Source organism: Apus apus, chromosome 5 (assembly GCF_020740795.1).
Source record: "Apus apus isolate bApuApu2 chromosome 5, bApuApu2.pri.cur, whole genome shotgun sequence".
In the NCBI taxonomy this organism is placed as follows: domain Eukaryota; kingdom Metazoa; phylum Chordata; class Aves; order Apodiformes; family Apodidae; genus Apus; species Apus apus.
This window is the reverse complement of record NC_067286.1, coordinates 33,147,228-33,384,168: the sequence shown is the minus strand read 5'-3', so window position 1 is coordinate 33,384,168 and position 236,941 is coordinate 33,147,228. Positions and strand designations below refer to the sequence as shown.

Sequence of the window (236,941 nt, the reverse complement as noted above, 5' to 3'; positions counted from 1 at the left end):
TTACACGGTTAATAACATTCATAGTACAATATGTAGGTAATAAAGCTAGCAGAATATATGATGAGATGTAATAAAGCAAAGATTAACCATGGAACACTTAGCTGCGAAGTGCAGACAGTTTCAAAACCCTGCAAGCTCACACAGTGAGAGATGCCACACGTGTCTGAGCGAGCGAAGCTGCAGAGCTATCGTCATGTCGAGCAGCTCCCAAGTGACAAACCCTGTCCCCTGAGTCTGGGTCACATATGACCACACCAGACTACACTGCAGGGATTCTGTTCCCACTGTAACACACAGAAAGCTGACCTGAGCTTCTCTGCATGCACAGTATGCTGAGTCTGTCAAATGGATTAAGGTCCACCCACAAATTATAGAAAGGTATCTATATTTGAAAGAGGTTTCAGGATTGTGGCTTTGTAGTTAACAAGGCTGTTTCTAACTACATCTGCATATAACTCTTATCACAGTGAGATGTCAGTGTCATTTGTAAAAGTAACTTTAATGAAATAGCAGTAATAAATATGTCCTCACTACTGCCACCCACAATAATGCTGCATATCCGTGTCTGGTTTTCTCTAAAAGTTTGTCAGTAGGCTATTCAGATCTGAAAATGAATGATGAAGAAGTTATATTGTGGTCTCATAAAACAGTCTCCATAGTCTACATCAAGGTGTTTGTTTGTTGTTTTTTTTCTCCATAATATTTACTAACCAAACCCCACTTGTTAAAATGTACTTGGTGCATTGGTTGAACTGTTTGCATAAGCCTGTTTGAAGGTACCCTCCCTTCAGTGATTTACTCTTCAGTATGAGGTGGACTCAATAGCCATTAGAAGTCTTTGTATTTATTACAAAGGTAACAGGATCAGGGTGTACAGGACAAATATATGCCTAAATCACTCAGTACCACTGTTTCTACCCAGTTAGAATTACTGATGTTTTATGAAACAAGAGGTTGTGTAGGTCAGCAAGTGACTAGCAGGACTGAATTTCAAGAGACACCAATTCTGTATTCAGCTTAGCCACTGACCTTCCTAGACAAGCCATATCATCAGTCTGTGCCTCTTCTACCTAATAATATGTGCTGCCTTGTTTATTTGGATGCCAGGCTTTTCCTAATAGGTCCTGTCTCTTACTGGAATTATGTAGCATCTAACTAAAATGCCAGCTAAAACAGCAGACACATGTAATATAAATGTGTAAAAAAGAAAGGAAAGGAAGAAAAGGAGAATAACATAAATAACAGTGAATATTCTTGTTTATATACAATGGTCTTCTCTACTGGGAAAAAAAAAAAAAAAGTTGTATAAAGACATTATACTCAAGCATCTCCAAAGATTAAAAGAATGGGAAAAAATTGGGGGAATATATGAAATAAACCACAAAATACTTATCTACAGTCTTTTAAACATTCAGTAGACAGAGAGCGTTTTACAGATGGAGGTGTAAGAGGAGTCCAGGACCACACAGCAGGAGAAAGATGGAGTTAGAAACAGGGGCCAGATTTCCCATCCCAGGCACTGGGGTATCGCAACAACCCCACAACAAACAACTGATGAGTGCAGGATCACTGAGGAAAACTGAGGAAAGAATGACTGTGTGTGCTCTTCAAAATAAGTTTGCTTAAAACCCCACATCAGGTTGTTGTTCCTATGCCAAAAAGTGCACTTTGGTTACAGATATGCACAGCAGAGCCCTCCAGTGACATGTACATCACTATGCAGTCTATGAAACTGAAAAACACCATCATGAACGTTATCTGCAGATTTTATTTCTTCAAATGCTCTCACTGTTGCTATGTTAAACCAGCTTATTTCTGCCTCACCGCACATGTAAACTCCATTCCGTAACAGAAACAGAGAATGGAGTTAAAAAGGAGAAGGTGTGGCTTCTGCTCTCTGCTGTATTCCAGTAAAGTTCTCCTTTGGACTGGCAGATGAAATTTAGTTACTGCTTTGTTTTGTTCAACCTCAATTATAGCCGTAGATAGAGCAGCACAATCCTCTGCACTGCCTTCTTGAAACTATCTACATTCCATTGCAATATGATCTAGTGATCATTGTATCTATCAATACATTACATTAGTAAATTGCTTAAATTATAAGGCTATTGTGAACGTAGCTTGAGACAACTGATATGTAGTGATGAATAATACTTCTATAACATTAAAATCCTTTAGCACCCTTCAGACATTCCAGAAACTAGAGGACACTAATTGTGTAGGCCTAACTTTAAGCTTAAAAACCTTTTTATGCAAAAAATTGAGTCTTCATCAAGAAAATAAATGTTGAAATCTTAATCTCTTTCAATGACAGCAACGTTTGAAGTGCAATTTTATAGCATAATGATCTGTGTTGCATAATTTGGATGGGCTTTTGTTCTCATGTTAACTTCCCGTACACAGCTTGCTTTACCATCTCTCCTTCCCACACTGATTGAAAGGGAGAGATCAAAAGTCGGGAGAGATCAATAGTCAGGAGAGAAAACATCAAAATTTGGGTCTGGAGTTGAAATTATAAAGATCTCAGGATAGTTCCTACTTCAAACATGCTGTGGCATATCTGACTGAAGCCTTGGATTCCTCATGTAAGAGTTGGGCAGCTACATTCCACCTGAAATCCCACTGTAGGCACAAGTCCAAAGCAGCAACTTGAAAGACCCCCACTCAGTTTCCACTCATGATGAGAACTATCTTAACTTTCTGCTCTTTGATTTTTATATTCTCAAGACATTTAGAATATGAGACTGCCTGTAAGATGTGCCACAAGAACAGGCTTTTTTTCCCCTTCTACTTTACCTGCTACCAAAGTTTGTCTGAAATCAAGAAATTAGTTACTTAATCTAAAACTTCCTCCAGTTGTGATCTGAGAGGCTTCCTCAAAATAGGCCTATAGGACTGGGTAGATTATAAAATGGAGTTTCAGTTTATTGCTTTATTATCAGTGCAGCTGGAAGAGAACTTTATACCCATCCTTATACAATTTCAAAGTTACAACATTTGCCAACTAATGCAATTTTCACTTTTTTTTGTGCCCGAGAGTCAAATGCATCATTCCCCTTCAGAAAAACCATCTAACCATCAGTTGTTACCATCACAGATTCACAGAATCACAGAATCACAGAATGTTAGAGGTTGGAAGGGACCTCTGAAGATCCTCGAGTCCAACCCTCCTGCCAGAACAGGACCACCACAGAATCTAGGGCAGGTCACACAGAAACACATCTGCATGCATCTTGGAAGTCTCTAGACTTTCAAGAGATTCCACAGCCTCTCTGGGGAGCCTGTTCCAGTACTCTGTAACCCTTACAGTAAATAAGTTCTTCCTTATGTTGAGGTGGAACTTCCTGTGCTCTAGCTTGCATCTGTCACATCCTCATCCTATCACAGGGCATGACTGATTAGCACATGAATTGTTGGATTGTGATATAAAAGAAGTCAGAGTTGACAATCTAAGAGTATTTTCTGACTTTAAACTCTATGATATAATCTGCATTGCCATAAGTAAATAAATAAATAAGGCATTTTGCCTCTGAGTCACTACTGTCAGGATATGATAACAAATTGCTAAGATAACAAAGATAAACAAAGATCTTATCTTTCTGAAATACTTTTGACAAGTTGTGTGACACAAGACATGATGCTTAGCATCCCATCTAACTTTTGCCGAGGAGTCTATCCAAGTCACTGTCTTTGTAGTTCAAGTTGTCTGAGGATTTCAGATGATGAGCTGAGTCTTAAATGTACTTTATGAAGCACTTCTCAAGCATTCTATAAATCTAAAGTAGTACAAGAGGAATCTTAATTTCCTTTTCATATATAGAGCTATACCAGTTTGAAGACCAGTCTTTTATTTCCTTCCAAGGAAGTCTTATTACCCATTAATTCAGAATGTGTTGCCTCAGTAATGCATCCTCAGAATGATTACTTCACTGGATCAAAACCATATTTCTTCATAAAAGAAACCTATATTGGGTTTGCCTGGCAAGGTTTTAGTAGTGGAGGGCTACAAGAGTGGCTTCTCTGAGAAGCTGTGAGAAGCTTCCCCCATGTTCCATACAGCCAATGCCAGCTGGCTTCAAGACACACCCACCACTGGCCAAGTCCAAGCCTGTCAGTGATGGTGGCAGCACCTCAGGCACAACATATTTAAGAAGGGGGGGGGGAAAAAAACCCGAGCCATTTTAGCTGGAGAGAGGACTGACAATATGTGAGAAAAACAACACTGCAGACACCAAGGTCAGTGAAGGAGGAGGAAGAGACACTCCAGACACTGGAGCAGAGATTCCCCCGTATGGTGAAGACCATGGTGAGGCAGGCTGTCTCCCTGCAGCCTATGGAGGTGGAGCAGATATCCACCTGAAGCTCATGGAGGAGAGCAGGTGGATGCCTGCAGGAGGCTGTGACCCTGCAAAGAGCTGAGGTTGGAGCAGGCTCCTGGCAAGAACTCATGCTTAGAGCAGGTTTGCTGGCAGGACTTGTGACCCCAGGGGGGCCTTACGCTGGAGTAGTCTGTTCCTGAAGGACTGCACCCCATGGAAGGGACCCACTCTGGAGCAGTTTGTGAAGAACTGCAGCCTGTGGGAAGGACCCATGCTGGAGAAGTCTGTGGAGGATTGTCTCCTGTGGGAGGGGCTCCATGCTGGAGCAAGGGAAGGGTGTGAGGAGGAAGGAGCGGCAGAGACAATGTATGATGAACTGACCGCAACCCCCATTCCCCTGTGCTACTTGGAGAGAGGAAGAGAAATCAAGAGTGAAGTTGAGCCCAGGAAGAAGGAAGGAACTGGGCAAATGTTTTTTAAATTTTGGGTTTACTTCTTATTACCCAATTCTGATTTCATGGGTAATACATTAATTTTCCAGAGTTGAGTCTGTTTTGCTTGTGACAGTAACCAGTGAGTGATCTCTCACTGACCATATCTTGACCCGCAAGCCTTTCATTAGAGGGGAGTGATAGAGCAGCTTGGTGGGCACCTGCTTCCCTTACAGCTCAAGTCAGCGTCACACCATTATATTCCAAAACAGTAGTTACCAGAAAAACTGAATTCTTGACACAGTTTTAAAAAATTCAGATTTTGCCTTGGATATAAAATTTCCAACCCTTTGATGAATTAACTACTTTTTATTTCAAAATTAAAGTATCCTACCAGAAACATTCCATATTCCTCTAATTGCAGGCTCTACTTACAAAGAGTTGAGGAAAGCAAATGAAAATTCCTATTACCTGAGTATTATCCCTAAGTTCTTGGCTTCACATCATATTAGGGGAGCCAATTGATGAAAAAAAATCAATTTTGCCTTTACTTACCAGGAAGTTCATGAAAGGGATGTGCTCATGTTAAGTAGAATTTTAAAAGGAAGTGGAGGGTGAGAATTTAAGAGGAAGAGATGTTTTTCTTTCTTCTAAGTGCCTTGACCCTAAGTGCTTCTAAGTGCCTAGACCCTTGATTCAGACTTTTTTAGAGGCAAGTATTATAGGGGGGTTTGTTGTTTTGGGTTTGTGAGTTTTTTTGCCTGATAGCAGCATTAAATCTATGGTACTACATCCTTCTTTCCTTTTTTTTTTTTTTTTTTTTTTTTTTCTTCTCCTGTGAAAGGGAAGTAATTACCATGTTGCTCTACCCTGAAGACCTTGCATGATACTGAAGAAGCTGTTGTTGTGCCTGCCTTTAGAGGACAAGCAGACTTGCAATAGGTGCCTTGAGAACTTGCTGGGGAAGTCTGCAATCTTTGCTGATGCAGCAGCAAAGACTCACATTTCCAAATAAGCTTGTATCTCTGCAGGATATAAACAAACAAAAGCATTTATGTACACTAGTAGGAGGGGAACTGTCATTATTCTACCTATATCTTTAGACCAGATTTATAGGTATCTCTTGTAAGACCAACTAGGCACTCAGGCTCTTTTTCAAGTCTGAAATAAAAAATACTGGGTATGAAAGATAACCCCCATTCGTGTCCACCCCCCAAAAAAAATAAAGGCAACACAGAACAAAACAAAAACAACAACAACAACAAAACCCCAAACCACACAAAAAAATCCAAACCAAATGTTAGAAACTATTTTAAATTGTTCTTAAATAATTTATCACACCAGGATTTCAAACTGTTTTTTAATTTGTATATTTTGAAACTAAAAACCTGAACATAGAATTGTTGTCCTGAATAGAAACAAGACTGCTGTAAGAATCTTCTCTAAGAAATGGAGCACTTGGAAAATTAAATGGGGGTAAAAGATTATCCACCCTGAGGCTATTTATCCTGAATTACCAATATTGACTGGGACATCAACAAAACACTGACTCCTTTTCTATCTACTGAAGGCTACTATTGGTAGAACAACTAAAACTTCTACATTTCTTTCTAGTATTGTTAAACAAAAACATACTTCTCAGGACAGTGGCTTGATTGCTGGGAAATGTTTCCTGAGCTTTTGCATGTGTTTTGCTACTTGGGTCCTCCTCTAAATTCTCAGTTGTCATACATGTATGTTAAAGTGAAAATATGCATCATCAACTTCTCTATTTAGCTTTAGCCTCCTTTTACCTTTCAGATTTCTGTTGAATAAATCTTATTTAAACTGGAGAATGCAACACCTGCCTTTCTCTTTTGACTCTGTTCTTTCTGGGCACCCGTGTTCTTTTGAATGCTCAGTCATATCCTGATTCTTTGTTTTCTAGCAGAGTTCCAGATGTGAACTCAAAATCTGTTCACAGTCGATTGATTTATCCTAATTAGCATTTGAAGGTATCAGGAGTACTGTCTCCAACCCTCAAGAAAAATAGCTAGATGCTTCCTCAGTGCAATAAGCATGGAAGTTTAGTCACTACCTCAAGATCCTAATTACATATGTTAGAATCTGCCTATGAAATCTACAAAAAATCTATCTATGAAATCTACACTATGAAATCTATTTCATCTACATAAATTAGAGATGCAGGTATCTTTTCCTTCATATGGCACTTCCTCCATTCCTTCAAATATTTGGTCTTGAAGCGTAAAGGGAGGAAAGGTATCCTGTATACTGCTGTTCTCCAGGAGCTTTCCCAAAATTTCCTTACAAACACTTGATGACAGTACTAATAAATGTAAAGAAGATCAGTAACTACTTTTTATGAAATCAGGTTGCAGTATATTTCAGACAAAATGGTGCTGATTCTTACTGTGGAATATTCAAACTTGAATGAGTTGGTTTTCACAATCTGTCCCCAAGAAATCTGTATATGGAACAAACTCTGTTAACAATTTATACAATTGATACTAAGGCTTTAAGATTGTCATATCTATTTTCCTGCAATAGTCTCTTAAAAAACCTGAAGTGACAAGACAGTAAGCTGAGACCAAATATGTAAACCATGTAATTGGTGAGTTAACTAGAATAGCTTGAATCCGTGGTTGAGAGGAAACTCATGTTGAATGTCAGTTTGGAAGTCACTCTTTCTGAAGTTTTCTTACTTCAAATACACTTTAAATCCTCTTCCTTACTATTTTCTTGATCTGGAGTTAGTTTTCATCAGGCTACTCGCAGAGGTAGGGGATATAATAACTCTTAAATTTTGAAGGTATGCAGAATATCCAGATTGTTTTGTTTCAGACACAGCTCTGGATGGTTACAAGTAGGGACACTGTTGCATGAGACAGATTTCTCCCCCCTCCCCCCCCCCATCACTTTCAGTCCTGGACAAAACTGTTTAGAAAAAAAAGCAACAGAGGGAGTGGGAGATGGAAAAGGGACATAACTAATGTAAATACAGGCTGAGCAGCACAACTGGGAATTGTAGTAAATACTTGTTCATTAGGAGAGAAAGCCAGGAAGAGACAAGAATGAGTAACGATGTTCAGAATAAACTGTACTAGTAGTCAGACACTGAGAACATCAGTGTGTAAACATCTCTTGTACAGCTACTTGTCGCAGTTTCTCTTGGATGGTATGGTCTGGCTTTCTGCCCCCATAATTTTTCTTTTCCGTGATCTGCCCTTATCATCTTGCTGCCTGCAGCTGGTTCGGTTGAATAGCATTAAGGCAAAACCAGCCCTTGTATTGCCAGAATGAGGGATATTTACATTCTTTCCTATGGAGTTCTGGATTTGTTCAGGAAGGGCTACTTGGGAGCCCTGTTTTCTGTACTCCTCATGATGCTACTCTGCTTGTTGGAGTAGCTTGCTTCTGCTTCCTCTGCCTGAGTTTCTAGTTGGTTTAACCACTGACTGTTCTGAATGGTTACTGAAATGAGACTATTACTAAACATTTGATTTCTCATTTAAACATCTCCTTTCTGGAGTAGCTTCCAAAATTCACTGTGCTAATAACAGGGCTTTTTCTCCCAAAATGTAAATATATACCTATATATAGATAGGATGAAAGAGTTTCTGTGTGTGTACAAATATATTTGTGTATTACACATTGGATGTGGAAAGGAGTGTATGCCTGCCTCTCCTGATGGCAAAAGTTAGCCACTTAATTTATTCAGGATGGGATTTCACCCATAGCCACTGAAGACTGAATTATTTAAAATGCCAGAAGTGTGGCATGTCAATTCTTAGACAATTTTGTGGGGAGGAAAAAGTAGCCAAAGAGCTGTTTACTTTTTCTCAGTTTTGAAAGAGTGTAATAGATTTGAGATGGGATGCTACAACTGGTTCCAAAATTAGATGCCTAGTTCTTATTTGCAAAGTAATTTTTCTGCCTCAGTATCTACTTGTAAATAAAGCAAAACTGGGTTAAAATGGTCACCTAAAGGATATTAAAATATTTGACAAATGTTTTTGACAAATTAAGTAGTGGCTTTAAATACATTCTGCAAAATGCAGAAAGATGACCTCCATAGCTTTTTGGAGAAAAAATACAGCACCACTATCATCAAGTGTTTTTATGTGAATACTGAATGGAAAATATTTGACACGGAAAGTTGGAAAATATTTATGAGATCACAGCTCCCTCTTGTGTAATTCATTATTACTAAAAAAAACTAAGTTGTCTAGAGATTGGTTAAACTGAATTCCATTATACCTATTTATTTTATTCCTTCACTTTTACTTTTTTCATCGGTGCTATTTTACGTTTTTGAATCTTGTCTCCTCATAAAATTTAAATGCCAGGACAGATAATAATACTAGAGGAATATTACTTTTGCTCAATAACATGATTTTGATGTCCATAATCAAAATCCTGGGGTTTTACTTAAGAAAATTCATGTCTAATCTACTATTAATTGTTGCTGATAGGTCTTTTTTCCACAAAACTTTCTGGGATTTTTGGTGGTGGTGGTTTTGTTTTTTTCTGTATTTTGTTTTATTCTCTAGTGTCTATAGGTGTTTAAGCACTATAACGTGGTTGGTATTATCATTGTGTTTATGCTTTGTACTGTTCCCCTTCTGTCAGTAAAGCAAGAATCACTTACAACTAGTACACAATACATATAAAGGAAAAAGTGGAAAGCTTATTTTTGCTACAGCACTGATTTCTGACTCTACACAGAAAGATTGCATTTCATTAATTTGACAGTTACTTACACTTGAAGCCTTTGGAACAGAAATGAATAAACAAAAATATTGAGGTCTGCATGTAACAGTGCAAAACCCCAAATGACCCTTCAGGCGAAGAAGCGTGAAAACACATGATTTAGAAAATACAAACAAATCTGGTGCTAATGGTTTAACTGCCACTTAAATTGTAAACTGTGATTTTGTCCACCGAAAATGATGAATCATCTCAGATGGATCTGCAGAGACCAAAGCTAATGCGGGAGAAATTAACATCACTAGCCAAAGCACATGGGAAGATGGTGAATGTTTTTACTGTTCCAGGAGACACCATCATTACAACCAAGGTTGCCATCGTGTGCTTATTCCTCCGCGAATAATTCAGTTTATTTACAAAACAGTGGTGGTTTCACTATTTTAAATGTCTCTTCAAACAATCCACCAACCCCAAACGTGGTGACACTGGCCTGAACTTCGCCGGGGGCGGGGGGAAGGAAATGCGATGTTGCGGCGTTTGAGAGCCCTCCTGTTTGCTTCGCCTGCGCCTCTATCCCGGCCGCGGTCTCGCTTTGTCTCCCCCTGCCCAGAGGCCGGGCAGGCCCGGGCAGGCCCTGCCGCGCTCGGCCACCCCCCCAGCCCCGCAGCAGCCGCCGCGCACCCGCGGCCGGCCGGGAGGACCCTTAGGTAGCCAGCGCCATCGCCCGGAAGCGGCGCGCAGGGCTTTGGGAGCCGAGGGAGGCTGGGAGGTGGCGCAAGAAGCAGGCACCGCCGGGACAGCCCGGGGTGGCCGTTGGGCGGCCGGGTCCTGATTTCGAACGGCAAGCGGCCCAATGAGAGGCGCGGCCGGGCAGGGCGCTGGGTTTGAGCCGGGCGGTTGTGGGGGGCGGGAGCGATGGGGCCGGGCGGTGTCTGAGGGGTGCGGGAGGCGACGGTGGGTGCCGGGATGGCGGAGCAGAGGCGAAAGCTGGTGCGGCTGGCGGTGCTGGAGGAGCTCCGCGCCTCTTACGGGATTAAGGTGAAGAGCGGGAGCTGCTTGGCTCCGGCCAAGCAGCCGGGAGCGGCGGCCGCGGAGGTAAGGGAGGCGGTGGCGCCGCGGCGATCACGGACCGGGGGGGTCGTTGGCGGGGTGGGGAAGCACGGCGGCTGCCGCGAGGGAGCGAAGTGCGGAGGTCCGGGAGCTGGTCTGCTGGCCCCGGCCTGGCCGGTGACAGCCGAGTGGCATCGGTGGCCTTGTCTGTTGGTCCTGCTGGCCCTGGCGGGGCGTCACCTCCCCTCGGGGGGCAGCGTCTGAATCCCTGCAGTGGGCAAAGTTGGGGTTTCCCCCTTTTCCTCAGCGGTGGTCGTCGGGACAGCCGTGTTGTGATTTAGTAAGAGAATGGTTCAGCGGGGCTGAATTCCCCTCGCCCGTTTGGGAACTCAGTGCTGCAAGGCTGAGCCGCTGGTGAAAGGGAATGTGTTTCTCTTGTTGTGGATGTGCTCTGGTCATATCTCAAACCCGCATGTTTTGGAGGTACTGATGCATGCCCCTGATCTGTACAAGAGCGTTTAGACTTTACTGTGCTTAATGTCACCAGCTATGGAATTTAACTCTTAGTAATTGTAATATGTGTTGGAATAAATAGATACTATATTTTTTTCTAGAAGATTTATGTATTTTATTTTACTTCTTTACTTTTTGGTTTGGAGGGTTTTATTTGCAGGGTTTCTCAGTATAAGAAGCAATGATGGGTGTTTTCAGATAGGCAGATTTGGCCTTGATTTGCTTGTGCTCTGAGGAATGAAATCTGTCCTTTATCTTAAATATCTGCTTTGAATTTGTTGGAGGGAAAGTGTGCTTTCTGTCTAAGGACTCTAATTTTTTTTTTTTTTTTTTTTTTTTTTAAATACATATGCTAGTTTATACAGCATTGAAATCCACTTCAAAGCATTTATTATCTGGCAGGATCTAATTTGTAGAGCATGGAAGTAGTCTCTTTCATGTCCTAAGCAAGATGCCTGTGCAGCTCATATGGCACAGAACTGAGCATTCTCAGAATGAGCTTTCTGTAAGGCTGTTTCCTTTGCTGAAAAGATATTACAAAACGCTGTGATAACCCTAGGTCAATATATGCCAAAGAAGCTGTAAAAACAGATACTGGAGTTGGGCTGTTTGGAAAGGGAGAGAGCAAGGGTAAGGTCAGAATTAGTTTCTTCCCCCTTGTCAATATCAAGCATATGGATCTAGGTGTTTTGTTGTGTTTTTTTTTATACAAAGGGAAGTTAATAAAGAGCTGTGAATGTGTATGTACATTGCAATAAAATGTCTATATGCTACCTGTGGTGTTAAGTTCTGAATTGTTGAATTAGAGACCACTGGAATTCTCTGTTACATAATCTTGTAAATATAGAAAAACCTTATATCATGGAGTTAATTTTCTTTTTCTACTTTTAGTGGCAACCTGGAATTCAAGTGGCAAACGTGTTGCTTCTCTTTCCTTATCATGTTCTGCTTGTTTTCTGTAGGATAGGTAGGTCCAAGAAGGCCTAATGGATTAGTTATTAACTATTTTGCCAGCATGGTCAGCACTTTGAATTTCAGGCATAAAGGACTGAGATTTGGCATTCATCTCTGGTAATGACAAGTTGAGAGTGATCCCAATCCTTTTCCAGTTGGGAGATGGGCTGTCTTGCATGTACTGTAAATTTAAACAGAAAAGAGGTGAGGCAAAGAAATAAAAATATAAGTTGTTACATTGAAATGAAGGTTTTTATAACTCAAAAAACTATGCATGACCTGATAAACTTTAAAAACCGCTGTAGGTAGGCATCAGTAGTAATGACTGAAGAAACTGATGTTTTCTAATATGAAAGAGTTTCTTAAGTACAAATGCTGAGTAGAAGAGTTCAGAACAGTTTTCTACACTATTTGGTACAGTTTAATGTTTCCTGAAATGGAAATCTGGAGTGCCTCAGACAAAGAAGAAATTACTTGAAAAAATAATTTAATTTCAGGTTTTTTGTATGGATTTTTTTTTAAAGGAAAATAGAATTTTGCCAATTAAGGTATGGTGAGATTCCAGAACAGTTTGTTAAATATCCTTATAAGTAAACCCACTCCTTATAAAATAGAATGTGCAAAATGTGCTGCAGAAAAGCTTATTCTTCCACAGTAATCTAGGGTGTTACCTGTAAGTAGAATCTGTGTAAGCTGAAGTATCTCAAGATCATAGTGCTTTTCCTGACAAGACCTCTTATCTGAGATAATTTGTTGTTTTTTCTCAACTACCCTTCTGTTTGTACTTTGTGCAATATATGCTTTTCTGTAATGTTGGTAATCCTGTCAACCTTTGAATAACATTGATTGCATTTTGTATTTTAGGGTAAAATCTTTGGGATATCTTTTCATGCGTTACCACAATCATTTGTGCCAGAATACGGTTATATTCCGAGGTAAATTAACACTGTATATTTAGATTTACACTTACTTTGCTCTCTGTATAGTCCTGAAATCTTGTCAGGAGAGGGGCCGTAATGTTTATTCCAGGCCTGCTAAAGCTTTAATGGGGGATGAAATAATAGTTTCAGTTGGAGGAGGAGAAAAGCAGAAGTTAAATGAGGAATTCAGAGCCACAGGTATCATTCAGTTCTATTTCTTTGTATTTGTCACTTGAGAAAACTATATATATATATATATATATATCTGTGTGTGTGTTTTAGCTATTTATAACAAGATACTTTTTCTGGGGAAAACAAGGCTTATTTTGAATGTCAAAAGTATGTTGCTATTCTTTCCTCAGCTTTCTTGTTGAAACTTGTGAATATTTGGAAGAACATGTTCATACTGAGGGACTCTTCAGGAAGTCTGGATCTCTTGTTCGTTTGAAAGCTTTAAAGGTATGCTCTAAAGCCTCTCTTTGTATTTCACTTGATCATCTGCATGTTTTAGTTTTTGGACTCTTTTTCAGTCATATTCACATTTTAATATTGGAAGTAGACTGATAACATTACCAGCTTTAGAAGAGAAGATCTAGTCCAGCAACTGGCAAACTTCACTTTTTTTTTTAGTTTTCTTTTTTTTCTGGGAATTTTTTTGGCTTTTCAGATGGTGGGAATACACTTGTGACTGAATAAACTTGTTAGCAATTATGCACTCTGGATACCGTGAGGATATTTGTTTAGTGAGGTTCTCCCAGGAGGATGCATACATGGGAAACCTGTAAATTAAGACCTGTGGTCTGACATCGTCAGTGTCTCTTTGCAGATACTGTATTTGGGTAAAACATTACAAGGCTGAAACTAAAAATAGGGAAGATGTAATTGTCTTTTCTGATACCAGTTAGAGGATTAATGCCTGACCTTAGATATCTGACAATACGTTGAAGACTTCAAATCATGTTTCTTATGAACAATTGCAGAGTAAACTGGATCAAGGTGAAAACTGTCTCTCTGCTGCACTGCCATGTGATGTTGCAGGGCTTCTTAAACAGTTCTTCAGAGAGCTCCCAGAACCCATCCTTCCACCTCACCTGCAGGAAGGCCTTTTCAAAGCTCAGCAGCTAGGAAATGAGAAGAAAACTGCAACTGTGTTGCTGTCCTGTTTGATGGCTGAGAGAGCTATTGAAGCTTTGAGATACTTTTTCAACTTTCTGAGAATGGTGTCTCTAAGGTTGGTGTAAAGAGTGCTTGTAAACAGCTCCCAATTTCTTTAATGCCTTCTCTTTCCAGGCAGCTGCTGTAATTTTCTGTGAGTAGTTTATGAATGTAAACGTTCTTATCTGCAGTCATTCACTAACACTCAGTCATGGTCTTTTGTTTCATCAGTCCAAAGTGTTTTCTTTATGAACCCTAATTTGCTGGAGACTTGACTTTGTTCCATTCTTTCATAGCTGCATTCCTTATTTTCCTTTGGAAAGCAAAAGGAGTGACTATCTGATACCTTACATTCCCCAAAACTGACTGGGGTCTCTAACCTCTTTATTTCAGTATCATAGCCATGTGGTTACCTAGCCTGGGGTGTACAAGTCTGCACATTTATCTCTCATGTGAATGACTCTGTATTTGTTTTTTCCCAACTGCATTTGTCTTACTTGTTCTTTTGTCTCTCTGCTGTTTGTCTTGATAATTTGTGTAAAAATATCTTTTCTTGTTAAGATCAAATGAAAACAGAATGGATAGCAGTAATCTGGCAGTGATTTTTGCTCCTAACCTCTTGCACTCGAATGAAAATGAAAAGATGTCAACCAGTACAGAAAAAAAAATTCGCTTGCAAGCTGCTGTTGTGCAAACACTTATTGACCATGCAGCAGAAATTGGTAAGATCATAAATTCTTATTAAAATGTCTTGTTGCACATACAACTTTTCAACCTCTTAAATAACTTCAAAAAATATATTTCTCAACTAATTCAGGACAAGTGCCAACATTTATTTTGGAAAAGATTCCTGCAATGCTAGGTGTTGATGCCTTTCAATCTACTCCGTCACTGTGGGGCCCTGAAGACAGTGAAAATGAATCTCCCAGTGAATGTAAAAAGAGGAGACACCGAAGTGTTGGGGGTAGGTATGTTGTGTGAAAGTTTCAGCAACTAAAATTATTGTGAGACTTCAGGCATGCTGATCCTAACTGCTTCTTGCTTCCACAAACAGAATAGATGTCTGTGAAATTTGTTGCGTTTGATATGCAAAATCCATGCAAGACTTCAGTAATCATATCAATTTACTTGTTATTTACTCCGAGTTCATTCTAGTGTGTCTGTTGTCCACCAAAGAAGCTGATTTTCTTGTATCTAGATTTGTGAAGCCACATAAACATTCCGGCTTTTGGGGAGTCAGCATCAGGTCCTGTTGCAGAACAATGATAAAGTATTTTAAAGATTTTTATGTTTTTTTTAGCAATTTTGAAATTCTTCTTGGACTCTCAAAGATATCGCACACTAACAAATCAGCCATTAAAAGACAAGGATATAAATGGCATGTGTAGTTTGAATGAGTATAATTAATTTGTGTTTTGAAGTGTAACTAAATTTTATATTGTTGGCTACTATGTGCTCTGATATCATAGATATATTTGGGGTTTTTTTTGCGGTTTAGCTATTCGGTAGGGATGGGGTTTTTTCCAAGTATGGATAAGCAAATGGTATAGTCTCTGTTCTACTTAGCATTCTCCTTGAGGGGAAATACTGTGAAATACTTACGCTTGACTTGATTAAAATACACTGTAACACACTCATCTCATATGTATTGCTATAAAAATACGAGTATGTTTAGCCCATGTGCCTAGAATATTAAACCTGACAGTAATTGAAATTAAGGCTTTGTTATTGTATATGTTTAGTCAAGGTATGGGTTTTTTTGTAATATACTTTTTCACTCTGAAGAAGGGGGATCTTCCTGGAGTTGCAAAGTGAGAAATGTTTGTGAATGTTAAAATTTTAAGGAAAAGCAGTTAGAATTTTTTAATTCTACAGAATAGGTTCCAGTATTAGGCAGCTTCTAATCTTCTTCCAGGTGTAATAAAAAATGTATTACTACACTTTATCTGTTTTCAAAGACGAGTCTTTAAAAACTACGTGTATCTACCAGACATCATAAAATAATTACTGCAGCCTTGCAGCTTGCTGAACTTTGCTTTAAAAATACGAAAATATAATTGTTGGTTGCAATAGCACTTAATGAAAAGACTTCTAGTTTACACTTATAAAAGCTGAAAAAACTTCATACATATTCTCTGCTGGATTTAATTTTGCCTTCAAAGAAACAATCACCCTAAACCAGAAACACATAGTTAATAGAAAAGTTGAACATTATTTATTTGCAAGACCAAGATTTCATACTTTTATTTGGGCCTGATTTCAAAGATCCAAGAGCTTTTTCAGCTTTAAGAGAACTGCCCAGTAAAGTGAGTCTGAGACTTTCTATGAGAATGTCTTCAATTAATAACTTCTAGATTTGTCTAGAAGAAATGACAAGGCATGTATTTTAAAATGAGCAGTATAATTTTCTACAGAAAACTTTTGTTTTCTGTGCATGATTATTTTTTTTAACTATTAAGGGAACTATAACTTTTAAAATATTGTGAAGGCAACAAAATTGGTATGTTGGTAAAAAGATCTGGACTAGAGATTTCTTTATATAAAACAACCATTTAAACTGATTTTCTTTATTTCTCTCTGAAAGAATACCAGTTAGACTTGAGCTGAAAATACAGCAAGACAAACTTCATATTTAAATTTGATTGCTCGGTGTGTCTTGCATTTCAGATATTGTTAGTGGAGCATTGAATAAACTTAAATCTAACAGAACACCCTCCACTACACCTCAACAAGACAGAAGTGGTAGGTATTGGTGTTTTTGTACTAAATAAAGCCCATGCAGTATCTTCTGGATTTGTCAACTTTATTCCACATATTTCTTTTACTTAAAAACTAGAACTTATTTAGAACTAGAACATATTTATTCAGGGTACTGCATTTTCTGTTGTTCTTGAGGCAGCTGCAGTCTCAGTGGCAACGGGCTGTGCAGTTCTAGGTTTGGATAACTGAACTTGCCCTTTGTGCACTAGTGCAGCATTTTATCACCTTGTGAATGAACCTGCCAACTGAAATCCTTTTACTTTTACTCTGTCTCTTAAGCTTACAGAACAAGACTACAACTTTTTATTAATATGTGATTTTGGTTTTTCCTTTCTGGTACTCTTTGTGAAAAAGCAACCAAAAAAACCCCAAACCTGAAGCTATACTGATTGCTTTGCCTGCTTTAAATGCATGCACTTCAGATAAGCTTTTACAACAGGTATTGTTGTTTTTCTTCAAAGTGAAAAAGCAAACAAACCACAAATACTGTTTATATTCTGTTAAATGCTCAACTCTTTAATCTGTTATTGCCAATTTGGTTTTTGTAGTTTCAGTCCTTTCATCAGTGACTCCGGTGGTTCTTACTCCAAGTACCAAGCGTAAACTTCCAGCTGATTGCTCTCAGGGCTTGTCCAGCAAGAAGAGACGATCTTTTAAGCATAGTTTTGCTTTTGAGCTATTACCAAGTAGTATTTTTAACGGCAGCTCAACACCAGCATCAGGTATGTTGCCACCTTTCTTTTTTTCCTTGCTACTTGAAGTGGGTGGTTGTTTTTTACTTTAACTGAGCAGTCTTTTGTTCTTGTTGGACATTGATAATCTTCACTTAACAGGGTTCCTTTCATTACTTTCCTCTCTTAGTAAATAGTCTATGCTTATGTTCATCAGTGACTGTCATGTTACATGGATTGGGCAAAAGCAGAATTCTGTTTCATGTTTTCTGTTATATTAATCTCTCAGATCTGCAATCTGGTGTCCATTTATCTTTTTCAGTCCCTCTGTATCACCTAGGTTATACTCACGTTTCAAAGAATCATAGAATCACAGGGGTTGGAAGGCACCTCTGAAGATCATCAAGTCCAACCCCTGGGTTCCTAGCAGGAAGATGACACAGGAATGAGTCCAGACAGGTCTTGAAAGTCTCCAGAGAAGGAGACTCCGCAACCTCCCTGGGCAGCCTAGCCTGTTCCAGTGCTCCATCACCCTCACAGTAAAGCTTTTCCTCATGTTGAGGTGGAACTTCCTGTGTTGTAACTTGGTGCTGTTTCCCCTCGTCCTATTGCAGGGCACCACTGAAAAGAGGTTGGCCCATTCTTGACATAAACCCTTTAGATATTTATAGACATTAATAAGGTCCCCTCTTAGTCTTCTTAAGACTAAACAGCCCCAGATCTCTCAGCCTTTCTTCATATGACAGATGTTCCAGTCCCTTAATCATCCTTGTAGCTTGCCATTGGACTCTTTCCAGTATATCTCTATCCCTCTTGAACTGGGGAGCCCAGAACTGGACACAATACTCCAGATGTGGTCTTACGAGGGCATTTCTGCCTTAGCACACAAATCCATGAAAACTGCCTATGCTTCCAACCTTTTGAAAGTTGTAGCTGCTGTCTCTCTTCTGAATACTTAAATAGTTGGTCTTAGCTCTATGTGAACTGTAATTGTTGCTATTATAAATGTTCTTTCTTGAATCCAATCACCTCTTGTTTTCTGAAGATGCTGAATAATTTTGCAATTCTTTAGAAAAAGTTTCAGTTTTGTCTGACAATGCTTTAATACCACTTTATTCTACTACAGTGCTTCCAACAGTCAAGATCGATTGCAAATTCTCTTACTTTTGTTCGGTTCATTAATGTGCTGCCAACTGAAATAAGAGTAAAAATAAATTTCTAGATTGGTTATGTTTGTTTCACCTGAAGATAATATTTTTTTTTCTCCATTGAGTGGTATACATTTCTTGATCTTGTTTGTTGAATAATTTCATGCTCACCATGAAATTCTTTTTTCTGTTATGAGCAAACCAAAGCAATAACATTTCCTAAAGATAGTATGGATGCATCTGTTTGATAAAAAGTTCAGTAGAATAGCAGCTGTTTAATTTTTTGTCACTTTAACCTGTTCTGGCTGGGTAAATAAAAAAGCACACTGCAAATATCATTAAGACTAAACCTATTTTTTCTTAGTAAGCTCTTAAATTTGAGGAACTAATCCAGTGATAGCACTGTGGAAACTTCATTGAGGTATTTTATCAGTAGCATGCAATTAATTGCAATCCAGCCACTTCTCTAGATGCTACAAGCAACAGCTTCATTTAATATTAAATAAAAGTCAAAGTAATTTTAAGCCAGCACTCCACAAAATGAGAAAACAAATCTGTGCTATTTAAAAACCTATCCTTTATTGTATTAACTGTTAAGTCTTTATCTGAAAAAAAGCGTGGGTGTTTTAAGATAATGTAAATATGATTTTATTTCTGTAGTTCAGTTTGAAGCAAGCCCTTGTGTGTCTCTTGAGTCATCACAAATCTCGCTGTCTCCTTCAACTGTTGGTGAAAATCATCTGTCTAGTACAGGGAACAGAAGAAGTAAAAGACATGCAAACAAAAAAATATACAGGTAATTTGCCTTGACTCTCAAAAACTAAAGATAATTTGTTTTAAATTATCTTTTTTAGTGTTCAAAACATACTGCAATTTTATAGTAATCTTAAAATCACTATCTTCCCATGTAGCAAAATGGGGCTCAAAACAAAATAAGATCTGGTATAGTAGCCTCCAGTACCTATTAAAATAGGTTGGCAAGAAGGCAATAGAAGTAGTATTACTAGAGGAAATAACCATAAATAGGTATCAGAATGTTTTTATTGCCCTCTAAAAGAGCTTTTTTTAATGTATATTTTTCTTCCTATCTCCTGCCAGGGCTGAATCAGGAAAGACAGGTTGTTTTTCTCCAAAGATTAGCCGAAAAGAAATGGTTCGTAGGTCGTTACGCTTGAAATTTGGTTTGGGGAAAAGCAACAGAGAAATGGTAAGTGTTCTGCTTCTAACTCAGTCTTCTTGTTATTGTGCAAAAGTTAATCCTAAATCTGGGGCACTGCTTTCCAGTAGCAGGAAGGACTTATTAGTAATGGAGGGATCACAGCATAACCGGACCTGCTATGAAGTACAAGAAGCTGTAGGTTTATTTTCATAACAGTAACCAGTCGGCTTCTACTGGGTTTGCCTGGGAGAGGACACAGCTGGGACATCTGACCTGAATTCACCAAATAAATATTCTATGCCATATAATATTATGCTTGGCAATAAAACTGGGATGAGGGGAGATTTTGCAAAGTAGCTGCTGCTTGGGAGCTGTATGGGCATCGGTCCACTTGTGAGTGATTGCTTTTGCATCACTTTGGGATTGTTGGTTTTTTTTCTTTTTTCCCCCCACTCCGCTTTGCCTTTCTAGTTCTCTCCTTCATCCTGCTAGGGATTGGAGGGAGTGTGGTGGTGGGATGGGAACTTACCTGCCAGCTGGTGTCAACCCACAACACATGTGATCAGTAAGTCTCTCAGTTCCTGAAATTCTGATCTTGAAGAGCCTACACACAGAATCACTGTGTTCAGGGTGCGGTTAAACCTGCATTACTGCAGGTGGCTTGTTCCCTACCTAGATCTACAGAGAATCAAGGGAAGATGAAGTGTGTGGCCAAGAAAAGGCTACTATAATTGATGTGCATAGCTTTTTCCTGGAGGTTCCTCTTACAATCCAAATTGTAAGAGGAGATTCCAAATTACAAATTTATATGAAAGTAATTAACACCTTTGTTTTGTTCAAGAGTATTGTATCCGGCTGTGCAGTTGGTAATAGATCTGAAAATATTGGAAGACGTCTTGCAAGTCAACAAGGATTGGAAAGCAGAACTGAATGTGCAAAAAGAGATGTACTCTTCAGTCCATATGTCAGTGAAAAATTCCCCAAGAAAGGTAAATATCTAACAGAATATATTAGATGGGGAAAAGTTTTGCTTTTATAAAGCAAAAGTGACTTTATGGATAAAACTATACAAGCAATTGGCTTAAAAGTGCTTCTAATTAAAACAAAAGTTAGCTGAATGTTAGTGGCTCCTGGAGCAAAAAAATCGCTTTAGGACAGGCTTCTAGTGTACTTCAGTAGTTCTCTTTTCTTAGTTAAGCAAGTTACATTAAGTTATATTACTTGAATTCTTAATATTACAACCTATTTTCACATCTGTGAAACTTATGGGAACAATGGCATCTTTAAATTCAGTACTGCTTAGGGTTGTGTTTTTAGCAAGAATTTTGCTTATAATCATTAAAATCTCAATAAACATTCATAAATAAAACTCATAAACGCTGATATTTATTTTAAGGTTCAAAGAACGTGAGCAGCTCAGGAGAAAACTTGCTAACTCCAAAATGTCTTGATAAAGTAGTTTGCCGAATGTCATGGAGTAGTCCTACTATTACAGATTCCCAGGCAATCAGCAGCAATGAGGGAATTCTGCCAGGAGACCCTAAAAGAGGAGTTGGTTCTTCAGAACCTGTTTTCATATTTGGAAAGCCATCGGTTGTTCCAGGTGAATTCAAATGCACAACTGTAAGCAAACAAGACAACCGCTTAGAACTTTTGCTTTGTGAAGAGGAAAGTAATTCAGCTGCAGAAACATTACTGAAAGTTAAGCAAGCCTTCTCTGCATCTGGAAGTAATCTTCACAATTTGATAGGTGATACAAAATCTTCTTTCTCAGATGTAGTGGGTGGAACATCAAATGAAAATATGTGTCTGACTGGGCTCAGTCCAGAGAAAGAATTGGTAGCTGAAGAAGTTTCTGGAAGTCTAGCAAATACAAAATCCATAGAGCTGTTGCACCAGTTTAATCAATCTGATGCAACTGATAAACAACAATCAAAAAGAGATGAAATTACAGGTTTTGAGGAAGGAAATTTCAAAACTTCTATTGAGATGGAACTTCAGGTCCAGAAACCAGATATAAAAAATGTAGCAGAACTTCCTGTGCCTCAGGTAATAGCCAGAGAAGACAAGCTGACTGTTCAGAATGGTTCATCAAAAGATGGCTTAAACAAATTAGATTCCCTTAGAAGAAAAGAGGAAATGGAGTTAACACACACACAAACAGCAGAAAATTGTGTGGTAAAATGCTGTAATTTGGAAGAAGATACTGTTAAACTTCGTGTGGCAGGACAGCTTCCTACTTCAAAGTTGCCTAAATTGCAAAATGAAGTTGGCAACCAATGCTTGCAAGCTGAAAATTCTAGTAAAACTTCAACTAAAACGTCAACAGTTTCTGACCATGGAAAGGTTTCCGACCACATACAATGGTTCAACAAGCTTTCCTTAAATGATCAAAGTTCTGCAAGCAAAACTAAACCGCCTCTTAAGTTTCAGCGTACTCCAGTTAGACAGTCGGTAAGAAGGATTAATTCGTTACTGGAGGCTAACAGACCGTCTGTGAGCTCTCAGCTGCTTCAGGCAAGTAATGTTGGTTCACCACTTGTTAAATCTGTGAGCTATGATTCTGCACTATTCTCCTGCACAGAAAAGGCCTCAAGGAATTCCATGTCTTTGCCATTCAGGAGTGAAAGAACATACAACCAAGCTTCTATATCTCATGAACAGCTAGACTTAACATCCAAATCGTGTCACAGGCGGCTAAATCCATCGGTCAAGCCTGATGCTTCTGTTAGAACTGCTGGAATCAATGAACTGAAAGTGACTGTTCATCCATCCAAGTCTGTTCTAGAAGATCTAACTAATCATGAAACAGTGAAATCGAGTTTAAAAGTTAATGCAAATATAAATATTACAGGTGCTGCCCCAGAAAAATCTACAATCACAAGTAGTGCTCCAGGAAAAGGAGTTCATTATAGAGGTTCTCCAAAGAATCCAATATCTAAAGTGAAACTGCTACCAGCTGCAAAACCAGTAGACTTATAAGATCTCATATGATTGCTAAATGGGCTTATTGTAACTTGGTTAACCTTTGGGAAATCAAAATTTGTATGACATTTTTAGCTCTATGAATATTTGTAATTTTTGATTTATTTTTTAATAATACAAGTCCATGACTTGTACAATTAACAGCTTGTTTTATGTTGAGTTTTTCTTCATTTACTGAAACTTTTTAAAATGCTAGTCAGTTCATCCAAATGAATTTGACTTCTAGAACAAAAATAACTTGTTTTTTACAAATACTTGCATTAGATCTTATATTTAATGACCTCAGTTCCTAAAAACATGCTGCATCTCCCAAAACCATTCTGGCAGTACTTAGTCTAAGTACCAAGTTTAAAAAAAAAAATTGTTAGACATTTAAAACAAAACCAACAGACTTGAAAGAAAATGTTGCTGAGTATTGGTAGTTAAATTTCTTTACTTAATTTTAAGTGTATTGTAGCACTACTCTGATATTTAAGTTGGACCTTAGACTAGCTCTGTTTCTTCTGAGACAATGTTTTTTCTTTCTGTTGGAGTAAATTGGGACCATATTTTCCTTACTGAGTAGGTACACAAATTCTGTTTTGGCATGGGTACACACACACTGGAGTATTATTAGAACACGTGGAAAATAAATGTGCAGTTTATTCAAGTGAAAAGTCTTAAAATTTAACCTAGCAATGTGTTCTGCAATAGGTACCAAGTATTTTCAGGTGTGAACAGTAAAATGTTTTATCTTACTATGAAAAGATGGTCTTAACTTATTTTAGAGCAATAGAATAGTGTTAACTAGGTGGTGCAGAAGCAGGTTTTAAATGATGATAATGTTGCAAGAGACGAATGTAAGAAGCCATAGTGTGTTGAAAGTTGATTTGCACAAGCAAATGTTTACATCTTTTGGAATTAAAACTGTCTGTCATCATTTGTAAAACTATTTAAGAGTAAACACTTTAAACTGTTCATTAGCTTTCTGTATGTGCAGATTGCTTCTTGGCAAAATGTAAGAGCTGAAAGCACTGGATACTTCTGGTTTTAATAAAACCATTGGTTTTGTCCCTTTTCTGAGCCTGTTGTCATTTGCGAACTGGACATCAAAAATGTCTAAGTCTGAAAATACTGAAGTCAGAAATGATTCAGTTCTGACTCTCCTCTTTGTTCATCTTGGACATGTTCATGATTCTCCTAATTAGCATAAGGCATGCTGCAACAAAATTTATTTGGAGTAGGCTTTTAAACTCCTTGAGTGATCTGTTAATGAAAGGGATAGTTTTGCTTTTCTGTTCTTTTCCCCTCCTTTCCCTGCACGTCCCTCACGTTTCTAGCTGAATTGGTTCACCTTGGTCATCCGGTGGAAGGAAACCTGCTGCACCAGCCCCGCTCAACTGCCTCACTCTTGCTACGTTATTGTTAAGATCTATCAAGGGAAGCGTCCATGAGAGAATCTTAACAGGATTTTTTGGTGTTGTGGTTAATTATTGGAAGCTTCAGTTTCACGAAAGGAGCCAATGTAACAGTTCACCACCATCCAGAAAAGAAGCTGCTTCTCCCTGCTCTCAGCTACATCCTCCCACCCACTCTGCCTTCCATTGGTGATGACAAATCCCTCAGTAGGCTGAATGTAGGCACCAGAGCAGCATATTTTCTATCATTTCACTGAGGTAAATAAGGCTCAGGAAAGCAACTGTCAGCTGTCATAGCTGATGCAAAGAGGTAGGAGGTAGAAATAGGACAGAGGGAGAAAAGGGTAACGTGAGGAAAATGAGATCTGACTCCTGTAATAGTGCATTGTCACATCAGTTCGTGTTTGACAGAGCAAGACTTGAGATTTTTTCTGTTAATATGTACTAAATATTTTGAATGCTAATGTAGCTTTGACAATGTGTCATGGATGGAGCAGTCAACTATTTCTGATTGTCAGTGCAAGCTGGTCTTGAACCAATAGACTTAAATGTCAGGGAGATTTTTGTAAGGACCTGACAAGCCCTTAAACACCAGGAAGACTGTCAAAGAAAGTTTTAGGCTCCATTTTTAGAGATATTACAGAACAGTTTATGCAGACTTCCATTTACATGAAGGTGATCATGTTCTGGAGGAAGAGCTTAGAAATACTAGACGCCCAATGGAGGTCCCTACTGCTTAATCCTTTAAGTTACAGACATGTATAATATACTGTAGACCAGCAAAAAGACAGTAATTACATTTGAAAGTGTAGTTTTTCTCTAGGTATCCTAAAATAGAACATGTCACATTCTCAGCAGTAGCAGTGAAGATGTGTTACATAAAGTATCCTTTAGAAATTATTGTTTTGCCAAGTGCTATTAAATGATAGACTGACTTCATTTAGCAAGATCCTTCTGTAGTTGTCTTTTTGTTAACCACTGCTACGGGTCATGTATGTAGATTTGCTTGACCCGAAGACTTTCACCTGCCCATGCTTAGAGATCTTTGCTGTGTTGTTCCTTTGTAAGCCCACAGTTTGGTGATACAATCACTCTGTAAGTAAACGGCTGATCACATTCTGTGGAGAGAAAACACAGCGGGAAGACACAATCCTAGGAATACGTCATGTCTACAGCTGTAGCTGTTAATCCATCAACAACATTCAGTTTATTTTTAGGTTATTGTGTTTAGTTGAAAGGGGAGATCTCGAATATCCCTTCTCCCCCCAAGCTTTGTGTCGCCCTTTTAATCGGACAAATCCCTGCAGCAGGCACACCGGCGTGCAGGTACCAAAAGGAGGCCGGCGGGGCCCCGCTGCGGGGGGAAGGGGAGCAAAGGGCCGTGGCTGCGCACGGAGGATGCGCGGCCGCGGAGCTGCCGCACCCGCAGATCCGCGCTGGGAGCTGGAGGTGAGTGCGGCGCTCCCGGGACTGGCAATGGGGGCCGGTAAGCGAAGGCCCGGCCCGGCCCGGCCCCGTCCCGCCCCACCACGGGAGGCTCCGTGGGGCGCGGAGCTGCCCCGGGGGTGTGGAGGGGGAGAGGGTCCGGCTGCCCGGGGGAGCAGCGCAGAGGCGCGGGGCGGTGCAGGCAGCGAAATGGCAGCCCTGCTCCTCTGCCTGCTAACGGGGACTGCTCTGTAGAAAGCAGGCTTTTCTCCAAGTAGAGAAAAGGGGGCTGCGCTGGCGAGCAGCTCTCTCCTGCGGAGCATGGGGAAGCCGAGGTGGTGGAGCCGCGCACAGGCGTAGCGGGGAATATTTCCAGCATTGGTTTTTTCAGCCATTTTTGCCTCAAAGACGGTTTCAGGTGCCTTGCGTGGGGCGGCTGGGGCAGCGGGACATCTTTAAACGTCTGGCGTGGAGAAATCGGGCAGATGTGTGTGTGTCTTAAGGAAGACAATGGGTAATTGAGGGTTTTTTTGTTTATTCAGGGGATTGGAAGTGAGGCATTTTAATTGTTCTCTGATGTGAGGGGAAAAGGAGCTTTAAGAAACAAGAGTGATGATTAAAATTCAGGCTCTCAGTGAGATCAGTAAAGTGGTGCTTGGGTTTGGGTTTTTTCCTAGTTAAACTACACTGTGCAGCCATTTAGTGGACATATTTCAAGGTAGCAAGCCTGTTGTTTTAAGGTACAAATACATTGCACATGACTTTCAGCAGAGATTAATTTTTCAGGCAGTGCAAGAATAGAACTTAGAAAAATACTTCCTGGGTGAAGAAAGCTTTGCTTTTAGCCTCTAGCTTTATAAAATAGAATAGTAAGCATGAGGGGGAGGGGAAACTTATTAAATAAAACAGTGAATCCATTTTGTTTGCAGTGACTGGTTGATAAATGTTATGGGCAAATGCAAATTAGGAAATTGATTTCTGTGATTTGCTACTTTTTTATTTATATATGAGAAGAACCAATGAACCCTATTTCCTCCACCCCACATTTTTCAGCTGGCTAGATTTTCAGCTGGCCCTAGAAGCTGCTGTAGCAAACTGTGATGTGCAGTTAGTAAGATCAAGAGTTATTTCCAGCATGTGTACTGGACTTTTTTTCCACTATAATTTGTAACTAAATTCCTTTCTTTCTCACAGGGTACAAGTGGCTTCCAGAATGACAGCTACCTTGTTTTGTAACATGATAGTTCTGCTGGCGTTTGGATTGGCTTCAGCTTTTAGCCACAGCCCTAGGACCCCTGACAGGGTTTCTGAAGCAGATATTCAGAGGCTCCTCCATGGGGTTATGGAGCAACTGGGCATTGCCAGGCCTCGGGTAGAATATCCAGCGCACCAGGCTATGAATCTTGTTGGTCCACAAAGTATTGAAGGTAGCTAATTTCTGCTGTGACCTTTGATTAATTTATTAGTATCCTTTGGTAATAATTATTGTTTTGCATATATATTCAGAATATCCTGAGCTTAAAGTCATTGACTTCTTCACCATGTTATTGCCTTCATCTTTGTTTTGAAATCATAATCCGTGTTTTACTTTCCTTAATGTAAAGATATTGGCAGAAAAAGTAGTAGGGTTTTTTAATGTATGGGCTTTATAGAAAAAGTAGTGAAGTCTTAGAGCTGTCTAGTCTCTAGTACCTCAAAACAGCAGGCTTATTAAATGCTTCCCCAAGAGTGTGTGTAAATATATCACATACATATTTCACATTAAACAAACATGAAATCTATAGACCCCAAATCTCATGGATTTTTTTAAGCATTTGCAGAGCAGAAGAGATTAAATGTTTGCAATGTTATGTGAGATAGAGAGAGAAACCTTACACAGGGGGTGCTCACTACTTGCTGCAGAAAGCTATGTGGCCCTGTGGGACCAGCTTAGTACCAGAGCATGCAGGGCTGCAGGGGAGCCCGGGCTCTGGTTGTAGGAGTGGAAGGAACACGGAGTGCTCATCTCTCTGCATCGGGTCCAGGACAGTTTCCTGCCCCTACCCACATTCACAACTAGCACCTAAATGCTGCATTGCTGAGATTAATGCGCTGGGCTCAGTTTCATTTTTTGGCCTGTACTTATGATATCTCTATGTGAGTAAGTTTTGCTTGGAATCGGTCTTTCATAGCTATGTAAACCATCTGAAATATCTCACTCAAAAGTTAGAGCATCAGGATAATGTTGCAATGTATTGTTATTGGAATTGTAATAAACTAGCTTTTATTTTGCGATTACTGCAAAAGGCTGAAGGTATGCAACTCCTTGTCTTCGAGTTTTTATGCAAACACCAAAACAGAGCAAAAACTCTCAACCCTTTTGTCTCTCAGAATTAAACCAATTTGACACAGTGTAGCAAGTCTTCACAGTTCATAAATGTGTCCTTTATTTAGTCCCCATGCCAATCTACATACTATCCCAGCCAAAGAGTTTGATTAAAATTGAACACGCATTTCTACCAGATAATAGCAGACCTAAGCTTATATATTTTCTAAAGAAGTGTTGATAGACACATGCTTTTCTGCAAACTTAAATGATAGACTTTAGGTTTAAAGAGTAAAATTTAGTGTGTGCCCTTTTGTCCTTTTTTATGAGTGTCTGCATGTAGAGAATCTGGGGCAGACTGGTAGAAGTGAGTGATGTTATTCTCCATCTCCCTTTCTTCAACAATTTTTTGAAAAAACAAACCCCACAAAACGTAGAAGTATAGGGAATAACAAGTTTCTGATCCTTGAGTGTTTGGGGTTTTTTGCTTGGTTACTTGCAAAACTTGGGGGTTTTGGCTGGTTGTTTGGGTTTGTGGGTTGGTGGGGTTTTTTTGGGGGGTGATTTGGTGGTGTTTTTTTTTAAGTAGAGAAATTGAGTTTGAGTCTGTTACGAAAAGATAAACAAATTTGGATGTCTGACGTATTTTATCTCAACTTGTTTGCCATTACTTTTTAATTACAGTATTAGCAAAAAAAAGATTAATAATCTCTTTTTGTAAGTATTGAAGCTTTTTTGGTTCTTGTGCTGCTTTCCCAGTCATCCATACTGTCTTCTGCAAGAGCCAAGTTGGGCAAATCTTTTTTTTCTCTCTCTTTTAATAGAAATGTCCTCTGTTTCTATAGCACAATGAAACTGAAAGGTGAGAAATCCAGTTTGTCATATTTAACATTCCCCTCTTGATCAGATGAAATGACTTTTTTTTTCAAGTCTTCTGTGGATATTTAACAGCCTAATGAGAAACTTCTGCAAAAGCTAAAAATCCTTGTGAGGGGCCGAAATAGATACGTAAATAAAATCTTCCTATCAAACATTGTTTTTCATAGTCTTGCAATAAGTTTTTCAGGTAGTGATCACTTGGTCTTTCTTTGGTTTCTTGTGATGGTATGTGTCTATCTATGAGATAGACAGATACGTCTCTCAAAATGTCTGATTAGAAACTTCCACTTAAGGAAGTGTTTTCAAAAGGTTGGTTCCATTTACGAGATTAACATTATTTTATGTCATTCTACACAACATATTCTCATACTGCTTTTTAAAAAAGTAAATATAATTCAAGAATTTTTCACCAGGAGATTTATCTTTAAATATAGGCAATGAATGATAGGACAGCTAATCCAACAAACCTTGCATTTCGTTCTCTACCTGTGATTTTAACTGTTTGTGGGGAATTGACTCGTGACATTATTACATTGTGAAAATCTTATAAATTTAATATATGAGTTACTGATTAATTAACAATGCTCTGTTTTACCCTCTTTTAATATTTATTTTTGTGGAATTTGTGGAAAGAGCTGCAGAATTGGTTTGACCTTCTATTAGGTGTCTGCTGTGGAAGCAGAACTGCTAAGATGCCATGGTAAGACATTTATTCAAAGCAATCTAGTTCTGTAAGACATTCCCATACATAATGCTTGCACAGATGGTATCTGCCTGAAAAAACTGCAGCTTTTACCATTTACCCCACAGTCTGCCCACTACTTGATTATTGCCAGGAGACTGGCATTCCTGACCTCCCTGTGGCTCCAGTCAGGCGATGTTTTCTAAACAAACCAGGAGAAGAACTGGATTCAGGGAAGGACCTTGTCTTCTGGGAGGAATGAGGGCAGGAGGTATTTGAACAAGGACTCCCATGAGACGTTGCCCTGTTGTGGGCAGATGACATGAAATGCTCAATACAGTAAATGTATTGTGATCCTGTGAGCATTTTGTTGTTGTTGTTTTGTGTAGAGTTTTTGGATCTTATGTATTTTGTGAAATTCCATCACATGATTTATAAACAGATATTTCTCAGAAAAGGAAGCTCCAATCTCTGCTCAGCTGAACAGACCCGCAGGACTTTCTAGAAGAATGTTTCTGATGCTGCTGAGCTCTTACAGCTTGTTTGTGTCATAGATACTTCTTGACCAGCATGCAGAGTGGTGGACTGAGCAGCACAAGGAACAGCGTCATGGGTTGTAAAGTTTAAGCAAAAAAAACTGTGCCTGTAGCACAGGTGTTAGCTGACAGGAGTATTAAGGAGGTTTGAGGGAGGACTTGTGATTAATGATCCCAGTGGAATCCGTATGAACAACAAGTAATTTATGGTTGAGTTTTTTAGAGGACGTCAGTACTAGGTTTCAGATTCTGAAGGATTCACCTATGGACCTTCCACAACATAGTTACATTGTTATCAATGGATAATAATTGTGTGTGCATGTACTTCAGAGACTCTTCAAGATAATAGTGGGGGGAAAGGAAGAAAGAGGTTTAACAATAGTTGGAATATGTCACAGCAAAATAAGGTTTTCATGCTAAATACCATCATGGTAAGGTGGTAATTAACTAACTACTCTCCTGAGGCACTGTCTTAATTGGGGATTTTTTGCCTGAAAATAGCGGAGAGTAGAATTTGGTATGAATATCATATTATCTATGAGAAATTCTAAGCTGGCAAGGGTGTTGACTTCCAGCTGTTGTTGCAGTGGCCAGTGTGGACAATTAAAATGTGGTTTATTCCATGACATCCTCATAATCCACCCACTAATTCTTCAGGAGCTTGTCTGTTTCTCATTTTGACCAGATATTTCATCTCAGAATAAAAAGCGATATAAATCAGAGCCTAATAATTCATTCTTACAGAAAATTGTTTTACTCAACAAAGTGTTTTTGTCTGAAATTGCCCCATCAGTGTAGACCTGCATCAGTGTTGATAGCAGTGGGTGCCATCAGCTTCGGCCAAGCCAGAATTCCAGAAGTACCATTGATTTTTCAAAAGGCCAAGATTTCACCCATTATATATGTACACTTACAAGTGAGGTGCTGTCAGGAAAAATTAACTTCTGTGGCTTTGGAATTTGGAAACAGATTTAGGCTACAATAATACAGACAAGTTTATACTAGAGGCTGTATTATGATGAAATGTTTGCAATTTGGAGTAGTTATTATAATAACCTTTTTCTAGCTGAATGAGAGCTTAATAATTTCATACATAACAAAAATACTATTCCTGTTAGCTCATGAGCAGATTTCCTAATTACACCCATTTTCCGTCTCTGCTATCTGCATTTTTTCTGGTGATAATAATCATATTTTGACTTTAAAATGCTAAAAAACAGAGGGTGAATGTGTTGCAAGGAACTAAGCATAGTCATCCCCTTAGCCCTAAAGTAGGCTTAAGGCTGACTTTGTTGTCATCAGTAAAGTCACAAACTTGCTGTGTACCAAAGACAACTAAAAGGTGGACACTTTTAAAAAAAATACATTTATCAGCATATGTTCTCTTTCCTGAGTGACCAGATAGTTTTCTTGATGATGGATGGGAAAAAAGGTACAGCTTGTTTAATGGAAAGAAGTTACTGCCTTTTCTTCTTGTTTTTTCTTCTCTGTCCTTTTGTATTTGTCGAGTTACCTGTTATCTCAGGTCGAGCTGCTAAAATTGGAGTAGTCTACAAAATGCCTGATAAAGGGTTTGACCTACCAATAAATTACTGTGAAGTTCAAGCTGTGTGTGATCCAAGGAGAGCTTAGTGGTCCAGAGGCCTGTGAATGCAGTGGCTTTTCTCTGCTGGTGACAACGTGAGCTGCCTGGGGAGGATGGCTCCTCCATCCCCAGCCCACAGACCAAGAGCTCTTCTCCTCTGCTAGGGCTCCGTGGAAGGAGTTTATGGAATAAATACATCACAAAAATGGGAATCTGCTGACTGATTCGCTGTATTTGTGTACCGCAGCTGGCAGATGGTGCGTGGCCTGCCAGCATGGCAGAAGCCAAACAGATCCTGCATGATCAGAGTCAAGAGAGGATGTTCTCAACACTTGAGGTGTTACCTTAGGAGCAGCTGTTTTTCGCTGACCACTTAATAGATTTTATTTCTGCACACTCCCCAATTCCTAAAACTAATAAACCCATATTAGCTACTTTACTTTCTCTAATAGTATTTGCTGTCATTGTTAATTTGTCTTTTCAGATAACTATATTGGAGTCACTTAGCAGTATCTGTAAAAATAGAGGAAAAAACAGAAAAGCAAAATCAGAATTTTTAATGAGTAGCTGTGTTTCTGTTGTTACTATTTAAGTTTATTACTAAAATACTCTACAAGCACCACTGGGTTATATTCAAATTTTCTATAGTCAAAAAAGGGGCTGTAGCTATGTTAATAGAGGACAAAAGAATAAAATAAATATCTCAAACATTTCCAAAACATAGATGTTACGTTTTCTGCCTGGCAGGGAGTTTGTTAATTAAGAGATCACATGGGTTGGTTTGGTTTTTTTTATTTCCTTGCATGCTCGTAAGTTTGTGTCAATATGTAAGGGCTTCTCTGGGGGGAGAGGGGAAGGGAATATGTGTATAATGCAAATTTCATGACTGTTACACCATGCGTAGGAGAACAGTAAAATCTCTCTTAAAACACACGGGGGCACCAGTAGCTCAGCTCCAGCATTTTATAACACTTAACTTCATATTGGGAAATGTGAATATAATCTCCTTACCTTTTTATTGTCTCTTGTTCGATTCACTACAGCAGAAGGCCTCTCAGGCGGTTTGTTTGTGTTTGATTTGGTTGTTTCTTTTTAATTTCTTAAAAGCACTTCAAACAAGATGATGGTTAATAAAAGTACTGGCTTGACAGCTTTGAGAGTCTGAAGTCTGCAAAAGGGATGTAATGCTGTCAACCTCAGCAACAACGTTAAATGATGTCTCTTGAATCGTGATCATTTTTAGTAATAAGAAAATATGATGCCTCTTTGAGAGCCTTTTGACTCTCCCACAGAGACTGCTCGTAGCTACTGAAAAAAGGCTGGGGTTAATTTGATTATTTTAAAAGGAAGTAAATACTTGCTTACTGTTTTAGAAAAAGGTAGTTACCGTTTCCCTTACTGAGGTGGTTAATAAAGAGTCTGGAATATTACGCTAATATTTCTACTAACAACTGGTATTAAATGACTTGGCAGCACAGTCTCTATACAAATAGCATTTTGCATGAAACCTACTGTCTGTAAAGCTATGCAGATTACTCATGCATGTTAATAATGTCTACTTTATTTACATTTTCCTAATAAGAAAACTAAGACAGATGGTGCTGGATTAGCTTGCTGTCTGTCCCGTAACATACCTGTGAGACTGGCACTTGTTTTCTACAAGGACAGTAAAGTCTTACTAGAAGGTTGCCAAAACTTTTACTTATAACTGATTCAATGAAACCACTGCAGGAATGACATTGGCACTCACTGGCGTTTGGGCCAACATGTGCTGTACTTATGCCTGAATGTATTTTGAGTTTTCTGGGTGATGAGAAGTAATAAGCATTGACACGTAGCAGTATGGTACCTGCAGTCAGCAAACATGGCAGTGTGGTGGCTGCATTCTCTTTGCTCTAGTTTACCTCCCCTGTGCCAGCATCTGGGGTAGTGGTACAGGAGTCCCTGGGCTGTCAGCAAGCTGTTAGACTGGGCTAGACCTCCTGCAGCCAATTCTACTGCTTCAGGGCTACTTTGCAGTGTGAGTTTAGTGCAAAGAGACCACACAATCATTGGGAATTCGCATTATTGTATCTGTACTATAGAGAAAGTCCTGCTGCAGTTAAGACATATAGTTATATTCACATTGGGACTGCTTTTGCTGAAGCATGAAAGACTTTAATCAAAGGCTGCATTATGAGCCTGACATTTAACAAGCAAAGTCACACACCAACATCATTCTACTAGTCTCTGCTTTCAGAGTTGTTGTGTTTGTTTGTTTGTTTGAGGTTTGTTTTTGCAAATTACTGAAATAGCCTAGGAAACATTATTTCAAAATTTAATATGGACTTCCCAAATTTGTAACATAAAATTAAAATGTTAAAGCTATACTTTTAAATGCATTGATATGGCAGATATCTGGATTCGTATTAGATTCTGACTGAAAATACCTATAATTTTATTTGTATTTTATTCTCCAAATTGTACCGTCAGACATAACTGGAATTTGAGTATCAGGCAGTGATGCAAGCCTTAAGAGAAGAAAACTAGAAAGTTAATTCCTGAATTTAAAATTTAATGACAGTGCCAAATGACACCAAAATGACAGCAATGATTTACGATGGATTTTCTTTATCCAAGTAAGTGCTATGGCACAGCTCTGTGAAGCAATTGTTTTTAAAACTATTATACCTGTAACTCTACAAACAGGAAAATAATGAAGTTGTATTGCTTTATTCTTTTTTAAACACAAGTGTTTAAAAATGTGCCCCGTAATATTCTTGTTTCCTTATGAATTTATAAGACATGACAAGCAGTGAATAATAAGGAAGCAAAGTTGATGTTTGTGTTGCTATGTGGAGGTGGTGTTGCGTTACCTTGATGTGTTTGACAAACTTCCCTCTTGAAGAGCAAGGGCAAGATCCTGCAAAGGCTGTGGGTGTTACCACCATGGGCTCTGCCATTTCTGAATTTGAGGAAGTGCCCTTCCTCCATGCCTAGTGCTGCAGGAGGTGTGCAGGCACAATTCTTGTCTCCTCAGTGTGGCTGAGGAGAGGCAGGGAGAATTCACAAAACTCATCAGAAAAGTCAGCCAACAGGGAATGCAAGAAGAAAAGTGTATTAATCCCTGTTTCTCTCTAGTTCTTTGTTATTTGCATGTGTGGCTAGAGACCTATTTAGGTTTGAGACTTTGAACCTTTTTTTGAAATGACGTGCATATAGCAGTCCTTGTGGCTGCAGGAAGGAGTGCAGGTGTCATGTCCCTCTTCCGAGGAACCAAGAAGATAAAATTACTCCAGCTCTTTAAACCACACGCTAACCACTCTTACGTGGTATAAGACTACTGCTGCTATTCATAAAGTCATCTTTAAAAGATGCCAGCAAAAGAGAAAGCAGTTTGAGATGGGACTTTTTCAGGGAAGAAGAGTGGCAGGTCTGTAGGGATTTTGAATTAATTAGATTCTCATTACCTAAAGGTAACCAATACATTAGAATGGGATTTGTATCCACAACTGGGTTTTTTTGCACATGTTACTAGAGGAAAATAATCCAATAGGAGAGGTAAGAAACTTGAGGAGGAGGGGGAATATGATATCTTCTGTGTTGTGTGGTGCTTTGTAGTACTTCTGTTTTCTAGTGTTGGCAGATGGTAGACAGAAATTTAATATGAAACTGTAAAATTCTATCTAGCAATGATCCATAAGTATTTTAAAATCTGCCAGTGAAGATCAGCCAAATTAAGATGAGCTCCTGATTTTCTAAGACATTTTCCCTGCATCTTTCAAATGCAGAAGATAAAAATCCTTGCGCACATTTTTTAGGATTTATCCCTTTTTGTAATTGCTGTTAAACTCGTGTGCACTTCCCCTGCTCCCATCTGAATTTTACAGTAACTTGCAGTAACAAAAACTTTTAAAATTTATTTGGTTCTTTGAAAAGATATTTTAGAAGTCTAGACAAAGAAGAGAGTCTTGCTTTTCTTGATTATGTTGTAGTGTGCAGGAGATAAGATCTCTGGCACATTCTGGAGGTTTCCAGAGCTATTCTCTCTGTGCTTCCCAGTGTGTGCTGCTGCAGGGATGAATGAGAAGAGGAATGTTCTCAGCTGCAGAACAGGAGGGAGGAAGAAGCTGCTTTCTCCCCTTAAGATGCTTTAGTACAGGAGGTTAGCTGGCTTGAGTCCCTCTTGCAGTGCCAAAGAGCAGCACTGGGTCTGATCTTACCTGGCAGGGCTCTTCATCATCTCACTTCTCTCCTGCATCTTCATTGTGTGCCAACACTTTTACTCAAGTGTGAAAGAAACCTCATCTTGACTCGGGCCATGTTGTCAGAAGTTTTGGATAGGAAGGCCTTTGCTTCTAGAGCTGTGAGGTTATACCTACTCAGCAAAGCAGAAGCTTGGGATCCTTGTTGCCCCGTACTGGCACTGTTCATGATGAGGTCATTTGGGGAGTTAGAAACCTACATCAGTGGCAGTTGTGAGACAGGTGTGCAAAGCTTTTAAACACCTCTGTTAAAGAACCAGCTGGAACTTTGAGCCAACTGCATGAAAAAGAGAATTGAAGTGACTATAAATGGAAGAGTAATATGAAAACTTTGTGAAGTTCAGTGGAGCAGTAAATAGAAGGTTTAGTCCCATTCTGGACAATTCTGTTGTTTCCAAGCTTCACATTTCAGGAGTGAAAGGGGTATTTTTCTACGAGTTTGTTGATGTTTATGGAGCATTTGAACTTCTTATGCAGCCAGTGTCAATGCTAATGAATAAAGTGCTCTGGTCTTTCATTGGCACATTCACATTTATAGGATTGCAGAAGTGTCCCATCCCTCATGCGATAAGGTAGGTCACCTGCTTCCTTTTGTTGCCCTGTTCCATAAAGCCATGCATTGCACATGTGATTGTTAGCAAGGTAATGCCTGAGCAGGTCCAGGTGGATTCTGTTTGCTGGACGTGCTTTCCCTTTGCTCTGCTGGTGCAGGGTAGCTTGAAGGCAGTGGGGTGGAGAATGCCTGTGGCTGCTTGCTGTAGGGTGGACTTTGCAAAAAGGATGAGCCTATCCACATGGTGAAGTGCAAGAGCTTTCTGCTTAACTGAAGAGCAAGTAAATATAGTCCATTAGAGGACTGTTCAAACAAGGGAGGCATAAGAGATTGCTTTGTGCTCTGTAAGCAAATGAGCTGTTGAATTTTTTTTATTGTATGTGCAATCTGAATGATGAATAATAATTGCATATAAGCTAATGTTATTAATTTATTGTGAGAGGCATGGGCATTACTTTGGTCCTAACCATTTCACAATAAACACATTTCATATCTTAAATATTTCTACTGTTTGTAATTCAAATATGGGATAAAATTTGAATGATTCACTGACAGCAAGTTCAGTAATCGTGTGATGTGTGTGCTTAAGGCTGTAAAAAACACATAGAAGGGAATTTGTCCCTCTGTGGAGAAAAAGAAAATTAATCTTTATAGTTTTAAGAAACACATAGAAGGGAATTTGTCCCTCTGTGGAGAAAAAGAAAATTAATCTTTATAGTTTTAAGAAACTTTGTGTCATTACAGAGAACACAAGCTGACTGTGGCATCTGAGATGCTTGAGTACGTATAGCTGTAGTTGTTCAGGGTTTCCTGAGGCATGCTTTTGAGTGGTTAAGGACATTGACTGGGTCTGCATTTTTCCATTCTTGGTTCTCCCATGCTCTTCCTCTTTCCCTATTCTCTTATTTAGCAGCTTCTATGGAAGAGAGAAAATGTGGTAATTTATATGTTTTTCAATGCCTTCTTTTCCTGATCTTAATCTCAGCAACCGGGATGAAGGTAGCTGAAGATGCACAGGGAAAATGACTCAAGGGGAGTATTCCTCTGGGAAGGGCTTGGACACTTTAAGAATCTGCTTCATGATGTTTAAGAGCAAAAATATGAAAGCCAAGGCAGCTAGCACAACTCTGTAATAAAGGGATTTAATTTAGGATCTGGGATTTATTTACTCACAACTCACATTCATGATCTGTTTTATCTTGTATCTCTTTGCTAAGCTTGGCTAAGCTACTTCTTTTCTGACTTTGTAAATGCGATAACCCCATGTACACCTTGGCCCGGGAAACTGTTCTAATCAGACTGAAAGGCAAATTTGCCCATTATTTGCATTAATATTTGAAAATCATTTTACATTTTTGAAACTCCACTCTTGCTGTCTTTCTTAAAATGACTCTTCTGGGGGCCGCGCTGTCTGTGTTTGGTATAGAGGATTGCTTCAGAGAGCAGATTTGTTTCAGTTGTGCTTTTTGCTACCAATGGAGGGGTAGCAACACCTAGAAATTCAGTGGACTAACAGCATTTCCATTGATGTATTATATCAGAGGAAATACTCAAAACTGTCAGGAAACTAGTTGCTCTTTGTGTTTTTCTTTTCCTCCCTCTTTTATAATTTTTTTTCTCAAAATGCTGAGTGGTTATGTTGTTTTCCCACCCATAAAGACAGTATAGCTTCTACATAGAATTGAGCTAAAATGTGTGCACTTTAAATCTGTAGGCATTCAAAGTGTCTCTAATTGAGATAATAGCTGCAGTTGCTGAAATGACTAAAGACTTTTCCAGAACTATATGAAGGAGGAGAGTTATTGTTCTTTTTTTTTTTTTTTTCCACTGCAACAATTTGAGACCAGTGGCAGAAGATGGCTACATACATGTATATATCTCAATCCAAAAGACCTAAGCCCCTAGTTTATCCTTTAGGAGTGAAATATAACCACATACACACAGAGAAATCCTGCACATGAAAGGAGCTGATTGTTCAGGGTTTTGTTTTGGGTTTTTTGCTAGTAGGTTCATACAAGAAATAAGCAGAGATGAGAAAACCTATGATTTACCTAGACTACCCTTTCAATACAGGACTGTCCTATGTACTATTCTGGATTTTTGCTAGTCCAGGTTCAAATAATTTAACACTGCTGTCTCTCACGCTTCTCTTGGATAAGGAATGACAAAAAGCTCCTGAGTATTTAGTTGTGTTTTTCTTTCAGTCTCTGCCTCAAGGTTTGCTCTGGGTTCAATAGACACATCTTGTGTTATTTTTGGAGATGACTGTGTATGTTTGTATCACTATTTTGACTTCGTAGCTGCAGTGTATTTCTTCCATACAGAATCACAGAATATTAGGGGTTGGAAGGGACCTCCAAAGATCATTAAGTCCAATACCATTGCCAGAGCAGGACCAAAGAAAAAAAAACAAAACAAAAGAACAAACACCAGCTAGAGCAGATCACTCAGAAAGGCATCCAGACAGGTCTTGAATGTCTCCAGAGAAAGAGACTCCACAACCTCTCTGGGGAGTCTGTTCCAGTGCTCTGTAACCCTCACAGTAAAGAAGTTCTTCCTCATGTTGAGGAGGAACTTCCTGTGCTCGAGTTTGTATCCATTGCCCCTTGTCCTATCACAGGGCACAAGTGAATTTAGTGTATTTAATACTTACGTTTCTTCAAATCGGTAAAAATGCAATACCAAAACTAATGCAGCTTGTGAATTACTGTACATAATATCCCTATTTGGTATATTAATAGCACTTCGTTTTTATTATTGCAGTCTTTACTGAGTGCACTATTTGTCAGAATTTATAAGAGATGAGCTTTGCTAATGGTATTAAATCACTCAACTGTACTAAGTTATGGCACCAGAGCAGGTGCTATTGTCTCCAGCTCTTTTGGAAAGAAAGGAAACACACTTAGATGATCCTGAACATTTATACCTAAGGAACCAATCCTTTATATTAATATAAAAAGATTGTTTTGTACTCAGTCAAGGGAATTCTTGGCAGTCAGTTTAAACTTACATGTATATATAGCACACTGGAGCCTGCTAAGTACTTCTGTTTTCTTTATGGATGGAGCTTTGGTGCCAAGAGGTCTGCACCACATGCAGGCGTAGATATGCTTCTATCTGATGGATTGTCCCATAGTGAACCACATTGTATACAAGATGTTCAAACATGTATTGATTATGTGGTTCTGTAGTTTACAGTAGAATCACAACCTGATGCTTTTAAGTACATATATGCAATCAATCTTCGTGTGAACGAGCTCGGTACAAAAGAAATATTTTGTACCATACATTAAATGTTAGATGAAATGACTTTAGCTTAAATGTATGTTACACATTTTTAACCTCATCACCATAGCATTATTGTGAATCCATACAGTTTTTAGAAGCATCATCTTTGTGCTGACACTGGAGTGTAAATGTAAAATCTAGCTCATAGGATATATAACTATATTCTGGCTTTAGTACTAGGTCTCATGGTCAGCTACAAAGGCAAACCCTATGTAATGCAGATGCTAAGTCTTGATAGGACTACTTCTATGTTTGTTACATATCTGTAAACTTTTTCTTCAGCATTGCATTGCAGACTAAAGAACCTGTATAGAAGGGGAAAAAGAGCATTTTTATTAGCTGTGAGTCCATCATAGAAATAAAATTGATTTTATAGATCAATTGATTTATAGATCAAATTGATTGGTTATAGGCTAACTTGCTTCTGGAACAATAATGCCCACTTCCAGTTGATTATTTGCAAAGTATAGGCAATTTGACCCAACTGCCACTTCTGAGTATGGAAATTAACACAAAATGTATCGAGATTGCCTTATATTAGCAATTTTTGAAAGTGATTATGTTAGCTTACAATGCCTAGCTGTATAAAAGATGCAAGTTACACTGGTAGTATTGGTTTATAAATTGGAACAGGAGTACCTGAATGATTCTTTTGGAGCAGCTTCCATGTTCAGAAGATTTATTCCAATCTTTTGGGTCTGTAAAAACTCAAGAAGTAGAAAATATAACTATTTGGAGATAATTTGGTGAGCATTCACTCTTTAACTCACATATATCCATTATTCAAATTCCTGTTCCTCTCATTCATTGTTAATGAAATTTATATATTGACTGGATGTTGTTATCACTCATTACATAAGGTTTGAAAAAAATTTTTGCCCTGCTGTCATGCAAGTGGCTGAGCAGTCAATAACTACATTAGCTGTTGCTGCAGTATATGTAGTGGCTGTCTTATGGCAGAGAAGAAGAGCGTGCTTGAAATTAAATTTTTATTTGTCTGAAATTCAAAAGAATACTGTAGTTATATTTAGAAAGCTCCTCAAGTAGTTGGGTTTTTGCCTGTATATGCATTTGGCCAGTAATTCATGCAGAAAATATCTGGAGCAGATAAATATTATAGAGTCATATAGAAAGCTGTATACAACCAGTTGTATACAACCAAATGTGTGGTGATATCTTGGGTCCTCTCATGCCTGAATTTATTAATGTGTTTCTAGGCTGTGCAAATAGTTTTATTTCTTTCTACAGTGTCATTAGCTTTGTCTTCTTGCCACGATGCTGTCATGCCATATCTTCTTCAATTACTAGTTGCTACAATGAACAATATCGGTGCTATAAGTGTATTAAGTCCCATTACTGTCTCAAGCTTCTTTTTCTTTACATTTTCTTACTTAGATAGTTAAGCAAAAAAAACCCCAAGTCTAACAATAGTGTCTGCTTTTGTTTCCTAGTTTCATTTTTTATTACTTAAGTTGTTTTAGATCACAGAGTTATATTTCTAAAAGAGACTTTTGAAATCTAAACTTGGATCTGTCTCTATAACAATTGTATGTATTTTATATCTAAGTCTGGATTAGTCAAAGAAACTGAAGCACTTATACTTTGATCTTGAATGAAACAGTGTGTGTGAATTGTCTTTGGCAGGTGGTGCACATGAGGGTCTTCAGCACTTGGGTCCTTATGGCAACATACCAAACATTGTGGCTGAGCTGACAGGAGATAATGTACCAAAGGATTTCAGTGAAGATCAAGGCTATCCTGACCCTCCAAATCCCTGTCCTATTGGGAAAACAGGTAATTCTGCTGTAGCATTTGCACCTCTGTCTTTATGCTACTACTGAGTCTTTCAGTGCCAGACTCGGCAGTACAACACTTGATCAGCAATGGGTGATCTCTTTCATTCTGTATCACGGAAGCAGAACTTTTGAGCAATCAGTTGGTTTAGATGTGATTTTAAAATTTATTTATTTTTATTTTAATATGTGCACCTTCTGTATTTCATTATGACTGCTAGAGAAGGTGAAGTGGAAGAAATCAGCTTGACCTCAGAGTGGAAGATGGTGAGATTTATGATAGCATCTTGTTCCTGAGGGAGTTCATTTTTAGGTTGACCTCTGAAAAAGTTATCATTCTGTACAGATGAGATTTACCCTTATTTTAGAGACTTTCATTGTGCCAAGAAGAATGAAACTGTCTGCCCTGATCTCCAACCCAGACCATGAGTCAATATTTAAGATACATTGGCTTCAATCCACATGGCTTTATAGCTCACTGAGGGTGCATCCATGCCAAGAACTGGAGAACTGCATGGACATACCCTAGCTCATTGCACGCAGGCTCCCTCAGGCAGAGAAGCAGGGCAGCCAGGGTGTGCCGGAGCCGGATGGTACCTGCACACCTGGTACCTCCCCCAGTTTGTGGCTGAGGACCTCTAAAGCAGTACTGCGTGTGCTTGATAAAGACATACTCTGAGAGAAGTGATCTTTTTCCTGTTGTTGGAGCCAAGGAGTGATCTCCAGTACTGAAAGTAGTAGTAAAACACCCTTTGGCTACCTTAGGAGATGGAAGTAGGTATAAGCACTCTGTTTCTCTCTTTCTTTTTTTTTTTTTTTTTTTTTTCTGAGCTAAGAGATTATTCCAAATATTTTCTGTTTATTCTTTTTTATGTTATTTAGATAATGCAGAACAGTTGTCTGTATTCTTACTACAAATGTTCCAACTAGCTTAGAATTTATAAAAAAATAAATATTTGTCATGCAAAGTTTTGCAAAGTGTTTTTACATTTCATTAAAAAATATTACAAAATTTCAAGTAGTCCTCCCTTACTGTTTTCTGTTACAGCCTATTTGGTCCTGATGACTGTATCTCTTCTGAAATAATATCTAATCTTCCATTTTGTTCAATATAGATGTTGCCTGACAGGTTGCAAATAATAGATTTAGGTTTTCTCTCTCTCTCAGACTTTCTCTCTCTCTCAGAAAGTCTCTCAGACTTCCTACCTTCTGTGCTTGCCCACTAGACTTCTGTTAGTGATTAGATAAATAAAATAAAAAAACTGGCATCCAGAGAAATGCCTTTCAAAATCCCTTCAATTTTTCTTTCTCAGGTGAAATACAAGTTGTTAGCTAAGCTAATGCAGTCAGATGGGAACATGGGGAATTCTTAGGGAAGTACTGCCTACTCAGATAAACGGCTCTGTCATAGGTATGCTGTGAGTGAAGATAGTATCTACTAGGATTAGAGTAAAATGTTTTTCAGAGCCGTAAATGGAAATTCAAGTGGTGACTGTTAAAACTGTATTATGCATACAAATTATCAGAGGCTCTTCCTCAATCAGGTCTGTGGATTTGCTTAATGGAAGACAATTTTTCTAGTCACTGTCTACATATGTACATTCCACAGCAGGAATACATAAACCTGGAGCACTTGAACTTGAAGACTTTTGGATTAGGAGTCACAGAGGGCACACTTAGTCCGGCTGCCCTTTGTGTTTTCTCCCAAAAAACACAGACATTCTGTGAAAGTCTACCACATTTCTGTTGTCACCTGCTTCTCTTTCGAGATGACCCTGTTCCTGCTGAGACCAAAATAGTTCTTAAGAGCTTGTAGCTAACTTTAATGGTTTCTGAGTTACTTAGCTAGTATGCCCTGTTTCCTATTGGTAACTTTGTTTATTCCCTATTCTGAAGAGGAAAGAGAGAAAGTAGGATCTGTCTGTCTTAGAACAGCCTCCTCAGGTAATTGAATCAACTCATTTTTAAGTCAAGTCTTCACTGTTTTCCACATCTAAGGGAAAAAGCTAGTCCAGCTGCAAATCTTTTTATATGATGATCACACAGGGACAGAAGAGAAAGTCTGCAGGTGTGTCCTCTGGAGTGCCTGTGTTCTGGCAGATGTGGCTGCTTGGATGCGCAGCAGCATGCCCCGGGTGGTAGGATCTCCTTGGGTATGTCTGGGAGGAACTTGGACTGCAAGCTCCCCATGCTGACAAAGCAGAGGGAGCTCTAGGAGCAGCCTGTATCCAAAGGGCTACTCTGGACTCAAGTTGCTGAATCTTTGTTTGATCTAAATATGACTTATTAAAGTAAAAAGTCCATAAGCTGATTTTAAAAAGGGTGTTATCCTTGATGTGCCATTGTCTGCAAAATCGTCTGTGATTAGAGGAAGCTTATGGACACTTCAGTTTAATTACCAATCTGCAGAAATGTCTTCAGCATAAAACTTCTGTCACAGTGTGTTTAACTTACTACGCATAAATGTTTTTTTCAGCCATTTTGAACAAAGTAGCAAATGAGAAATGGAGTTCCATAAAGAACTACTCAGTGCAGGAAATTCTGTCTGCTTACAGCATCATTTTACCATGAGCTTCAAAAGAATTGCCTATGCAATTTCTACAGCTTCATGTGGGCATTAAAAAATGAAAAGAGGATCCCTTCTGAATCAGAATAACATGTGGTTCTATGTAGTATTAAGCTAAATCACTAACTTAAAAGAAAAACAAAAAGGAGGAGGAGAACATGGGAAAAAATGGTTTTGTTTCATTCAATTGTGTTTTGTTTATTTTTTTTAATTTAAATATATCCTGAAAAACTATTTTCAAAACAACAACAACAACAACAAAAAACCCGATTCATCCAGTTCTTTAAATGTTGGGTTTTGGGTTTTTTTAGTTGCATAATTGCAGTTAAGTAGTTTACGGATAAATGTGGCACATATTGTATGTTTCAGATCTGCTAAGCTCTAAGTGCTTTCTAACATACATTTGCAGTTGATGATGGATGTCTAGAAAACACCCCAGACACGGCAGAGTTCAGCAGGGAATACCAGCTGCACCAACACCTTTTTGATCCAGAGCATGACTATCCCAACATGGGCAAGTGGGTGAGTACATGCTGCTTGCTTGTATTTGTTGCATGTGAAACTGGATGCTGTCAGCTGCATGGATTACTATGAAACCACAAGGAGAATATTGTGCTTGTTGCTGGAAAAATTATCACCCTAAGGGAAACTTTGATGAACTTGCCCTTAAAAATATGGAAATAATAACTGCCATTGATGAAAATTCCATTAAAAGGTAGAAATCCTTGTCTTGTTGCCTGTCTCAAGGCATGACAACTATATTTGTGCTTGATAAAAGCAACAAACCACATTCCAAACTATAGTGAACATGTAACCAAAATTAGTGCAGATTTTAGCACAAGATTTCAAAACATAACAAAGGCTTAATTTGAAAGATTTCCCAGGTTCAGTGACTATTCATTGTTCAGCTACTTAGATGCTAAAAAAACCAAACCCAAACAAATGGAGGAAGCAGTGTCTAAACTCTTGTTCAAGGATTTTGAAGGACTTGATGCTGCTTCTTCCTCTAATCAAGTTGTGCATTATATTATGTTGAAAACCTATTTTACACATTCCATAGAATAAATACAGAGAGCTACGCTAAGGGCAAAAATCTTGCTCTGAGCATACAAGAACTTTAATAACTCCAGCTAGACTATTTCCGCAGGCTAGAGGCTCCAAAGGGAGCTCTGCCACTTAATCTTAGATTACATCAGTTAAATGTCCTATCCCAAATCCATCTTCAGGCGCCAGGAAAACAATAACAATGATCATAATTTATGCTTCTAGAGCAAATAATGAAATCTCATTTTACATTGTTATAACACTTTACTTAAGATTGCCCTAAACCAGTGCTCTGTAAGCATATATCGATAAATGGACATGTTTGGCAGCCTCTTCTCCTGCTGTAATTGTGAGACAATGATTCATCATTCATAATCAAACCAGTGTAAGATTTATAGTCTTAATTACTTATGTGAGTGCTAAATTTCTAGAGAGAATCATGCCAAAAATCCAAATTTTGGAAACTCTTGTTACATTCTAAGTAATTACCATCAAAGGTTTTCATTTTAAAAACACCAGATGGTGAGCTTTCATATTTATGCCAGATAATGCTGTTAGTTTTCTTATTATTCATAAGTAATTTACTTATATAAGGACTATAAAAGCACTTCTGTAAATCTTTGGCCTATAGCAATATTTCAGAATCAAGCCTACATACTGCGTTGTCATCAGCAACATATATACTTAACAAATGGTAAGTAATCATTAGTGAATACTGGCCTTTTAAAATTTCTCCATCCATCACTACTAATTCAGGGGAAAAAACTGCTCACGCATGGATTAAAACAGACTGTTAGGTACTAAACAGTAATCATATCTAGCTGCAGTGTGGCCAACTCCAGATCTTTCTAATTAGAGAAGAAACAGCTGGTAATGTGCATGAGCAAATGTTCTGCTGAGATCCAGGAGAACTGCCCCGATTGCCTTCTCATTGTATATTGCTACACATTAAAAAGATAAATACAACGGTATCTGGTTTTATGGCTGGTTTTGTTATTTTTATCCCTCTGGAAAAACAAGAGCAGAAAAGCACTCTAAAAATTAGCTGTTTGAGACCATGTAAAGTAGAGGTAAAGTAGATCAGATCTTTTAGGTCACTTACTGTCATCTGCCAGCCAACTGTGAGCTGCCCAGTGGGTAACCGTGTGTGTCCTCACCCTTCCACTGCCCCCAGCCACCAAAGTCCCCTCTGTACACCAGCAGTCAAGTCCTCCTCCTCCAGTGGAAGAGCCTAGGACCAAACATCCAGGGGGCTGTGTGTGTACAGACTGCATTGCCACGAACTCCTGCGTGCTGTCAAGGCTCTAGGCTGTCACCACCGTCTGAAGTCCTTGGAGCCAGTGTGTCTCCTGGACCCAGGCAAGCTGGCGTGTGCTCACAGCTCTCGGAGGAGCTTCTCCTCTGCCTTTTCCTGCCACAGCATGGTCGAGGCGGTGTTACAGTTCCCACTGACTTGTCCTTTCAAGGAGCCAGCCTGCATTCCTTAACGTAACCACAGTAAAAACCAAATTACATTAGCAGGTCAGGGAAAAAAAAGAAAAGACCCGCTTGTTCATGAATAATGGGAAAGAAACAGGTTGGTTGATTGGTTGGTTTTGGAGACAGAATCTCATGCTTGCAAAGCTGTGGGATCTCTGCAGTAACCTCTCAATAGTTGACACATTTTACAGAGGTAAAGCAAGCCTAGAAGCTGTCTCATACAGCAAACTGTATTATTCCACTTAGCTGCTAAATATTATATGTAAATACTGCTAATACATATGAAGATACAAATATATAGATAATGATAAATGTATCCTGGGTTAGGAGAGGGAAGAGGAGGAATTTTCCTGTTTTTGGGACAACTTTCCATATGTCAATATGCTGTTGAAAGTCTCAGGAAGAGCCTCTGTTTACAGGGCTAGATACACAGCTTATACTCTCTTCCCCAACCCCGAAAACTTTTTTTCTCCTCATATGTGGAGATCACAGAGGGGACAGTGGTAATAGTAAGATGAGGGACTTTTGGAGGTTTCTACCCTAGTGTGCAACTATAGGTTATAAGATTTCTGGAGGTTTTTTTCCCCCTCAGTTCAGACTTTTCCTTGCAGGAGTCAGGTGCTTCCATTTCAGTCTGCCTTTTCTGCATCTTGCAACTTGACTCTTTAGATGCTTTGAAGAAGCATTGTTGGCATCCAGAAAGACTTGCGTGATGATAGTTTACAATATACAATTTACAATACAAATCTAAAAACCACTTATATGTAAGCTGTTATTTATTGAAACCCAGAGTGTTAACCACTACCACGTGTAGGGGTTAAAAAGAGGAGGGCAGTTCAGCTGTGGTTTCTGACACCAGTGTTGGTATAAATACAAAATTAAAAGCAACTATGTTTTTCAGCAAATACTTCTTTTTACTGAAACAGTGGAGAACACTTCACTCTAAGGGTAGAAATAATGCTGATTTTGTGTATCAGGTGCAGTGGAGGTATCCAAGTCAGTACAAAGAAAGGTAAATGAGAAGAAGGGATACAAATATTTGATGAAGTTGAACTCTTTGTTAAAGAAGTTACCATCTCTGGCTTTCTAATTTTAACAGAAACCTGAAACTAGTCACTCAGATTTTATTTTATTCCAAGTCTAGTTTTAGAGAGTAACATTAAGTGCATCAACTGACATTAAACATCTGGATGGCAATGGTGATTATTAGGATGGGTTATTATGGTTCTGGTCCCCCTCTGCAATTTCAGATAGCATAGGTTGTTTAATTCAGAGTAGTATGCTTGGTGTAATAGAGATTGCCATGCTTGATATTCCTGATAAGGCTGTAAATTGGGAAAAAAAAAATCCCTTCTGAAAGGCTAATGCAGTTTTCCTTTTCATTTTTGCTTAATAATTGTGCACGCCCAGATTACAGAGCTGCTGATTATTAATGACTTAAAGAAGTTTCAGTGACATCTGAAAGATCTAAGGGTAAATCTCTCTGACAGTAGTTCAGCATTTTAACACTTGAGTTTTTCCCACCCAAATTCCAACCCTAGCTGTGAGGGTGCAAAGGAAGCTCTAGGAGTGATGGGAAAATAGCAATTCACATGCAGCCCATCTCCACATGAGGTATATCTTTAACTGGAGAAACTCTGCACCTTCATTCTTAGCAACTCCTAGGTGAGGGATGAGAATGGTGAGCACTTCATGGGCAAATCTTGGTGGCTGATGAGCTCAGTCTCTTACGCAGTCAAACAAGTTTTCAGGATTGCTGTTGCCGTACAAGCAAACTCTTAGCTCATGCTCCATAACGTCATTTGCTTTGCAATCCACATAATGCTTAAGAAGTAGTTACAGTCTTAAGACATTCCCAGACTAAACAAAATATGATCTTCTTGAGCAGAAACAATTCTACTGTATGGAATTTTCCTGAGCAACAGAAATGTTAGCTCCTGTAGTCATTTTTTTTTTTTTATTTTTTATTTCAGGAACACTATTTTTTCTTTCATTAAAAGTGTAAGATCAAATAGTTTACAAAGAGAGGCTTTGGTAGTGCTTCATTTCCTAAAGACAATAATTTATGCATCTGTGGGTTTCTTTAAAATGTTAAATTTAAGTTTTCCCAAAGTGAGTTTGCATAAATGACTAGCCAAGAATGTCTCCTTTGGCCAGCTTCATTTCTGTTCCCTTTTGGCACAGCTCAGACTAAATAACTGAGGTTGGGCAAGAGATAGGCCTTATGAATTTGGGGTTTAATGAACATGAGAAGTACAAAACAGACAATTTTGGCAGATTTCACTGTAACACTTGAAAATGTTTGTTTTTTCTCATATCAAAGCTGGAGAGAGGGTAGAAGTGTTTGGTGAATTTGTCTCGCACTAGAATTACACTTTCTATTTATATAATCAATGTTAGGTCAGTTGTTTATAGTAGAATTAATGGCCTTGTTTATACAGTGTTCTGCTTTTATACATGTAATTCTTCTTTCCTTCCATTTTCAGGTTAGGATTTGGTTTTGTTTTTCTTCATAATACACAATTGAAACAAAATGTGTTGAGCATGTGTGTGTTATTCCAGACTTTATTAGAATTCACTACTTGTATGAAATACAACAATATGTGGATGCACTTATGTAAACTATGGTCAGAGAGGGGGTTTTTGTGTTGTTTGGGTTTTTTTTGTTTTGGTTTGTTGGGGTTTTTTTTCTTTTCTTTCTTTTCTCATCATCATAACTTTCTCTTCTGCCAAGAGGTTTTTGGCAGTTTTTAAAAGTTTTGCCATTAAAAATGTTATAGACCAAATGGTTTTTAGAGACTTTATTGAGGGCACTACTTAAACAAAGGAAGAGTTGGCGTTGAACTCCTTTCAGCAGAACTTTGCACTGGGAAGTGTTGATATCTGGAAGGGAATAAGCAAAGACAACGAAACAGTAGGAATGATACTGACTGTCGTTTTTAAAAAAGGAATTAGAAAATCCCTTGTAAAGCAAATATTTTTTTATTCCTGTTCGTGTGTCACCTCAGACGTATAGGGAGATGTACTACAGGCAGGATTCCTGCTTCCTCTCCCTCCACTATTATCTTCATTTTTTTTTTCCTTTTTTTTTTTTAATTATATATGTATTTATACTACGCATCATATGATAGGGAACATCCAGTCTATACCATTATATTGGCATGCTCTTGAAGCCCTTATTGCCTAAACATGAACAAAAATACAGTGCAGCATAGTGGTAATTTACTGTCTTTTTAATTGTTGATAAGACTGTGACTGCTCCTGAAGAACTGCAAAACATTAGCAGTATTTATTTATGGCTTATCTTTCCCATAAAACTACATACCCCTCGAAACTTGCTAATATTTAACAGCAAAAGTAGTATTTTAAAATAAAAGTGTAATTAATTTGATGGCTGCATTTTTTCTCTTCCAGAGCAAGAATTTACTCTTTGAGAAGATTAATGGTGGTCAAAAAAGAAGAAAGCGGGTAACTATCAGAATACTCTATAGCCCCTCTATCATCTAGAGAGCTAATAAGAATTAAAATCATGCTGTTAAAATGAAAAGCTAGGCTAATGCATCTGCATTATACCTAAGATAATATGTAAAGGACAGGAATCTGTGTGATAAACTACTACAGCAGGCTTTAGGACTGTACATTGAGTACAAGTTGCATTTCTCTAAATAGCCTCTTGCTTTCAGGAGGTGCACTTCACTGCAGAGCGTTAATTTAAAAACTTTATACTATCCGATCCTCTTAAAATTATTTAAAAATCTTTAAAACAGAATTAAAAAGTTTTCTATTAAAAACATTGGTAAAATTAATTACTGCTATCCATGCATATTAATATATTTTTTTGGATAACTGACAGTAGAACTGGTTCTCCAGCTCATGTGATTTGATTAGCTTACATACTTAGATTTACCTCAGATAAAATGCTGTCTCTGTGTTCCACTTGCTTGAAAGGCAAAGATGAATGGGTTCTCATCTTTCTGCCACTGAAACAAGGAAGGCAATCCATGTTTCACAGAGAACCTCTGCAGAGTCCACCTCATTATCTTCTCTCTCTTCTTGGTAGCATCAGCCTTTCTTTTATCAAAAAATCACTTTCAGGCAGACATTAAGTCTTTAGCTTTGCTGCCGGTGTGTGTCTTCTACAAGAAAAAGTATAGCTCTCTGCCAGAAAGTAGCTTTTCAAAACATAACAGCACAGTTTATATTGTAAGTGAAGTAAATTTGGTTTAGAATAACTGAAGTGTAAGTGAATATTATTTATTTATTTATTTAACTCTCAAACCTGAAGTCTTTGCTAGAAGGGGAGAAGATGAGTTAATTTCTTACCGATTCACACATCACTGGTAATGAACACTGTTCAACCATAATGTTATGATCTATCATGAGCTTAGTATCTGCTTCCCACTTAGATTTGATTTTCAAGTTTGTTGGCTGAAAAGGAAAAAGAGCAGGCACCTGATTTTGACTCTAAAGTCAGTAGAATTTACTCTGGAAATAGTTGTGTGGAATAGTTATTAATAGCTAGAACACGTTAAAGTATGCTTAGTGCAATATATACGTGAGAAAAAAAAGAAAATAAATATGTTCTCTGTCTATATGCTGACTGATGTAGTTAAGTACAAAAGGAATAATGTCTGGAGAGACATGACAGCCACACAGCCAGGGGTAGCCTGGAATTTCGGAGGTGAAGCTTCAGTTTCTTGCTTGGCAGCAGATTTATTTTCTTAGTAGAAGCATGTCATTTAATGGTAAATCCACTATCATTGAAAGTATTTTATTGTTTTGAAAGTAATACTGTAGTGATCACTAATGCAGAATTTTCACTTTATCAGCCAAAGGGTAACCCGGAGCTGTCAGCAGCAGAGTATATTTTTCCAGAAGCCAAAAATCCCACTGGATTCCCCTCCTGCCTTCTGTGCTCTCTGTTGCTCCTTGATACCCTTCTGCACAGAGAGTTTAGGGAGGAAAGCTTCTGGCAACACATTGGTCTTTTGGGTCAGAATGTCCCGATTTTAGCTTAAAGCAAGTCTCATGTAACTGTGTATAGAGTAACTTTGTTGTCTCTATATGATGCTATAGTGACAGTCACACAGGCACTACTGGAGTCTACAAAACTACATATTCTATATGTCTGTGTATTTAATGTATTTTTAATGTATGTATATAAACACACATCCAAACATACATACACATCATCACTTTATATAGCAAAGGTATATATCTACCACTTGCTACTGTGTTGTTTTTTCAGAATTTGCAGAGCAGGACAAGGGAGCCTACAGCGACCTCTTATGCAACTAGTGATTCTCCCCTTTTAAAAAATGCCTATGCATGAGCATAGCCCACTATCTACTATCCTGAACATGATGGGAGTGCTTCTGTAATAACAGTCGTGTTGCCATGGGCTCAGACCTGTGCACAAAGGTACCTGGGAACCACATTACTCTGAATTCAGCACAGCTGTATAGAATTAAACATTTTTTAATCAAATCAGCAAAAAATTTTTGCATTTTGTGTTATCTTCTGTCATCTGAGAAGGATTCAAATTTATATATATTCTACTTTATTTCAGAAAGTAGCAAGCAAGTACAGTTCCAAAGAAAAGACCAACTAATCTTCCTAAGAATTTTCAAATAATTCCTAAAAGTTTATGCAATGGACGAATTTCACTAAATGAACATTAAACAGAACTTCTTTAAACAAATCATAAACATAAATAAATTGTTTACGTGTGTCTATTTTCAACCATTTAAAGCACTGAAATGGGGTTAGTTCAATTTTGAAAGATTTTGCCACACTCATTTCTGGTTTGTAATATTTCTATGTTTTCGCTTGCAGAAGGCAAAGCACTCAAAAAGCAACAGCAGAAAGCAAAAGGGCTTCTCTATGCTAGGATTAAGTGTTTATGATCGCATCTACAATTTCAAGACAGACAAACTTCAAATCTTTTCCAGAGATTTGACAAATACTTGGGATATTTGAAAATAAGTATTCCGTGTCTATTTTAAAAGCTTTGGGTTTTTGCATAGTTTTGAATTCCTACATTTTGGTGAAAGAAGCACAGAATTATCTCCAGAAAAGTAATTTCTATGATATAGCCAACCCAAAAAGAATCAAGAGGTACTGGAAAATTTGCATTCCTCCAAAGTTTGTCCTTAGGCAAACAATTTTTATTGGCATCAAAAACCAGCACGCTAGAATTTTTGTCTATATCTGTGGAGAAGAAAGCTTATGCTTGAATTTTGTTTACACTGATGCTGTAACAGGCCAGAAAATGGGTGTAAATAATATTTAAGTTAATTCTGAAGCTCCACTAGACTGCTTGATACTTTCAAATAAAGTAAATATAATTTTATTCTTTGGGTATAGATAAAATTCAAGCATAGGCTCTCTAAATCACTGTGATCTCTAAACAGTTTTCAGACATGATCTGTTCATCTTCAGTCTCATGTTGTGCTGCTTACATGGCACTAAGTGAAGTTAAACCCTCTCCAGGGATCTTCTTTCCAGCATTCCCTTGTTTTGGCAGTGGCAGGAGAGCCATTTCCTGTGCCAAAACCTTACTTGGCTCTGCTTCTGTGCCAGCAGTTTTTTATCTCAGCATCAAGGGAGGAAGTGAGGAGGGGTTTCCTGGAGAGGAGATGGTTGAAGAAGAGACAAAAATGGTGTCATGGTATCTCACTTGTCTCCCAGCATAAGGTCCCTCAGAGGCTATAGAGATTTGAACTAAAGCTTACCTGTACTTCTCTAACAAGTTCTGTCCTGCCTCAAGAATTAGGGAGCTGGATCTGCTGCTGCTTCTCTGCTGAGCCGAGGAAAGGAGGGGTGGAACAAAAAGACAGTATTTAATTCCAACTGCCGTACATTCTCCATAGTCCTCCTTTAATTGTATTTTTGTAGTGGATTGGATTAAATTCTTGCAGACAAAAATATTAGAAAACATTGATTGACTTTTAGATTTACTCCCTTGAGATTTACTTCTTGATCTGCAAGTATTTGACAAATAAGAAATATATACATGTATCCACATATCCTAGTTACCTTGTATATGTTTCCCTGTTTCTAATAAGTATAAATAATTTTAAACTTTTTCAGAGTGTGAACCCCTATTTGCAAGGGCAGCGACTGGATAATGTTGTAGCAAAGAAGTCGGTTCCACATTTTTCAGATGAAGACAAGGATCCTGAATAAGTACAATAAAAATGAATGATGAAAACTCATGCTATCCTTTGCTAGATCGTAATATTGCTTATATATAATCATCTATTAAAATCCTTGTGAATGGCAGCATGTTTATTATTTATATAATTGTAGATGAAAAACAGCTGTATTTATAACAGTATGTTCTCCTAGATAACAAAAATATGGTTCTGCTTTTTGTTAAGTTATGGTAAAAGGACATTTCTGTTGTTTTATTTTAGTCATGGAGCAAACTTTAAAAATGTTAGTCATTTTAATAGCTAACGTGAGGTAAATGGTCTTAATGAGCAGCTTGTAAATAGGAAGATGTAAAAAAAATGCCCAGTCTGATTCCAACATTTAATCTTAAATGTTACTGTGTTTGACACATGAAAATTATAGTTTTATGTTTTGTTCACAAATATTGTTACTTAGCAAAGATGAAGTATTTATTTTACAGAGGGAATTTTGGCTTTTGGTCTATTTTAATAAACATTTAAGCAATCTACAAGGTTTGCAAAGTGACATTTTCCAAAATATTTCAGAGGCTCATTTGTCTCAGTTATTGCTCCACAAATTAAAAAATTGAAGAATTGCTTTTTTGACTCTATCCACTGGAGTGTTTTTCTGCTAGTTTTAATTGTTCCTTGTCCACAACTTTCCTCAACGTTTGCACATCTTTCTTATCAATGGTACTGTTGTGTGGAAATTAATCTCTCCCGCTGGTCCTTTTCTTAGTACCAGCAGCATGGGTGCATTATAAAGTGCTTAAATTATGTGTCCCTGGGATATTATAAGTGAAGATGGAGACATTTGTCTGTGTTAATAAGGTTGTGTCAACATCCTCTGAATCTAAATCCAGGATATAAAGGTTATTAGAATTGATGATCTTCTGGAAAACATTGATACTCCAATAACATTGCTAGCTATCACTGCTCTTGAAGTTGCTCTGGGGAGCTTAAATTGCCTTTTTGCCCCTAGGAGACTGAAGAACTTTATATTCTAGAAAACTGAGCTCTCCCTTTTTGAAAGATGAGAATATAAAGTTACCTAGAATTTTGTTATTTTCACGGAGCCTCTGAAACATTTCAAGCAATGTGCATGGGGCATTAGAACTATGAAAAACAGCATTGGCTTACAGCTTTGAACTTCAAATCTATGGAAAAAAATTGTACTTTCTTTCTCCGTCCTACAGAAAGACACAGTAAAATAATGATGACCCCTTAGGAAAAAAAACAGATAAGAAGCTAGCAGAATCTAAAGGTCCAAGCTGCGTAAGATTATAATAAACAGCACAGCATTTGCTCTTCCTATCCCAGCACTCGGGCAATTGTAATAAATTATGTATGGAGAGAGTCATTCCCTTTGTGTCATTTGTGGGTAAACTGCAAAACTCTGTAACACTCTAGGCTGAATGATCACGTCTTTCATAATATTTCCTCTTTAAAATAATTCTGGAAGAGAAAACTAAATACTATGTAAGGCAGTGGGGTTTATACTCACACATGACATGAAATTGAGAAGTTTGTGTGAACCGCAGAGCTCCTTCCACTTCCAGTGCCTGGAACAGGATGGGAGCAACCCAGCTGTTCACAGGAGAGAGCTTGTATTCACTGTGTAGTAAGCTCACTCTGTCTGCACTCCTGCTTAGCTTTCAGACAGGTATTGAGAGTTGCAAAGCTTGTCTCCAAAACCAGAAAAAAACACATATATCGTGGCATGAATCTAAGATCAGAACCCACTAATGCCCTGTGGCCCCAGGTATGTGAAGTGGTGATTCCTCCCACCCAGCCCCACAGCCAGCTGCTGGTGCTGCCACAAGACTTCCAGCTGCTTGGAGGCTAGATCTCCATTCCTGAATAACTGATGTTTCTTCAGGTACTCAACTGTTTTACCAGTACTTTGAAGGTAATCTCAGCTCCATTCTGTCCTCATTAGCTCCAGGAAGATCCATTTTAATCACTAAAACAAAGCAACCGTGAAGGCAATTTATTTCATTTTTTAAGCGCTTAGTAAGGTCCAGCACATAATAAAAGGCAGTGTGTACAGCCAATGGGGGGCTTGAAAAGGGAGGGGCAAAGTGGTATTGTTTGCTTAGTAGTATCAGAAATCCCATGTCTGATTTCTTGCAGCCCTTTAGCTCATCACACGCCCTGCATGAGGATGTGATAATCTGGCACCCAAACTGAGCAGAACACAGATCCCTGGCTGCCTGTGACTCCAGTGGGACCTGAGAAGCTGCCCTTCTGTTTATGATAGACCTGCACAGAGCAGGTGAAGGAAAAAAATCACACAATTTATAGATGTTTTGTCTTTAAATGCAGGCCAAAACCCACCAAAAACCAACAACCCTTTACACTGCATAATACAATTGTGTCTTAGAGGAACTATCTGCTGGAAGAAATCAAACATGCAGCAGTGAGCAGTCATCTGATGAGTCCACCAGGAAGTTTGAGTGTTTCACCAGGAGGACTCAACAGCACTATTGCAAAATTGTAATAAAATACAGCAATTACACCATGATAATGAGATTAATTATTCTAATGTCAGTTTCATAGGAAAGCTGCCTTTCTGTACTGTTACTGGTAGTCCCATAGTAATTAAAAAAAAAAAAAAAAAAAAAAAAAGGAAAAAAGTTGTCCCTCCTACAGGTCCAACAACAGTCCAAAAATGTATATGTAGTTTTTTTATAAAGAATCATCACAGTGCTGATCTTTGGAATCAATGAACAAAGATACCCACTATCCCCGTCACTAAAAAGCTTCCTCCACCAAACAATATTTACAAGAATGTAAATAGCTGCTCAGATCTTACAGGTGTAGTCACTCTTTTATATTTATGATGCATGTGAATTAAGGAGCATGTATATTGCTATTGTTTAGAATTTTCACTAAATTAAAAACTTTTTAGAGTGTCTAAAATTCTGCAAGTGTGTTAATTACCTCTAACATATTTAAGACACAATGTGCTTGAAAGAAGCTATAAAAAATAAAGTGTATTGCCAAGCAACATTGATTTTGTCTGGTAAAGAAATATTTATGACTCTAAAAAAAGCATTGTGTAACTGAGAAGATTATAGTATTTGATCTGTGACCTAAAACTTTCTGGGGGTGCATGTGTGTGTGTGTATGTAGATATATGCATACACAAACACTAACATCCACTTTTAAAATGATAATATAGTCTTATAATAAACTCAGTAGTAAAGAACATAAAGATGTCAATCCACAGAAGAAAGTAATATCCAAATGCTTAGTGAATTATTTAGGAGGGGGAATAGTGATATGCTGCTTTTTATTGGCACTTTTGCATTCACCTAACAAAACCATGCTGCTAATCTGTTCAGCAACTCATAAGAAAACCAAAGAAATGTGGAACTAGTTCTGTGAATGTGATGACAGAGTCTCAAGTGTCACTTACAGGACTGTAAGTAAAGCTGATCTGAGGTTTATTTTATCAAAATACAAAGAAGTGTATCTTCATCTGTTAAACTGAAGAAGGACACAGGCAGAAAGAACTGACTGCCAAGTCAATTAAGTTTTTGGTCTCATTGTTGGCAAAGTAACATTCAAGCCCCTGTGTTTCCAAATGTCAGGAGTTGGGGATGAAAAGAAGTATTTTTCTGACAATGAAGAGGAGACTTGTGTCCACACCCTCTAACCAGTAGCTGTGTGGAAGTGTTGAAAAAGCTTTGTTTTCATGCTGTACAAAAGCTAATTTTTGAACATTTACATTTGTTGGAAAAAGTCCATAACAGCACCAATGCAAAACAAACCTGAAATCTTCTGGCCTTTTTGCTGGTAAGCTCACTAAACCAACTCTTACCTAATTTGTAATGCTGCAACACTTGTCCTGTTAATTAATTTTTAGGCAAGTACTTCTCTTTTACATACAAATCAGAAATGTCTGGATTATAAGGACGAAGAGTTCAAAGACAACTTTTCAGTCAGTCACATTCAGAGTTATGAAAGGAGAAAAGGAAGGTAGGCAAATTCAGAAGATGCTACCATGACCGCACAAAAATTTAAAATGTACCAGGAAAGGTACAGTTTTACATGACCTCTAGGGGAGATGTTCACTGTTTTGTTAGCTAAGTGCGCTATAGGTAAGATTTAAGGTATCTCTCCATCCAAGTCAGAAGCTATCAAGGCTATCAGGGAATTACATTATGTTATCTCTCATTTGAGACATATACAGCCAAGGTTTCAGGCTAGTGGAGTTGACAATAAGAATGAATTATATATCCATCACGCTTGGTAAAAAACGAATGGCAATCTGATACACCTTAAACAAAAAACAACAGCAACAAAACTGAAACAACATACCAAATCCATTGCCACGTGTATATACAGGCATACACTTTAAAATTCAGTTTTGTTTGAAGTCATACAATACTCTTAAGTAAGTATCATGTTCAGGAATTGTAGTATTATAATCAGTCTTCTTTTAGAATAAAGAGTTACCGTGTCTTTAAGGGACACTCGTTTTTGGTGCCTGGAGCCAAAGGCAGATTCCAACCATGAGCAAAGACTGCAAGTTCCCTTAAAATGTTCAGTCACCGACAAGGAGCTACTTAAATGCAAAGAAATAAAATCTAAAAGGAAATATAGAATAACAGGGTGTAATTGCCATCCTGAAGGACCCCATGAACCACAAATATGGCTGATTGGCACAGGACTAGGTCCTAACCAAGCTTTCCAAATATGAGACAGTAAAAGGGCTAAATGAATTATTTACCAGGTACATACATGGTCCACTCAAGCCTTTTGCTGTTAGGTGAAGAATGGCATTTAATTCCAGTTCATCTTCCTAATTCACCATGAGAAGGAAGTATGTAGTATCAGTCCATGTTTGCTTTAATTATGATGCTAACAGCTTTGCTGTGATTATATGGATCCTGATGGTTGGAAGAGCTGCTAGCCATGTGTTCAACACATGGGAGCATAACAAATTTTAAATTACGTGTCATGGCAGCAGCATTACCAGTTGGAACTAAAGAGCTTAAAAAAAATTATTGTTTGACTAAAAAGGTCTATTTTTGTACATGGGGCTGAGAGGTGGGGAAGGGATAAGAAATGGTAGGAACTGAGAATGGCTTCAGACTTTACAGGTTAGGCAGAGCTGAGTAATCCCTTTTTATTTTTTCCTATAGTTCCTGTTACCAAAACACACAGAATCCAGCTTCTATTGCCATGCAGGGGTGTCTTTTACATTTAATAGCTCCGTTTCTTCATCCTACTCTGCTCTCCAAGAAAAACAGTGGTGGGAGTTGGTGGCTAAATTTCATTGTAAACTGAGTGAGGCAAAGGAGAAAGTATAAGAAAAATAATGTGCTATTTGCTACTAGCCTCCAACTCTCCCTCATTCCCTAACCAGTGTCATTCATTTACAGACCATTAAGCCCTGAATTTAAATACATAAACACTGACTACTTTTACTCCAGATCTCTGTTCTGAACATAACTATCATTTGACAACATAACTTTATTTTTTGTTAAAAATTATATGGTTTTTTTAGGTCTGGGCATCTGAATATTCGTTAGATCATAGAAGGCGCATGTGGCTTTGATGCTGAATTTAGTCATAGTCTCTTTTGACTTATTCTTTATTCTGAGAAATAAAAAAAAATCCTACCAATTGTCTACATTCTAATGCCCCAAAGTCCTCTAAAAGTGGCTGAAATACAAGTAAGATAGCCCCTGTGGGGAAATGTGGTCCTGATTTCTCATCCTAACATAGAACACCTTTCTACATTGGGAAATAAAATACCACGTTGTGGCATTTTGTACTTCCAAATAGACAAAACAGACTCATGAAAGAATGAGCTGGGTCATCCAGAAAAGCACTCTTACTTCACCACTGGTTATTTTTTCCCTTTTTTTAACAATACTGCAGCCAGTGCAGTATTGCAACTCCATTGCAAAACTTCAAGTGACTTCAACAGGCAGTGCAATGGCTATAAGATTTATGGGCTTTAAAGCTGTGCTACTGCAATTGAAGTAAGAAACCCATTTTTAATGCTGCATATACCATTTATCAATTTAAAAAAATAGTAAGAAATGACTTAAGTAAGTTCTTCAACAGTCACTGTTGCAGCAGGTAAGCATTGCTATAGTAGTTTATGCTTTAAATCCCAAACAACCTTATGACTCAGCTGCCACAGGGAACTGTTGCAGGTAACATATTTGAGAACAGTTAAAAAAGCAAAAAATGTTTGCCTGGGTTCAGATTCCTTGTTGCTTCCTCCTTCCCACAGTGTCTCACACTTTGTTGCAGCCTTTCTGATCCTTACGAGCATGAAGTTACCGAGCCTCAGAAAACTTCTTCTCAGGGGCTCCCATGAGCCCAAGTTATCCAGCATGCAAGCAGTATTTGTCAGAATACGGTACATTTCTTTCAATTAAAAACTTTTTTTTTTTTTCATTTTCTGCTTTAGTAGTTGAGGCTATACTCTAATTTCTGGAGCTCGCCAACAGTGTTATTATTTCCAGCTTGTTTTTGTGTTCTCAGCAGCAACAAATGAGACATCAAAAGGATAAGAATTATGCACAAACCTGAAGATAAGACCAGCACAGGCTGCCCCTAGAATACTTGTTGCTTGTTAAAAAAAAATTTGTGTCTATCTTTTGTGTATCTGGATGTTTACAAAACTGGGAACCATTTCTAGTTAACAGTTGGGTGAATAGTTGCAAAGAGGTTGAAAGGCACCTCCATTAAAGCCTTAATTAAGTGCCCACAGTGGGATTTGTGTAATATACAAATGCTGGAGCCCAAGCACATGATCCTCAAACCTTGCCTCACTTATTCCTTAAGCAACTGAAACCACAGAGCTATGTTTTCTTGTCAGGCACCTAAACTTCTGTGCATGCCTAGAACTATTTGAAACTTGGTCAATCTGCACAGGTCTACAGCTATCTCAGTTCTAAAGCCAGTCTGAATCCATAAACTTGGCAATTCCTCCCCTATATTCCCTGGGGGAACCAGCCTGGTAAGGACCCGCCTCACACATGCCTACAGGATCAGGCATTGCACAAAATACCACAGCAGGAGCAGATGGCTTAATTAAAATATAAAAGATTAAAAAAAAAAAAAAAAAAAGGGTCTAGAAGAAGTATGGCAAAACAATCAAAGCTCTAAGAATTCCAGAGAAGGTGATCACGAATGAAAATTGTCATCTAGTGTCATCATTTATCAGCAGGGCAGGGAGAATATGAGGAAGGACAGGGTAACACCTGGGCTCTACCTAATCCTCAAGGGGTGCTTGGGTAGCCAGCCAGACACTGGATAAAAATACAAAATTAGTCTTAGAGCATGGCAAAAACAAGCCAAGAACCCTTCCCAATCCAGAATTATTTCCTGAATTGTTGAACAGCCTCAGCAGGGGAAGTGCGGAGTCCTCCCATTCAAACAGGCTTCTGCCTCATGGCTAAGAGGCTACACCTCTGGAGGTGTGTGAGTTACAGGTTTGAACCCCTCCAGCGAGAAGATGGAGATCACCATCTTTTATAATTCCTGAAGCAATATCAGCCTTCTTTTACTAATTTTGAATATATTGCTTTTTGCAGGAAAATGAGATGTATTTAGCTGCTACCCAAACAATTAGAATAATGTTACAATTAGAAGAATGTTATAATTAGCAAGACTTGTAAATGGGCAAGAATTAATCTACTAGCCTCTGCATTCTTTATTCTAGTAACTTAAAAAATACCTTTAGATAATTTTGCTTCTGTTGAAAGGGAAGCACTTAAGAAACCTCGCTTCCTTACTCACCATTAGCATTCCAGTGACAAATTTGATCTTGTGGTCATTGTCATGGATAAGGTTTGCTGACCAAGAGCTCCAGTGATGCTATGGGACTCTGCTAGAGCTGCTAACCGGTCATCTCCTTATAGCAAGGCATGTCTTGTTACAAGTATTTTCCACATTGAAGGTAAGACACAATCTTTGTCTCCACACTAGCAGCAATAATTATTTTCAAGGTGATTTCAGGTGAAATTCTCCCAATTAAAATATATAAGGCCAAATACTGAAGGGGTTTCCAAAGCTTCTCCAGAAGCTGGTGGTATTATACCCAAAACAATAGGGATCTGGACCCCAGATAAACCAAAAACTTTGATTGGAGATACCAAAATATAAAAGCACTTAGTCGTGCAAAGTACTTCTCTAAATTAGAGACAAGGAAGTCCCATTTGCTTATGTTTTTTTTTTCTCTACCAAGGAAGAAGGATTTGTTACACTTGATTGTAGTAGTCCCCTCCTCCCTAACGTGCAGAGGCTTTCTAAACAAATAATCCTGTCTCCATTGGATAAAAAGGTGCTTTCTATCTCCAGATATTCTGAGCCTTAAAGGAAAAGGTTTTTCAAAAGGAAAAATATGCAATATTTACTGTGAGTTCTTACATTCATTTTTAAACCCAGACAAGAAATAATACCTACTTCACAAGGAGTCTAGTTCCATTTAGTTAAGAACGAAAAAATTCTGCCCCAGTCTGATCTGAAGAATAATTGATTTGGTCACTTGCAATTTAACTTCTTTGCTTACGTCTTTAGTGCATTAAGACTTCCTGGGAGGGGAAAGAAAACTGTTTACATTTTTAGACTTTTCAAAAGTGCATCCAAAATCTCCAAGTGTTTGGTGCCTGATTAATTACAAACACCTAGAGGATTGCTCCTGAGCCTATTTACAGAATGTCTCCTAACATCAAGTGATTTTACACTTTTCTGGGCACTTTGAATCACATGTTATTTGAGGGGAAAATAAATCATTAAATCAAACTGCCAATGAAAGTAGCTAATGCAGAATTGCAGGGCAGTTGGTTAGTCCCAGAACATAAGATGACATCTCTTCCATGGCACTGAACAGCTCCACAGAAAGAGAAGGACCTGAAAAATGCTAATTAGAATTCAAGATACTGTAAGAAGGGGAAAGATCAATGAATAAATATCCAAGTGCCCTTAGGCAAACAGGCTATACAGAATACTTTTGACAAGGAAACAGAAGAAGCAAAACAGAGCAGTTGGAAATATGAAGACAAGAGATTTGGCTCTAGGCTCGCCTGTGTAGTTTCCCAGAAGTGATTTTATTTTTTTTTTTGTAACCATACAGATTGAAAAGAAAAGAAAAAAGGACTATTTTTGTATTTTTTTATTATTGTACTTTTAATTCTGAAGTTAATAAACTTTAGCATTCTAATATGCACATCAGCTAGGATGCCCTTTAATGGGATAACAACGTATATATAAATATTATTTTTGGGTCTATTAGAAAGGCTCATCTGACTCAAGCCTCTTGGATTGTTGTGTGTGCTTCATTTTATACACTTAGAATAGCCCCACTGAAAACAAAGTCAAGCATCTGGCAAGCCCCTGCAGGATTCAGGTTTAAATCTAAGTTTAGCAAAAAACAGAAGTATATACACCTTTCTTAACAAAGCATCTAACTTTCTGTTTGCATTTATGGATACTCTTGAAACAACAAAGGCTGATAAATTAGACCGTTATCTTTAGCAGTTCTTTTAGATAACTACAACTAGTTAAACACTTTTTCTTTTGCCTTTAGATTTTTTTTGTCTACAGCAGTGAAAACTTGGCTTATTTGCTGGAAATATATTTTTTTGTTGTTTTATTGTGGAGAATTACAGAAGTCAAAAGGCCTTCTTCCCCACTAAAAGCTTTTAGAAATTTCAAAATGGATGTATTCAAGCACATAGCTACAAATATGTGCAAGTAAAAAATATATTTTTAATCTTCCCAGACTAATTCAAACTCACAACTCCTCTTATTAACTGCTTGGGATGTTTGGTACTCAACCAGCTTTAAGGATTTAGGCCAAAGTGATTCTGGCTCCTTTGAAAACTCTGCTCCCTACTGCTGTTAAATAGGTGCAGAAATGGAGTCAAGAGAAAATCAGTGTGAGTGAAAATGTAAAATGATGAATCTGAGGAGTGGGGTGCACTTGTGTCTCTTACACCTTTTCCTGACAGAGACAACATCTAAATAAAAAATGCCAGTGAGGATGAGCTCTGTTTTTCCCATCTGCATTAGTATTCACTCTAAGAAGAGGACTAACTGATACTGAAGCAGTGCAATCATTTTAATAGGGTTCTTTCCTTCCTGTAACACAGCAGATATTTTTGTGGCACTGGATTTCAAATACAAAATGCAGAAGCTCTACACAGTCTCAGTAAGTTGTCTCAGCCAAAAAAAGGGTTTCAGTTTTTTTCATTCCTGCAAAGCTGCTTTTTTATTTGGCATTCTGTTTTTACCCAGATTTTGCCAGGAAAAACAAAAATAACAGGTAAGATTTGAATTTTGAAAAGAGGGCAATGGGAAGAAAGAAAAATCCAAACAAAAACAAAAGCCTTACAAATCTTCTTACTTAATAAAGTAGTTCTCCTGGCTCTCTGACTCCTTTTTCTTTTGCTAGAGGCAGTAAGTGGCCAAGTCAGGAAAACAACCTAGAGTTCTTAATTCCAGCTCTCTACCTTACCTGCTGGGCTGACATGGAATGCTCTCCCAAGTGTTGCAGGGAAGAGAAAGCAATCCTCTTCCAGATAACACTCTGAGTTACAGGTGGTTACACAACAACAAACTGCCTTTCATCATAGCAAGAAAGCAGTAAAAGGTGCTCCTTTCCCATAACTGTCTATGGAATATCTATACATGTCTTAAAAGTGCATGTACTCTGTCTGACATACTGGGATGCAGTCACGTGTGGGAAGGGAGGCTTTTAGTTTTGCAGCATAACCAGAAACTGTATTTCATAGCTGTCACATCCCTGGAGTGAAATATGTAAACAAATAACACATTGAGCTGCTTAGATGCCTCCTTTCAAAACTCCCCAGTTATGAGTTCAGACTATAATGGCTTCTTATGCTCATACAAACTTGGTTTGCTTAGCTGAGTCACTTCTTGTCTCACATTGCTCTGGAGCTGACCTGAAAGCAAACCATGTCAGCAAACACCTCCTACAGCTTCATGAGACAGAAGAAAAGCAAATGCACGAGGGCTGAGGAATTTTTCATGGATATTTTATGGCTTTCATTTTCTTGGCAATTTCTTCTATAGCCATCAAATACATAAGATACATCAAAAAAAAAACTGTGAAAGGAGTTACAAAAAGGTTAGCTTGACAAATGACATTTCCTCATTTGGCATGAAAGTTTTTATTTGTCCAGCAGTCAAACTTCATCCTAATAAAATAAACTTTTCTGAATCACTTTTGAAAAATAGTCACATATGGATTGTATTATATATGTAGGTGTTTTGAGGCCAGAAAACATATTTTTTGTTCTATGTCTGCAGCACACAGCAGAGTGGAATGCTGGTGGGTAACTGTGGCTCTAGATGCAGAGATCATTACAAGCCCACAATCTGGCTCTACATGTAGTATATGCTGAAGAATAAAGCTTTGCAGACATACCAGGCCACCACACTTTTTGGAACAAGATCCCAGACTTTTGAAGTATTTAGGTGCTAAAAGCTAGGGACTTTATCTTGAACTCATTCAATCTTTGGATTTCCAATATTCTGTTTCTGAACATTTACAAATGAAATGGGGATATATTCCTAGAAGAAGTAGTATTTTGAAGTGAAAACAAACAAACAAACAAAAAACCCCACAAAAATATTTAATGTAAAACAAAACAAAACAATTTAAACATTTTTCCTTGCTTACTTTTCCCTCATTCCACTGATGGAAATCTATACATTAAAATGTTGATGTTCTGTCAACCTAAATCTAAACCACTGTTTTATCAATAAGTAAAATATCATCCAAATCTTTCTACTCAGGCTGTGGGGTGGAGCCTCAGTCACATCGACATGAGTTCTAAAACTCAAATAAGATAAAAATTAAAATTATTTAATTAAACAGAATTTTGCTAGTCTCGAGTAACTTTTGCACAGCCTCAAGCTTGATTTTTTCTAGTCAATTTTGTGAGAAGTTAAACTCCACTCAGAATAGCCTCAGCCTTTTTTGGTATTATTTTATACAGCTTGATATGAAGTACAATGGTCAGACAAGGTTCAACTACGCTATTCAAATGAAGGTTTTTTCCATACAATAATCTGTAATAGAATAAACAGTGGAGTACCTGAACAAGAACCATATTAGTGGTATGTTAATAGAGTATTTTGAAACCAAAGCCCACAACATCTCCTTCCCCCATCTTACACCATTTATTACTGTCTACCTACTTAAATTTGAGATAAAAAGTGAAAAAACTTTTTCCTTGTTGGTTTATTATAAGACTTTTTTCCATCACTTTTGGATATATCTCTAGATAGCATCCCACAGTGCTATCACCTTTTCTAGGACAAAACATGGGTGTTTTTTCCCATGTAAAGGAAATGAGTTCCCACACCTGGGTAATAATATAATCATGGAGCATTTCTATGCATAGTCCATCCACCACACACTACGTAAAATTTTGCTTATGCTCCATGTAATTAATTGCACCACTCATCTTGCCCATCAAGATTGGAAGTTCAGCTGTGTACACCACCAGAAGGCTGACAATCCCTTTAACGTGAAGATATTTCTGAGAGTATGTAATGCAAAATTCTCTCCTGAAAGCAGACATCTCTGCAATGCGCTCATCTTTTGTCTTATCAAATAACAACTGTGCCCAACTTCATCACCTCACGCCTCCACTGGACAGCATCAAATCTCCCCTAGGATGGCAGGTGGTGAGCAGCACACTGTGGTGGAAGCCAGTGCTTGCTTCTAGCCTCCTCATGAGTTCAATGAGAAAAGTAATGGTTGTGTAGGTGAGCCTTCCACCTTTACACTTCATTCCCTTATTTTCATAGCATTTTCACAAGCACCACTGGAATTTTAAACGGCAAAAAGCACAGCAAACCGTTACCTCTGTATGAACAAGAAGTTGAGGAATGCTGGTAGGTAGGTGTGTAGGTGCGTACATTCGTATTTTCCACTTCAAAATACACAAAAGGCATGGTTTGGCATCACTCTTCTTGAATGTTACAAATGGAAAGCAAGTATCTCTAGCTGCTGTCATACAGAAAGCACTGAAAACATCAGAGATTTTGTCATCAATGGCTGAGTTTTATGTACTCTTTTAGTTTTTCCTCTGTAAATTGGTGCCAGGTTCACAGCCCTGTAAACCAAGCCCATTCCTCTCCTTAGCAGAACAGTTCAAAATACTAAGTAAAGTAGTTCAGATGTGCCCTGTGTCTCCCAGACATCTTGCCTTACTTTTGACCTGGAAGAACATGTCTAGGAGTGAGAGACATTTGATTTCTAGGTACATTTGGGCAAGAGTCTCAGCTGACGTAAATATGTTACATCTCCCTGAAGTTGTTATAAGCTATTCCAATTTACTCAAGAGGAAGATCCAGCCCCTTTCACTCTTTGGCTTTTCTGCAAAGGCTTTTAATAAGGTGCCAACTGTCCTGGCAGTGAGAATACATTGAGTAGCTCTCAAAGTTAGCAGTAGCAGACAGGAGCTCAGCCCAATCACATTTTTCTCTGCAAGAATTAAGTACAGCACTTCTTTTAAACTTAAAACAATTCTTACTGTTCCATTAAAACAAAGCACAACTCACACAGAGAATACCAGCAAGAAGCCAGAGAGAAAATTTAAATAAAATCCAAACAAGAAAAGCCCAACAAAACAACAGTGAGTGGGTAGTTGAACCGAGCCAGGTTCATAGTACAGGGGTCATTATGACTCCATGATGTTGAAGCTCATAATCTCAAACCTATGCCACAAAAATATGCATATTCCATTGGGCCTGTTTTATACTAAATAATTATTTAAAGAATCCCTAGAAGCATTCCAGCTCCAATTAGCAGCACTGGTGAGCAACAACAGAATTTCAAGTGTGGGTAAGATGGAAGAAAGGGGGGAGGTATTTTCTTTTAAGCAGTGTTTCTTTTAAGCAATGGGGGCTTTTAAAGCCAGAAGATAGCAGAACCTTATCTGTAGTTGGGATCTGACCAGCACAAATGAACCTTTGGAGTAAACTGAGGGAATTATTTTCTAAAGAAGCCAGCAGTAAAGGGAATACAAACTTCCAAGCTGAAAATTGTCTGAATACCTGATGATAAAAGAACAAGAAAAAAAAAAACGTTTTCCCCAACTCCCTCAACCACAAAGAAATCAAAACAGATGTACAGACTCCTTTTTACAAATTTTTTTTTATTATTATCATTTATTTATTTCTACCTTCATTCAGTCCAAGGCAGCAGATACACTCCACTGGTTTATTTTTCTGAATGAGCTTGAAAACTCTTACAGGAATAATTCTGCTTTCCAGTTATCAGAGAAATCTGAAAAATTGTATTGCTGGACCTGAGATGCTAGTGCCTACTTGAAACTCTCTGTGGATTGAACTGAGTGAAAGAAAACACATGGGAAAATATGGTGCAGAATATTCAACTGCAAATAATGAAGACAGATCTTGAGGAGGGAACACATCTTCCACACCAGGAGATGCACCCTAAAGGGTTTCTTAGCTTGCTTTAAGTCAGAGTGAGATCTTCCCCAGACCAGCCAGTGTGGCTAGATGCTTGAATGCAGTGGAGATGACTGCCGTATCATAATCTAGTTAGGTCAATGCTAGAGTGGTATATAAACTACACCCCAGAAAAACAGAGCATAGAGGTAACTTTCCTGCAGCAAAGCCTGGAAATGCATGCAGTGCCAGTGCCATCATCAGGCACCAACAAGACCTCTGAGCAACCACAGAAAACACTTCCTCCAGTAAGCATCAAATGGCTGGACCTGGGGAAGGGGCAGAGGGGATCAGCTCCCTAGCGTGGCTCTGGGGCAGGTAATCAGAGCAAAAGACAGGGAACAGAAGAGAGATTAATAGCCCCTTTTGCTACACATCGGTAAACTACCTAACAGATGAAAAAGGAGCATAAAGTCTGCCAATATACTGAGAGGTGGGAATTGTGACTTTTTTTTCTGGATTCACAAAGGAAGGACTCCAGTTAATGAAAAACATCTATTAAACTTAATAGCCTTTTTCTTTTTTTTAATAAAATAACAAAAAAATCCTAAAAATCCCCCAAGCCTCTCTTTCCATCCATCTAGATGTCATTTGCTGTGATTCTTTGCCAGTAGTCCTTTCCCCCTTCATTGTATTTGAATTTCAGTGGTCCCTGCACACCAACACATTTCTCTCTCATTCTGCCACCTACCACTGCACTACAGCTTCTTGCTCTCTTGGTTCTGCAGAATCTCTACATGTCAAGTAACTGAAGTGATTATGTTTTTACAAGTAATTGCTAAATGTGTGTGTGAATTAGAGCAATGGGACTAGTTTACTAACTTGCTGAGCACTCACCTAAGTAGCTGTCACTACAGGGAGCTATGCTTAGGCAATGAGCAAGCTGCTAAGTACTGTGTAAAGTCAGAAACATGGCATCTTGCCTAACCCTGGCATCCCTAACATAGCAGATCTTTTAATTTGAATTAATCTTCCCAGTTTGCAAAACCAGGGGCAATAAAAAACTTTATTTATAAGGTGAGATCCGGGCCTCTCCGAGGCCCACGGTGGATGTTGTCTACCAAGTCCCTAAGGTTGGTTTGGTTTGGGTCACAGGCTGTAATTTGTGCCGGAGAGTAAGGAGGCAGCAAAGCGGTGCTTGTAGCACCACCTGCGCGGCCCCGGTCTACCGCAAGGAGCTTCTCGTTGCTTTGCTTCGTGCTGGAATCGGCAGCTGACGGACGTCTCAGTTTAGTCTGCAAGCCCCAAGGTCAACCCTTATTTCAGAGGCTGCTCCTGCTAATCTTGACTCTGTCCCTCGGTAGCCTTGCAACCCTCCCTGCCAAAAAGCCCGAGGGAGACGAGCTCCGGCGCTGAGAGCCTGGAAGCGGGGGCGGCCGGGTGCCAGCGGGGAGGCGGGGGCTGCCACTGTGGAACGATGAGCTCCCCACGTCCCCCCAGGGCTCTGCCCCCTCGATGCCCCCGGCTGCAGCCTCGGAGCAAGCTTCGGGCAGCCGCAGCACCGAGAGCTGCCAGGCGGTTACGGCTGCGAAGGGCTCGGACGCCAAAATCTCAGCCCACGCCGGCTTTTTCGTCCACTCCGAGCGACCCCTGGGCTCTCGTAGTGCTGGCCCGGGTGTGGCGGCCACCTTGCTTACGGGCTCTGGAGCGGCCGCCGGGGGGACGACGGCGGGCGCGGAGCGGAGCTGACTCCCCCCGCGGCCGCTCCGACGGGCGAGTGGCTCCGGCCGCCTCAGCTCTCAGCCCGGGCGGGACGCCGCTCCTTCGCCGTCCCTGCCCTTCGCGGGATGTCTGAGGAGCCCGCAGCCCTCTGAGGGACGCGGTGACGGTAGGGGAAAAAAGCCACCCGACGTTTCCCGCCTCTCATGGGACAAAAAGCAAAAAATAGTAAAAAAACCCAAACTCCCACCGATAAAGAGCTGCGGACCGGGAGCCGCGGTTATCACCCCCCAGCACACGGTTTATTGGGTTTTTTTTGTTGTTTTCCAAAGCTGCGGAACTCCCGGCATACTTGCAGAAGGCAAACCTCAGTGATGCCACTTTGTAACAGGGAGGGCTGGAAAGGTCGCTGCGTCCCTCCCGACCAAGCAGGCCGGGAAGGGGCTCCCCACGGCGGCTCCGCTCACCCGGCCGGCCCTTGGCCAGGGAAGCGCCCCAGCAGCCCAGCCGCGGCCCCGGGCAGCGTGCGCGGAAGGGCAGCGGAGGCAGGGTGGGGAGGGGTAGGATTTAACTCTTCTTAAATGTCATACTTTAATGGGGATGGAAAATGTGAATTTTCTGTGCATTCCAGGAACAATTCCTTGGGGTGGTGACCTTTAGCACCGATTCTCTTAAGACAGGAAAGTAGACGAGTGTTTATCTGGATGACTGAAAGCTTTCCCTGGTGGAAGTTTATGGAAGTGTTAAAGGGGGCGGATAACACGGGCTTTGGAGGCGCTTGTCCAATGATCTGGAGGGGCTTGGAGAGCAGATCTCAGCTGGCAGACATTTAAATGGGAGACAGCTCGGCGCTGCTGCAATTTGTAGGCAGGATCAGAGACTCTCTCTCTATGGACTCCCGGGCAGCTCCGAGCTCCCACACCACCCTCTCTGCCGAGTGACCCGCCGGGCAGAGCCCCGCAGAGCCCCAGGCCCCGCCGAGAAGCCGCCGCCGCCGCCAAACCGGGCCCCGCCGCGGAGCAGCCGCCTCGCAGGTGAGCCAGGACGCGCTGCGCCGCGCGCCCTCACAGCGGGGGCGCAGAGGGGTCGGGCAGCTGCAGAGTTCGCCCAGTGTCTGTGGGAGGCAATATTTTAATCTCTTTATCCTACCTTCGGGGAGGGGGAAGAGGAGGAGTCGTTCGTCGGTGTCTAGCAAAACTCCTGGGCGCCTCGGTTTTGCAGAGGGTGACCCCCGTCCTTCCCGTCAGCGGGAGCGAGGCGGGCACCCACATTTCCGCTGCAGTGCTGGGGATTAGGGCGCCGTTACATCTCTGCCCTGACAAGCACAGGGATTGCAAAAGCCCCGTTAGCTCTGCCTCTCATCTCCGCCTACAGCATCACTCCCGACAAATTGGATTCGGCGCCCACCCGACACACGGCAAAATCCCGGCCCGGCCTCTGCGCGGAGCGGGGCGGGGGCAGACCCCAGGTGCCGGCCCCGTCCCCTCCCGTCCCGCCGAGCTGCTCTCCACGGGACCGCTCAGCCCCCGGCTCTGCCCCGGCCCGCCTTTGTGAACCACTGCTCCTCCGCGGAGCGTGGGCCTGAGCCTCCAAGAGCTCCCCGGGGCGGGGCCGGTGGGTGTCGGCAGGGTCGGCCGCCGCTGACTGGAGGGTCTGCACCCACGAGCGTCCCGCACCCGCGCGTCCTCACGCGCCGTAGGGCGGGCCGGACGGCGGCTCCACCGCTGCGCTCCGCGACCCTCCGCCTTCCTCTCGGTCGCCTCCCCACTCTGCCCTCCCACCTGACTCGGAGCGGAGGCGTTTTGCCGCCCCGACGGCTCCGTGCATCAGTCGACCACCGCTCCCCTTCTCCTCTCTGACAGGCTCCATTTTCGGCTCGTCTTGGCCGAAGCAGCCGGAGCCTTCCCTGCGGCCCGTATTCCCCTCGGCCTCAGGTCCGCGGCGCGACTTGGCGCTGGGCTTTCCCCTTCGTGTGGACGCCTGTCTAGTCGTCCCGTCCATTTTAATGCGATACCCTGGGGGCTCGGGAGTCACTTCCAGGGACCTCGTCCTCCGTTGGGTAAGCCTAAACGGCGGCTGCCCCCGTGGGGGCGAGACCCGATCGGTGTCGCTGGCCACCTCGAGAAGCGTCCGCATCCGCGGAGAGCCGGGCCGAGCCGCTTCCGGCCGAACCACGCCAAGCCGGCGGCTTCCCAGCCCCGACGGCCTCCGGTGATCCCTGCAGCGCACCCAGGCTGCGCTCAGCGACAGTCCCGGTTTACCTCGCGGGGTTGGGCGGTGCGGCGGGACCGTCCCGTCCGGTGCCGGGCCGCGGCGGGCTGGGAAGGTACACCGCCCTCAGCATCCCGGCGAGTTGGGGAGGTGCGCGGCCCCCGCGTCCCGCCGCGGTGCGCTGCCTGGGTCGGCTCTTCTGAGCCGTAACGTCCCTTCCCTGTCGTCATCTGCGGCCTCCATCCTTCTCTCCCGCTCTTGGCTCCTCTCGGTGAAAGGATCGCGAGTAAACCCCGTTTTGCTCATCAAGGCTGAGATCCAGCGCTGGGAGAACCTCTTTTTGCTCAGAAACACCACCGCGTCTCGCGCTGTCTCCTGACACGACGCGGGCTTAGTTACGCGTTTTGTGAGATGCGCGGAGATCTCTGGGTCCGACGCCAGTAGCGCCGCAGCTACCGCGCTTCTGAGCTGCATCCGGTGGTTCGTGAAGGGGAGAACCGCGGCTCTCCGGCCCTGCTCCTCACTGCGCCAAAAAAGCCTGGGCGTAACCAACTAGCCTATCGTGGTGACTGTTTATAAGTGATAAAGGGCGCCAATGTCCCAATCTTTTTTTTCCTCTTTAGTATTCAGCCCCAAACTGTGCTAAAGAATGTATTTTTCTTCAGCGATGTCACCCAGAAATCCATAGCTTCTGAATACTTTCTCCTTTTCAGGTCGCATGGCTGTGAGCAGGAGCAAAACTATTGCGGAGGTTTTAGGGTTCCGTGAGCAAATCTGTCTGAAGGGAGTTTCGCTCGGGGGACCGGAGCTGTCAGGCACTGTGTGGTTGTCCTCAGGGCAAGTCTAATTCGGGTTTGGTACCAGCCATGCTCGCCATGATGTTCAAATTCTCTGTAGTCCCATAGGATGTGCTACAGAGAAACGATTTCTTAAAAGGGAAATTCTCAAAGTTGCAGAGTTACTGGTTTGTTTGGTTTTTTTTATTCCTTGTATTGCTGCCTACACTCATTATGTGTCTCAAAAAAGCTGTCTACATGACTCCCAAGAAGGAATTATCTGAAATGTAAATGTATTCAAATTCTACCAGAGATTATTTTGATCCTAGAGGAAAATTACAATTCTCTGGGAACTGCCATTGCCATGCCTTTTTGTTTATTTAAAAATACAGATCTATGAACTATGAAAACATTACATAAGACTATTTCTGTAATTCATATATAATGAGCCAGTCATAAAAGTACCCTGATCCTTTGGGACATAAACCACTTCAATTTTCTCAGTAGTCAAAGTGTATTTTGCCTATTTCTTTGACTGGTATTTGGAGCCCACCAAATACAATTATTTTTGTAGGTCTTCATTAGATTATTTTTAATGTTTTCTGTGAAGCAACTGAGTCCATGCCTCATCATAATATTTTCCTAGTAAATATGTTTCACAAATTAACTTATAGGCCTGCTGAAGTCTGTGAGAATTTTGCTGTATATTTCAGCAGAACCAGGATTCCATCCAGTTCTTCTAAACAAGTTGCTTTGTGCTAAAAAAAATCAGTAATAACTTTCTGACTGAGGCTGGGAGCTCAGAGGGAAGTGCTGTTTATGGACTGGCATGTGGTGATCCTTAATTTATAGCAGAAAATGTATAAATGAAAAAATTACAGCTTAATTGTATAAAATAATAAACCTGAAAGCATTTACATGTCTCTATGGATTAATACTTGCAACCATTCATAAAATTCCTAATCTGTTTTAGATGATGAGATCCCAGGCTCTAGATAAACCACATATGAGGTGGTATGAGTATTACGGCCCAATTCTGCTCCTGTTTGAAGTCAGCAATAAAATTTCTCTTGGCTTTAGGACTTAAGAGTTTACAGATGATGAAAGGTAGAACTCAGCTTAGCTGGGAAATATGGAAATAATAGATTTTAAAGTATTTTTTTTTACTTTTAAAAAAATAAATACTAATTTCATCAGTTCTCACTGGATCTGAACAAAGTAAGTGGGAACTGACCTAGGCATTTTGGTTATAGTCATCTGTACATTCAAAGGATTCTCAAATATATTCTCAAAAGGAATTTTGGTTATGCCAATGCTTCTCTAGTAGACTGTATCAAGTACTGACAATTTTGCAGAAATTTGGAGTATAAGATTTTACATCCTGATTCCTCACAACTCCTACCAAGCTCCAGTGTTACTACTTCTGCAGAGTTATAGCTGTGATAAGGTAAAAAAACCCCAACATTTACTTTGGGAGAGATTCCTGTTTGGTAAAACTCGGGTATGGTAACAGTGATATAGCTGCTTGTACTCTTCCATGATCTATTTTTTTTTGCAGTAATAATAATAATAAGCTCTTAAGGAATGATTCACAAACACTAATTTAATAAATGGATGAAGCACTCTAGTTTCCAATGTGTACAAACAGAGGTGTCTTCTCTCAATAAGCAGACGCTTTGTCTTAGGACCAGAGGTGCATTTTGGCTGTTTTCCTTACTGAGGCATACCACCTCTTTTGCCTTTGTATTTTGCATTAAAAAAGAGAACTCCTATTTGTTTAATGGGTGTATAGTAAGTTAGTACTGAAAGAAGGTCCTGCTTGAGCTGCCATGGAGATAAAGAAGTTCACACGACCTCTTCTGTGGGTTTATGTTTAAACTATTGAGCTCTAAATGATTGGATTATGTTTAGATGCTTGTTTTGAAAGTGACCATAACTAATGTTTTTGTTGAGTTACTAATTTTCATTTGAATCACAATTTCTTTTAGGAGCATGTCATACAGCTTCTGCCTTGAAGGTTGGAAACCATCACAGTGAAAATTTACCTTTACTCCTTGAGTTTAGGTTTATAATCAAACACATGCTTGCCTTTCCTTAGGGTTCAGCACATACTTAATAGCAGGAATCTGGAATACAGAATTTATAATAGTCAACATCATTAAGATCAAATTTCCTCCAAATTCCCATCCCAAAGTACACCTCATTTTCACATCGCTAGGCCTTACTGTGTCATCAATTGCACATTTATGAAGGAAAAAAGAAAAAAAAAAAAGGTGAAACAATGTGCAGATCGTCAGGTTTAGAAATAAAAGCAGTCAAGGAGATTTGATGAAACTTCAGACATGTTGGTGAAACTTCAGCTCAGATATGGGACACTAAACAAACACCTGAAGTTTTCTGGCACTGCTTATAAACTAGCAATTTATTTTCAGTTGCATGCAATTACTTCTTTTCTTTTCTTTTCTTTTCTTTTCTTTTCTTTTCTTTTCTTTTCTTTTCTTTTCTTTTCTTTTCTTTTCTTTTCTTTTCTTTTCTTTTCTTTTCTTTTCTTTTCTTTTCTTTTCTTTTCTTTCTTTTCTTTTCTTTTTTTTTTTCTTTTTTTAAGGCTGTGGCACCATGTTGAGTAAATAAAGTGCATATTAAAATATCACCTAAATACAGCATGGGTATGCAGTTACCAGAGAAATAGGAATAGTTTTGGAAGGAATAATTCTGGTTTCTTGAGGAAACAAGCAGTGTTTTGTAACTCTTAAAAAAAAAACTAAAGAAAAAATTGAATTTATAAAGAAACATGTTTAAATAACATTCAGGTTGTAACAGAAAGGGGCAACAACCAGAAAATGTCAAGTCCAAGCTGACACTTGAAATTATGCTGCATTAGTCTTCAATTAGAATTCCCAACTTTTATTTGTGTGTTCTATGTCAGAGCCTTAAGGTTATTACAATTACATGTTCTGTACCATATTTAATTTATATATTAAAAGCAGCCCTTCCAAGTTTCCTGTTGGAGTCAGCAATGTCAGCCTTAGATCCATTGCTTTAAGCCTGAAGCTTCTGCCAAATATGGGACATACTGGTACACAAACAGAAATGAATAAAATGAGTGCATCTTTTTATGATATGTATTACAGTCTCTAGGTGCTCTTAATAATCTCTAGTCGAATGCTTAAGATACTAGATCTATAAGCAAATCCCTGAATACAATGGAACCCCCTCGTGATACTTTTCTACTCTACTCATTCTTTTTCCAGTCCATTCTGTGAGAAGTGCTCTTTGAACAGAATAATATAATATTTATTTTGTCTGTGTGTCTGGAAAGACCTAGTAACTGAGAAATTAACAGTTATCTTTTATAGCAAACGGTACTTACCCTGAGCCACTGCTGAGTCTCCTGGTGGCCCTTACAGCGTTGGCATTTGGCTGCTTTCCTGCCTAGTTGTGTGGTCTCAGGCAGAGCGGATAAAGCCGTCCAGGACGCTGCCCTTGGTTTCACATATGTTTCTAGGGTAGTAGCACAAGCAGGACTCTCAAAGACTAATTTGTCCCTTACTGATAAAACAAGTCAAAGGATACAACCACAGCACTGCAAGCAGGTAGAAGACACCAATGTCCTCAGGGTTTTTTTCACAGTTCTTTCCCATTTTAATGCATGTGTGTCTTCACAGTTTTGCTGTTTTATGGGGTTTTTGCAAGCAGTCACTCATTTCTGGGTGTTTTCTTCCAGGCTCCCCATGGGGAGGGGGAGGGTCCCCTGAGAGCCTCATTCCCCGATCTGTCTCTCTTGCTGCCAAGTCCCTTGCTTTCCAGAACAACATGGAGACCACAATACTTCTAGAAGTGGGGAAAAGTGTGAGTGCTGATGAGTTTCTCCCCAGCTGGTTGGTGTCTTGGGCTGACTGAGCAGCCGGAAGAGCTCAGAGCTTTGGGAAGTAGAAATGGTGGAATAAGGGAGGCAAGAAAGGCTGTTCGTATGCTAGTAATTGGGTTGGGAGCAGGGTTACTCTTTGAAGAACCTGATAGTCTCCACTTGCTGCACTTCTTGAAGTGTTTTTTGTGTGTGCACAAACTACATTCTTTTCTGATGCTGGTACCTCATGATGCTTAATGTCATATATGAAACTCTGCTGTCCTCATCTATCCTTTCAATATCATGCTGTATATAATGAATAAAACACAGAGATCTCAAGAATTCTTAACACTGTGATTGCGTCTGTCAAAGATTCAGAGTAATGTGTGAGAAGGTGTAATTTGAAAGAACAGATGCATCTCTTTTAACCTTTACATAAATATTATTTTATTAGTTGTCTATCTTGTTGCACATCTGTTAGCTTAAGCTTCATTATACTCGGGTGCATTGGATCAGTTCAGAGAGGCAATGTAATAGAACTTGAGATGCTGTAATTCACACAACAGGTGGATGTAGCATGCAGGTTGTATTCTGGAGGTGTATTGTGCAAGAGGCTGTACAAAGCTTCTGAGTCTGACTAAGGAACACATAGTTACACTGTATCTCCTGAGTCGGAATTTAGTCCTCTGGTCTTGCAGATAGCTATGTCATATAAATCCTTGTATAGCACGACATCTGTTCTTCCACCAGTGTAAGTCAGGAGCAACATTCCTCATGTCAGTGAGCTGTAAGAAAGGAATGAGCAATCTTAAATAGGGTAATATACATGGAGAAAAGAGGAGGGAAAAGATGCATGCTGTTGGGGCTCACTTTAGCCTCTGACTTTCAATCACCATACATTAAAGCTTTTATTGCTTGGTCATTTGGAAATAGCTTTCCAGCTGTTAAAGGCTAAGTGCTTATCTTCTGTAAGTGTGTGTGTGCACACAAACATTTCTTTTATGGAACTGAAAATTTACTGCATACCTGAATTCTGCTGATATCTGAAATCCACAACTGTGCTTTATTCCCTCAACTTCCTTCATATAGGATGGTCCGCACACTGTGTGCCATCGGTGCTGTGTTTCTTCTGATGGGATTTCTTCTACCAGCAGCAGAAGCAAGAAAGAGGAATCGTGGCTCTCAAGGTGCTATCCCTCCTCCTGACAAAGATCAGCCCAATGATTCGGAGCAAATGCAGACACAGCAGCAGTCAGGCTCTAGGCATCGAGAACGCGGAAAAGGCACCTCGATGCCTGCTGAAGAGGTGCTGGAGTCTAGTCAGGAGGCCTTGCACATCACAGAACGTAAATACCTAAAGCGAGATTGGTGTAAAACTCAACCTCTCAAACAAACTATCCACGAAGAAGGCTGCAACAGTCGCACTATTATCAACAGGTTCTGCTACGGCCAGTGCAATTCATTCTACATCCCTAGGCATGTCCGTAAAGAGGAAGGCTCCTTCCAGTCTTGTTCCTTCTGCAAGCCCAAGAAATTCACCACCATGACTGTTACACTCAATTGCCCAGAGCTTCAACCCCCAAGAAAGAAGAAAAGAATCACCCGAGTTAAGGAATGCCGGTGTATATCTATTGACTTGGACTAAACTGAGAAAACTATGGTACCGATTGCACTCTGACTGTAGGCAGTCATGGCCAGCACGAGAGTGAGTGGCATGAACTAGCATACCTTTGAGGCAGGACAAAATTGTGAATAACCTAAATAAAGAAAAAAAACCCAACCAACCAAAAAGCAAAGAAAAAAACTTATGTAAGGGAAGGGCACACATGTATGTTTGTGTGTAAGACAGAAAATATATGCATACAAGCAAATCTGTGAGTGTTCACTAAGACAAAAAATTTAACAGAGGTATGAAATACTAAAGAAAACCAATTTACCCGCAATCATCAATTAGGTTTCCTAGTTATATTCACGTTTTTGCCACTTGCTGGGAAGTGGAGCTGTGGCTTTTGCTAATGTTCACCTGCTGTGCTATTTGCTTTTACTGTATTAAGAGAAACATCAAAGTGAGAGGACAATGCATTTGAAAGCACGAACATATTCTTAAATATGAAGTAGGCAAAAAGCAGTTCAAAGTGTAGCAAAACTATCATGGAAAATAGTACCTGTATCAAGAGTTTGTAACATACTTCTTAAAAAAAATATCTGTAACCCAAAAGCCATGTCTGGAGAACAATAGGGGCACATGGGAGTGTTGAAAACTCTATATAGGTGGATGGAAAACAGAGCTACAGCAAGTTAGAAAGCAAAAGGCCAAAGCAAGTAGATGGGAGGAGTACAAAAGGGAGTAGAAAAATGAAAGATACATAAGTAGGAAGACACAGAGAAAGAGATATTGTCTTCTGTTTACGTTTTGCTTTAATTTATATACCTAATCATATATTACATAAATTAAAGAGAAACTATATACAAGGCTATAAATATACTTCTGAATTCTGATGGCTGTCTAAGTCAATCAAAATCCATTCTTGTGCCACTAGATCAATTTCATCTCTTGTATTTCTCATATCAGTTATTCTTCATATCTACATATATATATGTATATGCAGTATCTTTTAGCCATTGGTATCTATGCATACATACAGTGAGAATGCACACTCCATTGTGTGTATCTGAACTCTCTCCCTCTATTTTTCACACAAATACATAAAAAACGTACATAACCACAGCACAAAAATCTTGCTAACCATGATCAAGTACAGAATGGCAGTAATTTAGCACATGAAGAGCAAAGCAAAAATTAAAACAAGCATCATGTGACGGCAAAAGCAATAACCACACAAGAGACAAAAGACACGACATTCATGACTAGTAAACATTGCATTGTTATTGTTATTTTAGCTTTGCCACAGGCATGCAGTTTGTTGAAAAAAGATGCAGAACTTTGCCAGCAATAATCCTCTTTTTATATCTTTTACCACAGACTTGCATTTAAACTGAATTTGGACTAAGTAAAGAGAATTTCCTGAAAATTAAGGGCTAACTGCCCCTCTCCTTTGTGGGGAAAGAACATAAAAGGGGACATGCTACTTCCAACAGCTTGATGAACCTCACCTGTGAGGTTATCCTGCTGTATTTTTCCTTCATGATTAGGAGCTTAATCTTGATCAGGGTTGTGGGTTTTGACAAGAGCACAGAAGGTCCTGCAAAAGAAGTTGGTTTATCTAAGGGGACCTTGGGCCATTGGACCCCAGGGGCAGCCCTTCCATGCATGTTGCCCTTGCTTTCCTGGCGGTCTGATGGGAAGCCTGGGGGTTGTCTCACTGCATTTCATACCACATGGTGTGCAAACATCTCCATGCTGTCCTGGGTTATAGCTTTGCAGGGGCACTTTCCAATTGGGTGGTGAAGAGATAACTGGGTGCCTCACACCCTCCTGCCCGTGCCAGTGCCTTCAGGGCCCTGACAGCTGGTCCTGTCCAGTGGGGTGCCAAGGGAAAATATGTTCCTGCACCAGAGTCAGTACTGGGCTTGGAAGCAGCTGAGACCTCACTGATGTGAGTGAAATTTGGGTTAGGTCCACAACAATTGTATGATGAGGTTTGGATAGTTCAGGACTTGGTTTCCCCATTCAGCAGCAATACTCTCTAGCATCCATTATCAGTGGGTAGCTGCTGTCTCACACTGGATGCCTATCTCAGCCACAAGGTGTTTATCTTGGCAGCATTTCTGTCCATTGAATGCTGGGGAAGACAATTCAGCTCTTACTGACATTTCCAAAGGAAAAAATATACAGTGGCATGTCACAGATGCATCCAGTGTGCAGTGATCATATCCGATGCCCCAGCTGTCACACAGTGCATCACAAAGTTATTGGTGATATCCTGCATCTCTGCAATTAATATATTTTTATTGTAAAATCCACTGCTCTGAGGTCTGCATTTGTAAGATTTAGATATTGCAACTTGTTGATTGGTATTATTAAAATGCATTTCATCTGGTGTACTGTCTCTCAGCAGGTTTGAAACATTTCTTCATGGATTTTAAAATCCATTTTTAAAATCTGGAATTACAGGAGATAGATTTCCACTGTGTGGAATGTGAATAGTTAAACAGAAAGATATGGATATTTAATGTTATTTTTATTACAAATCTTCTTTCACCGATAATAGGCAGGGGTTGTTTTTCTTCAAATTACTTTTTTTTGAGTTGGTTTGCAGTGGAAAGGGCCAATCTCAGTCGTTGCTGAAAGTTTTGTATTATCTAGGGCTTCTGTTCAAGAAATGGGCACACCTCAAGAATTTTTTTTTTTTTTTCATGTGGAGTTTACAGCAAAACTCTCATTGTCTTCTACAGTGACTGCTATGTCCCTAAACCCTTAGCCATTAAGCAAAGCTTCAGACATTACTGACTCCTTTATTTAAGATTAGGTTAGTATTCTGAAAGAAAATTGATAGAAGTTTTACAAATCTTTGTGTTCCAAAACAGCCTGTACATAGATCATGACGGAACTCCCCTTGAGGCAGATCCCCCCTGCCTCAAATATGTAAATTTTATACAAAGAACTTTTATGAATTGCTAGTTATTGCCTGAGAGTAAGAAAGTTCTGCTAACTTACAATTATACAAGATATTTAATATCAACCACAATATGTATTTAAATGTCTGCTTTATTCTAAAAACAATGGACTATATAACCTAAGGCTGCAGTATTTTCATGCTCGGTCTCACAAAGCAAAACTTGGTTTAAAATGAAGTTTTAATTATTTTGTAACTGAATAGAATTGGAGTTTTTTCTTCCCAGCATTTTGTACGTCATTTTAACTACTAGTAACAAATAAATAAAATATCTTCTCCAGCCCATGTCTATTGTTTTTTTTATTTTTTTTATTTCTTCCTTAAGTTTCCAGCTCTTTCTGGATTTGTTGTCCTTTACTCTGACTTCTGTGGTTTCTTCTAATTATGAAAGGGCTTACATTATGACAATGAGAGACAGAGACAAGCAATGGCACCATCATTCAACACGGCTACTTCAATAAGGTTTTTAAATTAGATCTGTCACTTCCCCCTCACCCTTCCACAATTTATAGAAGGAAAATCGCAATCTTTACTCAAAATTTTCCCCTTGTAAACCGTATAGTGACAGTTCAAAATATAAATCGGCCTTGAATTGCTGAACAGTTCAAGTTGAAGTTGGCATGCCTGCCTTATACCTTACCTCAGTTTTACATCTTGCTAGCAGTTTACTCCCACTTTTAGAAAAAAAGAGTAAGGAACACCTTTACAATACAGCACAGTACAAGCTGTAAATAGGGACAAAGACAAAAAGTAATTACAAAAGAGAACAGGAAGGTATGTCATTTCCTTTTACCTTCTCTGTCCCTGCTGGCAGGACTTGAGCAAGGCCAGTGTTGAGGAAGGACTGCAACCATGGAGAACAGGTTTCTTCAAGCTTTCTAAACTGCAGCTGGGAGATGGGTTGTAATGGTGTAAGTTTTGCCTTTGCATCCTGCCACTGTGTCAGATGTGTGAGGGACTGGGTCAGTCATTGCAGACCCCCATACAATCCTGCTGTCAGCAAGTAGCAATAGTATTGGCGGCCCTTGTGGGGAATGTACCTCTGGCTGGGATCACCATCTCTCTGGCCCTCTCTAGGAATGGTCTCTGATTTCACATGAGACTGAACAGTTGTCTAGGTCTATTTCAGATGTACACCTTTTTGTTCAAAGGACTGGCAATGACACAGTAAAGAGATGGAATTTGAAGAGTGAACAACACACAGTGGTTTCCTGTAGCACACACAGATAACCAGAGAAAAGGTTAGATGTCCCATTTCCAGCTCTGAAAAGCTTGGTGCAGGTAAGATCCAGTTGTGGTTTTCCTTCATGCAAAACCCATGTGCAATAGTGGAGCTGAGCAGTCTAGCAGTCGTGTTTGCCTGGGGTTCTTAAAAGCTTTTTGGCTTAGTCTTACTTATCTTCTAGATTGTTTTCTTTTTGTGTGTGTATCTAAAACTTACAGAAGGGCTAATAACATTAAAATAATTATTCCTAAAAGGCAATTGTCTTTTTCTGGTGTGAGATATAGGCACAGTTAGACAGAATAATTTTCCTTGAAACATTGTTCACATATATCTTTATCCAAATATTTAAAACAGAGATAAAAACCTCCTGGACTTACCTTTCTAGTACCCTATAGTACCATGGTCTTGTTATTTATATACTAACAGGCTCAGACACACATTATAATATGCTTTGGCCTACACACCAGCTTTGAATACATCTACTGTGAAGTCCCATGTGCTTTATCCATACTTACACTGATCAAAAGGAGGTAACACACTTTAGGAGAAAATAAGAATTCACACACTTTAATCAGCTTTCAGGGACACAGGTAGAAGTAAGACTACATTTTTTCCTCTCCCCAGTGAGGTAGGCTAGATTTCTGCTTGGGATTTCTGTGTGTGCTCTGTCATCCATGTGCTGCACAGTTGATTCACACACACATTACAGGACCAAGGCATCAATAGCTTGTTGGGTTTGCCGAGCATGTGCAAGACATCTGAGCACCACATGGGCGCAGTAGGTGTGGTGTATCCTAGATGGGTCAGTGGAACAGGCAGCATCTTGGCTTCACTCCAGCTGCCTGTCTGTGGCGATGCCTGGCTGGGAAGAGGAATATTGCATCTGCAAAAATGATGCAGTAATTTAGCATTGTAATTCACCTTCTCCTGAGTCAGGGGGGGAAGCACTGGAGACCTGTACTCTTGGGAACTGATGTTTCTTTTTGCTGTCCAGCGCACAGGAGTGAACTGAGAATTGTTAGTTGCAAAAGGTTTCATAAAGCACCAAGTCACTGGCAGAAGACTGAGATGAGAATGCTGGTTTGCTCAACCCAGTCTTCCTCTTGCACACTTTTCCTTCGCTTTTAAAAAAAACATACATCTTACTCCCTCCAAATAACTCAAACCTGCCTTAGAAACCACTTCATTAATCACTGAAATGCAGCAGTCAGTATCAGCAGAAGAAGGTCCAAAATTTTTTTCTGAGTCATTCTGATTGTCTGGGTGGTTATACTTACCAAAGACTTCTGAAGGGGAGAGCTGCATTATTTAAAATTTAAGGGAGTGAAATAAAAAGTAAATTTGGATTTAGGCAAAGCACTGTAGATATCACTACTACACATTTTTAATAACCATCAGGTCTTGGTCTTAGGGTATCAAAGAAGATTAAGCATAATAAGATTCAGATACCTCACATTATTTATTTATTTATTTAATCAGCTGAGATTGAAGCCATAGTGATGCACAGGTAACATAACAAATTGCAGTAGTGCAGATATGCCACCTTGTAATGCAGCTTCATAAACACACCTGAAGCCTGTCTACACTGCCTGCCTGGGAACGTAGCTGATGACTTTAAGGTACCCTTCGACAATATGTGTGGCTTCTGGCTGCCTGCATTCCTCCCATAGCTTTTGTTGGTCCGGGAGAAGGAGTACAGAAATTTCAATTGTCACTTACTCCCTTTCCTATTATTTTCTAAAATATTGAAAGTAAAATTAATAATCTACCTCTTTTAAATTATCAAGGAGCAAGACACAAGGATCAACTTATGTACTGGCATAAAAGAAGAGTGTTTGGGTGGTTTTTTCATTAAAAAAAGAAACTTCTAAGTTGCAATAAGTCATTACTCCTCCTTGCTGTGATACAGATGTAAATCATATAGCTTGGGGTTGAATCAAGTGGAGAAGTTACACTGACTCCCAGTAAAACTTCGGCAAAAAAAATTTGAAATTGCCATATTTGCATTTGTGTTTTTTAAAAGAATGCCTTATGGAAACAGTCATATTCAAATTCAAAAGAACAAAGGTTAAAATAGGATCTCCACCTCTCTCTAGAATAGTTGAGAGCTATATCTTACCCTTCTGTTTAGTAATTTCAATATGGATTCCAGCAAGAAAGCAATTGGAAGGAATTTATGTATCAGTTACAGCTCATGTGGGACACCAACACTCAAATTCATTAATCATAATTTTATACTTATTGCATGGCATCACTACAGAGCACTCCTAAGTTTGTTTGATTTACTTAATGATTAATTTGAAGGCCTTAATATTGTTTTTCCTTTAAGTTAAACTTTACTAAATTTCTACGTTTTGTAATTAGTTTCTTGAGCTGTAAAGGCACTGTCTTTTTTGTATTTAAGAAAAGAGATGTGTCAATTTTAGCTTTGCATTAGTATATTCTTCTATTCAGAGAATTAAAAAATACATGCTATCTAGATGTGACATACATATATTTATCTCTGTAAATGAAGGTATGAAAAGTCTAGGAATGCATTAGTTATATTTAAAAGTCTGAAAAAGAGGTACATTTTATAGGTTTATACATGAAAGTATGGGCCAGTGTGCCAAGCTTCCTAACAACATACTTTATGAGTGATTAATATAGAATGAAGTCAACAATGACAATAATCACAACAGCAGGCATGAAGAATTTATTTTTAAAGGAGGGGGACAGGCTTGTGTGTACTCAGTAAAGTTTATTTCTACACAATCACACTTAATGGCAAAGATAAAGGCTAGCTAAACCTCTCTCCTTAGGATCTGAAGGACCTTGAATGTTCCTTAAGAAACAGATGTTCACAAGGAACATATATTTCCATTTTTGTTGTTAATTTGTTTCAACTGCAAATGAATGAAGAAGCCAGATTTTGAGTGTTAAGTTAGATCTAACAAATAAAATGGAGAAAGAAAACTATGTGTACGATGGAAAGAACTTACTGAATGGATCTAAATCCTATGGTAGGTAATTTGATCTAATTTTTGCAGAAAGGCAAATGCCAGATGTTTGCTCCACTTTGATCTTAATAACACTTTAGGCTGCAGACAATAAGATTGGTTTAAAATTTATTGTCTCTTTGATTTCTCCATTCTAATGCTTTTTAAATTCTTTACACAAGACAGATCTATATATAGGCAACTGGGGTGGCATCAGAAGCGTTGTATACTTAAGACATTCTTGAAAACCTCAGTGTGGAACAGTGTTTGCTGTTTTATGCATCAAAACAAAGCCAGATTTTATACAAGCAACATTGAATTTTCTTTTTATTATAATGTCTCTCTTTATTTTGCTTATGATGTTCTGACTGTCGCATCTGTGGCACAGCTCTTTATATGCTTTTATCTTTCAATAACCTTATTAGGAGCCAAGACAATATATTAAATCAACATATAGCAGCAGGAGTTGAAAGAAAAGTTAATCCATTCCCTTCCATTTGGAGTGTAATCTATGCAGATCTTTAATTTCACAGTTCAGTTGCTTTTAGGATTCTTTTTGTACAGAATGTGCTTTAAAAAGAGAGCTACCTCTGAGTGGGCACTGGTGAAAGCCCCTGAGAAACCATAACATCCAAGAGGCACACGACTTGCTTTCAGTTTGGATCTTCGCATTGAAGGAGGCCATTACTCTGTGAATGGGTGTTGAACCGAGCTTATGGCTGCTCATCAAGTGGCCTCAGGTTTCTAGCAGAATGTCTTGCAGTCACTATTACTGAGAAACAATCAAAGGCAAGTCAGACTAAAGAACAAATGATAGAGCAAGGGCAATGAATTAAAAAGAAACAAACATAATTCTCTGGCATAGTTCAGAGCCATCTGTCCCTTAGATGCATGCATGTAGTCTCTAAACAATCATTTTCACTCTGCTCAGCCCAGTAGTCTGAAAGTTCAAAAAGTCAGAGTCAGCTTTCCTCTGAAGGAAATTCTGAACTGTGCCTGCAGATGAAGCTGCCACAGCTCAGCCAACTGAGAGAACAGCAACCCTGGCAGGTTTTTGTAATCTGGCACTGTTGATGGGCTATCAGGTGCCAGCAGCCTCCCTTGGCCTCTACCACCACATTTAGTTCTTGGAGCAATGTCCCTCATGAGCCAAAACAAAACTTACTTCCTTCAGAACCAAATAGTTCAGTTCATTACCAAGAACAAAAGATTACACATGGATACTTGGTAATAAATATTGTTCTCTTCCTTGCACGTTACTGTGACAAGTCAGAAGACTTCCCATTACGTCACCCTGAAAGAAAAGCTGGGTAAAGCAAAAGTGTCTCCCAGGGAGAAATGCCTCCTCACATCTTTTCTTTCTTATCTTTGCTATGTCTCCAGAGCTAAAACATCTTTAATGTAGTCTACTATCTTTATTTATCACAATTACATTGAAATACTCTGTGTGTAATTCCAAAGCATGTTTTGTCAGTCTTCTCTTAGACATGTGGAGAAGTGGCTATTGGGAAAGACTGGACAACTAAGTCACAAAACATAGGGAGGTTTAAATGGCATTTGATTTCAATTAAGAGGAGTGCAGAAGCCCTGGTTTCCTAAAAAGGCATGGTGTTAGGGGACTCCAAAAATCTTTTGCAACATTAGCTTTTGTGCATCATAGTTGAAAGGTGTGCAACTGCTACCCATGAAATTTAATGGAAGCCACACAAGGAAAGATTTTAGCCTCAACATTTATCTTTCCCAACACATGGAACCACCTTGATGTGTTTTACTGTTGGTGAAAAAAGAAGGTAGTGTCTATTTCACAGGAGAGGATAGGAAGTAAGAGTCAGTGTGATGGATGGCAGAAAGAAACAGAGGGCAAGAGGGAAGAAATATGAGCGTCAGGTACTGATCTCAAAGATGAAGTCTAGTCTGCTGTCAGAATGTGTATAAATAGCTTATTAATAACAGGAGAGACACACTGGCATTAATGTGAAAGGGGGAGTGTGTTCAGTTTGTATTGTGTTGTCAGCAATAAGCCATCTGGGTAGTGTAGAGTTTATATTTGCTAAATATGAATAGATTATGCAAGCACAAATCAAGTACAGTTTAATTCCTGTGAAAATACTCCCTCACCTCAATGCGTTTGTCCATTAGATGACACTGCAGTAACCTCTGCCATCTCTATCAAATCTGTCACATTCACTTAATGGGGGCATAGGTGCACTTCAGTGTAGCAGAGATGCCAGAGAAGTTTTCAACTTCACAAACATGCTTATCAGCAATAATTTAATTGCAAAAACTTGAAGTTTATTCTTTAATTAGCATCATTCAATCGCTGAGACAAACCCTGCTTTCTGTCCCAGCATACTGAAAAACTAGGGTTATCAGGGAAATTTTCTTTCAATCTTCTGTATTGATTATATCACATCATTGCTGACTGCACCAACATTTAGGAATGGCATCCTACTCTCCTCCCCAGTTGCCTTCACATTTAACCTGCCTGTCCCAACAGCAGCTCTGCTTCCATCTGGGGCTGACGCATTGGGAAAAGGAAGACCAAAATTACTTGGTGAGGTGATACTAAGGAGGGGGTTTATGTTGAGGGCAACCTCTGCAAAGTAGGGTTCTTACTTCTATCTTGTCATTGCTGGCAAGGGAACGAATTAACGGAGGAGGGCAATACCAGAAGTATATCTGCAGGGCATCTTTGACACAAATTCCACAGCCTCCTGCTGAAATCTCTCATCATTGGTGCTTGCTTGATTTAGGCACCTAAGTCTCATCTCAATAAAGTGAGTTGTTTTTTGATCTATTATTTCTTTTCCAAATAAAATTGATGTTGGGCAATATGATTTGGTTCTGGGTTTTTCGTATTTCTTAGGTTTGTATTAATTCAATTTGCTGCTGAACAAGATACTGCTGGATAGCTATGGAAATAGATTCTCTGGGCTGTGGATGATGCCTTTAAGAATAAACTAGGCATAGAGTCTATTCAAATGAAAGGTTACAAAGAAATTACAGACTGTAGCCTTCCCTCAGTGCTCACTGTTGGTACAACAAAGTGAAGTATATATACAGTTTTCATTTGGGTCGAAACAGCCTGGAAGCTGGAGTGGCAGCTCTAATTTTTCCAGCTTCAGCCTTAGTTTGTTTAGCTTTGCATAAAAACCTAACCTTACAGCACAACCTTGGACAGGACTTGTTTTATGCAGAAGACACGAGCTGCCAAAGTTTATGTGCAGGGCTATGTCTGGGGAAGGACTTCCATAATGTCAGGCCTGGAGTGCTTATTACCCTCTTGAGCTGAAATCGGATGTTACTCCCTGAGGCACAGGTCAGCATGTCCGTCATGCATAGACGAGACCGTCTGCTCCTCTCAGTTGGAGAGGGATGTTATTTTCTTAAGGCGCAGGATGTTATTCCTAGAGGTCTGCCCCTTGGTAAGGTCAAGAGTAATATTTTATGGTTAATGTTTATTATTAATTTTGGCTGTGGCCTTTCCTTTCAGAATTTGTATGGTGTCAGTTCAAGTTGGTAAGGGGTAAGCTTGACAAGGTTAAGGCGTGAACCATATACTCACTTTTCCTTCCAAAGTAAATACTACAACAACAATGCACATGGGAACCAAGCAACACATTCCTAAATCAAACCAGAAGATTCACACAGGGAACTAAAACAGTAGGGTCCAAGAAGGTGGTTTTTTGCCTTTTTTTTTTTGCCTTTTTTTTTTTTAAGTCCAAAGGATATATTTTCAGAAGGATGCCTTGGGAATTAGCGCAACACAATCTCAGGAGCAAAAAGGGCACTTTGGCTTCAGATTTCTTGTGCTCACATTACTTAAAAATTAATATTGCCTTTTCCCCTTTCTTCTCAAAATACGTCTGCTAAAGCAAGGTGAACGATTCTCAGCTGTACAATACTGCTTAAAGGAAAGGACATGCTAGCATGACAGTGTGGTGCAAGTTTATATTGAATCTTGCTATTGGAAAAGATACAGTTTTTCTGCCTGGTTTAGAATAGGATCTTTACATTCATATGCAAGTTGTTCTCTTATAAGAATCTTAACTTTTTTCTCAGCTTCTGGAAACTCTGGTTTCCCTTCACGTTCTTTTATTAATGTAACAGTTTCACAATAGGCTTGCAGATGGATTTAGTTTGAAATTTTAGAAGCCACTTAAGAATAGAAGAGATGGGAAACTTCTTTTAAAATCTCAAGGCATTCTTTTTTGTTGTCAGGACATGGTGTATGGTCCCATAACTTGTTTTCCATGGCAGTATCACCAATCAGAGAGCAATGAGTAGAAAGAATATGAGTTCTTGTGATATTGTGAAAACTTCCAAAACTGTGCTATTGTATGTAAACAACAAAGGTGGCAACTTCAAAAGTGTGTGCAGGAAGCAGCCTCAGTTTCTGATGATTACTTTAAATCAGAAAAAAAAGAGAGGGCAAAATTCACCTGGTGAAACATCTTCTCTTTCCCTTAACTCTTGCTTCCTATTCATCCTCTAGGAACTACTTTCTGTAGTCAGAAAAGACATCCCACATTGTGTTTTCCTGTAAAATACGGAGATCTTTAAAAGTCTTTCAAATCTTTCAAATCACTGAACTTCAGACCATGAGGGGAGAGATGTTTTGGGAATGTATACACCTCAAACATCTGAAAGGATTTTGTGAGTATAATTAAAACCCTATTATCCCATATAATGAATACACAGCATCCTTGAACACTTGTGTCATGCCATTGGTTTCTCAAAGACAGAGTCATTATGACTGCTCTGAATCACATTTAAAACTAGCACTGCCCATCTTCATCATCTTCACTGGAAATCAAAGATACTCAAAGCAAAAAAAATAAATAATGGGCACAGCACACTTCTGTCTGGTTCATAACCAATCCACAGAGCAAAATACTGCTATAGACACTGCAGGAGAGATTGATAAAGAGCACTTTTAAACATCATTATGTTGTCTTTTTTTTGAGGTCAGTAAGAGAAGCTAAAGATAAAAAATATAGACATAAAAAATTAAAAATATTTCCCTTAACTCACACACATGTTCCTTTGGTGCCCACTTGCTATGGCCATTTGTGGGTCAAGCTTTAAATATCAATTTCATTTCAAATTTCACTATTCAGCTAATTACATAATTGTAGAATTCTCTGGTTGATTTGCACTATTTTTTTTAGTTATGAATCATGTGGTAGGTTTTTGTGCCTGACTCTGTGACTAATAGAGTCTGAAATAAAAATTTGTAAGCATTAGTACAAATACTTACAAGCATGACCAATAATCTGGCTGAGAAATGTGGAGATAATTCATAGACCCATTTCAAATGGCAGTCCTGGAATTTACAGTTTGAATAAATTTCATTATTAGCAATGAACAAATGTTGGAGCTGGATAAATGCACATGAAACTAGTAATGGTTTCTTAAACAGAGAGGGAGAAAAAAGACAGAAAAACTTACAAAGAGGAAACAATGCAAGAGAAAAAAAAAAAGAAAGAAGTCTTATAACACACTGAGATTGAAAAAAATTATTCCTCACTCACCCCTCACATTCTTTTTAAGAAGCTGCAGAGGGTTTTCATGAAGGCCCAGCATGCCTAAACAAGTTTCACTCAGAAAGAATAAGTTGTAAAAGTTAAATCACCACTCATTTCTTTTGAGCCTGTCTTCAGCTGTGATCTGTAGAGTTTCAGTTTCTCTTGTCAGGAATAGATAAAACAGTACTGCAAGACCAAACTTGAAAAATCCTAACTTTTTCTAAGTGTGTGGGATTTACCTATATAAGAAGAGTACTTCTTCCAGCAGTAGTCCATAGAGTCTATAGCCTACATGGAAACCAGACACTTTTAAAGCCCCTACACCTGCTTATCCACTGTCTTGAAGAAAAGATCTGGCATATTTATGAATGTGTCAAAGACTGTTTGTAAGATGCAAAAAAATCTAGAGGAAAGAGACACAATGAAATGCAACAATTATGCAGAAAGTAAAACTGAGACTTGCCAGCTGTTGTGAGCACTTTTTTCATCCTTCCCAAAAACTCAGCAAGGAGAGAAGGGCAGGTATCCTAATTGGCTGGCTTTGCAGCTTGTACTTTTTTTTTGCATCTGGAATCCTTCGGTTTGTTGACTCATGGCAGAGGCATTCTCAAGACCAAGGACTGTTTGATTTGACCTAGGGTATTCATCAATATTTGCATTGTTAATTTCATTATTTTGCAAAGCAGCTTGGGATGTGTCTCATGAAAGAGGTTACACATAGAAATTCTGAGTTTGCTTTGATTAAAGTTTTCTGATAAGCACCTCTCAAATGCTACTGTCATCAGCTCATTTGCTTTTAAATTGTTTCAATAGCTACAGTGTTCCACCTTTTAATATTGTTTTTGTGCTAACTATCCTTTCCTGAACTAATAGGTATATGAATGTTTCATCATATATTACTGAAGTATAGATATCAGATCTATGACTGGATTAATTTCTTTTGCCATATAAATAGCATAGCTTGTGCTAGAGAGGTGCATGTGTATATATTTTAAAATAAGATACATATGCATATATATATATATATATATATAGTATATTTATGAATAAAATAACTTAGGAATTACCTGCTTTTATATCCAACTTTAACACATGGATAAATATCTGTAATATTTACCAATATGAAGCAATTAATCTCTGAAAATATTTAATTGTATGAATCTAATCTGCCTGTTAAATAGAAGCAATTTGTATTATAGTACTTAACAAGTCTATCATAAATTCATTCTGTATTTATGAAATAATATTTTTTTAAAAGCCTAGAGCTGAAATACACTAGCCATTAAATAAATTCTACAGCATAAAAAGCTAAGTTTATGTCCGATCAGAACTTTGTATGTTCAGAAGAGCAGCATTTATTTTAGAACTTCAGGATTGGTCTCTCCAGTTTAGATTTCAGTTAAAATTTAGTGTTATTATGTAGGTTTTTTCTCTGAAATAAATTCTTGAAATAAATAACTGGTACTTCTTTCTCAGAATAACTGGCAAATGCTGCTTTTTTGCCTAGATCTTGTGAGTAGCTGAAAAAATCCTGAATTCCAAGAAGCATAAAGACAGTTAAAGAGCTTCAGGACTCCAACACTTCTTTTGGACCCAAGGGTCAAATTTAAGTTCTTAACAAACACTAAATCAGTTGTTCATGCGGATAAAGAAAAACAGTCTGTCATCTGTCATCTTGGCAAATCAGCAGGATTCCAAGCAAAAATGCTTATAACATCCGTCTCTTCAGCAGCACACCATCTTATTGTCATAAAGGATCAAGAAACTAGATAATAAATAACAGGAGAAGGACAAAGAGAACAACTGTCTCTAAGTTGGTTTGCTTTGGCTTAGCTAATTTTAATTAGGATGATCTAGCTCATTACATACTTGTGCAACTGTTCAGTGCCTATCTATATATTTCTAATATGCTCACCATTGTGGTATTTAAGTGTCTAGCATGTTTTTCCAATACCTATTTGTCCCCTGCTGTAGATTTCTTGAGTATCTCCATGGACTCCCTCTTTTAACCTGAGTATTTTGTTCTGCTTTTCAAGGTCCTTAACAGCAAATCTTTGCTCTTACTCTGTTGATATCATCACTCCCTCTGATTGATTAAGGAGAACGATATCCAAACAAATACACTAGTGCTGTTGTCAGAAACACCTAAAATCAAATCACATTCTTTCTATTTTAAATGTATTTGACATGCGATGCCAAAAAAACCCGTCAAAACTGGCTGAAATACACTAGTCTTTGGAGAATCCTGGTGAAGATGCTTCCAGTTTCTGTACGCCCCCAGTGGTCAGTTTCTGAATGAATTTACTGCCTAATTTTATCCTTACATTGTAATTGCTTTCTACTGTGATTGAAACTGGAAAAGATATCTCTAATTATTTATGGAATGGTTTCCTAGGCTATCAGCCTGGAGTAATGCAACTATGAGTAAAATATAAATAAAATTATAATGTAATTTGTAGATTTTTTTTCCCCTTCAGATAATGGAGTCCAAATGTTACTGTCTGGAGTCTTGAATGATACATACTTTTGAGAAACCATTTTAATATTGCCAAGTGGCATGAAAATTAAAGGAAATCCACATCCCCAGATGTGTATGCAAATTGGTTCAGTTGAAAACACACCCACAACATGTACTAAAATACTTCTAAGAAGTTTACATTGTAAACTACATATTTAAATTATTTGCAGATCTCCAAAATATTGGTTATCTTCTTAACCAGCACACTGATTCTGGAATATTAACTGGATCAGTAAAGCAGTGTAAATAAAAAATGTTATTTAGACAGAATTATTCAAACAGAGAAACCTACAGTATCTCAACAATGTATTTTGCACACAAAAACTCAATCGATAAAGAGAACAAAAATACTGAGGAGGAAAATACAGTATCTTATTTACAGTCAATGGTTCCTTCAGAATTTAGTTTAAAAATAAATACTCCAGTCCACTAAAATAATTTTTACAAAGTTAATCATGTGCACATCTTGTTTTTTGAGAAAATTAAAACTTTCAGATACACAGTAGAAACACACACACACATACACACACACATGCACACACGTATATAATTACAGTGTGAAGGGGGAGGGGAAGCACCTGAACCTATTTAGCTTATTCTTTTAAGACACTTATAGTTAGTCAAGAACTACCCAAAGGAGTTTGATTCCTGAAAAGCAAAAAAAATTGAACCATACTTATATTCCATTATTTTTACTGTACCTTTCATGAGATGAAAAATGCAAAATTGAATTCAATTAAAATGACAGCAAAACTATAACTACTGAGTGTATGTGCAAATGTTCAAACAAAACTATGATTTTATTAAAGCAAATCCCATTTGGACATGAGAGACTTAAACCCTGTTATGTCTGAAACTTGCTAGGTACACAGCAAATATTCATAGCATTGCAAGAGAATTTGCCATTTTGCTACATCTTCAAAGAGGAGTTAACCAGCCAAAGAGGCCTATATTTTGATGGTTTTGAGTTAACAGGCAGAAGAGAGGGAAGAGAACCAACAACAACATTCAACAGTGCAACTATTCAACTTGAAATGCTTGGAAAGGAAAACTAAAAAAATTTCAAAACAACTAAATGAAAGTTGAAAATCATATTACAATCCTACTAAAAACACTTTCCAGAGGCTAACTCTGATTCTTACCAAAATAGTATTTCTCCAATTTTGCTTCCTATAACTTCTGAATATGGTGAAGCTTTTAGCTTTTACAGAGAGTAATAGCTGAGTACAACGACTTGGGCAGCTTTTCTTAATGAAGCTGATTTACCCAAAAAAATAAAGAGTCATTATAATAAATACATGTTTTAAAAAAAACTATTAAAATGACTCTGTTTCTCCTTGGCAACATACTGCTTTTCATCAGCTGTGCATTCATAGCTTTGCTGAGAGCTCCTACAAGAAATACTACATGTAACAGCTCTCTGGTAAAAAGTCCTTATCCAATCCCATCTGACATGGAGCATGAGTTTTCTCTTCCTTTGCAACAGGTGTCATTGACATTTTGAAACCAGTGCAATATGACAAGAATGTGTTTGATTTGGCACAGCTTTTCTGAACTTGACACCTGAAAAATCAGTTAAATGTCCCTCTCAAGGCTCTCCCTTTTCTGAGCTTCGGCAGATGAAACAGTGCTGGTCAAGCTACAGAAGTTACAGGTGGACTTCTTGAGCATGCACACAGATGATTTTATTTGACTAACACTCATGCCCCCACAGAAACTTGTCCAAGACAAGCTGGCTTGATTATCTGATACAACATAATATTTTAATTAAAAGAAGCATACAAAACCAAACACTTCAATAGAAGTTATGTGAGTATGGACTTCTTCAAATGAAATCCACTAAAAAGAAACAGTGACTTTTATATTGTTTGAATGGCCTTTTTTAGCAACAATTTCACCTTAGGTACCCAAGTCGCTTTACTTGGCCCCTGGATAAGTGATGGAAAGTATGTATAAAACATAACTCCAAAACACTGAGCTACATCTCCCATATCACACATCCTTATGGTCTGGAATCAAGAAGTCAATTATGTAATTAAATGGATAAGTTCTGTCTCCTACTCAGAGAGACAGGCTCTCCTCATTTAAAATGACAGGTAACATAAATTACATGTAAATGCTTTATTGATTGTCTAACCCTTTGAAACAGAGCTGTGTTCAACTTAGGTGAATTACGAAGGTTCAACTTGTGTGCAGTAAAGCCACCTAAGTCTTGATTGTCATTTGGAAGGGAATTGGTCTCTCCTCACCCAAGAACTGAGTTTTTCTTGGATATTTAACGAGTTTGGTAACTAGGTAACTTCACTTTTATTAAAAGAAAGAGAGTGGGGAATTCTATGAAACACTGAGGAAAACCAGTCCTATGGAAGGAGTTCCCCATGCCAGTTTGCTGATTTTTAACATTTACAGGAAGTCTTTAATGAATGAGATTTATAGCTGAACTTTCTAATTTCTTCACAGTCCTTCTGAAACACAGTGGACTGTAACACAAAATTAAAAACAGAATGAAAAGGAATTAAGAAAAAAGGTATTGTTGTTATGTGGAATGAAAACAAATCAGTATTAGTCCTTCATCTTCCTGTTAGATACAAAAGAAGTCTAGAACTGTGACGTTGTTACATTTTGATTCATTACAAAATGGTATCTTTCCCCCTAAAATCTAGAAGATACCCACACCACAAAACCTCATTGTAATAAGGAGAAAAAAATAGTAAGAACATGGCTTTTATCCAGTTTAAATTGATTAGCTGCTAATGGCAATACATTCCTTTAACTACTTAACAATTAAGAAATAAGCATTAGGTGCTATACAATATATATGTTCATTTGCTGACTACTGATGCTCAAAGCAGTAGGAAATAGTGCTATATTCTTTGATCTCTACACGGTTTCTGCAGTTTCTGTATTGTGTTGTCTATGGATAGTTGCTCAGAATAAGTATCCAACTACAATGGAATGTATTTACAGCATGACAATGAGAAAGTAAAAATACTGAACTACCAGTTTGGTTCCTTTGGGAGAAATCAGAGAGAAAATTAATAATTTGAAGTTTTCAAGTGCATAATTCACAGATTGACAAAAATAATCCTGTTGAAGATTCAGAAAAAGATTATAGAAATTCAAGTTACAGCTCCTCTATCTAAAGTTATTTGAGGTGAAACTATAAGGAGTGTGTCAGAGTCGATAAAGGACATGAATCTCAGACTGTGTCAGTACTCTTTAGGACTCTGAACTTATCAAATACTTTACAGCTGAATGGGTATCAGAAAAAACCACCCCACCTGCCATCTTCAGGATTATTTTGTGCCTCAATAAGGTTCTAATTGCAGCAAAGACATCATCATCAGTGATGACAGAATTTGGCCCCATCATTTGGCATGAAGCTACGAGTACTGGTTTATGACTAGGAAAGGCTGAGAGCTTGGATGGCACAGCAGCTAAACTCTTCTTACCTCCAGGAAACTATGCAGGTTCCTGGCAAGACAACACTGGTGAACCTGAAATACAGCTGCCTGTTGGGAGTCTGTCAATGGATTTCTCTTCCAACCATTTCTGTAGTCAACATGTTAGTGGTTGCAGCACAATAAAACATTAAGAATATATGTTAAATAATTATTATTTTATCATATTATTATTAAATAATCATATGAGCAATAAATACAGGAACACAGGCACAAAATAAGGTTCATATATGAATGCAGAATTTCTGAAAACTATAGAATCTAGTTCAAGGATACATCCAACTGTACTACATTTCTGCTATTTTGGAAGAGTCTGCTAGCTTTTACTTTAATCTGGAAACATAACTGTGACCTCTTTGCTTTTTGAAAATGTATGGCCATTGACAGTATTTTCCAACCTTTTTTCCAGAAGTGCCTGGGGCAATCCTGGCTCAGGGAATTCAACTGCAGAGTAACCCCAGAGGAGCTGTACTTCTAGGAATTGATGGCTAAAGCAAAGATGCCAAGCCAGAAGCCTCATCCTACATCCTCCAAAAGCTCACAAAGCTCCAAAACCTTGTAAGGCAGATCCCCCCACAGAAAAGAAATCTAGGTCCCATACTGGGATAGTTCAGTATGACTTTCATAACAGGATTCTAAAAGATATTTTATTCAGTCCCATTACCCCACAGTTTCCACTAGGAATGTTCTTCACTGTGTGGGCCACAGGACTACTTACATAAATAAAACTTCATGCATATATAAGCACTTACATGATCATCCTTTATAAAAAGCCTTCATATTGCCTCAATACTCAATTATTGAAGATGAAATTGAGGTGAGAAAGTATAAAATCAAATTAATCAGAAATAGCTAATGAAAACAAAAATTGCTGCCTTTAATTTACTCTAAGATAACATCTGGTAGAAACAAACCACAGGAAATACAAGGCTGTTCTACATTGTGGGAAAGCTTACGCTACTTGATTATGACCTCCTAGGAAGGGCATGCATCCTGGCTCTAAATCATCAGTTTAGCATTTTTACTTCATTGCTTTTTAAAACAAATGCTCTATTATACCCAATAGTTACAGTTTACAAAGAAGCCCTTATCTAAAAGCTTGAATTCTATGAGATATCAAAATAATTTAAAGCCAGTTGAAGCTTGCAAAATTTACAGAAAATATTGAAGAGTTTAGGTGTACCACATTTTCCACAAGTGGAAAAAAACTTAACATCCATTTTAGTAACATTCTTAAGAATACTTTCTAATTGAAAAAATGGTAAAAAAAAACCCCAAGAAACAAAATGCCACCTGGGTACGTCTGAACTGATTTCAATAAGCTGTATTAGACTACCCAGACTTTTCAGAAGGATGTTCCATCCTGATTTGAAAAAATCTGAACATGGAGAAACCACAATTATTTTTGCTAACTTCTTCCAATGGTTAACTAGCCTGATTGCTAATACTTCGGTATTTATTGGAAGGCAGGAATGCAGCAAGCAGGCAGGCAGGCAGGAAGGGACAGAGTAAGATCAATAAGAATATGGAACAAGATCAAGACAAGGCCAAGAACAAGAAAAACTAGGTGGATATGATTTTCTGAAATTATAAGCTTATGCCAGCACCTAGCACACAGATTAAGGAGGTGGATTTTCAAAAACATGTCAAGGCTGTAATGAGAGGAATATTTCTAACTTGTTTGGGACGTTCTGAAATCCCACACCCACACAAGATTAAGGCATCCATTTTTAAGATATTGACCTGAAGCAATTAATCAATAGCAACAGTATAACCGAATAAGTAAACAGTATTCCACTGCCCCATATTCACCAGCTAGGAAAGATGTTCAGATCTAAGAAAGAAATTGTTAAGATTTACTGAAAAATCTGGGCAATAAAACCCTGTACATCATATGGAAAACAACATCTTTTATTCATGTTTCTTGTAAAAAAAATATTAAGACTGGTCAGATACCCTGGCTGTTTATATCTGGTTGGAGAAGGTATCATCAGCAATTCAGAAAGGTTGAAATCCTATGTAAACTTTATCCTTTCTAGAACTGCTTAAGATGTGGAATTAGTTTTCTCTCTGCTTTCTGAATATTCCATGTATTCTACTTTAACTTTCTATATGTACAGAAACTGAAGGTCACAGTCTCTGTTTTTCTGCAAAAAAATTCTAAGTTAAATACAAAACTATAGTATTTAATCTATAAATTTACAACCCTATAATAAAGCACATGATAAAAAAGCGTTACATGGGTTAGTCATGGTAAAATATCTGGGCAGTTTTCACAGATTAATATAAACATTGAGAACATAAAATCTATATTGTCAAAATATCTCAAAGATGCTAAGAGGTCTTTAATTTTTAAGTAAAGTCAGTAAGTGGTAATGTTGTACATAAGGTAAAGATCACTGCACAGAATCACAGAATCACAGAACTATCATGGTTGGAAAAGACCTTCAAGGTCACCGAGTCCAACCATTAACCTAATACTGACAAGTCCTTAACTAAACCAAATCCCTAAGTACAATGTCTACACAACTCTTAAATACTTCCAGGGACGGTGACTCCACCACTGCCCTGGACAGCCTGTTCCAATGCCTGATAACCCCTCAGGTGAAGAAATTAATCCTAACATCCAATCTAAACTTCCTCTGGTGTAACCTGAGGCCACTACCCCTTGTCCTATCACTTATAACTTCATTGACCAGACCAGTCACCACCTCTTTACAACCTCCTTTAAGGTACTTGTAGAGAGCAATGAAGTCTCCCCTCAGGTTCCTGTTCTCTAGGTTAAACAACCCCAGCTCCCTCAGCTGCTCCTCACAAGACTTGTGCTCCAAACCCTTCACTAGCTTCATTGCTCTTCTTTGGACATGCTCTAGTAGCTCAGTGTCCTCTCTGTACTGAGGGGCCCAAAACTGCACACAGATCTCAAAGTGTGGCCTTCCCAAGGTCAGGTACAGGGGTAAGATCACCTCCCTGGTCTTGCTAGTCACACTATTCCTGATGCAGGCCAGGATGTCATTGGCCCTTTTAGCCACCTGGGCACACTGCTGGCTCATGTTCAGCCAGCTGTCAATCAGCATCCCCCAGATCCCTCTCTGCTGGGCAGCTCTCCAGCCACTCCTACCCAAGCCTGTAGCGCTGCTGGGGTTGTGGCTGAAGTGCAGGACCCGACATTTGGCCTGACTGAAACTCTTAAAATTGGCCTTGGCCCATTGATCAAGCCTGTCTAGATCCTTCTGCAGAGCCTCCCTGCCCTCAGGCTGATCAACTCTTCCACTCAACTGAGTGTCATTTGCAAGTTTACTAAGGGTGCACTCTATCCCCTTGTCTAGATAATTGGTAAAGATGTTAAAAAGGCGTGATCCCAGTACTGAGCCCTGGGGAACCAGCTGCCAACTGGATTAAACTCCACTGAACACAACTCTTAGGGCCTGGCCATCCAAGCAGTTTTTAACCCAGCAAAGTGTATGCCCATCCAAGAATTAGCAGCCAATTTGTCTAGGAAAATGCTGTGGGAAATGGTGTCAAATGCCTTACTAAAGTCAACACAGACAACATCCACAGCCTTTCCCTCATCCAGTAAGTGGGACATCCTGTCATTAAAGGACATCCAGTTTGTCAAACAGGACCTACCTTTTATAAACCTATGCTGACTGGGCCTGATCACCTAGTTATCCTGCATGTGCAATGTAACAGAACTCAGGATGATCTGCTCCATCAGCTTTCCCAGCACTGAAGTCAAACTGACAGGTCTGCAATTTTCTAGATCATCCTTCCATCCCTTCTTATATATGGAGGTTACATTGGGTCAATTCCAATCTGTTGCTACCTCTCCTGTCAGCCAGTGCTGCTGATAAATGATGGAAAGTAGCTTGGTGAGCACCCCTGCCAGCTCCCTCAGCACCCTTGTGTATATCCCATCTGGCACCACAGACCTGTGCACATCTACATGGTGCAGCAGATCACTGACCATCTCCTCCTGGATTGTGGGGGGTCATTCTGCTCCTGGTCGCTGTCCCCTAGCTTGAGGGGCTGAACTCCCTCAGCTCTACTGATCATATTACTAAAGACTGAGGCAAAGAAGGCATTAAGCACTTCAGCATTTTCGTCATCCTTTGTTACCATGTTTCCTCCTGCATCGAATAGGGGAGGCTCTCCCTGGTCTTTCTTTTGCTATTAAGGTATATGTAGAAAAGTTTCTTGTTATCTTTGTTATCTTGTTAACTTTTTGATGATACTTGCTGACCCCAAGATGAATGCTTGTTGATGCCCACTCGTTATGTCTGCAGTGTCTAAACATTGTATAATCAAACAGCTTACATAGATATATATTATCTGTTAATATTTATTGTCTAATACATTTTAGTTAAGGTCAGTGAGTGACCATTGTCACTTGAATCACTGTCTGAAGACACTTCTGGGTAATGCTAGGAATGTGTGATATTGAGCTGATTAATTCCATACAAGAGTCTTAAAGTGTTTATTAAGAATCAAATTGAGTGTTTTATTTTCTTAACTTAAAACCAGTCTAACTAGTAGTAATAGAGGATGGGGAGTCATGGGAAAGCTGGAATCAGAATCTCTCTTTTGAGAGTACAATCAAAGATAAGGAAGAAATAATGTCTCCATGCTATTTAAGTTTGGAATTTTCTAAAGAAACAGCCTAAATCCTCAAAGCTGTGGCAAACTGATAATCTGAAAAAAAGAATTATAAATCTGATCAAGGAATGCTTTATATCAGTAACTTTAATTTTAATCCCTTTTTATGTACATTTTTCAACATTTCAAAATGAAAAGTCAATTTGAACTGAAAAACAAACTTCACATTTAGAAATTTTGAAACAGGATATTTCAATAATTTAAAAACTTTTTTTCCATAATATTTTTCTAATGAGAATTTTAAAGACCAATCCTTTTTCACAAACTATGAAAAAAAATCTTGTTGATAAACATTTCAAGTAAAACATTTCATTGAGAAATTCCTGATAGAGTCAAATGGCAATATACACTGTTTCCATGATAGATAGAAAACCTATCAAAACTCAACACTTGTTTGTTTAAACACTCATCAGAATTGCCTTGCTTGCTGTTGTTCTTTGGCTTTTATAAGCATTATTGCTCTTGTTGTTGATTATCACTAATAACATTGGAAACAAATGTACTTTACCTATTTAGTGGAAGACAAAAAACCTGTATCTTTGGAATTTATTTCTCTGCAATGGGAATAGTCAAACTACAAATCAGATTATTTTGCTGGTATATTCTTAACTGGTAAGAATTATGCTTACACATCTTGTATATCTGCAGCATCTAGAAACTCAAAAACATACATGAGAATCTTGACGCCTTTATTTTTATTTATGCAGGACTGGGAGAGATATTATTCAAGAAACCTGAAGTATATGAAAAGTTCAAGTTAATTAATGAATGGAGGTCTCCACAAATGCTGTTTTCCTCAATAAGTGTACAGTTCTAGGGATGAGTTCTCCTTAGGTTTCATCACAGTTTCTCTGTCTAATCTGCTGTATGGATAACCCATGTCTGCCTCATGTATGCTCCTTCCAGCCTTTAAGCAAAGGACTAATGCCTTCCCGTACCACCTTTTGTACTTTTTTGCTTCACCTAATTTATCTTTGTAACCAACTTCAGACACCATTTTCATTCTCTCTCTTACGGACAGCAAGCAGAAGCATGTTTTCTTCAGTTTTTGTTCCTTTTCTTAGGCCATTACGTACTTCTATTTAATAATCACTGTTCTGTTTTACCTTAAATTAACTTCTGCTTCAAGATCTCTCCTTCTATGAATTAAAATCCATAAAATGTAGTAAGAAGCTGCAAGCAACAGTGGATATTCTGTAGGGCTTTTTTCAGGCTTTGCTACTTTACCAGCAATGGTTATAATGTTACAGGAGGAGAAAGAGACTCTTTTATTTCTTGCTCAAGTTTTACTTATTAAATTTGTATATATCTCTCTCTATATATAGATATATAGATACATATGCTGGAAACATTCTTCATAGAAATATAGGGGGACAAAAGCAGGCTCCATAATGTATTTTACAGTGAGATATTCACTGCTTTAAAAAAAGCTTTCCATATAATTGGAAGCCAGAGATTTAGTGGCAAATGTGTAACTTCATGGAGACATGTTGTTGTATTCTAGTTCACTGTATAATGACTAATAAACCCATCACTTAATTGAGTTGATATTTTTTATATATGCTGAAATAAAAATATACATTTTTATAATTTTTCTTTTGAAGCTCAAAATTTAGGAAATGTTAGGTTAAAACCATAAAAATAGTGAATCAGTTATGCCATCAGTCATAAAACTAAAGAATTTGAAGCTAATCCTTTTCATGTGCAAAATATTGTTTCCATTTCAATGTATGGCATAAGCTGAAGCCTTTATAAAATTATTTGTAGTAAAATACAGCATACATCTATAATTACATTTAGTCAGTTTTAGAAAGATATTTCCAATAATTAGACACTGTAAAATTACTTAGGATCAGTCAATTTTAGCTCAGTTCCTGATGAAGTAACAAAAAGTATTATGTAATCGTCTTCTGTGAGTTGAATGGCATATTTGCTCTCACCTACACAAAGCCCTGTAAATAACCTACAGGTTGTTAGTCATTACTTAACTCAGCATCCAAAATCCTTAACTCTTCCATATTAATGCATTATGCACAGAGTACTTTAAATAGCCATTAACAATCAGATGCATTTTAAGCAATGTAAGGAAGAGTTACAGAAAATAATTTTTACTTCCAACATAAAGACCCCTCTGAAAGAACTGAGAAGTCTTCAGTGGATTGTCTTCAAACAGAGCAGCAAAGCAGAATTCAGTATCTAACACAAGGTGCTCCCTGGGCCATGGGTGTAGTAAAGTATCATGCAAGGTATGAAGTCACACTATCATTTTAATCTTCTCTCAGTTGGCAGTCACATTGGCTTCCTTCTGACGTAGTCTTTCTTTCTGTTAAATAAAGAAAGAATTTTATTACCATTTTCTGTCTTCTCTTAAGTTGCCATAAGCATTTGGTCTAGAAGACTGAGAAATACTAAAGAAGTACTTAAGAGTTTTCTTTAATTAAAAAAAATTGACACCTTGTCAAATCCTGTGTGCCTTTAAAAACATGAATCTCTGAAGACCAACACAGCTAAAGAAAAACAGCTCCACTTAAAATTCATGTGTATCTAAGACCTTCTCTTGTCTGGAATGGCTTCTGTTGACATAAAGGCTCTGATTTAGTATTAGCTAGATGATGTTGTTTAATGCTCTATCCCCTGGTACGTTTGTATCTCTGCCACGTGCCCTGCAACTGATACGCTTTGCTGGGAATGGAAATAATGTACTGATCCCTTCATGTACATTTCCTTTCCTTAGTCTCCTTCTTCCTACAGTCTGAGAAATGCTGATCTAACCTATGTGCCTTGCCCACACACAAAATCATTAGTCTTCTTTTTGTGTTATACCAAAAAAACTTGGAAACAGCAAGGAACAAAATGGGGAATTAATACCTTCCACCATTCATCAACAGAGCAAGCAAGATCTTGTAAGTTTTTGGGAAAAAAACAGATAATCAACCATTGGACAAATATATGCAATGAGCCTCAATGAACTACAGAGCATGGAAGAAAACGAAAGATACTTCAAAGGAGTTGGGAAAGAAATCAGAAAAGCTGCTGATATCATATTTTGCTGCTGAAAATAGCAGAGCCATGCTTATGCACAACTAAACCTAATTTTTAAACTTAACTGTTGGACTACCATAGGGCATGAGTTAAAAAATTTCTCCTTACAAAGAAAATTACTCTGTTATGTGCAAAGGAAGCACACTGTGTCACCATTTAACAACAACAGAAACCCTCTATCATTCTGAATGACAAGAACAGTGTCACAAACCCCTTCTGAATGTCATACTGACAAACACATCATACCAGGCTAGCTGTAGGATTGATTTTCTTTGTTTCAACTTTCTTCTCTGCAGTTAACTTGCTTACTGATTGCTGAGCCATTTTAATTCTGAAACAAAACACAAAGAAAAGACATCATTAGATTCAAAGAAATAAAAAAGCTCTTTCGGCTGTGGTTGGTATATACTCTTATCCGTAAGAACGATCCCCATAATTTATTTAGGCACATTCACCCAACAAACTGCTATTACTATTAAAAGGCACTTAATACATTACCCAAAGTAGATGAGAATACACTTTTAAACAGAGAAAATAAAAGGAAAGGGACAGTCTGCCTGTATTGTTCACTGAAAATGTCACCAAGCAAACAATTTCTCTTTTCCTGCAAGATGTGGGCTTTATGGAGTATCTTTCCCACCAAAAAATCTGCAATGTCAAGACAAGATACTTCTCTGAAAAAAAACAAAACTAGCTGGCTCAATTTATTGTATATATAGAATATACTATTTTAGTAGGCCGTTTGGCAGGCTACACATTGTATTCCCTCTGAAAGCCTTGAAATGAAGTAATTTGCCAGTTTTTCCTTAATGTTTCCCCATTGCTTTACACAGAATTGACTGGCCAGCCTTGCTGATGTGGTAATAGGAGGAGAGGCAAATTAGAAGGGGATCTAATGTCTAGGGGTAGTTAAACCTGTCTTGTGTGTGGCTACAGACCATTCCACTGAAAGAACTACTGAGGTAAGGGAAAAGAAGAACACAGATTTGATTCCTCAGTTTCTCGCCTTTTGCTCTTAGGGTCTTCCATAGAGAACCCTTTTTGTCTGTGGGGATTTAAGAAGAATCCAATGAGTTTTAATCTGGAGGAAAAGGAGAAACAGAATTTAGGAAAAAAGGACTTGACCCTCCTCTTACAGCAGAGAGGGCAGGAGAAGGTATGGGGTAAACAGTGATAAAAAAGAAAGAAAATTCTTGGCACTCCTAAAGCAGAATCTGCCCAGCTATCAATGCCTTTAAAATGCTGAGGCTATAAACATCTACTTTACAATTCTGTATGCAAAAGGCAGCAAGAAAGTTGTGAATTAACTGATACAAGAAAAAAGAACTCAGCAAACAAATTTTCACTAATGCACACCAAATCAGTCTTTTACTATAAACAACACATTTCTTGGCAGTCTTGAACTGAAAAACTCCACTTTCTTGTCCTATTGAATTCTTTCCACTGGCAGAAATAATTGCTACGGCCAGTCAAAAAGCACTTAAAATACCACGTCCAGTTCAAACCACTTTTGACACACTCAATTTTTGAGGAATTTTGGAAGAAAAGCAAAAAGGAAAGCAGATTATAGCTGCAGTTACTGATGTGTACTTCCAGGCTGTAACACTAACAGCAAACTAGATTCTGGACAACTTATTTAAAAAATGTAGAACACATTCATAAGTTCATTATTGTGTTTATCAATGTTCAGTGTTGGAAACTAAAACTCCTTCTCTGAGCTATGTATTTCAGAAGCTTCTCTGGCATAGTTATCGGTTTTGTCTCACTTTCTAGTGCTTAAGAACAGGAGGAAACAGTTACGCTACTTTTAAGTAAACTTATTTTCAACTCTATTTAGTGACAATCTTGATTCAGGCTGTAACAACACCCTCAGATACACAAATATGAAATAATTATTCTATACATCTGAAGACTTCAAACAACAATTGATGTTCTTAACCTGTTTCTACAGGTAAACAACTAAGCTGCAACACACCATTCCATCTTTTTACAATTTTTTGTTAATGAACGGTTTATTTCTTAAGGATGGATGACAGCAACCACTGAACAGCATGGTATTCCTCACAGCAACAAAGTTTGTGCAAAGACAATTATGTATTTCAAGTGACAGTATTCAGTTTTAGCAGAATCTCACCAAGGGATCAACTCCTAAAATCTTCCCTTTTTTTTCTACCTTATTCCCTTTGGTCCTTGAAGTGTCTTCTGAATTTTTAAAAAAATGTTTATAGTCTGTATTTTCATCTGAAGGAAGAATTCTAGGGATTATAGACTTGTAGACTTCAAAAGAAAATTATTCCTGTCACCAATTTTGGCCTAGCTCTGTGTATTTGATTCCATATTTGCACAATTTCTGAGAAACCTGGATTTTTAAAAATAGAATGCATAGCCTAGAATACAAAATAAAGTAAACCAGATCACTAAAATGATTTGAATAATTTGATATTTAGCTCAAAAAAATAACAGGCTAATTATATGTTACACATTGTCTCTTTGGGAAAAAAAAACAATCACTTTGCTAACATATGAGTGACAAGATTAGCAGACATTATCCAGAACATAGGAGCATAATTTAAAAGAAATGTAACTCTATGGGATTTTTTAAAATAGCATTTCGCTATATGTTTAAGATACTTTAAAGAAGACTTTAAAAAAGCAGTTAGCTCAGTAGCCATACTGGAATGGTGCCTTATAAATAAATAAAAAAAAAAGTTAAACATGGATGGGATACTAGAATTGGTTATTTTGTTTGGAACCACTATCCTTAAAATGAGAAAAATGAAATAGCACAAAAACTATCAAATTCAAAATAATAAAACTGGCTAACAGCAGAAGTCTAATAATAGTTTCCCCCCCACTATTTCAGTTCATTAAAAAAACGCTAGATAGGAATATGTAATTTTAATTACATAAAGCTATGTAAAAGCTATGCCATCAAAACTTTTATATCCATCAAAACTTACAGACACACACAATATTCTTTACCTGCATCTAGAGTTGTATGTATGCACATTTGACTGAGTCTGTTATTGAAACAGGTACTTAAATCAAACAAATTGCACATTAAAGAATTACTAGCTAGTCATTAAACAAATTATGTTATTCAACCTAGGTATGCCTATTGTCTGTTCCCTCTAAATTTTTTCTATTACTTTTGCTTATGCAGAATCTTACATAACAGCAGGGCTACCTAGAGAGGCAGGGAAACCATTAAGACAGTACAATAATGAGCTGGAAAGAACAGGGACTAACAAGTTCTTCAATTTAGGGAAGTTCAATTAATATGTATTCTGAAAAGAATCTCAAGAGCCTTATCCTGGAGAAACAGTAGCAGAATCCAGCCTTGAGATAGAGCTTCACAATTTAAAACTCGCAGGCATAGGCAGAACAACACGAAAGAAGCTTCCCACCAGCCACTCTACGCCCCTTTCTTCTGAGGTTTTGTGGGAACTGATGTGCCAGGAAGCAGCTCACATGAACTGGACATGTACAGAGGCATGACCATGACGGGGAGCTTGGAGATGTGCAAAAGAATAGACTCAATGAAAATTTATCTTTTTTTTCCTTCCTTGTATCAGTACAAAACAGCATGGATGGACACACTATTCTAGCCACAGTTTAGAGACTTCATGGATGAGAAACTGGGATTGAATCTAATAGATGTGAAATCAAAGAGAAAGAAACTGGAAAAGTCAACAGAAGTATATCTAAAATAGAAAAGCAAGGGACACAAGGGTATAGTAAAACACACTAGAAAAATAGCAACAAGCACACTTCTGAACACTTCTGCACTACAGAGGATGAAGAGACCAGAAAGGATGGTAGAACAGCTGAATCACAAAACAGAGAGATAAGGTGTGCAGATGCTAACTTATCAAGCAAGGACACGAGGCCAAAATATTAAGGAATGCAGGTCGGGTAAGCCTTGAAATCTGACCAGCTGCAGCATGGATGTGTTCAAAGGAAAAGTTACCCTCCTTCAACAGTGAGCCAAACAGGTAAATATTCCTTAATTAATAAAGATGTGATGCCAATTGCAATACTGAGCAGTATTGTACATTACCACACAGTATGGAAAAAATAAATTGAACAATATTATCAAAACAATGTATATTTAAATAAGAGAACCATGACTTCAGTAATGCATATGGATCTTTACTATAAGCAATGGGAATATAATTAGCTTTTTCCTGTCTTTATGTGGCAGATTTTGTCTTCCCCTGTCAACTAGATGCAAGTCAGGCCTCTTAAATGAGAAGATATTAGTGAAAAATAGAGACATTATTTTTATTCAAAATTATTCTTTTCATTTTGTTACTAGGGACACAGAAATGAGATCTAAACACAAGCCAATGTTGGTTAAAAGTTTTCTTCATAAACTCATGAAAATACTTTTCCTTCTTGCAGGAAAAGATACTATCAAGTCAGAGACTAGCCAGATATTTTCACCCTTGCTTCCCATTCAAGTTAGACAGAAGAAGGTGTGAGCTGGCATGCTCCATCCTCTAAAGGCTCCAGTTAGGAAAACTAGAATCCCTTCTAAACAAGCCGCTTGCTACTCATGTATATTCAGGCTCTGCTGGTGTGTAAACCCAGAGACCAAATTTTCTGGTTCTCTCTCAACCTCTTGACATTCTGGAATAAACCATTCTTGTCACTTCTACAGCTCCTTCCGTGCAGCTGGTGGGATAGCTGTGGGTTATGAAATATCTTTGAATTACAATTTTGTGCCACTTGAGCTTTCCATGACTTGAAGTTCCAGCTTCTCCCATAAGACTGTGTTGGCACAGGAATTATTGTGCAGACCAAATCTTCCGATATGGGTGGAGATGAACAAGCAGGGATAGCTAAAGTCAACATCAACTGTTCAACCTAGAGCCAAGCTGCATACCCAGCTCAGATCCTTAATATAGCTGAACAGTGACTCGCCTTGTGAAACTACAAAATATCCCCATAGCTCAAATTCTTTTCACGTGTTACATGCCCTACTGCTCTCAGTCATAAAATAATCTCTGTATGCAGCCTATAAACTAATCCTTAAGTAACAGCACCACTTCCTGAAAATGCTGTCAGCCCACACAATGTATCAGGCTACATTCAGTCTCAACATTTTGGAAGACAGATGCCTGTTTATTATCACCTGGCCTAGCAGATGATTTTATAGAGTCCTTGGTTGGCTTCACAATTAGGAGTCTTATAACAGAATCTAAGTCTGAACATTGTCCATTTCTATTACCATATTGTACAATACAATTGCCTGATCAAGCCTTCAGGCTTAAGTCTTCTGGAAAGAACTTGGTCATTATTGATCAAATCTTTAAATTGCATTTAGAGTAAATGTTCACTAACAGTGGACATTGTAACAGTATAAATATAGTAAAATGTATGCTGTCAGTGGAATTTGTCTCCAAACTTCAAATTGCTAACATGCTTGATACATTTCTATTTCTTTCAGGATCTATGACAATGTTTTGAATATCTGTATGAAGTGGATGAGGCATACTCACTGCAAATAAAATTAGTAGTCTAAAAATAAGAAAGTGAGAATGGAATTATATGCAATCTAACATGGTGTAATTGTCTTGTTAAAAAAAGATAAAAAATATATATATACCTTTCATTTAGTCTTCAGTTATCATAATTTATAAACAGAAGGAAGCAAAAAAACCCAAAGCAGCTGATGCACCTTGATGTACAGACATACTCAATCATAAAGCAATCAACAACTAAAATGGGTTTTGATGCAAAACAAAATGTCTCCAACATTTGGTGAGTATTGTGTTGCATTTACATTAAACTGTAAGGGATGAAGAAGTGCTCATCAAAGCAAATTTTATTGTATTGTAGTTGCATTCTGGTCTTTAAGGGAATACGGTGTCTGAAATAAAATTATAATATTATTATCAGGAATATGGTTTTGAAAATGTTCTTAATTTTATCACTACAATAATTTATTTACCATTTATCATATAATGTCAATCTAGATTTGTAATCTATCTGTAACTCCATCTTGCATTCCTAAACAGTGTGCAAATTTTGTCCAGAAAAACAGACAGTGATTCAACTATATTTTCCAGCAGCTGATTTGTTTTCATGGTTAGTTAAATGCAGGGCAGCTCAGTTAAAGTGTTTACTTTAAGAAAAAGTCTCATAGAAATCTAATTAGACTTCTGCAGTTGTATTACATTTGGGAGCCAAGAATTTTTTAGACAAAACAGGCCCTTGCAGCTGAGGCTGTCATTTAGTTCAAGGCAATCTTCAAGTTTTTTCCTGAAATACAGTGATTTTAAAGTTGTCTGTTAAACAACACTAAGTAGTTAGTTTTGGGTACAAAATTTTAATTTTGTTTTGACTTTTTTTACTTCTATTAATTTGTAGCTAATAGATTTTTAATTATGCCTTTGCACAATGCTAATTCTGCATATTCTAATTACATTTTTTATGTTTTGAGCCATATTTCTTGGGAGACAAGTTATAATCCAATATTAACATTCCTATTTAAATGCAAACTGTGAAACCACTTTTAGGTATCTGTGATTAGCTAATTCAGACACATCTTATGCTGAGTTTCTGCAGCTCCTCCTGAAATTTGAAGGGTAATCCAATTGTAAACATGCTCACATAAGGCTATCAATCCCTCAGTTTCAGAACACAAGTCTGAAAACATTCTTACACTGATAGTTCTTCCTCTTTAAAATTCCCTTCAACACAAAGGAATTGGATCATGATAAACAGATTTTTATTTTAAATTACAATCTTTAAAAATGCAAGCGAAACAGTGCATCCAATTAATTAGCCAGTTAAGGAAGACAGCTGTCCATTCCTGTCATACTAAGGTTTTTAGTTATCGATGTGCACAATGACTGAGCTCGCTTTCAAAATTTCTTGGACAACAGCTCTTCAACTATTAGTCTCATAGTCTGTAAAACAGAACCCTTAAAAGGTCATGACTTTACACAACATTTTCAGGTTGTGAAAACAGTTTTTCCATCATTCTAACCTACTGATTTCATTAGGTTTTTCTTTTCAGTAGCGCATTACAAAAAAAATCAGGATGATTAAAACGGTTATTCTGCTCTAATTCACTTATTACACAAACAAGGCTCTGCATTTCAGCAGCTCGCTGTCTTGATTAATCACCCAAATTTTGAATGTAAAGGACAATAAATTGTCCATTTGAGATTAATGAAAGTTTGCAAAAATAATTTGAAGTGAACTCTGAAAACCAGTCTGTATAATCCAGAAAGTATCAGCACTTTGAAGTATTACAATAACAGAAGCTCTGCATTCTACTGGTATTGCTTTCTATTTATGGATAGGAATAAAGGTATCCATCAAAGGAACTGATGAAATATTTGTGCTTTATTTTTATTTGTACATTTTATTTATATACTTATTAAGATTCTCATCTCACCTCAGTAGGAAAGCACAAATATAACAGTTTGCATACAAAAAATATTTCTTCAATATAGTATTAAGAAAGTTTAAGAAGTGATGTAGTGTTAAAACATTTACAAGGTATTTAAAGTCCACTTCTTTGCAGGGATCATTTTATGCCATCAGCAAGGTGCTAACTACATAAAAAAGAATGGATGTATGGTCTGGAGTGTTGTTTTTTTTTCCCCTTGGCTAGTTGATTTGCATTCTGGCTAACTACTTTTGGAACAAGAATAAGTCACGAATCAGCAGAAAATACATCCTGGAGATTATCTTTATCATGGTTATAACAATCTGCTAGTACTGTTTACAGAGTTTTTAACATGAAAAATAAAACTGCATATTGATCTAGACACAAGGAAATAAAATATTCTTTATAAATATTTGCAGTTGTCAGCTTCTAAAATCAATCCAGTCATATCAGAGATGATAGAAAAATATACCACCTTCAAGGCTTTCAAATCTGTAATATCTGTAAAACAATCTTGAAGAGGTTGATAACTGGAAATTTATAATTTCTACACCTTGTCCTTTATAAAGCTATTTCTACATGAACTTACAGCCCCACTGATTTGGAGAAAAATGGAAAACGTAAGTGTAAATAAGTTTACTACTTACTTATTTTAGTAGTAAATAAGTTTACTACTACTTTTGCTGATAATTTTTAAGATGCTTTTCTCTTAATCTGTGTCAATTTGGAATAAGTACCTCGATTTATATCTCATGCTGAAATTGATTAATCCATTCTTTTTCTAAGTGTGACCACATCCACGTTTTAGGTCTACTCAAATGAATTGAGATATGGTAAGTATGGTATGCTTGTAGTGGAATTGTTTTTTCTTCATAAAAGATTTTAAGCTTCTTTACAAAAATCAAGCAAATAATTGAAGCTTTTTTGCCTTTTTTTTACTCTTAACTAATAAAATCAGGAGACTGTGGTGAGATCTAGCGGCAAGTAGTTTGATGTCCTCAGCAGGACACCAAAAGTCAGAAGTAGTGCTGTAAATTCAGTGTGGGGCTTCGACACTATGCTAAGTGTGGCCTGAATCTCTGGGGCTTCCCTTTGATGCAAGTGCAGTATATTAACTGGAAAAGCATTCACTTTTATTTGTCTGTACTGTCTGCGACAGCAATATCGCCTCATTTAGGCTAGTTCAACATGAAAATGCACAGAGAAGCAATCTGTTACAAATTAGCACAGCTCCCCTTTCATTTTACTAGCTAGTAATTGGAAGGGGTTACAAAAGTGTAATTTATCAGATTATATGTGTTTATCTTTTTGTGGGGACAGCATGCCTTTGCTGAATTTTCCTACGCACCCTGAGGGAATAATCTGTCCTTGATGTCCATTAGATCTGAAAGAAAACAATGACGCCTGTGAAATATAGGAGTATAATTTGTTGGGTTTGAGAAGGAACAGTTTCCCAGACATCTAAAATGGTATTAATGACTTTATTAGAACCTTACCGTTCCTTGGAAATGCTTTTGCTCTCTCGTTTCCAAATGGTCTTGAAGTCACTGCAGAATTCGTACCACACCGTGAAAACGTAGTTTGGTGTGATCTCCTTCTCACCAGGCTTTGGCTTTATACCAAAGTATCCCACTGTCTCTTCAAAGCTACGAGGGAGGGGGAAAAAAAACTGTCAACACATAAGCCCACTAGGGAAACAATTTCTCTTGAGGGCTGGTTCCTGATTCAGTAGGCAAGGCTGGTAATTACTTTAACTTCCCCTTAGCCTTGGAAATCGTTGCAGAAATTCATGTTGAGTGTAAGTAACTTTCCAACACCTACTTCATTCCCAGAAGGAGAACTTAGAGATGCATGAGCCATCGTAGAGGTATGTCACACAGACAAATCAAGGGCATTCAATTTTAAAGAGAAAAACTTAACTTCTTGCATTTCAGGAACTGCTATATTATATACATGTATTTATTTTTACTCTGCAGCATTCCATGAAGATCTTACTATCCCATCTATCTTCAGTTAAAGAACTATGGAAGAGTCACGTGCCAAGTAAGGAAAAAAAGATCCAGGCTTGGTTAATAAGAACCTTCAGGCACTTAGGGAGAATTGGGAGTAGCAACAAAAAAGCCACAGACAGTGCCAATAGCCAGTTTGCAAACTTTTTACTGAAAATAAATAATCTCCTTCCACGTGTCACCTAATTTTATGAAAATTGACTGCCAAGATTTTAATGCCTTTAAATGTTATAATGTGGCTACTAAAATGCACTAGTCTTTTATTGTAGATAATACTTCCAATAGCATTTTAACCTTTATGATATTGCTTTGCATACATAACATGGAATTACTAGGTGCATGGAGACTTATCTAATCAAAACAAAAGAAAAGCATGTTCACTTTTGTAAAGGTTGAATCACTTTGCCAAGTAGATGTAACAATCATGGAAGATTCGGTGGTCCTAAAAATAATGCTAAAATTCACAATGAAAGCTAACAACATATTTCAAAATAACTCATTTTTCTTGAAACATTGATTTTGTTTAAGCAAAATAAAGTTACATCCTTCTTCACAGTTGCCAATAGGTCCTAAATGTAGAACACAGGAAGTGTAGATCTTGAAAATAAGGACTTGTAAGAAGTCTCCAACCAGTCAACAGATGTTACTTGAGCAACAAATGCAGCTTCAGAAAATATTTCTTTTTTAACTTATACTTGCATTTGCATAGTCCACACTGCATATTTTCATACAGAATTGCCAAGGTTAGGATCAGGGGTTTTTGTGTTAGGCTGAAATTCAAGCTTATAGCTAGGAATGAAGAATAAAGTAACTATAAAAAATACAGAAGTTAGTTAAATATATACTCCGGCTGCTTCACAAAGTATATAAGCTTGGATTTTAGCCACACAAGGCAATATGCTCTGGTTTTCTTGACATTTTAAAGATGGATACACCTTCTAGGATATGCTGAAGAATCTCGCATATTGCTGAGAGTGAGCTAAAGTAGTTTTTAAAATCCTCATATATAATAACCTTAACCTTTTACATTTCCTACACAGGTTTTGTATGAAACATGTAACTATATTTCAAATTACTGGGGGATCCATGGTAAAGGAATCACAATGTATGAATAAGCCCATAATATTCAGAGCTGAAGGGTCCTGTAGTGACACTATAAGGAGAAAACAATAAAGAAAAAGCTAGTATAGCTTTCAATACCTGTGGGATTTCAAACTCTAAAAATAGTAAAATATTTTTGTCATAATTGCATGGTTAAAATAGTTAATTTATAATGGAAAATGTAATTTCCATTATATTCAGTTGGGTCAAATATTTCTCAGCTGTTCATACCCCTTGACTAGGAAAGCTGAACCAGGAGCAGCAAGACCAAAAACTCTCTTCTCAGGTTTGTTTCATGTAACAGCAGCTCCAGTAACATTATGCTTTCCTTTCCCTGACAGAAACCTTCTCCATCCCAGATGTGGCTGATACAGTTGTCTCTGTGACTTCTGGGAATCTGAATTCCTGCACACTCTCTCTCTCACTCTGCCTTCATCCTGACACTTACTCCACACTCGTCTTCATGTTTAATCTTCAGACCCTCCCTCAGTAGCCCTGGTTTCCTTTCACCCAGCTTAATCTAGCTTCCTGGGCTGCTTTCTGACTTTCAAAAGTAACAGATCCTTTCAGTAGGAATTTAAAATACTGAACATTTAGTTAGCAATTGAAAAAACTTTTTTTTTTTTTTTTTTTAAAAAAAAAGAAATCCGCTAACTAATTCTTTATGCAAATAGCAAATTAATTGTACCTCCATACCCTGGAATGTCTACTCTGCTCCAGAAAGGCTACATAGCAGGTAGAATATGAAAGAGCCTGTGCCACAAAGGGTAGGTTTGTAGCTATGTAGAAAGGAAACAAGACAGCCATCGCACTTGACAGATGAAATTAAGATGTAAAGCCCCAGTGGATGTCAGTCAATAATTCAGCAGTTTAGACACCTTCTGCAAGTAAATGGAAACAGTTCACCAATGACTTGAAGTGCATTTGATAGGTGTCTACTTTTTAACTGTCTAGGAAGACTATTCTAGGTGTTCTAGTTAGGTGGAGTGACTCTGGGCTCAGAAAAGCAACATAAAAATCCAAATTACCACAAATCTGCCTTTAGTGACTATGAAGAAAAAATACTGACAAGAGGTTAAAAAATAATTTACTCCAGTTGATTTTAGCAATTCCATAGCTAACACAAACAAGGTTTAAAGCAGATTCTTCACTCTCACAAAACTATATTTTGGTAAACAACATTTATTATAAATACTACATTGTTAAATATTTTTATCTATTTATCTATGAATCAATTAATCTCACTCCTCCCCCTATTGCGCCTCCTTTGGTCTAAGTAACGCACAACTACTCGAGCAATAAAAACATTAGGATTTCACCGGTTTCCAAGTATACTGTATTCAATAGCCTAAGTGATGAAAATGTTCAGTGACGGTGAAATACATTATTACTACCTTAAGGAGTAAATCAGTTATTACAATATTCTGTAAAACTCTGACTGAATTCAATGTTGACAGTAATTAAAACCCCAAACATAATCCACTGCTTTGCTAACATCTCAGCTGAACTTTGTCCTGGAAGACCACAAAAAAAATTTCAGAAAGCATATTATTTCTTTGAAGTACAGATTCTTTTGCCTATTTAATGTAATTCCTAAGATCAATAATATCTTTGACCAACATAAACTGTCAGAAAACACTAGCAGAAACCTTACCATTTTTGTGCATTTTCCAAACTGCTCTCCTCCTTTTCACGTTCTTCTTTAGCTGCCAATGAAAAACATTTCAAAGGTATAAATTACTGCCTTACTGTTTTAGAAATTCCACAGAGTAAACAACTCTTATGTTCAAAATTGGATAGGTTTTACACTGAATATAATGAAAGTGATAAAAATTTGCTAGTTTTCTTGTACCTAAATGAATGCTTCTACTGCACCAATAAAGTGCATTGGATTAAAAAAAAAAAAATTAAAATCCATAGCACAACACATAGTGGTAGATACTAATTTAATAAAAAGCAACAGCAACTAACCAAACTTGACTTTCAGATTAAAAATACATATTATGAAGTTCTCTATAATTCTTTATTGTTACAGACCAGAACTTAGAAATTTAAACCTGGTTTTGCAGTGCAAATAATTGGAAGTTCAATTGGAGTAGAACAGGTACCAAACATAGTTAACATGAACTGTTCCATATAGCTATCAAGTTTTTGTTCAGGAAGCTGGAAAGTGAAAACATATGTATAAGTTTTAAATGTATGGTATGTACATGATATTTCTGAAAAAGCAGCCAGCAGTTTGAAATATGGTCGGTGAATCTGAGCCCCTCTGTTACAGAATGCTCACAGGAACTACTTAAAGGATTTGATTTTCAAGGGATGGGCATTCTCTAGTTTTGAAAATGTTTCCTAAGCTGGATACTCCAGCAAAAGCACTAGTTTTCTCACAAAATGCTGATCAATTCTTCCTACTACAGTGGAGCAACTTTAGCTGTTGTAGAATACCACATATGTAAAATGGTACTAACATGGAAATGTTTTTCCTATTCCACATTAGAATAATCCTGTAAGTGCAAATGTTAATATAAACAGATTTCAAACACTTCTTCATAAAAATATAAAGAACTGTATTTTTTTGCTGCTCCATCTATAGGACTGCAATGGCTGGCTGAAATGCAGTTACCAATTTGAGTTAACTGACAAGGCCTCTGAGAAACTGATCCTGAATGATTCAATTTCATTGTAAGGCTACTGATACAGAGATTTGTACTGACAGTTTAAATAATTTAAAAAACTGGATTACTTCAGAACATTTGCTGTTAACAAAACTAATTAGTTTCAACTCTTATGCTTACCTATACTGGGCAAGTGTGTTGGAGATACTTGCCTAGATTATTTCAGTTTGGCAAAAGTCAGAAACAATGTCATGTGCCCTTTGCAAGGAAGATTATTAATTCTGTATCATTAAATTCTCCACCTCAAAACTTGGTGGCAGGACAACTGCAATTGAAATAGAGTGGGCAGCTCTGATTTGTTGTGTTCGTCTTAGGCTCCTGAGAATATCAGCTAAAGTTAATCAACTATACTTAATTCATTATTTCCACAGATCTTCCATTTTATATCATTAAAATTAGAAAATATGAGTTGGAATTACAAAATTAACTACATATAGACAAACAAAGATGGTTAAAAGCTGAACTGTGTGTAAAATTGTACACTTTATGATTACATTATCACTTCTTTCTGGTTCTTAAGGAGATGAAAAAGTGTTAAGTAAGGCAAATTTCCAAACATAGCTATATTCACAGCTACAACAGAAATTGAGTATGCTCAGGTCCTTCCACATGTACAAGAACACAATAACATGCTTAAACATTTATAGTTAGGTGGTAAGACCTGACTTACTGCTTTATAATCTTGTAAGAACAGAAAAGAAATTCTAATTTGTTATAGAAAGAAGGAAAAAAAATGTGACCTCTAGGAAGGAACACACAAAGTTCACATTAATGTATGTGTGTGTTTGTTTACCAATATATGGGAAAACAGGAAGGAAGAAAAGAAATGTATTATATGACAAACTATATTCCACATTTTTATCTATAAGCAGGTCTACCAAGGAACTATTTAAAAGTATTTATTTGAAATTTAGATGTTGAGACTTGCTAAGAAAACCAACAAACAACTCTATGCAACAATGCCTAAGTAATTAGCAGTTACGGATACTACACAATTTGTAAGACAAGAAACCAGAGCAATTTTTTAATCTTCCACACAATTTCTAAGTAATCTTTTACACAAAATTTGTTATATCCTGCTCTTTTCTCCCCCTCTCCACAACCTGAAATAACTAACATTATCAATGCAGTCAAGAAAGGTTTCCATGAAACATTGTATTTTCCTCAACAGTGTCCTCAAAGCCCCATAGTCAAGATATCAATCCTCGTCTTCAGTAATGGAATTACTGAAGGCAATTAATATTAATTACATAAACAAAATAACTTATTTATTTTTATTTCTCTGGCAATGCCACATTTGCTTGCATATCATTTTCTTTTTGCTGAGGTAGGATCATGTAATTCTTTCACCCGTAGACCACATGGTTGATTTCAGTTTCCTCAGTTTCCTTAAGTTAAGAATGTAAGAACAGCTTTATCAGAGTGGCACACGGATTCATCTAGCCTAATAACCTGCCTCTGTTGGTCACTAAAACAGGTGCTCAGCTCAAGTTAAGGACCAGGACAAAGACAATCCTTACCTTGCGTACTCCCTCTGCCTCTGAAGTTCTGTAGTTCATGCAAAATACTTCCTGCACTGGATGTCATTTCTATGTAATTCTCAACGGATTCTCTCCTAAGAACCTGCTCATTCTTTACTTAAGCTTTTATAAGCTTTCCAGCTTCCACAAACTGCTGTGGCCAGTGTTCTATAGCCTAACTACATGTAACATATGCTGTTTGTTTTGAAATGAACTCGTGATATCATTCTATTTCTTGTATTGGAGAAGAGCATGTCTGCAGTGAACGCTGGAATAAAGTCTCCACTGGCATTAGCTTTTTCATTAGGATGCATTTGAAACTAATTTCCTCACTGTCCCCATTTATTAAGCACTGATCCAGTTTTCAGATAAGTTTTGGTGCTTGCAAACTAATTTCCATTAGGAGGAAACTAAACAGGAAGCTCCAAGGCAAATACACTCCAATACTTACTAAAGACAAAAGGACCAAAATAATGCTTGACTTCAGACAAGTTTTGAAAAACACAAGGTGGAAACGGTCACCTCAGAATAAAACTTACTCAAAGCTTAAACATCTAGTGTAAACACAGCAGCCTCAGCCTCCGCTGCTTCAATCTGCTGATCCAATCCTACTGCACTGAATTATTCCAGAATGTAGCTGTAGATTAGACGTATACCTATTACATAGCAGTTCTTCAAAATTATTTCCCATAAGCTGTATTTGTTATGGAGACACCCTTCTGTCTGGCTTTAGCCCTTGACCAGCTTCAAAAATGACAGAGAACTGTCAAATGTTAAGTTTGCTGTCTGTTCTCACATCTAAATGCAAGTTCTTAATATGCTCTACTGTTTGGATTTGGTTAAGTCCATATCCTTAATAAAGTATCAGATCCTGTCCTATGACAAGCAGATAATCAATATATCTTCCTTGAATATAGATATGAAAGCCAGGATCAATCAGAGACTATGCAGGGTGGAAGATAAAGCTGAAAGGTGGCCTTCTAAGGTGGGTAAAAAGGCTAGAGAGGATCATCAAAAGCAATAGAGATGTTATTCGTTTTTGTAAAAAATACTGGACATGCTCCAGAAAAAACTCCTAGACACTATGGCAGCACAAAGAACAGCAGGACCAATAGTGGGATGAATTTACCCTCCTTTGGTTTTGGTTTCAATGGATCTGTTACCAAGGAAACTTTGAGAACAAACCTAATTGTTATGAAATCCTTTACTCAAGACTTACTGGACTACTAGTAATAACAGGGAAGAAAAAATTTTCACAGGAGTGCACTTGCTAACACATGGCAGTTCCTTCTACTGCAAAGAAGTATCATGAGCAATCTAATGAAAGTGTGCTTTCCTAAGGCCTGCTACTTTTAGAGTCCTGATGGGTTGACCCCAGCTAGCAGCGATGCTCGATAAGTCACTCGCTCACTTATCCCTCTTTCCCTGCAGTGGGATAGAGGAGAAAATAGAAAACATCAGAAAAAGTTATGGGTCCTGTGTTATCAACACGTTTTTTAGCCACAAATCCAAAACATATACTGGCTGCTATAACAAATATTAACTGTATCTCAGCCAGACCCAGTACAACAGCATATAGTCATATAGAAAAATCTTCGTAGATGAATCCTAAGGTTTAGATGAATGGAATAATTTGGAACCTTTTTATGCATAAAAATCTAGTCTATAGTTATTTTTTTACTATATGGTATCCAGCCACTTGTTTTATCATGGTAAACAATCTGTAGTATTTGATGCAGTACGAGTTTTTACTGTTTAGCTGATGATAGCAAAGCCCACTGCATGTGGCTAATGATTCATACAAAGTGTTCAAAAGTATCATCAACATCCTTTCAATCTTTTTATTATTAGGGTTATCTTACAGGCTAGAAAAAGGGAGGGCCCTGTACAAAAAGCCATTAATAGAATACGTTAAAAAATGTTATAAACTAACAATTTGCATACTAAACACATGAAAATATATTTCATTACCTGACACTGCCACAATCTGCTTCTTGAAATGTGAATTTTAAAGGAATGGAAATAAAATTAATAGAATCTTTTAAATGAATTAACAAATGTCAAGTGCAAATGAAGAAGAATTCATAAAAATACACAGATAAATGCAAGAGAATGTAAAACCAGAAAATGGATCATCTCTATTTTAATTTGTTTGGGGTTTTTTCTTAATTATAAAATTGGAATATACTGTATATTGAAAACATGGCTTGACTAACAACAGTAAGTATGGAAGTGAGGGTGGGAAGTAGGCCTTTGGAATTGTTAGAGATGGAAATTCAATTTCTAATTTAGAATCATATGCTACTGGGATGAAGTTTTGCATTTCATACTGTGGAACTATTTTATTTCTTGAAAACACAAAAACAAAGGATCCCATGCCTATCAAGATATCTTTCTTCTACGGTATCAGTTAAGCAGGAAGGCCTGGAAGCAATGGAATCAATGAGCCTCGGCCTAATGCAGATTCCTCTTTTAGAGTTAGTTCCCAGATGGATTCATTAATGTTTAATTAAGGGTTGAGTTTGTGATACAGCCTTTCTTTCCCTGGAAGGCTAATAGGGTCACTCTTGTCTATTTAGCCACATATTTTTATTGAGATTTTAGAAGCTTAACGTCTTAGGATCTCTTAACTCTGTCACATTTGGTCAAAATTGGCCAATACATTAAAAATTATTGGCAGGGGAACAATCAATGGGCAGTGTGATCACATAAGCCTTGTTTCCTTTACTTCTTCTCTAAATTAGAAAATGTCACATTTTTAACATGGGATTTGGCTATGCAATTTTTTTAGATGGTTTAAATACTGGTAGAGACATCTTAAATCCTTTCAAAACAATCTTCAGAACACTTGCTGCCATGAGGTCTTAATCATGCTTCCTTGAAACAGTTCTTACAAGTTTATTTTCCTTTGCAATTGTACAAAAATTGTTTTTCATTAAGAAACTCATATCTAATGATGAAAATGTACGAATGTTTCTATCATACAAAGAGTGTGCAGACTCAGAAAGCTGCCTAACAAACAAGTTTCTCCACAAGTAATCAGGAGTATTAGTTACCAGTCTGTATTTTACACACCAGGCAAGGAACAACATTTACCATAGAGAAACTGTCAAAGATTATAAAAGATCCAGTATTTTTGATGTTACCACATGATACCAAAGTGTAGACATTTGTACACACAAAAAGGCACACAACACCAGCAGAACATACTCAAGCAACACATTCTAGAAAGTGTTTATTATCATAGGTAATAAAAATCTTAGGAAATCATGTTTTCTTTTAAAAGTGGTAATGCTGTCTATAAACATGCCAGAAAAACTGCTGAAGTTCATTTTATCAGAATATTAGAACTAAGCATAAGGAAAAAAAAAATATTTGTTTTCATAAAGTCCACTATTTCTTACAATGGCCTGCTTCTTAGTATGATGCTTCTGTTGTAATCAATGAGAGCAGATTTTAAAATTAAAGCTATTATTTCAGTTTGCTTCTACACAAAAAGGTAATCGTTTAATTAAAATTAAGACTAACATTAGTCTTACTTTCCTGTCTTCGGGAGTTACTGATTACAAAGCAAAAATTAGCATTACATTTTTTCAATTGATTGCAATTAAATTATTTGAAACTGCATCTGTTAAAATGCAATCAAGCCACTAATTTATCATTCTTCCACACCTGTGGTTCAGGAGAATAAGTATTTTTAAAAGCCTATTAGTACTTAAATGCTATAAAAATATATTCTGATTCTAATTTCTTCTTAATAAATTCTTAGAATGGTGTGGTCTAATTCCAAGCTTAATCTTTACCATGACTAAATATATGCAAAGACTTTGTGTAAATGAAAAATTAGTTCTAATACTTTTAACAGAACCATGACATTAAATCCAATCTGTTCTGTGTTTGGGAAAACTAACTCTTCAGACTATCTCTAACTATAATCTCCTGGTGAAAGAAGAAAAAAGTATTTCTAGGGATGAGCAGACTTTTATACCAAGGACAATGCTTTTAAACAGATGAATGATTATTAGATCAATAAGAAGTGGGAGTTCTTCTCAAAAATATAAAATGGGTAAATAAATTTTTTAAAAAAGTTAATTTGATGGTGAACCAAGGGTTACTTGGTGGGTAGATAATTAATAATTATACAAATATAATTAAGCTAATTTCAGAGAAGCTTGTGAAATTCGTGGCCTGAAAACTTTCAGGAGACAAAAGCCATAGCATTGCCTCCTTCTGTGGAATGATAACAATGATTTATGAAGCTGAAGTAATTTCTGCTGATTGAGCTCAGTCAAGATTGGTTTCACATGACCAGCTAAAGTACAGCAATGCGTGATGTGTAGTGGCCCCACATGTTTGAACACACTAGGACATGCTCTTCTAGGTGATCCAAAGGATGGGGGTGAGAGGGGGGGTTAAAAGCTACTGCTTTGTTTTCCATACATTTTCCCCTCATTAGGATACACGCCTCCTGCAAAGTAAGCCACTTCTGGTGGTCGGCAGCAAAGTCTCATTGTAAATGCACAGCAGGATAGTGGCAAAGCTGAGATTAATTCTCCATAGATTTATATAGACCTTTCCCACTGTTGATTGCTTGTACTGTTTCAAAGGTGTGTATGTTGCCTTTTTTTATTGCTGGTTACTGACTTTATTCCAGCATATGGTAGTTGGCGCCATGACACAAAGTGAACATTTTATACTAGAACTAAAGTGGATATTTGACAGTTTCTGTCAGAAAGTTCAGAGCAAAGAATTTGTGAGACAAGATTTATTGCATATTTTATATGGGACACATCTGTTTCTTTGCTATGTTTTTGTTTAAATAAGAGAAGCAATGAAGGTTCTTTAAGAAACAAAGACTCTCAATAAAAAGCATGAACAGAAAAACTACATTATTGAGAACGAATTTAATAATTCTGACCTTCTAAAAATGTGCTGCTTGGAAGTATGACAGTCACCTTCCCCTTTTTGTTCAGCCATAGAGACAGAATGAGGGAAAAGAATTTCAAGCCCAAACTGATTTTCAGCCACACAGCTACCCATATTTAATGGTAAATCAAATAAAAATTAATATAAAATTAAATCTAAGTATTGATATCATATATTCACATCTAAAAGTAAGATCAAATATTAAGGTATCTTTTGCCTATTATTATTATTTTTTAGCATCCATAACTGCATTTTGGTGATGTGAACTGTGTCAAACGAACACTTCTTGTTTTGAAAATTTCTTATATACTACAGATCAGGTACACAAGGTATACAGCAAACTTCTTCACATGTTGTCTATTAACATCAATGAATCTGATATATTTTGGTCTCCAAAGTTCACTGTTATAGCCTTGATCATACCTGAATCAAAACTTAATTTGGAGAACACCTACCAGAATCATGTTTAAGGAAAAAAAAAACCCAACAGAAAAGTATGCTGCATACAAGATGGAATTTTTTTTTTCAATAAAACTAACAACTTCCTGTTTATAAATATTCATATTTAGTATGAAACCCTAAGACCCAGCTTGAGAAAGATGAAATTTAAATAGGTAGGATTAGATATAGTAAAAGTACAATAGAAAGAAATTATATTGCTCAAAAATCACGTATGTCTTAATGAAAAAGCATTTTTACTTCTACTGAAAGAATGCATCAATAGAAAAAACAAGTTATGACAATTTAAAATATTATGATAAAAATAAAGGCTCGATTATTTCCCCCCCAAAATACAGTGATTTCCTCTACAAAATAACAAATATTTGTAAAATTAATTCACACTATCAATGCACTTAATTCTTTTTTTTAACTCAACGTTCTTCTACAAATAAGATTTAGGCAAGAAATCTTATCTAGCTACTAGTTTGAAAGCCCTAATATTTGAAACAAAATGCAAAAAAAACAGGCAAACTTGGACCTACAATATTTCTCCTTCTTGCCAAAAATAAAATACAGGACACTAACTTCAAAAAGTCTGCAAGGATTTTTTTAGTTTATGTTTTTACAAGAAACACCAAACTGCATTCAAGTACCAGACATGCTTTTTTTCCTGAGCTTGTCTTCTTCATGATAAACACATAGAAGCATGTATTTTTTAAAAGGGTCTCTACATTTCTAAATAAAAAACTACTATTCTTCTTATGGGGAAAGGATGATGGGAAAAGTAAAGCATGTGTGACATGCTAGGCCATTTAATTCATTCCTAGAAAGCACTCAGATACTACCATAATGAGACAAATGAGAGCGCATACAAAAGAAAAAAAAAATTACCATGTTAGTTTAATTTGAGACTAAAAAAATAACAATAATAATTATCATGGTATCTACCTGATCTATTTTGGTTTTTTACAGCTTGCTTTTTTTCTGTTGAACTCTGTGCTGGGAATAACCAGATATTCTTTCCCCCACAGTGGATATAAACATTTTTACATTCTTCATGCTTATCCTCATGTAAAAGAAGAGAATATGAGTACTACGTAACAGGACCAGGGAATGTGAGGGCAGCAGCCAAAGCCATGACTGCAGATTTCCTGTGTCTCTGGGCCTTTATTATTACCTTACTGTTTATGAGGTACCTCTTATCTCTTGGAAATGCCTTTTCCTCAGTAATAATAAGACCATGCAAAAGGCAGACCAAAGAACAGAAATACAAGACAATGATAATTTAACTGAAATCTTAAAAAACAGACGCAATTCCAACTGACCTAGTAGTAGAAGGGTTAAATACAATTTTTGTCATAGTGGAAGTTTTATTTGACTACCATTTTGATTTGAATTTATCTATTAAAACCACAGAAACTATTTCTGAGAATGATAATGAACACAAACCATGCCAATATCATTTTAATCTAAATTCATTCTGTTGAAATAATCCCGTCATAATGAGCTTAACTCCTCTTAATTTTTTCTGCAGTAGAATCATAATGTCTTGAATAGTATTAAAATATTCAGAGTAAAAGTAATATTATACTTTGGGATTTGGTATATCTGCATCTATGATGGCAATATTCTTTACATCAAATATTTAATAGGACAACTTACTTTACAGCATGTTTGAAAATATTGCTTTAAATTTGAATAGAATTTTTTAATCTTGACACAATTTATTTCATTCACATAAAAACCAAACCGATTTCAAATTACATTACAATGAAAAATGTCTGGCATTTAAAAGGCAGGAAAGGCAAAGTTCCCCTACCATTAGGAGAGAATTCTTCACTGTGAGTGTGGTGACCCTGGAACAGGTTGCACAGGGAGGTTGTGGATGCCTCATTCCTGGAAGTGTGTTCAAGGCCAGGCTGGATGGGGCTTGGAGCAACCTGTCCTAGTGGGAGGTGGCTCTGTCTATGCAGGGTTGTTGGAACAAGCTGATCTTTAAGGGTCTTTCCAACCCAAACCATTCTATGATGCTATGATTATTTGAAACAGAAATGTAGAGTCAGCTCTCCTACTTAAGCCTGTGGGTTCTCTGTCCTAGAAACTGCCCAATAACATGTAAGCAAAGAATCCCTGATGTGGAAAACTTAAATAATAAACACAAACATGTTTTATGCAACTCCATTTCAGCTCTAAATCAATACTGGGTCTGGCCCTTTGTGTAAAATTCAAGGTAAAACCCACACATTATAAACCTTTACTTAACTCTACAGATAATCAAACGAAATACATTTTATAGATCAGTTTTTCCTTTTAGCATTATAAGGTTTTTTGCATTATGGCAGCGGTGAAGGGTATTTCCAAGCTTAATCCAAAGACTATGGTGTGAAATTACAGAGTACAGGGTACAAACATCAGGTGAGAGTGACCAAAGTGATGGTAGGTATTAAGGTTTTTAGAAAGCTAGTTTGCTTGGGCCTTCCATTATTTATTAAGCGCATTCATCTCTTCTATCCAATCCTTAACTTTGTTATTTTCTTGCAGTAATATCTTCCATATAAGCAAGCACTGGCTCATAGGAAATATAATCTGAAGTAATTAATCAGTGTGAATCCTGATTTCCTGCCAAGGAAAGCTTTGACAGGGATTTAGAGTATCAGCACAAATAGGGTAAGATGAGGGTAAACAGCAGATCAAATCCAGATAAACTGCATGCTAGTGGTGTTGGCTGCAGTACATAGAACAATGACAAAAGAAGGTAAGTAGATAAATAGGAAATAATGCAGGAAATTAATAAAAATATAGTACAGAAGAAGGAGGCAGCTGGACTAAAAAAATAACCTAATACGATCCCTTGAAAAAACTGTATATAATCTACTTTTCTGTTTAACTATAAGCCTGTGAAATAGGAACTGGAAGAAACTGAACAGAAAATAGTGGCTTCAATAAGAATTGAAAGTGTGCTAAGACTCCAAACAGCTGACAGTGGTTATACTAAAGGTACCATTGATTCTAGATAAGAGATTTTATAATTATCATATACATCATAATTTTTTGTATTAAATCAAAGGTATCAACACTAACATTCATTACATCACTCAGTTGCTATCAACAGGAAATCCTTCTCTATCATGAAATGCCAGTGACTTTTCAGCAGCCATGGAAATACAGTATAACACAAGGAAATTGAAAAGAAGATAGAAGGAACTATTGTCTCAAAGATATTTCTTCCTTGTCTTCTAAGAGAGGATGACATTGCAATTTTAATTACAAGTCCTTCCAAATTACATTCATATTACTCTGACGGAGCGCAACTCTCTAGTTTTTATAGTAAGCCATTATATAGTGGAACTGATTATAGCAATTTGATGTGTATCTGTCTCAAAAATAATCCATTGAAAGTTTCCTGTAAAGTCACAGATTTAATTAACATCAATTTTCAGGATGTTGATGCCGGTAATTATTTTGTTAGTATAGGAGGAGACATTCATTTCAGAGCAAATTCTTGTTTCTGAATCAGCTCACTGTCAATATTGCATTAGTTAGAGGCATATGGATGCAATCACATTCCAGGACACCTTATTTGGTGTCTTATGGACCCAGGCTATTGTCTAACTACAGAATCTCAGAGTACCACAGCAATAAGGTTCTGTGCTTTGCAGACTCCTCATGCCAATTTATGTAAATCACTCTTTCATCTGTTTAAATACGACGATCTTTGAGTCATGAAAACAGTTATGACTGTCACAAACAGTTTGAAAGATTAAAGTAATTCTGCTGCTGGCATATAAAGCAGTGTTCCACATCTAAACACAAGCTTTGCCCGATCTGTAATGTCATTGCTGGGAAGGATAAAAAGTTTTAAGCAAACATTATCACTGCAAGGAAGGATTTTTCATGTTTGACACTGGACATAAATATCCTCCCACACTGTTTAATGTGAGAACTGCATATGTGTGGCAGAGATAATAAAACATATCGGTGAAAACAAATGAAGGGAAAAAAGAGTTATGATAAGTAGAACAGAAAATAAAGCTTTGAAGTTAAGTCTTCATATTTGTACAGTTTCATTTGCAAGTATCATTACTTGACATGCAGAACAGATAGTCACAGAATCTGCAAGAGAGTCTGATATCCTGTAGAACTGATTATCTTTACAGAGACATGTTTTATGTTGACAGAAGCAGTTTTGTAATTGCAGGTAGCAAAAAATCAGGACAACTGTAAGATCCTGGTAAGTGCTCTCCTGCTGTTGTTTTCCCACCATCATTTAAAAGGCAGTGGTTACTGAAATTCAGTGCTCTTAAAAATTATTGATTTCTAGATTAAGGTAGAGGAGTACAACATTAGTGGAAAGGCAAATATGTTAGTTTCACAAGCTGTTTTAGTATAGTTTTCGTTCTTTCTGTCAATGTTCTTCCTGGGGAGAAAAGCTGTATTTTTACTGGAGAGAAGCAATAATTTTAAATATTTTTCAGGGGTTTCTGATATTTTGGAAAATCAGTGCAGGCACACTTTACCAAACTGCTATGAATAAGGACTTAAAACAATCTCTGTATCTGTTCAAAAAACAACAATATCATGCTGTCAGACTGGATGTCTTAAATACAATTTACCAATGTAAATTTATTTCTAATCTTTGACTGTATTAAAATTTATAAGGGTATGGCCTGTTGGCAGTGAGAGAAATAAAAAACCTGAGTGTATTGTGAAAATAGTACTGATAAGACTGTGTTCGAGTGTTCTTGACTTCTGCTTCACTACTACTATAAATGCCATTAGCATCCTGCTTTATACTTGATAGAATGCTTTGATTGAAAAGCAGTACAGTTGAGTGGAAAGACTTTTTTTGATGTAATATAAGAAATTATACTGTCATCCTCCTATATTAAAAATATGGATGGGGCTATAAACTAAGAGAGAAAGGTTGCTTTCCCTGGGCTAATAAAACAGGTGCTGCTAGACAAAGAGAATAAATCACCATGTATGAGGATCTATAGCACAAAACCAACTTTTAAGATGGAATATTTATATACCCAGGAATGAGTAGGAAATAATGAGTAAGAAACTGAAAGTCTGTCAGCTAAAATGTACTACAGTAGAGTTGAAGTTAGTGATGCAAATTTCTTATATGAAAGCTATTATAAGATGGTATTTGATGTATTGTTGAGGAAGAAAATGGAAAAAGTAAAGTTGGGTGAAAATAAATTTAAGATGGTAATAAGTAACATGGTAATAAAATTACTGGACTAAGGATTTTAAGAAATAAAACAAAAAATAATAAACATATCTTCCCGGATGCTATCTTGAAATCAAGATCTAAATTATTTATGGCTTCAATGATTTGGTTAAAAGAAGTCAAATATACTTCAACAAGGTTTCACTTAGAACTCTGTGATCTAAAAAACAGTGATTCCAAATAAAGAATCAGTATTTAATCTTCTTACTGCTTAATACATTTGTAAGAAAATGCAGAATTACAGTAACTAATGAGAATTTGTATTTAAACAGAAGAAATTATTTTTCTGGAAATAAACTATGAAGGTGGAACTGACAAAGGGGCATGAAGCCCTAGAGACATGCATGAGAAACGAAGTAACAATTATTTAACATAGATCAAACAGTTCACGTGAAATTGTTTCTCACATTTGAAAATGTCAGGAGCTAGCTCTCTGCCTTTTTAGGCAACCAGGTGTGTTACAGGATAAAAAAAGTTCCCTGTGTATCCTCCCTATTCTCACGTCAGAATGTGTAGCAGTTTTGATCAGTTTCAGACCAGTATATTTGGATGTTGTTTTTTTTTCTTAATTTCTTGGTATGATCTCCCCAAGAATAAATTAAAACATAAAGTAGTTAACATACAAGTGAAGGGAGACAGCCTTAACAGAAATTATTTCGTATTTTCTTTCACCCTGGACTATCTCAACAATCTTCCATGGTGCATTTCAACTGGCAAATGAGGAAATGTGGAGCAAAGCTACTGTTCTACACCAGAATACATTTAAAAGCACAATAGACTGGATACATGCCCAGGTAACTACTTAAGCCTTGCTAAAATTATTAAGAAATTACTCAGCAGTAAAAATCAGATTTACCTACATTTTCTATGTGATTGCTGATGTTGTCTGAAAAATACACTACCTTCCTACATGATGCAGTGGCTTCGTCTATGACTATTTTTCTGTTACACAGTCCCATGACTGCTCAGTGTTGATCTACGTAGTGTAAGACATACAGCAGTTGCAGCAACACAATGAACTTAGCCAGCGTTTCCTAAATGCTAGGCTGGAAATCTAAACACAGGAGAATTTATTTTACAGTGGGAGTAATCTCAACAGACTTACTCTATTTGAAAAAGCTCTCCCTCTCCATCTTGGTTGTTACCTTGGACACTTTAGTGCACCCCATGCCATTCCCAAATAGCTTTGCTTTCCACTACTAATGATTTTCAAAAACTGTTTTGTTTTGACATCAAACTTTTTGCTTCCCGGACTCTGCTGTAAATGGAATTAATTCCTCTAATAGCAAAGTCTTCATCATCAAGATGCTTTAAGAGAAATGAAGACAGGCAGCTATGATCTTCCTACGCTAACTGCTATGAAGCATAAAGACTTTGATTTGCACATTCCAATGTATGAGAGAGAAAATCGAGCCCAGACGAAAGTTTTTACATACTTTGTGACCTGGAACCAATGAAGGGGAATTTGGGACCAGATTTTGCAAGATCCTGCATGAATCTGTGTTATGCATTTCCACATTTATTAAAAAGGACAAGCAATATGAAATAGTCAAGTGGCAAAATAAGAATATATATATTTTTTTTAAGGCTAGTTGCCTACTCCTATATGTTATTTACTTTCTGGTTTGCATTATTCTTGAGACAATGCACAAGGAGAATAAAATATGTAATGAAAAACTAACACAAATGGCTACTGGCCAGCATCCCTTCTAGTGAGCTGCATAGCTGCAGTAACCAAACTTTTTCTTTTCTCCTTTTCAAAATAGAGTATTTCTCATATTAATCTAATTATTCTGATATTTTTTTTTTTTTTAATGAGATGGGTAGCTTCATTTAAAAAAAAAAAAGTTTTCTTCTGAGCAAGTCTGAGCAGATTTCATAAATTAAGGAGCATTCCAAACAGCCATTAATTTCATTATTTCAAAGTTCTTTTTACATATCATGGTAATTTGAATGAAAACAAATTTCTGAAAAAAAACCCCACCATACAGTGATTCCACTGGAAATAGAGTGTATATGTATAGTAATTCATAGATCTCAACACTATAGTAAAAATAATATAACTTGTTGCATATAATATAGTAAAATCTACTAAAGATTACTTCTACTTTGAGAATAATCTAACCCCTTTTCAAAAAGCATGGGCATAACAAATACGGCTAATGAAGTATTAACACAGTTTACATATGTCTTTCATGTGGGAATCACAAAGTACTTGGCAAAGATTATCTTTCACTACATAAAACAGAAAGAATCATTATTTAACATTCTGTGTACCAGAGAAGTGAAGCTCTCTCTGAAAAAGAGATTAACCAACTGTTCTAGCATTACATGTCAAGTAGCTAAACTGGGAATAGAACCTAAAGGTTCTGGCACCTAACCCCCTGTTGAAGGCACTAGGCTACATTACATCCAGTTAAACAAACCAGCACTGACATCAGCAGAAGTACAGTTTATCCCCTCTAGCATTTTAGAATGTCAGTCTCCATAACACTCTCAGTGTTTTTTGTTACAACACAGCACGTATTAGATTTAATTGGTATTAATTGGAATTAGGAAATGTAAACAGTTCAGTTTAAGCAAATCAATATGTTGTGGTTTGTTGGGGTTGGGTTTTTTTGGTTTTTGGTTTTTTTCCTACAATATTTCCAACTTAGCATTGACTAGAAATAATGGGAAATGGTGCGTGTGAGAAAAACCTGAGTATCTGTGAGTTCCAGCCCTTTAAGCCAGAAGTTTCAGAAAAGCATCTGAGCTTTGGATACTTGCTGTGAGCTGGCAGAAAGATAACAGACCATTTTTCCTTACACTTGCTTAAACCAGCCACAACTGTTTTTTAAACAAACAAAAGTGAAAGCAGATGCTTAACGGATGCTCACTATTATCAGTTAACTCTTAATTTCAGCGAGGCAGTTGAGTTTCCAGGCACTTATCTGAACTGAACCTCTGAGCTTGACATATGTCCAATTCCTATTCTAGAACCATAAATTAAGACAGACTTATCTGTTATTTTTATGTATCCTCAATGTAGAAGTTTATAGGTTTTACATTCTAATGCCGCATAAAGTACCACCCATTAATTATAAAGATTCAAATCAATCAGGTGACTGAAGGAGAAATACAGTAAATAATTGTAGGATCTGACAACCTGCTAACAACTCATCTCAGAAAAATGTAGACAAATGCCAAAAAGATGAGAAGTTAAAATTAGAAAAAAAGAAATGTGTATAATTACATACCATAAAACATAGTATTATAAAGCTAAGGAGAACAAGATAATATAACAGTGGACAAGTAATCCACGTGGTTTTGCTCTTTTTAGAATACAAAAAACCTGAAACACTAAAGTGTCCAATAAATTGAATAATTTATATAAAGAACTCTTTATCCTAGGACATCATGAAGGAATGTATCCTCTTTTATTTTTTTTTAACTATATACATTATTCAAATGCATACAGATGAAATTTTCTATCACACTGACAAAGATAAATGCACCTCAATTTCCACACTGATAGGCATAAACAGGGCAAACGTTTGCAGGAATATATTCTTCTGTTTGAAATGTTAAGGCCCAATTAAATTGCAATTTTCTCTAAAGCAGACCTATCTTCTTCCAAGATCAACTGTGTTTTTTTATTGTATTCCATGAATTAGAAAGTTGCACAGCTCAGCTTTTCAGAAGAAACTAGGCATTGTGTTGCCTTTATTTTTTAGGACTGTGGTGATACACATTTGCTATTGCTTCTGCTGATTTTAGCTGGAGTGAGCTTTCTTCACAGCAGGTTGTATGGTACTGTGTATTGGATTTGTGACCAAACCAGTGTTGATAACACACCCCATGTTTTAGCTGTTGCTGAACAGCATATTTACAGCATCAAGGCCTTCTCTATTTCTAACTCTGACCCCCAGAAAGTAGGCTGGGGGTACACAGGAAGTTGGGAAGGGCCAAAAATGGGACAGTGGCTGAACTAACCAAAGAGATATCCCAGATCATATGACACTGCGCTCAGCAATAAATCTGGGGAAAGAGGAGGAAGTGAGGGGAAGTTCAGAGTAAAGATGCTTGCCTTCCCAAGCAGTGGTTGCACATGATGAAGCCTTGCATTGCCGGAAATGGCTGAATGTCTGCCTAACTGATGGGAAGCAGTGAATCAATTCCTTATTTTGCTTTGCCTGTGCATGCAGCCTTTGCCTCCCCTATTAAATTGTCTTTACCTCTACCAAGGAGTTTCCTCTCTTTTACCCTTCCGACCCTCTTTCCCACCCCAGCGATGTGGAGTGAGCTTGCATCTTTGTGGTGCTTAGCTGCCTGCCAGACTCAGTACAACAGTCCTCAGGAGATCCAGGGCCCAACCAGAATTACAGAATCTGTGGTATGATCGTGGAAGACACCAGTTGGTTAGGGTCTTGACAAGACCAGGGCAAAATTGCTTTATGGTGCAGAACTATGCCTGAGTCTATAATTTTGACAGCTCTGCTCTTATGCCTTCTTGGCCAGTAGTGAGGAAAGACCAGAGACTGTTCATTTCTGAGCTGCTGTAACAGGGTTATTCGTACAGCACAATGAATCTATGCATCTATATAAGATACAATTACACTGATCTGCTACAATACTTTAGCTAGCAAGATCAAGAAGCATGCTGGAGATCAGAAAGGTTCTGTAGAAATATATAGTACTATCTCAATCTTGCTACTATTGTTAAACTGTAAGTGAAATTTTTTTAATTAAATAGGTTGAAAAGACAATACAACTGTCTTGAGTGACTTAAAGATTTCCATTATAATTTTATTCCTTTACAAGTTCTGTGGCAAATAATTTGCAGCTTTAATACTGTCCAAATACACTTGCAGCTAAAATAAAAAATATATCAAATAAATATATTAATTAAGCTCCATGGCCTGGGAGAAGGGTGATGAAGAATATTAGTTCATTGAACAGTACAGTTTAACAGGGATTACTACTTTTAAAACATTGAAGAATTTGTTAAGATAGCCTCATGAAAGAAAGCTATTAAAAATACATTAGGACAACCTTTATAAAAAGGATGAAGCTAATTTAGAAATCATTACAACAATTTGAATGATCACTAATAGTAGGTAAAGATTCTGCCTGAATTACTAGGTTCAGATAGTTCACTTCTCACACAGTAAATTGTTCACAATTTTGCTGAGAAATAAGAGCACTTGCTCTTTTTAGCCAAATAGCCTGTATTCCTACAACCTGGCAGGGGTGGGAAAATAATCTTTTACCTTATCTATTTTGCACTGCTCCAGAGACAAAAGTACTGGCAGAATCAGGTGACTGGGAACACAGTCTGGGAAACAGGAGGGCACAAGACTGTTCTTTTCAACAACAGCAACTGGGAAATCACCTTCTTATGCCTGTTTCTGTCTCACACAAGGCAAAAACTTTAAATCTGAATTAGTCAGTTCAGAAGCCCACACTACTGGTAAAAGATGTTATTAATTCATGTATATATGTGCACTTTCTCTTGAAAGGTATTTTTCATATAGTCTTCAAGAAACCTGAAGCCTTATACTCCCTCTGATAAATTTGGTCTATGATTAACATATTTTTCATTTTGCCTTCAAATAATGATAAAGAACAAAGTAGAAAATAATAGGAAATGGGTGAGATCAAGGAAACAATTGTCTTTGACAAGTAGGTCCAAGATCTGTGTAACCATAATACTTAATATATATTAGGCACATTAGGAACGTAACCCATTGCAGACAGTAAGAATTTTCAGAGGCAACAGGTATTTCATGCAGCTTAGGTTAAGTATAACTTTGTAAACCGTTACACTGTTTGCCTATATTATTTTTTCTTTCCAAATGCAGTTACCTTTCTGAAAGAATTCCTCTAATTTCTCCTTGAAGGGCTGGAGATGTTGTTCGGAAGACTCTCTGCAAACTAACTTCATCTGCTTTTCAGAGGCTACAAAAAGAAGTTGAGAGACATTTGTAGCAGGATTTGTCTATAAGAAGTAGATGTCAACACTGAAAAAACCTACATTTGAATTAGTCACCTAGACTTAGTTTAGAGGAAATGAAAATATATATGCAACAACTAATTCAGCAATTAGATGAAAATAAAAAATACCAATACTACTCTACATACCAAATAGAAAACTCTATACATGTTAAGAGTGGAATCTGTCTTTAGTAATGACTTTGACCTAAAACCCGAGCTGTGTGCTGAGACTTGCCACTAATACAGCCTGCCCCACAGACAAATTCTAGATGTTATTTAAAGCTCTCAATTTTGCTTCTGTGATGAGTGGAGGTTGCCCTGTATCTGGATTGTTTTAATCAATCAATACCAGGCATCCAATACTCACTCATTTTACCTAACACAGATGCAGGAATTCAGTTTTACTTAAGCATTCAAACTTCAGGCCATGATATGAAATAGTAAAAGTCTAGTAGAAGTCTGTAAGAAAGTTAGTTAACATCTAATTTACTACTATTTATTATTTAATCTAGCTGTTATTTTAAGACCTGATGCTATGCCAATTCCTAAAAAAATCCAGGTTATTCACCAATGAATTTTAACATTCCTAACATTTCTAATAAACTTTGTAGATTACAGTAACCCACATTAAACATGAGAGCGTTAGAAATCAAAACGCAATTGCCTTCCATTTAGCAACTGAATTTATGAATTACCATATGATTTTTTTTCCATTTTTTTAATTCATTCCCAAAAAGCTAAATTTAGATGGAAATGCATTTTTGAGTTAAACCCAAGAGTTATAGTTTGGCTGAATGAAACATATCCACACCATAAAAGCTACCATCATTATATAATGATACTAATTGCAGCAAAAATGAATACAAAACTGTGGAAATAGAAGTTGCAAATTTGTAATTAAAATGCTATGTAAATGTAAGTCAAGGGAAGGTAGAAAACAGATGCATACATTTTATTGTACTACTACTAGTGTGCCTATAATACTCTTGGACCACCAAGACTTACTAAAAATGACAGCTTTTCAATTAATTGATATCAGAAATACATTTAGACAGTTGTTACAGAAAAATGCTGAAAAGCTTCCTGTTCCCATGTACATATTTTCATTTAGCCCACTCCACTCACGTAGACTGTGTCAACTATGACATTCGCTGGAGAGCTCCAGAGCTTACATAAAATGGCCTGGTCTACCGTCTAAGTTTATCTTTAATTTCTAGTCTTGCAACCTGTAGCATTTTGCAACAAAAGTTAATGGATATTTATTTGGATGCTGGATAGTGGGCAAAAAGAAGTGTTGATTTAAAAACAACTGGTTGGGAAAGAAAGTATTTTATTAGCTGTTCAGTTAAGTGTCTTTAAAAAATTGAGCAAAACAAATGAGAAATTAGGGAAGTTTACGCAACTTTAAAAGATTATTTTCTTTGATACATGCCTCTTACCATTAAAAATGTGAACTTTGCCATATGGTTATCATACATGAAATTAAATTTATGTATATTTAACATTTATGTTTGTAGAATTAGGAGATCTCTACATCTAATGAAGTAAATTGTACAACTTTACTTTGGAAGAAGATGGACTCAGTAGAACAGTATAAGGGAAAAAACTCTAGAAAAATAACTGAGACAGTATTGTTAAGTTTCTGACTGGAAGCTTGGACAAAGCAGCAGCTACAGGATTGTGTTTTTTTCTTCATGTTTAAAAAATCTACAGAAAATTATATAAGGCAATATTTAGAAATTATTTTAGATAAACGACAAAAGTGTAAAAGCATTAGGACACATGTTCAGGCACTTGGTACACAGTGACTAGACAATGAATGTGATAATTACAATCATGTAAGGCTGCAGTGATTGAAAGTCAATAATTATTTTATAATAATCTTATACAGATACATGTTTATAAATCTATACAGAAGTATATTTCTATGAATATATATGATTAAAAAAAATCTTGTGTAGTACTCTGTAGACAGTAGTGTCTAAACATACTCTAGAAAGGTGTTTTCCCAAACACATGGTGTTGCTAAATGCATTGTCTGGAGTCCTGAAAGCTTCCTAGATGCTTCCTATAGCACAATATTTAGAAAGGTTGTTCAGGTATGTCCCATATAAATATTTAAATGACCAATACTAGGATCAATTGTTTCCAAATTAAAAGGAAAGCACATCTGAAGCCCTTCAATAATTAATTTTTTTTTAAAAAAATAACATTAACCATAATCAGATTGCAAAAATCTGAAATCTGGAAAATATGGACAAGAAGAAGTACCAGTATAGAAAAAAAGCTGATTTGGGTAGTGAATTATTAAGAAGAATCCTTAACATTCTTAACAAGAAGATCAACATTTGGCATGAGGGGAGGGGAAGAGTAAGAAGAAACGCACAGAAGAGAAGATCAAATGAGACAGATGACATAGAATAAGTGAATCAGGAGTGCTGATTAAAACTCTAAATGTTTGAGATGAGATATAAAGAGATCAGATACTAGTTAGCATTGCTTGTCATCTTGAAACAAACTGAAAGAGACAAAAGGAGTCAAGTAAATGCTGGCAGACTCTAAGTATTTACATTATTGGAAAGCCTTAAAAAGAAACCTTTGGACTAAAACTAAAATCTATCAATTTACTTCCTGAAGTTCTTTCAGATAACTGCCAAAACAGGCTGCAGGGCTCTGAAAAAGTTTTAGCTAAAGGGACCAATGACAAGGGTGATGAAGTGAGAACCTGGTAATCTGGTAATCACAAAAGCAATATATTTGCCCTATACTGCTTAATCCTCCCTGAATTGACTCTGAATTTAGGTTACACTTCACTCAGTAATCTGTACTTTAGACCAGAGTCTATAAATAAACAAAAAGATGTCTGGGCAACTGAAGGTTAACTAATTGTGTTTAACGTCAACTGCACAGAAATATTTGAAAAAAAGAATCCTGTTAATCATTCTTTGAAACAAATTCTGAAAACAAAATTCTGAAAAATTTATTTCTGAAAAAAAAATCTTTCTGAAATTCTGAGTATTCTGAGCGAATTCTGGGGAATCTGACAGCTAGCAAACCACACATACACTCCTCTCACCATCTCATTCCAAAATAATCACTTGAGAAAATAAACAACCTGTTGCAGCATTACTGAGTTCAAACATGCAAATTCCCCATTACTGTAATAAACTTTTGGTTCATTTTCCTGGTATGCATTGTATGTTAGTGAAGTTAAATGTAATATGCTACTTTGAAAATTGTTTATTTCTAAATGAGCTATTGCAAAAAAAAAGAAAATACAAGTGTGCAATAGTATTTGAAAGCTCTTACAAATTGTTGGATGTACATCATGCTTCACCCACTGCAAATCTTGGCCACAGAAATGGAAACCATTAGCAAAACATTAAAGCTGGAAACTGCTGATTATCAGTTTGCCACTGTCTTCAGATTTAATGCAGTACTTGGCTCAAAAAGTTCTTTAAAAATCCCCAATATAAGTGAAAATATTTACAAAATAGAATGTCTCTCACTTAATGCCTATTGGGCAATAGTCTTTTAAAACTCCACAGACACTTGTAAATCTGTCAAAGGAATCACTGCCCATAAACAAACTTTCATGTAAAGAGCATTTCAGTGTCAATCAGACAGGATTTGGAATTTTTTAAGCACTATTTTTAAGTAAACGCAAAACCAGAAATAGTTTAATGTTGATAACAGTAAATTACTAACTATTTACTCACCAGAACCCACCAGTAGCATTTACAGGAATCATCCTGACAGTGAAACCAAGTATCAACACCATGAATTCTTATAAACCTGTCATTGACATTATCCCCCATGAGTTATGCCACTGAGAAAGCCGCTAAAACCCCACTCGTCTGTTCAGAGCGAGCTTGCCATTTTCTTTTCTTGTTATAATGCAGGTTTATCTTTGACAAGAGGGTTACTAGACACTAATTCTTTTTTAGAACCCTTACCTTTTCTGTTTCAAAGGGGATTTGAAACCATACCACTAATGAATTCAATGTAATAACTCCAAATTTCTGTGTAAGAGAATCCATATTTTTTTTACAGTGCAGAAGCCTGTTACACTACTTGGGCTTATATACCAAAATACGAACCTAACAAGCTTCAGATAAAATGCATAAATTCAAAGTACTCAGCAAGTGTTCAATAACTTCTGAATTATTTAGTTTGTTTGGTTTTGATTTATTATATTTTCTTAATTGCAAACAACTTTCCAAGTCAAATGAAAGTTACAGGAGATGCATCTTTACCCTTTGGACACAATTGCAGGATTTGATAATGTTCTCTGGTTATTACATGCAACTTAGATACATATTTACTGCAGGTATGCACATAAGAATGTTAGCTTTATTACAAGCCATTGTAACTGTGCCATCTACAGCTCTTGTGCTTATTTATAGCTTTGCAAGTAAATGTTTTCTTTCAGATACTTTTAAATAAATGTGGAGAAGGGAAGAGATTTATCTTCATTCCTTTGCTGTACACTATATGAATTTTGACAACTTCTAACTGCAAGTGATTATGCTACTACTGACCCAGAAAACTTTCATAGACAGTATTTTATTTGCATTTGTGGACACACATTGATAATCAGTACACATCTCAATGATGGCAAGATACAAAGGCTCAAGCACTAACACTAGCCAGAGCTGGGTTGCCTTTGAATCAAATAGAGGGAAACGCCTCAAAGTGGCATGTGAGGTTTTCTGAGACAAAAGTCTCTGAAAAATATAGAAGAGGATAAAAGTGTGGTGGTACTCATTTTCAAGCTTAATTTTTATTGTCTTAAATAAAGGTCAACGATTTAATGTAAAAAAGTGCTAGCACACATAAAACTAAACACACCATTCTAATCTAATTCTGATCAATCATTTGCATAGTTACTGTTTTGTGCAGTTATTTTCAGCTAATTTAGAAGAAGAAATGTGCTTCTATGCATAATTATTTTCTTCACCCATTGATAATTCAGTTTTCTTGAGAAGCCATTTCAGATGATAGAAAAAAGTAAAACTTCAAATGGTCTGATCTTTGTTTTAAATGCATTTTCCTTTTGACACAGAAAAAAGTACCTGTTTAGGTGCTCAAGCTCTTACGTTCAGCTGAGACAGAGAAACATTTCAGTGATAAGCTATGGAAAGTGAGACAACTGAATTAGTGGCATACAAAACACTCTGTAAAGTTCACCTGTTCTAATGGAGTTTTAATGGAAGCCAAGAGTTGGACAACTTGAGAATTCTCAGAAGTCTGATCAGATATTCTGGCTTTGTCTTTCAGATTTAAGATTTGTGAGGGTTTTTTGTTTGGTTCTTAGAAGTTCAACAACATTTTGAACTTTCACGGTATCTGTCAGCCCTATATTAGTTTCAACCAACCTGAAAGAAAAATTGATTTTTCTCCTCATTTTGTCAAAGGGTATCAACATTTTAAATAAAACATTTTAAAACCTTTCTGTTAAGATTGTTTCCTAAGAATACATTTAACAAAATGAACAAAGATTGCTAGTAAGACTAAATATTTTTCACACCATGGCAACGTATCTGAGACTCTGGTTAATGTATCTCTCTGAAAAGGTAGTTTACATTCAGCATGTCCTTCAGCAGACAAGCTCACTGCAAGGGACTGAACGGCACATAGAAGTGAATATAATGACTAAACCCTCATAATTTTCCAGTCAAGTATTTGTAAGATTCCTTAAGTGATCCCAGCACACATTATTAGTAAAAAGTTTTGCTTTAGTGTCAAGCTCCAAACATACAGACCCCCGCACATCATTAAGATCTGACAGGAGTGCAGGAATGTGTGCTAGCAGAACCCACTGAGAAACTGAAACATTTCCCTTCCCTCTGAACAGTGCAAAAAAAGAATATTTTGGAATTTAAGAGTTTTGTCTGGCTAATATAGAGGAAGACAAAAGTTTTAAGAAGCAATAATAATATTTTTAATCAGATGAGTTTTGATTTTTCACAATGCTTGGAAAAAAAAAAGACGACTTTTTAAACACACAAAGACGTTATCGGTCAAAGTATTGAACAAGGGATCAGACAGAACAGAATTGCTAGACAATGGCAATGGCTAAAGCAGTATGTGTATAAGCTGAAATTGTAGAGGCCATGGAAGTGATCTCCTTTTTCCCTCTGTACTGCTGGATCTCTGATTTTCTGTGCAAGACAGATAATAAAGTTCCACCTAATTAATTTTTCTAACACGTTTATGGCTTTGGTTCAGCTACAGCATCCTGCTTCAATTTAAAATAATGTAAATTCATAAACTAACTGTAATGTTAGTAGAAAGACTTCTCAAAGTGCTAATTAGCTTCACTACTACTAATTTGCATTCCACTGTCTGAATTGAAGTACTTGCAATATTTAAACATTGCCAATAAATACATAAGTGATAGCCTGCATTCTAGCAAAAACCCGCCTTTTCTTTTACTGCATGCTCCCTCAAAGAGAAAAAGCTGATGAGATCCATAAATAGGAAGGCACTGTTCCCCCCAGTGCTAGTATTAGAGACTCTCCAAACTACATCATTCATTATCTATCATACACATTGATAGGGACAATATTCTTTCAGCTCCCAGATGTAATCTACCTGCCCCCACATGTATGCTGCATACTAATGCTTAACACACATGCACATATCTACATTTATTTGTGTATATAAAACGGCACACAGAAAATCTAATGTCCTGTAACTAATGCTTAACACACATGCACATATCTACATTTATTTGTGTATATAAAAGGGCACGCAGAAAATCATAACTGTGGAATTTCCAAGACTCGTTTTAGAATCTTAACATTTGCAGAATGATTTTTAACAAGAAAATTTTGAGGATTCTTTAGCAAAAGAAAAAAAAATATAAATGAAAAAAAATTAGGAGCATGCCATTGTTTAACCAACAGAAAGCATTCTCCCTCGCCTTTGAGCACACATGCAGACATCTGCTTCCAGGGACTAAACTCTTCTAAAACATCATGCTTTGCTCCTCTATTATATTTCTGAATCTTATTAAAACCATTCCATACTACTCTGTATTATCACAAACTAGAAAATCTAATGGAATTTTAAGAAATGATCCACTTAGGAAAATTTCCACTTAATGTATTCACATATGAACACTAGCAATGGAACACTGTCAAAATGTTAGTTTTATTGTAAAATAGAGTCCAGCGCACATATACAAAATGTGTTTTTTAATGCCTGTGTTGTATCGTTGCCAAATCAAAACAAACTGAAATATCCTGCTGAGGCTAGAGCATATTCAAAATGAGGTCAGAATACTCTGAGAAGGAAACTCTTGAAAACAAAACAACTATTCCTGTACAAAGCTGTCCTTTGCTCTTTTCCTTACACCACTCTGCACTCACCAGGTACAAACCAATGTGTCCCATTTATGCTAATGTCTAAAGAAATAACACGTGCTCCTCATGTTCCACCACTCCATTTAAATTCATATTTGTCTGCACTTCCAAAATGTTAAGGTGAGTTTTAAAATTCAAAGGTAAAATTAAAATGAAGAAAATTAAAATTACTTGTTCCTGGAAAGTATCATACAACTTCTCTGCTCCTGCTACGAAAGCTTCCCTAGAACATGCATAAAAGATGCCTAAGTCCTACTTTTAAATTGACTTAAAGGATTTAATTTAAACTAGACTAAGGCTTCAATTGGTTGAAAATATTTCAGAAAATGCCTTTGATACTTTTTTGCATATTGTTCTCCTGTAATGAATAAACAATCACCTTTTGCCAAAAAATATCTATTCAGCCAACTCATTATTTAGAAAGTTAACATTCAAATTGATACAATCTTTAGAATTTTCATTATGTGCTCCAGTAACCTTATTGTCTATAAAGCAAATGAACATCATAATTGTTGCCCTATTGATAATTATTGTATCATTATTATACTAAAACTCTCTTCCTTAAAACAGACTTTATCTAAGGCCATATTTGTATAAACTAAATATATAATTCCATCTGAATAAATAATAACACATTCAATTAATTTCTCTGTCTGTGCTTACACAGAAATCCAAAAAAAGATGAAAATGTCCAAATTCGTTACCTGAAAACATGAATAAATCTCTAGAACAAAAAGGCTGTATAGTTCATTAATGGAAATTTTGTTGTAAAAACCTTTAACTCAGTTTGAAGAGTCTAATGGGAACACACATTTAAGAATTTTAAATTAACTTACTGTGAATAATACTGATTAAACTTTTACGCTTTTTTATATTTTCCTGTTGGTAAATATATTTCTTTATAATCCTTGATAAAAACAGATATTCAGGATTTTAAATCAGGACAATCAGAGTTCAAATCTTAAATAAGCATGAACTGATTATTTTTTACTTTCTGCAGCTTCCTCTTTATCTCTGTTTATAATGACAGTGTCTGCAAGAATCAAGAATCAGTGACCCTTTCAATTTCCACCCATTTCTCATTTCTAAATTCTGTCCCATTCTTGCCTTAATTTTGTAACACGTATCCACTTAACAATATAACGTGATACAGAGCTCCCTGAAGTGGTAACAAATGAGACCAAAGTAGGCGTAACAGTTTCGTCCAGTCTAGTCAGCCACCCAAAAAACAGGGTTAATTAGCTAGGATTCTGGTATCAGTATAGCAACACCATGCTGGCCACCCTCAGTGCAATGGATCTGTTTCTATGAAAAATACATATAGAGAGAAACATGAATATACACACACACACATTCATATCTGAAAAAAGAATACATACATTGTCATGCTGCTATTTCTGAATGAAAATAAGATTAAGCATGTGAAGAAGTGGCAGAGGAAGCCAGGTATGTTCAGCCTGGTGAAGAAAAAACTAACTAGGGATCTAGTTTTTCACTTCTAGTTTTTAGCTATAGAGAAGATGGAGCCAGACTTTTCTCAGAAATGCACATCTAAAGAAAAAGGAGCACCCATCACAAGTTGCAGAACAGGAAATTGTCAGAGAAGATAAGGAACAATATTCAAGACAGTGATTTAGCAATGGAACAGGTGCCCAGAGAGGCGCTGGAATTTCCATTCTCTCAAACATGAGCTTGCTAAGGCCCTGCACAACCTAATATGATTTTAGTCCTTAAGAAGGGCTTTGGACCACAGGACCTTCAGAGGTACCTTCCAACCAAACAACCTGCATTTCTTTATGATTTTAAGAGACTTGCAATGTGTCTGTATGAAAAACTATGAGAAAACAGCCAATGTAACATTGTAACTTCTGAAACTTTCCATGTATAGTTTTACTTGCTTCCCTTTTAATCTTTTTATAAGTGTTACACAACTTTACAAGATGGGGTTGCCATAAGCTGAAGTTTTGATGAAGTTCCACTACTCAAATGTGGAAAATTGAGGATAACTACTTATGCAAGATACAGATTTATCAATAATTAAGAGACACACAGTTTGAAACTGTATCACCTGGAGTACAGAAATCCAGCTGATTATTAGAGGTAGCTGATCCATGAAGTCTTGTTTCTATTTTAGATTAAATTACTGCCTTTCAGTCATGCATGTGTGTGTGTAAAGACATATATATATATTCATATACACTCAAGGTAGTAAAATTTTAAAACATACATACGATACTGAAAAAATGCTAGTGTGAAAATGGCAACTAATATCTCTACTGGTGGTTATGAATGAAAGTGAAAGCAAAAGGTTTGTGGATTTTCAGTGGGACTGGAATGTTACCATTACATGGAAAATTTAACTGGTTACCAGAAATAAAGATGTGACTCTTCAACGTATTCAGAGTGGACCTTCCTTGCTTTCCATTGTTAACCATTCAATAAATAACTTTGCTCGTCTAGTTGTTAAGGCCAAGAATACTAAGAAGTTATAACAAACATTACAGTAAATCATACAAGGAATCTAATATTTTAGAAACTGTATTGTAAAGAAGAGCAATGAGTATGACAGATGGAAACAATCTACAGTGCAACTAATTTTGAGTAATTAAGATTGTTCAGCTTTGGAGAGAGATGAATAAAAGGTTCATGGTAAAATTTATAAAAGTCTCTCATACTTTGGTTGAGTGGCTTTCTTACTAAAAATCTTATGATTACACATTCCAAACATCGTGCTTATTCCAGAAGTGCACCAATCAAGTGCCATTGCCCAGACTAGAGGTGAAATCATGTTTAGTCATAGGGAAAGGAAAAAGTGGAAATCATTGCCCTAGACAAGGAATAAGTTGTCTTACAATCTTAAAATATCGATGCAGAGCAAAACAATTTTTTTTGTCTTAAATATAAATATTGATAATATTTAGATAATATTTCCAGTATAAATACTGGAAAGCTAATACCTGTTAAATGAACAAATGTACCTGCTTATGCTACTATGTAATACTTGAAAACCAAGGAAATATGTTGACTATACAGAACTAGAATGAAAAGAAAACATTTCTTTTACCTGTGACTTTAAAGTGGAAATAGATTTCAAAATTTTCATGTCACTATTTAATATTGCATTCTTTTGCACTTCTTGCCCCTTAAAAGCCTATATTAAATGCATATTTTTGTTTAGCATTCTGGTTTCACCGAAAAATGCTCATGATTACGAAGTTTGTTCTGGAATATGTGTTAAAAACCTGTTGGGTTACAGTTCTCAAAAAAATTTGTTTGAATTTTTGAGCCAAACTTTAGTCTAATTCCTTTAGACTACAGTTAGTCTGACCCTTTAAAGTTTAACCTGAAAGACTTCAAAATAGCAAATTGTATGGAACTCAATCTGTTTATTTGAAAAGGATGAAAGGATTTGTGCTCCATCTAGATTTGAACTTTTGGTTCCACAGTGTCTAGGTATTTCAAACTGGAGGTTTACACCATTAAGACATACTACTCGTGATAAATCAGTCTTTCCTATGTTAATATCCATGACAGAAAGATAAATGAATGCCTTGATAAATTAGTAAAAATATATTTTTAAACACTATATTACACCTACTGGGAAAAGCGTCTATCAAAATTGTCATTTCCAGCACAAGAGATGATATTGATTATTTTTTTAAATTTTTTGTTTTAAATCATTCTGTAGAAATACGGGAGGGGGGGGGGGGGGGGAAGTCTCTGACAGAAACATCATTTCATTTCATAACACCACACAAGAAAACCTCTTTTTCATTTATTACCTTTGTCTCATCCCACTTTGAAGATAATCTGCTTAAGACTACCTCAGCCAACCAAACTGTGAAATAAATTCATTGTACCCTATAACACAGGCAGCCCCAGTTAATATTGTTCAAATTATTTACATCTGAAGGGCCGCGCCTGTCTGGATAACTGGGCCCGACGCTTCTCTGGACTTGGTTTCTGCTACTTACATCTGTTTCAGCTTTAGACTTTCACTGGTATTCTGCCAGCAGCCACAACTTTTTAATGGCTACAATAAACTACAGAGACTCATCAAATCTTTGTTGTACGTGTTAAAATTATAGCCTCTTCAATTAAAATTTTGATGTAAAAAACCCTACAGCATTATCTGAAGAAAAAAAATTTGAAAGGGAATATTTGACAGAGATACACCATTTATATATGAGTGATTGTTTCTTTGTTTAAATATAAGAGAAACTATTCACAGGAATGCTTGCTAGAATTCTGCTGCATATTTCTGAGTGATAAAATAGCAACATCTGAAAACATTTCCACAACCTTTTTTGTTTCAAATCTTTGCTGTCATTTAACTTTACATGTTAATTGGTTTGGCTGAGTTTTAAATACATCTTCAGAAAAAAGAATTATGAAAACAACCTCAACATAACGATTTTTCTAGATTTTCTATAAATACCTAGGACAACTTGTTGCAGAAAACAGAAATCAGTGATGACAATACAGCTGAAGTTTTTATTTTAATAGTTAAAGTGTATAGCTTTTCCCACTTTCTGCCTGTGTCTTTGCAACTTAGAACAAATATGATGTGAATGTCACAGCCTCAATGCAGATCCTGCAAGACTAAGATGCATGACAGCAGGACTACATTCTGAAAAAGTACAAGATCAAACAGAGATCATGTTTCTGCACAAACTAGCCCAAAAGAGGGCAGGCCAAAGGGTTTAGAGGGCCAAGCGATGAGAGGAGATAGAGCACTCACTTTTGCCCGGGTCGAACAAACAACAACTGATACTTTCCTACCACTGTTAACCTTTGAAACTATCCTAAAGATGGTAGAGACCTTATCCAGCAATTTCTAACTGTAAGGATAAAGGTTTTCACTGCCTTACATTGAAAAAAAATAAAAACAATCACCTTGCACAACTTTAATTCTAAGAAGTCTTTTCCATTTTGATGTAGAGATGCAAATGTAAATGAAGAAGTTTTTATAGGATTTTATACAGTTTCTCTCCCTAAATTACATTTTCTACACAAAAATGCTTCAGCAAAAGTAGTAACTTTCCCTTAACAAAAAAGACAGGCTTAAAATACCCAGTCATAATTTCATGGATTTATTTTAGAACGTCATATGAAGCACAAAATAAAAATGGAACTGCAATGAACACTTAGAGAGCAACCCTTCCTACTTTATTTCCAGTCAGTACCTTGATTGATTGATGAGTTGGGTTTCTGAGCCCCTCTTTATAATAAATATTTTTAAATGTTTATTTTATGTCCCAGGGTGAAAATATTTTTAACTGGAGCTTTCCATTTCCCTTTTCTGTGCCTTGGCAGAAACTGTATTTTATTTCTACATTAATAGTATTCAGCTCTTTCTTGTAGCTGTTAAATTGTTGTTATACAAGTACTGGAGCAAGTATTTATGTTATGGAACTAACAGATATCTACTGTTAAACACACAGTTATGGAGAAGCCAGAGGAAAATTCACACATAACTAAAGAAAATTTCAGAAAGGTTTCTTTGGGGGCCTTTTGATTGTAAAAGGGAAAACTACTTTTCAGCATTTTTACTTTCATTTTTATTAAGTCATAAGTTCGAATTTTTTTTTTCTTTCTAATTTATGTGAGTAATTTGTGCCACAGTGTAAAAACTCTAAATGAATCAACATTATAAACCTAATTAGCAATAAGAAAACCTCATAAAGGTCACATTTTAAATGGCACTTTGTTGTTAGCAGAACAAATGTGAAAGTTCCCAGTTACCTTCTAGATCTCGCTTCAGTTTCCTTAAATCTTTTATTAGGTCTTCAAACTTAACTTGGGAGGCCTGGAAAAAATCCTGTGGTTCTGGTAAAGGAAAAATACTCCTGTCTGTTCCTGCTTCCTAAACAAACAAACAAACAAGGGCCACTATGAAAATAGAATGCATTTGCAGTGAAATAAATTAGGTTTTTTAAACATCATCTATGAAACACTATTATAAAAACACAAAATATTTCAAATTATCCTTGCTAAAACAACATATATATCATTAAAAATGGAACTCTGACCATTCTGAGTGTTTGTAGTTTCACTCTCCCAATTAATTAAATATGCACACATTTTAGAAGCATAAACTGAAATCAATATTTATATATTAGTAATACAGTAATTTATACTTCAGACAAGTATAAAAATACACAGTTGAAGGTTTAGGAGGTTAAATGAACCACATGGGCTAATGCATGTATCGAACTCCTAGGCATGTATTTTTTTTAGCACAGCAAGAAAAAAAAATCAGTAGAATGAAACAAAACAAAACACCTTACAAGGGTCAATATCTCTAGCAGAAATTGAAACTGTTTTGTTCTACAAAATTCCCTAAAGTAAAATCACAGTGCAGTAGGAAGTTTGCAGAAATATTACATATTTAAATAAAACCAAATGCATTCAGCATTATTAAAATAGGAAAAAAAAAAAATTGTCAGTTCCCTGTGAACAGAGAAACGTTACAGGCTAGACAAAGTTGCTTTTGTTATGAGGCTTTTTACAAGATGAGTGTTTAGGTGAAAGTAATGTCACTTCATTTCTCAAAAAAGAATACAGACCTACATATCTGCTAGTTTTTTATCTCCTCTACAGCTCAGCCCCAGGAGCTGTTCCGCTGGCTCCTGACATAGAGACCCTCCAGCGTTAAGAGATCATGGAATGGTTTGGTTGGAAGGGGACCTCTAAACATCATGTAGTCCAACCCTCCTGCCTTGAGCAGAGAAATGTCTTTACTTACTTTAGCCTTCAATTACTTTAGTCTTACTCCTGGAAATAATACTCTCAACTACTAACTCGTCAATTCAACATCTTTACTTAAGAAATAAAAGAAAAACAGAAGAAAAAAGGAAAAATAAATTACAATTTATTTGTATTCAATCAGACATAGGGCCATGAAAAACTGCACTAGTCTTAGATTAAAAGATTAGGTAAAGGCACCTCCTTAATCTCAAAAATAAGCAATTACATACCTAAAATCAATTAATAATCACATTTTCATTTAAAAGACAATATTAAAATTTTTCCACTAAAAACTTTGTGCACTGCTGATACCTATCAAAAAGCCTCATAAATGTAACTCACTTAAGGGTGCAGCCACATCTCTTCCCTCATTTTTAACATCTAACTTCAACCCCATCAGCTGACTCATCTATCTTAAAACACCAACCTGTCCTTGCATTCTGTCATGAAAGAGAAATCATGTGTCTGCCTTCCATTATTACCACATCTGAACAAGCTTTACAATATTACAGTAATCAGGATGGAAGAGGACAGGACTGGAGTGATCATCTGTCCAGATTGCAGCAGTCAGAGGCAACTGTTCCACAGGAAATGGAAAATTTTCCCAAGTCCGCTTATAAAACCTATAGCAAATCTCAGACCTATTGAGGTCCACAACTATTATAAGAAAGCAAAAGAAATTGATTTTATTCTTCCATCAGAGCTACTGTGTTGAGGTTTTTAAAAAACAAAGATAAATCCTTTTACAATCTGTTAAAGCAAGCTACTTTTGGAGAGGCAGAGACAGCAAATGAATATTTTACCTTATCACAATGGCGTAGGTAATATATGACGACATAATCCACAAGATTAATGCCACTATCCTGGGGAAAAAAAAAAAAAAATTATTAAAAATGTGTGTGATTAACACTGTTTCAAGAGACTGAAAATTTGCTTTATTTCAAAATAAATAAATTATTATTTGAAATTGCTGTAAGAAATAGGACTCCCGACATCTTTAGCCCTAGTATTACTGACCCCCCCAAAATCAGTATTTTATACCATAGACTTTACCATACCACCACAGAACTTAGAATGTCTTTTGTTTCTTAATACCAGAGAAGAAAACATGCACTGGGAGAAGGAGTTTCCATATCTTTAATAATATGAGGCATTACTGAAGAATAATAACTTGAATAGCAATACTAGTTAATAACATTATTCTTGAATATAATATTTACTAAATATTACAGTCACCTCAGATATATTCAGGTGAACTGAATTTCTTTATTCCTTGCTCTCAGTTCAACTATAATGAAGATCTGAAAAAGGCATAGACATTTTTCATATTTTACTCCAAATACAAAACCAGACAGCATGTACCTAACACAAGTATTTCATGTCCTGTTGCCTCATAAATACAAATTGCAATACTCAGTTTGTAGAATCACCATTTCCACAGTTCTGCATACAACAACTGTAAAAACCATAATTTTATTTTGTTACATGTCACTGGGTCACCATAGGCAAGATAAACTAAAGGAAAAGTGTAAAACTGCAACTTATACATTCCAGGGTATAATTCAACAACATAAAAGAATAATAATATAGGGACTTATGTCTGGAATGTCTTTGAAGTTTTTTTGGATCTGTTTTCATATTGTATATTGACAGGTATCAAGAGAAACATTTGTATGTGAACGATGTCTGACTTGCTATACAGAACTGCCTCTGCCTATATTACAGCCTGCAGCACATTATGCTTTATTAATATCATACACCAGCAAAATTCTTCACTAAGAAAGTAATTGCTGTCACTCAGACAGAGCCACTCTGCTTTTATAATGGTTTTGCAAGACACTGCTGACCGGTTAGGTGACAAAAAGGAACTGAGGTGTCTCATGAATACTTGACTGCCATTTCAGTGTAAAATACACCCATTGCTTTATTTTCTACATGCTAAACCATCAAACTTATTACTTTAGTTGAAAGAGTATTTGCAAAAGACAAAACACTAGGATTTTGAAGTGGTGAGCTACATTAAAAAAATAACAATATCTCAACATCATGTAACTTTCTAAGCTCATGTGACAACAAATGACTATTACGTGAAATAAGGATATTTAACATCGACTCTTTACATTAGCTCGGGGAATTCAACTTGCCTAGATGTAATATTACTTGCTGGCAGTTCCCAAAAAGGGACATAGGAAGGATATCTTGAAGTTCAAATATACAAGACCCTGAATTCTTCTTCCTTAAATATATCGTCTACCAGTTACCTCTGAGGATGCATGTCTGCCTGTAGCAGCTGGCACTTTGGGGTTTTTCTGCATTTTGGAGACTAGTCTAAACTAAGAATACATTTATTTTGGCTACCAGAAAACAGTAAATATTGTAATTTTTTTAGTTTGTTTTGCTAAGGAACAAATACTATGCAATCATACTTCTGTCACTCCTTTTCATAACTCATGATTTTGGAACATGCTGGCTATATTCAGCCAGATTGGAAAGTCCCAAAAATCATTAAGTTCTTACAGGTTTATAGTTAGATAGAAAAGTAAGACTAAAGTAAGCACTTCTACTGAGGAAAGTCAGGCAAAGATCAGTTGTTTTACATTTTTCTTCCTGGCAGCTGGCTAACCAATGAACACCTGAGTAGTGGGAAACTTGGCCTGCTTATAGTTTAGCTACAGCTTGTACTGTGACTTATCCATGGAATAGCACTGGAAGTGTTCATAAGGAACTGCTGAATCATTGCAGTGAAAAGGGAAGTAAGAATTATAACTACAGAATAATAGAATCACTTAGGTTGGAAAAGACCTTTAAGATAACTGAATCCAACCATAAACCTAATACTGCCAAGTCCACCACTAGACCATGTCCCTAAGCACAACATATACAAGTCTTTGGGATGGCGACTCAACCACTTCCCTGGGCAGCCTGTTCCTGTGCCTGATAACCCTTTCGGTGCAGAAATTTTTCCTATTATCCAATCTAACCCCCATCAGAACAACATGAGGCCATTTCCTCTCATCCTGTTACTTTGTTAGCTGGGAGTAGAGACCAAATCCCACTTCGCCTACACCCTCCTTTCAGGTGGTTGTAGAGAGCAATAAGGTCTTCCCTCAGCCTCCTTTTCTCCAGGCTATAAAACCTGTTCCCTCAGTCACTCCTCATCAGGCTTGTTCTGTAGACTCTTTATCAGCTTTTTTGCCTTTCTTTGGATACATTCCATCACCTCAATGCCTTTAGGAGACAAAGAACTCAAATGCATTAATTAATGTAGTTTCTCAGTGAACAATTCATTAAATATGTTTTCACATTTTGCTAATGATGATATTCACACATAAAATAAAAAGCTCCCTAGACATACAGCTTTCCTGACACTGCCTGTCTCACAAACACATTCCTATGTACATGAAGCATAACTGGGAACAAAACTGTAAAATTGGCCTTTCTTATAGGTCAAGACAGCACTTCATGTAGGAAAACAGAAGAACATGAAAAAACAGGTGTTTTTATCACCCTCCAAATCTCTACCAGGATCAGCAGAAAATACCTTTTATTCTTTGCTGCTTCATATATCCACATGGTGTCTAGGTATGCTTTGCCAGAGAACGACTTTGAGCAGTGTTTCCATTGCCTATATTATCTAGGACCTTCTCCTCTGCCCTACTGAAATAAGGAACAAAATAACCTCATCTCAAAAGGTGCCCAGACTTTGTTTGAGCCTGACTTTGATCACAGCATGAATAATCAAAAATGCGCTAGTGGTTCTCCATTTTTCCCAAAATAATTTACAGCCATCTATGAGCATCTTCTCATCATCATGCATGCCATTCAGAATTCATGCCCTACATTCATGCAAGTGTCAATTAAAAAAAAAAAAGACTAAAAATATGTTTTTGGGTCTGACACGTCTTTTTGAAGAGGATTAAAACCCTGTACACTATATATTTATAACCTTTACATATAATACCTTAGTGTATATGCTATGCTGAACCTTTACTGATACCCTGTTTTTAAACCTGACTGTTAAAACATTTCTACTCAGGTAGAGCTACCTCAAGTTGCGGGCAAGAAAACCAATGGGAACATTTTCTGGAGAAGATTTCAGCAGTTTGTGCTCTCTCACTTCTCTGTAACCTACTGTAATTAACTCCTTACTAGTAAGAGACACACAGAAATTCTCACGTAAGAAATTATCCTAGTAGTACTTTATAGAAGAAACTGGAGATTATGGAAATACACACACGAGCAGGAGGTGAAAACTTACATAGAATCACAGAACATTAGGGGTTGGAAGTGACCTCAGAAGATCACCTAGTCCAACTCCCCTGTCAGAGCAGGATCACCTCCAGTAGCTCACACAGGAACGCATCCAGGTGGGTTTTGAATGTCTCCAGAGGAGACTCCACAAGCTCTTTCGGCAGCCTGTTCCAGCGCTCTCTCACCCTCACAGTGAAAAAGTTTGTCCTTAGGTTTATGTGGAACCTCTTATGCTCCAAGTTGCCCCTTGTCCTGTCATTGGACATTACTGAGAAGAGCCTGGCTACATTCTCATGACACTCACCCTTTACATATTTGTAAACATTGATGAGATCACCCCTCAGTCTCCTCTTCTTCAAGCTAAAGAGAATTAGCTCCCTCAGCCTTTCCTCATCAGGGAGATGTTCCACTCCCTTCATCTTTGTGGCTCTGCGCTGGACTCTTTCAAGCAGTTCCCCATCCTTCTTGAACTGAGAGGCCCAGAACTGGACACAATATTCCAGATGTGGCCTCACCAGGGCAGAGTAGAGGGGGGATGAGTACCTCTCTTGACCTAATAACCACAGCCCTTCTAGTACACCCCAGGATGCCATTGGCCTTCTTGGCCACAAGGGCACATTGCTGGCTCATTGTCATCCTTCTGTTCACCAGGACTCCCAGGTCCCTTTCTCCTACGCTGCTCTTCAACAGGTTGGTCCCCAATTTATGCTGGTAACGGGAGTTGTTTTTTCCAGATGCAAGACTCTACACTTGCCCTTCTTGTATTTCATTAAATTTCTCCCTGCCCAACTCTCCAGCCTGTCTAGGTCTCGCTGAATGGCAGCACAGTCTTCTGGTGTGTCTGCCACTCCTCTCAGTTTGTGTCATCAGCAAATTTGCTGACAGTGCCCTCTGTTCCCTCATCCAGGTTGTTGATGGATATATTGAATAGCTCTGGTCCCAGATGGGAGAAAAAAGCAAGAAAATGGTACTAAGTGCCTAACTCTTTCAAGAAACAGTGGCAAGAAATAAGAAAATATTAACTATTGATAGATGAGGGAACAAAAAGATCACTTGAGAAAAATTATCTTTAATTAAACATGAGTACTTACTCTGCTTTTGACATCCTTTAGTTTGGGGAGTATTTCCAAACCAAATCCATCAGCTTGACCTCGGGTCGTATTCCCGCCATTCATGTAATTTCCAAAAGCCAGAATCAAACCTAAAATTTCCTTTACACTTGTCATGTTCAGCAAAGCCTGGAAGATGGATACTAGTTTGTAACTTCTGTTGGCACAAAAATTCCAATCACTAATATAAAAAAGCTGTTATTATTTTATTTTTGCAAGAGATTTTGTTTCTTGTCTTTCTTTACCCCTGTAGGGACTGGAAGCTAAAACTAGTACAAGAATCACTTTTAAGAGAAGCATTTATTAAGCTGTATCTCCCAAGATACTACATGTAACTTAAAACATGTGAAGGAAATTACATGGCATCACATACTATGTAATGACAAAAAGATTAATGAAAGATTGCTAAACATTCTTAGCAGCCTTTAAAAATCTTACAGACAAAGTGGTTTATCATGAGTTAGCATAATACACAGTCAAATGGAGATGTGCTGGTTTTCCTGTCACTAGGTTAGGCTCAGACTGTCATATTCAATCTGCTGCTCATTGGTTCTGGTGCTCTGCAGATCCACCTTTCTGGATCCACACTTAATGGATATAGCACGGCTAATGACTAAATTACTATGTTTCAAAACAGAGAAGAAATCTAGAAACACAGTGGAACACTAATAAACTATTTTAATTTACATACAAATCTTGTCAACTGAGACTCTCAGACCATGGGCTTCATTCTTAACAATGTAGTCTTAGACTGTGCATTGGCTGTATCAATTGTGAGCTCCTCATAAGTAAACTAAGGGCAACACCACTTTCCTTATCTCATACAAAATTGTTTCCTTATTTATGTCTCTTTTGGAAAAAAAACACTAAGTACCTAATTTTACTGTTAGAATATGCAAAGAAATCTGAACGGGATAGTGTGTGGGGACTTTGGCAGTAAAGCTAATCATAAACTAATCTTTGAATTGGAAAAAAGATTAAATAATTAAATACTGTCCTGGCCATGATGTTATACAATTAGGTCACTATTTAGTTTCTCTGTTAATTCTTATCTCATTCTACTTTTCATATTTTATTTCTTGCAATTTCAAAATCCTGTCTTTAGTCACTTATAGTATAGAAATCTTAGATAAAGCTTTGTCAGGTACTAAAAAATCTGCTGTATTGGGGTTAATAGCAATGTATAGGTACCAGGGGAAAGTAATAAGCTAATGAATGTGATAGGCATCTATTGCTGATGGCATCAACAGTGATGTGCAATAAAACTATTATCTACTACTCTAATTAACATGTAAAGTAATAAAAATCTGCCATTCAAAAAGAAATGTTCCTATGTAGAGTGTAAGGCATGACAAACAACATACCTTCCGTCTTTCCTCCTCCTTTTGTTCTTACAAGCAGCTAAAAAATTTAAAATACTTTTATTTTCCTGAAGAGTCGATAATCAGGCTTAAGGTTGAACACAATGCAAAAAAAAAAAAAAAAAGAAAAGGCAAAAAAAAGAAAAAAAAAAAGCAATACTGTAAAATATATTTTTACTTCACTTTCACTAGGACATACCTTAGAAACACGAGTTATGATGTCAACTTTCCGATGCACTGCTGTTATTCCTTCAGAGAAAACTGACTGGAAGATAATACACTGAGCTCGTTCTGTGAAGTTGGGGATCTGAGATAACTCATATAAAAATCTGTGGAAAATAAAGTATTAATTAATCTTTATATTTCTTATATTTGGGGTACATAATGGATCAAATCTGTAGTCTCATGAAATATATATGAAATCTCTCCTACTTTGAATCAAATCTGACATAATTTTTATTTTTTATATTCTTTATGCTCAATGTGTAAAGAAATCATATTAAGAAAAAGGCAAGGTATTAATTGTTATTCCATTAACCTCTTAATCCATTTTCACAGCTGCATAGTAAGAAATAGAAAAATCATAAACCTAGATAATAATAATAATAAAAAAAGGAAAATAAAAAGAAATAGAAAGAGTTAGAGAAACACTATCTATTTACTGTTTTTACTTCTGTGCTTTGCTTCCCTTAAAAATGTGCCCAGCAATACGGAACTCAATATATTCATACAAGGTTATTTCATAATATAAAACATCTGCCAAGGAATTTCTTCTGATGCTCAGCCTCAGTTTTAATTTACTAATTTGTACCACACATCCAATTATCCAGCATGTTTTACGGTAAGGCACCTAGTCGTGTTTTTAGCTCTAAAATACTTGCAAATTATATCTCTCTTCAATCACTGTACAGCACTTACTGACTCTTTATCTGCTCTTTATCTGTCCTCATATATATACCTTCCTCATGAGTCTATTTCAGCTTTCTTCCCTTAGCTCTTGAGTAAATAAAAATAAATAGAAACATATTTAACAACTCCGGTTCGGATATCACAAAATGAAAGCATCCCAAAGGCATGAGTAATTACTCCATTTTCTTCAGTTCAAAATGTAAGAGCTTGGCTAAATAATACAAGAAGCTTTACCATTTCTTATAACAACAGGGTTTGCATAATTTGTTTTGTGGGTTTTCAGTCTAGGATTTCAGTGATACACATGCTTTCCCAAAATCCAGAAACAAGCTGTCTTTTGCGCCAGTATCACTTTAGAAAGATTCCTCTAATCTGTCTGCAGATATTCTTAGAACCCCCCTCAAACAGATGCTGTAAAGATTTTTTTACCTCATTGAATTATGGGAAATTTTGTGAGCCATTATTAGCTTGAATTCTTATTAATTTTATTTTAATTATTTAAGCCAATGCATCTGATTTTTCCAAAATATTTTTTTCATAATAAATACTATCAGTATCTTCAAATCTGCTTTATAAAACTCTCATGCATGCAATGCTTTGCTGAATACTTAGTGAATGTCTAAAAAATCAGCTACATCCACCTGTGGATAATGTGAATTACTATGTTTTAATGGGAATGTAATTTTTTTTCCTTCTTTTTCTCTCTTGGCTGATGAAACAACGTATTAGGAGAGAAGGACTGGGGAGGACCAGCCTGGCTCTTACACTTAAGCAGTGGGAAAAAAGAAATGCCAAGCTGGTATTAATAAAAATGCTTCCTATTGGGAATGAATGGTATTGCCAGGAAAAAAAAAAAAAAGAGGATACTTTGCACTCTGTGAGAGAGAAACAAAAGAAAGAAAAACCCAAACTGTTTCACTAAAGTTCTAACATACACAGATTTTACAAGTTTAAATTCTAAAAGTCAAATGACACATATTCTTGCCATCTCTTGAAAAGGCAACACTGCTGGTCATTGGAATACAAATATAATTGTGCCGACCATTAAAAGAGCATTAGCATAAAAAGAAAATATCTCCAGATTGTGGAATTCAAAGTATTCAATGTAAATATCCAGTCAGAAAACATGTAACTGAAATCTGTCACAAAAAGGAATGCTAGTGACTACAAATGTAGTTACTAAACACAAATTCATGGCATGAATCTGTGGTTATCAAAGACAAAAAAACAATTCAGGTGGATAAAACTTTTGAAGATAAAAAATATTCTTAGCTCAGTCATTTTTGCCATTTCAGTCTGAGAAAAGTACGGTTGACTTAAAGTAACAATGACATTACTGTAACAGAGATTGCTGACAGGTTTCTCATTGCTACACTTTTTACAGCCTAAAATAAATACAGAGATGTTGTTGTTCATCTCTGTAAGGTCCATTTTACTCCTCTCCTGCAGAAAATGTAAATAAAAATGCATTTACTTGAGAACTCTTATATCCTACCAGAACCTTGTAGTAAAAGACTTGAGAGTAGTTTCAAGCCAGGCATATAACCATCATTTTAGTATAACAGAACATTCTTCCAGAAGACAGACAAAGGCTGATTCTATGGAGGTAAACCATTGATCAGTTCACACTTATCCACATTTGAAGGTGTATCTAAACCTGCAAGCTTCTAAGTAAGTCAGCAAGATCTAAAGTGAAGTCAAAGGAAACTGGTCTTCAAAGAGAAGCAAACAGCATTACTTGGACAGCAGTTGTCAACAGTTCACTATTTCCTGAATTCCAACTACACACAAAACAGAGAAGTTCAGCACCATACTTTGCTACTATTTCCTTAATTAGTATTTCTTTTAGAGTAGAGAGGACTCCACAGAGATTATATTACAATTAAAAGGGTCTTTTTGGAAACTAGCTAAAGCGTCTGTATCTTGCTAGCAAAGCCCCAGACTGTGGCCAATTGGGCAGATAAATCTTTATTGTGTTATGAATATTAGCATTTTAACAAGTATTACCATGAAGCTTAATTTAGGGGTTATTGTCATGTTGCTGTCATACTTAAATTTGTGCCAACAATTGCAAATGTAACATGCCAGCAAAACAAATAAAAATCACTTGTGCAGGAGAGCATCAGTGATACCACTAAAGCTTTCTATTTGTCTGGTAAATCAAACATTTAAAAATGGTAGTTTCTTTTAGACGTCAGTGAATTCATGTCAATGGCCTAATTATATTAATGCTTATTGCTGGTATTTGCAACCATTTCATAAGTGGTTTAGTTTGCACTTCTGTTCTGATACTCATTAAAGAAAATACATACGGCTTATGCCCTGTAGCAAGTATCACATATACAAATTTAGCACTTCTCTGTCTTTAAACTTTTAAGGAGGTAAAACGCATAGTACAGTTCCAGCAATCTCCAGTTCTGCATTTAGGTTCTTAGAGGCTGACTTGGAAAACAAAACCAGCAGCACCCGATCTACTGAGTTTTCAGAAAGCACATTATTCTGAAGCTCAAATAAAATGAAACTCCATCCTCAGCAAATTGTTTCTCCCTTGAGGCAACATTTTTAAAAGTTAGGTTTTTTTAATCTATGTAGTTTAATAATAGGGTAAAAATGGGATAATTAAGACTTGCAGAGAGAACACAAAAAGTAATAATTGATAAAAAGTAGCTTTTGTTGTTGACACTGCTTTTACACTCTGAATGATCAGGCATAACTGATTTATATACAATTCTTTACTTTTAATTATGGAACAACGATACCATAAATCCAACTTTGTGTTTAATTAATATCAGCCTCTGTCCACTATAACTTACAAAACCAGACAACCTTTTCCAACTCTAGATCTACACAAGATTTGCATTCTGCAGAACACAAAATGCGCTAATATTTATTTCACTCAGACATACAGGCAAACAGATTCAAGCTCTGGAAAGCATCAACTACTCACACAATGTATTCTTCTGCCCCAAGCAAATGCAGTGAAAGCTCTGGATATGGGATGTAACAACAAGCAAGTATACACACTTTACAGATATTTGTCATCTTAAGTCTCACTCAAGAATGACAGCCACTCTAAATCAAGACTAAGTGTGATAGCCTCATCTCCCAACACTAATCTATTCCCTAGTGGACAGTCACAAATGAGTACTTAGCTGCCTTGAGCTAGGAGGAAGAGAAAACAAATTATACTTTTCACCACTAACATTTGAATGGGAAAAAAAGGTATGAAAATGTAATACTTCTGACATCACCCAATCATATACTATCTTTGTTGTTTCAGTACTTCTCCCCCTACCCATTCTTATAGCAAAGACAGCAGAAAGGACAAAAAGAGACAAGAAGGAAAAGGAAGCAAGATGGCAGAGAGGCCTCAGGGCAGGAAAATGCACTATGATTACAAAGAATGGAAGTACAAAGAGAAAAGTAGCAAAGTAGCAGAAGACAACCACTGCTGGCAGGCCAAAATCTGAAATAAAATGTATACACTAAAATAACATGGAGGGTTACCATTCTGTTTGTGGATTCCTGTAATTTTCACGCTACTCTAAGGTTTATTACAACAGATGGAGCAACATTTAAGAAGTTTTTCATCTTAACAGTTGTCACTGCCCATAACAGTCACAGGAGATGAACTGTGGAATCAGCCCTGCAGGTCTCCAATCAGCCTGACCAGTCTATACCGTGCCACCAAACTCCGTTTCTGTAGCTCTTTCAAATAGTCAACCACCAAAATCAGTCTGGCTCTGCTTTATGACATTAATTTAGCCCTAAAATCTCTAAGGGAAAGGCAAGCCTTTTATGAATGTGAACAGAATTTTTTATTGATTAAAGGCTACATATTTTGTCACTTCTGGTTTTCCAAGGTGACACAGTAAAATCTGCATTGTCTGAAAAAAGTTATGTAATAGAGGCAAAGTTTATATCATGCTTTGAAATGCACAAAAAAAGCTAAAAAATTAGGAAGCAAAAATTATGTGTCAGGATCCTTTTTAACATATCAGCAATTATATATATATATATATATATATAAAATGGTAAAATGTTACAAAAATATAATCTTACTGCTCTGGTTTATCCAGAAGCTTCAGTTCCTCCTCTTTTGAAGTCTGATAGTATTGCTTAATTTTCTCCAGCTCATCCTTCTGTGCTCTCTGAGAGAATTAAAATAAAGTAATCAATAACTAATGAATAAATTACTGATTTACTTGTTTGTCTGCAAGTAACAATTATAATTACTGGTAAACTTCTTAGTAATATATAATTTTTTTAGTCTAAAATGACAACATAAAATAAAACTTTACTTATTCTGTGTCTAAAATAGTATGGTAGTTAACCAAAGCTTTACCCCAGCTTACTTACATTTTCATATAGTGCTTCCAGTGTTTCCAGATCTACTATGGAGTCATCAACACACAGTATAGCTGTATAGAATACAATAAAAAATTAGATGCTAGAACATATACTTGAGTTCAATTCTTTTGCCTGAGAAATGTACTAAAGAGATCTAACCTAGCTAAAGGACATACTTGTCTTCACTTAATATTTTATTATTGTATTTTATTATTTTCAGCATTTTATTTTTTTTCTGGCTTTAAGTCACAATTAATTTACCTCTGTCTCAGGAGACTGGAATTTTCACAAATTTTCCTCTCCAGTATTCTCAGCAGTCAAATATATTACTTTCCAGGTACTCAGCTGATTGTGCAGCTGGCCAGGCAGAACATGAGAAAAATGACAGAATCACAGAATCTTAGGGGTTGGAAGGGACCTCAAAAGATCATCTAGTCCAACCCCCTTGCCAGAGCAGGATCACCTAGAGCACATCACACAGGAACATGTCCAGGTAGGTTTTGAATGTCTCCAGAGAAGGAGACTCCACAACCTCTCTGGGCAGCCTGTTCCAGTGCTCTGTCACTCTCACAGTAAAGAAGTTTTTTCTGATGTTTATGTGGAACCTCCTGTGTTCCAGTTTGTACCCATTGCCCCTAGTCCTATCACTGGACATCACTGAAAAAAGCCTGGCTCTGTCCTTCTGACACTTGCCCTTAACATATTTGTACACATTGATGAGGTCGCCTCTCAGTCCCCTCTTCTCCAAACTAAAGAGACCCAGCTCCCTCAGCCTTTTCTCATAAGGGAGATATTCCACTTCATCCTCTTTGTGGCTCTGCACTGGACTCTTTCAAGCAGTTCCCTGTCTTTCTTGAACTGAGAGGCCCAGAACTGGACACAATATTCCAGATGAGGCCCCACCAAGGCAGAATAGAGGGGGAGGAGAACCTCCCTTGACCTACTAACCACGCCCTTTCTAATACACCCCAGGATGCCATTGGCCTTCTTGGCTACAAGGGCACATTGCTGGCTCATGGTCATCCTTCTGTCCACCAGGACCCCCAGGTCCCTTTCTCCTACAGTGCTCTTCAGCAGGTCAGCCCCCAACCTGTACTGGGGTTGTTCTTGTACTGGGGTTGTTCATGTATTGGGGTACATGGGGTTGTTCCTCCCAGATGCAAGACTCTACACTTGCCCTTGTTGAATTTCATCAGATTTCTCCCCGCCCAACTCTCCAGCCTATCTAGGTCTCGTTGAATGGCAGCACAGCTTTCTGGTTTGTCAGCCACACCTCCCAGTTTAGTGTCATCATCAAACTTGCTGAGGGCACACTCTGTTCCCTCATCCAGGTCACTGATGAAAATATTGAATAGTAACGGTCCCAGTGCCAACCCCTGAGGGACTCCACTAGTCACCAACCTCCAACTAGATTCTGTCCCATTGACCACAACTCTCTGACTTCTTCCTTTTAACCAGTTCATGATCCATCTCACTACCTGACCATCAAGACCACACTTCCTCAGTTTATCTACAAGGATGCTGTGGGACACAGTGTCAAATGCTTTACTGAAATCAAGATAAGGCACATCTACCACCCTACCATCATCTATCCACCTAGTTACTTCCTCATAGAAGGCTATAAGGTTGGTAAAACATGACTTTTCTTTGGTAAAACCATGTTGACTGCTCTTAATGACCCCCTCATCCTTGATATGACTAGAGATAGTGCCAAGAACAAGTTGTTCCATCACCTTTCCAGGGATGGAGGTGAAGCTGACCAGTCTATAGTTACCCGAGTCCTCCTTCTTGCCCTTCTTGTAGACTGGAGTGACATTTGCTATCCTCCAGTCCTTAGGCACCTCTCCTGTTGCCCATGACTTACCAAAGATGGTGGAGAGTGGCCTAGCAATGACCTCCCCAGTTCCTTCAGCACCCTCAGGTGTATTCCATCCGGACCCACTGATTTATGGATGTCCAAATTGCTTAACTGATCCTAACCCAATCCTCACCTACCAAAGCAAACTCCTCCATCATCCTGACTTCTTCTGGGGCTTTAGGGATCTGGGGCTCCTGGGAGAGTCTGCAGCAGCAAAAACAGAGGCAAAGAAGGCATTCAGTACCTCTGCCTTCTTTATATCCTCTGTCACCAGGGCACCCAACTCATTCAGCAGTGGGACTATATTGCCTCTAGTGTTAGTTCTATCTGCAGTGTATTTGAAGAAGCCCTTTCTCTTGTCTTTGACCTCCCTAGCAAGGTTTAGTTCCAAGGAGGCCTTAGCTTTCCTTATTGCCTCCCTACATCCTCTGACAACAGTCCTATATTCCTTCCAAGTGGCCAGCCCCTCCTTCCATGATCCATAGATTCTCTTTTTCCACTTGAGTGGAAATAACAGACAACGAACAGCAAAGATTCCATGGTAGCTTAGAAGACTGGATGGGAAGAAATTGGGAGTTAGGGTATTTAGGTCTCCTTGCATGCATGGAAGAAATATGAAAATGGAGATCTGCTTGTCTTGAGGCTAGCAATCTTGGAAAGCAGAAAGACAGAAAAACTTGCAAGATTTGCAAGTTGCAAATTTGCAAGCACAACAGATTGTTCTACAGATTCTTTACAGCATCTTCATAGAGCAGCTCAGTTTGAGTTCACTTTATCCACTAGAAAAATACCCATGTAAGAATTTCAAGATGAATACCTTTACACATGACAGAGAGACACCTCAAGTACACTCTTCAATGATTAATTACACCTCACTACCCAAAATGAAAAGTCTCAAAATGTTTCCTCTCTTAGTTCTGAATGTTACAACATTTGGAATACACAACATCAGTTGTTTTCAACATTTGAGAATTCCATTACTGATTAGGCAATGTATTGGGATTCCTCTGAAAAGTAAATAGGAATGGTTCACAGTGCTTTCTGTGTTTTCAGTGTTCCCTAATGTTACATTCCAGAGAGATGCACAATGGAACAGAAATATCTTCAGATGTTTAATCTTTCTGAAACCAGCATTTCATCAAATTCATAATAGGACTGGGCACAGTTTCTGAATTCTTGACTTGTGTTAAATATTACTGAGAACATTAATCTCAGAAGAATCAAGCTTGAGGCCACTATCCATTTCCCACATAATCAATGACTCATCATTAGGTAGTACCTGGTAACTTTTAATTTCAACTGTGTCATATTTATTCAAAGGAAAGCTGATTGCTTGTGAATTTACAAGATTTTAAAAGCTCTCGCTGCGTTAGCAGTACATGTTTGAAAGGGGTAAGGCACACATCTTTAAATAATTATTTAAAAGCAATAAGCTTTCGTCTGCTCTTCCACCTACCCCATGATTTTACATTGTGAAATTAACCAGCACGCTAGTAAATTTTCTCTGTGGCAGGCTAATTAATTTTATTAAAAGGTCCAATGACGTTTAGAATGCTTTAAAATTTTGCCTGTCAATTATGATTTCATCTGTTGACATTACACCTTGGTTAGAAGTAAAGAATTATACGAAGTAAGACAGTATCAGTGGAAAAAAGCAACATCTCAAACTATCTTTGTCCCACTGGAAAGATGCAAAAAACCCTCAAGAGTGTAACCAAATATAAAGCCGGAATAATTGAGCTAGACAAAACCTTTGTTTAAAGAAAAATCATTAAGTGTTGAATCTATTAAATGATCTGTTGGTTCTTGCATGACAGTTCCATGAATTGCATTATCTTCTGTATTATCCAGTGAAATCTTGAAAGAAACAAGGAGATTAGAAAAATAATTTGAAAATTGTTTTCACAGTCCAATATATTTAATGGTTAAGATTTAAAAATATGCATATTGAGTTAAAAAACCTCCTCCTTATGGTTTAACTTTTATCCTATTTTGGAATATTCTGAAATCTGCTTACCAGGAGAAATTTATTTGTCCAGAGTTATCTAAAAAGCAACTTACTGAAAGTATTTTGAACTAGAAATACAAACTAAGTAACTTACAGTAGATTTTTTTTAGGTACAGAACTATTACAAAGAGGGTAAGTAGTTTGAAAATAATAACACCTTAATAAGAATATCAAGATTTGTACATCTAACTGGAATTCCATTTAGAGATGTGTCACAAAAAAGGGCCCAAAATCACCAACTGTTTTTTATTGTTGTCTTCTCTTACCCATGTTTCTGTACTCAACACCTGTTCTAAGAAATGAACGTGATTTTGAAGGTACATGCCAAAGCAAAGAATGTTTGAGATTAAACTACTAAAATATAATTTGGTAAATAAACATACTTTTAAGATAATTCATAATAATCAGTGTTAAGACATATTAATATGATTTATTTTTTCTGACTTACTTGCTATACAACCTGTCCTACTGTTATTGGCTATTTCCATGAAGACAGGCTGCAGTTAAAATCCTAGCCATATTACTCTGTTCAGCGATAGCTGGACACCTTAGCATGCTAATGTATGGAGAGACAGATTCCCAGAAAGTCATAAGTACTGCCAAATTCCACACAGACTACTTTTTATCATCTTTCTGTATCTTATTATCTTTGTCATATATTTTTTCTTTAAACTGATCAAACTCAATGCCATACATATTTGGAGCAGAAGATAAAAATGAAAGCATGTAAAATTATGAAGACTAGCCCATTTTTAAAAAAATAAGCTTTGATTTTGAAAAGCTGGGAGAAATCCCCAGATTCACAGGTGTCTTAAGTATTCTTAATATTTTTCTTAAAATATGTACAATAGATTCACAGTACATTGTGCACATTAACTTGAATTTGGGCAGCAGAAACACCCCCATTACACTAGATCAAAGAAACTAATTATTTGACTTCTTACTCACAAGGAACAAAAACTTCTCAATTTTTCTGTGAAAAATAAAACCCAGTTTAAATCATATGCATATTAATATTATTAAAATTAATAAAAAGGTTGATACTTTTTTCAAAACACTCTTCCTGATACAGTCAATTTAACTTTGATACTTTACTGCAGTAAATCTCATTACATCAAGACTCACAAAAGTGCAAGTAATATATGTGAAGTATCATAAATCTACAAAAGAGGCTTCAAAACAATTAATAGCTATTATAATATCAATCATCATTGGTGGTTTTTACTTTTATCTTGCTTTCTAGTTAGCTGTCTTCCTTACACTGTCAGTTCAGTTTGAATATTTCACCTACACCTCACAATATGTCGAAAGGAAGTAGACTCATGCTGTGAAAAGCTGGTAATTTTATTGGGTTCCTCTACCTTTAAAAAATCTGTTACTTGGCCAAGTCTGGTTTCTGAGATCCTTTTTTGCAGGGAAATTGAGGCAAACATTTTTATGTGGCCTATGGTGTCTGCTCACAACAAGAAGAATTTATATACACAAGGATCATTAGTGCAGGGTTGCACCCATTAGGATATAATAACCGTCAGCTAGGACAAAAAACAGATCAGCATCATGCATTCAAACTAACAGGCACACATAAAAATACTTGCCAACTACATTTCACATACTAAGAGTATTGCTCTGAACATAAACTTGTACCAAAGGTTTTTAACAGACTCACTTTTTTTTTTTTTTTAAAAAAAAAGAACCTAACTGTAAAAAGAAAAGATTCCCTACTGCAGATTTTTCACATACACTGTTTTATCGTTTCAAAAATGTAAAGCAAAGAAAAGCTGGGAATTTAGACCATGTGCAGTCAACACACAACTGTAGGAAAATAATACTTTTCTTTTCTTAACCAGCTTAAATAATGCTGGTCTTAAGACTGACTCTGATATAGAGCCTAATTCCTACTAAACACACTCTGGTTAAGTCAGGATTTAAGTCCTGCTGACAGAGCTTACATATACTCAGCATTATCAAACCACTTAATGTGACAAACTATGAAATATGAAGAAACCACCTCAACTGCTCCCTAATGATAAAACAGAAATACGTTATTTAAATAAAAAAGTTATTGCCAAGGTACATTTATTTGGCCTGGAAATACTTCATTGTTTTATGTAGTACATTCTGCTGAGTAAAGCTTAATTCATGGGAATATGAAGTTAATTACTGGGAAATTTAAATTAAATTGTGATTGACCTAGTCAATTAGAAAATTACTGTTATTTTTAAATACAAATTCCTACCTGGCAAAACTGCTTAAATTATCTGAATCATTCTGGTTTACTTCTGAGAAATTGATACACTCTAAACCTACTTAAAGGTTTTTTTCCAGTATTTAACTATCTTGCAACATAAAAAACATTAAAAATATACATTACAAAGAAGCGTAATTGGCTCAGCAAGCTCAACTCCCCCAAGAACTCATAAGCAAAAGACTTTGGCACTAATGTTAACCTACCCACATCAGGCTGGATGCCCAGGGCAGATTCACAAAAACATGTTACGAATTTTCTGGAAAAAAGAAAATAACTTGAAAAAAATGGTTTCCCAGCTTCTGAGATGGGCATGCAGCTTTCTCTATATTTCATGCACAATAGAGAGTGTATATATAAAATGCATACAATATTCTGTGTAGGTGGAAATGTCACACAATTTTGGAACACCAGTTTTTAAACCTCTATAATACATACTTCCATCCTGCAAAATATTTTTGTTGAAACCCTAATTAAACTCTTTTCACATAATGCAAGTAAGAATAATTACAAGGCTTTTATCTACCATTTATTTAGTTCCTGGTTAACAACGGTACTATTCTGAAGTTTAGATGTGCTATAAACCACAAGTTGCACCAAGAGAATGCAACCTTTATATAACTTCCATGGCCACTCATTAGAGGAAGACCACACAGAAATCCCAGGATGATTAGAAACATAATATAGAATCAAGTTATTATTGGACTGATCATCAGTCTGGGTGAGTTAATGTGCTGTTCATATTCTTCCAATTTACTCCAGTGTGTGGACAGTGGAGGGTAAATCACCAAGTCGGAGAAGATCAATCAAACACTTTTCAGCTGTTTGACTGACATTGCACAATAGCATTATAACTGTCTTCCTCCTAGAAAGTCGGTCCCCTCCTGCAATGCCATGCAAACTAATCTGATGCAGAGTGGTATGATCTTTGCATTGCCCACCATCAGAGTATTGTTATTGTGACACTGTAATAAAAATATATTCCACATTTGAGGAGCAACCAAAAGAAACCCAATGAAGGTGAATCTAGAAAAGCAGATGGAATGACCTAGGCTTTTTAAAAAAGCCCATTCTAACGGATCCCGTCTAAGTGTGATCACATTCATTTCTCTAACACTTTCAAAGCTTAATGTGCCTCTGCGTAGATAATTCACATTGTTGGTGAACACAAATGTGTTTCAAATGCACAATAAATTTCATAGGTGCCCTACTACAGGTTGGCCAGTGCAACTCTGATTTAATAAATAGAACCTCATACATTATATTTAACTGCTTAAAAACCTATTTTAACATTAGAAATAGTCTCAATGTCAAGGATCAGCTCCAGATTCTCCCCTTTCTCATTTGGCTAAGTTCTGTCAGCGCTGCAAGCTCCAGTCTTACTCTTTCCTTGGTAAATAGCAAAGCCTGCAGCTGTTCTGCATGGAGTAATATGGCACTTTATTGCCACAAAGAGTGCAATAAGCTATGAAGTGTGCATCTGATGTGATCTATCACATCTCATAGATTTGGTCCCAAGGTAAATAAACCAGCACCAGAGTCTGTCCAGTTAATGCATCCTGATAGAAATCGGGGGTATTAGACATTGAACTATTTTCAGCAATGTAAAGAAGCAGAACTTCTGGTGCGCCACAATTTTAGTGGCAAAATCTGGGTACTATGGAGATAGAGATTTGGGAAAATCGTTCTTTTGGACATAGGCATAACCTTTTCATCTACATCCCATTTTCTGTAACAGAACCTTTTTTTTAATCAGGTATACCCCAAAATTTTGCCAGATTACTCTTGAACAAAGATATCAGTAGCTCATGGGAAGCTACTCAGATAGAGTACTCAGCTACAGCAAGAATTTATATTTATCTGAGAAGGATGAACTTTACTCTCTCAAACAAACATGTGTGGGAGATTCCCTTCCTGAAGTGTGGCAGCTGGCTCATTATCAAATGCAAAGTGAAACATCTGGGTGCCAGATATAGTATAGTCACTTGCTTGTTTTGCACTGCTGAGCTATCTATAGAACATTTCGTGAAGCTACTTGATTTTAGAAGGTAATCCTACACATGCAGAAATCTCGCACCATATTAAAAAAACAATGTAATCTTTCTTGAGATTACTATTGTTTTGTCTTCTCTATAATTTTGTATACATCTGTATGCACAGGGCAGATCACTTGAGGGTAGTTTTTCTAGATCAGTATTTCTGTAACTGCTACTTACGACACAGTAACCAGTACACTATACATAGACAATAAGTTAATTTGTACACGGCTTTTCAACAAATGTGGTCAGAAAAACTTAAAATAAAATCAGATACCTTTTAAAAAATTTCTTCGTTCTCTGCTGCAAGCTGCCAAAGACTATTAACTTTTCCCTGTCTTTCACATACTGAATTGTGCAGTGAAAATTGGCTTAAAAAAGGGATGAGTGCTTAATTGTCATGTTTCTTAGAGGCAGCTCATTGTAATTTCACTTTGTTAAAAAAAAACAACAAAAAACCAACAAACAACCAATGTTCAAATACTTTTTTGGTTAGGTGTTGTCATGAGCTACTTAGCTTATGACCTTTTTTCATCCAGTGTGTTGACTATAGAGGTCTTCAAAGAATTTGTCTGCTGGTAGGCAGGACTGCACACAGATTTAAATTAAAAACACTACTGGATAAACATATACTTTAAAAAGTGAAACAGGCATCATTCTACTGTTGTCTTCATTGTAGGATGCATTTCTACAGATCCCCTCTACAGAAGAGGTATTTTCCCTGAGTCTGGTAAACTGCTTTTGTTCCTGATATAGCCTCTGAAAAGAGATGTTGATTAGTCACTCATCTTGCTTTGTAAAATATATTTCAAAAAAAAGTTCTAGTAACAGTATTCCCAAAGCCCCTTTGCATCTCCTAGCTGGTTCCATAAGCAAGAAGCAGCAAATTCTATTGCTGCCTTTAGCAACACGAGGTGACAGGCCAGTCATTTGCTATCTCAGAGAGGGTGATGAGTTATAAGCTTTCCTTCAGTGACAGCACTTGTTTTGGTGTCTCTCTTCTACCAACACTATCATTTTCATAAAATTTGTAGGTTTACATTAGCTATGAGTACAACTGCAAATAGAGTCTTTAGAAATGGCTTTATAAATAGCAACAGCTGGTACAGAGGACCCAATGTTCACAGTACACACATTTCAGGGAGTTTTAACTTTCTCTTTATCTGATCTTAGGAAATAAAAAACCTGCTATAGGTGGGGACTGTTGGCATACTCCAATAAAGCATCTTCTCATTTAATTTAATTCTGAGGGATGTCTGTGCACTCTGAGACTGCTCTACATTGCTCTGCAATCCAAACACAGCAAAGAGGACAAGTGGAAGATTTGATTCAAAAGTGTACTGCTTATTCAAGCTAAAATGCTAGAGCATACATAGCCAGACATATGACTTACTCTTTCCTCTTAAATTTGGTGTAAATTTGCCAGAGGATTTCTAAAGCTATAGAAGTATAGTAAACAACTGATAGACAGAGAGAGAGATATGTTTTTAGTAGAACATCATGGCACAGAAAATAAAAAGTCAATAAAACATTTCTGAAGATACTTAAGGATAATACCCAGTTTTTATAATATAGCTGCTATTCTACCCTATGCTGCTGTGATTCCTGCCAGTAAATTATTCAGACCTTTAGAAATAGCAGGTTTTTTCCATCTCATTCTGATACCTTTCACACAATACTGGCAAGCATAAAGTTATTCCTTCTTTTTGTTGTTTTCCTCCATCCCATGAGACATCTGTAAGTCCTTGTGCTTTTAAAGTGCTAGATGCTCAAAGGCTCTTCTGAAATTAGTAATAATCAATGCCAGCAGCATCTCAACACCCTACCCACTATTTGCATGTGACGGAGGGAAAACAATAGCAAAAAGGAGACATCAACTTGAATTCTTCCAGCAGTTGTTTTAAATGGTGAATATTTTCCTTTCTTTAATGTGAAAAAGAAATAAACAATATCCTTAAACAGTATATTTTAAATCCAGAACATAAGCAGAACCTGAATTACCCCAGTGTTCTGAAAAATCTGTATTTCTCTACAGCTGTACTGGAAAACTCAGATAATTTCTACCAGTAATGGAATTTAGACACTGAGTAGCCCTGGGCTTTGAAAAACGGTTTCCAGTAACCATCTTTCTGATTCCTAAATGGTAGCTGCATCAGTTTGGGATGTGTGTTTCATGCCACTAATGAAGAAAAATGCAAACATTCAACAAATAACAACTGCATGTCTGAAGCCCAAAAAATTTATATGTAAGCCCTTCAATTTAATTTTTGCCATTGGGAGATTCACTTTAGAAAAAGAAGGGAACTGCAGAGGGAGGAATATGAAACAGTTTTGAGAAAACACTGTACTGAAAGTGACACGTGAACTGAAACAGTACAGGAGTTGTACCTAAATTCAATTCTGATTATTTAGGTGAAACTTTTACATATGCTGGGATACACTGGAAGAAGAATTTTTAGGATATCTTAAAGGGGACTACATTCAAAGCACATTCTGTAATGTATTAAAATCTCTGAAGGGGGCTATGAGAAAACATCTATGCAAACATGATACGTTAAGTCTAAGGAACACTTACCTTGTTGAATATCCTTCATCTCCAGGTGCAAACTGGATATTAAAATTCCTACAGTTTGAGACCGTTTTCCATCCAACAATTTGATAATCTAGAAAGATGATGCAAAATTATCTGAAATCAGTTGAACACTCTACAAAGGACTCATTCACATTAATGACAGAAGTCAATTTGTGAACTGAATTAAATGTCTTGCCAAACATAAAATATTTTATTAACTAATAAAGGTAGTAAGACCTTCATCTTATCTCTACGCTCTGCACCTTTATGAATGGCTGATAAGCTTGAACTGTCACCAGGTCCAGTAAAGAACACCTCTGATTTGTAGAATACTATTAAGAAGGGGGAAAAAAGGCATATAAAATATTTATTCTGGAATACGCTTTTTCTTCCTTCTCTTTAAGGTGATCAGGAGAGAACTATTTAAGGCACTCGGAGTACATCACAAGTTCTTTAGTTTGTCTGCTAGTTTATATTTCACTGTGAACACATTTAAATCTACCTTTTTGGCAAAAGATCACTTCCTGACCAAGGAGAATTGGAAAATTGTCTACTTATGCTCTACCCTCTCAACACTATTTCTGGAACACTAGGGGCTACTGAAAGGGCTTATTTCACTCTTCTGATGGGCTTCTTCCACACCCTTGACATTTCTCAAGGATTTGAGGATTTTGTTCATTTTTTAGGTAACAGACACTTGTTAGTATAGCACACTGACATTCAAATTGTAATCTTTTCATATATCAGGTGTGGGAAGGGGAAGTAAAAGGAGGGAGGGAAACCTTGACCAAGTTGTTTTGGTTTGTTGAAATTAGTGATACTGATGTGGATCAGTCCATAAATAAAATAATGAAAAGTAAACTATCTGAATTTTAGAAGTGTAGTTCAGATTTTAGAAATGTCACATCACAAAATGCAATACAGACATAAGTTCCAAAACCAAGAAATGTTTCAATCCAAGCACATAACTTACTTCAAAGTGCTGATGAACAAATAATATTAAAAATACTAACTCATAAGTAAGATTAAAACTGATAGCTAAGTTTTTCTAAATTTATATTCCTGATATCTGAAAAAATATTTAATAGATATATATCTAAATTAAATTTTAATACTTGAGTGACACTAACATTTGGATATTTAGTAAGATTAAAAGCTTTAAGTAATCCTTATCCCTTTTCCTTGTAATATTCTTATAGATGCTCACATTACAGACAGTTAACTGACAAAATTTATACAAACTCATACATATGTTTCTTATCTATGTTTTATGGGATTTAGGAGCATTTAACTGTGCAACTACTTGGTCATTCACCTACATAAAATAGATTTGTAGTTGTTAAACAGGAAAATGAGAAAATGTAGTGACATTCTCACCTGAAAATGCAAAGTTAGTTCTTATTTCTAGAGTACGGAAATTGGACAATACATGAAGCAGTTGAAATACGTGCTGCCTTCAACAAAGATCTGACAGATATTTTCTGTTCCTGTTGCAAGGAGCCATCATTGAATGAACTTAAACTGCGACAATGTTAAAGAAGATGTTGCATATTTTCTGCCAAAATTGTAAATAAAATTTATATTGAGAGTTTTCTCCAGCCCGTATGTGAAGTCCATATGCTGGATATTAAGAAAGTAATACTATTTCAAGTATTTTCTTCAAATGAGAAAGAATCCAGGTTCTTACCTCCTCAGTTCACAAGCAGATGAGATGATTTGGCTTCAAGTTACCATAAGTGAATACTCTGTAAGCATTACATTCTGCTGACTGTGATTATTCAGATCAAATGTAAGTAACTACTTTACATGAATTTGCTGAACTCCGCAGCACATTAACTTCTTACAGGGATAATTACAGGCTTGAGTTGTATGCAATTTGTATAGCATTCATTGACCTCCAAGTTGACCTTGTTCAGGGGCAAATTCATAGGTTGTCATAAGCCCCATTAGACATGCCTAGTTTGAGGCAAAACCTTTCCAGACTATAGCCATTGTAGACAATAAGACATTCAAAATAATTCCACTGAAGTATCAATTTTAAGTGCTAATATATTCTCCAGATATGATCAAACTAGATCACATTGCTAAGCAAGACTTCATCCTTAAAAGATTAGTGAAAAAAACCAAACAACTGAACAGATCCTGCATAATTTTAAAAGCCAAACCAGAGATTCATGTTTTAAAATGGCAAACTAACTGTATGTTCACATGCATTTTAGACAAATGTACACATGGTCACAATTACCAGGCATCAAACCAGACTCAGACTACCTGAAATAGCTACAACAAACTGAAATCTGTATCTGAAGGCTAATATTTTATTCATTAGAGAGAAAAATGGAGGAACAAGAAAACAGAATAGTTTAAAATGGGCTTAAAAATACTCTAAAAACAAAGTTGTAATGTTGTTAGATGGGACCTTTGTATTCTATTTTTAGAACCAATGTATATATATGTATAACTTGAAAGATGTTGCAATGAAAACATATAATCAGTAGTAAAACAGAGAACATATTTTCAGAGATATTAATTTTACTCCAAGTTACGGTTACTCTGGGAAAGTCACTGATGGAGAATGAAATATGTGGGTGAATTCCAAATGGGAAGGAGACAAAAAACTTAGCACTTCTCCAGGTCATAAAAATCACAAGGCAAATAAAATTAAAGTTTGTAAAGACTGCGCTGAACTATTTAGTCTATTCTTTTAAAAGACAAATTGCTGATCACCTCTCTGCATATTGGGACTTGGTTGTAGGTGGCAGCAGCAGGTAAGCAGGTAAAATCCAGCTGATGCTGCCATGCCAGCTGGCAGGGTTTGCCAGGTGCCTGCCACTCTTACAGACTATGAATGTATCCTTGTAATGGATGCAGCATCTTCTGGCTCACTGACAAAATTGTGACTCCTGGTGCTAGTTTAATTCACAGATCCCTAACATTATTTGTGGTGTTCCCAAACTATTTTTTTCATGTTGTTAAGTGACCTGATTTGCTGCACAAGTGCCCCTTCTACATCTTTCAAATATTTATCACATAATTTGAAAATGGAGACTTACTGAAACTTGAAGACATTCATAAATTATTCTGTCATTGCCATTAAAAGGTGTTTCTCTAATGCAGCCAGAAATTTATTTAATTAAATATTATAGCACAGACTCCACTGTTTTGTCTAACTGTAATGTCTACATTCTGTCCAGGACATTTACTGGTGCTGAAATCTGAACTGATTCAGTTTACTTTAGTGATTAAAAGCTAAATCCTTCCTCCTGGTGGTGCATGGAGCTTTTCCATAATATTTAAATTTATTGAGAGAAACCATAAGCTAAAAGTTGTCCTGCATATCACAGTTTTTCACTCCATTCCCACTCATTAACTTTTATGGTGAAGTCAACAGCCTGGACCTATTTTCAGCAGTCTGCTGAAATCCTGTTCAAACAGAGGAAGAATATCCTGCAGAAGAATCAAGTAAGTGTGCCCCTCAAGCCATTCTACATAAACACCCCAAGTGTTACTAAGGAAACTTCAGAAGCTTATGACTAGACATTATCTCTTCTATTTCTACTCAAAGGAGAGCCAAGTTTAACTATTTTTTATTTAACATGGATGAAACATAGATTTCTATTTTTAAAATATTTTAAAAATACATTAGGAGACATGCAATTCTTTTTGCAATTCTATTTGATGAAAAAACGCACTATTTTCAGCTTTTTGCTAAAGGACAAACAAATAGAAATTTCTCAGGATAAAACAGGAAGTAAGGAATGAGCTAGTAAGAAATTTATTTTAATATCTTTTTTCATATCAAAACTGTAACAACAAGACAAACCCACAAAACAGACATTTACCCTTTATAGATACTTTCCATACCCTACATGACCACAGAGCTTTGTGGCAAACAAGGAAATGCTGTGCACATTCTTCTCAGTACAGCACAAAAAAATAAAAAGAAAGTGAGAGTGCTTTGGAGGAGAATACACTAGCATTTTACTACTTCTACTCAAGTTTGAACACTGTTTATTATCTTACACAGACAGCTGAAGACAGTCATTGTGTTTCAACCCAGCAAAGCTTCCAACATTTTCTGCAATATCTGCCCTTCTTGCGGAAACACAAAAGTAATTAATTGTAATTCCTCATTTAGTTAGATGGACAAAAAACTTGCTGACAGACATATCCCTTTCAGTTAAAAAAATGCAATTCACTCAAAATATTGACACTCTTCTTAAATGAGAACACATGTTAATAATTATGTGAAGTCTGTTAGAGATAATAGACAACAGAAAAGCCATTATCTTTAATGTCCTCCTGCGTCTTTGAAATGATAATCATTGCACTAAAGGGCCAAAAACGATTGATGGACTTTCATTTGGAGCATACACCTGACACAAATTGCTTCACATTTACTCATTTTTTTGGTAAGATAAAGACAGAGTGGCATCACAAACATCCAACTATCTTATTCCTTCAAAAAAGTACAGAAAATACTTGAACTTTTGAGGATAAGTTAGTAATAAGTGTTCAAATATATGTAACTTCAAAATATGCAAGTCCAGCCATGGAGCTACTGAATGCACGTGGTAAAGGTATGTTATTTTCTAAATTATCTCTTTTTCAGGCCTATAAGGTATCATAGCTTAATACAGAATGAATCATGTTTTTTTTTTAACTTCATCCCAAAAGGTATGTCCTAATTCTGCCTTTCTTCTACTTGGTACTGCAATAACAGATTTTAGTTCTGCAAATTTAAGAGGAAAGAACCTATGGATTGAAAACAATTATATGTGCCTATCAGCTTAACATTTTGCTTGGATATGGACAGACAAGAAATTTTAACAGTTCAGAATGAATGAAAGCAAAATTGTTTTTGTGTAAAACTTCAGTCCTTCATCTGACATGCAAACACCTATAGATGACTTTCAGAGTCTGGGAAAGATGTCAGATCCTTCAAAATACATTCAAATCTATAGAAAACTGAGTTGTTTCAAAAACAACTGATGGTTTTGTTTGGTTGGGTTTTTTCTCAGAAAAAACAAGGTAGAATTTTAATACACTCATTGTTTTGTTGTTTTCATGAACAGCTATGGACCTTAATGGTACTGTAGTGAATCTACTTACAGTTTAAATGTACATAAAAAATTAATTTGAGTCCATTTACAATTTCACAAATACAGCTTACAATATGTTTTTTTTAAATAAACCATACATTCATAGAATATGCTTTAAAGCAAATGTTAATGGCTAATACAATAGGCGAAGAAATCACATGCCCAGAATGTTACAACTGAAATCTAAGCATAGAAAATATAGAAATTATGATGAAAACAGTCTAGGTTAGCAGTTGCTCTTTCACAAGCATGTCAGTGATACTTTAAAAATACAACTAATATTCAAAAGGTATGTCTAAATACCCAATAAAAGACAAGAAAGGCAAATTTGAAAGTCCATTAGAATAAAATACATTTCTAAATTTAAGCTACATTCTAAAAGAACTTGATAGATCTTGCCCTTTTTCTTCTTTATTTCCAAAAATCTACGGCTTCTCAGTAATTCGGATGGTGGGACCAACTATATGCATTTGAAAAAGCTTAACTAAAAACTGCAACACCTTACTAGCATAAACACTTTTAGATCCAGTATAAATAGCCAAGCTGTATCATACCAGTAACTTGGGTATTTAGATTAGCTAAATGAACTAGGAAAACCAGACAGAAATTTATTTGATTCATATACAGGTGCTAAAGAACTTTTCCCTTTTGCCCAGTAACTTCAACTTTGACTTCTACAAATTCAACCACCTCAGAAGTATCCTATAAAATAAATCCTACTCTTTCTATATATTATTTATCCATCTACACTCTTTGGGAAAGTCAGGATGCAAGCAGTAGTCTCTTCTATGTCATAGATATCACATCTGAAAAATCACTGCATTGTATTACCTTGTGTAAGATTTTAATGCTTTTAGTCTAACACTTCAAAAAGTATTCTTATGAGGGAAGAATTACATTCATTCTTAAATACAGCACACACTCTTTTCCTGTAATATTGAGAAATAACTAATACATCATCTAGAAAGTAAACTCTCCCTATCCAGAAAAGATGAATTCTACTCTTAAGACATAATACTTAAAAAACTAGAACACTTATTTTGATTACAATTTACTTAATAGTGTGTAACTGTTATTTACAAGACTGCATATATAAAATCATAGAATCATAGAATGTCTTGGGTTAGAAGAGACCTATAAAGGTCATTTAGTCCAAACCCCTCACAATAAGCAAAGACATCTCCAACTAGATCAGATTGCTCAGAGCACCATCAAGCCTGACATTTAATGTCTCCAGGGATGGGGCCTCCAGTGATTTCAGTGATCCACCACACCCATATGAAAGAACTTTTTCATAATGTCCAACCTAAATCTACCCTTTCTGAGCTTAAAACCAGTAACCCTTGTCCTGTTGTTACATGCCCTTGTGAACAGGTCTTCCCCAGCCTTCTCGTAGCCCCTTTCAGATATTGGAAGGTCACTATAATGTCCCCCTGGAGCTTCTCTTCTGTCCTGGTTTGAGCCAGGATGAAGCCAGTTTTTCTTTTGCTGATCCTTTTTTTTTTATTTCAGTGAGCTTTCTTCAACTAGCAACTGCGTGTTCTGCTAGGTTGATAAGACACTGGAATGTTTTTGTAATTGCTGGGCTCTCAAGGTCGTGCCTTTGCTCTGCCGGCTCAGACACTACGGGGGGATTTGTGCCCCCCCACCCCACCCCATGGGAGGCTGGGTTAGACGAACAGCAAAACTGTCCAGAGATATTCCATTCCATATATCTACGTAGGCTCGGAGGAAGGTCGGAGATGACAGAAGAAAACTTCCTTCCTTCCTGCTTTGCTCTCTCGCCGCTTCGCCTCTCTGTCTGCCTTCCTTCTTCTCTCTTTTTTTTCTCTTTCTTTCGTTCGTGGCCGGTGTCTGGGAAAACACCATCTGCCCATCATTGTCGACCCATCGACCTCAAGCCCTCCTGACCCTCGTAACTCTCTGCCTTTCCCCAGGAGCAGCTTCGGGATTCCTTGGAATTGTCTCTTCTGAGGGAAGTGCTGTGGGAGTTGCTGGGGATGGGGGGAGGCGAGAGGCTTCTACCACACCTTTGTATAATCACTATATATATATATATATATACACACTCTTATATCACGTATTAGTATTACAAATAAAGTTGCACGGTTCAGTTTTTAATCCAGCGAAGTCTCTCTCTCTTTTTTTCTCTCTCTCCTTCCCTACCTGGGTGGGAGGGGGAGGGGATCAAGAGCATTGTTGTCAAACTGAGTCAAACGTTGACATCTTCCTCAGGCTGAACAACCCCAACTCCCTCAGCCTGTTTTCATAAGAGAGGAGTTCCAGCCCTCTGCTAATTTTTCTGCCCTCCTCTGGACATGCTTCAACAGGTCCATAACCCACTTATGTTGGGGGATCCTGAGCTGTACACAGTACTCCAGGTGAGGTCTCACCAGGGGAGAGTAGAGGGGCAGAATCACCTCTTTCAATCTGCTGGCCGCACTTCTCTTGATGTAGCCCAAGATGTGGTTGGCCCTCTGGGCTGCAATTGCATATTGGTGGCTCATGTCCAGCTTTTCATCCACTAGTACCCCAGGTCTTTCTCCACAGGGCTGCTCTCTAGCATGTCTTCCCCCAGCCTGTATTGATATGTTTTGGTTGCCCTGGCCCAGGTGCAGAGCAGAAAAATGCTCGAGAATAAGGGTTCAATTAAATATTTCAGAGGATGTAGAGTTGGGGAGGAAAAAAAAAAAAAAAGTTCTTTCAAAGCTGCTAAATTTTCCAAAGTAGTGCATGATTGAAGAAAAATGAGCAGCCACACACTTCACAGAGCTTTTAAGTCCAGGTAAGCATTACCATAACAAACAAAGAATCTATAAGTGTGCCAGAAAGATACATCTGATCTTCATTTAAACTGTATTATTTTAACATTGTATCACTATCCAGTGAATGTACTCTGTTTTTCAAAAATATGTTAATACATCCCTAAAAATAAGTAGAATCACCATCTTTGTAGTCCCTTGAGAAGTTATATTATCATTGCTGCAGGAAGGTTCTTCCCCCCCCCCCCCCTTTTTTTTTTTTCCAAATACTTGTTAGAATCACTTATTTTTTTAATAACTGCATTTAAAATTCTAGTAATATCACCCTCATGTCAGGATGCTAGCCTCTAGGAATTAGTGTAACTCAACTAATAATGCATTTTCTGGCAGGAACAAAAGCAATAAATTAGGGAATCATGACAGTACTTCCACTCTGGAAAAGAGGATAGGCAGCCACTTCCATCCATAGGACAATGGACAGAAAGTGGACTTCATGCCTTTTATTTGAGTAACAGAATTATGATGTTAGAAAGGCACTCAAAATATCATCCAAAGCACTTCTGTGCTTCAACAGACTATCAAATATATGTGCATAAGTCTAAAAAATTTTCTCTCAATACCAAAATTTCCCTAGCCAAAAGTGTTCTGCATTCCTTCGGTGTCATTACTCCTAGAAAGCTTTTCATAATTTTTCTTTGCAGCAGCTGCACATACTTGATGAAATTACTTGTGTTCCCCAATCAACCTTCTTTTTTCTAGACTAAACAATGATAATAATTCAATTCTTTGCTCAGAGATTACTTTCATGCCTTTCATCATTCTTGCTCCTCTTCACTCTTCACAGTCACAAAACATTTTTAATGAGGGGCTGTAGCACCTAAATCTACATGCAGTCCTTAACTGAGACATGGCTGAAGAGATTGCCTGGTGAGGAATACCTCTAATGATCTGAGTTTTGTTTTCCCTTTTCAGTAGTACCATGACTTGACAATTCACATTCCTCTTGTGAGCCGTTATAATCTCAAGGTCCTTTCTGCTAAACTACATCCTAGTTGCATCTCATACTATTTTTAGGTAGCAGAATGTCCTTAACTCATTTGACATTGTGGTTAACTCTATTAGCTTTGTGCTTAGCCCTATCTTTCTTGACCATATCTCTGATACATGAAAGCTTTCTAAAGGGTCTACTCCAGTCAATTTGAAGCCTCTTGTAACTAGACAGTGGCTGCAGAGTTAAGATTCCATTATACAGGACTGCAGTGAAAATACTGAGGTAAACAGACCCAGCATAGATGCCCAGAAAACCCTTAAGGTATTCTTCTATTTTGACACTGAGTATACGTATGAGTATACATATGATCTATATTGTAAATATTTATTTTATATATTATATATTATATTGTGTATGCATATTTTTATATATATATATATATACACATATATATATATGAGTATAAATATATATATAAATATAAATATATAATCAGAAGTTTCCCTTCTGAGCATAACTTGCCAGACAGCACTGGAAAACAGACCACCCATTCTACTTACGTAGAATAAGATTGAGATATTTCTGACTGAAAATGGTAGATGTCTATCAGCTGTAAGCAACAAAAGCACACCATACAGTGAATATTTTAGTCCGTGTTACCATAAGATTTTTACTGTGTGGACAAATGGGTAAGAATAGAACAAAGCAAAATTCCTGTAAACCTAATGCAATGCTTTCCACAGAAGCATTCGTTTCACAGACTAAGCATACAGATTATTCTGACTGGTTTAACAAAAACAATAATTCTGAGAATAAACTGAATAATATTATTCTATTTGGAACTGCAAGAGAAATGTCAATAGATGTTAAATAAGTAATAATTTAACAGGCCACCAATTGTTAGTCTTTTTCCTTTTATACAGAAGACCCAGTTAAAAAAGAAACAATTCCCCTCGAATTTGAAAGACAGAATTCTGCTTCCAATTGCATAGGGCACTTGTTTGTGAGGCACTGATGTAATTCTCATTCAAGGAGAAAAGTATTCAGTGATCATGTTTTAATAAGCAATCCTGCACCACTTATTGGTCTGTCTTTTCTCTAAATACAAAGCAGGCTGAACTTGGGTTTGTGTAAGATGGTGTGAAATGGGATAAAATTTATGCAGAGGGGGAGAGATTTAATTCCGTGAATACATTATGCATATTATTAGATAAAACAGCTTACAAATTTCAAACACAAACTACTACTCCTGATTCTATGACTGTACCCGTATCTCGCTCTGGAAGGCTTTGCTATAGAACATGAGAAGCATTTACAAAGACACACAAAATGACAGCAGCAGCTAAAAATTACAATATATGATGAACCTCATAAGATTTGTATGTCTTTCTTAATGTCTGTAGAAAGCCTCTTTAACCAGACTATACAATTCCATACACCATGACACTTCTAGCATGCTTACGACCAGACAAGTACAAATTTCTTTACTGAAGCAAAGAAAAAGATTGTTGTAAAAACCCTAGTAGACAGATGGAATTGTTAGAAAAAAGGCAAGAAAAATTGAGAGCCAAGAAAAAGCACAATTAGGCCAGCAGAACTGATAGTTTTATGTTAATCTACAGGAGCTTTCTGTTACTATCTACTAATTACCCCTCCTGTGACTAAATAAAATGCCTCTCTGCTACTGTATTGCTTGTAGCCCACAATGATTGATCCACTGGAGCCAGCCTGCAGACATCTGGGCTTTCAGAGAGACAAAGAAAAACATAAGAACATCCAAAAGGACTAACTGTCTGCTAAAATATTTAGCTGCTACTATGAGTAATTTAGCAGAGAAATGTATAAAGACAGGATATATGAAAAAGAAAATGCTTCTTTACTCAATTAAATTAAAAATTCTTTTGAATTCTGAAAGCTGATTTGTTTTTAATTTTTCAATTGACCACTTGACAGAAATTTTAATAGTGTTGTCCATGAGGTTTTGAAGTTTTCACAGAAAGCCCTACAAATTCCCATGGTTTGTAACACTACGATCATACTACGATCATATGAGTTTACCACATTCAAGTCACCCTAAAAGACATAACTTGTAATTAATCTTTTTAGGGGATTTATTTTTTATTTTCACATGCCACTTTCAAGGAACTTTCTTCATTTCATTAATTTCAGTAAACATAACCCTGGTCTTAAAAGAATAAGTTTACATTTAACAACAAAACAGAATAAATCAAACTGTGACATAAATAAAGAATATATCTTTGTAAGAAAATATATTGGTTTCTCCCAAGAAATAGCACCCATTGCTATATGATTATTTCCTATACCGTATTGAGTAACTATTATCCAATTTGATTTTGGATAAAGTTAAGAGAGATCATAAAAAAATTGTGCTCCTGTAGCAAATAAGTTAGTTTACAAAGTAGCAAGGAAAAATAATAATGGAATTCCACCTTCCAGAATAAAGGCCTAATTCCCTATCTGGTTTACTGTCACACATCTGGGGAAACAGGTATATTCACTTAATGACTGAGACTTTGAAACACCAAGGTAACTATTTGTGCATATTGTTTCTCCATTAAAGTTACATTGGTTACATTCTTCAAAGCTCATTAGAAACACGCATTTCCTATTAAATAATTATTGCTGAAAGAGGCAAATCAATGAAATGCAAAAACAAATTTTAGAAAGAGGGCATCAGAAATGTGAACTAATGGATTTACAGATACAGCTGAGTACTACATGCCATATGCCCTTAAAGCATTTGTCAAATAAATTATGTCAATTTTTTCCCAGAGGTCTTCATGCCCAACTTCAATCTAACATTTGAAGGACTATAACAATAATTTTTTCAGGGTATATTTACAAATGCCAGCATGCCCCCATCCTGGCCACATTGTTTGTTTTTCGCTCTTTGCGTAACGTGAGTTTGAATTTCATAAATTCTGTAGCCTCATTAACTACTTCTCATTAACTACTGTGCTAAGACACAAGACTGCAAGTTATGATCGAAGATGCTTTGAATGATCTGATTGCACTGATATCTGTATCTATGTTTATATGTCATATGTATTATAAAATTGAAAAAGGGAGATAGCCAAGATTACATACCAAGTGCCCTCTTGTGGTTCCAAGCAGGTAAACTCAAATAAATTTACCATATATATATATATATACACACACACACGTATATACATATATATACATATATATATATTGTAATTTGTTTAATGGGTTTCTATTACATAACTACATTGTTTTAGGAACAGCAGTGATTATTATTCAGCCTAGAATTTTTCCTGCAGCAAAAACTACTAATGTCACTTCTTTGTCCCATCTGTAATTGACACGTACAAGTTCCCTCTGCAATGGATCATGTCTGAGGGAGACAATTATCTGTGCTACAGGAATGATATACCTACTGCATAAACTTTAAGCAATTAAAATCATGATTGCACTGCCTCTTCCTGACACAGCTTTTTAGCTAAATCAGAAAAAAAGTCTTTTGGCATTCCTTATTCAAAATGCCTACTGGTTTCTTGTTTTATAGTTTATTTTTCCAATATAATTCATCGCAATGGAAGAGAGGTTCCCCAGAGTAACTTAATGACAACCTTTACTAATAAATCATTAGAAGGGCAGACATGGCCTGAAATATTGGCATTTCTAGGCAAGTATTAGAACTTTCATTCCGTTCTCCTATACAACATTTTTCCTACCTCTCTGGGATGTGAAACTTTAATTTTCAAAGGCAAGAAATACTCCAAGGTAAATAAAACTCCTGCATTCTGAAGCAAAAGTTGAAGCAGAAATTCACCTATTGTGCTTTAAAATGAGATTTACAAATCCATCTATCATCTGTTTGTTGAACAATAAATAAAAAGCAAGTTTTCTTAAAATGTGAAACTAAGCAGTGACATAGAAAAAGCAAATTCAAAGAAATAATAAATACCTTTTTTGCCTTGTTTTTTTTTTTCGTAAGTCTCTGATAATGGTTTTCTTTTTTCCTGAGTGGTGTCTTTGGAAAATAAATATTCAAACTCAGTAGTATCAAGTATATCAGGTTCTTCTAGTGATTCCCATAATGTTGGCATAGCAGTTTTCCTATAAAGGGAAAGGTAATGAAAAAATCTCGAGTTAACATTTATGAAAAACCATACTAGATCTAACCATAACAGATGAAAATCCGTAAGAGATTGAAAACTCAAAGCAACACACACCACTGCTATACAAATAGCATGCCTTCTCTAGAAGTCGTTCTTGTAAGGAACCAAAATGTTTTGCAGAAGGCTGTACCAAAAAGTTTAGCTACTTAGTATCCATGCCTGCTAGATTATCAAAATACATTATTTGTACTGTACAGTTTTGTTCAACAACCAAATATTATAACTGCAGCTTGCACAAATGTATCTCAAGAGATTTCTGCCACTTCAACTAGGATTAGGAGCATTTCAACAGCAGCTTTTTACAGAAATTCCCAGTAATCTGTTTAGACCTATAAAAATAAACAATATCAACTAGAGTAATTATGTGGCCTATACTTTGGGAGACTAACTAGTATGATGCTCCATCCAACCAACTGTACATTTTACATATGGATTCTTTTTCCTTCTTTTTTTTGCCTTCCAAAACCAGATTTAGTTTTGGAACACTTTGGAACTTGTCTACACAATCTTCTAGTTTTATTTGGATTTGGGGAAAATACTATGCAATGCTGCAAACACAGCACTTCAATTCCGAATGAGCTTCTATTTAACATTTCAATGCGTCAGAAAATTGTGCGCGATAAACTCCCAAGTCCACTTCCTGTCTGTTTATCAGTAGAAGGCGGCCCACTTCTTCCAGCAGATGTCACTAAAAGGCAGTGAACTTCTTTGCAGTAAAAATAAAAGAAGTGATGATAACCCCTATAAAACACAAGTGGCTGATGTCACTAAACATACTTTTATTAAATGTAATAAGCAACAAAATGCAATACCTACCAATTAAAGGGGTACCAAAATTAATTTCTTTTTTCAAATTCAGGATTTTTTTCTACTTAATATCTAACTGTACACATGCTGCTGCAAATGTTTAAGGAATTCTAATTTTTCCATTAGAATCATTGATGCATTATATTCTGTGTCACAGGACATGCTTCCTGCCCTAGTGGCAGCCACACTGAAAAATGAAGGATTCTTTCTGGCTCTCTTAACAAGAACTTTGAAGCTCTGGGTAGCTGTTGAACTGAGCAGCAGACCCTTGAAGAAGTTTCCAGTTCCAGTGCAGCCCAAGAAACTGATGAATCATTCCATTTGGTGACCAGCAGTTCACTAGTAAGCTATACCCTTGGACCTTACCATGCATTCAGCAAAAGCTTGAAGAAACACCAATGTTTCAGAACTAACATTTTTATTTCAGTGAATCAACAGGAAGAACTACAGTAAGTTTTTTTTTCATGGACCAACTATTTATTTACTATAAAACAATTTTTCACCAGTAGTTTTGAGAAAGTAAAGTAAAACCAAAATGCTCTAACTTCCTGCTCCAAATTTTTCAGCGTTTTTCATTCTCAATCACTGAAAGACTACAACTGATATGTCATTAACTGTTTGTTCCTGTCAAACATACCACATGAAATTTTAACAACTTAAAATGCTTTACTATAACAGAATAATTATTCTTTTTCATAAAAATACATTCAGGCAAGAAGCAGTAAACTAAAATACATCTTTAAATACATTTAAATACAGATATTTACTTAAACAGTGTTGAAATATAATCCTAAAAATAACACACAAAGATATTAAGAATATAATAAATAATTGTAATACTTAAATAATTTATAGTGACCTGTAAGTCATCATATATTATAAAATACAATAACAGGATATTATATAGTATGTAATATAGTGTATGTATATAGTAGATCATATATAATAACCTCTACTATATTTAATTTATTAAAATGTTTAAATTAATGTTAGCATCTCTGCAACTGCACTTATGCTTAAATATTTTTGAACAGATAATAATTATTTTAATTTTAAGGCCTGAATAATTATATCATTATTGAATTTTATTTCCCGACCTTTGCAGCTTCTTGTTAAACTAGAAATAATTTATGTCGCTTATGCTTCCCCAAAAAATACTCTTCAAGTCAACCCTCTAAATGGAGCTCTATGTTACATTAGCAAACTTGAAGCAAAGTTAGGCAAAATCCAAAAGGCCAGCTGAGCAGCACTGAAAGCACACACCACCGTGGCAGCAAGGTACGCAGCCTGGCCCAGCAAGAGTGAACGGGAGCCCTTCTCCTGCCAGCGTATTCATAAGAAAAAGTTGTGTGACCATTTCAAAAAGACTGCAAAACTGTTTATTTATGCCTCTTCACCAAATGATCCCTTAGAAACAAAACAATAAATAAATATGTTTCATAGTAACTTTTGATTTGATACAACAGTATATGACTATTAGACTACTTCCATAGAATGGCTTGGGTTGGAAGGGACCTTAAAGATCATCTAGTTCCAACTCCCTTGCCATGCACAGGGACACATCCTACTGAACCAGGTTGCTCAGAGCCCCATCCAACCTGGACCTGAACACTTTGAGGGAGGGGACAGCCACAAATCCTCTGGGCAACCTGTTTCACTCTCTCACCAACCTTGTAAAAAAATTCTTCCTTATATGCAATCTAAATCTACCTTTCAGTTTGATACCATTGCCCCTTGTTGTGTCACTAATGGCCTTGGTAAAAAGTCTTTCTCCATCTATCATAAGCCCCCTTGAAAGGCTGCAATATGGTCCCCTCTGAGCCTTCTCTTCTGCAAGTTAAACAACCCCAACCTTCTCAGCCTTTCCCCATAGGAGAGGTTGTTCCAGCACCCTGATCATTTCATGGCCCTCCTCTGGATCCACTCTAACAGATTTGTGTCTTTCTTGAATGGGGGGCCCCAGAACTGGACACAGTACTCCAGCTGGGGTCTCATGAGAGCAGAGCAGGGGGGAGAATCATCTCCCTTGACCTGCTGGCCATGCTTCTTCTAGTGCAGCCCAGGATACAGTTGGCTTTCTTTGCTTCAGGCTCACTTTGTTGTCTCATGTCCAAATTTTCATCTGCCAGTATCCCCAAGTTCTTCTCTGCAGGGCTGTGCTCAATCGCTTTATCCCCCAGCCTGTAATGATATGAGGGATTCCCTTGGCCTCATTAAGCTTCATGAAGTCTGTATGGGCCCACTCTTCAAGTCTGTCAAGGTCCCTCGGGATGGCATCCCTTCCCTCAAATGGATCTATTGTTTTATCCCAGCATTAAATCATAATAAGGTTGGGAGGTTTTTTATTTTTTATATTTATGTTTTTAAACTATAGAGATCTCTATCTGTACTGAGACTCCTCTGTAATGGTTGCTTCATGCTATAGGTTCCTGAGCTGCATATACTTATATGTATGCATTACTCTTCCTGCTCTGAACTATGCACAGAGGTTACGTTCCAGTTTAACTGTTTCTAGAACTGGAATTACAGAAGACAAAACAAAATAAGGCTCTGAAGATGCTATCACCTGAAGTGACTGGAAAGCAAAAATTAAACTCAAAGTTCTCACCTGACCAAACTTTAACATTTCAATTCTAACTGAGAATTAAAAAAAATAAGATGTTTCTAATCTCTTGGCTACCTTTTTCTCAATAGTGCTAAGTATAGGAAACACCCTGTCACTAGAGCTGTCCATGGAGTACCTGGATTTTTGGGAACAAAACAACAAAATATCTTTTTGTTATAATGTACATAATTTAAATTTATAATGCATATATTATTAACTATTTTTAGACTTCTGGAACTGGCTCAGTTTTTTTCTTAAAACATGTAAATTCCATGCCTCTACACTGGTTCTGTTACACCTTCCTAGACTGTTATTTTTTAATTGTCTTAAAAAATAAGTACACATACCCTTGTATCACAACTTATAAATAGCAACTCCAAGTTCAAATAAATATATTTTACCTTCTGCCTTGTAATTGTATCCGTGTCCAATACAAAGGCTTCATGGGACGGCTAGGTTCAATGGCAGGTTTTCGAGGACCTTGGTTTGAAGATAAAGTGCTATTAAAAAATAACCCAGGCCCAGGAGGTGGAGGGGGTGGAGGTAACCCAGATCCAGGCAATGGAGGAGGAACAGGAGGTCCCAACCCTGGAAGAGGTGGTGGTGGTGGTGCTTGAAAATTCCTACAGCCTTCAGAAAGTGGAGGTGGCAGTGGTGCACCAGATCCAAACTGAGATGTCTGTGAAGTCAGACCCATTGGCAAAGGTGGTGGTGGAGGAACTAAGCCTGGTAGTGAAGAATCAGGAAGGGGAGGAGGTGGTGGTGGTGGAGGAGGAGGCGGCAGCATTTGTTTTGGTTGACAAAATAATACATTTTCTGAAGACTGTACATTATAATTGTCCTTATTTTCACTTTGGGCAGAAATACTATGTGACAAAGAAGAAATATTAAGCTTTTTGGGTACTATTTGGTTATTTTTCACAGCTCTGTTTTCTTCTTCACTAGGCTTTATGAAAGTTTCTCTGTCAGTCTGTATACATACATTTCGGTATGACTTTGGTGGGTTATCATCTTCAGTAGAAACACCAATATCCTTTGCTTTTTCATTTCTTCTATTTAATTTATTATCAAGTTCATTCTTCAAATGTGCAATTATATCCTCAAGCTGAGCTGTTGATACAGCGTGTTCTCCACGAATATGGAATACCCTGAGTTCAAACTGAGACTGCAAAACAACAAAAAAAAACCCTTAGTGAAGATATTTTTAAAGTGTTTCTCTTGCAGTAATTAAAAATTGTCACATTTAGACTATGTTCCTACTTTAAGCATAACAACAGAAATACTTCACTTTCATAGTTCTAAATAGTTTGTTGCAAGCTATTACAAAATTGGACAACTACTAATCTTCAAAGAAGTGCAAGTAGAGTGTGTTTCAGCAAAACACATTTTATGAGTAACTATCCAGGACCTTAATTCAGCAAATTCCAACTTGCATCTAGTCTTTAGGCAGACTTAGTGACTTTGAATTGTTGAATGCAACAATTAATAGTTTGTTATGCAGAAAAGGTATCTTTTTCAAATGGTGTTGTACTTAGTAACATTATTCTGTTGACTATTTAATTTTATAAATATGCCACATACATAGTTAACATGTTAGGAAGTAAAAAATATATTAAACACAACAAAAGCTGAAATTCCTCCCAGAGAAAACATTAAATAAATAAATAAAAACACTTTCTCAATCTATTGAAAGCATTATCATCAATTATATTCAGAGGTAAAAATAAATTCTCCTTTATATTTATATTTACTATTAGATTAAAGCTTCATTTCTACCAGATATATTATAATCTACAATTCAGGAAAATAAATCTTAGAATCAATAATAACAATCTTCCAAGAGTATATGTAAAGAAACTGAAAACATTTTCAACATTTGACACAGAAATATCTCCTTTAAATAATCCCATGCAATACTGCTATTCCAGATAATTAAATCCCTACAAGCTATTTTCTCTGTTTTGATACTTTCAGGCAGCTGACTGGTGTTATCTTGCTTCTTTGCAAGGCAACGACTCCTGAAAGAGCATATTCCATGGTTCTTTCAGGATCTCTGCACAAAGGGAAGCCAACATTTCAACAGAAGCAGCCAATGACCTGTGATTTTCCCAAGTTCCTTCAGGCACAACAATTTACACTTGAAACATTCCCACACAGTGCTGGTCAGGAGAGGCAACATAACACTCCCTGCTTATCTTCCTAATGTGTATTAGGTCAGAGTTAACAGTGTACAGGATTAACTAATATGCATCGGAACAATGCAGGTGCAGCTCAGCATGGCAAATACAGTCGTGTAACATATTGTAATTTTATATCAAACAAACTAGCTTGAACAGATATGCAAACAATATACGTTATTTCTTACAGCACTATGATCAGCTCGTGTTCTAATCAATTTGCTAAGAAAGTAAACAATCTGAAAATACTGCATACAGAATTCTCCTTTTCTTAACTGGTAACTGTAAAGTTGGGAAATCAAGTTTAAAGTCTTGCAAGGGTAATCACACAAGAGATTTGTATTGGAAACAACCCAATTTCTATTAGTTTTATGGAAGAACTAAGACTTATATTCAGAACAAATTCAACGTTTTTTGCTCGGCTTTTTTATTTATTTATTTTCTTACTGCTATTCTTCAAAGTTTGTTATCAGTCATCTTAATTATTATTCAATCAATCAAAATTACTTTTATACCATATGCTGTCACCAGAATCCTGAAATATTAAAAATATAATGTGAACAGATACATTTTATTAAATAGAAATTTGTGTTAGGGTGGCACTTATGAACACCCTTTCAAGTTAAAATATTGTTTTCATCTAAATAGGAACCAAAGGTCTTTAACTATAGTATACATATGTCTATCAAAGCTTACAGTTTTATTTCCAGGTGTCTGTCAACATTCCTTTAAAATTTTTATGATGGCTACATAACAATACCTGTGGCTGCTGGGAAGAACAAATTTTTAGCTAAATTCAAATCTAGAGGGATTTGAACAGATATGGTTCAGATTATTCAGTTGGATAGATACAGTTCAAATTATTCAGCATCTTGTTACTGAATCATGTCAGAAATAACTATTATCATATTGGCAATACAGCAAATCTGTTTTCAGGGCATGTCATGCACTAGACTACTGCAGTCTTTCGAAACTGCTGTTAGGATGAAGAATGACCAAAGGCTATCATCAGGATAGAATAGTTTGGTTACAGCTATTTTAAACAGAATGAAATGGAAAAAAAAAATGTCAGCAGGAAACAAGAGGTCTGAAGGAGGGAAGGTGTGGGAAGAAGGCCAAATGGACAGCAGATACGGGAAAAATGTTGAAAATAAAGCACAGAAAGCCCCTCTATGTGGCATTAACAAACATGTATTATTCCTGAAGAAAGGTAGAGGATTTGGAAGCCTATCAGTGTAAAATATCTCTATAAATTTCTGTATATTTTTTTTCATTTTGAAAATGCATTTGACACACCTCTGACTTGTTTAGAAGCCTGGTTGTTTGCATCTTGACAACACTCACCTAAGAAATTGGGATTGTATATGTACAATCAGCAACACCCACATGCAGTATACATATTTTCCTACTCCCCCGACCACCTCACATACTTGCAGCATTAATCCACTCTTTCAGAGACTAGATCAAATTAAGCCCTCAGGCCCTGGCATGTAGAAGATCTCTTGCTTCTCATTGTGTCAATGACTCTTGCCAGCCTATCACTGACATCATCTAGTTTTTATTACATAATCCTCCCTCTCCTGTACACACACACACAAAATTGATACTTACAGCTGCCTAAACTTCCATAACAGTTACAAATTCCACATTAGAAACTGGTAGGTTTCAACAAAACAGGATTACTATTTCCTCTTCATATCGCCCATTGAAAAGAAAATGAGCATATAAAAAATGTAATGTAGAAGCCTTCATGTGCTGAAATCAGAATTCAATAATAAATGTTAGTATCTTAAGCTTAATCCACACAGCAATATGCTACTGAAAAAAACTGCCTGACTTTGGTCCTGAATTCAATGTCAATACTAAACATGCAAACAACGCTACGCTAGTATGCTGAAGAACACTGTTAGAACTCAGAAAGCATAATAATTTAATCAGACAAGGAAGCAGTCTGAAAACACGTGCTGTGAATCCAGAGAACTACAGTGTACACACCCAGTGAAAGGACTGATCAGCAGTTCAAGGGGAAAAGGATTGGCAAGAGACACAGCTTATCACAAACTGATAATGAGTCAGTAACTCTGCATTAGAATATACAAATGAAAATGCAAAAAAGTAATCTTTGTGCTCTATTCAGCTACTAAAAGCTGTGTTTCTATTAACTTTAAGAAAAATGCTGTCTCTGCATTCGTGATCACTGCTACTGAAACCTGGGGCAGCTCATTCAATATTAACTTTCTAGGTTCAATTTATATTGCCTTTTGTCCCCTCACTGGATAACACCCCCCTACTTTCCTTAGTTTCTTTCTGTTTCTATTGCGGAAGAATACTTTCACTGCACCCTTAAATTTGCTTTGCAAGATGTCATTTAGCATGAGTGTTGGAAATTGGTGATGTACCTCTATTTCATTCTTTCATAGGCTCTCTGCTTCAATCAATTTTGATGAGGCTGAATGAATAGGCATTTTGGTCTATCCCTCTCCCTGATAAGTCTTATTTTGCTTCCAAATCTGCCATTGCTTCCAATAGAGATTTCAGAGTTTTTGCTCCTCTGATTCTGACTAAATAAAGGTCCATGCCTATTTGCTACTCCAGCCTCACCAGTACAGCTGTACTCAGAAATGAGTTTCTTTGATTTCTCACAGTTTGTCTGGTATAGTAAAATTACCTCAGCTGCGCAAATGATGCCAGCTGACTCTCAGTTCCCTTAAACACAGACATTTGCATACAAGCTGAGAATACTTGTACTATCCTCTCCCTAAAAATATACTACTGTTAATGAGTAAAAGCTACCCCTATAAAGAAAAACAAAACTACCCCTCTTACTAAAATACATGACATTGCCATGATACAAAGATGATTTTGCAAATATCCAAAATATTGGTACACTGTAACCTGCAAAATAAAGAGTTTTTGGAATGGCTTTCCTATGTCTTGTCTTTTCCCCTTACACCCATCCCTCTGCAACAAGACTTCAGTGACTTCCCTTTCATACCTGCGAAGTGACTTGACACAACGCAGAGAAAAAAGGCAAGATATATTTTCTGAAATAATGCTAGCAGCCCAGCCTTGGTCCCATGAGACTCAGGAACATGTAAAGCGTATGATCAAAGAAAAAGCCCCAAAACTGCATCAGTGTACCATACTTCCATTAACCATTACAGTCACAGATGATAAAGCATGTAACTAATCACAAAAGAAAAAGACTAATTCCTATCATTGAGAATGTAACCTACAGGCCATCTGAATGTCTTTGAAATGATAGTATGGATTGCCACAGACAACCTCAATATTAATGTGACAGCTTTTCTGTGTGCTCTGATCAGGTATCAGAAAGATTACAAAGTAGTCAATTATAATCTATATAGTCAATTAAATGCAATAAACTCAAGTATGTTTGTTGTCTTACTGCTTTGTATAATGTGATTTTATATGGGCAAGGACCTTCTAGCCATAACACGGAATTGCTGTATATGAAAAGTTTTAGAACAAATTTTATGTGTGAATATGAGGAAACCATAAATCTCTATAGCAATCTACATTCCAAATCAGTTGCTGGCTTGTTATTAGTCAAGACTATTTGCACCATAATTGTTTAAAAAAACCTGAGAAGTGCAACAGTAAGATATATAAAAAAGTTTTCTAGAACAGTGTTTAGAGCAAGCAATATGCAGAACTTTTGCTTTGAAACTTGCAGCTTAATGCTTCACTGTTAATGCATAATAGCTTTTCACTAGTGTTTACAGTGCAATTGTACTCTGAAAAGTGACTGTAAAAATGGCACATCTTTAGTGAACAAAGCTGTTCCATGTATATCACAGACAGACCTTTTCTTTAACTGAGAAACACACGTTTTTACTACCTTTTACTCTAATTAGCCTGGAAAAACAACATAGTAGAGATAAAGTGAGCTTGATTTTATTCCCTTCTCTGACCAAACACTGATTTTTACATCTAGTTATTTACTTCTGCCAAGCCATGAAAACAAAGAAAACAGGAACAAAGACATGAAGTATTGGTGGGGGCACAGGTAGATAAAAAGAGAGAGGGTAAAAAAAAATAAAATACATGAATTACTGAGTTGCCTATGAAAAATATTTTTATAGACTTTACAGCTTTTTTTTGTTATTAGTAGTTTGCCCATCAAAGTGCTGTGCACAGAAAAGAGAGAAAAACCACATTTTTCACAGACAGCCTCTGACATTTTCTTTTTGTTCATTTTAAGTAATTTCATCTTCAGTTTTTGGAAGACCTCACACTTTTTATTCTTGTATTGTGTTGACAAAGAATGAAAAGTCCTTCTTTGTTAAATCCCTGTCCTTGAAAAAACATACATTTGTTTTAAATTTTAACAACAATCAGAGATTTAGCAAAGGATTTCTCAATGAAAAAAAAAGAAATGTGCCAATTTACATAAAAATCAAAATTCCTCTCTAACAAATACCTCAACAAATGTAATTTGTTACATATGTTATAACACCATTTTCAAGGGCACACAGTAAGGATTATTCTTACACCTCACAGTAAAAAAGTAAGCTAAATGATTGACCATGCCAAAGCATTCCCAGAACTCTGAATACTTGTATAGGCTATGTATACAGAGCCCAATTACCTTTCTAATTTAAAAATAGTAAATACATAGTTTTATAGAGGAAATGTAGCAAAAGTAGTTGGAAGGAAATGTGACTATAGCAGGAATACAGAACATTGGGCATTTAGTGCATTTTTAAAATATTTACTTATTTAACAATTATTGGCACTTGGGTAATTGAGAAAGAAATAAAGCCTTATAGCCAGTAATTTTGGAGCAAAAAATTATTGGTATAGCACATCATTAAAAGATGTCCAGTTACACTGTGACATACCAAATTTAAAAAAAAATAAAATATCACGTGCATGATTACTTATGTATAGGAATACAGATGCCTTAAAATTCATATGACATTTTAAGCACTAATTCACTTTGAGGTTGATAATTTTAATATTTACTGTGAAAATATGTATTGTGTTTAATGTTATGAAACACAACTTCTGATCTAATAACAGCTACAATTATTTGCAAAGACTGATTTGTGATTCTTTGAACAATTACAATTTTTATATATATATATATATATAAGGTTATATATATATATACACACACACACAGACATAAACTTATTCTCAGGTTACTACACTGAAGTAAAACCTATAAATAGACAACAAGCATGTAGCAATTTGATTACATGTTAAAAAAGAAGGTATTATTCTTCCAACAACTAAGTGGCATAATTATTCACCACTGTAATTAAATCGCATTTTGACATGCCAAATATCATTAAAAATCAAAAACTCAAAGCAGATCTTTAATAGCTTAACATTTAAAATAGAATAGTAAAAATCTTTATTTCTGAAAAGAAAACCTAGGTGATCAAGTTGTATATCCTATACTAGGAATTTTTATAATTAAATATTTGAGTATATCAGTTACACATTTAGAATGGCTCAGAATGCATCTTTCATAACAACTTTCTTTCTTACTTAATATTTTATATTCATACATAACAGATGGGAGTGCTGTATTTAAACAATTATATTCATACAATAAGAGAAGTTGCTAAAAGCTTGGTTTCATAAAAAAAATGCATATTTCTGTGAGCTCAAGGACTTTGTTACTTTTGTAAGTGCAAAGTGTAACAGAAGACAGAAATCTTGATGCAGTTATAATTTCCAGCCTTTGCAAGACCTGTATTTATACTATCTGAATGTCTGACTAATGTAAAAAAGGACTGTAAGTATAACTGCACAAGTTGTATGAATTACCTACCAGAAAGAACAAAGTAATGCCATCAACCTGGAATTTTGAATTCTCTAATTAATTTCTCCTTGATATGCCACCAACCCAGATGGCTACAGAATAAAAAAAGACCTTGTATTTCTAGACTGGTATAAAGGGAAGGAGATGGTGAAGAAGTTTTACTGCTTCTTCCTTCTATCACCTTTTTTATTGTATTAAAGTAGTTGTTATTATACACTTAATTTCATTTTTTCCTATCTGGAATAAACACCATCTAATCAGGATCAACTTCAAAAAACAAACAGATAAATGAACAACTGAATGAATGCATGTGAAAGTAACACAATACAAGTAGGTATTTAAAGGCAACCTAAGGAAAAAAAATATTTGAGAAATGCACTATGTTTTATACTCTGCCTGCTGTTATTTCTACTATTTTCCTAATCTTAGAAAAACTTCAAAACCAGCAAAATGAACTTCTCAGAATACAGAAAACTATTGAGAAACTGAATGTATTAGCAAAATAATATCTACTTTCTCTACTGCAAAAAAAACCACTCAAATCAAGCATGGCACTTTTATAGTGAGAAATTAAACCACCCTAGTCTGTTTTCTTCTATGTTTATATGTTTCTAATATTCTTCCAATTCATTGTTTCAGTTAAAATTATTCTTGATGCAGCCAGTAACATGCCACTTTAGAATTGGTTTACATTTATAACGTCTTGAATACTTCTTTTCTATAGACTCAGTTCTACATACAAAATTGAGAAATGTTTATTAACATCTCCAGCTACTCTTCTCTCTCCTCTGTCTGTACAGTATGCCAGTTGTATTACCCCTTTGCTTTGGTCCCTAGCAATGATGGTTTTCACTCTTTCTTTCCTATTTCATCGTATATGCACATTTAACTGTATATTACATGGATAGAAAATGTGTCACTGAAATTACTATATTCACTATAGTCTTGTTACTCTTCACTTTCATTATATTACTCTAAAATTATTCTTCTTCTAAATTAGATCCCATTCCTTAGCAATTTGATTCTTTATATATGCCTTCTGCCTTCTGTTCCTATTCTTCATCATTTTCCAGGACCCAGAATCAATAATAGGCAGGCTATCATGTTTCCAGTTTCAAAGCCTGTGTATCTACCTCCAGAGAGAAGTCCTGTCAAAAGATTTGCAAGTTTTTGGCCAGAGCATTTTTACACATTGTGTCTATTTGCTCTGTAAAGGCAATAATTAAGAAATAGCTAGGTTTTTGTTTGTTTGTTTTTTAAATATATGTACCAAAAGTTAAAAAAAAAAAAAAATTCCACAAGTGGAACTTATTAAATAATTCTGTTGACAATGGAATATAGTGGGAGTGGGAATTGAATCAGCTCATTTTTTTCATTCCAGTGCTACACATTCAATGACCACCTAAGTATAAAGGTAACAAACACACCTCCATTTTTATCACTATAGGAAGATAATGAATAGCCATGCAAAGCAAATCTATGACACATGGACTTAGTAACTGTTCTCTGGCCAGGACCGCATATTTCAAGTGAGTATGTTGTACAATATACAAACCTCCCCTTGCATTATGGACTGCACACAGTTCTAGAAGTCTTCTATGCTTCAGCTGTTCACGGACCTCAGGTTCTATATTAACGTTCTGTCCTCTTTTCCATGCTCCTCACAGAGTGATTTCCAGGTTGCCTGAAAGTTTGTTTTCGTCATCCTGATTGTCATGTGACTGTTCTGTAAATGTTTCTGTAAGATTACATTCATCTAGGCTTTGTTTCCTGCACATAAACACACTCTCCCCTTTCCCTGTTAGTAACTACTATCCAACCATTTTAGATTATACAAATTAACTCACTTGGAGAATTCTGTTATACAATACATAGCTCATCTCTAGTCCTTGCATTTCTACAGCTGTCCAATTTACATGTAACTTTACCTAGATGAACCCTCTTGCTAAGAGTAAATCCCTCACCCCTCTTCATAAATTCATTCAAACACCCATACAGAACCCTTGATGCACCCTTGAAATTTGTTGGTGATCTCTCAAAATCCCACAAATGTTATGAATTTAAATCTATGGAAAATATCTCTAATAACGTTCATTGTACTCCATAGCATACTCCATATTTATGGATCCTATCAAGTTAACTTGAGTACCTGCTAAGTGATGTACATTCCTGTGGCATCTCTGTGCCCACAGAGAAAACTGACTGGAAGCTAAATCCTCTTTGAATCTGGTATATATATCAAGGAGAAAATTATTAATGTCTTAGAATGACTAACTTCATGTCACAGGCATGTTTGCTAATCAATGTCATACCCTGAAATAAATGATAGCACTTCTAAAAAACTAGAGAAAGTACTACTTAACAAAGTCAACTGTTAACAACATGTGCTTAAGGGGGTAAATTTCAGGTTAGTAACAAATAAATATTAACAGTAGATAATTTAGCATTTTATGTAGACTTTATATGTTTGGTTGGTAACTTCTGTTAATTTGTCTCACTCAGGTAGGAGTGAGAAGGGAATACTACACCCATACCAGGATTTTGCAAGTAAGTAGTGTACAGCAACTGTAAGAAGCCACGTAACATCCCATATGTGTCATGTCATGCAAAAAGGGAGTGATCCTTGCAGCATGTGACCGTGTGTTGATTCTTCCGAGTTTATGCTAGGAAAAATAAACCCTACCCAGTTTGTAAAAAAGGGGTAGCCAGTTAAACTGAACCTACCTTGAATTTAAAGGAAAATTTCACTGATACTTTCACAGTCAATTTCATTGATAAAATCTCTACATATTGTTACACTCTGTTAAATGTTTACATTTTGCAAATGGAATGAAGCAATTCAGCATGCAGAACATCAATAAATGTCAATTATATATTGCATACAACTTATCTGAGGCCAAGCCAATTAAAGAATGAAACCACATCATATGCTAAAAATTGATTTTAAACTTTTGTTGAACTAGGATCACAAACAATGAACATGCAGAATCCAAACCTGAAAACAACAGCCTTTTCTATCACAAACACTGTAGTTACTTCCCTATAGTTTCTCTCTTGCAGCTTCTAACTTCATCTAAGAACAGCCTAGATTACTATGTCTGTGTAGATACAAAAATACTAACACATATGCTTTGTGATGTTCAAAAGATTAGAACCCAGAAGAAAAAAAAATATTGCTATTAAAATGTCTTAAAATAAAATACATAAAAATATAGACCAGTATTTAAAATTCTATTTTAGTTTATCTCTTGTTTTGATGACAATTTACTTTAAAGAAGTTCAAGTGTTTCTCATTTGCCAGGGAAATTATATGAATCATTACTTTTACAGATACACATAATGACTTGGCATGTAAAATGCAAAAACAATGCAAAAAATGGCTGAAAAGAAGTTGAAGTTTCAGTGACAAAAACTACAGAGGCAGTATGGATCCAATAAGAAACCTGATTGTAGTAGAGAGCAAGTTGTCTCTGATCTTGGGAGAATGTTTTTGGACACCTAACAGCTTTTTTATTACTGTGGCTGATTAAAATGAAAAGCCTTACTACTAAAATGTTCTTTTTGATGAGTTTTTTTGCCATGAACTATAGACCTTGCAGTCCAGTGGGATACAAATCCTTTGATCCTCTGCAGTCACATAAATTCAAAGTCGTAAAACAACATTGAATTTGATTTTATTAGTGTGGCTGATGTTGCCAGAATTGTAATGGAACCTTATTTTCTTCTTTTTTCTTCCTTTTCTTTTTAGGAGGGGTGGAGAGGAAAGGAGAGTTTACTGTCAACATTTTTTCCTAGTATAAGGAGCTAATTTCTTTGGCAAAGACACTCCAGGATTAAGCCATTGTAACAAAGCTTTGTAACTACGTAGGAAGGTAATGATATGTATTATATTCTGCTAAGTTGCAACTAATTATTTGGTCAAAGCAAAATGAGGTGTAAGTGCAGCACATGGAAAACAGTAAGCAAAGATAAAGTGATACATCTACAGAAGGACAATGGGCAACAATGAACATTACTGTTCAATAAGAAATGTTCAGCAAATAGTTCTATGAGTTTGCTATGAGAAGAAAGTAACTACACTTGGAGAAAGTGAAGATTTTCATTTTGTACTATAATAATTTTTGTCTAAAAAATTATAATACCTACACTGAGGAGATGACTAGCCTCCTAATCAATACAGAGAGAGCTCACACATGCAGTGACAATAATGAAAAGATTTTGAGGTGTATCAAGCCATTCACTTCCTAGACATGGAGAGAAATTAATTTGGGGGGGCATTTTTGACAGCAGATACCAAAATAATGACAGAGATCTACTTTTACTTCAAGGAATGTAAACCACCTAAGAGTAATTCTGTGATGCTTGCAATTACAACATCCCTCACATGCTATGGAGAGGGACCACAAAAAACCAAAAAGATTGATTGGTGAAACAATCCTTTCTTCAATGTAAAATATATTTCACTATGAAAAACACTACCTTGTTCTCTATAGCAAAGGAAATGAAGGCAGAAGTTAATTTTAAATGCAGCTTCATATTCAGAACACAAGTTTTCATTAAGTTACACACTTTCTATGGAAGGACAAAAAAATTAATCTATTCCTTTCCTCACAATTTCATTACAGAAAAGCTTTTTCACATTTAATACTTGCCTCAATTACAATGTAGGATCTCCTCATATATTTTCTCTTGACAAAAATATTTGCAGGCTGAATTTTCTCTGCAATCATTGCAATTGAGTTTAACTATGAAGCTTTCTATTCTGTAAATGCTATCTTAAACTTCAGTGGTAAAAACAGAAGAGTCTTTAAATATTCACCAATCAGGTAAAATTTGGAAGAAAATCCAACACTATCTTTATAACTACTCTTCTTTTTAACACTGTAGAGAAGTTTATGCTGCACTTAGCAGATGAAGATACCAGTACACTTATCTAAGATATAGCTTATAAATTCCAGAGACTTCCTGGATAAACAGAAGTATAACACCAATTACGGAAATGATTCTGTAATTCTGTAAAAGACATATACCTAGTCTAAACTAACATACACCACATGCTAATTATGCACCATTACAGTACTCTAGATGTTCCTATTATGGAAGTTGAAGAAAATACTGCACACACAAAAATGTGTTAAAAAAAAATTAACCTTGGTCAACTACTCAAAGGAGAAAACTACAAGTGTGGTTGCCAGAGCACCCTTTATTTTCTCCCTCTCCATCCATGTTTCCATGTAGTGCAGCTACTCAGAAACTTTTGCTTTGACAGAACTAGCATGCCATACAGTGAACATGATGGAAGTTATTCCAGACAATAATTTAAAACTGTATTATGAAAAAGGAGCAAGCTTAAAGACTTCTGCATTATGTGTGCTGAATTTGAAAGGTATAATTTGAACAAAACATGGAGCCTCAGGAAGAGACACAACAGAATTAGAGTGAAGGCATGAAAATGCTTAACAGGAAGAGCAGATTTGCTCAAGCTGCAAATTCCTGCAAGATGAGTCACAAGTCATTTTAGTCAGTGTTTCTCAAGTAGTAAGCAATGATGCACCTTATTTCCTAAGCATCTACCTTGAGATTCAGCGAACAGCTGCAAGGTAAGTTAAAAATGAACTGTGATACAGACATACATGGAAACATTCGCTTCCCAATACATTTGTTATACCTTAAGTCTCTGTGCATAAAATATTAAAAATAGTAATACATGCCTATCTGAATACATATTGTAAAATCCTATTTGTACATCATGACAAATAAAACTAAATATATTCAGATCATGTTTTGATTAATAAGCACAGGGTGACACTACTCACTGACTAACAAAAAACAAACCAAATACAGAACAGACTGCGTTCAATTGAGGACACATATTCTGGGGGAAACTGTCCCCGTGTCAGTAAAACCTGTATTGTGATGCTCAGGTCCAAGTCTCCGCAATCTATCTATAGTTTTCTGTCTTAACTTCCAGACTACTTCTTTCCCCCTCCACCTTGCCACTCTTGTCTTAGTATCTCTAGTCACCATTTTCTACCTAAAGCTCCACCTCCCTCATCTCCATACATCTTCCCAGCTCTTGTAGTCTGCTTTAAACTCCACTGGCTTTTCCACATTGCCTCATCATCAGAAAGGGTAGTCACCACTTAACAAGAGTAACTTGTGGCACCCACCAATCAGTGGAACTTAGTTTTGCCCCAGTGTTATTTTATGACAGATTTGGTGGCTTTGGAATCTTTGGTAGCTATGTGGAACTGGCACATTAAAAATGTGGTCAGCATCAGAAGAGGCAATAGGTACAATGAGCACTACATATGCAAAGTCAGAAGCTGCTAAAATCTGAAGTCTTTACTGAGTATGAGAAAAAACAGTTTTGTTTTGAAAGTTTTAACTTCCCATCTCAGATAGATTTTCCCTCTACTAGCAACATGTTCAATTTGTCCCTGTTCTAAAACCAGGAATATTAGAGCCAAAATTTTTAATCTACAGAAAAGGATGTATTTCATCCAGAGAAATGGCTTACAATTACTAGATTCAAGCAAACACCTGAATCAGTAAATTTCAAAAAGTATTAATTTTTGCAAGGAGGCATGCTTTCAAAATCAAAAAGGTAAGATAATGATACAACTTACATTTTAGTGGCTTTTATATTCCCATGACCACATTTCACTTAAATTCTCTTGTAGACAACTGTTTCCTATGTTTCAGAAGTAAATGCCTGTGTGCGTTCTACTTTATTCTCCTGAGTGCATAACATACTTACTCAAGGTGATTGGATAAATTAACTTTCACAAACTATGATAAAAGCAGGGGTTTATAATTAATTTTTTAGAATAGTGTCAGTTTAGCCCTAATCAAGCAGAGCGTTTCATCACGTGTCTACATCTGAGCAGGAGTCTAGTCTTGTTGAAATTTTAAGTCTCTAAATTATCTTGTTGATCTCTATGCCCATTTTAACTAGAAAATACCATGTCTGTGTCCATGTGCTGAAACAGAGCTGAAGAGGTTTTCATTGTATTCAATATATGGAATATGGTTGTGGTAACTTCTTAAATAAACAGGGGAATCCTTGGATCAACATGTGGAATTAACAGCATTCTGCAGCCAACATAAAGTCTAAACAATCCAAGTTCTTACAGTGAAATTTTATTGATGAAAATAATAGAACAGCAATAGAAAACATGGAAAATAGCAGTGAAAAAAACCCAACACAATGAAAGAAAAATCTTCCTAGATATTCAAGCTATCTAATAAGAAAACCATCACAATAACTAAACATATAACTAAAGGTAAATAAGGATGATAACCACCTATTGCATCAAAAATTAAAGAAGGAGAATTTTTCTTAATGTAAGAATTAGCGCACAGTGATATGCTTAAAACTTCATCAAGAATTTGATTATAGAGTATGACTTGAATATAGGCATTATAATGTGCAAGTTTCTAAAGCATAATTAAACACTGAACTGGGGGAATATAGCATGAAGAATCATTCCAAACTTCCTCTCTACCTGAAGATGCAATTGCCAACAACTGGTTCCAAAGAGATTAAAGTGCTTCTTGCTAGATCTTCATGCGCTTGCATGCACCCTGTAGAAAACTATTTTTTATTGCTTTTGTACTTTTCTATCATTGCCTAGTCTGCTACTCTACCTTCTGTGGCACTGGCTGTGCAAATTTTTCATTACAGGCTGATTTTTCTCCTGATGGGATTTTTCTATTTCACTAGATACATAATTGCTGCCATTGTGCCTTAAGTGCCCTGAAAATGATATTTTAATACAACTTCAAAGGATTTCATTGTCTTCTTTCTCATATATTTAATGCTTTTCTCAATCTTTATATTTTCACTGTCTTGCACTGCACAGAGGCTCCACACTGAGCAGGAAGAATTTCTTGATGAGGACAAAGTAGCCCAGAAGAAGATTCATAAAGACATGCAGTACACATGCTGTGGTGAAACCATACACTTAGTAGCTAAGCACAGAAGTCTGAAACTTTTCAAGTTAAGCAAGAGCAGTATCAATAATTAACCACAAGCTGGGAGACCTTCATCAGTAACACCACATGGAAACGCTGCAAAGCCTGAACAGCTCATTAGGAAGGACTGACTAATAAAGCCTTGCTGACCTTGGCTGCTCCTTTGAGCTGCAACTCCACCAGACAGAAGCATACATGACACAGATTTTCTTCTATTTGTGCATGCTGGGACAAGAAAATACAGCAAAGAACACAAAAAGCAGCTAGCCACCTTACAGATGCATTTCATCTTGGAAAGGTTAAAAATAGCAATCTCAGCATCCTGAAGCTAAATTTTATTGCCAAATTCAGCTTATTATCCACTTGTTAGATGCTGTTTTGTTAAGTACTGTGGCATATCAAAGCTTTCAATGCTATTTATCAGTAGCCCCCATATTTTAATAGCAGCTTTAAAAACATTGCAGCTTTTGACAAGTTGTGAAATTGCTATCCTGTACAAGAATTCACATATGTACATGCAAAAGTGAGGGGAAATAAAAAATAAAAATTTCAGAAAGGAATAATAAAGGCCCCTTCTTAAGAACACCCAGGTCAGAAATTTTTCAACTGAATCTGTTCAAAAAAATTCCACTTTGTTGTAATAGACTGACTACAAAGGACAAGATTTATACAAATTCAAATATTTTAAAAAGTTTTGATTTCATGTTAAAACATCTAAGTTCTGTTCTTTCTGAAGCTAAAGTGAAATTTCACTTCTACATATAAGTAAAAGATGTTTAAAATTGTAAAAATAAAAGTGCAATCACCCACTTTTATGAAAGAGGTTTTTTGATAAGCATCCTGGTTTACAACATCATTCAACACTGTTCAGCATTGCCTCCCACAGTTGAATTACAAATTTCTAAATGTAGCAGGGAAAGTGAGAAAACAAAGGGCCAGGGAAGGACTCGTGAAGCACAACAGATCTAAACACAGATCTGTAAAAGAATGAGAATGTCGTCACATAGGTGAATTATTAGTACTTCACTGAGTAATTGAGAAAAATTTTCTATGCCTTTGTGATCCCTGAACAATACCAAAATGACTAATTTTGAAATTATTAGCCATTTTTGACTGCTGCTATCATTTTCCCTTTCACATTCTTTTTTCTTCCACATTTTTCAACCTTTTTCTATGGTACTTTTAATCTCAATTTATGATACATAGTAGTTTTCAAAGTTAAGCAAGCTGTTCTATGAGAAGGAAATTACTTTCTACTCACCTCTTCATTTTGGCTCTTGAAACCTTTGCAAAAATAAAAAAACAAATGCTAAGGAGACCACAAAGGTCATTATGAACACCCCACGACACATTCTTCTCTAAATGAGGCCTGCCTGTTCTTTCATAATGTCATGGGCAGTTATATACCAACTCCATTACTGTTCCCTATTTCTTACGTTTCAATAACATGTTCATAACAACTGCGTTAGATGCAACTGCAAGTATTTATTTCTAAAATTTATGAAGCGATAATTTGACAGATGTAGAAATATTATTTTATTACAATATTTACTGTATAATTTTAAAGCTATGTTTTGTTTTTTTCAAGCATCTATAATTTTTTATAGAGTGTATTATATAATAGGCATGAGATAAGATATTGTAACCATATTATAAAAATCTGCAATTAGTGTCTAAAGAAACTATTATTCTCAGTTTTGGAACACGTAAAAGATGTAGTGAGTTGGTGTAAGCCTAATAACCTCTATCATAGTGAAAGATCCACGCATAGAGTATAGGGCTATATATAGGACAGCTTAGAACTATGACTCCATCTTCCAAAAGCATTATTAAACCTCTGCAATCAAAGCTGAAAGGATACTTAGTACCCTTGTGCTAAAGGGAATAAGAAATTAGGGAAAAAATTAATTCTTTTACTAATTTTATCAAAAGGACTTATGGAAAAAAACAACAAAACAAAACAAAAAATCTGCACCCTTGTCCAGCTATGTGTTGGATTAACTACTAAGTACTGCAATCAGAATACTGCCTTCAAGTTGATTCTTTCCTTTCAGAAGTCAGCAGTCCACTTACAAAATCTTAATTTAAGTCGTCTACTTATTTGCTTATTAGATACTGTAGACTTGGTTCTGTAGGGAGAAATCCTATTAAGATGATGACAGCTAGTACTTACCTACTGAGCTGCTTTGATTCTAGTTCCATAATGTGCAACCTAATTTCTGACCTAAAACTAAGACTGTGCCAGATCCACAAATAGTAGGCAGGATGTTACCAACCCATATACTCTCACAGTATAGAAGGAAGCATGAAATTTGCACACATATAGAGCAGCGGTGACAGCTCTTGGGAACTTGTTCTGAAAGACTTCACTGACATCTAGCGGCACCAGCAGGAAAGAGAAAAATTCAACAGTGGAGAACAGAAGCAGTTGAACGTCTTAAAAATATATAATTCAATTTTTTTTTGCAAATAGTAAGTAAAAAATTCAAGAAATGCTTTGAACAGAGCAACTAGTAAATGTAGCTTAAGTTAAATGGGTAAAAAGTATTTATCTCTACTATATTGCTCTTTATAAATATTATCTTCATGTGGATGATTCAGTTGAATTTTGTACATTAATGAACCCATTAAGAGATGTTATGAATTATTTTGATTGTTATGCACTATGATATGGTACAGATGAATCAATAATTGACTTGGTGTAATAAATGTTGTAATCTTTAATTAATATGCATACTACATGACTGGAATTGATTTCAAGTAGCATCAAAAAATGGAACAAAGCTTCAAGTTACTGTGATAACGTAAGTAGGGCAATACAAAAAAAACCACAATACTGTAATTCACCCTCCCTGTCCAGTGGCTGTTTTATATCTTCCAAGACTGCTACATTCACTGCAGCTTCAACTGTCTACAGCGTCAGCACCAACCCTTTGAAACTGGTGCTACGGGTAAAGCCCTGGTTGTACTCTGAGTATTCCATATGAAGGTTAAAAGACATGAAGGTATCAATAACAAACCTTAAAGAATAAAAACCATCAGGAATTTCATTCACATAGTGAAAGAAAAAAAATACCTTCCAAGAGAAGTAGTAAAGAAGTATAGGACACTTTCTATTGCTATAAAGAGATCTCTCTCACTTATAAGCCACCATATATAGGTTTCAAGGGACAGATTCTGGACAACTTTGCTTACTTGCACACTCAGAGGACAGTTTAATAATTGTTTTGAGAACTTTCCCCTACACATACCTTCTAGGATCCCTTAAGATTTTTCTAAGTGTTCTAGAAATAACAAAGAATATGGGTCTCATTCCTAATCTTTTACAAAGAAGGTATGATTAATCTTCTTCATAAATACAAAATAAGAGATTTGGATCAGTTATCAAAAGAGCTGTTGAGAGAAATTTCTGTCTGTAGGTTCCTTCAGTCTACATATTTTAGTACAAGGAATTCATTGTCAAGAACATGCAGAAAAAGAACAGGAACACTAATCAGATGGCACAGCATTCACAAGTCACAGAACTTGACACTATGTGACACTATAATTTATAAATCAGTCCTATACACCATGACCTGTGGTTGGGCATGGCAAACCCTGTTTCAGGAAACCCTCAAAACACTAATTGCAGGAGATGGTATACTAGGGTAACCGTTCTCAGTAATTTAGTCACTATGTATCTTTTGTCAACCTGATACATTATACCAGGCTGGGCTGAGGTCCAAAACTCAAGTAGCACGTTGTTGAAGAAGGAGCATGGAGGCAGTGATAACAGAAGTAATATGGAAGAGACAATAAAGACACTGAGACTTGCCAAAAAACCCCAACCCAAATCAAAACAAAAAGCAGCATACAGAAAAAAGGCACTACCCCTACACTCTATCTCTTGTCTGTGTTTTCTAAGCACCCTCTGCTGGTCACTGCTGGAGACAGGGTACTTGCTTCAACAGACCTTGGTACAGGAAGATTTTATGTCCACCAATATTGTAAACCAAAAGTCACACTGTATCTCAGGAATCATCAGTCTTACAAAAAAACCTCTATATCATGCCTCCAGTAACTCCAAAATGTAAGTATAAAATATTGTTTGTTTTAATCTTGCATATAAAAAAATTTAGTATTATTTTTCTGAATAAATTATTTTTCTGATTCTCATGATGTAGATGTTACAATTCACTGCCATTACCTAAAAGACCTACAAAACATTCATATCACATTTTCTGGTTTCCCTTTGAAACTACATAGTGTAAGATAAACCAGTACCAAATATGAAAATAATCACCAAATGCATGCAATATAAGAAAACATGATCTGTAGCATATTGCTGGTAAGGGTGCATATGTCTCCTACTAATCATAGACAGCAAATATTTGCATTTTAGCTCATTTCTAATTACATTTATATAAATATATAAAACTGTGAGATTTTAGGGTGCTGAAAGTTATATCACAATTTCACTTTTCTGTAAATATCCCGCTCTCAATTTCCTTACTACTAAACAAGGTAACATACAAATACAAGCAATCATTAAGACATGACAACATTTGAAGAAAACACAAACAATCCAGATTTAAAAAAAAAAAAATCTGATTTAAAAGATACTGTTTATGTCATTCAAAGTTACAAGTAGCAAATAAATAATCAACTTATCCTCCAGTGTTTTTCAGATGTACTCCCATGGAGGACAAAATGTGCAAGAGAAACATTATTTTAATGAAAGATTAAATTGGAGAGATGTGTGATTTTTCATGGTTGCCTGCCAGTACCTGTCTCTTCTGCCTCTTCTGCTTCCAGAGTTGCTGGAGATATACAAACACATTTTTCTCTCTCAGTAAGAATATGCATTCTCAGATATATCCTCCCAAAATGGATAATACCCCTTGCATCCACCTACTGTTTTTTTTTCTGTGGGAGAGTTATGCTACTCTTTGTAAGAATTATTAGTAATAATATTTATTGTATATTACTGTTGTACTTGCTGTACTGCTAGCTTTGCACTACTCAAACGTGTAAAATGCACTGAAGTCAGGCAAATAAAAATAAATAAATAAAATAATTACAAAAGTATACCTTTAATGTTTCAATTTCTTCTTTGTGTTCCCTCTTTAAATGCAAAATGGCAGCTTGGTACTCTGTAAAAATTTAAAAAGTACGTTCCATTAGCACCAGAAACCAATGTGCCATCTTCAGCATAGTATACTTCATACAACACCACCAAATCCAGAATGCAGATGTAAGTTCTCAAATAAAAGACCTTTTACAATGGTAATAGAAAATCAAATCTGAACACAGTAATTAGGATTGTTTTCTAAGACCCCATGACCTCGGTGTTTCTGAGAACAGGGGACAACACAAAGAGGTCTTCCATGCTGAGAGGGGAAAATGGGGGCAAGAAACACCAGGCTAAAATAACAAGAGGAAACTTCAGTTATGTTGAGCTTTGCAGATAAATGTAGAGCTGATAGGATATTATGACATACACATGCCTGGACATGCACATACCTGAATTCTAAAAAAAACGCACTAAATACAACTCATTTACAGAATGAACTGTAAACATACAAACATATGCACAGGAAAATTGGATAAAAGAGCAATAACAAATACAAAGGAAAAACTTTAACAGTATCCAACAGCAGGAGATACAAAGAAACCTTTGTTTTAATTCTGTCAGGTGAAGGTTAATTACAGGGTTTAAATAGCTCTTCCATTTAGTGAGAATAAAATAAAATCCAAATATATAACAAAATTGTAAAAAAAACTGAAAGCATGCAGCATAGATCGAGAGAAATTTAAAGCCAGATAAATTTAAATCAGCAATGAAAAAATGAGGAGGCTAGGTGCTGATTACACAGGTTTAGTGGTGGCTGTAATGATAAGGTGTAGATTTACCAAATGGACATCTAAAACCTGGGTCTCATACAATGGCCTTCATCAATCCATACCATGGCTACATTTGGCCAGACAAAGAATGCTGCACAATGATTTGAGAGAAACCTGTCTTCTTTTAAGATATCAGCCTGGAATACGTAGAGTTTCTAAACAAGCTACTCGAGTTCTTTCTTTTCTCAGACCGTCAAAACTAAACTTCTATCTGCTTCCAAATCAAAATTAACCCAAAAGTATCTTTCCAGTTACACGGCTTGGTTTCTGCTTCCCCAACTGAAAAAGGAATCCAATCATAATTGAAACATGGATTGAAAATAGTTCAATATTCTCTAACACCAAGGGGGTTGAACAGTCACTTGAACAGGAGAACCAATAAAACAGCACTAGAACATCAAAAACATGGGCCAAAGCAATAGATCAGTAAAACATTCCAGTGCTTAGGTGCTTCTCTATTTTACTGTTTGTTTTTTGTCTATTTGTTTGGGGTTTTTTGTTTGTTGTTGTTTTTTGTTTGTTTGTTTGTTCTTCTTTTAAGAGCACATGCAGGAATGAAGAAAGGAAAGATAACCTGGTCATCATCCTGAAATCTTTAAGATGTGGAAGCTTTTCATAGAAAGCTTTTGTTTTTTCAAATACAAGTAAAGTTATTCTCAAGCAGCTGGATTGATATACAAGATCAAAAGATATTTTAAAAGGCACAAAATAAAAACTCAGTTGATTCCATAGTGGTAGTATCTATTTAAACTTCTCCATCTCCAACAGGCCTCTGCTTTCTATGTGGGATTGCCCAATGCTTAGCATTGTTTGGGATTTGAGTAAGGGAGTCAAAGTTCACATATGCTGACCTAGATCTGCACTATTACCAAAAGCAAAATTTTCACCCTGTCTACCCATCCCCAACCCTCTGTTGCTTATATTCTTATCTTGGCACAAATGTTTATGCATTCAGAGCATAATGGAAGGACACTCATGAGTGAAATCTAACAGCATAAAGTTGAAGAATTTTTTTTAAGTTGAAGTATAAGTAATTTTTGTGTCAGACATTTTGCAAGACACCATCATTTTATGTTTTTTTAAGTTGACATGTGGTTTTCAGTAGGTCTCCTAGCTGAAAGCTTCAAAATAAGTTAGTTGTTGAATCTTTGTTCTTAAGCAGAGGTAAAATAGAGAGTAGCAATTCTTTTATGGTTTACTTATTCCTTAAAAATACACTTAGAAAGTACTAGATTATAAGGATTATAAACCCAATTAATGAGTTAAAACACTGCTACTGCATAAAGCCAAGTAATAAATCTATGTACTGTAACATATTTAATAGATTGTCTACTATGTAACAAACTGACCTCCTACAGCACAGGCTTATTTTATTTCTTTCTACCACTGTACTTCTTTTTTAACCAGAATATCTACTGGATAGAAGCTGAGACCTGGCAAAGTAACTTTTTAATACTTTTCAAGCAAACACTTATTGTTTTGTGTAAGATAATATAATTCAAAAGAAATCACATCACAGTTATAGTTTTGTATAAGACAAAGTAACTCACATATATTCCTTTCATATATTCTGTGAAAATTTCATTTTAATTTGGTATAATTCTATATGGATTTTTAACATCTCAAGAAAATATCTTGCACATACAGAAATGGCAATCTGAATCATTAGAACACTGAAAAACTTGACTAGAAACAATCATTGTATCCATGTTACACAAAAATCAGTTTCTGAACATACTGGCAACAGAATAACAAACTTTAATTATGTGATGGTCTTGGGATGCTGCTTAGAATGGTAAAATACTGCAGCAAAGTAAATACTAATGACATGTTAATGGCAGGAACTGTACTGCAAAAAAAAAAATAAATAAAAATACAGGTCAGGATTTATAAACTGCTGAGTTCTTAATTTCCATTTAACTCACAAAAATGGATTCATCTAGACTACAGAAACAATCCAGAAGTACTGTCAACTAAACCGTCAATGAGTGATTTCTCTAGGTTACAAATTAACTGTGCTAGAGCTCAAGAAATCTGATAGGGCTCTGTATGTAGTCAGCCTCGTTCTTGCTTAATCATTGCAACTCAGCCAGCCTTATTAGTTAAGACACATGGACATATGTGGACAGTTCTGAGCCAGCTGAGATATAATGTTGCAGCTGAACTGCATGACCTCCCACTTCCTGGTGCTGCTATACCTTAAGGACCTTCAAGATGGACAAGGTAATCAATCTTCAAATCACAGGGCCACAGGATGGCTGAGGTTGGAACTCACCTCTGGAGGTTATCTGGCCCAACTGCCTCCTAGAGCTAGTTGCCCAGGACCATGTCCAGACAACTTTTGAATGCTTCCATGCACCTCTGTCCAGCTCATCCTCTCTGGGCAACCTGTGCCAGTGCTCTGTCACCCTCATAGCAACAAAGTGTTTCCTCACGTTTAGCAGGACCCTTCTGTGTTTCATTGTGTGCTCACACTGCTCCTGTCACTGCACACACTAAGAAGAGGCCAGCTCCCTTTTCTTTACACCCTACTTTAGAGATCCAAGCTGATCTTGTGTCACAAGGTGATTCTTTATTCCATGCCAGCACATCCCCTAGTTTGTGCAGTGCTGGGGTGGAGAGGGTGTATGTGTGTATTTTTTGAGGTTTTAATGTCTTTCATTATGCTGGATAACAGAGGGCTGATTGTACCAACATCCTGTTGATACTTGCCTGGTCTCCAAACAGCCTGCTGGGAAGACAGTGGTTGTAGGGCATAAATAAGTTAACTTTCCCTAAAGCAGATAATACTCTGAAGGGCTTTTGAAACAAACAAATCAGATACAAATCAGATGGCAAGTGCTCCTATCCTGAAAAATGACCACAAGCAAATTAGGATTTCATTACTGAGAAAACAATTTAAAATGTTTACAGGTACATATGGCAAACAAGCAAAAGTAAATAATCTCACTGCACAGATTCATCTGCAACCAGTCTCACTCTCAATTTTCATTTATTACTTCTTATTTGCTACTTTTTTCTTTGTTTTGAAAGGACTCTGCCTGAAGAAAAAAAATAATAAATGATGGAATTTGGTGCCCATTTGGGCATACTCTTTACTTCAGTTAATAATTATAACCCACTGCAACTGAAGCAGATTTCCATAAAAATGGATATTTTTTCTAGGATAGCAGATATACACTATAAAGCCTTAAATAAATACAAATATGTGTTACATCTGCTGTTAGTAATGAATTTTAAAACACTGGGTTAGTGAAAAATGTTTCACTAAAATACATTTTTAAAGTAATATGGAAGTTGGCAGAGTACATGGGAAGCTGGACAGATGCCTCAGTGAAAACATGACATGACAGTGCAAGGTTTCTCTTTTCTGTGTTGTTACTGGAAAAATTACTGTTAGTAATCATAAAAAGACCCCAACAACCTCCTTACTGTATAGCTTTAATTTCCATTTACTGCCATGTTTTTCCACAGTCAGTAGGTAAGGCAGCTATGCTAATTGTAAGGATTTATCAGGTAGACCAAAACTCTACTTGGTCTTTATTATCATGATGAAAACAAGACCTTTAGCTCCACCACCACTACCACTTCTCTGCACTTTCACCTTTTGCATTCATACTTAGGACTTGCCTTATGTACTTTGCATTCCATGTGCAACTTATGCCAACATTAAACCACAAAGATCCCCTCTTCACATAGAAGCAGAACAAAGAGATGCCTGTGGTCTAGGTCAAAACACTTTGCCAATTTCTGTTGTCCCTTTCAGGGGAATAGTTATTACAAAATGAAGGCCCCTGGAGGTTATCTAGTCAATCAGATTTTACAGAAAGGCTGCACTAAGGCATAATAGGGGGGGAAAAAATAGCTACACAAATACAAGAAAATATTTAATTTGGGAAGATAAGCTCATTGCAGATCTTGAAAGCAGATGAATGCCAGAACAGGAGCTGAAGTTCTTACCAGAAACTGATTAGGTTTCCACAAAACACTCCAAAATACAGTGAATTAAGCAAAAGCTTCTTGTTTTGGGGGGCTAGCCACGTCAAATATTCATAATTTACAGAGGTTTTAGGGCACAATGCAAAGTCTGTTTTTGTTTCTATTTTTACAGGCCCCTCAAGAGGCAAACTGGGAACTGCCACAGTGCAGAGTAATGTGACTCTGAAATGAAAGTAGTTCAGTTTCATAGTGAACAAAACTATACCCCTATTGAGAAAAGCCAAAAGCCTATTTTGCCTCAGTAGCCAAAAAGACAGGGACATGCAAAAAAACGAAAAACCGGCAAAAAGGCAGTAGTACATTTCCACTACCCTCTGCCAGCAACCTGATTTGCAATTCAGGAACTTGCTAGACCAGAGTAGTTGTTTGCATATTTAATAGTTTTCAAGTAGATTCCTCTTCCATGAATGTGCATTGCTGATTTTAAAACACCTGCAAGAAGACAACATCCTACAGGAGAGAATTAACTGCACATCAGGTAAAGACCCTTTTGTTTATTTTGAATCAGCACCTGTTAGGTTCAGTTGATGCCTCTAATTCCTGTGCTGGAAGAAAGAGTGAACACATGCACACCATTTACTTTTTCTTATGATTTTAGAGATCTCCATCATATTCCCCCTTGACTGATTCTTCTTCAGTTGAAAGAATATTAATCTATATAGGCTTTCCTCATAAGGAACATATTCCACATTGTTGATCAAAGTTGCTGACCTTTTCTGAACCTTTTATAGTTCTATTGTACTCTGAATTGACAAAACTGCAGTTTCCCACGAAATGCAAAATGTGGACATTTACACAATGACACGATGATGATTTAGAAGATTTTATCTTCTGTTTCTTTCCTGCTACTTCCTACCACTTCAGTTGCTTTTTGATGACTACTGAACACTGAGCTGACATTTTCCAAGACCTATCTTAACATCAAGGTCTTGTTTTTTAAGACTAACAATCAGATTAGAGTTCATTACTCCCTGTATGTATTTAGGATTTTTTTCCTCAAGTGCCCATCTTAATAGTTCTGTCTTTTGGATTTCCTTTCATTGCATAGTCCCTCAATCTTGGTTTGTTTTTTTTTTTTACGTTTGGTTGTTGTGAGTTTTTTTAATACTTGTGGGAGAAAAAAAAAAGTTTTCCTACAAAAGAATGTTACACTTGCATTCAAGTCTTATCTTCACTCTCTTACCTAATTCATATAAGCAAGCTTTCCCTTCTCAAGCCTCAGTCTTCCAGTTCATGTTTATGAATATGTGCAGAGTTGCAGTGTTTGAACCCTCAGCAAGTTTGCTAATGATACAAAACATAGAGTGGTTCATAAGCTGGAGAGTCTTGCTGACATAGAGAGGGCCTCGACAGGCTGGAGACATGGGCTGACAGAAACCTCAGAAGTTCAACAAGGGGGAGTGCAAATTCCTGCACATGGGGAGAAGCAACCCCAGGCACCAGCACATGCTGGGGCTAATTGGCTGGAAAGCAGTTTTGCGGAAAAGTACCCGAGGAACACCACGTTGAACATGAGCCAGCAACATGCCCTTGCAGCACAGAAGGCTAACAACATCCTGGGCTGTGTTAGAAGTCTTGCCAGCAGGTGGAGGGAGGTGATCCTTCCACTCAGCACTAGTGAGGCCTCACCTGGATTGCTGTGTCCAGTGTTGGACTTCCCCAGGGCAAAAGATCTAAGATTTGAACATCTAAAGCACAGTTATCTCCTGGAATTGTCATACTTTCTATTGGTTTTGTGAAACATTCATTTCTACTCTAGATAGATGAGTATTATTAAAACAAGAAAATTGGAAATAATTTCCATAATAAGTAGATATGTTATTTGTTCCAGTGACAAGATTTCTTGAAAATTTGAAGGATATTGAGAAAATGTAAAATTAGCCACTTCCACTGGGTGGCAGTCGTATACTCCATTAAGAACCTTTTTCTATTTTTTCCTTCGAAGTCAAAATATAATTCACTAATTTATGGATATAAAGATACTGCTCTTTCACTCTGGGTGTAAACTTGTTCTCTCATTAGTTTTTCAACTAGATTTTAATTTAATATGGTTTTTAGTCCTATCTTTTCTCTAATGATTAGCTTATTAAATCTTACCTGATAGTAACATACACGATTGAAATTTTCCTGTTCAACTGTTTGTTTTTAGCAGGTGCTTGAGAAAAAACCCTCACATTGTCTGGCATGATCAACTAAACTAATGTCATGATCCTGTTCTGCCAGCCAAAGATATAGTCAATATTAGAAAGCATCATAACATTACTTCCAGTCATACTATATTTGGTTCTTACTACCAAATTTTCAGGGAAAATTAATTATAATCAGCATTTGATCTTATTTTTAGCAAATATTTTAGCATTTAACATTGCAAAGACAGAACCAGGGCAAATCTGATTACATTCTTCCTCAGCCAACTTCTATTTGGTATCAGTCTGCTTCATCATTTTAAAGTGTGTTGACATTATGTATTATCTAAAGATAACAATGACTAAATCATAGAATCATAGAATCATAGAATCATAGAATCCTAGGGGTTGGAAGGGACCTCGAAAGATCATCTAGTCCAACCCCCCCTGCCAGAGCAGGGTCACCTAGAGTACATCACATAGGAATGCATCCAGGTGGGTTTTGAATGTCTCCAGTGAAGGAGACTCCACAACCTCCCTGGGCAGCCTGTTCCAGTGCTCTGTCACTCTTACAGTAAAAAAATTTTTTCGGATATTCACCTTGAACCTCCTATGCTCCAATTTACACCCATTACCCCTTGTCCTATCACTGGTCATCACTGAGAAGAGCCTAACTCCATCTCCCTGACACTCACCCCTTACATATTTGTAAACATTGATGAGGTCACCCCTCAGCCTCCTCTTCTCCAAGCTAAAGAGACCCAGCTCCCTCAACCTTTCCTCATAAGGGAGATGTTCCACTCCCTTAATCATCTTAGTAGCTCTGCGCTGGACTCTTTCCAGCAGTTCCCTGTCCTTCTTGAACTGAGGGGCCCAGAACTGGACACAATACTCCAGATGCGGCCTCACCAATGCAGAAGAGAGGGGGAGGAGAACCTCTCTTGACCGACTAACCACACCCTTTCTAATGCACCCCAGGATGCCATTGGCCTTCTTGGCCACAAGGGCACATTGCTGGCTCATGGTCATCCTCCTGTCTACCAGGACCCCCAGGTCTCTTTCACCTACACTACTCTCCAGCAGGTCAGCCCCCAACCTATACTGGGACATCGTGTTGTTCTTCCCCAAATGCAAAACTCTACACTTCCCCTTGTTGAATTTCATCATGTTTCTCCCCGCCCAACTCTCCAGCCTGTCTAAGTCTCTCTGAATGGCAGCACAGCCTTCTGGTGTGTCAGCCACTCCTCCCAGCTTGGTGTCATCAGCAAACTTGCTGAGGGTACATTCTATACCCTCATCCAGGTCGTTGATGAAGATGTTGAACAACACCGGTCCCAGTACCGACCCCTGAGGGACTCCACTAGTCACACACCTCCAGCCAGATTCTGCCCCATTGACTACAACTCTCTGACTCCTTCCCATCAACCAGTTCCTAATCCATCTCACTACCTGATCACCAAACCCATACCTGATCAACTTATCTACAAGGATGCTGTGGGAGACGGTGTCAAATGCCTTACTGAAATCAAGATAAACCACATCTACCGCTCTACCATCATCTATCCACCTAGTAATTTCCTCATAGAAGGCTATGAGGTTAGTCAAACATGATTTACCCTTGATAAAACCATGCTGACTGCTCCTGATGACCCCCATGTCCTTGATATGCCTAGAGATAGAGACAAGAATAAGTTGTTCCATCACCTTTCCAGGGATGGAGGTGAGGCTGACCGGTCTATAGTTACCCGGGTCCTCCTTCTTGCCCTTCTTGTAGACTGGAGTGACATTTGCTATCCTCCAGTTCTCAGGCACCTCTCCTGTTACCCATGACTTACTGAAGATGATGGAGAGTGGCCTAGCAATGACCTCCGCCAGCTCCCTCAGCACCCTTGGATGCATTTCATCTGGACCCATCGATTTATGGATATAAGTATCACTACAGCAGGAAAAGAAACTCACATCTAAAAGCAAGGAGTTTCTTATACTATTTTCTTTATCATAAGATAGAACAATATTTTAAGTGCTCCAGTAAAGCATGGAATTGACATCTACAACAAAAAATGGGTTGTAAGAAGGAAATGAGATTGTTTTAACTAAACACCCACTGCAAGGAGGAAGCAACTCTGTGTTCTGTAATTGCATGTAACATAGTATGTAAACAGATAAGAGAATTATTATGGAAGCACAATGGAAAAGCTGAAGAAGCGAAACCAAACAATTAAAAATGAGCAAATAATTAAGATGGACAAGAGGTGAATAAAGGGCTTAAAATGCTCTAAGAAGGCATAAATGGCATTCATTATTGAATCACAGACATTATCTGTGTGAAAACAAGAGAGTATCACATATTGTGAAACAGTGGACAAATGCCTAGAAACATTTATACACCATATCTGCTGGAGTAAAAACTGGAAAAACTCACTGAAGAACACTAGTTGTACAGAGATCCATGTTTTCTTGAATAGCAATTATAAAAAAAGTCACTGGAGCCCAAGATGACAGATACCAAAACTTGCATATGGGGAAAAAGGTAAGTTATAGAGAAAGGTTGTTTACCCTGATATAAGTTACACAAAAAACACATGCTTTTAAATAGATTTAGTGTTTCATAACTGTGAGTCTTAAACTTTTACATAGAATAAACTGAAGTTAAAGAAGTATTTGATATATTTGACTAATTTTTACAGCACTGCATTTTCTAAAATTTTGGCCTTCAAAGCTAATCTTGCAAATAAGATATATAACACAGGACTGCTCAAATCAAATATTCTAGCATTAATAGGCCCTTGATATCTGAATATGAACGAGTCCATCAGTATTTATTGCCCCAAGTGTTCAGATTTAGGGCATAATTACAAAGATAGCCAATTCCAGGAAATAAAATTACTATGTAAAAGAATTCTGGGATCTCATTGACACGTAACTGAATATGCATGTTTTGGGTGTATATTAGTTGGGGTGTTTCACTAACTCGTCAGAGCACTCATGGTGGAGAATGCCCAGTGCTGCCCAGCGCTGCAATAAAGAATGCCTGCTCAGTAACAGCTCGCTTGTTGTTATTGGGTCTTAATCTCGGAATCCTTACCCAGCCGCACCAGCCTCCCACTTTGGTGAGGAGTGTTAGAAAGCAAGCGGGTTTGCAAGCTCCGAATTTTTGTTTCAGTTCAGTTACTGTAGTGGGATGGTACGCAGTGTAAGCTAGCATTCTGAAAACAGTTCCTCAGCGGTATCACAGAACTTCTGTAGTCTTTATTAAATTTTCAATTTCAGACAGTGGTAGCTACTGCAGACTCTGCCTTTTTTTTATTCCATCACAGAAAGGTAAATACTGCCTTTAAGGAACAAAAGAGAACAAAGACTAGACGAAGACGGACAACATTACACTGCTCCACCCACCTGGTGGTCCCTCCTTGTAAAGCTTTAGGTGAGCTAGAGACAAAAGCATAAGTAAGATTGTATTTAAGCTTCAAAAATGGAATTTGTCTTTTTACACTCAATAAATATGTAACCTAGCAGGGTCTGGCAGACTCCCTGCTTTTTGTTTATTTATTATGAAAACAAACTTGGAAATATGTCTACAAAGCGCTCAGCTTGATAAAGACACAGAATTGTATATCACACATTGTAGAATGATTGAATTATTTATTATATTAATTCCTCAAGTTATTAAATTGGAAATAACAATGGCACTCACTTATCATTGTCTTTTCATGCTCCTTGGTAAGGCAAGGAGAGCCATGCAGATCAGAAAGCTTAGCCTCTTTCAACAGATTCATTCCATCAAATCTGATTAGAAGGCACAAGTTTGGGGTGGGAACACTTTCAAGAATTCCCTGTTTTGCTTTTTAAGTTGTTTCTTGCAATTTATGCAAATGGTTATGTATGTTCAGTTGTATAATCCCACAAATTATCTGAATACAGAGCAGCAGTAACCTTGTGAAATATACACAATACATGCTCATGTAAATCCTTGTCACAATACTGAGCAAGCTGCACTGTTCATCACCATTTCTGAAAGAAAATGTACAAGTGTTCACTGGTAAATCTGATGGCCTGAAGATTTAACCTACAACTTTGGCAATACTGGATACAGTGGGTTACAATGTTTCAAATGGCAGTTTTTATTCTCCCAAACTGTTGCCAGAAGCAAGTATACACACTCAAATATTATTTAGTATTATTCTATGTGTGTTCAATACTCTTTTTTTGATAATAGAACTCACCTACCTGAATAATTTTAAATAAAATCTTATATGAAAACCTTTCCCACAGATATCTTCACAACTCACATTTCAAATAGAGAAGCTACTCCTCAAAATGTACAGAAGCAATGTAGAAACCTTCTCTGCCAGATCTGCCATGATCTGAAAACTTCCAAATAGAAAGTAGAAGTTTTGATGATAAATTACCTATAAAGCCACTTCTGGTCAGTACATTTGTTTTTGTAAAAAAATCTTATATATTAAACTCAGTATGTGGAAACATGCAAAATGAAGTTAATACAATTTTTAAAGTAATTAGAGAATAAAAGCTGGAAAACTTCAGTGCAATCTACCTCTCTTGAGACTTGACACATCCTGTAGCATAAAGGAAATAATTAACTTTTAATTGAGATAATCCATTAAATTTCAGAGTAGTGAGGGTTTATTAATCTCTTCTCTCTCGGTAACTCTATGTCCTATCATTTTCAATAGTGGCTTTTACTATAGTCTTTGTTTCCTGGTTCATTTTTCCCCATGTAGTTTTCCCCTTTAACCACCAGGTGTCAGAAGGGAATCTACTCACTACAGCTGCGCCATTTTTATTATTTATCTATTTATTTTTACAGGCCCATTGATGCGAACTTTTAGGCTTTTTCAGGCTACAATCCTAAAAAGCAGCAAATGTTCAGGATTTTCTTCCAATAAACACAGCCATAAGCAACTTCAAAACATGTTATTTGCTCGGTTTGGGAATGGAATGCTTGAAAATTATAAAGCATAGTTTTCACACAGAAGCAACTGGGAGAAATGCAGAATTTTATTTGAAATGCTACATGAATGCAACACTTCAAGTAGACAAACTGCGGCTTACACATTTTTCACAAGATGATCACTTAGCGAAAGCTCAAAGGTCAGGTTTATAAAAAACTGTCAGACAGACTTCCTTAAGCTTTCATAACATTGATTTGAATGAGTTTTCCATTTATGTAACTTTTTAGAGCTAGGAAAATAAAATGTACTTGTACTTAAACAGATCTGTAAAATGACTTGGGTTTTTTTAAGGGATAGCAGATTGCCTAAAACAATACTGAATGAAATTTTGAAACATTATTCTAATCCTTTTTCCCTCACCCCAGTCCATATACTACTATCTGTCCTCCTTTCTTTATTTCCCATTGCACATGAACTCTTTTGGAGCCCCATAATTCAATATATGTGAACTCTCCAGACTGGGAAATGAGCAGACGTTCCTCACTTTAACTTTCTTTTTTTTTTTTAAGGAAAGGAAAATCACTCCAAGCCTAAAATTTCAATGATTTTCAGCACCTTAAAAATTCTTAAAGGGACGTGTGGAGAATAAACAGTCTTAAACAATCCAATAGTCCAGTATCTAAATACTGTCTGGATACTGAGATAATGCAGAAGATACACGAGTTAGCTTACTACAGAAAAGTAAGTAACTTCATAACACTCATTGAATTCCCTAAGAACAACAGGATGATATTCACAGAAAATAAGTCTCCAGAAGGAAAAGCCACAATCCTGTGATTCTGTTACAGACATAAAGAAAAAAGTTCTTAATCCTTCAGACTGCAAAGCAGTATAAAGCCCTGTTCAGTCACATGAGTAACTTATCTACGTGATCATTCCTCTGTCACAGGTGATGTTGCAGCTACAGTTCATTGACTTGATAAAAGAATAGTTTCACTGGCGATTTTAACCCTCACAAGAAGGCAGCATCAGAGGTACTACTGCTGGGGACATTCAGCATTACTTCAATCTCAACAAACATCCTATTTCATATTTACAAAACCAATCTATTAAGGATCACATTCACCAGTGCAATGTGGTAAACATCACCTTATCAATAAACATGAGGAATAAATTTATTACAGAATTTCTTCAATGAGTTACAGACTCTATCTGCTTAAGGTAGCACAGATTTAAAATAAAAAGCACTTAGCCTAGATCTGCAACACCTTTACAATCACTGTATTCTATATATAGTAAGCATATATTAAGAATGCATGCATACTATACTTGCAGTGTAAGTGTATATTTCTTTAAATAGAGGCAGGTATGTGGGTGAGTGTAGGCACACTAAATACCCACACACATAGGCATACAACTTCTCCAATATATTCTCAGCAATTCTCAAGTTTAGAACTGTTGACCAACTTTAAACACGGATATATAAAAAACTAAGAAATGTACAATAAATAGGCTGGGCTATTTTACAGATAAGAGTACGTGTCTGTGCTGTAGCAGGGGAGGGCAAACTTGACAGAGATGGTAACAAACTTAATTAAAATTAAACTCAAAAAACCACATATAAATCCAAGTGCAAATTTTCAGAAAGTGTCAAGGTGTTCAGACTCAAGGTTTCATTTATAGAATCACAGAACCATTCAGGCTGGAAAAGACCCTTGGGATCACTGAGTCCAACCATCATCCCTACTCTACAAAGTTCTCTCCTAAACCATATCCACCAAAACCACATCCAAATGACCCTTAAACACATCCAGGGATGGTGACTCAACAACCTCCATGAGCAGCTTATTCCAGTGTCTAACCAATCTTTCTGTGAAAAAAATTTCCTAATGTCCAGTCTAAACCTCCCCTGTTGCAGCTTGAAGCCTTTCCCTCTTGTTCTGTCACTGATTACCTGTGAAAAGAGACCAGCACCAACCTTTCTACAGTGACCTTTCAGGTAGTTGTAGAGACTGATGAGGTCTCCCCTCAGCCTCCTCTTTTTCAAACTAAACATTCCCAGCTCCTTCAAGTGTTCTTCAAAAGATTTATTCTCTAGGCCCTTCACCAGCTTCCTTGCTCTCCTCTGTACTTTCTCCAGCACCTCAATATCTCTCTGGAATTGAGGTGCCCAAAACTGGACACAATACTCCAGGTGTGGCCTCACCAGTGCTGAGTACAGGGGGACAATCACCTCACTACTTCTGCTGGTCACACTATTTCTAATACAAGCCAGGATGACATTGGCTTTCTTGGCCACGTGGGCTCACTGCTGGCTCATATTCAGCCCTTTGTCAATTAGAACCCCCAGGTCCTTTTCTGCCAGCCAGCTTTCCAGCCACACTTCCCCAAGCCTGTAGCATTGCTCAGTGAATAGGAAGGCATTAACATTTTATCATGTGGCTTTGGGCACAATTGCCATACTGTAAGTGTTAATTTTTTTTGACAGATTTAAGTTTAGCAAGACAGTATTCTTTCCCATTCTGCATCTCTATCGAATGCTAATAGCCTATAAACAGAAAAGGAAATTAATTTGACTTAAAAAATAGTTCAGGATTCTTATCCCTACTTTATGGATGAATAAACTGAAGCTTGGGAAGGTCTCACAACTTTCCTTGAAGTCACACATTGTTACAAGAACTTCCTGCAGGACACTAACAATGTCAAGTATTTTGTCTTTTTTAGAGACATACAAAAATTGTGCAAGGCCACAAAGGAAGTTTATGTTAAAGAAAGATAAGAAATGCTGTTACTGTCTTTCATGTATTTAAGATCATTGTGCCTCTCTTTCTCTCACATAAGCTGGTTATTTTGTGCACTTACATCATGACCATAAAGTGATTTTCTGGCTGGGAACCCAGAACATAGGTGACAAAAGGCTTTAATATATTTGAGATTTGGCAACAAACCTCTGCCATTATTTTGTATTTCATTTGCCATTTACTTACATTTCTTGTTCATTAAGAGCTTTCTCAGTCACCTCCTGACCTTCTTATTTACAGCATCACAGACTGTTTTTATGGAAATTGTGGCACCACAGAGACAGCATTACTTCACTGCAGCTTGAAGGACAGACCATGAGAGAACAGGGTTTTTTAATGTTAAGTACAGATACTTGAATTAAGAAGAAAACACAAAATGAAAAAAATGCCCTAAACGGATTAATGTTTCAACTTTTTTTTTTTTCATGTTTTCTCCAGCATGAATGTCAAATACTTCTCTCTTATCACTTTTTATTTCTGTTTTGCTTAAGCAAAAGACTAAACTTGCTCTATTTCATCTAAAATAATGATTTTGATCCTAATGGCTAAAAGCGCATATTTTTTAATACGATTTATAGGATCTGTATATCTATACCACCCTAATGCAGAGACTGTTCTTCATACATAATTAGTTTTATGAGCAGCAGAAGTAATGTCTAAAATCCTATTCTTGGATGTGAGAGACTGCAAGTGCTGATCTAATCATAAGCAGCTGCTGAGGAACTCATTGTATGTGGATTTTACGTGATCTAGTATCCCAGATGAGTTTGCTCTGTATAGATGTGATTCTGTCTTCACTATCTGGCTAGATATTTTTACCATACATAATAGCTGACTGTCCTGGTTTTTCTGGGATAGAATCATAGTATCAATTTTCTATTCATGAAGGCTGCATTTTTAAAAAGACTGCAGCACCCAGTTAGGTGGGATCAAAGTTGATAAGACATCTCATGGACAGCCATGGCACATGGGTTTCCATAGTGATCAAGCTCTTCAGTGGTTTCAAGTTAGTCAGATGCTAAAGATAGGAGGAGTGAAAGTCAGGGCAGGTAACCCAAGCTGGCCAATAGAAGTATTCCATACCATAAACATTACACTCACTATAATTTTGAAAGTTTGCTGGTGACAGGTCTCTTTCCTCAATTGTTGCCTTCCCTGAAGGGTCCTGCCCATCCTTCTCTCCTGGTTGCTGTGACCATCGGATTTTCACTGGAGCTGTAGTGGTCCACAGATTTAGCCTCTGTGTATTATTCTATGAAATCTGTTTCAATTTCAACCCATGGTTTTCATTTTCTTTTCCCAATTCCTCTTCTCAGGTGGGCAGTGGTAGTGGGTAATAGAACCGCTGACAAAATGAAGACACTGACACATCTACCATTCTATCAGATTTAATGCTTAAAAAAATGGGAGATACCTCCCTAAGAATTTTTGAGGGAAAACAAAAAGAAGCTTTTTATGAAAACAGAAGAACAGAACTTAAGGACCACAGAAATAAGCACAGAAATGTCTTTGATCACACGGAAAATATTTCCATGGAATACACCTATAGCTATAAATTAAAATACCCTTATCCTAGTCTTGCATGATATAAACGGTGTAATGTACTACAGACTTTCTATACTTCAACTATTTTAGCCAGACACACTTCAAAGAAGTTCCAGTTTCTCCAGAAAACCACATAAGCATCTTGTGCTAATTACAGAGCCAGCTGACAATGTAGTCACTTGCTCTATGGAAACTGAGGAATTAAAGGATTAAGAAAATGCAAGATATGCCAAAAATATCATAATATCATTATTTTAACTGAAAATTTACAACTCAAGTTCCAGGTGTTGAGGGTGACAATGCTGACTACACAGGATGTTATCAAAGGCATGAAAAGAACATGTTGCAGAGTTGTATTTTTGTAATAACTTCTTTCACTAATATTCCTAACAGGCCTAGTCAGCCTGACACACGTGTTCCTTGTTATGTCCATTTGCTTTTCAGTTGGTTTCCCACACATCAAGCCAGACTATGAGCCTCAGGAGGGAGTTAGCTGCTCCTCCAAGCTGCCATGAGTCACTGTGATGTCTGCTGCGTCGGCCAAATTAAGCCTGAATTTCTTGCTTCCACAAGGCAGCAAGAACAATGAGGAAAAACACGGCAAGGAGGTGAGAAAAGATCAAAAAGTCAGGAATCCTCTCCCTTGATATCCCAGCCTTCCTGCCTTAGCTGCCATAGTGCATGGTGATGAAGGAATTAAATCAAAGACTTAGAGCAGAGTTTTGAGAAAGCATTCCAAGTTTCAAATTTCCAGTGTTACTTTAAATATTAATTATTGTGACAAATGGAAAAAAATCTATGCTGCCTCATAAAATAAGTACATATTCTTGCACCCCGTTAGAAGTGCAAACAGATCCACAGATTTAGCCTTGGATGTGATCACACTTGTGAAAAGAGATATTTTGTTTAAATCTAAAGTGAAGCTGTGTTAAATAAATATTACCTAGTAATTCAGCCCATTATTATTGTATGTAGATTCCTAGTGTTTTGGTAGATGAAACTCTTAATCACAGAAATTAAAGCACTAACATAAATTGTTGACTGAAAGATAGAACTAATCACTTCAGCATTTTTTATGTTACAGATAATCATCTATTCAGGAACATCAGTGGAGGAAGACTAAAATCACAAACATCCTTCTACACACAATTTTGGAACCCTATTCCAAAATGAAGAATTTTTCAATTTATCTTAGCTGTCAGGACAAGACATTGGGGTAAGAAACAGGGTTTCAGGTTGCGACTGGTTGAGACCAGCCAGTTTAATGGCAACCACTGACCTGCTTTATATCCTATTTTTAAAAAGCCCACTTTGTAGACAGAAGTTTCCTAAGGTACTGGTAGCTGGGAGGAAATTTTGGATGGGAAAGGGCATGAAGGGAAGGAAATGCTGACATACACATGGCCTTTGAAGGTACCAACCACTGTCAGAGAGAAGATACTGAAAATAAAAGTATTTAGAAGTATTGCCACTTTCATGTTCACTAAAAACAAAACAAAACCTACAAAAATCCAAACCACAAACCCCATGCTCCATCAATAAGAGGAACACTGAAAAAAACTGTTTCTTTTAATGCTATAAGCACTAGTCCTGAGCAGAACCTTCCTTCAGTTGCAGGAGACTGCATAAACGCAGTGCTTCCCAACAGTCACTAGTATTCAGAAAAGCAGACATGACAGAACCATTATATCCAACTTACAACTGCTTGCAGTGTCCTTGCTGCCACGGCTGCTTTCTGGGCATCCATGAACAGCTCAAAGAACCACAAACCTGGTAATCACTGAGGTACACTTGTAACTCCACTGCACTGTCAACATATGTTGCAAATACAGTCCTTGCCTATTCCCTTTAAAAGCACCGCTTCTGTCTCACGCAAGCTGAAATCACCAGAAGTTTGTTTTCATTCTGAGCCCTCTCTCTGCCAGACACTGGAGTGACTAATGAACTGCAGAATCTGGTCTGTATAAAAATTTTACTTAGCAAAATAACCATCGGCATGTTGATGACACTGCCACCCAAAATATCACAATAACAAAAAAGTAACAATTTACATGGGCTATAAGCCAGTCTGTCCTTCCTATTCAAATTTCAGGAAATCATGACCTCATTTCTCTACAAGCAGCAGAATCTGCAGCTTTTGTTAATTCAGTTTCCTTTATTTCAACATATGTTTCTGCCACAAATTATTACAGTCATTAAGAGGGAAAAAAAAATAAAATTATTTGGGTAAAATTAAATACGGTAAGCACACAGCCTATCAAAATAATCTAAGAGTAATAGAAAGAGCCTGTAGCACTCCTCATCAATAGCTGAATACCTGTACTGGTCATCTTGTGATAGACTCCTACACCCTCAAACCAATAGGATGCACTGTAAATTCAATTGTGTCTATATTAGAACTGTGTTGTTCCTGTCAAAACCAAGTTTTCTGAATCTTCTAGCTACCTGTATGCTTCCAGTACCAGGCCCACTTTACAAAAAAAAAAAAAAGAAGATTAAGGCAGAGAAATCTGAAGAAAGAGAAAGAAGTAGTACACTGAACAACACAAGGCAGTCGATCCACTACTCCTGCTTAGGCTTTCTCATACACAAGGCCAAACAGATATCCACTGGAACTGGAAAGAGTCATTCAGTATTACACTGTTCACTTTCTCACAGCAAGGCAGTATACAAGTTTGGTTTTCAATTCTACTTGATCCCTTCTAGGTTGTATTTTCTAAAATCTCCAATTACACAAACAGATGGTCTGTTGCCTTTAATTTTGGTATTTCAGATAATTCCACAGTTCATGACTAATTTCTGAGTAACAAGGACTTCCTGCTTTATATTTAAGAATACAAATTAGAAACAAGAGTTGTGATGGCTACAATAATCATCTTTTCCCCCGTAAATATGTCATGTAAGTATTAAGTAGGACAATAATACATGACTAGCTATAAAAGTTAGCTAAACAGATATGAGTAGACCTCTGTTTATACACAAATTATAATAATGATATTGTTTATATTCTCAACACTACCTGAAGAAAATTTGCAGCCAGACTAGAGTCAAGCAGGTTTCCATTTGTTCACTACTCTATCACTTATTTTAACAGAATCCCATTAGAAATAGATGAACTAATCTATCAAAAAACCCACTTCCTTCCTCATGAATTTCTACAGGCCATCATTTAGATTTCAACACTGATTTTGCCATTTACACTTAAAAATAAGATGTTTAACAAGTAGCAGTAAACAACACATCCAAAACATGATGTCTGTTTTTCCAGATAAGAAAATGCTGTGCCTTCTCGACATCTCTGTATTAAACCAGATTAAAAATGTCAGAAACAAATGTCTGCAAATGTGTCACATCATTGTTTTACCTGCTTCTGTGTACTTTAATCCTACTTTTACTTCTTCATGCTTTGCTTTGGGTGGTGGCCAGACAGTCTGGAGTCTCCCTGGAGTCTTGTCATCTTGCTCTGAAGGACTCAGGTCAGGCTGTTAATATTACACAAGAAAAAAAAATAAACGTCTGCAGTATCAATTAATTCCAAAACAGCAACTGCCATGCTCAGCTTTACATGTGTGCTCCAGAATAGTTACCTGCCTCATTCTACAAACTGAAACAGTGCTCTGACAGTTGGAAGGCATACAAAGAAAACAGTGTAGAAAGATCATTTTGAGGAGAAAAATTACATAATGCCTGTGACATACAACAATCTGTTGAAATCATTCACATCGTTGTGGAAAGTTTTCCATCCTTTGGTGAACCACTGAGGTGGTTAAGAACTCTAGGGTTTTTTTCCTGTACCTTTTTTTTCAGAGTAAAAAGACCCATCTGTGCTTCTCTTACAAGTAAACAATACTAGGATTAACCTAAGACATCATTTGATCATATACTTTTCTGGAAGCAGATAGTTTATGAAATTGCTGCCCCACCCCCAGCAGCTTGCTCAGTCCACACACCATGTAATGCTGTCACATCAAAGTGTTGCTGCAGCTGTTAATGGGACTGCACTGTCAACTGGAATGCTAAAATACCCCCTTAAACGGAGAAAAATAAAGCCCCACTAAACAAGCATTATTTTAGAGATTTATATTTTGGCTTTTTTTTTACATCTCTGACACTTCTGTAATCTGATTTGCAACATGCTACCACAAGTAGTGCAGACACAACTGCAGCAGAACCATGTACGAAAGTGGCCCCAATAATGGCTCACACAAGCAAGGAGAAAGGAAAGGCAAGACTCCCTTACTCTGGTTTTGCCCAGAGAAAACCTACATTTGTAGTGGCCTGGACGTTAAGCAGAGATTTATAAAAGCCACTCCTGCCGACTCCTGAGCTTCCTCCTCACCGTGTGTTATGACAGCTTCCCCAGCAGGTTTGCTGTGAGCCACACGAACGCTTACGCCAGCACAGCACAGGGAATAGTGTAAGCAGGAAGCAGCAAGGCAGGAATGGGAAGGGCACACACAGACTGCAATTGCTGTACATGCCATGGCCAACGAGTACCTCTTTTCTCCTCCCCATAGGTAATTACTACAAACTGGTATTATCGGTCTACCCAGGTGTCAGTCAAGATTTTAAAAAGTTTTAATTGTATATAAAAGTTTGAGAGTAAACCAACACAGCAAATGAACTTAAGTAGCTTCAGGTTTAGAGCCTGCAAATTTAATCATTCAGACAATTCTCCCTTTAGTCAACAAGAACAGTCTTCTGGACTAATTCTATCTGCCAACGATGTAGCTGTAAGAATTTTGGGCTGGGGGAATACTAACCCAAGGGGTTACACATTTAAATCAAAAGTTCAAATAACACTCAAATACATTTATCTGCGGTTATGGTTCTATAAAAACTTGGTATAGATTGTTATTTAAATTTCTTTAAAAAGATACTAAATAAATCTCCGTATGCATAAGAATATTAAATTTGCAAACGATTACATTAAACTGTAAGTTTAGTAGTCAAATTGGCCACTAAGTTATACTTGAAAAAGGTTAAATGCTTATCATATTTGCAAAGCCAGATGTAAACAAGAAAAAAATTACTTTCCAAATCAATGTCTTGGACAAAGTTGAAAAACATTCATAACTTATTGTATCTTCTCCTATGATAGAATTCCTCCTAAAGGTAAAATGAAATATTACTTTTAAAAATAAATAATTCAATGAAAGAAAACAAAGTGAGAGAGTCTATTAAAAAATACTACAGTAAATATTTACAGCACCAAGCTGATTTAAAGCCATACTTCACATATGGGCAGTTGTTTTGTGTTGATTTATTAAAATAAGAAACTATTTTTTCATTTCCCACTTCTAATCGAAAGGTTGTGACTATTACCAGTTCCCACTGAATTCTGCTTCAACTGCAGATGATCAAGAATTTTGAAAATTAGCCCCAAGATTTCTTCAGTTGGGAATCCAAAATCTGAGATTCCAAAAAGAAGAGAACAAGTCTGACATGTTTATCTAAAGTCTCCACCAATAATTTTAAAAGAAATTCTTGTTCACCTAACTACTTCCAGATCTTAGGAAGAAAGAAGTAATTCAACCTACAGATTTGTCTGATGGTCCATCCCCAGGTTTTGATTTTGACCTTTCAAATACAGCTTTCAAGGACTCTTTTTCAGTTCTCATTTTGCGTTTTATGGCTTCCAGCTCTGAAGTATCTGCCGTTGTTTCTTTTTTGGGAGGTCGTGTGAATAAAGCTTTAAAGACGTCCAGCGCAGATTCAGCAGGGCTTGATTTTATTTCCTCAGAGGAAAATCGTGGTTCGGTTTTGCTGGAGGCTTTGCTCTCTTGAGCTTCATCACTGTCCTCAGTCTCCCCGGATCTCTCACCAGAGCCCTGGGTTCTATCTTCATTCTTGGAGACGTCTATGTTTAACAAGTGCGAGAGCTGTTCCAGGAAAGTAGGACTTGCTTTAAGTTCACCAGACTTCTTTTTAGTGGTCAAACCTGATGTAATACTGGATTTCTTAACAGGCTGTCGTAATTTAAGCAGAGCTAAATCATTATCCCTTGGTTTAATTTCTGTAACAATTTCCCCATCCTCTGTGGTTAGTCCCTTTTTCCTCACACGTAGTCCACTAAAGAAAGCGGGCAGCTGGAATGTCTTTTCAGCCACTGCTATTTTTTGGAGCGAAGTATTATCAGCTGAAGGTCTTTGTTCTTCATCTGGAATTTCTTCAGGGCATTCCCCTGCAGCAAGCAAGCGACTGAACTGCTCATCCATTAACATTTTGTCTTTTCCATTGGAGTTACGTTCTAGAATACCATCCAACTCTTTTGCGAGCCACTTAGAAATGGGTGGGTGTAACTCAATGTCATCTGTACTCGCAGTGTCATCACTGTTGATGTGCCCTTCTGATTCTGTCTCTTCCTTATTTTGATTGTTATCATCCAAAGCCTCAGCAGACAAAGCAGTATTATTTAGCCCAGTTTCGCTTGTTTTGTTTTCATCAGTGTCTAGATCCTTACTCTCCGTGTCTGATTCTGTATCACTTGTTGTATGAACCAAAGTACCTTGCACGAGAATAGCATCCTTGTCATTGTCAGATTCAGACAAAGACGTCTGTAAAAACCTTAAATGGTGAAGAAGTAATTCTTTCTGTTCAGCTAACTCCAGTTCCAGGTCAGGTTGCCTGCCAGACATTGGGTCAGCGTGGCTACCAGTGCTATTCATGCCGTGCTGATTTTCTGAGTCGTCATCACAATCATTATCATTCCTCTCATGCCAGGTGTTAGCAGGAGTATTTATATTAGTGTGCAAAGGTTGAAATGCTTTAAGCACTGCTTCTTCTTTGGAAGTCGTAGATTCAAATTTAGTAGTAAATCCCAAAACTGTTTTCACAGAAAATGTAGTGGAACGATCAAGTTCACTTTCTGCTGTATTGTCCAGGTCTGAAAGCTCTCTACCATCAGGCACGGCTTTTTCTTCTTCCATGTTGCGTGAAGGACAGAACAGGTTTGCTTCTAGCAGTGCTGCTAACTGCTAAACAACCATTTACTCCATGCCTGCAGACAGCAGGCGGGACTCAGCGCGGGCCCTGCGGGAGGCAGCGCCGGCCGGCCCGCCGAGCTGCCAGCCTCCCGCCCGGGACACCCGCCCCTGCCAGCGCTGCCGCCGGCGGGCAGCGTCCCCGTCACGTCTCCAAATCTACTTCAGGAGCAGCACAAAAAAGACCCACCGTAAAAAAAAAAAAGTCCTCAGCGGCGTCAGCAACTTGTTCCTTTACACAAAGGGCTTTTTGTCACAGCAAATATGCCAGCGCACTAATCTCGGTTGAAAATTCGACCAATAGTTACTGCTGGGACTCCTGCAATCCTACTGGCTGCACACAACTTCCTACGTGCTAAAAAGTGCAGAGAGCAGCTACATAAACAAGCCTCCCAAAGAGAGCTGGGCGCATTTGTAGTTTACCACTTCCTTATCCCGGTACGCGAGCTGTGAGTGGCTTTCAGCAGAAAATTCCTGACGGATTCTTTTGCATAGTCTTTCCACTTCGATAAAGATCTTTTGTAAATTCACACTCATAAAATATATATATATAATAAAAACTACAAATGGGAACCCGAAGTAATGAACCTGAAGCTTCCAGTGCCGCCGCCCGGAGCCTGTGCCCGGTTCCCGGTATCCAGCCGGCCAGAGCCACCTCGGCTGAGCGCCCTTGAAGCTGCAGAAAGCAGGAAAAAAGAGACTCTCTTCCGATTTGCTGCAGGTCTCATCTGGAATGCAGATTCCAGCCTCCAGGGCCATGAACAAAAACCAACAAGACTGGTTTCATATTACTACTGTCCTAACTCTGTACAGCTATTTCTGCGAACTTGTGCACAGGTACTTATCACAGGCTCTCGCCACACCCAGTGACTAGGAGTTGTTGGGGTGGGCAAGGTAAACAGCCAGGCCTCAGGAACGCCATAACTGTTTAGAAATCAGGGAGGCTGTCCATCTGCACTGCACCCCATCTTGGATTATTTCAAACCAGAACAATCTCTGCTTATGTTATAACTTTCATCCATATTTATTGCCACGGTAAGGCTGTATGTGTGAGATTTGCTTCAGTTAATACTGGCAAAAACACTTGAAGACTGCAGAACTCAATGTTGTCAGAAGCTGCCACAGGTAATATATATATATTTCATAACACATAGATAAAGAAAGTACAAAATATTCTTAAGCACCTTTGATATGCAGAAAACCAGTAACAGGTCAGGTTCCAGTAAAAAGTCTTCACTTTTGTTGCTTTTCTACAGAGACTTGTTGCTCTCTACACAGACTGCAAATCTGCAGGAATTTGTAACCTTTTATTTCCTGGCCTTTAAGAAGTTTGTTTAGTTAAGTTTCCACATCAGCACCTTAGAAATTCAAAGATAGTATTCTTTTTTTTAGCACCCAAGTTAGAGGGTCATTCTACAGTCAGCCATTTAGCTGTGATGAGTAGTCTTAAACAAGCAAGATGGAGAAAGCTGTCCTTCACAGGGAAATCAGCTGCAGATCACACTGATGTGTCAAGTAACTGAAAAACATTTACTGAAAAGCTGAGTATTACAGACAACTGGCAACAAAGTAGCCCAACACATTGAAATTTGGTTTAATGTTTGAAAACGCAGACCATACAAAAAGCATGCATTTACCTTTTCAATATACTATAAAAGATCATAAAGTCAACAGTACAAGTCATTGGTATCCACTGCAGGAAGAAAGTTTCCTGAAAATCAGATTGTAATGTGAATCTTACAGACACCTTTTCAACTACAGGGTTGCATGCATACCTATAGACAAAAGGCACTGGAATAATTCCCATCTTTATCTGTGATTTAACACAGAACAATGACTTTGGTCTTACTGCCTGCCATTTCCTGTAGTAATCTCCAGGCCTGTTTCTCCATTCTGCTTAATCATCAGCTGCCAAAGAGAGAAATGGCTGATGGGTCATGGCTCTCCTGGTTTTCTAGGTTTAATATAGATTAATATCACAAAAGGAAGCCCTACATAAGGATAAGGAAAGAGACTGTGTTTATCATTCCCTATGCCAACCTAGTTTTATAATCCCAGGGTTAATAAGACAAATGGAAGGCAGCTACCTCAGCACTGGTGATTTCCCCTAAGACAGTATTTCTTGAAGGCAAATCTGCAGCAATTCTAAATTTTATTTTATGACAAAACTACTGGGGCAAAGTGAACCTGCTGAGCCAAAGTTTTCTTAAAATTACTTAAATTTACATCTATTTTTCTCTTCATTCACAGGACTAATAGTTCATTGTCCTGATAATTTCTATGGTTATGCCTTGCTTGTTTATTGATATATCTATTTATTTGGGGTTGGTTAACTTATTATGAATAAATATTAAATAGTATTTTTCAGTTAAAGTTTCATTGGTCACTAACAAAAAATGTAACTATATGAACACCTTCATGGTACCTTCTAAATTAAACATACTTAGTCAGATTATGCCCAAGTATTTATTTATCTGTTTATATTAATGTAAATCCAACATTAAGAATAAAACAACACTGTAATAATCTAGGGTCACCGAGCTGTAACAGTGCTATAAATATTGTACATTAGGAGGTTACTGAAAATAGCCACTAATTAAGATTTTAATAGTACAAATAAAAAGTTTAGTTTAAAAGTGGACTTAAAAGCAGAGAAACCATGTCTAAACAGCATTCCAACATAATTTGTGAGACTGATCAATTTAGTATTGAAAAGGATGGTGCTCTGAGTGTCAGGCCAAAGTTACACAATGTATTGAGATGCTAGAAAATCTGAACACTGAGTAATTCAAACTCCAGAAGCATATCTCATTAAACCAGAGGTAATCTTGCAAGCCTAAACTCTAGGAAGTGAGAAGAAACTGTCAAACTTTTTCAGCCTTAAAATGAACAAAGGAACTCGTCTGTGTATCTACCCCTGGAGAAAACTGGGTCAAAAACTGGAAGCCAGCCAGCCTCTCAAATTCACCATGCAGTCCATAAACCCACAGCCTCAAATAATGCTTTTGTAAGGACTTGTTTCTCACAATCTGATGATCATCCCAGTTTATCATGTCAACAGTCTCCTGTTGAGGGACTGGATAGCTGATAATGAAACATGCATTGGAAATTGCTTACCCAATATTGTGTTTCTTGGTAAAATACATACATAGGTCTGTACCCTTAATATTTTTACACAAGAAGGAGATCATCATATTGTGATGCACACATGAAACAAAGCCAGTCTGTTGGCAGAAGTGTTTTAATGCTGGGTGGATCCATCTCATAAGGCAAGTCTGTCTGAACAGGCTGTAATATGGCATCTGAAGGAAGAAACCAAAATCTCTAGAAAAAAAATCAGTTATGTTACAAGTCTCTTTACTTAATAAAACTTACAACTCTCTGATGCATCAGAAGAGCCCCTAAAACCTGTCATAGCAACTTTCAGGGCGGTGAGCAGACTAATTATACAAAAGGACAATAATTCGTTACAGTTTAAAGTACATTTAATAATCCACACCCTTTCTGACCTACATTTATT

General features: G+C 36.9%; 3 protein-coding genes across 10 annotated transcripts; 2 read left to right on the top strand and 1 right to left on the bottom strand.

Moving 5' to 3' along the window:
* Positions 1-10,400: 10,400 nt before the first annotated feature.
* On the top strand, positions 10,401-55,083 carry LOC127385055 (neuroendocrine protein 7B2). 8 transcript variants are annotated; one of them, XM_051620291.1, is made up of 13 exons: positions 10,401-10,552; positions 12,839-12,909; positions 13,257-13,353; positions 13,875-14,125; positions 14,611-14,771; positions 14,867-15,013; positions 16,717-16,791; positions 17,358-17,531; positions 19,289-19,424; positions 19,727-19,835; positions 20,629-20,776; positions 21,184-22,304; positions 22,409-22,492. In XM_051620291.1, exons 1-13 carry the CDS (start codon positions 10,424-10,426, stop codon positions 22,412-22,414), a joined length of 2,625 nt encoding a protein of 874 aa, XP_051476251.1. In that variant the 5' UTR covers positions 10,401-10,423; the 3' UTR covers positions 22,415-22,492. The 8 variants fall into 8 exon arrangements, with proteins under 8 accessions (XP_051476251.1, XP_051476248.1, XP_051476249.1 ...); XM_051620288.1 differs by having other exon boundaries at positions 21,184-23,829; XM_051620292.1 differs by lacking the exon at positions 10,401-10,552 and adding an exon at positions 11,564-11,655 and having other exon boundaries at positions 21,184-23,829.
* A 15,757-nt stretch (positions 55,084-70,840) lies between these two features.
* Positions 70,841-81,557, top strand: GREM1 (gremlin 1, DAN family BMP antagonist). The gene is made up of 2 exons (XM_051620297.1): positions 70,841-70,897; positions 77,787-81,557. The coding sequence occupies exon 2, from the start codon at positions 77,788-77,790 to the stop codon at positions 78,340-78,342; it is 555 nt and encodes a 184-aa protein (XP_051476257.1). The 5' UTR covers positions 70,841-70,897; position 77,787; the 3' UTR covers positions 78,343-81,557.
* A 20,152-nt stretch (positions 81,558-101,709) lies between these two features.
* FMN1 (formin 1) lies at positions 101,710-233,601 on the bottom strand. The gene is given in 18 exon segments (XM_051621526.1): positions 101,710-103,963; positions 104,929-105,013; positions 113,584-113,733; positions 116,852-116,903; positions 135,843-135,935; positions 149,087-149,207; positions 150,895-150,954; positions 155,434-155,580; positions 157,012-157,141; positions 161,784-161,872; positions 162,081-162,142; positions 172,794-172,881; positions 185,595-185,615; positions 185,617-185,746; positions 189,622-190,385; positions 210,242-210,303; positions 229,803-229,920; positions 231,979-233,601. Coding segments are annotated over 18 exon segments (3,606 nt in total). The 5' UTR covers positions 233,368-233,601; the 3' UTR covers positions 101,710-103,918.
* Positions 233,602-236,941: the final 3,340 nt, after the last annotated feature.

Coding starts and splice junctions, on each gene's coding strand:
- LOC127385055 (XM_051620288.1), top strand. CDS start 10,424: ATGGCGGAGCAGAGGCGAAAGCTGGTGCGGCTGGCGGTGCTGGAGGAG. Junction 10,553..12,838: donor CGGGAGCGGCGGCCGCGGAG/GTAAGGGAGGCG, acceptor TTTGTATTTTAG/GGTAAAATCTTTGGGATATC. Junction 16,792..17,357: donor ACCTCAACAAGACAGAAGTG/GTAGGTATTGGT, acceptor TGGTTTTTGTAG/TTTCAGTCCTTTCATCAGTG.
- GREM1 (XM_051620297.1), top strand. CDS start 77,788: ATGGTCCGCACACTGTGTGCCATCGGTGCTGTGTTTCTTCTGATGGGA.